At 42.6% G+C, this 288358-nt stretch overlaps 1 protein-coding gene, 1 non-coding gene and 1 pseudogene across 2 annotated transcripts; 1 reads left to right on the forward strand and 2 right to left on the reverse strand.

Moving 5' to 3' along the window:
* Positions 1 to 60262: 60262 nt before the first annotated feature.
* LOC124619517 (autophagy-related protein 16-1-like) lies at positions 60263 to 187362 on the reverse strand. The gene is made up of 5 exons (XM_047145963.1): positions 187242 to 187362; positions 107456 to 107635; positions 98927 to 99011; positions 72272 to 72418; positions 60263 to 62182 (listed from the first exon to the last, which is right to left on the reverse strand). Exons 1-5 carry the CDS (start codon positions 187330 to 187332, stop codon positions 62086 to 62088), a joined length of 600 nt encoding a protein of 199 aa, XP_047001919.1. The 5' UTR covers positions 187333 to 187362; the 3' UTR covers positions 60263 to 62085.
* On the forward strand, positions 79771 to 79845 carry Trnat-ugu. The gene has a single exon. It is a non-coding gene; the product is annotated as a tRNA-Thr (tRNA).
* Positions 187363 to 277345: 89983 nt separating the features above from the next.
* LOC124620539 lies at positions 277346 to 277463 on the reverse strand (annotated as a pseudogene).
* Between the last annotated feature and the right edge of the window lie 10895 nt (positions 277464 to 288358).

A 288358-nucleotide genomic window follows, 5' to 3' on the forward strand; every position in this document is an offset into this window, starting at 1 on the left:
ACTGTTCCAGAAAACTGCTTCATAGCTGATTAGAACGAAAATAACGATGAGCCTTATATTACATAATCAATGTTAATAACCTCGACAGCCGGGCAATGGTGCAACACCTACCACTGACTGATTTTGCATGGTTGTCTGTGGCAACTTTTAATGTAATGAACATACCGAGTGCTTCAAGTGTAGGTAACAATTTAGAAGTATACTTTAAGTACTCAGGAAATACCCATGAACTTGACTCCGATCAACCATTATGCCCAAAGAAAATGGTAATAAATTAACAAGCAAGTAGTTCCAAAGACACTAATTTCTACATCATATTATACAAAAATTATGAGATTCACTATAGAAATCTAAACTAATGCCTGGCAATAATCTTATTCTAAGCAACATTCATTAGACATCATCATTCCATCAAGCTCCTTGGAGTAAGCCCTTTATTAATATTAACCCAGGGAAATATATGAAATCAAAAAACGATTTCAAAAAGAATTTTCTTTGGAACTAATTGTGTCAAATAATTATGACGTTATTAAAAGTGATGGTTTCACGTTTTGGGTTGTCCCGATAATAATATTTATGACATAGCGTGTGTCTATAAAAAGAAGTCCGTTTATTGAAAAATGAATTCATGGGATTAAGGGCAAAAATGTACGCTCTCTGAACTGAAACACAACGTGTTTGGCGTAGAACGAAAGGTGCGAAAAGTTATCAGCAAAGGAAATAAGCATTGATTTTTACCTAGAACGTATATTAAATAATGTTGATAAATCATCTCTTTAGTATATAATTCGATCCTAAACACGTAGTTTCGACTATAAAGCTCTGTCAATTGACATTATCGGCAAAGGACAGAAAACCCTTCATACTCGATGATATAGTGTGCACTGTAGTATGGGATCGCTTTCGAGAGGGGGAGGGGTCTAGTCAGTAGCTTCGTGCGCAACAGGGGTGATTAATACTGATTGCAGATGGCAATGAAACTGAAACCTTCTTGTTCATGGGCGTCTGCAGAAATTTATGAAAGAGGGGGCAACAGTCAAATTTTTCATACAATGATTATCTGACTTAGACAACATATCATGCCTTAAGAAAAAATTTGATGGGAGGTACACAAAAGTTCTTATTACTTAAACGTTTAATAGACATCCAGTCACTACTTTTTGAAGATTTTCTTGTATTATTAATATTAATATGGGTGCAGGAAACATTCGAAGACAACCATCAAACTGCTCCATAAAACCAACACATAACAGCCTAGGACTCAATCAAAATGGCCTTCGTTATTGAGGAGCCACGGCAGTGGAACTGCAGAGATAATAACTCTGTGTATGCATGTCGCACTGACTTGCTCCCCATATAGTTCAATAACCACATAATTTAGGAAATTCCAAACTCCTTTTCGATTGTGACATTTCACAATATTTTTCCTCTTGTCAAGTGCAGAAATTTGTATGTTTTTCTTGAGTTTCGCCCACATATGAAGTACAGGTGACTACACTTACTCGTACATTGTAGCATGACCATGTCCTTCATGCTCTACTATAATCGTTCTACCGTGAAAAACTGAATGAAGTCTCAGTAGTCTTGACAGGTCAAGATGCAAACTAACTGTTGAAATTAAGATGTGCACAAGTGAAGGGACTGTTCTTGTGGAAACTGAGGACAGGTATCGGGCAGGAAAAATGCAGCCATATCTATACCGTGCTAGGTGTTGGAACTGTCGCTTTCTGTAGCTCATTAAGGATTGTAAAAGGAAGCGAGAGACAAAAGATCAAATATTCTACTGCAGCAATGTTCCATATAGATTCACTACTCCTCAAATTGCAAAACTACACAGAAACTGCAGCGGCAACAAGAGAACGGTATAACTGAACGTGAACAACCTGACAATCAACACTGTAGTATTTACTAAAACCACTGTGTTACCCCTTCGCTTGTAGATGAGTAGAATCAGAGAGCATTATTTCTAGAAATACGTGAGAGTTTTGAAATTAATAAAAGTCTACCACAGATTCCAGAACAGTCAAATTCCCTCTCTTTCCCCCCTACTTTCAGATGCCTATGTAGGTGTTCTATATGTAGAAAAGATGAAAACTTAAATTCTAAGCGAAATGTGATAATTTAATATACTGATATTGTAATCGATATGTTGCAGACATAGCAAAGATATAATTGTAGCACTAACTGTACTTGTAACCTAGATATTGTAGATATGATATGATAACGAAAGTGGAAAAGTAACACAGTAGTTGTAGATACAGAAGAGACATAATTGTTGTTTCATGATAATGTAATGAAAAAGTTCCAAAATACGTTGACCTGCGTATGTCAGTGCTTTTCTTGTGACGTGAACCTATCACGCATGTTTCAACCTACATGCCACACAGGACAGTCCACCTTCCTCACGCATGTGTAGAGGGCCTTGATTATATCAAGTGTTTATACATTCATGGAATGGCTTGCTTTGTAATAGAGTACGTGTGTGAGAACTTGACTGTGTTCAGACAAGCGAAAAATATGACTGTTACAACCTGCAGGGCGAACATTTCCTGGAAAAGTGTTCAAATGGTTCAAATGGCTCTGAGCACTATGGGACTTAACGTCTGAGGTCATCGGTCCCCTAGACTTAGAACTACTTAAATCTAACTAACCAAAGGACATCACACACATCCATGCCCGAGGCAGGTTTCCAACCTGCGACCGTAGTGGTCGGGCGGCTCCAGACTGTAGCGCCTAGAACCGCTCGGACACACAAAGACCAGCAAAAGTGTTCAAACACATGCAGGCATTACACAGTTTCCAATACTGCTGCGTGAGTATAATGTTTTTCCACACTACTCCTTACCATAGGAACTCTCTCATTGGCTGTTCCATTTTAGGGAAATAAAATACTGAACTACTATAGGCAATACAATTGCGTTAGAATTTTGCTGATTGGCCTACAAGGCATCTTTTAGGAAGGAGCTGAGAAATGTGGTTGGTTCTTTCATTTTGATGACAGTGAAATACTGAGCTGCTACTGGGAGAGCTAGATATAATATGTTTTGGCTTAGAAGCTACCTGATTGACATATTTCCAGAAATGAGGTGTGCGTCAGGAAAGGGGAGGTATGGTTCAGATGCCTCTGACCACTATGGGACTTAACATCTGAGGTCATCAGTCCCCTAGAACTTAGAACTACTTAAACCTAACTAACCTAAGGACATCACACACATCCATGCCCGAGGCAGGATTCGAACATGCGACCGTAGCGGTCGCGCGGGAGATATGGGAAGGCAGTGAGTGGGATGGGAAAGGGGGGGGGGGGTGAGAAGAGGAAGTGGAGTTCGTAGGAGGAGAGACAGGGCTGAGGTAGAATGAGTGATGGGGGAATAATAGGGAAATTGGGAGGGGAGGGGAGCAGAGGAGAAGCTTAAGGTCAAATACCTACATTACCAAGCGTCTGTTGAAATGTCAGTGGATGCCCCAGGATAAAGGAACAACTAAAAGGGAATGGAAAGGTGCAGGCCGTTTATCACAAGTTGTTTGTTACTTCACAAGGGTCCAACAATATTTTATTGCACAGATAAACCTTTATAATTCACCTCCCCGGCAAAAATCATTTCTTCTGAATTCTGTTATTCCTTTTTACCACAAAAAATACAGAGCATTTTTCAAACATACATTAAAAGTGGAAACTCTTCAGTTCAGATTTACAGATAAACAGCACACAAATAGGTTCAATGTTGTTATTGTGGTCTTCAGTCCTGAGACTGGTTTGATGCAGCTCTCCATGCTACTCTATCCTGTGCAAGCTTCTGCACCTCCCAGTACCTACTGCAACCTACATACTTCTGAATCTGTTTAGTGTATTCATCTCTTGGTCTCCCTCTACGATTTTTACCCTCCACGCTGCCCTCCAATAGTAAACTGGTGATCCCTTGATGCCTCAGAACATGTCCTACCAACCGATCCCTTCTTCTGGTCAAGTTATGCCACAAACCTCTCTTCTCCCCAATCCTATTCAATACTTCCTCATTAGTTATGTGATCTACCCATCTAATCTTCAGCATTATTCTGTAGCACCACATTTCGAAAGCTTCTATTCTCTTCCTGTCCAAACAATTTATCGTCCATGTTTCACTTCCATACATGGCTATGCTCCATACAAATACTTTCAGAAATGACTTCCTGACACTTAAATCTAAACTCGATGTTAACAAAATTCTCTTCTTCAGAAACGCTTTCCTTGCCATTGCCAGTCTACATTTTATATCCTCTCTACTTCGACCATCATCAGTTATTTTGCTCCTCAAATAGCAAAACTCCTTTACTACTTTAAGTGTCTCATTTCCTAACCTAATTCCCTCAGCAACACCCGACTTAATTCGACTACATTCCATTATCCTCGTTTTGCTTTTGTTGATGTTCATCTTATATCCTCCTTTCAAGACACTGTCCATTCCATTCAACTGCTCTTCCAAGTCCTTTGCTGTCTCTGACAGAATTACAATGTCATCGGCGAACCTCAAAGTTTTTATTTCTTCTCCATGGATTTTAATACCTACTCCGAATTTTTCTTTTGTTTCCTTTACTGCTTGCTCAATATACAGATTGTCTTACTCCCTTCCCAACCACTGTTTCCCTTTCATGTCCCTCGACTCTTATAACTGCCACCTGGTTTCTGTACAAATTGTAAATAGTCTTCCGCTTCCCTGTATTTTACCCTGCCACCTTTAGAATTTGAAAGAGAGTATTCCGGCCGGCCGGAGTGGCCGAGGGGTTCTAGGCGCTACAGTCTGGACCCGCGCGACCGCTACGGTCGCAGGTTCGAATCCTGCCTCGGGCGTGGATGTGTGTGATGTTCTTAGGCTAGTTAGCTTTAAGTAGTTCTAAGTTCTAGGGGACTGCTGACCTCAGAAGTTAAGTCCCATAGTGCTCAGAGCCATTTTTTTGAGAGTACTCCAGTCAACATTGTCAAAAGCTTTTTCTAAGTCTACAAATGCTAGAAATGTAGGTTTGCCTTTTCTTAATCTTTCTTCTAAGATAAGTCCTAAGGTTAGTACTGCGTCACGTGTTCCAACATTTCTACGGAATCCAAACTCACCTTCCCGAGGTCCGCTTCTACCAGTTTCTCCATTTGTCTGTAAAGAATTCGCGTTAGTATTTTGCAGCTGTGACTTATTAAACTGATAGTTCGGTAATTTTCTCATCTGTCAACACCTGTTTTCTTTGGGATTGGAATTATTATATTCTTCTTGAAGTCTGAGGGTATTTTGCCTGTCTCATACATCTTGCTCACCAGATGGTAGAGTTTTGTCATGACTGGCTCTCCCAAGGCCGTCAGTAGTTCTAATGGAATGTTGTCTACTCCCGGGGCCTTGTTTCGACTCAGGTCTTTCAGTGCTCTGTCAAACTCTTCACGCACTATCGTATCTCCCATTTTATCTTCATCTACATCCTCTTCCATTTCCATAATATTGTCCTCAAGTACATCGCCCTTGTATAGACCCTCTATATACTCCTTCCTTTCTGCTTTCCCTTCTTTGCTTAGAACTGGGTTTCCATCTGAGCTCTTGATGTTCATACAAGTGGTTCTCTTATCTCCAAAGGTCTCTTTAATTCCCCTGTAGGCAGTATCTATCTTACCCCTAGTGAGATAAGCCTCTACATCCTTACATTTGTCCTCTAGCCATCCCTGCTTAGCCATTTTGCACTTCCTGTCGATCTCAATTTTGAGACGTTTTTATTCCTTTTTGCCTGCTTCATTTACTGCATTTTTGTATTTTCTCCTTTCATCAATTAAATTCAATATTTCTTCTGTTACCCAAGGATTTCTACTAGCTCTCGTCTTTTTACCTACTTGACCCTCTGCTGCCTTCACTACTTCATCCCTCAAAGCTACCCATTCTTCTTCTACTGTATTTCTTTCCCCCATTCCTGTCAATTGTTCCCTTATGCTCTCCCTGAAACTCTGTACAACCTCTGGTTCTTGCAGTTTATCCAGGTCCCATCTCCTTAAATTCCCACCTTTTTGCAGTTTCTTCAGTTTTAATCTACAGGTCATAACCAATAGATTGTGGTCAGAGTCCACATCTGCCCCTGGAAATGTCTTACAGTTTAAAACCTGGTTCCTAAATTTCTGTCTTACCATTATATAATCTATCTGATACCTTTTAGTATCTCCAGGGTTCTTCCATGTATACAACCTTCTTTCCTGATTCTTAAACCAAATGTTAGCTATGATTAAGTTGTGCCCTGTGCAAAATTCTACCAGGCGGCTTCCTCTTTCATTTCTTAGCCCCAATCCATATTCACCTACTACGTTTCCTTCTCTCCCTTTTCCTACACTCCAATTCCAGTCACCCATGACTATTAAATTTTAGTCTCCCTTCACTATCTGAATAATTTCTTTTATTTCATCATACATTTCTTCAATTTCTTCGTCATCTGCTCAGCTAGTTGGCATATAAACTTGTACTACTGTAGTAGGCATGGGCTTTGTGTCTATCTTGGCCATAATAATGCGTTCACTATGCTGTTTGTAGTAGTTTACCCGCATTCCTATTTTCCTATTCATTATTAAACCTACTCCTGCATTACCCCTATTTGATTTTGTGTTTATAACCCTGTAGTCACCTGACCAGAAGTCTTGTTCCTCCTGCCACCGAACTTCACTAATTCCCACTATATCTAACTTTAACCTATCCATTTCCCTTTTTAAATTTTCTAACCTACCTGCCCGATTAAGGGATCTGACATTCCACGCTCCGATCCGTAGAACGCCAGTTTTCATTCTCCTGATAACGACATGCTCTTGAGTAGTCCCCGCCCGGAGATCCGAATGGGGACTTTTACCTTCGGAATATTTTACCCAAGAGGACGCCATAATCATTTAATCATACAGTAAAGCTGCATGCCCTCGGGAAAAATTACGGCCGTAGTTTCCCCTTGCTTTCAGCCGTTCGCAGTACCAGCACAGTAAGGCCGTTTTGGTTATTGTTACAAGGCCAGATCAGTCAATCATCCAGACTGTTGCCCTTGCAACTACTGAAAAGGCTGCTGCCCCTCTTCAGGAACCACACGTTTGTCTGGCCTCTCAACAGATACCCGTCCGTTGTGGTTGTACCTACGGTACGGCTATCTGTATCGCTGAGGCACGCAAGCCTCCCCACCAACGGCAAGGTCCATGGTTCATGGAGGGGGGGGGGGGGGGGGGATAGGTTCAATAGGAATAAATAAAAAGTAATTTCTTTTGGAACAGTGTCCGAAGTTGAATCACATAATGCTTGAAAACATATTTGCTCAATCAGCGACGGCTCTTGAGCATATTCTTCAAGATACTGTAATGGAAAAATAATAAAATTTAACAGTTGAGCATTACATCAATATTAAAACCTTTACGGTAAAAACCAAACTTCAGACAGGGAAACCACGGAAGGGGCACGTACGGCAGGCCAGGTTTGAATAAGATGGTTCAGAATAACGGGCACTACTGGGTGAATTAACGACCGAGTGCTATGAGATAGAAAGTCAACTTAAGACAGATGAATTAGCAAGCCAGGAGGCCATAACGTACACAGCCGACGAGGACAGGCTGCTCCCGATGCACCGAGGAATAACAAACAACGCCCCGGTCAGAGCCTCCAGACGCTGCGAACAGCTCGGAAGGCACAAGCAAACATATAACTCATGCACAATAATCATAGACATATCAAAACGCTCAGACCAAGACAAGAAGCTCAATGTGAGCGCGGCCCCAAGACCCAACCAAACCTTACCTATAGCAGTAATTTTACAATAAGAATTACTAATAGTATTAATCGGTTAATCTTACAATAAAATATAACAAGTTAAAGTAATAAGCAGAAAATCACACGGCCCTCAGACACATTACCGTAAGTGCCTTAAAGGTAACAGGCGAATCCTGAGGGCTAACGCTCAAACATCTACAATCTGTGTTAATTTTCCCGAAAGGGAAGTCAGGGAAGCAACAACTTCCAATACAAATAACTCACAGTCAATAAAATTCTTCTCGGTTTGAGGCCGCATTGTTATCTGTAAAATTGCGACGTTTCGGCGACTGTTTCAAGGCGCCTTCCTCAGGGTGTACTGCTAACTGCAATTAGCAATACACCCTGAGGAAGGCGCCTTGAAACAGTCGCCGAAACGTCGCAATTTTACAGATGACAATGCGGCCTCAAACCCAGAAGAATTTTATTGACTGTGACAACGGCCGCGGAAGCGTTCGTTTACACAAATAACTCAGTTTCGACTTCAATGGTGACTAACATACGTCGCGGCCTAGAATATATGACAATTAATTTCAGACATGATTGACAAATAAGCAGACATTGATTAAGTTGTAATTAAAAGAAATCCTAAAACAAATATGACACTCAAATAATTTCAAACAGAGGCATCAAAAGAGTAAATTCAACTATTCAAACAGTGTGATGCAAAACCACGGGCAAGCTAGAGTAGCGGGAGCAACTTCTACAAGGGAACACATGCGTCAATCAAGTAACAAGCACCTTGCCGCCAAAGGGCAGAACAGACAGCACCAGAAAATGAACAGCACTCCAACACCCACATCAGCTACTATTCTTCGTTAATGCAGGGTAAATCGGCTACGTCGACATTAGACCCAAGTAATGCCGGCCAACACAACTCTACCGACGACCGGCCGCTTAGACAATCGTGCGCCTGTAAGCTCCGTGAACAGACCACCGTACGTCACATGTGCCTCGTATCTCTCTCTCTCGCCCCGACTGCGACCGACTGCCTGACGTTATGGTCAACCAGCTGTTCCAAAGAACTACAAGTGAAGACTTAGCTAACAGGCGACCGAAGTGCCAGGATGTTAAAACATAGAACGAGGTAACACTGCTCAAGTATCCTTGGCCCAGTCTGTCCGGCTAGCCGTGCGGTCTAGCGCTGCTTCCCGAGCGGGAAGGCGTGCCGGTCCCTGGCACGAGTCCGCCCGGCGAAATAGTCTCGAGGTCCAGTGCCCTGGCCAGCATGCAGATGGTTTCTAAGGCGGTTTTCCACCTACCTCGGCGAAAGCAGGTTGGTTCCCCTTACTCCGCCTCAGTTACACTGTGTCGGCGATTGCTGTGCAAACACCGTGTCCACGCACGCGTACACCATAATAATTCTACCACGCAAACATTTGGGTTTACACTCGATTGGAATGAGACGTTCCCGGGGGAGGGGGTCCACTGGGGGCCGAACCGCACAATAAGCCTGGGTACGGTGTGGGGCGGCGGTGGGGTTGATGGATCGCTGTGGCCTGTTGTGGGGTTGTGAACCACTGAGGGCTACGGTGGGACGAAGCCTCTCCGTCGTTTCTAGGTCCCCGGTTTAATATATACAGCCTTGGCCCAGACCAGCTGCAGGTTGTCTGCCTAACAGTTTGCAGAGACAGCAAACATTGGATTTTGAATACTTGTAACAACAGTGAACGAATTTAAAAATTTAAAATACTGCCATAATGTACTCATTAACAGGTATAATCTAACGTGAAACTTTAATCACAATGAGACAAGTATTACATTAATAAACAGTGACACGTCTACAGGCAGTGAAACTCACTGGCAGTGAAACCCTCTGGAGCAGGTAGAACCGTAAGTGTCTAGACACCATCCACTGCAATTCCAGAAGCCAAGTAATGGGGGAGGGGAGGGGGGGAAGGGGGAGAAGGGCACTGGTACCCAACCCTTCACAGCAAGTAAATCCACAAAAGTCTGGACCCCTCCAAAGGAATTCCAGGGGCTGAGTAGTGCGGGAGTAGAAAAAGAGATGAGTGCCCATCAGCAAGTGTGTAGACACCTTCAGAGGAATTATAGCGGCCGAGTGATGGAGGAAGAACAGGGTACCTAACCTTTTGCAGCAGGTAAAACTGTAGGTATCTGCACATCTCTAAGATAATTCGTGGAGCTGGGTGTATGTGAGAATGAGAGCACTAGGATTAAACTTTACACATAATTTCAGACTATTTCCAATGTTTTTCTCGCTTACCTGCTTAATGTCAGATTCTTAGCACAGTAACTCATTTTCACAGTAATCATTAGTTTTATACTGTTTTATAAAGGGATTTGATTTTTTAAGGAATCGGAGGTTTACTGGTTACCCAGGTTTGGCTTTGCATTCCCCAATCTGCAACAGATTTTGAGCTTTTCTTGCGTTACTGTAAGTGGTTTAGTGTTTTTATTACAATACCAGGTGTCTTAAGCCTTTAAAAGCGTCCGATACAAAAAAAAAATCATAAAGTTAACTCTGTTGTGAAATACGTGAAATAACGGACATTAGTGGAGTGGGGTCTTCTGGGCCTGGGTTTGATATACGGCTTCAATAAGGGCGCCAGGGAGAGGCGCGCCTCGCGACACGCGGGCGGGTCGTTAGCCCTGCGGCGGTCTGCGATAAGCGGCGGCTGCGGCGGCGCGGGCACGGGGCTCCCTGATGCGGCCGACCATCACGCCCCCATCAGGGGCCGCGGCCGAAATACCGGGCCCGCACCGGGGACGCTCTCTGCAGCCGAACCGGTTACCCACTTACAGGAATGACAACAGTGAGGCTAGCTCTTGGTGGTGTTTACCCAACGAGACAGAGTAGATTTCTTGTGGGAAGGCGAAGTAAACTCACCCAATCTCCTTATTGGTCACTAAATTTTTAATATTTCCTGATTGTAATTTATAAACTTTGTCTCGAAACCTGGCAGATAATCCGAAGAGATTCTGGTCGTATGTGAAGTATGTTACCGGCAAGAAACAATCAATCCTTTCTCTGCGCGATAGCAATGGAGATACTATCGAAGACAGTGCTGCCAAAGCAGAGGTACTAAACACAGCCTTCCGAAATGCCTTCACTAAAGAAGACGAAGTAAGTATTCCAGAATTCGAATCGAGAACGGCTGCCAACATGAGTAACGTAGATGTAAATATCCTCGGAGTAGTGAAGCAACTCAAATCACTTGATAAAAGCAAGTTTTCTGGTCCAGACTGTCTACCAATTACGTTCCTTTCGGAGTATGCTGATGCATTAGCTCCATACTTAACAATGATATACAACCGCTCGCTCGACGAGAGATCCGTACCCAAAGACTGGAAAGTTGCACAGGTCACATCAATATTCAAGAAAGATAGTAGGAGTAATCCACTAAATTACAGGCCCATATCGTTAACGTCGATATGCAGCAGGATTTTAGAACATATATTGTGTTCGAACATTATGAATTTTCTCGAACGAAACAGTCTATTGACACACAGTCAACATGGGTTTAGAAAACATCGTTCCTGTGAAACACAACTAGCTCTTTATTCACATGAAGTGCTGACTGCTATTGACAACGAATTTCAGATCGATTCCGTATTCCTGGATTTCCGGAAGGCTTTTGACACTGTACCACACAAGCGGCTCGTAGTAAAATGGCGTGCTTATGGAATATCGTCGCAGTTATGTGACTGGATTTGAGATTTCCTGTCAGAGAGGTCACACTTCGCAGTAATTAACGGAAAGTCATCGAGTAAAACAGAATTGATTTCAGGCGTTCCCCAAGGTAGTGTTATAGGCCCTTTGCTGTTCCTCGTCTATATAAACGATTTGGGAGACAATCTGAGCAGCCGTCTTCGGTTGTTTGCAGATGACGCTGTCGTTTATCGGCTAATAAAGTCATCAGAAGATCAAAGCAAACTGCAAAACGATTTAGAAGAAAAATGTGAATGGTGTGAAAAGTGGCAGTTGACCCTAAATAACGAAAAGTGTGAGGTCAGCCACATGAGTACTAAAAGGAATTCGTTAAACTTCGGTTACACAATAAATCATTCTAATATAAAAGCCATAAATTCAACTAAATACCTACGCATTAATATTACGAACAACTTAAATTGGAAAGAACACATAGAAAATGTTGTGGGGAAGGCTAACCAAAGGCTGCGTTTTATTGGCAGGACACTTACAAAATGTAACAGACCCACTAAGGAGATTGCCTACACTACGTTTGTCCGACGTCTTTTAGAATACTGCTGCGCGGTGTTGGATCCTTGCCAGATAGGACTGACGGAGTACATCGAAAAAGTTCAAAGAAAGGCAGCAGGTCTTGTATTATCGCGAAGTATGGGAGAGAGTGTCACAGATGTGATACAGGATTTGGGCTGGAAATCATTAAAAGAAAGGCGTTTTTCCTTGCAACGGAAAAAGAAAGGCGTTTTTCCTTGCAACGGAATCTTCTCACGAAATTCCAATTACCAACTTTCTCCTCCGAATGCGAAAATATTTTGTTGACACCGACCTACATAGGGGGGACCGATCACCACGATAAAATAAGGGAAATCAGAGTTCGTACGGAATGATATAGGTGTTCATTCTTTCCGCGCGCTATACGAGATTGGAACAAAAGAGAATTGTGAAGGTGGTTCGATAAACCCTCTGCCAGGCACTTATATGTCATTTCCAGAGTATCCATGTAGATGTAGATGTAGATGTAGGTATGTGTACAGGGAGCACATTTTGAAATATGGATCAAGTGTTAATCATGACTTTCAATTTGTTGAAAAGATTTGTGTTAATGGCAAAACACACTGTAGCGCCAAAGAAACTGGTATAGGCATGCCTATTCAAACACAGAGAGTTGTAAACAGGCAGAAAAAGACGTTGCGGTCGGCAATGCCTATACAAGACAACAGGTGTCTGTCACGGTTGTTAGATCGGTTATTGCTGATACAATGGAAAGTTATCATGATTTAAGTGAGTTTGAATGTGGTGTTCGGCGTACGACCGATGGGACTCAGTATCTCCGAGGTAGTGATGAAGTGGGTATTTTCCCGTACGACCATTTCACGGGTGTACGGTAAATATCAGGAATCTAGTAAAACATCAAGTCTTCGACATCGCTGCGGCCGGAAAAAGATCCTGCGAGAACGGGAACAACAACGACTGAAGAGAATCGTTTAATTTGTGCAACCCTTTCGCAAATTGCTGCAGATTTATGTTAGGCCAACAACAAGTGTCAGCGTGTGAACTATTCAACGAAATATCATCGATATGGGCTTTCGGAGCCAAAGTAACACTCGTGTACCCTTGATGACTGCACGACACAAAGCTTTGCGCCTCGCCTGGCCCCGTCAGTACCGACGTTGGACTGTTGATGGCTGGAAACATGCTGCCTGGTCGGACGAGTCTCTTTTCAAATTACACACATCAAAAAAAGTTTTGCATCACGCAGGTTTCAAGAACTCCTGAAGATAGACGTCGACTGTGGATATCGTATCCCACACACAGTATCTTTGGCTGTTCACAGATGTCACTAAACCCGCCCAAAGATGCAAACAACCATGCATGACCAGCGCCTATTAGACGGAGGGGGTCCGACAGCCGATCTGTTCCAGTCATTCCACCAGGAAGGAGGTACACGGCTCGTGTTGCCTGTAGTTCAACCATGCCTTGACGGTCAATACCGCGGTTCGATCGCGTCCAGGCGTCTCGGAGTGAACCAAAGCGATGTTGTTCGGACAAAATGGTTCAAATGGCTCTGAGCACTATGGGACTTAACATCTGAGGTCATCAGTCCCCTAGAACTTAGAATTACTTAAACCTAACTCACCTAAAAACATCACAAACATGCATGCCCGAGGCAGGATTCGAACCTCGACCGTAGCGGTCGCGCGGTTCTAGACTGTAGCGCCTAGAACAGCTTGGCCACTACGGTCGGCTTGTTCGGACATGGAGGAGATACAGAGAGACAGGAACTGTCGATGACATGCCTCGCTCAGGCCGCCCAACGGCTGCTACTGCAGTGGATGACGGCTGCCTACTGATTATTGCTCGGAGGAACCCAGACCGCAATGCCACCATGTTCAATAATGCTTTTCGTGCAGCCACAAGACGTCGTGCTACGACTCAAACTGTGCACAAAAGGCTGCATGATGCGCAACTTCACTCTCGACGTCCATGGCGAGGTCCATATTTGCAACCACGACACCATGCAGCTAGGTACAGATGGGAACAACAACATGCCGAATGGTCCGCTGAGGATTGGCATCACGTTCTCTTCAACCAGACAATCGTCGGAGACGTGTTTGGAGGCAACCCGGTGAGGCTGAACGCCTTAGACACAGCCTTAGCGAGTGCAGCAAGGTGGAGGTTCCCTGCTGTTTTGGGGTGGTATCATGTGGCACCGACGTACGCCGCTGGTGGTCATGGAAGGCGCCGGAACGGCTGTACGATCCTCCGACCGATAGTGCGAATCATAGCGGCAGCTTATTGGCGAGGCATTCGTCTTCCTGGACGACAATTCACGCCCCCATCGTGCACATTTTGCAAATGATTTCCTTTAGGATAATGACATCGCTCGACTAGAGTGGCCAGCATGTTCTCCAGACAATAACCCTATCGAACATGCCTGGGATAGATTGAAAAGGGCTGTTTGTGGACGACGTGACCCACCAATCACTCTGAGAGATATTCACTCTGAGAGATATATGCCGGATCGCCGTTGAGCAGTGGGACAATCTGGACGAACAGTGCCTTGATGAACTTATGGAGAGTATGCCTTGACGAATACAGGCACGCGTCAATGCAAGAGGACCTGCTATTGGGTATTAGATGTACTGGTGTGTACAGCAATCTCGACCACCACCTCTGAAGATCTAGCTGTGTGGTGGTGCAACTTGCAATGTGTGATTTTCATGAGCAATAAAAAGGCGGAAATGATGTTTGTGTTGATCTCTATTCCAATTTTCTGTACAGGTTGCGCAACTCTCGAAACCGAGATGATGCAAAACTTCTTTTGATGTGTATATATCGAGTGGATGAACGTGTACGGGTATGGAGACAACCTCATGATCCATCGACCCTGCATGTCAGCAGGGGACTGTCCGAGCTGGTGGAGGCTCTGTAAGGGTGTGGGGCGTGAGCAGTTGGAGTAACATGGTACCCCTGATACGTCTAGATACGACAGTGACAGTTGTCACGTACGTTCATCCTGTCTGATAACCTGTATGCCTTCATGTCCATTGTGCGTTCCGACAGACTTGGGCAATTCCAGTAGGACAATGCGACATCCCACACATCCAAAATTGCTACACAGTGGATCCAGGAACACTCTTATGAGTTTAAACACTTCCGCTGGTCGCCAAACTCCGCAGACATCTACATTATTGAGGATGTCTGGGATGGCTTGCAACGTGCTCTTCAGAAGAGATCTCTCCCACTCGTACTCTCACGGATTTATGGGGAGCCCTGCAGGATTCATGATGTCAACTCCTTCCAGCTCTACTTCAGACATTAATCGAGTCCATGCCACGTCGTGTTGCGGCACGTCCGCGTGCTCGCACGGGCCCTACACGATGGTAGACAGGTGTACCAATTTATTTGGCTCTTCTGTGTATATCACAAAATATTATGGTCTCTCAGTTCTCAAGAGGTGCAAATATTGTAACATAGGTGTACGATTGTTTTCAGTATTTGGCATAAACACAAAACGATCAAAGATAATAGTGTCGACAGGCGACAGTTGCATCGTTGGTGGCTCTGATATATACGTAAGAAGATAACTCAACCTTTTGGTATCTCTTCGGCAGTTGACTTAAGTTAGAAAATAGAGCTATGTGAGATTTTTATGCACGATTTGTAATTACCAACGTTATACCATGAGACGTATAAGGAAGAGAGTTGTATGTTTGACAAAGAATGATTACCGCACACTTTTTATTCTCTACTGTGCTTAATAGTGTTTAATTTTAGCGTATGCAATACCACATTCATCCCTAAGAGAAGTTGCTAGACGATTAAAATTACTTTATAGTTGACGTCTGTCACTTGCCGTTACAGCGTTGCCGCATCCACTCGGTCATAGGCGACCAAAACCATGGCGACTCACTTAAGAAATGTTGTTAATGTGCATTGCAGAGCAATCTTGAAAGCGGCCGCCGCGAGGAATGTCGGAAATGGGAGATGCTGTGTCGACAGATGATTTTAAGTGACCAATGAGTGAACTGCAGCAGACAACGGGTTTTGTAGCCTCGAATTTAAACTCATCCTAAAACAACTACATCTTCGTGATGTGCAGTATACCCGAAAATCGGCGATCAGCAATTTACGACAGAACTAAAATCACGATCGATTTGTTCACAGTGTTTTAGGGTAACCTGTAAGAGCAAACTCAAGACAGAAACATTTCGTAATACACTATGCGATCAAGTGTACCCGGACACCTGGCTGAAAATGACTTACAAGTTCATGGCGCCCTCCATCCATAATGCTGGAATTCAACATGGTGTTGGCCCAACCTTTGCCTTGATGATAGTTTCCACTCCACAAGCATACCTTCAGTCAGGCGCTGGAAAGTTTCTTGGGGAATGGCAGCCCATTCTTCTCGAAGTGCTGCACTGAGGAGGGTTATCAATGTCGGTCGGTGAGGTCTGGAACGAAGTCGGTGTTCCAAAACATTCCAAAGGTCTTCTATGGGATTCAGGTCAGGACTCTGTGCAGGCCAGTCCGTTACAGGGATGTTATTGTCGTGTAACTACTCTGCCAGAGATCGTGCATTATGAACAGGTGCTCGATCGTGTTGAAAGATGCAGTCGCCATCCCCGAATTGCTCTTCAACAGTGGGAAGCAAGAAGGAACTTAAAACATCTATGTAGGACTGTGCCGTGATAGTGCCACGCAAAACACAAGGGGTGAAAGCCCCCTCCATAAAATTAATCGGACTATAGTTAACGATAGAGCAGGAAAACTTCACACTGTACATCCAGTCACTTGTTTCGCTACGGAACATGAAGTTAAAAAGTTCTGAAAATGCCCTGGTTTGATTGTGTGTAAAGCTGCTGACAGTCTGTCATTTGGCATTTTCGGAATGATGTTAGCATACTTGCAGATTCATATCATCCGAGAACACATAAATAGGACTACTTTCGTTCAGTGATTAAAAGATTAATACAATACCTCTTAAAATCAAAGGATATTGACAAGAAATTAAATAAACTGACTCGAGTTTCTAAACCTAATGATTGTAAATACAAGGAGATTAGACTTTTGTATAACAGACTGAAAAATAAAGACTCCCAGAAGCCTAAAGATAAAAAGATGGTGGGAGCGTGTATGACATATAATGGTGGTTTTAACGAGGGACTAGTGAACTTATAACATAAATGTGCCATGAAACACGCTATCGTTACCCTCTGAGAGGATTTCAAATTTCAATCGCGCGTGTGTGTAATGGAAAAGGGTATCAGACTATAATTTCGAATTTTGTGAAGTAAACCAAACGGGCTTTAACCTTGGGAGTTAACAGAAGTGGTAAAATCATAAATGAATGAAGAAAAATGATCGGTCGCCAGTCTAATTAGGCACATTAATCTGGAAATATATATTTCAGAAAATTGGAAATTAGTTATTGAAGTTAATTTTGTTGAGATTGCCCTTTGAGTAGCAAACAGGATACAAACTGACACAGTGTACTTTGTACCGAGTGTTGCAGCAGTTACCAATAACACATACACACCAGTAAATTATGGGGAGCAAAATTACACCTAGCTCATATTAATGACAGCCACACTCAAGAGCTTTACTTAAACAAATACTGAAACATCACAGCATGAACTGCAGAACTAATTTTGGACATGTGGGGCTTCTATCTTGATTAACATGAAAAACACAAATAAAGACGAATAACAACTTAAATATACTGTTTAAGCTCCTCTGCAGATGGCAGTTTTCCTTAGCAACAGCAATAGTTCAATTTTTCTCTTAATAGGTGGAGAATATGATGGGCACCCCTAAATTGGTATAGTTTCACTAGCCAAGGATCTTTGATTATTGCAATAGTAAAAACAACTCTAAAAGCTAATCATTCACTTAAATTACTTTGCCAGATAATAAAATACAATGCTGGGCTTAGTTAACTTCAAAAGGAACCATTCATATTGTGTATCAAAACTACACTATCTTTGAAAATGTGCATAACTTCACTTCTAACAGTACTACTGTAAATCTGTTCATTAAAGATTTATATGTACATGAACTTTAATCACTTATGAAGCACGTATTCTTGGCAATAATATTTACAGAATCTTGTTCTGTAATTCTACAAAATTATATTTTATAATAAACTAAGGATACTTTAGCCAAAGCCTATCCAACTTCACTTTTGTGGTTTTATGATTTAAATATTTAAGGTTTTCACTTTATTATTATTTGCCTTTAATTTTTTTTACTTAAATTTATACCTTATTAATTTCACTTGAAGTAGTTCATTAATAAAGCATCCAAATGTTACTGTTACTCTTACTTTAACTTTTGCTACCCCTTTTACTTTAGACAAAAAATCACTTTTAAAAACATGAATGCAAGAATTGTTCGTTTAAATCAGGATACAATCTTTTATTAGCACTTAGGTGAGGACTACACACCGGAAGCAGCTACTAGGGTAGCAGAGTATGTGGCGTGCACACGGGGGTTTTTTAGGTTAGAGGGACCCCCCCTTGGGCGAAACGATAAAATACCTGACGGCTTACCAGAGAGGACATTATCATCGTTGATAAAGAACGTCCGTCCTCAGAGACCAAAAACAGGAAAAGTTAACGTAATATTGGTAAACTGCAGGAGTATCCAGGGCAAGGTTCCTGAATTAGTATCTCTTATTGAAGGAAATAGTGCGCATATAGTATTAGGAACGGAAAGTTGGTTAAAACCGGAAGTGAACAGTAACGAAATCCTAGACACAGAATGGAATATATACCGCAAGGATAGGATAAACGCCAATGGTGGAGGAGTATTTATAGCAGTAAAGAATTCAATAATATCCAGTGAAGTTATTAGCGAATGCGAATGTGAAATAATCTGGGTTAAGTTAAGTATCAAAGGTGGGTCAGATATGATAGTCGGATGCTTCTATAGACCACCTGCATCAGCAACCGTAGTAGTTGAGCGCCTCAGAGAGAACTTGCAGAACGTCGTGAAGAAGTTTCGTGATCATACTATTGTAATAGGGGGAGACTTCAATCTACCAGGTATAGAATGGGATAGTCACACAATCAGAACTGGAGCCAGGGACAGAGACTCTTGTGACATTATCCTGACTGCCTTGTCCGAGAATTACTTCGAGCAGATAGTTAGAGAACCAACTCGTGAAGCTAATGTTTTAGACCTCATAGCAACAAATAGACCGGAACTTTTCGACTCCGTGAATGTAGAAGAGGGTATCAGTGATCATAAGTCAGTGGTTGCATCAATGACTACAAGTGTAATAAGAAATGCCAAGAAAGGAAGGAAAATATATTTGCTTAACAAGAGTGATAGGGCACAAATCGCAGAATATCTGAGTGACCACCATCAAACGTTCATTTCTGAGGAAGAGGATGTGGAACAAAAATGGAAAAAATTCAGAAACATCGTCCAGTACGCGTTAGATAAGTTCGTACCGACTAAGGTCCAAAGCGAGGGGAAAGATCCACCGTGGTATAACAATCATGTACGAAAGGTACTACGGAAACAAAGAAAGCTTCATCATAGGTTTAAGAGTAGTCGAATCATAGCTGATAAGGAAAAGCTGAACGAAGAGAAAAAGAGCGTAAAGAGAGCAATGAGAGAAGCATTCAACGAATTCGAACATAAAACATTGGCAAACAATCTAAACAAGAACCCTAAAAAGTTTTGGTCATATGTAAAATCGGTAAGCGGATCTAAATCCCCTACTCAGTCACTCGTTGACCACGATGGCACCGAAACAGAGGACGACCGAAGAAAGGCAGAAATACTGAATTCAGTGTTCCGAAACTGTTTCACTGCGGAAAATCGTAACACGGTCCCTGACTTCAGCCGTCGCACGGACGCCAAAATGGAAAATATTGAAATAAACGATATCGGAATTGAAAAACAACTGCTATCACTTAGTAGCGGAAAAGCATCCGGACCAGACGAGATACCCTTAAGATTCTACAGTGATTATGCTAAAGAACTTGCCCCCTTTCTATCAGCAATTTATCGTAGATCGCTGGAAGAACGTAAAGTACCTAGCGACTGGAAGAAAGCGCAGGTCGTTCCCATTTTCAAGAAGGGTCATAAATCAGATGCGAATAATTATAGGCCTATTTCGCTTACGTCAATCTGTTGTAGAATAATGGAACATGTTTTGTGTTCTCGTATTATGACGTTCTTAGATAATACAAATCTCCTTCATCATAACCAACATGGATTCCGCAAACAGAGATCATGTGAAACTCAGCTCGCCCTATTTCACAGTGCCGTAGACACTGGCGAGCAGATTGATGCCGTATTCCTGGACTTCAGGAAGGCATTTGATACGGTTCCGCACTTACGTTTAGTGAAAAAAATACGAGCTTACGGAATATCGGACCAGGTTTGTGATTGGATTCAGGATTTCCTAGAAGAAAGAACACAACATGTCATTCTTAACGGTTCAAAATCTGCAGATGTAGAGGTAATTTCGGGAGTACCGCAGGGAAGCGTGATAGGACCTTTATTGTTTACAATATACATAAATGACTTAGTTGACAACATCGGTAGCTCCGTGAGGCTATTTGCAGATGACACGGTTGTCTACAAGAAAGTAGCAACATCAGAAGACTCGTACGTACTCCAGGAGGACCTGCAGAGGATTAATGCATGGTGCGACAGCTGGCAGCTTTCCCTAAACGTAGATAAATGTAATATAATGCGCATACATAGGGGCAGAAATCCATTCCAGTACGATTATGCCATAGGTGGTAAATCATTGGAAGCGGTAACGACCGTAAAATACTTAGGAGTTACTATCCGGAGCGATCTGAAGTGGAATGATCACATAAAACAAATAGTGGGAAAAGCAGGCGCCAGGTTGAGATTCATAGGAAGAATTCTAAGAAAATGTGACTCATCGACGAAAGAAGTAGCTTACAAAACGCTTGTTCGTCCGATTCTTGAGTATTGCTCATCAGTATGGGACCCTTACCAGGTTGGATTAATAGAAGAGATAGACATGATCCAGCGAAAAGCAGCGCGATTCGTCATGGGGACATTTAGTCAGCGCGAGAGCGTTACGGAGATGCTGAACAAGCTCCAGTAGCGGACACTTCAAGAAAGGCGGTACGCAATACGGAGAGGTTTATTATCGAAATTACGAGAGAGCACATTCCGGGAAGAGATGGGCAACATATTACTACCGCCCACATATATCTCGCGTAATGATCACAACGAAAAGATCCGAGAAATTAGAGCAAATACGGAGACTTACAAGCAGTCGTTCATCCCACGCACAATTCGTGAATGGAACAGGGAAGGGGGGATCAGATAGTGGTACAATAAGTACCCTCCGCCACACACCGTAAGGTGGCTCGCAGAGTATAGATGTAGATGTAGACCCTGCATAGGCTCGCGATCAGGATTGAAGCGATGGTTTCGATCACGAATTGACGTTTTATGTGATTGTTATTGAAAGAATACACAAATTAACTGGTCCATGCCCATATACTTTACTTAACTGAATGTATGAAGTCTGTGAAGCAGTGGTAAAGATTAGTGATAGGCGAAATAGCGGCTACCTGTACTCACAGCTCTTGATGTGCGAGTGCTCTATAAAATCTCTTCTTGGCGTTGGATTTTCAACATATTAGGGCCATTCCATTATTCTGTGGATAATAAATAATAGCCAGATCCACATCCAAGGCAAACCACTTCTAATGCAGCCTCCAATTGCATTTCGTAGCACCATTGAGAGGTACTGTACGAAGGCTACCCACACTGCATGGCCATTCACACAAAGGAGACGCTCAGTTCGACCCCCAGACCCACCTGTTACATCTCGCCATTCCACTTTCGTTGCAGAGGGACTTCCCTACAGCGTTTACATGCAACAAATACAAGTGCCCTAAGCATGAACCAGCTTTTAACAAACATATATTTTTGTACACATATTCAATTATAATAATTTTAAAATTCAATGTATTCTTTTACTTTTTCATATATAAATAACAAAACTCTAATTTTCTCGCCATACATCAAAGAGTTCAAACAACACAGAATGCACACTTCATAAATTGCAGATACACAGTTACTTAAAATAAACCTATTGCTAATCGACATAGGTGTTACAAATGCCCCATCTTTTATTGAGGTTTCCCGACAGGGATACATGAATGAAACATCAACAATACTTCAAAACACTGTTGAGTGACCAAAAAAATTTTGCAAATACATTACACAACAAACACTTAAGGATGTTTACATAAAACACTGTTTCATCAAGTAGCAAAACATGAATGTTTGTCATATTCAGAAAATATATACTATTCAATTCATGTGTCCATGTTGTGAAAAACATAAATAGGAATTTACATATTCCTTACATATACAGCTTGCATTACACAATATTTAATATTTTCATTTGCATGATGAGACGTGTCAATATTTTTAATGCTTTCCTTTCACATAATTAGTTCATAATAATTTTCTACTGTATGATAATTAAGAAACTATATTTAGTCAGTTTAGATTAGATTAGATTCAATTTTCGTTCCATAAACAAAAAAATGTAATGATTCCAGTGGGTGTGGAACATGTCAAAGTATAATATAAAAATGTAAAACATTTGAATATAATACTTACTACCCTGATCATTTGTCAAGAGATGGTTGAAATAGGTTAATACAATACAGTAAACTGGAACAGCTAATATTTACAGAATTAACACACTATGAGAATTAAACACGGTTTACACTATTAATAAATTTATCATACACAAAATATCTAATCCTGACTGTTGTGACCAAGTGTTGTCAAAACTGAAATCTAACAGATATTTTTACTTAAGCTGGCTTAACAGTCTCTGTTAAGATATTCATCTATGGAGTAGAAGCCTATCAAAAGGTCTTTCAAACACTGTTTAAACTGTGCTTTATCTGAAACCAAGTTCTGAATGGTTGCTGGCAATTTATTGAAATGTGTATTTCTGAATATTGGACCCTTTTTGGACCAAGGTAAGTGATTTTAGGTCTTTATGTACAGTGTTCTTATTCCTATTATTGATACTAAGTATTGAACTATTGGTTGGAAATAGAGGTGTAATACTTGCAACAAATTTCATTAAGGAATAAATATACTGGGAAGCAGTGGTTAGATACAAAGTTCCTTGAACAGGTTTCTACAAAATGTTCTTGAATTTACACCACAAATTATTCATATCACACGCTTTTACACCCTAAAAACTTTTGCTCAGTTTGATGATTTGCCCCAGAATACCATCCCATATGACATAATAGAATGAAAGTAAGCAAAGTATGCAAGTTTCTTATATTTATATCTCCTACATCTGACACCATTCTCACAGTTAATACAGACTTGTTTAGGCACTTAAGCAATTCTGTGGTATGCCCTTCCCAACCGAATTTATTATCGAGTTGTAATCCCAGAAATTTAACACTGTCAACCTCTTCAATCTGCATGTCTTCATATGTTATACTCATGCTGGGAGGAAATCTCTTACAGGTTCTGAACTGCATATAGTGGGTCTTCTCAAAGTTTAATGACAGTGAGTTAGTTTTCAAGCACTTACTCATGTCAGTGAAAATATGATTAGCAGCTATTTCGAAATCTGTACTTCTCTTGCTACTTATTCCAATGTTTGTATCATCTTCAAACAAAACAAACAAAGCATCTGGCGATGTAACAGATGAGAGGTCGATAACGTACACAAGAAAAAGCAATGGACCCAAGATGGAACCTAAAGGAACACCACATGTAATTAATTCCCAGTCAGATGAAGAATGACATCTTACTGCATAGGTATTTTGCAACAACACCCTTTGTTTCCTGTTAGATGGATAAGACTCAAACCATTTCGCAGCATTGCCAGTGAAACCATAATATTCTAATTTACTTAAGAGAATACCGTGGTTCACACAGTCAAAGGCTTTTGACAGATCACAGAAAATGCCAGTTGCCTCTAATTTATTATCTAGTGAATTTAGTACATTCTCAGTGTAAGTGTAAATAGCTTTCTCTATATCAGAACCCTTCTTAAATCCAAACTGTGACTTGGACAATATATTATTTGCAGTCAGATGCTTAAGGAGACACTTGAACGCAACCTTTTCAGATATTTTTGAGAAAGCCAGCAAAGGTGAAACTGGTCGATAGTTTGATGATATCTCGTTATCCCCCTTCTTGTAAAGACGCTTAACAGCAGCATATTTTAGCCAGCCTGGAAATGTTCTGTTATTAAGAGAAAAATTACATGAATAACTTAAGATAAAACTAAACTCACATCAGCATTCTTTGATTAACTTTGTGCATATGTTATCATACCCACTGGAATACTTAGATTTTAAGGATTTTATGATGGATGCTAGTTCTTCGGGGAGATGTGAGTGTCATTTCCATTTTACTGAAATTGTGTTTATAGACTGGTCTCAAATACTCCATTTCACTGTTCACCAAACCTGATAACCCCAAGCTGTCAGTAACAGAAATGAAGTACTTGTTTAAGAGGTTTGCAACATTCCATGTAATTGTTACTGAAGTTCATTTATTTTTAGAGCTATATGCTCCTCTTCCTTTTTGGCCCCACTTGTCTCTGTCTTCACAATATCCCATACAGTTTTTATTTTGTTACCTGATGTAATGATCTTTTTCTCATCTACATCCACATCTACATGGATACTCTGCAAATCAAATTTAAGTGCCTGGCAGAGGGTTCATCGAACCACCTTCACGATTCTCTATTATTCCAACCTTGTATAGCATCCGGAAAGAGTGAACACCTATGTCTTTGCGTACGAGCTCTGATTTCCCTTATTTTATCGTGGTGATCGGTCGTACCTATATAGGTCGGTGTCAACAAAATATTTTCGCATTTGGAGGAGAAAGTTGGTGGTTGGAATGTCGTGAGAAGATTCTGTCGCAATGAAAAACGCCTTTCTTTTAACGATTTCCAGCCCAAATCCTATGTCACTTCTGTGACACTCTCTCAGATATTTTACGATACTACAAAAAGTACTGCCTTTCTTTGAACTTTTTCGATGTACTCCATCAGTCCTATCTGGTAAGGATGACAACACCGTGCAGCAGTATTATAGAAGAGCAAGGACAAGCGTAGTGTAGGCAGGCTCCGTAGTAGTTCTGTTACATTTTCTAAGTGTCCTGCCAATAAAACGCAGCCTTTGGTTAGTCTTCCCCACCACATTTTCTATGTGTTCTTTCCAGTTTAAGTAGTTCGTAATTGTAATACCTAGGTATTTAGTTGAATTTATGGCTTTTATATTAGACTGATTTATCGTGTAACCGGAGTTTAACGAATTCCTTTTAGTACTCATGTGGATGACCTCACACTTTTCGTTATTTAGGGTCAACTGCCACTTTTCACACCATTCAGATATTTTTTCTACATCGTTTTGCAGTTTGTTTTGATCTTCTGATGACTTTATTAGTCGATAAACGACAGCGTCATCTGCAAACAACCGACGATAGCTGCTCAGACTGTCTCCCAAATCGTTTATATAGATAAGGAACAGCAAAGGGCCTATAACACTACCTTGGGGAACGCCAGAAATCACTTCTGTTTTACTCGATGACTTTTGGAGTCGGAGTTCGGTAAATGGCGCCTCAATATGGTATTTTCTCACATAACTTCCAATTACGGTCATTTTGCGTTTGTTTCGTTAATTCATAAAAAATAGAGGTATTTTTTGTTTACCTTTCCATCTTATTTATTTATTTATTTCTAACATTTGTTCGCAATGTCTCTATGGTCTGCACAGACATATTTTTTCTTTAATTGAATTTCCATATCGTTCACAAAATGCAGCACCTTCTAAACTTTTCCCGCCAATTAAGGGCAAAGAAGCAAAGTCTTCCCTGAAACAAGTTCTGACCAAAATGTGATTCTGATCACTCGAGTCGGTGGTTTTTGTTGACCCTGCCTTTTGAGTTTTTGTAATGATATTTCCATAGTTACTTTCATCCCCTACACATACTGTTTTTAAGTTTCTAACTGATAAGTGAAATACCAGTTTCCTTACATTTAGTTTGAAAAAGTTTTATTATAATGAAATATTTTCCTAAAAATTTTCATTCCCTGCTTTTAACCCCTTGTGGGTTGAATTTATGTGGAAACACACATTTTTTAAAAACTTCTAACACAGCAAACAAATACAAATTTACAGTACCTTAGCCAAAAAATTCTTTCAGAATGAAATATTTCCATAAAAGCGTTCATCCCCTATTCAACACCTTAGGGGCTGAATCTCCAAAAACAGTCGAACAGGTATTTTTTTATTTCTGACTTAGAAACCAAATACCAGTTTTCGAATTTCCAGCTTAAAAATTGCCTTAATAGCGATGTATTTCCAGAAAGCCTTTCATCCCCTATTTGATCCCCTTAGGAACGGAATTTCGAACGATCTCTTCTTAAACAATGACTGCAGTATAAAATCAACATCTGTGCCAAGTCCCTAATTCCTCTCATTAGTGGTTTTGGCTGGGCAATGATGAGTCAGTGAATCAGTCAGGCGCTATTTCGCCCTCTTAGAGGCTGAATTTCGAAAAACAGTGAAACACACATTTTTTATGTCTAACAGAGAAGCCAAATAACAATTTTCATGGGCTAAACATTAAAAATGCTTTCGCAGGGAAATATTTTCATAATACATTTCAACCACTATTCCGACCCCTTAGGATTCGAATTTCTAACAACATTGAAGCAGTTATTTTTTGTTTCTAGTCGACAAATCGAATAGCAGTTTTCATGGATTTAGCCTTAACAACTTTTCTGATACAACGAAATATATTCTGAAGAGTTGTAAACCCCCTATTTCAGTGCTTAGGTGTTGAATTTCCAAAAACAGTGAAACACACAGTTTTGAATACTAATTTTCATACATTTAACTTTAAATTTTTTAACACAACGAAATATTTTCCTAAAAATTTAAATTCGCTATTTCAGTTCTTAGGAGTTGAATTTCCTAGAACAGTGCAACATGTGGTTTTTATATGCAAGAATTCGAATACCAATTTTCATAGATTTAGCATTAAATTTTTTTTAATGTAACAAAATATTTCTTAAAAATTGTCATCACCTAGGTCACCCCTTTAGGGGTTAAATTTCCAAAAACAGTGAAAGACACATTTTTCTTCTTTCTAACACAGAAGCGAAATACTAATGGTCATTGATTTAGATTTGAAAATGCTTTCATAAAGAAATAAGTTCAGAAAATTTTTCGTCGCTTATTCCACTGCCTAGGAGGCTGAATTTCTAAAAGCACTGCAACTCGATTTTTTTTTTTTTTATTTTACCAGTTTTCATTGTTGCAGCTTTAAAAATGCTTCAGTAAATCTTCAATAATTTTTTTTCAAATAACTTTTCACCTACTATTTTAAGCTCTTAGTCGTTCAATTTCAAAAATTACTGAAATCTGTACTGTTTTATTTCTGACTGAGAAACCAATTAATAATTTTTGGATTTCTAGCTTCAAAATTGCCTTAATACTGACATATTTTCAAAACGCCTTTCATCCCTCATATCGCCTTTTTATTTATGTTATTTATTTATTTATTGAGTCATCATCCTTTTGATTGGTTTGATGCAGCCCACCACGAATTCGACTCCTGTGCCAAACTCTTCAACTGAGAGTAGCTCTTTCAACTCATGTCCTCCATTATTTGCTGGAAGTTTTCCAATCTCTATCCTCTCCTGCAGTCCTTACTGCCTACAGTTCCTTCTAATGCCATAGAGAGTATTCCCAGATGCCTTAACACATGTTCTGCCATAGTATCCCTTATGCTTGTCAGTGTCTTCCATATATTTCTTCCTTCGTCGATTCTGCGGAGAATCCCCTTATCCCTTACTTTATCAGTCATCAACATTCTTCTGTAGGACAATATCGCAACCGTTTTCTCCACAGTCCATATTTCTCTTCCATACAATGCTGCACTCCAAACATACTTTCTCATAAATTTTTCTGTAATTTAAGGCCTGTGATTGATACTAGAGCTCTTCTCTTGGACAGGAATGCCCTTTTTTCCACTGCTGTTCTATTGTTTATGTCCTGCTTGCTCCATCTGACGGTGGTTATTTTGTTGCCCAGGTAGCAAAATTCCTTAACTTCGTCTACTTCATGATCGCCAAACCTCATGTTTAATTTCCCGCTGTTCTCATTTCTGCTATTGGTAATTAGTTCCATAACTCTTTGATTTACTCTTACTCATTAGACTGTACATTCCAGAACCCATAGTTCTACTTGACTTTCACTGAGGATAGAATGCAAATCTTATCATCAATATCCTTTCAGCTTGAATTGTAATTCCACTCTTGAACCTTCTTTTATTTCCATCATTAGTTATTTAATGTGTGGATTGAAAAGTAGGGGCAAAAGACTACATGCCTTTCTTATCCCCCTCTTAATCTGGGCATATCGTTCTTGGTCTTTTAAATAAACCCTTCCTAATCGATGTCTACAACATAAGATCCACACGTGCTCCCAATTTCAAGTTTCTCGCCCCAAAGATTTGGGTTGGGCGATGATGAGTCAGTGAGTTATTCAGGTCCTGTTGCAACCCCTTCAGCACTAAATTTCCAAAAGCACTCTAAAGTGTACTTTTGTGGTTGTAACCGAGATGTCACATACCATGTTTCATACTTATAGCTGCAAAATTCTCTAGTTGTTTTTTTTTTTAATGATATGGTTTAAAAAAGAATTTTCACCCTTTATTTCACCCCCATTGCGGTAAAATTTCAAAAAACGCTGAAAACATAGTTCTTTATTTCTGGTCAAGAAATCAAATATCAATTTTCGTCGGTCTAGCTTCAAAATTGATTGCCTCAAAAGCGCATGTATCCAAAATAGTTTTTAATCCTTTATTTCACCCCCATAGGTCTGGAATTTCGAAAATCCCCATCTTAAACGACTTCTTCAGTATAAGATCAACTAGCTCTCCACATTTCAAGCTTTTATCTCTAGCAGTTTCCGCTGACATGTGAGCGAACATGAGTCAGTCAGGCAGAACATTACGTTTTTTTATACATAGATATATGCTGAGTAGAGTTACTGCACAGTTTTATTCTATAGCTCCACTATGTTCTCATAAATTTTGCTTTGGAAATTTGTGGTGAAGACTTATGGGACCAAACTGCTGAGGTCATCAGTCCCTAAGTTTATGCACTACTTAATCTAACTTAGACTTACTTACACTAAGGACGACACACACACCCATGCCCGAGGATGAACTCGAACCTCCGCTGGGCAAACCCCGTGGACCGTGACAAGACGCCCAAGACCGTGCAGCTACCCCATGTGGCAAGGTTTCCTTTCTTTAATTCGTTCTCCAAATATCTATAACTGTTGCTGCAAGATATTATTGGAGTCTGATAGATAGCGACACAATACAATGTTATCATTTACAGTAATCCCACGTTTATTTCGTTTATTCATACCAAAAATATTTTTAATCTTCTTTATACATTATATATGCTGAATATAGTTATTGCATAGTTTCATTGTATAACGTCACTGTGTATTTGTAATATTTGCTTTCATGAGAAAATACTTAGTATGTTTAAACGATTTCTGTGAAATTCGTCTGCCAGGTGATAGCGATCAATTTATACTTCTACATCAATAATTCGTCATAACGCTATAATATTGTTAAAAGCACATATGGATCATTACAGTGGTTTAAAAACTATATTTTTCATGGTTTACTTGTTATAAGGCAGCGAGCTTGTTTTTGTAACTGTACCTGATACTTGCTATGACGTACAATAACTATATTTTCCGGGTTGGTTTGACATGAAACAACAACTACATTATTTACGTGATATGGACAACTTGTTACTTACTAAAAAAAATTAACACATTCCTCATGCCACTTTTAAGAGTTATATATCACAGCACATTATCACTTTGCTTTATCTATTGTATCAAGTTTTACATACTGTTAATGCAGATTTTATGTGTCATTGGTTCTTTTACAAGCGGAATATTTTTATACAAGACCATCAGATTTGTAATGGTACGGTCACATTGTACTGTGGCTCACAACATTTTAAAAGTAGGTTACACATTGTGCATGATCACAAGACTTCGTAAATGCCAATTTTTATTGTTTATTTTGAACTGTATATGAATTATGTACTCATCTGGTGTATTCCTATCCCTAAATATGGACTGAAGCGCCAAAGAAACTGGTATAGGCATGAATATTCATATACAGAGATGTGTAAACAGGCAGGCAGTCGGCAATGCCTATATGAGACAACAAGTGTCTGGTGCAGTTGTTCGATCGGTTACTGCCGCTACTATGGCAGGTTATCAAGATTTAAGTGAGTGAGTGAGTCTGAACATGGTGTTATAGTCGGCGCACGAGCGATGGGAAACAGCATCTTTAAGGTATCGATGAAGTGGGGACTTTCCCAAACAACCATTTCACGAGTCTGAAGAGAATCGTTCAACGTGACGGAGATGTAACCATTCCTCAAATTGCTGAAGATTTCAGTGCTGGTGGAGGCTCTGTAATGATGTGGGGTGTACACAGTTGGGCAGTTGAAGTGATATGGGACCACTGATACTTCTAGATACGACTCTGGCAGGTGATAGATACGTAAGCATCCTGCCTGATCATCTGCATCTGTTCATGTTCACTATGCATTCCAACGGACTTGGGCAGCTTAAGCAGGACTCTGTGACACACCACATTTCCAGAATTGCTACAGAGTGACTCCAGGAGCACTCTTCTGAATTTAAACAATACTGCTGGCCACCAAACTCCCAAGACATTAACATTATTGAGCATATCTGGGATGCTTTGCAACGTGCTGCTGAGAAGAGATCTTCCTCCCCCTCCCCTCGTACTCTTACTGATTTATGGACAGCCCTGCAGAATTGGTGTCAGTTCTCTCCAGCGCTACTTCAGATATTAGTCAAGTCCATGCCACATCGTGTTGTGGCTCTCCTGCATGCTTGCAGGGGTCCTACACGATGTCAGGCAGGTGTTCCAGTTGCTTTGGCTCTTTAGTGTATTGCATTTCGTAATTCATACACTCATGCTTATCTACACAAAATGGTTACATAATTTTAAATGCTTGCTGCCATTTTGCATGTAACTTTGTAAATTTTGTTTTATCTTATGGCTGGAATGTCAATACACTGATTTAAGAGTTTTTAGGCATGTGTTAAATGGAAACTAAACGGTGTATTTGTTGTATTATATTATTTTATTTAACAGTCAGTTACTTTAATTACCTTTTTTACAATTACGCCATCTTGTGGATGATTTTCGCCAGTCTCCTTGAACCACAGGTATATCTGTTAGAAAATAAACTGCATGATGTAACCTATGTAACAGAGAGTTAATTGTCATTTCTAACTACATTGTGTCAACCAAGTGCATGGGTACTTCTGTATTTCAAAACATGAATTTTTCATAAATACTCTACAATCCTGCCACCTAGTGGCTTCTTCATCTAATATTTCTATGCATAGATTCAGTCAGCTTTACACTCAGATGACATTAAGTAATGTAGACTAGATACTTTGTTCCCATGTTTGATAAAATCAGTTTCGTTTGCCTTAAGACTCTTACTGATTTTTATAGAGTTTTACAGGCTTCAGTAGTAAGTGGGCACACTGAGTGCACTTTGCAGGTTTTTAATGCACAGCTTTTTTTATAAATTAATTATATTATATAAACTATTTTATAATATAGTATGGTATAATATAATTAATTTCATTAATTTGTCAAAAAGGTTGTGTATTCAAACATGCAAAGTGCACTTAGTGTATCCACTCACTACCATACATAGAAATCAAAGGAAATTTTGAGTGCAGTACAATAAATTAAATTTAGTTGAAAATAATGGACATTTTGAGCACACTAAAATTAATTCCCGATAAAAATCTAATAATATTTTGGTTGAAAATAATAGACAATTTCTGTGCACTGGAGTTAATTTTAAAAATTAATTTTGGTGTATCAAATTCAGTGGCGGATGACCAGCCCTCATAAGGTAATTAAATAAAACGAATTTAATATTTTACGTTTTATTCAGTGTTGGACAGTCATTTAATGCCAGATTACTGTTAAAAAATCAGAGTAAAAATTCTAGGTCATGAAATTGATGAACATTATTTTTAATTTTCTTCATTCCTTTATATTTTAGTTTAATAATCCCTCCTTCAAAAAACTGAGAACCCCAAAAGCTAACTAATTTCAAATATCAGTCTGGCAAAATAATTTAAATTGATAATTCAGTTCCAAGAACATTTTATCACAATGTTTAGTAATCAAATACTCGTAACTGCTAATGTTATATAAAAATTTACTTGTAGCTCTTTTTAAACAAATTAGTTTGTTAGCATTTCTGAGCTTCTTCACTAATACTTTCATTTACATAGAACAGAATTTATTAGTAAAGCTTAAAATCCATAAGGCTCTGTATCATAATTTTGTAGAACTACTCTTTTATCACACTGAAACAAAAATTCTTTCTTAACTTCCTTGTTAATTAGATTTTCAATATCAACAACATCTTTGGTTACCCTAATGTACACGAATCGTATTTTTTCATTCACTTGACTCTAAATTAACCATATCATAGATTCACCATTCAACTTTTTAATATTTTTATAGTTTAATGTGAAGCCTTCTACCTTCATAACTGTGCTTTTATAATACTTCTCATAATAACTTTTAGGTCCAGTCAAAGCCAAATTTTAATCCATTTATTGTCTCGTAATTCATCTGTCCATTCACCTAACATACCTTTTTGACGTTGACTTCGCCATCATTGATGTATATTGCACTGTCCATATCACAATATATACCATTATTTCCTAACATATCTAACCTATCATACAACCTAAGGCTCGTATTTGATGTGGGGAATCAACTATAAATGTATTAGTAGCTGTATTATTTTCTACATAATAATCCTTAAAAATATACTCCATCTGTACTGTATGCTCCTTAATAAAATGTATATCTTTATTATTTAACTGATTATCCAGTAGCATCTCCTAAAAACGTTGTAAAGCTGTCACATACTTAGTTTTATTCATATTTTGTCAATATCCACATAATTCCCACAATGAATTCAGACATATCTTAACAACAGTTTGCTTCTATGGATTTTCTTTTATCTTATTGGGATCTAAATCAATAACCAGTTTATCTTTAACTGTTTTAATATATATCACATTGTTTCCAAAATTGTGGGACCTGGTTTCTAATTTTATTTTCATAAAATCTTCTGTATAATTTTTAAACAACTTGTTAGTTTTATTTCTAAAATCCCCCACTGCATTGACATCCAAAATTTTATATCCTTTTTCCAAAGCTTTCTTTACATAGTCAGTTTCCCAAGTGCCAATAAAATTTCTTTCTTCATCGTTGGGATTGGATTTTTTGTTCTTCTGCATATTTGAAACACGAAGGAAACTTAAGTTTCTCATTTTTATGCTGTAAAAACACGATGATACATTCCTCTATACACTTATACTTTATATTTTATAAATGCATGCCATCTCTTAGAATAATAGCTTGATATATATTTTTTGTTTTGTGTTGCTCACGATAATTATTGTAATACTGTACATTTGGATAAAGACTACACACATCATCAAAACTTACTTTTTGTCATAACACATCTGCATTAGCTCTGAATTTTATCATTTTTGTTCAAGTATCTTTTCGGTCCCATGGTTTGACAACTTCAGGTAACTGTTTTAATTACTTAAGTTCATTACACATACCCTCTTTCAAGTTCTGAAGGTGGCCGGGGTAAAATATAGGGAGCGAAAGGCTATTTACAATTTGTACAGAAACCAGATGGTAGTTATAAGAGTTGAGGGGCATGAAAGGGAAGCAGTGGTTGGGAAGGGAGTGAGACAGGGATGTAGCCTCTCCCCAATGTTATTCAATCTGAATATTGAGCAAGCAATAAAGGAAACAAAAGAAAAATTTGGAGTAGGTATTAAAATCCATGAAGAAGAAATAAAAACTTTAAGGTTTGCCGATGACATTGTAATTCTGTCAGAGACAGCAAAGGACTTGGAAGAGCAGTTGAACAGAATGGACAGTGTCTTCAAAGGAGGATATAAGATAAACATCAACAAATGCGAAACGAGGATAATGGAATGTAGTCGAATTAAGTCGGGTGACGCTGAGGGAATTAGATTAGGAAATGAGACACTTAAAGCAGTAAATGAGTTTTGCTATATGGGGAGCAAAATAACTGATGATAGTCGAGGTAGAGAGGATATAAAATGTAGACTGGCAATGGCAAGAAAAGCGTTTCTGAAGAAGAAATATTGGTTAATATCGAGTGTAGATTTAAGTGTCAGGAAGTCGTGTTGCCATTTATGGAAGTGATACATGGACGATAAATAGTTTGGACAAGAAGAGAAAAGAAGCTATTGAAATGTGGTGCTACAGAAGAATGTTGAAGATTAGATGGGTAAATCACATAACTAATGAGGGGGAGGGATTGAATAGAACTGGGGAGAAGAGGAGTTTGTGGCACAACTTGACTAGAAGAAGGCATCGGTTGGTAGGGCATGTTCTGAGGCATCAAGGGATCACCAATTTAGTGTTGGAGGACAGCGTGGAGGGTAAAAATCGTAGAGGGAGACCATGAGATGAATACACTAAGCAAATTCAGAAGGATGTAGGCTGCATTACTTACTGGGAGATGAAGCAGCTTGCACAGGATAGAGTAGCATGGAGAACTGCATCAAACTAGTCCAGGACTGAAGACCACAACAACAACAATAACAACAGTAATTTAGTTCCTGTGTAAATATTTTATGGTTTTATTGAATTTTCTACATAACACTTCAAAGTAATATGGAAGCTTTCACGACCGGATGACATATCTTCTGGTAAACCTTCCGGGATGTAAGGTCGTGGTCCATGAAACTCTTCAGCTCCTAACGTTTCGTCCAGAGCTGCGCTGGACGTCTTCAGAGGGGTGTTTCTCCTCCGATGAGTCTTGCCGACTGATGGGTCGGACGTCTGAGAGCGATGACTTGCTAGTAAGATACAGATAGACCTATGGAATAAAATAGATTGCCTTACATTTCGATCTATGGAAACCATGATGGAAACGACTACTAGAAGGCATAAGAAGAAGTTCGAAAAGTTACAAACTTATGCAGAATCTACAAATAATATAGTGATGTTCGAAACTGTTATTAACAAGTCAGATAGAGTTTTATCTCAAGACGAAATTTCAGTTCTTGCAAAAGCAGGAAACTACTCTATAACACCTCCGAAAGTTCCTGTTGAGGATATTATTGCAAATGTAGAAGCAGGTATACGTACTCTCCCCAAAGAAACTGCAAATGCAATCCGGATCGAAACCACCAGAGTATTATGCCGCAGTAAACCTCTGGAAAGTAATTTAACCAATGGCGAAAGAAAGGCTCTGAGAGATTTAAATGCAGATGAAGACATAGTGATTGTTCCTGCTGATAAAGGGAATACTACTGTCGTTTTAAATACAGAAGATTATCAAAGCAAAATTTTGAATCTTTTAACGACAGGACAATACAAAAAACTTAAGAAAGATCATACAGCCAGCGTACTACGGAAAACAAATAATTTGATAAAATCAGCCACTTCTATTCAAAAAGAAGAAAAAAGAGCTTTATTGAAGACTGAAGCTATGTGTCCTAGACTCTATGGCCTACCCAAGGTACATAAGAAGGACCTACCTCTGAGACCGATTGTTAGTACTATCAATTCTCCTACGTACGAAATAGGAAGATATCTAACAACTCGTTTACAACCATATTTTGGAAAAACGGACTCATATATAAAGGACTCACGTCATTTTATAGAGAAAATTGAAGGTTTAATTCTGACTCCTGAAGATATTTTAGTAAGTTTCGATGTAGTATCTTTATTTAGTATGATTCCAGTTAATGAAGTTATGGATTTTATAACGGATATTTTTTCCAGAAGATCTGACTGCTCTTTTCAGACACTGTCTTACTTCCAGTCATTTCCAGTGGAATAATGAGTTTTATGAACAACTTAATGGCGTAGCAATGGGTAACCCATTGGGTCCTGCAGTAGCTAATTTCTACATGGAGAAATTCGAACAGTCAGCCTTGGAAAAAGCAGATAAGAAACCATCTCGCTGGTATCGGTATGTAGACGATACATTTGTGGTCTGGCCACATGGTAGAGAAGCCTTAGGCGAATTTTTTGATTACCTTAATAATATAAATCCAAGAATCCAGTTTACCATGGAGAGAGAAAATGATAATAAAATACCGTTTTTGGATGTTTTAGTTATGAGACAGACGGATGGAAGTTTGAAACAACAGATTTTTAGAAAAATAACGCACACAGACAGATACTTACATAAAAACTCTAACCACCATCCAAAACAAAAAAGAGGTGTGATTACAAGTCTCGTTGACAGAGCCAGACGGATTTGCACGCCGGAGTATCTAGACGACGAATTAAAACATCTGAAGCACGCTTTTGAGAAAAATGGCTACTCAAAGAAAGAAGTAAGCAGAATTCTGCACCCAAACAACAAAAAGCTTAAGGACAAGTCCGAAAAACGATGGAAGAATACAGTCTCTCTCCCTTTTATAAAGAAAGTAACGGATCAGATTGGAAAGATTTTAAGTAAACATGATATTATACCTGTTTTTAGACCAACGAAGAAAATTTGTCATGTTCTTCGGTCTGTAAAAGATAAACGCGCTCCTCTATCAGCCAGTGGCGTATATAAAATTCCGTGTACATGTGGTAAAGTTTATGTTGGAACAACAAAAAGAAGCGTAAATACACGGTTAAAAGAACACAGAAGTCTTTGCCGATTAGGAAAAACAGACAAATCGGCTGTAGCAGAACACGCTTTTCAGCCAGGAAATCATCAAGTGAAGTTTTCCGAAACAAAAATTTTATCTACGACGACGGCCTATTACCCACGGCTTTGTAGTGAAGCAATTGAAATATATAAACATAGGGATAATTTTAATCGGAAAGAAGAGACCATGCAGTAGACAGACAGTAGCACTACAGAGTTGCTAGACAGTTTTATCCGTGACGAGATTACGATCGATAGTTAAGTTATATCTCTGACAAAGGTTATCTCTGCATATCACGTGTAACTCTGGTCACGCCCACTTTCTACGATACATAAGTCGCTATCAGACGTCCGACCCATCAGTCGGCAAGACTCATCGGAGGAGAAACACCCCTCTGAAGATGTCCAGCGCAGCTCTGGACGAAACGTTAGGAGCTGAAGAGTTTCATGGACCACGACCTTACATCCCGGAAGGTTTACCAGAAGATACTTCAAAGTAAAGTGTGAATCATATCCATTAGCATAGAGAGATATGAATGTATATTTATTGTTTTCCTTGTTTTCTTCAGATATCATCCACTACAGAATTGATCATTTGTCTTAAATCTATAAACAGTATCTCCATTAAAATTGCGAGCTATAATGAGATATGGAATATGTATTACTGGTTCTTAATGAGATTCTTAATCAAATCACATCATTTTTCAGTATAGGTACAATGAATTCTCTTTGGGAATCCTTTATCACAACATTTAAACTCCTTACCTGTCATTATTTCATTGCATATAAAGCATTGCAGTACTTAATAATCTTTGAATTCTTCATTAACGTAACAACCATTTTTATTACATTTTACAGTCTTTGACTACAGATTCTTCACTAAATTTTCTTTCACATACATCACCATTTGTATCACATGTAACATTACGATTATTATTTCTACTTCTAGAATACAGTCTTTACATTTTTCAAAGCCACATATGTGCTCTTTAGATCTCAAACAAATTCTGTTACTTTCTTCACATTTATAAGAGATATCACAAACTTCTTGGTGATTGTTTAAGATTTCTTCATTATAAAAGTATATATTGCATTTATCACAGTATATATTGTTTTCCACAGTATTGTGTTCTGTGCAACTGCATAATACATATATTTTTCTTTTTATATTTTGCTTTTCTGTTCATTCTTGTTGTTATATGTTTTTGTTACGTTTACCACAGAAATATGATTTTAAGAATGGTAATTACATCAAAACACCAAAATGGTCGCCATTTTTATACAGACATAACTTTATTTCTTTCTCAGGACAACGATAGGTAACTAAATTGAAATTTTCATCACATTCAGCAGTTATTTAAATATCTGAAAGATGTTGAACATTTTTAATATTATCTAGAGTAAATCCTTCTTTGTCATATTCCCCAACTGGTTACATAACTTACAGCTTAACTCTTTTTGTAATTGTATTTATCACCTGTAATTTTTCTTAATTTCAGCCATATTAGTTTTCTGCATAACATCTGTGTGATACATTAATGCAACTATTATTGCTCTAAGATAACACAGGTTACCACTATTACTAATTCTAGTACTCCATCTTTTAGGCTTTTTGTTATCAGCTAAATTTATTATTTTGTTACATATACTACCTCTTGGAACTGCAAACATGTGGATATTAAATGCTGTGTCAATAGATACAACACATGTTAATATATCTCTGATTTTATTGCATAAAACTTGAACAAATTCTTTATTATTATTTGATGCTCTCTATTCTGCAGAAATTGGATAAAACATTTTTCGATTTGCTGTTGTTATATCCAACTTACCTCCTTTTCTAAAATTAGTTCGCTTTTTAGCTACTTCTACCATAAAACTAAGTGCTTCCATTATATAACCTGTTTCTCAGAAATAGTATCAAGTTTACCAATATTAGAATCGTTAAAGACAATTTTACAGTAAACAGACCAAGGTTCAAATTTTTCATTAATTTCAGATTTTATTTCTTTAACCTCAAAAAAAATTTTTTTTTCAATTGTTTGTTCTCTTTCTCTTGCTCAGATAATTTACTACTGAATGGATAAATTTGTCTTGATGCTTGAGTTTTTTCAAAAATATAATTGTGAAAGCCATAAAATAATATCTATTAGGTGCACGTTTTTGTCTTGTTTTAATATTTTGGAATAATTCTTGATTAAATGGAAAATGTTGTAAAATAATTTAATTAATTAATTCTGACTTCTTTAATTTACTATAGCTTCTAATATGCAGAATTCTAGCTCAGTCTTGAGTTCAGCTACTCTCATATATTTGAAAGTCTTTGTCGGAACAGATAAATTATGTGATATAATCGTTTCAGTTAATTCATCTTCCCTTAATCTGTCATGTGCTTATATTATTACTTCCACAAGAATCACAAGGTTGGGCAGTCACGAATTTCTCCATTTTAGTCTCTTATTTAATATAAAAAAATTGATTAAGGAATTTTAGAAAGGGATCTTCCACATTTCTGATGTTTTATTTATTCTCAAGTACTTCTCTTACAGTTACTTGTAAGTTTGTCTTCTGAAGATAGGTTTGAGTGAATACATTCTATTTGTTTAATCTTTTGACAATCAACACGTTTTGTGCATAACCTGTCTCAAGCTGTTGCTCATCATTTTTCATTGAGAACAATATCTTTAAACTTTTTTCACTTGGAATTCAATGTACATGATTTTTATAACAAGATATAGAAACATTTTCCCATGCACACAACGAATTCCTTTTCTGTCGTATAGCCCTCTACGATATTCACTTATACAATGACTACAATTAGTCCTTTAACTATTGTTTATATAATTATGTTGTTTATATATTTAAGTAAAGCTATCAACTGATGTCTCAGTGTTACAATATTTTCTTGGTTTAGACTGGATGTCTCCCATTTATATAGATCAAAATTGCATGAGGAAAAAATACATTTTTTAGTTTTTGCAATGCATATTTTAATATATTTACTATCTCAGGAACTAATACTAATGAATTTATTACAACCAGTACCAAATAAATATAAATCAACTGTACCAGATCTATCTCTTTTGCAAATTCATTATATTCATAGAAAGTATCATCTTTGAAAAAATACAACAATTCATAGATGTACCTAAATACAGAATTTATTCCAGTAAATACTCTTGTAAATTCTCTAGTTATGGCACCCCGTTTTTTATATTTAAAATCCCACTCATCTATCACCATATGGACAACTTCATTAAGGAATAAAAATGTTTTTCCTGTATATGTGCTTAATCCACCATTTAACTTAAAATCTTGACATAATCCCATACTAGATATAGGCTTAGGATATCCTGGTATTAATTATAATGTATATCACATTGTCACATTGCCAACAAGTAAAACAATGTCACTATCTGGTTTTTTGTATATCTTACAATAAGAATATTAACCAACTAGTTATTAGGTGTGATTTCATAACACTACCTATCCACACCAACTTCTTATAAAAAGTATATAAAATTCCATCCACAAATAATAACTGATTGAACTTCTTAATTTAACATATTCAATCAGTTCAGATTAAACAGCTGAAATTCTTTTCAGTGTAGATGACTGTGTTATTGTTGTCAATACTTTTTTAGCATACAAGCTTCGAACAGCATAGATATCATCTTGAAACAATTCTAAATGTAAACCATTATAGTACGGACACATTACTCCATTAACATCTGTATGTTCTAAACCTAATGCATTACCAATTTCATGAAGAATTTCTTCTAATTTTGTTCCTGGACCTCAATAATTATAACCAGGAAGATGCATTTTGAATTAATTAAAGTATTAACTAATAACTTTCCATTTTTAATTACTTTAAATGTGTGTAGTAAATTACTCAAAAATCTATTCAAATATAGAATTCCTTTTGGATTCCAGAATGAGATTTTCACTCTGCAGTGGAGTGTGCACTGATATCAAACTTCCTGGTAGATTAAAACTGTGTGCACCGACCGAGACTCGAACTCAGGACCTTTGCCTTCTGCGGGCAAGTGCTCTACCATCTGAGCTACCGAAGCATGACTCACACCTGGTCCTCACAGCTTTACTTCTGCCAGTATCTCATCTCCTACCTTCCAAATTTTACAGGAGAGCTCCCCAATTCTATTCAATAGCTCCTCATTAGTTATATGATCTAGAGATAAAGTTAGTCAACTGCTAATAGAAGTTAACTCTGAAATTATTGGTATATCGGAGAACCACTTAAATAGTTTGATAATTCAGAGGCTTCCTTTACCAGGCTACAGATTAGCTGGCTGTTTCTCAAGGAGTTCCTTGCAGGGTGGGGGAGTGGCTCTGCGTGTAAAAAACAGTATTTCATTTGAGTCCATAGACGTATGACGACACTGCACTGAACACATATTTGAAAGTTGTGCAGCATTAGTTGAATTTAGTGAAACAAAACTTCTAATTGCTGTTGTTTATAGGTCCCCTAACTCCGACTTCAGAGCATTTTTGCTAAAGCTAGAGAGGGTTCTTGATTCACTTTGTAGGAAGTACCAGAAAGTAGTTATATGTGGTGACTTCTATATTAATTTTGTACATGATTGTGCTAGAAAAAGGATGTTGGTAGATCTCCTAAATTCATATGATCTGATGCAAAGTGTGTTTTTTCCAACTAGGGTGCAGGAAACAGTAGCACAGTCATAGACAATATTTTTATTCATTCTTCATTTCTATATGGGCATTCTGTTAGTAAGAGGGTATATGGCCTTTCAGACCATGATGCACAAATTTTAACACTAAAAGGTTTTTGTACTCAAAACAATGTCGTATTTAATTACAAACTACGTAGGAAAGTTAATCCAACAGCAATAGAGAGTTTTTCAAAACTTGTCAAGGAACAAGAGTGACAAGATGTTTATAGTGCCGATAATATAGATGATAAAAACAATGCTTTCCATAACACATTTCTCATGCTCTTTGAGAGTTGCTTTCCATTAGAACATTCTAAACGGGGTACTAGCAGTAATGGACAGCCCGGTTGGCTGACTAGTGGGATAAGGATATCAAGTAGAACAAAGCGGGAATTATATCAAAATGTTAGAAGTAGTCACACTCAAGCTACAGTAGCCCATTACAAACAGTATTGTAAGGTGCTTAAAAATGTTATTAGCAAGGCAAAAAAGTATGTGGTATGCAAATAGAATAGCTAATTCACAGGATAAAATTAAAGCCGTATGGTCAGTTGTGAAGGAAATGTCTGGTCAGCAGCACAAGGTTGATGATATAAAATCAATTCGCAGTAATAATATTTCTGTTACTGATAAATCAGATATATATACAGTATTTAACAACCATTTTCTGCGCATTTCGGATGAATTAAATAAAAATTTAGTTTCAACAGGAAATCATATAAATTTCTTAGCAAATGCCTTTCCAAGATTGACGTCTGAAATACTCCTCTGTGATACAGACAAGAGGGAGATTGAGTCAATAATTAAATCACTGAAGACTAAGGACTCTCGTGGTTATGATAGTGTCTAATAGAATATTAAAGTACTGTGCTGCACATGTTGGCCCTGTATTTAGACATATTTGTAATTTTTCCTTTGGGAATGGTCAGTTTCCTGAGCGATTAAAGTACTCAGTAGTAAAGCCGCTTTATGAAAAGGGAGAAAGGGATAATGTAGATAATTTTAGACCTATTTCTATGCCATCAGTGTTTGCAAAAGTTATGGAAAAGGCTGTGTATGTAAGGTTAATTGATCATTTTATATCACACAATTTGCTATCAAATGTACAGTTCGGCTTTAGAAGTCGTTTCACAACTATATTCTCCTTTCTCTGTGAGGTTCTGGATGGGCTAAACAAAACGTTTCGAACGCTTGGCGTATTTTTTGATTTAACAAAGGCATTTGACTCTTGAAGTTGGACCATTACAGAATAAGGGGAGTAGCTCACAATTGGCTCACCTCTTACTTTAGCAACAGGCAGCAAAAGGTCATTATTCAAAATGTCGATAACGGCTGTGATGTGGGATCTGAGTGGGGTACTGTCAAGTGGGGGGTGCCCCAGGGATCAGTGTTGGGGCCGCTCCTGTTCCTTATTTATATAAATGATATGCCCTCTAGTATTATGAATAACTCTAAAATATTTCTGTTTGCTGGCTTACTTTACTAGCTTGGTAGTAAAGGATGTTGTGTGCAACATTGACCCGGTTTCAAGTAGTGCAGTACATGACCTCAGTTCATGGCTTGTAGAAAATAAACTCATGTTAAATCACAGTAAGACTCAGTTTTTACAGTTTCTAACACACAATTCAACAAAACCTGACGTTTTAATCTCACAGAATAGGCATATGATTAGTGAAACTGAACAGTTCAAATTCCTAGGTGTTCAGATAGATAGTAAGCTGTCATGGAAAGCCCACGTTCAGGATCTTGTTCAAAGACTTAATACTGCCATTTTCACTATTCGAACGGTATCGAAAGTGAGTGATACTTCGACACGTAAATTAGTCTACTTTGCTTATGTTCAGTCACTTATGTCGTATGGTATTATGTTTTGGGGTAACTCTTCCCATTCTAGAAGGATATTTTTGGCTCAGAAACGGGCGGTTCGGGCAATAAGTGGTGTGAGTTCACGAACATCTTGTCGATCTCTGTTCACGAGTCTGGGTATTTTGACATTGGCCTCTCAATATGTATATTCCTTATTGTCGTTTCGTGTTACCAATATTAGTTTATTTCCAACAATAAGCAGCTTTCACTCGGTTAATACTCGGCAGAAATCAAACTTCCATTTGGATCGGACTTCCTTAACTCTTGTGCAAAAAGTTGTGCAGTATACTGCTGCAGCCATTTTCAACAAGCTGCCACTCGAATTCAAAAATCTTAGCAGTAATCCACGAGCTTTCAAATCGAAACTCAAGAGTTTCCTCATGGGTCACTCCTTCTATTCTGTCGAGGAGTCCCTTGAAAAATTAAGCTCATTCTCAATGTATTGCTGATAGTGTTTGCTTAAACTTATGGACTGATTTTCTTTCAGGTGCATGAACATTTATTTTTATCTGTTATTACTTTTATGTTGTAAGTTCATGTACTGACACGTTCCATGACCTTGGAGATTTACTCCTCAATTTGGTCCTACAGAACTTGACATGTAAATAAAATTTAAAAAATTTACCCATCTCATCTTCAGTATTCTTCTGTAGCACCACATTTCGAAAGCTTCTATTCTCTTCTTGTCTAAACTATTTATCGTCCACGTTTCACTTCCATACAAATACAAATACTTTAAGAAACGACTTCCTGACACTTAAATCTATACTCAATGTTAACAAATTTTTCTTCTTCAGAAACGCTTTCCTTGACATTGCCCATCTACATTTTATATCCTCTCTACTTCGACCATCATCAGTTATTTTGCTTCCCAAATAGCAAAATTCCTTTACTACTTTAAGTGTCTCATTTCCTAATCTAATTCCCTCAGCACCACCCGACTTAATTCGACTACATTCCATTATCCTCGTTTTGCTTTTGTTGATCTTCATCTTATACCCTCCTTTCAAGACAATGTCCATTCCGTTCAACTGCTCTTCCAAGACCCTTGCTGTCTCTGACAGAATTACAATGTCATCAGCGAACCTCAAAGATTTTATTTCTTCTCCATGGATTTTAATCTTTCTTCTAAAGATGAGTCATAGGTTCAGTATTGCCTCATGCGTTCCAACATTTCTACGGAATCCAAACTGATCTTCACTGAGGTTGGCTTCTACCAGTTTTTCCATTCGTCTTTAAGGAATTCGCGTTTGTATTTTGCAGCTGTGACTTATTAAACTGATAATTCGGTAATTTTCACATCTGTTAATACCTGCATTCTTTGGGATTGGAATTATTAAATTCTTCTTGAATATTAAAAGTAGTAGGAGTGAAATATTTCCTCAAGAAATTTGGAATCTGGATCCACTAAATAATTATCTGAAAGCATACAATGCACTTATTGATTCACAGTTCAATGCAATGTAGATATAAGTCCAATAATTTTGTAACAAACTATGTTATCTATGTGATTAACATGACTCGCAGAATCAACATTTTTACTGCTCAGAGGACTATCATGAGATTATATGCAACATTCAGCGATAAAATATCGGTGGACGCAGTCACCTACATAATTATGTACAGAAAGAAGAATCTCACATTTTATGCCCAACACAGTATATTGACTGAGAATTTCTTAAGCCCACAAATTGGGTATCTACTGATTTCCGATTTTACTAATTATTCTAAATAGTTCTATCTATGTAGACTTTGTTAGTATTTTCAACTTTCAAAATCAGTTAATATTTGGCAGAGAAATTAATGGAAATCTATCTATTCAGCAGGCCGCCTTGTGTAGCATCTTTCTCTAAAGTGGCTCTAGCTGACTGAAGTATTTATTGCTATCTGGCGCAGCCAGAAGATCGCATCATACTATCGAACCACAGTTTCTGCATGTCTGTAGCAGATGGAGCTTGCTCAGAAAACCGCTAACAGATGATTTTGATTTGTGAACGTTATTTACACAACTGAATATCTACAAGATTCGTTCGGCCAGTGAGTACTATTTTTCTTTGCTATCGTTGTTCACTGATTAATTCCATCAACATAAGACAAAGATGACCATCAGAAGCAGACCTTCCAAGGTGTACCAATAAGCACTGGCCAACACATAGCAGAAGAAGATGGGTGGATGATGGTTAGCACCCATCTTACAGTCCAGCAACATCAGGAAAACGATGCAGCATTTCTTTTCAAAAGATGCCAAAATGTTTTACTGAAACTTCCTTTAACTTTGTGTCTTAATTAATCTTTTATACCTTGTTCTAGTGCATTCAAAAACCTCATTATTTTTTACTAAAATTTTATTTCATCCCATGCAGACTTTAATTAAGAATTAAAAACTTCACTATTTCTTAAGTTAATTTTAGTGTGTTCAAAATTGGCTTGGATTGTTATATATAGTAGTAAGTGAATGTGTTGAGCACACTAACCATGTTTTTAATGGATAATCTTTTTTACAAATTAATTACATTATATTACATCATGTTACATAAACTGTTTTTCTTATCTTATAAAAAGGTTTATATAAAATAATATAATGTAGTTAATTCAATTAATTTGTAAAAAAAGGTTGTGCACTAAAAACATGCCAAATGCACACAAGTCCCCACTTATTACTTTATTCATTTTTATGATGTGTTGGTCATGTACTTTATAAATGTTTTTCCCTGAGTGATTTCTTCTTCCATTTGTATGAGGTACATTTTATGTGACTAAAACAACATATTAGGTTGGTGCATAAGTACATAGCGTTTTTGTTTTTCATGTTGCCATTCTGGTTGCAATGGGTTTATTTGTAGTTCACTGTTGCTATTTGAGTGTACAATATATAATTTTGTCATTTGGAGCTAGTGAGGGGAGCTGTGGAATCTATAAAATGAAGTGAAGGGTGGAGAAATCAGAACATTTCTGACATATTCATCTGTTTGATTGAAATAGAGGGATGACAGCAGTGGAGGCAGCCAGAAGCATTTTCGCCATGTATGGGGGTAATGCCATTGGACAGGGTGCAACATGAATGTGGTTTTCTCATTTCAAGTGGTATCGTTTTGAGGTTTGTGACTCTCGAAGTTCAAAAAGACCTTTGGTGTTTGACGAAGATCGTTTCAACGCAATTGATCCCCAATGATTCACATCAGTGTAATCTACAACTGGCAGATGTAATGGACTGTAATCATTTCTCCATCATATGACATTTGCATGTGATGAAGGTGGTTGCTAGAGTGATAAAATATGGGACTAACAGAATATGGGTTGGGAAGCCATTCTGCAGCCCACTTATTCATCTGATCTTGCACTATCAGATTTTCACCTTTTCTGCTCTTTTTAAGCATCAAAACCACATCATTTCTACACATGCAGAATCGAATTACCCCAGCATTGGCAGACTGTTGTCGGTAGTGATGGAGAACATATTATTGAGCCTAAAGTCTGTTATGTGTATCTATTGTATTTATTAAACTTATGCAAAACACTACAAACATATGCACCAAACTAATGTTTTCACTGACATCCTTTCATATATTTTTCTTGCAGAGCCTTTGAGAATGGCATAAAAGCGAAACGTGAAAGTAAGCATAAAATAGACAAATAATACAGTATTCAAGACTAATATTAATTTTTGAGTGCATTAAATATCGTCACAACATCTCATAAAGCAGTTTGCTGTCAACATACATGCTTTCACAAACAATAGAAACCTAAAAAATACCAGTGAATGGATAGAAAAGATAAAAGATATAAACATACCACAACAACAACCCCAGTATCTTTTGACATGACATCCAGAAGAAACAATCAGCATTGTCAAAAAACAGCTGCAGTATCAAGTGGACATAACAAGTGCACAAATAGATGAAACAGAAGCTACCCTAAAGATTATAACGGAACAGAATTACTTCACTTCCAAGAAAGAGTTCCATCTGCAAAAAGATGGCCTACCAATGGGCTCACCCATCAGTGGTCTACCTCTAAACAAAATATCCAACGAAGTCATACTTCCAAAACAGCACAAGATTATATACTGATACTGATATGTAGATGACATCATTTGCTTGATTGATGAAATGGATACCCGAATAAAACAATTACACAGTGACATAAACACAGTTCACCCAAAAATAAAATTCTCCATTGAGACAGAAGAGGAAATGAAGCTTAATTTCTTAGAAATTACCATACACAGAATCCACAACAAGCATAATTTTGGAATTTTCAGGAAACCTGCAGCCACAAGTACAGCTCCAACCACCCCAAGCACACACTCTCAAGTTTCATACACATGCTACATAGCCTCAACAGAAGTCCACTGGAAAACTCAACTACACACAGGAACTAAATACAATACACCAAATAGCCAGAGAGAATGGGTACAACACACAAATGATAAACAAACTGAAGAACAAAATTAAAAAAAAAAACAAATTAAAAGAAAACAAACCAGCAACAAATCACCAGCCACAACAGAGAACCAAGAACACAAGCTCTAGACAAACACAGGATACCATGAACACCCTACAAAGAGTACAGCATGGCACATATTAACATACAGTAACAGAAACGTCCACAGGGTGGGAAACATGCTGAAGAAACAAGGGCTGCAAATATCATTCCACACAAATGACACAGTACAGAAGAATCTAAGAACACCTCTCCAAAGCTGGAATATATCAGTTAACCTGCAGTTCATGCCAATCGGTCTACATAGGCCAAACATGCAGGAATTTCAAAATGAGGTACTCAGAACACCTCAGAGCACTAAGAAGTGGTAGTATACACTCCACCTTTGCAGACCATCTAATAGAAGAAAACGACAACCCAACAAACATGGGGACTGATTTAAGATCCTCAGAGAAAGAAACAGTCTCTATCAAAAACTCACAATAGAGGAGAACTACCACATACAAAAAGCAGTAACACAGGGAAAGAGAGTCCTGAATGAAAATACAACATTGTGCAAAAAAACAATGTTTGGAACACACAGTAAACTATACAATGGTGATTCCCTAAAACAAAGCATAACATTAAAAAAAACTTCTGTTTTCTTGGTTTCCTCCCCACCCCTCTTTCCATCTCTCTCTCTCTCTCTCTCTCTCTCTCTCTTTCTCTCTCTCTCTCTCTAACACACACAGACACACACACACACACACACACACACACACAGACACACATACACACATACACACACACACACACACACACACACACACACACACACACACACAAACATATTCAAAATCACCACCATAACAAACACAAGACCAATGATGAACAAGTGAGCAACGACAATAACATAACACCTCTCACTGAGTGTGTTGTCAGAAGTGTCTGCTCAGATCACATTTCGCCACTTGTGTAAGTGCGTGTGAGGTGAAGTAGTGAGCGGAAATTTGTGAAAAACTGAGTCGAAACAATGCACTAAATAGCAGCTGATTGAGGCATCGATCAGAGACACGAAACAGGGCGAGAAATGTAAGTACAGAAACGTACATAACCTCTGCCCTCGAAACAGCTCTCCACAAGTACGCAATAATTTTCTTCATGGCTAGTATGCAGATGACATTCTGTCAAAAAAAAAAAGACGAAAACGAGCACTAAAATCTATGTATAATAATACAGTTTGGTTAGCGATGTAATTTTAAGGTGGGTGTCTAAACCAAATTAAGAAAATTCCAAATATTGTATTTATTAGGCCTATAGCAGTTAAATTATTGCAAATGTGATATTTTACTTCACAGAAATAAAAATTTGACCCACAGAAGATGAAACATTGGTATCGAAACATGTCTGAGTAAATATAAAAATAAACTAATTATGTTTGCATAAGGCTGATTTCTAAAACAACCCAGTTTTTAAACCGCAAACACGGAAGAACGAAAATAGGAGCTTCAAACCTTAGTAAAATGAGTGAACAGAAATACAGAAATTTTCAAACATAAAAGTAACTTCGAGGGTACCCTAAGGAAGCTTTGTAGGATCATTACTGTCCACAATATATCTAAAACATCTAGGTGATAACGTTGAAAGCTCCATAAAGCTATTTGCGGATGATGTTGTAGTATATAGAGAAGTGGCAACGATAGAAAAAAAGTGTTGCTAAGTGGGAGAAGACTTGCAGCTATTGCTTGGTGCAACAGTTGTCGGTTGAAGCTTAACATAGGCAAATGTAACGAATTGCTCATAAATAGGCAGAAAGACACGTCAGTCTAACATTACACGACTGCCGAACAATCACATTCATATTCGGAAGTATGGAACGACCACATGAAACTAATTACAGGACAGACAGATCAAAAGAAGAGCAGCTCTTTTAGTCAATAGTTCGTTTAATAATTGCGAAAGCGTAAGGAATGGTATGTAGTTTAAATTGCAGGCGCTTACTTTCCTACAAAAGTCAACTAACTGATCCAATATTTGCTTCCTCCTACGTGTATTTCGCAAAATGACCATGAAGGTACAATGAGAGAGCTTAATTCTTGTTCGCGAATGGAACAGGAAGGGGAAGAAGTGACAGCGGTACACGAGGTCCCCTCCGCCACATGCCAAAAGGCGGATTGCAGAGTGTAGATGTAAATGTAGTATTTGATTCCTGGCCGTGCCTGTGAGCTCACCCTCTTGGCTATTGTGGAAGTTAAAGCCAGTAGGCTATCCAGTATTTCGTGAGAGAAGTCTTTGTCAAGAATGTCAATGATAGGTCAAACTTTTCATAATCAATCTGTTTGGTTTATGATCCAAACCTAGTAGGATGGCTAAAAATCCTAATGGCCCGCACATGAAAGCGTGTGTGTTCCAGCACCTGTTGGGAACAAACTTCTAAATTTTCCCAAAAGGAAGCAGCACTTTGAAAAGGAGTGCTTTTAGTGAAAGCAGGAAGGACGCAATGAAAGTGTTTCATTCTGCTTCTGAGACTGACTGACTAGAAGCCCTGACTGTTGAAAATATTTTGCGTAGCAGCTTGGAGAGAGTGGAAATCAAGATAGTTTGGGTGGCAGCCTTCATGGTTGTAGGCACACAAGTGACACTTTAAAAGTTTTGCGGGTTGAGAGTTGGGTTATCCTTCGGGATTGATAAATTTCTCTTCCTTTCATTATGTGAAACTTAAAATATTTCAAAAGTGAATTCCCATGTGGAGGCATGTAATTCCAATCAATCATTCTCAGTCATTCTCTGCTTACTTATCCGAGTGTTGTGGTTATTACTATGCAAGCGTTTCACAGGGAGAAAGGCCTCATATCATCAGAGAGCCAGTGGCAAGGTGGTAAGGTCTAAGTTCTATTTCTACATCTTCTTCTTCGGCCTCTAGATATCCACCCCTGGACAATGGCCTCTTCCATAGATTTCCAAGTCATCTTTGCTGGTTTTTTCACGCATATCTTGGGATATCGTCTCTCCATCACGTCAAATGACGTTTGACGCTCCTATCTGCCTTCTTCGGACGCCATGCATCACTGTTTCGGTCCATTTTAAGTTGCTACTGGCAACATGTTCTTCCCAATGGCGCTTCAGTCTCACTATCCGCTCGACAGTGTCGTACGCCTCTGTTTTCCTTAAATCTTCGTTCCTAATCGTGTCTCTCAGATTCATTCCAAGCACTGCTCTCTCTGTTGCCCTTTGACAGTCACGTAGCTGATCTGTACTGCTTGTTCTGTCACTGATTTGAGACTGTTTTGTCACTGGAAAGATGCATGTGTCATGAACCTTCCTTTTTCAGTTTACAGTTATAGTTAGTTTGCGGAGAATGTAATCAAGTTTCCTGAATGCCATTTATGTGGGGCCAATTCGCTAAGTTATCTGTGCTGTCTGGTTATCTTTCCCAAGTTGCATTTTATGTCCCACATAAATGTATTCATTTACAACAGCCAAGGGGTGGTTTGCAGTGGAGACTGTGATAATGGCAAGGCACATGATTGTTATCTTCTGAAGATTAATTTCGAGGCCTATGGTTTGGGAGGGATCTTTGAGTTCCCTGACCATTGTTAACAGTTCATTTGTGACTCTGTTGAAGAGGCTATCATCTGCAAAGCGAAGATGGTTGAGATGTTTTTCATCTTCGTTGACACCTTTCCGTCCGGAGGACAGCCTCTTGAACAGATAATGCAGGGCTAAAGTGAATAATTTAGTCTAAGCGTTTCAGTCTGGAACCGCGCGACTGCTTACGGTCGCAGGTTCGAAGGCCTCGGGCATGGATGTGTGTGGTGTCCTTAGGTTAGTTAGGTTTAAGTAGTTCTTAGTTCTAGGGGACTGACGACCTCAAATGTTAAGTCCCATAGTGCTCAGAGCCATTTGAACCATTTTGAATAATTTAGATGAGATTGTTTCTCCTTGTCTGATGCATTTTCTCACAGGAACATTCCCAGTGATCATATCTTCCTTATATCGGTTATGTCGAACGCCTTCTGGTTGTTTATGAAGGACATTTGAAAGGGATTTATACTCCATAGATTTCACTGTAAGTGTGCATACTGCTTGAATATGTCCAGTTGTACTGAAACATTTTCTGAAACCCACTTGTATGACTGGCTGGTAAAAGACAAGTTTCTGACTCAGGCAGTTAGTACTGATTTTCGTTAGCACCTTGTAAAATATAGATAAAAAGCTAATAAATGGGCTTGTTTTAAAGGGGAGAATGACTTCTCCATTTTCCCAAGACTCTGGAATTGTTCCTTCCTTGAGACATTTATTTAAAAGGATCAGAAGTGCTTGTTAAAGTGTCGGTGCTCCAATTCTACGCATCTCGCTCATGACCTGATCTCCTCCAGGCACGTTACAATTCTTGAGTTGTTTAGGTTCTAGTTCTTCCCACCTCACATTCACTATTGATCTTCGTGATTCATCATGCAGACTTTGGGTTGTCACCGACTGTAGAGCTTTTGAAAAGTCCTCGACAGTTTTATATAATTTTGTCTCTTCCAGTAAGAACTTATCCTCGACCATTTGGAATTTTGTGAATGATCAGCTTACCTTTCGACTGACTGCAACGATTCTCATGTTCACACTTCTTTTTTGTGTCCTCGATCAGTCTCATGTTTTGTATTCTCTGATCGCTGCTCATTGTCTTCTATTCTTTTTTGTTGAGGTCTCTGAATTGGGGTGAGTCTGTCAGTGTTTAGCCTTTTTTTGTAAGCTGTTATGTTTTAAGGTTGAATTTCGGATTTCTTTACTTTCGTTCGAAACTGTCGGTCGTTTCTGTTGTGACTTCGTCCGGTACCACTCCTTTTAACTTTTCTGTCGGTAGTTTTTTGTCTTTGCATCGGCTGAACTCCTTTCTTTTCTCTTTCAGCTCACTTATCGTAGGCAGGAGCTTTCTTTACATCATATGTTTTCTCTCGAATCGAATGTTAATATGAATCGTGGCTCTAACTAGCCTATGGTCGCTATCTGTATTGTAACAGTTATAAGTGACACATCTGAGCACATTCGGTTGTTGTATGTTAGGATGTAATCTATTTCAGCCTTAATCATGCCACCAGGGCTTCTCCAAGTCCACATCCTTTTTGAGTTTTTCTCGTAAACTGTGTTCAAGCAGTATAAACGCTCTTTGTAAAGAAAATTCGCCATCATTTGTGCTCTCTGGTTTCATCTTCCAATTAAAAAGTTTCCAATTAAGGGAGGGTCTTCTGTAGACTTAGCTTTTATCTCAGCATCTAATTGACAAGTATTAAGGAAAATGTGGTGTGTTCTGAATTTTTTACTGTTGTCATATCTTTATACAACTGTTCTACTTTACCACTGCTTGATGTGGAAGGAGATGTGTAGGCACAAATTATCTGGAGGCCAGTCGTACCATTCAACTCAAGGGCCATGTAGATCACTCTGAGCCAGATATGGTCTTGTTGATAAGGTGTTTCCTCCTGTTGTCAATCAGTAAAGTTATGCCGCCAATACACAGAATTAGTTCCAGGTTATTTTGAAATAGGAGGATAGCTATTGCTTTGGCTTTTAGACTCATCACACCAATTCTGAGTACATCCCAGAGAGTTCATCCAATTTGATGTTCTGCAATTTGTGTCCCAAACAGGCAAGACATTCTCCCAACCTCACGGTGCGAATACTACATGTTGCTGCATAGACACTTTTGTGCAAGTATTTATTTATTTTGTTGATTATTTGTATTAGTTGGATTTTTGACCCCCTCCCTCGCTGAATTCATGGACCAGACTGGCATTTCAGAGTGAGATTCTGAGCATCCAACTCTACTTACCTACTGTATGCTTGTTTTAAAGTTCGACACTTTCATTTAGGGAAAGTTTGGACCATAGCTTCTCACACTGGTCCAACGTGGGGTGAGAAGAGATGCGAGGATTGTACAGGAATTAACAGAGGTTTGGAAAAAGGGCTTTAAGGCACATTCTCCTCAGGATAAGGAGGCGAGGAAATAAGTGGTTGTACAGGGCAGGGACGCAGCTTCCTGAGATGATCTTGCTCCCACCATGATCTTGAGAGGGAACCACCTACTACCCATGAGGTGTAACTAAATCCAACAAATTACATTCTTCCTCATAGGAACTTCAAGTGAGGTGTTTTTGAGTGGCTTTCTCCCAGTTGACTTTGAACTGTTATTCTTTTCGTTTGGTGGATAACATCAGTGGAAGTTGCTTGGCGCCAGCTGGAAGCAGTTTATGAACTTTTACATTATACATTTTCCACTCCAGCAATCATATCTCAGAATCATAAAAGGGATTAGATTGCTACAGGGTGTATATTAGTGACACAGGAGTAGTGACAATTTTAACCCTGTGTTGGGCTTCAAAGTGGGCCAGGTGAAACTTATTTAGACTGATTCTGTACATGTACCACTGCAGATAATTTGTCTTGGCCAGGTAGTAAATGTTCCCAAGTACCTATCTGCACCAAACATTGCATAAATTTGTTGTTGATTAGCTCCTTCATGTATGGGCCTACTACATCCTCTACATAATTTATGAATGCTAAAACGATTTTAAATGTCCACTGTAGGCTGTCAGAAACTTTTTTATTACAGATGAACTTTATTATATTTTATATTAAATGAATAGGAAGTTTAGGCCTATGGCCATTTTCTTGGTACTGCAGGTATTTGACAATGACCACAGACAAAAGTGGCCAGGAATGCAATACATAATGCAACAGAGTTCATATGCATAAAAAAATTCATATTTAAATGATTTCAGCATTCAAAAATTTTCATGTATGTCCTTTTCTCCTTTATGGGTATTACATTATGCTGACAGTATACTGAATGGATGTCAGCAGGTACCAGTAACAAATAATACTCCATTTCTGACAAGCCATCATGATCTGTAAACATGACCATACCACAGACAACTGAGTATCAGTTTTCAAAGTAGTGCTGGGCATCCACTTGGGTGATATGGAACATAAAACATTTCCTTTCAGTTAAGCAAATCGACTAGCTAATTTCAGTGTTGTATATAGCACAAAAGACCACATGCAAGTTGTGACCAAAATTATGCTACTGAGAAATCAATATTAATTACCACTCTACTTAGGATTCAGTGGCTTCAGAAAGCATTTCACTGCGTTCCAACTAAAACTGAACAAAGAGCACTCAGAAACAAAACATGTTTCAACCTTTTTTTTACATGCTGAAGAACACATTTGCTACTGCTACAGCTTCTATGATACTTCATCATGGTTAAGGGACATTCAGAATTTCAAGGGAACTCAGGAATGGAATTCACACATCATGGATACTATTCTGGAAAAACAAGGACTGTGAGCTGATGGAACATGTCTAACTCACCTATGTTCTCCTAATGACACAGCAGTATGCCTCTAATCACAGAACTGAATAGAGCAAGCTTGATAGTAAGCATGAAAATTAATAGTAATAAGACTAGAATAATGCATATTCAACAAATCAAAGAAATACTTCAAATTAACAATGAATTCAAAGAATCTGTAGATGACATTTTTGCATTCGAGCAAAAGAAAATAAACGGGATATAAGGAAAATGCCTCAGGTGTTTTGGATTATCTAAACACGTTTATAAACTAAGTTTTCGAGGACTCTGATTCTGTAACCTTACAGTCTGTCTTTATACCCAGTTTTGAATTACTGTTGTGAGACATGGACTTCTAATGAGGAAACTATTCAAAAAGTGAGTGTTCCTCTGAGTAATGGAGAGATGCAATTTGGGAATTACTACAATAGATGAGAACACAAGCAAATGGACCAGTGGACAGGCAGAAGTAGGAGACACGATTGTGAATGCAGTGAAAATGAAATGGAAATGTGTGGGGCTGTAGCCTGGGGAATTGATGATACATTAACTTATGAACTTCTCTGCTGTATTTCGGAATATAAGAAATTACTGAGACAGTGTACTAATGGTAAATGGCTAGATGAGCCCAGGAAAAAGCAGAAGCAACATAAATGTCTCCAGTTCAAGGCTGTGTTGCATGGAGAATTCTGCAAGTGGCCTTTATGCAGCGATGGATAACAAATGATGATGATAACCACACTTCTACACATTGTGTGGGTGATCAATATGTACATTTATGATGATATGGACATATTACATTAATAGCTATTGAGCTACAAGTCTGAAGTCAATGATTTGAAAAAAGAGGTCAATTAAAAAACAACTACCTTGCGACTCCACAAGTACAAACAGTTTAAAAGCTTTTATAAATAATGGTGTCATGTCAGAATAAGGTTTTGTTACATGAACTACTGCTCTTTTTACTTATTTTAGCAAATGTTATCTAATCTGCTTAATTTATAATTTCCTTGATGTGGAGAATGGGGAATCAGTTTGTACATTTACAACTTTTGAGATGTCATATTGTATAATTAAATCAATGTATTATCTTCTGTCACTCCCAAGTCAGTTTTGTGATAATCTATTTCCATAAGAAACTTAGATATTTAAGAATGCACTGAAGATTTTATCACTGGCTAACTTTTCATCAAATACATGTTTTAATTTTATCCACCTTGATACACTGCTTCCAGTCATTCACAGCAAAATCTCCCATTTTAAGTTTCATTATGAAATCTACATTATGACTGCTGCTCTACAAAAGGCATGTGTCTGTCAAACAAGCCAGGAAATACAAATATATTAGAGAAAATTATATATTTGTATTCATAATTGATTTATAAATGCATTTTGATTATTTACTATTGCTCTGTTCACTTATTTTTGCAAATGTTGTCTATCTGCTCAATTTATGATTTCCTTGATATGGGGAATGGGGATTCAGTTTGTACGTTTACAGTTTTTGAGAGGTCATATTGGATAATTAAATAAATGTATTTGCTTCTGTCACTTCCAAGTCAGTTTTTGTGATAATCTGTCTACTTCAGTCATACTGTTAATTTTCTACAGCTGAAAGATTATTTGAATTAGTGACACCAAACATTCAATTGGAACATTTGTCATAATTACATTAATAATCAAAATGCATTTGTAGATCAATTATGAAGATAAATATATAATTTTCTCTAATATACTTGTATTTCCTGCCATCTTTGAGAGACACATGTCTTTTCTAGAGCAGCAGTCACAATGTGGATTTGATAATGAAACTTAAAATGTTAGAATTCTCAGTCAGTGGCTGGAAGTAATGTATCAAGGTGGATAAAGTAAAACTTGTATTTGATGAAATGTAAGCCTACGATAAAATCTTCAATGCACTCTTAACCCTTTCCAGCCCAGTGATGCCATATGGCATCATCATATTTAACTTTTTCCCAAGGCCAAAATATTTGTCCAAAGATTACGAACAAGTGTGCAGGGCTTTCTAAAGTTCATTGAATTCGCTAAAACAGAGAGCACCAGGCTACAATGCCTTGCCAAAGTATTGTTGCATGGTGTCTACAGTACAGTGCACCCAGCTGGACTTCCAAAATATTATATCAAGGTAAAGGAAGCAAACTAATATAAAAGTTGCACTAATAAATTATTGTTGAAAGTGCAAATTAACTAGTAAACACTTTGAAAGTAATTCTAGTTACGGTAATTTTCTGATTGGAAGTCACAAACATGTGTGATTCCATTTGGCATCATTGGGCATTTGTTATGTTACCAAATGTAGCACTTGCAATATTTTGAAGTTTCTTTTGAAGCTTTATTATACTAACTAATATTATTATGTTAAAATTTTTATTGATATAATTTACCAGTTTTTTTGCTGCTTTAGTAAAAAATTCCTGGTTTGTTTACCAGATGATTCGCAATCATAAATCGTTATGAGAAGAAGAAATATTGCTGCTTCTCGAAGGTGATTTATCTGATTTGGACCTTGATACGTCTGATGTGGAGGAAGAGATTGAAAATGCTTGGGGGCAGGACCCTACTACACTGGATATACAGTTTCTTCAAGGAATGGAGCTTGATATGGTTGAAATTCTGGGCCCTCAAGCCAATGATGAAGATGATGTTCCCTTAGCTTCAAGATTACTTGCTGAGCCAAACCTTGCACCAAGTCATTCAGGTCAGAAAATTCAGTGTGATACACACCAGGATCTTCGGTGGAGAATGAAGGACATTGAAGAAGTGGACACATCATGTAATGCAGTTTTTTTGACCCTCCAGGAGATGAACTGTCACCTTTGCAGTATTTCAGAACAATGTGTAGTGATGACATTATCCAGAACCTAGTCGAGCAATCTAATCTATACTGCACACAGAAAACACGTGCATCTTTAGATACAAATGTTCGTGAAATAGAAAAGTATATAGGGATAAACATCCTAGCAGGTGTTGTGAAAATGCCTAGTTACAGAATGTACTGGGCAGAGGCTACAAGATTTTCTCCAATAGCTGACTCAATGCCTAGAAAGAAGTTTGATAAGCTAAGAAATTATTTATATGTAAATGACAACACTAAAATGAAACAAAGAGAGGACCCTGATTATGACAAGCTGTTCAAGGCGAGACCATTTGTTGACAAAATCAAATAACGTTTTTCAATTATTGAACCAGAGGAATATCATTCAGTGGATGAATTAATCATTCCTTTCAAAGGTCATTCATCCCTGAAACAGTACGTAAAAAGCAAACCACACAAGTGGGGTATAAAAGTTTTCGCCCGTGCTGGTTCTAGTGGAATTGTGTACGATTTTTAAAATATACCGAAGGAAAGGAACTGTACATAATGATACTGGTCTTGGTATAAGTGGTGATATTGTGATAAGGCTTGTGGAAGGACTGCCAAAATATAAAAATTTTAAAGTGTTTACAGGCAACTGGTTCACCTCTTACAATCTTATTTCTGCCCTGAAAAACTATGGCATTTTGGCTGTTGGAACTGTTAGACCCACAAGACTTCAAAGCTGCAATCTAAAAGCAGACAGTGAGCTGAAAAAGCAGGGACGAGGATCATACAATTATCAAACTGAAACAGAAAGGAACATCATAGTGCTGAAGTTGTATGATAACAAGTCTGTCGTTCTTGGAATCATCATACAAAGGAGTAAGTCCAGTAGAAACAGTGAAACGTTGGTCACTGGGAGAACGAAAATATATTGATGTTCCAAGGCCATAAATTGTTAGAGAATATAACCGTTTGATGGGAGGAGTTGATCTGCACGACATGCTGGTTGCTTTGTATAGGAGTAATATTGGTGTGAAAAGATGTTATCTAATGATCATATTCCACCTCCTTGACATGTGTGTTGTGAATTCGTGGCTCCTATACCGCCAACATTGCAGACAAACAGGAATTACCAAACACATGTTTCTGTTGATTTTTCGGTCTGATGTAGCTCATGGACCGCTAAAAGCAGGAGACATTTTGGTAAGAAGACGAGGATGGCCATCAGATGACAGTCCATCGCCTACAGTTGTGAAGAAACGAGCCCCATTGGTTCCCAGCCCAGTTGATGATGTAAGGTATGACAACATTGGACACTGGCCACAGCATGTAGAAAACAAACAGAGATGTAAATTGTGCATTTAGTATATTCTTGAACGAAATGCATCAAATGTAATAAACCTCTTTGCTTTACCAAAGACAGGAACTGTTTCTTAAATTTACATGTAAAGTAACAATCATGCTGTAAAAAAAACATAAAATTGTCCTGAAATGCAAGTTGCATTATTGTATGTACTAATTTTTCTTTAATAAACTGCATCAAATTGTGTAATTAAAATATTCATTCAAGTTCCATTATCAAGCACTGTGACATCCCAACCACCTGACTGAAGGAAACAAATCCTGCCCAATGATGCCATATGGAGTCATCCCAAATTTCCCTCCAAAAGCAAAAAAATAACAAAATTTCTGTAAATATATATTATTCCAATCATTATGTAGGGAAATACTCGAAAAAATATTTTTTCCCACAAGTAAATAAAAGTTGGGCTGGAAATGGTTAAATATCTACCTATCTTATAGTATTAGAATTTAAGATAATGCATGAGGACCTGAAGTCACTGGATGAAAATTGGCTACAACAATGAATATTCAGCTGCATCAAGAAAATCACCAGATCACCATTAGTTACAATGTTTTTTCTGAAACAATGAGGAGACAGTGCCTATTCCAATCCAGCATTATTTGTATAGAGTGAACAGCAGAATTTTGATCGCCTTGGATACATGAGAACAGATAAACAAAAGGTTTAAATGTCTAGTGCCCATCGCTAAGCATATTTTTATCACACTTGTTTACTATAATTGTAACAAAATGCATGGTTCCTCCTTGTTGGAATGTTGAAGCATTTCAGAGTTTTTTTTTTTTTTTTCATTGAGAGTATAGTAGCAGGGAAGACATTAAAATTATGCAGTTTAAATCATTGGTAAGTAGGTGTGAATGGGATTAACAATTACGCAAGGAACTGTTCCATGTGAGCCATACAAAATGAAACAATCGACAATATTTACGAAATATATTTCATTTCAGACATATGTTCCTAAAATATAACAATGAATTCATGATAAAATAACGAATAATACAATTACAGGTAAGAATTCAGTTCATTAAATCATACATGATATTCATTACAAAGTATTAACACATAAAATTATCGCATATGACTCCAATTTTGGTACTTCTCAGTATTGATGTGTACAAATATATTTCTAGTTTCCAGATATAATGTAATTTTACCCACACCACATGCATACATCAACTAATAAGGCAACACAATACTTTTGTTATCCTTCATTATTTCCTTAAGAACAAGAAAATATGTTTATACTTAATTTTATAGCATCTTATATGCTGTCTTTCGGCCATGAGTATTCATAAATGGCAAAGCATCAGAATTCCACTTTTACAGTCGTATTATAGTATCATGAAAGCCATCTTAGTGTAGGCAATCTTGTACTGTTTAGTGAACAGTACAAAAAACGTGTATTTTCTTACATACTAAACAAGTTCCCAGAAAAAATAAAAATATTTACATATTTCTGTTTGTGATGTTATGTTGAAAACAGCAGAAGGTGCATGCAATAACTTTGGTAACAAAAAACTATTGTCAATGATTTACTGCATTTTGAAGGAAGAGAATAAGACGTTTGTGATAAGAATAGAAGAAGAAGAAGAGGAACAAGTCAGGTTATGCAATGAACGCGATCAAACTCTGCTTTGTGAGTAAAAGGTTAGAGTTTTGTTAAACTCTAGTGTATGGATAAGCAAGTCTTGATTATATTCCACATTGTTGGCAGAGCAAGTAGAAACATTTTCCCAGCTCACCAATTGGACCAGTCACATCAGTGTTTCCTTGCTGAACGCGTATTTCCAGTTATTACGTGCAACACTTTCGCCTTAATCAAAATAAGCGTAACAGACAACTAACTCACAAGCCCATTACAGCTGAATTTGAAACATAAAATAAAAATAAAAACATCTTTGGAGGAACGGTACATGACATCATCTCACAAAAACGTTTAAAATAAAGGCCCACAATAACATAACATTTAAATTTAAAAAAAACGACTTTGCGGCTAAATTCTATGTTCTTCCTACGATTTTTCACAACTACAGTAGTCTCCACAAAAGCAGTCTGATAATCAAAGCGATCGTTCTGCAACTAGAGTGCCAGCACAACACATAACGCCTTACAACTTGGAGGCCGAGAAGTGAACACTGCCGTAAAGTAGCAGCCGTGAAGGCCGCAAGACCATTAGATCCACTGGGTTGGAACTACGTACGGCCCAAATGTGGTATTTGATGATCACTACGGTCTACTTCCGCGGACTCCACAAGTTGCTAAACCAAGATTTATGAGGAATCTGTAAAAGCTTCGCCACTGAAGAAGATTCGGAAAGTAGGGACCGACAAGTCGGAAATATTCGTTAAAATAAAGGCATAATACACGAAACGAAGTTGTTTATTAGTTGATAACGGTCAAAATACGTACTCTTGAACGACAGGCCAACGATATATCACACGACGCTTGCTGAGAAATGTTAATATGATGCCTGCAAAAGTAATATGTGGCAAATGGCAGTGCTAAGAAACGGCGAAGTCTTCATCTAGTTCATCAAAATTTTTAAATAAGAGAAGAGGTGTTCATGCAAAGCAGACGCAGCACAGAAAGATTTTATAACAAGAAAAGTCCAAGCGTCGTTCATAGACTAAGCACGATAGATGGTATATGAAAACTTAAAGATTCGTGCAGATCAAAGACACGAGAATGAAGCTGCGAAGTGTGTTGACAGGCGTCCCTCCGACCGTGGAAGCAGCCGGCGGCAAAGTCGCCCCCGTGATCGGTCGACCTCCTTTGATTGTGCGCTCTCACAAGTCCGTCCAAATTACGGCCTTGCGCTTCTTGTCAACGCTCGCCATGAATGAGCCGTGCGGGTGGAACGACACTGCTGTTACGCCGTTCGACCTGTGAAGAGGAGAGTATGCACAAGTTAATTCAGTGCTGTACTGGTCATCTGAATGGAAAAAAATATTAGTTCCTATGTTACTTTCACTAGGCATAAACTGCTTCTGGATGGCCCAAGTTAACACTAAACTAAGAAGAGAAAGCGGTAATCCTTTGACCGATAATGTCCATGCTATTGTTGCACCACGACGAGACATCAGAAGAGATGCTAGCGAAATATGAACTGACCAGTTCCCTGCGTAGCTCAACCAGAAGTGCGTCTCTGAACTGTCACGTTACAGAACCGGTAGTGGGTTCCCATTTGTGTGGATGAATGGCCATACTGGCATTATGGGGAACTAGAGAGCAGACCAATCGACCAAGGACGCGACGACAAGTGGCATACAAGAGCGATTCACTCCCGCGGAAGATCTCACTGATGTGGCTAGAGGCTTGTCCAAACGTTATTGGAACGAGGTATGAAAGACTGAAGATCTACACAAGGGCACTTGGTATAGGCGAATCCCACTGACTTTACAGAAGGTTCGATGGTATGTTCCAAAGGGAGCTCTGAACTGTAACTTCTCTGGCATAGGGACCACTAGACAGTTTGTGAGGGTCATTACCACGTTGAAATTTAACCACAGCTGCCATGAACAAGATCTTTACAGGCTCTGCCTCATACCGTCACCACAATGCGATTTTAGGATGCTCCAGGACATACGAGTCATATCTTCTTCGGCTGCCCACGATACAGAAGGAAACCCGACTGCCTTATTACGGAGTTGGTAAGTTTGGGTTTGTGTCGCGTCTGTGCGCGCTTGTGGGTGCGCGCGCGAATACATTGTATTTGTGGTGTATCATTTTGGAAAACTCACTTTTTTTTTTTTGCGTTGACTTTCCATATTGAAATCGGCACCTGGAAAAGTGTTAATATCCAAGGAAGGTTCTCGGCGCTTCAGTCCGGAACCGCGCTGCTGCTACGGTCGCAGGTTCGAATCCTGCCTCGGGCATAGATGTGTGTAATGTCCTTAGGTTAGTGAGGGTTAAGTAGTTCTAACTATAGGGGACTGATGACCTCAGATGTTAAGTACCATAGTGCTTAGAGCCATTTCAACCATTTTCGCCAGGAAAATGATAAAACGAATGTTTTTTAAAAACTGTCTAATATATATTTTCTACTAGATATGTCTTCGGCCCGGAATCTTATTGGCTGAAGCAGAATTATCTTCAGTGATCAGTCCCGCTTCGAACGGAGCTCTTATGGCCAGGGAAGACATGCCTGGAGACGCTCCAGACAGCGGTGGGACACCAACCTGACTGTCGCCCGACATACGGTCCGACAAACAAGAGTTGTCTGTGGTGCCGTGCCCTTTGGTTGTCATCCACGGCACACTACAGCACAGCGGTACATCGACGGTATTTTACGTCCCATTTTGTTGCCCTTCATGGCAAGATATCCTTATGTGATTCTTGAAGTTTTCCCGGCGTACTGAATGTTCGATGAGATTTCGGGATTGCAGCCGGATCATGTTAACTTCTTGCCACCATATTTCGGCTGGCAATGGAAGTTTCTGCCACGAAAATCTTGGCCCCAGCGAAAACTACACTCCTGGAAATGGAAAAAAGAACACATTGACACCGATGTGTCAGACCCACCATACTTGCTCCGGACACTGCGAGAGGGCTGTACAAGCAATGATCACACGCACGGCACAGCGGACACACCAGGAACCACGGTGTTGGCCGTCGAATGGCGCTAGCTGCGCAGCATTTGTGCACCGCCGCCGTCAGTGTCAGCCAGTTTGCCGTGGCATACGGAGCTCCATCGCAGTCTTTAACACTGGTAGCATGCCGCGACAGCGTGGACGTGAACCGTATGTGCAGTTGACGGACTTTGAGCGAGGGCGTATAGTGGGCATGCGGGAGGCCGGGTGGACGTACCGCCGAATTGCTCAACACGTGGGGCGTGAGGTCTCCACAGTACATCGATGTTGTCACCAGTGGTCGGCGGAAGGTGCACGTGCCCGTCGACCTGGGACCGGACCGCAGCGACGCACGGATGCACGCCAAGACCGTAGGATCCTACGCAGTGCCGTAGGGGACCGCACCGCCACTTCCCAGCAAATTAGGGACACTGTTGCTCCTGGGGTATCGGCGAGGACCATTCGCAACCGTCTCCATGAAGCTGGGCTACGGTCCCGCACACCGTTAGGCCGTCTTCCGCTCACGCCCCAACATCGTGCAGCCCGCCTCCAGTGGTGTCGCGACAGGCGTGAATGGAGGGACGAATGGAGACGTGTCGTCTTCAGCGATGAGAGTCGCTTCTGCCTTGGTGCCAATGATGGTCGTATGCGTGTTTGGCGCCGTGCAGGTGAGCGCCACAATCAGGACTGCATACGACCGAGGCACACAGGGCCAACACCCGGCATCATGGTGTGGGGAGCGATCTCCTACACTGGCCGTACACCACTGGTGATCGTCGAGGGGACACTGAATAGTGCACGGTACATCCAAACCGTCATCGAACCCATCGTTCTACCATTCCTAGACCGGCAAGGGAACTTGCTGTTCCAACAGGACAATGCACGTCCGCATGTATCCCGTGCCACCCAACGTGCTCTAGAAGGTGTAAGTCAACTACCCTGGCCAGCAAGATCTCCGGATCTGTCCCCCATTGAGCATGTTTGGGACTGGATGAAGCGTCGTCTCACGCGGTCTGCACGTCCAGCACGAACGCTGGTCCAACTGAGGCGCCAGGTGGAAATGGCATGGCAAGCCGTTCCACAGGACTACATCCAGCATCTCTACGATCGTCTCCATGGGAGAATAGCAGCCTGCATTGCTGCGAAAGGTGGATATACACTGTACTAGTGCCGACATTGTGCATGCTCTGTTGCCTGTGTCTATGTGCCTGTGGTTCTGTCAGTGTGATCATGTGATGTATCTGACCCCAGGAATGTGTCAATAAAGTTTCCCCTTCCTGGGACAATGAATTCACGGTGTTCTTATTTCAATTTCCAGGAGTGTATCTGGGATTCAGTAATTAAATAATCTGTGGAGATACGCCTAGCGCAAAATCTTATAAATCGTGATGGCGGTTTTCAACTGGACAAGGCTTGGGACCCGGTGATCTCTCTAATTTCCTGTGAGAGAAGACATTTTATTCATAATGACACGGCTGGCAACATCTGACGTCTGTTTCTAACGTCGCGGGCGCGCATTCCGATACAGGGCCGACATGTAGTCCTCACCTTTACGCATGCGCCTGCGCGCCACAGATAGACGACGCTCCTGTGACGGAGGCCAATGCGCATGCGTCTTCGCGCCAATTTTTTGCTATAAAGTTGACTCCGAGAACTTGCAGTCTCCAGTGACGGTCACTCACCTGAAGATGGCTGGACGATTGCCAGCCGAAATATCGTGGCAAGAAGTCAACATGATCCTGCTGCAATCTCGAAATCCCATCGAACAAGATAATGTCAGCCCACATACGGCGAGAGTTTGTATTGCTTATCTTCGTGTTTGATATACCAGAACGTGGCCAGAAAGGTCACCGGATCTCTCCTCAATTAAGATCGTTTGGAGCACTAAGGGTAGGGCCTTCCAAACCAGCTTTGGATTTTGACGATCTAACGCACCAATTGGACAAAAATGGCTCTGAGCTCTATGCGACTTAACTTCTGAGGTCATCAGTCGCCTAGAACTTAGAACTAATTAAACCTAACTAACCTAAGGACATCACACACATCCATGTCCGAGGCAGTATTCGAACCTGCGACTGTAGCGGTTACTCGGTGCCAGACTGTAGCGCCTAGAACCACTCGGCCACTCCGGCCGGCCCAATTGGACAGAATCTGGTACAATACTCCCTCAGAAAGACATCAAAACACTCTTATCAGTCAACGCTAAACGTCCGTAGCTCGTGGTCTAGTGGCTAGCGTTGCTGCGTCTGGATCACGACGTCCCGGGTTCGATTCCCGGCCGGGTTGGAGACTTTCTCTGCCTGAGGACTGGGTGTTTGTGTTGTCCTCATCAGTGCATCATCAGCATCATCATCATTATTTGTGACAGTGGCAAGATTGGACTGAGTACAAATTGGGACTTTGTACTGGAGCTAATGACCGCGCAGTTGAGCGCCCCACTAACCAACCATCATCATCATCATCATCAATGCCAAACCGAATAAATGTTTGCATAAAGGCCAAAGGAAGACCAATGTGATACTGACTTATTCAACTTGTGAAACTCTTTCTCTTGAATAAATCAACCAATGTTTCTGAAATTGTAATCTTATGTTTGTGTGTACATATACATTGCATCTACCGATTTCTGTCCCATTCGGATAATTTCTTCGTAATTCATCTTTTTTTTCTGAGAGTGTAGTTGGGTGCGTACTCAAGCAGATACGATATTTGACCGCAGGACTCCAATCTGAGCTAGAATAGCATAATAACTGAAATGGAAACATCTCACATGTAACTCACCATTTCATCTGAAGTACATTTCTTGTCAGGAAATGCCTTAAATGAAAGATCTATATCTCATCTTGCAAAATTTGCAGATGATGTTGTTGCCACATTTAGCAAAGATATTGATATAGTAGAGCTAGTTAAGGAAACAGCTGGTTTCAAGTTCCAAGTGAAAGAGATGATGACCACTGACTGGCTCCCCAAACGGATATTTTGTAAGATTTTTTTTTTTTTTTTTGCTAGTAAGGGTTAAGGAATGCTTATTTAAACATCAAGAGTTTTGAGGATATTTAGAACAATGCCGTCACGCAGTATCTTGTGAACGCAGTTTCAACAAATAAAAGATTAATAGAAACGATACTGAAGGTAGAGTATGGCTGAAATAAAACTGTCAGACTTAAGATATCCTGTCAATAGCATACGACACTGTCAAAAAAAAATGGTTCAAATGGCTCGGAGCACTATGGGACTTAACTAATGTGGTCATCAGTCCCCTAGAACTTAGAACTACTTAAACCTAACAAACCTAAGGACATCACACACATCCATGCCCGAGGCAGGATTCGAACCTGCGACTGTAGCAGTCGCGCGGTTCCGGACTGCGCGCCTAGAACCGCTAGACCACCGCGGCCGGCTACGACACTGTCGCTAAACTTGTCTTCAATAACATAACCGATGCGGAAACGGATTTTTTTCTAGTCTGAATCACAGCCCTTTTTCTTTTATTTGTAATTAGTAATGCGTTGTTGTCACGGTCTTCAGTCCGGAGACTGGTTTGATGCAGCTCTCCATGCTACTCTACCCTGTGCAAGCTTCATCTCTCAGTACCTACTGCAACCTACATCCTTCTGAATCTGCTTAGTGTATTCATCTCTTGGTCTCCCTCTACGATTTTTATCCTCCACGCTGCCCTCCAATACTAAATTGGAGATCCCTTGGCACCTCGGAACATGTCGTACCAACCGATCCCTTCTTCTAGTAATTAGTAATTTATGCACTGTTATTAAATTCATGATGAGTTAATAAAATATGCCCTGCGAGGTACATTACACTAAATTCAGTGTACAGTAGCGGCCATATGGAACAAGACATACATTTTATTGTGTGCTGTACTATTCATCAATAAACAGTGCCTGACAAAGAAAGTGAAGCACAAAGAAAACATGATCATATGTCAATGTAACTTCGTACACATACGGCAGATATGTAAATGATTAGAGCTCCAATTCTCTGTGACAGGTAGCACGGTCGCCAGAGCGCATTAGTGGTTTACTCGTAGTGTTGTTAGCAGGTCTGGTAGGGTATATAAGGGGCGTGGAGAACGTCACATCTTGAGTGAGCGTTTTGACGGACACGCAGATAACGCTTACTTGTACGAGACAGCATCATCAGCACCTGACAGACTTTGTAAAGGGCCTCGCTGTGGGCTTCCATTTGGCTGGCAGGACAAATCGTGCAGTATTCAGATTCATGGGGTATTCAGATGCGAGAGTGCCCTGATGAAGGACTGCATGGAAATTTGACGGCAGGCATACTCATAGTGGAAGTTTCGGTGAATCTCGATTGACCACTCCTCCACATCTGCACCTGCCACCTGTGAAGAAGTGATGAACTCCCAGCAACATTCTGTGATGTCCCATACCATTAGTCAGAGACTATCGGCAGTCAGGTGTCCGCCCCTGGTACCTAAGTGGTCAGCGCGACGGAATGTCATGCCTAACGGCCCGGGTTCGATTCCCGGCTGGGTCGGAGATTTTCTCCGTTCACGGACTGGGTGTTGTGTTATCCTTATCATTATCATCTCCATCGGCATGCAAGTCGCCGAAGTGGCGTCAACTCGAAAGACTTGCACCAGGCGAACGGTCTACCCGACGGCAGGCCCTAGCCACACGGCATTTCCATTTTTTTTATTTTTTTCCAGTCAGGTTAGGGAATTACTGTTTCATGCGTAGGTTCCCGTTAGCAACACAACACAAACGGCTGTGCCTGGAGTAATGCCATGACTGCAAAGTGTGGACTTCATGTGAATGGTGTCACACTGTGTTTCGTCACGGATCGCAGTTCTCCATATGCCAAATAACCGTCGTTGGCGAGCACAGCAGCGACCCGAGGAGAGGTCTTCATGCGAGATATGGGTATCCATTGGCAATGACGTCAGGTCATGCCTGGTAACGACTGCGAGACCTATGAAATCACAGTGGTAGTGTTGTGGATGACTTCATACACAATATTAAGGAGAGATGGGCTACAGAGAGGTGCGACAACGGTCACTGTGAGAAAGATGGACAGGTGCAAAAATGATTAGTGAACAAGCTAAGCATGTCATTCTCAATGGAGAGAAGTCTTCCGAAGTAAGAGTAATTTCAGGTGTGCCGCAGGGGAGTGTCGTAGGACCGTTGCTATTCACAATATACATAAATGACCTTGTGGATAACATCGGAAGTTCACTGAGGCTTTTTGCGGATGATGCTGTAGTATATCGAGAGGTTGTAACAATGGAAAATTGTACTGAAATTCAGGAGGATCTGCAACGAATTGACGCATGGTGCAGGGAATGGCAACTGAATCCCAATGTAGACAAGTGTAATGTGCTGCGAATACACAGAAAGAAAGATCCTTTATAATTTAGCTACAATATAGGTCAGCAACCGGAAGCAGTTAATTCCATAAATTGTCTGTGAGTAGGCATTAGGAGTGATTTAAAATGGAATGACCATATAAAATTAATCGTCGGTACAGCAGATGCCAGACTGAGATTCATTGGAAGAATCCTACGGAAATGCAGACCGAAAACAAAGGAAGTAGGTTACAGTACACTTGTTCGCCCACTGCCTGATTATTGCTCACTAGTGTGGGATCCGTACCAAATAGGGTTGATAGAAGAGATAGAGAAGATCCAACGGAGAGTAGCGCGCTTCGTTACAGGATCATTTAGTAATCGCGAAAGCTTTACAGAGAAGATAGATAAACTCCAGTGGAAGACTCTGCAGGAGAGACGCTCAGTAGCTCGGTACGGGCTTTTGTTGAAGTTTCGAGAACATACCTTCACCGAGGAGTCAAGCAGTATATTGCTCCCTCCTGCGTATATCTCGCGAAGAGACCATGAGGATAAAATTAGAGAGATTAGAGCCCACACAGAGGCATACTGACAATCCTTCTTTCCTCGAACAATACAAGACTGGAATAGAAGGGAGAACCGATAGAGGTACTCAAGGTACCCTCCGCGACACACCGTCAGGTGGCTTGCGGAGTATCGATGTAGTTGTAGATGTAACACAACAAACAGAAGACTCGTTATAGATGATGCAACAGGAAACAAAATCCAGCTATTGACTTCCCAAGGAAGTGACTCCAGGCACGAGTGGTGTCAGGCACTGCCATTGGCTCTCCTATATTGCTGTGACAGAGGGCACTAGAAGTACAGAGCCGCTACATGCGTAGCTCAACACGCGTGCTCCATTACGTCTGCAGGATCTCGCACGGCCGCTATTGGCGTCTCAGGTAAACTTGCAGTTCCACTGCTATGGGGACGTCCTGCATCCTCATGTGTTACCTCTCATGTGGCAGTATCGTGGTGCCAGTTCTAAACAGGAAAATGGTCGTCCATACGTGGCAAGTGTCTGTATTGACTGTCTTCGTGGTGTTGAGGTACAGCCATGCCAGCAACATCCCTACAGGTGTCCCTGACATAATACGTGTGGGACATATGGGACCAGTTTGGATGTCAACTTTGTCCCAGTGCCAGTGTACAGGATATCATTTACAACAGTTGTCAACAAGCTTGCCTCAGGAGAGTATCCACTGCTTTATAACAGCCTTCCCAACGGAACCAGTGGATGCATCCAGACCAGAGGCGGAGCAACGCCATATTGATAAGTGGGCCCGCACTCCCAAGTTCTCTGGAAATTTCACTCGATTTTTTAACCTCTGAAATAACATTACACACCCTCTAAACCTGTGCTGTTTCCTCCTACCCTTATGGGTGCTCAACTTTCTTTTTTTTTTTTTTTTTTTTTTTTTGTCAGGCAGTATACAGGGTGTTACAAAACGGTATGGCCAAACTTTCAGGAAACATTCCTCACACACAAAGAAAGAAAATATGTTATGTGGACATGTGACCGGAAACGCTTACTTTCCATGTTATTACTTCTCTTCAAATCACATTAATCATGGAATGGAAACACACAGCAACAGAACGTACCAGCGTGACTTCAAACACTTTGTTACAGGAAATGTTCAAAATGTCCTCCGTTAGCGAGGATACATGCATCCACCCTCAGTCGCATGGAATCCCTGATGCGCTGATGCAGCCCTGGAGAATGGCGTATTGTATCACAGCCGTCCACAAAACGAGCACGAAGAGTCTCTACATCTAGTACCGTGGTTGCGTAGACAAGAGCTTTCAAATGCCCCCATAAATGAAAGTCAAGAGGGTTGAGGTCAGGAGAGCGTGGAGGCCATGGAATTGATCCGCCTCTACCAATCCATCGGTCACCGAATCTGTTGTTGAGAAGCGTACGAACACTTCGACTGAAATGTGCAGGACCTCCATCGTGCAAGAACCACATGTTGTGTCGTACCTGTAAAGGCACATGTTCTAGCAGCACAGGTAGAGTATCCCGTATGAAATCATGATAACGTGCTCCACTGAGCGTAGGTGGAAGAACATGGGGCCCAATCAAGACATCACCAACAATGCCTGCCCAAACGTTCAGAGAAAATCTGTGTTGATGACGTGATTGCACAACTGCGTGCGGATTCTCGTCAGCCCACACATGTTGATTGTGAAAATTTACAATTTGATCACGTTGGAATGAAGCCTCACCGTAGAGAGAACATTTGCACTGAAATGAGGATTGACACATTGTTGGATGAACCATTCGCAGAAGTGTACCCGTGGAGGCCAATCAGCTGCTGATACTGCCTGCACACGCTGTACATGGTACGGAAACAACTGGTTCTCCCGTAGCACTCTCCATACAGTGACGCGGTCAACGTTACCTTGTACAGCAGCAACTTCTCTCACGCTGACATTAGGGTTATCGTCAACTGCACAAAGAATTGCCTCGTCCATTGCAGGTGTCCTCGTCGTTCTAGGTCTTCCCCAGTCGCGAGTCATAGGCTGGAATGTTACGTGCTCCCTAAGACGCCGATTAATTGCTTCGAACGTCTTCCTGTCGGGACACCTTCGTTCTGGAAATCTGTCTCGACAGAAACGTACCGCGCCACGGCTATTGCCCCGTGCTAATCCATACATCAGATGGCCATCTGCCAACTCCGCATTTGTAAACATTGCACTGACTGCAAAACCACGTTCGTGATAAACACTAACCTGTTGATGTTACGTACTGATGTGCTTGATGCTAGTACTGTAGGGCAATGAGTCGCATGTCGACACAAGCACCGAAGTCAACATTACCTTCCTTCAATTGGGCCAACTGGTGGTGAATCGAGGAAGTACAGTACATACTGACGAAACTTAAATGAGCTCTAACATGGAAATTAAGCGTTTCCGGACATATGTCCACATAACATCTTTTCTTTATTTGTGTGTGAGGAATGTTTCCTGAAAGTTTGGCCGTAGCTTTTTGTAACACCCTGTGCACAATTTTAAAACCCCCGTGGCCGCGCCACTCACCCGTGCTCCTGCAGCGTGTGCTCCAGCTCGCCGGTGGCGACGGCCCAGACGAGCAGCGAGCCGTCCGCGGAGCCGGCCGCCACGTGCCGCCCGTCGGCGCTGAAGGCGGCGCGCGCCCAGTCGCACACCACGCGGAAGTTCTCCGCCCTGCACAGCACCACCACACAGACGTCACTCTCCTATCAGCACAGTCCTACTATCGTCACTCTAAATATTTATTTTATTTATTATAATGAGATCAGGACCCTCTTATACATGACACTAGCCACCTTATCTTTTACATTACATTCATTGCAAGACATGGCCTATGCTATAAAAGGTCTTACGTGAAATATGGACTCAAATAATAACAATATAATTCACTCAAGAGTAATATCACATATACATAGACTGGAGCAACGAATGAAAATGTGTACCAAGACTGGGATTCGAACCTATGCCTCCTGCTCGTTAGGCAGATCCGCTAACCAGTACGCCACTCTGGCAGAGAGGCTTTGCACTATGCACGTAGTACCCCCTAACACGCCTCTCTTCTAAATCCAAATTCACATTCATGCATGAGTCCACTTGGTATTCTCCCTTAACTCGAACACCACTGCAGGGACTCTTCACTGTATTGGAATAGCAGACAACCCTGCAGGTAGGGCAGTCTCAGCTACGATTAGTCATCTTGAGTATCAATACCAGGTGTACCGGTATGAAATGAGCGTTTTTTTGTGAAAATGAAACACTAATTTTGAATTGAAAAGTAAAAACATTTATTTCAAAGTACTGACCATTGCTTTCTATACATTTTGACCACCTTTCTGGCAATTTGTGGACACCACGCCAATAGAAATGTTCGTCTTTTGAAGCAAACCAATCAGACACCCAATTTCCGACTTCTTCGTAGGAATCGAAGTGTTCCTCAGCCAATGCAAGTCCCATTGATGAAAACAAATGGTAGTCGGAAGGGGCCAAGTCTGGTGAATACGGCGGGTGGGGTAGCAGCTCCCAGCGAAGTGTTTTGATTGTATCCTGAACCAGTTTTGCTTTGTGTGCAGGTGCATTGTCGTGTAAAAAAGCTACTTTGCCATATCTTCTGGCCCATTCTGGGCTTTTGTCGGTCAATGCATAGTTCAAATTGATCATTTGTTGTCTGTAGCGATTAGTATTCACAGTTTAACCTGGTTTTAGCTCAAGATACACCACACCTTTCTGATCCCCCCGAACACAGAGCACTGTCTTCTTGCCCAATCGATCTGGTTTTGCAGTCGATGTTGCTGGTTCTCCTGGATTAACCCATGATTTTTCCCGTTTAGGATTCTTAAAATAAATCCATTTTTCATCGCCAGTAACAATTCTATGCAAAATTGATTTTCTTTCATGTCTTTGAAGCAAAATTTGACAAATGGTTTTTCGGTTTTCCATCTGTCTTTCATTCAATTCATGTGGCACCCATTTTCCACACTTTTCGATCTTTCCCATAGCTTTCAAACGGTCAGAAATTGTTTGTTGTGGAACATTTAGCATTTCTGCCATTTGCTTCTGACTCATAAGTATCATCTTCATACAATATTGCTTGCAATTCGATGTCTTCGAACTTTTTTTGGTGGTCTTCCACGTTCTTAATTTCTTACATCAAAATCATTATTTCTGAACCGTTGAAATGATCTTTTGCGTATTGCTTTTGATAGAGCATGATCACCATATGCCTCGACAAGCATTCGATGCGACTCTGCAGCACTTTTTTTCAAATGAAAACAAAAAATTAATGCTTTCCGCAAATCATCACTTTCTGGTACGATGAAAACATATGATGTTGTTTGTTCCATGAATTGATGTATACAAAATATCTTTGACAGATGTTATACCAACCAAATAAAAAAAATTAAGGCTCGTTCACAACAAATGTTCCCTATTGACACATTTCTATCTTAACGCTCATTTCATACCGGTACACCTAGTAAACCGCTTCAGCTGCACTTAGTCCTTTACTATTGCATCACTGCTGGTTTCGTGGCACTACATTTGAGGTGAACATATAACTAAAACATCAGAGCTAAAATTCTCCGAACTTTGTATCCAATATTCGTTGTCCATCAGAACAAAACACCGCTAAAACGCAGTATGTCATAGAAAAAAAACAGTCGGATTCCAATGTAGTGGATGGGTCCACTTCTTCAGTCTTTTAACGATGTTTTGCTCTGACGGACAACATATATCGGATAGAAAGTTCCGAGATTTTAGCTATAATGTTTTAGTTGTAAGTTCACCTGAAGATGCACCTTTCTGTGCCGCTAAACCGGCAGTGATCTAATAATAAAGGAACAAATACAACTAAATCGGTTCATTAATGTAGTGGAATAGCATCTCAGCACAAACGTTTGAGACCTGAAAAGATCTCTGGAAGCCTATTGCTTAACTTGATTAATGCAACTATTCCTGGGTTTTAGGCAGGAGTTCTTTCGTTGATCAGGTGCAGCAATACAGATGGAGACCCTCTGCAGTGCCGTTCGAGTTTAGGGGGAACGCCAAGAGGGCTGAGGCGTGAATGGGAATTCGGATTGAGGAGGGAGGCGAGCTAGGGTAGTCCGTGCATCGTGCAAAGCCACCGTGCCGTAGTGGCGTAGTGGCCAGCGCATCTGCCTGATAAGCAGAAGACACAGGTTCGAATCCCGATCTTGGTACAACTTTTCATTTGTTGCTTCTGTTTCCATATATACATGACAGGCATACGAGACTTGGAAACGTGTCTGGAACCGTATGGTTTCATTTGAGAACCAGTCTACTTAGGATACCGCAATTTGGATTCCTGAACCGTTGCTCAACTCAGAATGCTATTTATACATTCACTAACCAAAAAGTTAGAGAGGCTGCAAATGACAACGTCAAGATTGGAAGCCAAATGAATTGTCCAAGACAGTCTACCCCTTAACACAACCAAGCGGCAATTACAAGCTACACAATGTACCAGGTAGAAGCTCGCCCGGTGTCATGTAGGTCGTTTCCCTCCTGCACCTCCCACATTTCCCGCTGACTTGCAAATAGCTAAGTGATTTGTTTACCCGCGGTGACAAACAATAATATGTTCACCGGGGGCGACAACACGACAGAAACTCTGACCGCGGCCGGGCGCTGGTCGGAACACGGTGTATCTGCTGGCTAAATGTGAAAGCACGTACTGTTTAATTGAATCGCGGAACGGCAAAAACCCGCCGGCCCGCCTACGTGCACACATGTCAACATGCGAATTTAGCCCTGCGCGTCGCCAGCCCGTATCTGACAACGTGCGCACGCGGTGTCATTTCGTAAGCGCGTGCTTCCCGGCGAAATTTCGTTTGTTGCACGACCAGTTCGTGATATACTGTCGGTCTGTAGTAATAAGCTGTCACGGCGGGAACATACCGCAAACGAAGCCATCCTGATGGCGCAATTTCGATACCTGGCAAAATCGGGAAAGCTTTAGCATGCTACGCAAATGTGTGCCACGATGGGGAAAACGAAAGTTATTAAAACATGATCGTCTTTTTACCTTCTTTCAATGTGACTTCGGTTGAAACACGAGCAAGCATACCTATTCTTTTTGTCTGTAATAGCGGTACACTCGCGTACAAAAAGACTTTTACGATCCGTTTGCCGTGACGAGTGGCAATGTATTACCAAAGAGATCTGCATGGCACTGTATATAACACATTACATTATGCAAGCGTCTCTACCTCCTGAACTGCCGCAAGGGACAATAGCAAAACATTTTACTAAAAGTAAACCACAAAAATCCCCACATAAATAGTGAAATTTCAAGCTTACGATGAAACTATTATTTTTTTTCATAGTACTCCTTCGACGAGAAACAATAATAACGATAACATAGCTCACTGAAATGCAATTTGAAAACAGAAGACTGGGCTTCTGATTAAAAGCGAGCGCACTGTAATGTTTTCTTTATGCATTTTTATTCCAGTGAACCGTTGTATCTATGACACATGGTCATGGATCATATCCACAGATAACTAGAACCGTTTTTAAGAAAAATATTCATCTGTGGCGATAGAAATTTCTAAGTGTGACTATCGAAAAGTCTAAGTGTGACTATCGAAAAGAGCGTCGGACAGTTCATTAATAATAGACGCTCGCCTGATACATTCTTTTCGCAGTCTACACAATGAGCTTCTTAAGCAGGGGAGAGGCAAAATAATAGTGTACAATCAAAATGTTTAATTTTTCAAGCTGTCCTTTCATATTATATGTAGGAAACAAGTTGCACGTTGATCAACTTACTATTGTTTTACACGCATTGTTTTTATCGGAAAAGGCGTGTCAAATTCGAAATACGCAAATTATTACGTGTTTGTTCGACGAAGGCTCGCACTTGTAATATACAAAATATTTTTACATTTTAATGCCGTATGAGGATGGTTGGACATACACTCGCAAGCCCTCAAAACTGATAATGTTATTATTATTATTATTATTATTATTATTATTATTATTATTACACGCTTTTGCTCTTAATACAATGTTGCAGGACTGTTCCTTTTTTTCTTGTTCCCTTCTTCTTTGTTTCTTCCCAAAAGTCTTCATTTTTTGACTGTGTTCTTTTTTTCCTTGTTATGTTCATATTTTCCCTGTTTTCTTCCTCTCTTTTAGTTCAAACTACGAGTTCATAATTTTGTTTCTGAATTTTTATCTTTCGTTCATCATTTCCCTATTAATTCCTGATTGTTTTAATCTTCTTCTATTTTTTTGAAGGAAACTGCTTTTTATTCAGCTGTTTACAATATCAAAAATCTTTGTGAGTCTATTGTTCATTCTATGTATGTGTCCATAAAATGTTAGTCGGCCTTTTCTGATCATGTCTGTCAGTCTGCACGTGCGCTCGTATGATACTTTGGTTGGCTTCTTCATCCATGTACCATCTGCGTGTATTGCTCCAAAAAAAATTTCCAGGATTTTAAATTCTATTTTTTCTGACTCTGTGATTCCCAATGCTCCGACTGTGGTCGTTTCCGATGCGTAGAGTGTTTCTGGTAGTACAGCTCTATTATAGTGCCTCAGTTTCGCCTGCCTCGATATGTTTCTTTTATTGTAGTGCGTCCTTGTGAGTTTGTACGCTTTCTGAAGTTTTTCTGATCGTTCTATGTTGGATTCCTTTATATACTTGATTTTTTTCTATTCTGTTAACCTTACCGTATTTACGGTGCATGACTCGTGTCCTATGTATTGCGTTATCTCATGTAATATCTGAAAACTGTTTTGGCTGAGACTTCGTGTAAGTATTCCAGTGCTTTCTGTGTCGTGCTGCTGATTATTGCCACATCATCTGTAATTTCTTGATTTTGTTGTTTGCACTGTTTACGTAATTGAATCCCTTTTACTTTTTCTTCCCACTGTTTGATATTTTGTCCAAGACCATGTTGAACAAAAGCGGCGAGAAACCATCTCCTTGTCTGACCCTTGTATGTATCTCGATTGGTTCTGACGTTTCTCCATAAATTTTATTTCGGGTGTGGTGTCTGTGGAATGCCTATTGTAACGATATTCTTCTTGTGTGTCAAAGAGTGTCTGCTTGTCTATGGAATCTTAGAGCACTTTCATGTAGGCCACCTTAACGTCACGAACGTGACGACCGTGTTACCCGTCTGACATTCAAGAGTGTTTGTAGGTTCCTAATCTGTTCAACTCAGGATCTTCCTTTTCTAAAGCCCGCTTGGCATTCACCTACCTTTGTGTCAGCGTGTGGTTCTAGTCTGTTGAGTAATGCCTTCGCGAGAGTTTTGTCTAGAGACCGATAATACTGAGATACCTCTGTAATCATTAAGATCTATCTTGTCGTCATTTTTGTGAAGGGGATAATCAAACGCGCATTTCCGTTCCTGTGGGATTTTCCCTGTAACCTGTATTTCTGTCAGAATATGGTAATGGTTCAAATGGCTCTAAGCACTATGGGACTTAACATCTGAGGTCATCAGACCCCTAGACTCAGGTTTAAGTAGTTCTAATTAACCTAAGGACATCACATACATCCATGTCCGAGGCAGAATTCGAACCTACGACCGCAGCAGCAGCGCGGTTCCGGACTGAAGCGCCTAGAACAGCTCGGCCACAGCGGCCGGCAATATGGCAATTGTTTTACAATAAACAACTCTTAAAAGTAACTGGTTGTTGGATTTTTTTCCAAAAGTAAGTTGCCTGTTATACGTCGTATTTCATAACCTTACACTACGTGAGTCTGAACAAGAAACTTTTCCAATTGGTGACTTTAGTTTTTCTGAGATGAGGTGTGCTTCTACAAATTAAAAATGAGCGCCTATCAGCTGAAAGAATAATCGAAATATGATAGTAGAATGTGGAAAACACGCTTTTTGATGGTGTTTAGTGACTACGTGTTACCAAAAACCGATAAAAATTAAAAATATGCAAATGGCAAATTGAAAATAAAAATAAATTACTTTCTATTTATGTCTAATTCGAGGACTGTGGAAATCACCGCATTCTCTTCTGAAAAAAGATGAAATTTAAAGTAAAACGTAGCTCCTTTTACTGTCAGTTTCTCATTGTCCAACACATCGTTAATCTTCAATGGATGAAGGAGATGACAGAGCTATAACTACGCCAACGTCACTTAGTGCTCTCCTGCGTGGTAGAAACGTGATTCCGAAGGCTCTCGAGTAGTCTGCGTTCCTGGTGGAACTACCAGTCTCAAACTATCGGCACCCAAACAAGTTCGATTGGATTTAAGTCTCGAGATTTTGCGGATCACTTCAACGATGATACTTCGGAATGACAGTTCACAAAATTTTTGCCTGTTTTCGATGTGAGCACGCTCTTCTTATCGAGCATGAAATCGATGATAGTCATCTCTTCTGCTGGATCAAGAGACCGAACAATCGGCAGCATATATTCTTCTATAACGTGGATGTACTACTCCAAATGCATCCTGAACGTTACTAATTCTCTCATTCCAGCTGTGGTCATCCAATTTCAAGCTTATCCTCCTATTTTGTTTAGTGACAGCTGTGTGTTCTGGAGAGTAGTTTGTGTTGTCGGATCTCCATAAAGACAAAATTAGAATTATATTAATACCTTCAGCTGCTGACGGGCGTTGATATATATATATATATATATACCAACGAGGACAGGTGAAAATGTGTGCCCCGACCGGGACTCGAACCCGAGATCTCCCGCTTACATGGCAGACGCTCTATCCATCTGAGCCACCGTGGGCACAGAGGATAGTGCGACTGCAGGGACCTTCTCGCGCACGCCTCCAGCGAGACCCACATTCCCACCTTGTGCGTCCACACACTACATTCGTAGTGTCCCAGCCCAACACAGTGTGGACATACATGTCCACACACTACATTCGTAGTGTCCCAGCCCAACACAGTGTGGACATACATGTCCACACACTACATTCGTAGTGTCCCAGCCCAACACAGTGTGGACATACAAGGAGAGAACGTGGGTCTCGCGGGAGGCGTGCGCGAGAAGGTCCCTGCAGTCGCACTATCCTCAGTGCCCTCGGTGGCTCAGATGGATAGAGCGTCTGCCATGTAAGCGGGAGATCCCGGGTTCGAGTCCCGGTCGGGGCACACATTTTCACCTGTCCCCGTTGATATATATCATCGCGCGTCGGACATGTCCGAAAGAACAGACATCATATCCATAAAAGACAGTCTGTAGTCTTAGTCAGAATGAGAAAAAGTCGTGCCCCGATTCCAGAAGTCGAGTCCCAGATAGGGTTGCGATCGTCAAAAGCAGAAAATCCGGACTCGGTGTTATATTTAGCCGCACAAATAGCCCTAAAAGCAGAACTACCTGTTTCAAATAGAGTCACATGGGTATTTTCGCTTGTATACTGATAAATAATTACAGACAACTTTTTGCGAGATCAAACTTAAACGTGGTAGCAATCAGTAAACAGCCTTATTATTTCGCAATTACGGTAGCACTTTAGTTGTATAGTCTTCTCAATAGCACAGTGCCCTCCCTAGTGACAAAATAAAGTATAAAAGTTCTTCATTTAACAATATAAAAACTATCTGTATTACTGTGACTGGAAACGAAAAGATATTCAACACGTCTGGTCATTTCAGTGTAAACAACAGTAATATGTACTTAAGTATTGACATTTCTCATTTGAACCCACTTTACCACGAACGTTATTTTTCTTGGAAATCATTTTGTGGTCTCTTGAAAGGATAATTTTAAATTACTCAATAACATTATCTTTGCGACTGTTCGGTTTGCAGTTTATTGGTACTTTTATCCATTGGGCGTTTATAAAAGGGAATACACCTTCGTAGTTTGTATTATGTCCCGGAATTGCAAAGTAATATTCCGTCAATTTCAATAATTTAGAATAAAATTCTTCATTATAATGTGATTTGAAATAGGCTGTCCACACTCCATACGCCTAAAGCTTTCTAAAGAAAGAGGCGTCTTTTTTCCAAGAATTTCATGAAATTTTGCCACTGATCAAAGAATTTACTGGCACCGACCTTCATGTTCTTTCTAGATTAGCACTTGTTGTTGTATCTATAGCCTTACGGTATTTCTCATAATTTCTCCTTAGACTTATTTCTGGCGCTTATGTCATTAGCTTGTAAACGGTTAAAAAAATGGTTCAAATGGCTCTGAGCACTAGTAACATCTGAGGTCATCAGTCAAAAAATGGCTCTGAGCACTATGGGACTTAACATCTGTGGTCATCAGTCCCCTAGAACTTAGAACTACTTAAACCTAACTAACCTAAGGACATCACACACATCCATGCCCGAGGCAGGATTCGAACCTGCGACCGTAGCAGTCGCGCGGTTCCGGACTGCGCGCCTAGAACCGCGAGACCACCGCGGCCGGCGGTCATCAGTCCCCTAAACTTAGAACTACTTAAACCTAACTAACCTAAGGACATCACACACATCCATGGCCGAGGCAGGATTATAACCTGCGACCGCAACAATAGCTCGGTTCCAGACTGAAGCGCCTAGAACCGCTCGGCCACAGCGGCCGGCTTTGTAAACGGTGTTCTTGTGCATTCTCTACTTGATCGCTAAGAAGCCGAACAAAAGTCGAACACGATGGACTTGTAGCCGGAGAAGATCGTAAAAAGCCAGACATTTCGGCTAAAGCTGGACACCTGGCAACCCTAGTCCCACAAGATTTTGCCTGTTGGAACGTGCCACATTTGGCAGCAAACCGTCAACTGGGAAGTCTTCGCACGGGCAGTGAGCGAATCGAGGTCATTTATTTACTTCTTCTCATATGAGCTTTCCGTAAGAACGCTGCCTTGCCGCCATCGATTATAATAGCGCTTGTATCGAGTGTGCGGGGATGCAGCGATTCCTTTCCCAGTAGTGTTGGAAAATCCCAAAACCGAGACGGTCTCTATTCCAACGTATTCTCGATGTTCTCCAGAACTCTACCCAATTGATTCAATCAGGTGTTCACAGTAAAAGCTTGCAGCAGCCGCATATCAAAGAGTATATATTCTACATAAAGCGAGCTGGCAATAAATACTGCATTGAAGCTAGCCGGTGTCCCCATTCTAAGATGCGGAACATGCAAATATTTGGATGCCATTTTCGACGAAAAATGGATTTTATAATATTAAACAGATAACTACAAAAATTACTCAGAAAATATTGACATTATTTACAAAGGAATACCGGCTTCCAATGTCTGCGATAAAAGTACATCACGATGTCATATTGGGAGCAATAGTTAGTCCGCCTAAAGTGTTCGTGGCCAGAAATTACGAAGTGAATATGTCACTCCCACATTGCATCGAGTCTGCAGAGCAATGCTGGTCTGACCAATGGGTGCTTTTTGTACAACGCGTGCCGAAGCAATCCTGGTCTAGTTAGAACTTGTCCCAAAGACAAGAACGGCATCTAACAGCTTGTCATTACTTGCACAGAGGCAATTTAGCAAACTTACAGGAACTGACTGTCTACGACGCCATTGACAAGACGCAGTTAAATGAATTGATGTATTCCGAATGGCGACATGACTGGGACGCGGGAACAACATTAAGGCAAGCCCGTGTGTTTTTCACAAGCATCCGTCAAGCACTTCCAATAAATTACACGAACCCCTCCAAATCTGTGATGCACTTTTTGACAGGACAAGCTCCATATCCTGTGTATTTATTTCGAATTAACAAAATCAGGGCACAGGCGTGCAACTGTGGATTGTTGGGCACACTTGGACAAATTTTGTTTGAATGCGAACAATATACTGAATTTGGACAGGGAGTGGACATAACATATGATAGCCTGTAACGAGGAAAAGTGGAAACTGTTTGATAGTCCAAGCTAAACCAGATGATTACCAAAATACAGGAAGACTCGAGCAAGAGTGAAAGCCAGTAGCAGTCAAAACAGTTCATCAGGAATTACAAACCGCCATGTTTTACCAATTACTGCAAATTCTGCAACATCACTAATAGTAAAGACAAGATGAAGACGCGACCTTTCCAATGATGTGGCAAGTCAAGAGTCTGCGGAAGATAGGCACTATTAGCAAATGACAGTTCAATTCGTGCTGGCCGCTGTGGCCGAGCGGTTCAAGGCACTTCAGTCCGGAACCGTGCTGCTGCTACGGTCGCAGGTTCGAATCCTGCCTCGGGCTTGGTTGTGTTTGATGTCCTTAGGTTAATTAGGTTTAATTAGTTCTAATTCTAGGGGACTGATGACCTCAGATGTTAAGTTCCATAGTGCTTAGAGCCATTTAAACCTTTTTAAGTTCAAATGGTCAAATGTGTGTGAATTCCTATGGGACCAAACTGCTGAGGTCATCGGTCCCTAGACTTACACACTACTTAAACTAACTTATGCTAAGAACAACACACACACACACACACACACACACACACACACACACACACACACACACACACCCATGCCCGAGGGAAGACTCGATTGTCGGGCGGGAGGGGCCACGCAATCCGCGCAATGGCGAAATGGCCCCTCCGCGCGGCTGACATTTCTTACGAGTATAAAATAGGGAGCACGGAAGGGCGTCCGCTACCGTGCTCTTCCATGTCATTCCGGGAGAAATGGCTTATGGTGAGTCCGGTGGAAGTGGGCTGTTGGATGTTGGTATTGCGCCACTCTCAGGATGTGAAGCCACATACCTGATAGCACGAAAACTACCTCAAGGAAGGAGTGTGGCTTGTGCAGGGCTGCGGCCCTAAACGCTTGGCCACCACACTTGCAGACGTGTAGCACGGGCCAGGCACGACCCCAGCTTTACTTCAGGCGATCACTTGTTAACAGAAGAGAAGATGCGCTGTGCTCATTTCCTCCAAATCTACCGCAGCCGCCACAGCGTCAGGGAGCGCGAGCCGCACCAATGTGCGTTGCAGCGGTGCAGTCTAAGCACCAATTCGCTTCCGCGCGGTTACGTGTCCACGTTATATCGTGCCGGAGTGTCTCCACTGACGGGTATTTAGGTCGGCGGTCTTCCTCTCGGCGGCCAGCACCTCCTGGTACGGATATCTCAGAAAGTCACGCAAGATACGCTTCTAATTCCAGAGTAATTGGTTCAGAGAACGGCATTCAACCACGTTCCAACTCCTTCGAGTGGTAGAAGAGACCACGGTCGCCTTCAACTATGCGGAATATTCTGGTGCCCTCTTTTTGGATATGAAGGGAGCGTTTGACAGCTTTCGGCATCCAGGTTTACAGTATACGCTTTTCACTTTTGGGTTTCATGGCCACTACATTCAGCTGATGGCAACTTATTTCCAAGAGAGGACGTTCGTAGTCCAAGTCGATGAGGCCACTTCTACCATCCGATTCGCCGAGGCAGGTCTCCCCAAGGATCAGTGCTTGGGCCAGTCCTCTAGTCGCTTTGTTCGTCGGACCTGCCCACGAAACTTCAAGTTACTTGGGCAGTTTCGGCAGACGACACCGCCCTCTCTACGAGAAGTTAATGGCTGGTAGTCATAGAGAAAGTGTATGAGGATACTGAAAGGGTAATGCAGTATGTAAAGGGGGACGAAAATCTAATAGTCATGGGCGATTGGAATGCAGTTGTAGGGGAAGGAGTAGAAGAAAAGGTTACAGGAGAATATGGGCTTGGGACAAGGAATGAAAGAGGAGAAAGACTAATTGAGTTCTGTAACAAGTTTCAGCTGGTAATAGCGAATACCCTGTTCAAGAATCACAAGAGGAGGAGGTGTACTTGGAAAATGCCGGGAGATACGGGAAGATTTCAATTAGATTACATCATGGTCAGACAGAGATTCCGAAATCAGATACTGGATTGTAAGGCGTACCCAGGAGCAGATATAGACTCAGATCACAATATAGTAGGCTGAAGTTCAAGACATTAGTCAGGAAGAATCAATACGCAAAGAAGTGGGATACGGAAGTGCTAAGGAATGACGAGATACGTTTGAAGTTCTCTAACGCTATAGATACAGCAATAAGGAATAGCGCAGTAGGCAGTACAGTTGAAGAGGAATGGACATCTCTAAAAAGGGCCATCACATAAGTTGGGAAGGAAAACATAGGTACAAAGAAGGTAGCTGCGAAGAAACCATGGGTAACAGAAGAAATACTTCAGTTGATTGATGAAAGGAGGAAGTACAAACATGTTCCGGGAAAATCAGGAATACAGAAATACAAGTCGCTGAGAAATGAAATAAATAGGAAGTGCAGGAAGCTAAGACGAAATGGCTGCAGGAAAAATGTGAAGACATCGAAAAAGATATGATTGTCGGAAGGACAGACTCAGCATACAGGAAAGTCATAACAACCTTTGGTGACATTAAAAGCAACGGTGGTAACATTAAGAGTGCAACGGGAATTCCACTGTTAAATGCAGAGGAGAGAGCAGATAGGTGGAAAGAATACATTGAAAGCCTCTATGAGGGTGAAGATTTGTCTGATGTGATAGAAGAAGAAACAGGAGTCGATTTAGAAGAGATAGGGGATCCAGTATTAGAATCGCAATTTAAAAGAGCTTTGGAGGACTTGCGGTCAAATAAGGCAGAAGGGATAGATAACATTCCATCAGAATTTCTAAAATCATTGGGGGAAGTGGCAACAAAACGACTATTCACGTTGGTGTGTAGAATATATGAGTCTGGCGACATACCATCTGACTTTCGGAAAAGCATCATCCACACAATTCCGAAGACGGCAAGAGTTGACAAGTGCGAGAATTATCGCACAATCACCTTAACAGCTCATGCATCGAAGCTGCTTACAAGAATAATATACAGAAGAATGGAAAAGAAAATTGAGAATGCGCTAGGTGACGATAAGTTTGGCTTTAGGAAAAGTAAAGGGACGAGAGAGGCAATTCTGACGTTACGGCTAATAATGGAAGCAAGGCTAAAGAAAAATCAGGACAATTTCATAGGATTTGTCGACCTGGAAAAAGCGTTCGACAATATAAAATGGTGCAAGCTGTTCGAGATTCTGAAAAAAGTAGGGGTAAGCTATATGGAGAGACGGGTCATATACAATATGTACAACAACCAAGAGGGAATAATAAGAGTGGACGATCAAGAACGAAGTGCTCGTATTAAGAAGGGTGTAAGACAAGGCTGTAGCCTTTCGCCCCTACTCTTCAACCTGTACATCGAGGAAGCAATGACGGATATAAAAGAAAGGTTCAGGAGTGGAATTAAAACACAAGGTGAAAGGATATCAATGATACGATTCGCTGATGACACTGCTATCCTGAGTGAAAGTGAAGAAGAGTTAAATGATCTGCTGAACGCAATGAACAGTCTAATGAGTACACAGTATGGTTTGAGAGTGAATCGGAGAAAGACGAAGGTAATGAGAAGTAGTAGAAATGAGAACAGCGAGAAACTTAACATCAGGATTGATGGTCACGAAGTCAATGAAGTTAAGGAATTCTGCTACCTAGGCAGTAAAATAACCAATGACGGACGGAGCAAGGAGGACATCAAAAGCAGACTCGCTATGGCAAAAAAGGCATTTCTGGCCAAGAGAAGTCTACTAATATCAAATACCGGCCTTAATTTGAGGAAGAAAATTCTGAGGATGTACGTCTGGAGTACAGCATTGTATGGTAGTGAAACATGGACTGTGGGAAAACCGGAACAGAAGAGAATCGAAGCATTTGAGATGTGGTGCTATAGACGAATGTTGAAAATTAGGTGGACTGATAAGGTAAGGAATGAGGAGGTTCTTTTTTTTGCAGAATCGGAGAGGAAAGGAATATGTGGAAAACACTGATAAGGAGAAGGGACAGGACATCTGCTAAGACATGAGGGAATGACTTCCATGGTACTAGAGAGAGCTGTAGAGGGCAAAAACTGTAGAAGAAGACAGAGATTGGAATATGTCAAACAAGTAATTGAGGACGTAGGTTGAAAGTGCTACTCTGAGATGAAGAGGTTATCACAAGAAAGGAATTCGTGGCGGGCCGCATCAAACCAGTCAGTAGACTGATGACAAAAAAAAAAAAAAAAAAAAAAGGTCATACATCGACTACTGCAGGAAGTATGTTCACACCTAGGGATGGGCAGCCAAGTGGAGGATAGGCTTCAATGAGAGTAAGAGCCAAGCTGTACTGTTCACCAAGAGACGTCGTCCAGTGATGCCGCAACTACAGCTCTTCAGCGAGGCTATACAACAGGCTGATGCTGCAAAATACAATACTGGCCATTAAAATTGCTACACCACGAAGACGACGTGCTACAGACGCGAAATTTAACCGACAGGAAGAAGATGCTGTGATATGCAAATGATTAGCTCTTCAGTGCATTCATACAAGGTTGGCGTCGGTGGCGACACCTACAACGTGCTGACATCAGGAAAGTTTCCAACCAATTTCTCATACACAAACAGCAGTTGACCAACGTTGCCTGGTGAAACGTTGTTGTGATGCCTCGTGTAAGGAGGAGAAATATGCGTACCATCACGTTTCCGACTTTGATGAAGATCGGATTGTAGCCTGTCGCGATTGCGGTTCATCGTATCGTGACATTGCTGCTCGCGTTGGTCGAGATCCAATTACTGTTAGCAGAATATGGAATCGATGGGTTCAGGAGGGTAATACGGAAGGCCGCGCTGGATCCCAACGGCCTCGTATCACTTGCAGTCGAGATGACAGGCATCTTATCCGCATGGCTGTAACGGATCGTGCAGCCACTTCTCGATCCCTGAGTCAACAGATGGGGACGTTTGCAAGACTACAACCATCTGCACGAATAGTTCGACAACGTTTGCAGCAGCATGGACTATCAACTCGGAGACCATGACTGTGGTTGCCCTTGACGCTGCATCACACACAGGAGCGCCTGCGATGGTGTACTCGACGACGAACCTGGGTGCACGAAGGGCAAAACGTCATTTTTTCGGATGAATCCAGGTTCTGTTTACAGCATCATGATGGTCGCATCCGTGTTTGGCGACATCGCGGTGAACGCACATTGGAAGCGTGTATTCGTCACCGCCATACTCGCGTATCACCCGGCGTAATGGTATGGGGTGCCATTGGTTACACGTCTCGGTAACCTCTTGTTCGCATTGACGGCACTTTGAACAGTGGACGTTACATTTCAGATGCGTTACAACTTTTGGCTCCACCCTTCATTCGATCCCTGCGAAACCCTACATTTCAGCAGGATAATGACGACCGCATGTTGCAGGTACTGTACGGGCATTTCTGTACACAGAAAATGGTCGACTGCTGCCCTGGCCAGCACATTCTCCAGGTCTCTCAGCAACTGAAAACGTCTGGTCAATGGTGGCCGAGCAACTGGATCATCACAATACGCCAGTCACTACTCTTGATAAACTGTGGTACCGTGTTGAAGCTGCATGGGCAGCTGTACCTGTACACGCCATCCAAGCTATGTTTGACTCAACGTCCAGGCGTATCAAGGCCGTTATTAGGGCCAGAGGTGGTTGTTCTGGGTACTGATTTCTCAGATTCTATGCACCCAAATTGCGTGAAAATGTAATGTCATGTCAGTTCTAGTATAGTATATTTTTCCAATTAATACCGGTTTATCATCTGCATTTCTTCTTGGTGTAGAAATCTTAATGACCAGTAGTGTACGTTGGGCGTCACCCTTGAACCTATGCTCAGTTGGAAAAAGCATGTGCGCGATGTTAAACGGAAGGTGCAGCAACGACTTGGCGCACTCCTGCAAGGAGTATCCGCCTTGCCAGTCGACTGTGGCTTCACACTCTCTCGGGCTTGTGTCCGCCCAATCATGGATATTATGCACATGAGGCAAGGGGCACTGCAGCTAACTACCAGCTACGCTCTATCTAGCAGATGTAAGACGACGCCCTACGGAGTATACTTCAAGTACCCTACGGTTTCTAGCCCAACCCCTGCACGATGCAACACAAGAAATGGAAGTCCTTGCTGGCTTCCAAAATCACGCCTGCAGGACATGTGAAAAGACAACGGAATCCCCTTCCCCGCTCATCCGCCGCCTTGGCGGAAGACATGACGACAGAGACCACTTTCGACAGCTCATGGCCTTACTTGACACATAGTAAGGCACACTACAAATATATAAGAAACTATCAGAATCGATTGCGGTAATGAAACCAACCTTTACCTAGGTTTCAGCCCAAATAATTGAGCCTTCTTCAAAAGATATACCTGAATCTATAATCTGTCTAAGAGGGCATGGCCTAGAAATAAAACTAAAACGGCCAGAGTAGGCGTAGCCACATTTAAAAAATGCGGTACATAAGTACTAAGTCAACACCAAGACTTGACTTAAGCTCTGGCGTGAGCCTCGTCTCCATGGACGCCGTGCGGTGGGCCTCGGGAACTCACGTGGAACAAAGCAGGACCAGATAACACGCTGCGAATCAACATGGCGGGGAACATTGCGAATGTCTGACTGAGACCATGGCTGTCAAAGATAAAAGACCAACGCAGTTATATCTTAAAAGAAATAACTTATAGAAAGGTTGAAAATCTTAAACATAAAGCCTCTGCACCAGGTTATGACTAAAGTGTAACAAACTGTGCCTGGATTTATATAAGTTCGCCGCGTGGGATTAGCCGAGCGGTCAAGGCGCTGCAGGCATGGACTGTGCGGCTGATTCCGGCGGAGGTTCGAGTCCTCCCTCGGGCATGGGTGTGTGTGGTTGTCCTTAGGGTAATTTAGGTTAAGTAGTGTGTAAGCTTAGGGACTGATGACCTTAGCAGTTAAGTCCCATAAGATTTCACACACATTTTTTTATGTAAGTTCGAACACACTACCCCTACTTACACTATTAGGATATACCGGCCCTTTCACAACGAAAGCTGCATAACGCACCCATCGTTATTAATGAAAGATGACATACGACATAAAAACAGCGATACTGTAGTATGTAAACGCCATAATGCAATAATCTCGGTTAACCTGTACACATATCGTCTAGTAGGTTTTTTTATCAGGTGTAGATATATTTCTTATTGCTGACACGCACTGAATGAAGAATATTATCAAGATTAATTTTTTATCTTATTACTACAAATAACGTATGAGTGAACGAACATCGCCACTTGATCGCCGTGTAATAGCTAATGACCAGCATACTTCAAATTATGTTTTATGTGCAAAAGGTATGGTAGTTGTATGAACGGTCGTGCAGCGACCTTTCATCGCCCTTATACTCCATCGACCGACAGAGGTCAATTTCACTACGCGCTACAAAAGAGAATTATGCCTCTTATATTAAAGGCTATTATTAAATAGATATATGATATGATAAAACGTCCTTGACCCGAAAAGACACACAGGAAAATTTTATGGACACTTGACGTGGGAAAAGGCATGTTCTTCACAGGGAACAATTAAAAAGAAAAAAAAGATAGCTACTAATATGCCCACGTGCATGCCATAAATGGACAAGGATGAAGTCGTCTCTGGATTGCAACTACAAATAAATATAAACGGAATTAAATCCCGAAAGGCCGAGGCGGACCAGCTAAACTTCATCTTGTCACCTGAGGCTCCATTTCATCGCTCGTGGGCTAGTAACCACTTATATGCCAGGTGTACAGGCTAACCGAGATTATTGCATTATGGCGTTTACATACTACAGTTTCGCTGTTCTATGTCCTATGTCATGTTTAATTAATAACGATGGGTGCGTTATGCAGCATTCGTTGTGAAAGGGCCGATATATTCTAATAGTGTACGTCGGGGTAGTGTGCTCGAACTCATATAAATCCAGACACAGTTTGTTACATTTTAGTCGTAACGTGGTGCAGAGGCTTTATGTTTAAGATTTTCAACCTTTCTATAAGTTATTTGTTTTCAGATATAATTGCGTTGGTCTTTTATCTTTGACAGTCATGGTCTCAGTCAGACATTGGCGATGTTCCCTGCCATGTTGATTCGTAGCGCGTTGTCTAGTCCTGCTTAGTTCCACGTGAGTTCCCGAGGCCCACCGCATGGCGTCCATGGAGACGAGGCGCACGCCAGAGCTTACGTTAAGTCTTGGTGTTGACTTAGTACTTATGTACCGCATTTTTTAAATGTGGCTACGCCTAATCTGGCTGTTTTAGTTTTATTTCTATACCATGCCCTCTTAGACAAATTATAGATTCAGGTATATCTTTTGAAGAAGGCTCAATTATTTGGGCTGAAACCTAGGGAAATGTTGGTCTCATTACCGCAATCGAGGCTGATAATTTCTTATATATTAGATTATCACGATTGCAGACTGTGCTGCAATGTTGAAAATACAAGAACATTACTAAGACCCTACTGTCCAATGTTACTACCACTCACGGGACGACACACCAGTACACTGAAGAAATAAATGAACTGTAATTCACACTACTGTTGCAGTAAACACTGCCAAACATCCTTCACCCCCCCCCCCCCCCACCCCAGAAAGAGAAGATAGCGGATCGTTCGGTGGCCAGTCATACGCCGGACTCCAGACCGCCCATGAATCCTCCCTACTCTACTTTAGGGACTCAACGCTTGCCACTGCAGCTGCTGCCCGGCGGACATTGCTTTCTCGCCCTCGTCGTGAACTCCAGCCGCTGGACGTCCATCAGAGGCTTCTGAGGGCTCCACTTACCTGGACCTGCGCCTTGATTGCCCACGAGCTCACAGCCTCGTGAGACCGTGTCGTTACTCATCCACGACACCTCCCTACCCATCGCCCACGATAATGGCTGTAGACTTCGTCATGGTAAGCATCTGCTATGCATTGTGTGCTACATTACCTATACTGACTGCCATAGTTTTCGTATCCCGGCTGCCTGAATAAAAAGAGCTTGCCCCACTGAGCGGGCGAGCTAAACACTGGTACGCCAGCCGGCTCTCATGTTATTATTCTACCCGGTATGAGACGGTGGGAAGGCGTGGACGCCCTACTTGCAGGGAGCCATTGATTTGAATGCATAACTGAGGAAAGGTGGTAGAAGTCGGGACACAAATAAAATGTTTAGAAACTAACAGAAAGAGATTCCCAGAATGAAATTTTCACTCTGCAGCGGAAAGTGCGGTGATATGGAATTTCCTGGAAGGTTAAAACTGTATGCTGGACCCAGACTCGAACGCGGGACCTTTGCACTTCGCGGGAAATTGATCTGCCAACCTAGCTACCCAAGCATGACTCGCGAAGCGTCCTCAGCTTAAATTCTGCGAGCACCTCGTCTCCTACCTTCCAAACTTCACAGAAGCTCTCTTGCGAACCGTGCAAAACTAGTATTCCTGGAAGAAAGGATATTGCAAAGACATGGTTTAGCCACAGCTTGGGGAATGCTTGGGTAGCTAAGTTGGTAGAGCACTTGCCCGAAAAAGAAAAGGTCCAGAGTTCGAGTCTAGGTCCGGCACACAGTTTTAACCTTCCAGAAAGTTTCATATGTGCGCACACTTCGCTGAAGAGTGAAAATTTCATTCTGGAAACATCCCCCAGGCTGTTGCTAAGCATGTCTCCCCTATACCCTTTTTTCCAGGAATGCTAGCTCTGCAAGCTTCGCAAGAGAGCTTCTGTGAAGTTTGGAAGATAGGAGACGAGGTACTGACAGAATTGAAGCTGTCGAGACGGGTCGTGAGTAGTGCTTGGGTAGCTCAGTTGGTAGAGTACTTGCCCGCGAAAGGCAAAGGTCCCAAGTTCGGGTCTCGGTCGGGCACACAGTTTTAACTTTCAAGGAAGTTTCACAAAGATGTATGTTCTGAAATTACCAAAGAACAACGCACTGTTGACTGAAGACACCCTCCACTGCCATAGATACACTCACAAGACAGCCTCCACTGCCATAGACACAGTCACAGAATGACACACAGAGAGAGCTATGACCTGTAACTAAGCAAGTACGCAAACAGTTCGGAGTGGGAATACTGAACAAAGAGAATTAGGTTTCGGCAACAGAAAGGGGGTGGTAGATTTCGCTGAACCTTACCGCATGGCTGACGCTGATGCCCTCCCGCAGCAACGCGAAATACTCGCGATCGCCAAACGACCGAAACGGCGATCGGTTCGGGGTATCATTACTAGACTGTGTTCGAAGTAACGAACCGTTAAACTTTTCCGCAGCACGACGGAGCGTATCTATCGACAAGGCACAGTCGCGGGCGAGACGGCAGCTTGTGGCGTTCCAAGAAGATGTTGCAGAATGGGCCGGAGCGGCGATGCTCAGGATTTAGTTAGCTGGTCGGCACCTCACACTTGTGTGCCTACGTCTGAAAAAAGTAGTTCTGGTGCCAACTTGCTAGATGGTCAAGCCGCTACCTGTCGCCTGCTGGGCCATTGAACCCGTCGCTTCCTTTTTGCACCAGAGGTTTCCTAAACTGGCGCAGTCTCGCCCGTTGGGACGGCGGGCTTTTCTGTATCCGTGCGCGCTTCAAGACCATGAAGACCCTCCGTTGGAACTTGAATCTTTTTGACTGCCGCCACCATACTGACCAATTTATTAATTCCCCTCAGAATAACAGCATCCGAAGCCTGTTTACAAATTTTACTTCCCCTGTACATATGGAATTATTATTACAGAATTTCTTTCGTTTCTCTAATTATTTATGTGTCTTAATTCGCGATTGAATCATTGAATACTTTGAAATAAAATTGATATGCAAACTGTGGGTACAGCAGTTGTTTGTTCCTCAGCAAAAGATTCCGAATTTTTCACATAATTTCATATTCATTAATGACTTCTCGACTCATCCTTTGTTTCCGGGCTTGCGCGGCCGCCCAAGCGCTCGTCACAGCACGTCACGTGAGTTCGTAACTCGATGTGTTGCAACTGTCAAAGACTAACGTTACAGTAGTATTCAAGTCGTGTGGACATTCGTTCCCAGAGACAGCAGAGAGTTGTGTTCACAGTCAACAAACAAACAGTTGTTATTGCTACATGTGTATATTAATTCTAGCCGGTTGTACTAATCAGTAACGAGTTGAACTAGGAGGAAGAAATATTTGGAGTTTAAAAATGTTCAAATGTGTGTGAAATCTTATGGGACTTAACTGCTAAGGTCATCAGTCCCTAAGCTTACACACTACTTAACCTAAATTATCCTAAGAACAAACACACACACCCATGCCCGAGGGGGGACTCGAACCTCCGTCGGGACCAGCCGCACAGTCCATGACTGCAGCGTCTGAGACCGCTCGGCTAATCCCGCGCGGCTGGAGTTTAATATTCCATCGTCTACGACGTGCTTTAGTGACAGAGCACGAAGCTCGGGATACGTAAGGATGGGGAGAAAAATCGACCATATCCTTTACAAAGGAACCATCCCGGCATTTGCCTGGGGGCGACTGAGGGAAATGACGGGAAACCTAAATCTGGATATCCAGACGGAGATCTGAAACGTCGTCCTCCCGAAAGCGAATCCAGTATGCTAATTACTGCACTATCTCGCTCGGTGAAATCTTTCCTGATGACATGGCGGTTACTTCATTTTCAGAAAAAAAAATCACGTCGGAAAGATTTTCAGTGAAGTGCATAATTTATAATGAGACGGGACAATCAACAGTAGTCTGAATGCAAAACAGTTTGTAGTTACAGTAAATAGTTTTGCTTTATTTTTCTTGAACAGTTAAGTACACATTCTAAGTGCTGGAGCACTCGTTGCTCCAGGAATGCTTTGATAATATGTACATGTAAAAGTGTGTGTATGTATGTACGTTCAACATCTCCTTCTAAATCACTGGATTGATTTCAACCAACCTTGGTACAAATATCACTTACTGTTTGGAAAGAGTACTTTCCAAGTACTTACTACCGGGTTCGTAGCAGAGGTACATGGAGCGACTAGCAGACAGGCTGTACTCGTAAAATTGTCGGCTCTCCAGATGTGTATTCCATTCACACTGGTTCTCGAAACGAGAGTTCTCGATTCTACCCATCACCATGTTTGGTAGAACGCAAGCATCACGTGGAATGGACGAGTACGAGGAGTGCGTGGGGAATAAGAAGCTTATCCTTCTGCTAAGTGTTGTGATAACAATGTGATTTAGGCCGTATCGGGTATTATCAGGTCTCCATAATAACAGTCTGCATGCCCACCCGAACAAATAACTTATTCGTCGGTACGTACCACCAAGTCAGACAAGTATCTAGCAGCTGAGGGGTACCGTTACCAAATTTTATGCGTGTAGAATAAAGGTGGCCGACAGCAAACGCACTCACTGGCACAGCGAGAATTTTTCACTCTTCTCTGAAGAGGCTTGATCTTGGTCCCAGGTAATTTCTTTACATAGAGAACCTTCGTCTTTTTCTTGAGATCTTCTTATCCATATTTTCGCAATTTCCTCTGAGCTAGTGTCATGTTGTCTAATCTTTGCATGCGCACACAGATTTCGAACTGATTTCGAATATGTGCAAGCGTTCAACGTATTGTTATTGACATTTTCGTCGTAACTGTGTAAAATGTTCGTACTTTCAGTTCCCAGTGCCACCTCACGATGCAGCTCTTCATCGATCCCTCATTTCCATCATTCCTGCTGCACCATCTTCCACGCACAGTGCGCACTAGAAACAGTGCTAGATCTGTATGGTCCTCCCAACCACCCACGCATGTAATCTTAATTATAATGCTAGTATAGTCATTGTTTATTGAAGCTAATAACGTAATCTCTTAAATATAATTGCTACACAATTACCGATAATGTAAACAACAAACAACGCTGGTTGATTGGTCGCATGCAGCGCCGCAATCTGCAGATGAGCTGGACCGTTAATTTGATGTGTGAGTTAATTTTTTGCAGTAATTAATAACTGGCAGTAATTTGTGCTGTGATACGCTAACGAAGAAAAGAGCGAGCAGACACATTAGCTGACGCCCAGGCCAAACCTCTAAGGATAGAAGCTTGAAATTTGCAGGGGGTTTTGATCTTACACTATTCCCGTCGTTTAAGAAATGATTTTTAGAAATTCCACCCCTATAAGGGAGAAGCAGGAGATGAAACGCTTTATTGAAACTATGTTGCTACTGCGGCAATTATGAAGCTAGAATTATGAAAACTGATGTTTGTTTTCTCAGTAAAAAATAAAAAATACGTGTTTCAGTATTTTTGGAAATTCAACCACTAAGCGGGTAAAATAGTGGGTGAAATCTTTTTTTTAAAATAAATAATTATGAAGTAATAATTAAAATATTTTGAAAGCTACATCTATGAAAACTGGTATCTCATTTTTTGGTTAGAAATAAAAAATACGTGCTTCAGTGTTTTTGGAAATTCAATTGCTAAGAGGGTGCAGTAGAGGACGAAAAATTTTCGCAAATTATTTCGTTATATTAAGAAATTCTTAAACCTACATCTATAAAACTGGTATTTCACTTCTCGGTTCGAAATAAAAAGATTTGATGAGGCATGAAAGTTTCTACGGAAATATTACCACAAGAACGCAAAAGGCATGATAACAAAAACCTTGGCCACCAACTACCAGAATCACTTTTTCATCAGAAGTATATTCGCTAAAGACTATGGTCCCTATGGCCATCATTAGCATGAAAACCTTAGAATATTTGCAATTTGTCAACAACTTAAAAATTCGATTAACGGAAAAAAACAAAAAAATTTCTGCAGACCACACAGTTCACGAAAGCAAAACAGTGGGCGCTAAGCTGGTTACGTAGAATTCTTCAGAATTTAGTACATCAGTACAATTATCACTCCACTTACAGTGACGGACATGGAAATCGTTACTTCATGAGGCGATAGTCCTAAATTTATTAAACTTTGCGGAGATATATATTACAAAATTAATATTAAATGATTACACTTCTTTCCGTTTGGAACCGATATCCATCAACATCAGTGTGAGGTATGATGCCATAGGGAAATAATACACTATTATATTCGTTGTGGCATGGAAGCTAATTTCTTGCCATTCCAGAAACACACATGGTGTCCGTTCATGAAAATTGAGAGCTGAGGATTGGTGGGAAAGTATACGTCTTCCCTTTGTACGGCTGATATGTTCTATGCCTGACAAATCAGGGGTCCTGGTAGTCAGGGATCCGTAGTCTCCTCATCGTGCTTGTAGTGTAAACTGCAGTGTGAGGTCTTGTATTAACGATGTCGAGCAACAATATCTGTAGCTGTTTTACTTCTTGCTTCGTTTCATTTTCATTGTAACTCAGACAATGGGGGTCACCCAATTAATTTTGGGTGTTCTTTTGTTAGGTCGTACTGCCGCACCATTATAGAAATGGTTGAAAATTGGTGTTTATTTCGTTCAGTCATATGTACTAGTTCATCAGTTCAAGAGTTTCACAATGTGATCAAAAGTACCCGGACACCTGGCTGAAAATGTCTTACAAGTTCGTGGCGTCCTCCATCGGTAACACTAGAATTCAATATAGTGTTGGCACCCCATTAGCCTTGATGACAGCTTGCACTCTCGCAGGCGTTTCTTGGGGAATGGCAGCCCATTCCTCACAGATTGCTGCACTGAGGAGAGGTATCGATGTCGCTCGGTGAGGCCTGGCACGAAGTCGGCGTTCCAAAACGTCCCAAAGGTGTTCCATAGGATTCACGTCAGGACTCTGTGCAGGCCAGGCCATTACAGGAGTGTTATTGTCGTGTAACCAATCCGCCACAGGCCGTGCATTACGAACAGGTGCTCGATCGTGGAGAAAGATGCAGCCGCCATCCCCGCATTGCTCTTCAACCGTGGGAAACAAGAAGGTACTTAAAAAATCAATGTAGGCCTTTTCTGTGATAGTTGCACGCAAAACAAAAAGGGGTGCAAGCCCCCTCCATGAAAAACACAACCATACCATAACACCACTGCCTCCGAATTTTACTGTTGGCACTACACTTGCTGGCAGATGACATTCACCGGGCATTCACCATACCCACCCCTGCCATCGGATCGCCACACTGTGTACCGTGATTCGTCACTCCACACAACGTTTTTCCAGTGTTCAGTCGTTCAATGTTTAAGCTTCTTCGGCATTTACTAGTGTGATGTGTGGCTTATGAGCAGCCGCCCGACCATGAAATACAAGTTTTCTCATCTCCCGCCCAACTGTCATAGTACTTGCAGTAGATCCTGATGCAGTTTGGAATTCCTGTGTGATAGTCTGGATAAATGTCTACCTGCTACACATTACGATCCTCTTCAACAGTCGGCGGTCTCTGTAATTCAACAGACGAGGTCGGCCTGTACGCTTTTGTGCTGTACGTGTCCTTTCATGTTTCCACTTCACTATCACATTTGGAAACAGTGGACCTAAGGATGTTTAGGAGTGTGGAAATCTCGCGTACAGACGTATGACACAAGTGACACCTAATCAGCTGACCACGTTCCAAGTCTGTGAGTTCCGCGGAGCGTCTCATTCTCGTCTTTCACGATGTCTAATGATTACTGAGGTCTCTGATATGGAGTACCTGGCAGTAGGTAGCAGCACAATGCACCTAACGTAAAAAAATGTATGTTTTGGGGGATATCCGGATACTTTTGATGACATAGTGTATGTGATCAGAGGAAGCAGGATTCTCAGGGTGATTAATAATTATTATTTATTACTTCAACACTGACTAAACTGCAGAACTGGACCTGACCGATAAACTTCTCCACATATTCCAACCCCGAGGGAAAACCGATTTACTATCAATAAAGGCATTACAATCTCCACCCCATCTTGAGTTCATTCCTATCCTAATCTTCTCCATACGGTAAGAGGTAAGTGTATGAATTTTTTCCAGGATGAATTACGAATATCCATGGTCGTAGCCAAGCGTTCATACTAAAGTGGCACATGCAAATATCCGAGACACGGCAGAAGAGTAATTTGGTGTGGATATTGGAAATCGGTGTTTCATTGTATTTCTTAATGTCAAAATATGACACTTGTAAGGCTGCTTTAGAGAAAGTAAAAAAGAAGAGAGGGAGAGGGAGAGGGAGGGAGAGAGAGAGAGAGAGAGAGAGAGAGAGAGAGAGAGAGAATGGTTCAAATGGCTCTGAGCACTATGGGACTTAACTGCTGAGGTCATCAGTCCCATAGAACTTAGAACTACTTAAACCTAACTGACCTAAGAACATCACACACATTCATGCGCGAGGCAGGATTCGAACCTGCGCCGTAGCAGTCGCGCGATTCCAGACTGTAGCGCCTAGAACCGCTCGTCCACACCGGCAGAGAGAGAGAGAGAGAGAGAGAGAGAGAGAGAGAGAGAGAGAGAGAGAGCCTGGAAAGTTAGGAAACAAGGAGAAGAAAGAAGGTGAAGATAAATGAGAGAGGACACTTACGTGAACGTTGTGACCACCTGGTTCATTCGCAGGTCCAGCAGCTTGAGGCTGTCATCCCGCGTACAGGCCAGCAGGTACTTGCCATCTGCAGAGGAAAACAAAAACAGAACTCCAGTTATGAGGAGAACTTAGAACTTAATAGCAGCTACGATTCTGAAACTTAGGCTTCCTCGTATTACTGTGTCCAACTACACTGGTGGACAAAACTAAGGAAATCCTGGAGAGATATATATGAAAATAGGTGTGGATGTAGTTTACTGTGGGACAGTCATTTGTACAAAACAACAATTCAAACGCCATTGATGTCCGCGGCTCGTGGCCTAGTGGCTAGCGTTGCTGCCTCTGGATCATGGGGTCCCAGGCTCGGTTCTCGGCCGGGTGGGGATTTTCTCTGCCCGGGGACTGTGTGTTACTGGCGTTCTCATTTCACCACCACCACCACCACCACCACCACCACCATCATCATCATCATCATCATCATTCGTGACAGTAGCTAGATTGAATTGTGTAAGAAATTGGACTGAGAAAAAGTTGGGACTTTGCACGGGCACTGATGACTGCTATTGAGCGCCCCACAAACCAAACATCATCATCATCATCATCATCATCAAACGCCACTGATTAGCATAAGTAATGGCCATGAGTCCAATGTGGTCTAAATCAAAGGTTCCAAAATGGCTGTGAAAACTTTACTAGTACGGTTTGTGGTCACCTGGGGCAGACAAACAGCATGCAGTGAACATATTGTTGACAAGTGAGTTCAGGAGTGTCTCCTCCACAGCGGTTTTTAACTCAACAATGGTTCTGGGTGGGAGGGAGGGATAGCGTGTTGCAACTTCCCTCCCAAGATCATCCCAATCACTTTCAATAGGATTCAGATGTAGTGATTAACGCGGCCCAAGCCATGTGGTGATCATCCTCGCTTTGCAGACATTCATTAACCGTTTGGGCCCTGTGTGGTCTTGCGTTGGCGTCCATAAACATGAAATGAGGGCCAACAGCACCTCTGAAAGGTTGAACATAGGGCTCTATGCTCTCCTGTCTGTACCTCTGGGCATTCACGGAACCAGTGTCAAACACACGGAGTGGTGCGCGGGTATCGTGCGTGATCCCTGCCCAACTCAGCAGTACACCTTCACCAACATATATGACCCTTTCCCTGGTGTTTCGGGGATGGTATTGTGTCCTATGTTCGCTCCATATGAAGACCCGCGGAGAATCGGATTGTAGACTGAAGCCGGATTCATCCGTGGAGACAACATTAGCCCACTGACTTTGTGTCCATTGTCTATGTTGTGTGTACCATTGCAAACTCTCCGTTTTAACGGAAGGGGTGAGTGAGATGCACACGGCTACTGTGCTGGCACACAGTCCTGTCTCACGGACCCTTCTGGCAACCGTCCAGTAGCAGCAACGAAGCCACCAGAGAATTGTGCGGCTACAGACGTACTCTGGCTCTTAATTTCTATCTCACAATACTTTTATGTTCTCACTCTAAAATATGTATCACATGCATCTATAAACTTTGAGAAGGTCCATATATTACTATCAGTCCAAATATGACAGTCAGTCTGTTCTTTCCACAGGCTGAAGTAAAAAAAAATTTTTTCTTCAAAATTTCTTGAAACGTTAATTTATTTTTTTGTTTTCGTAGCAGGTGGCACAAATTTCCTTTTAGCAACTGCGCCATCATACTGTAGACTAAATATAGGGATGTATAATATTTTTCTTCGGAATTTTTACTAACATTTGAAATTACCGTTAACTCAGGGTACCATGAGGTGCGTATTTCGTGACGGCCGCTAGCGCCTGCCTGACAGCTGCAGTGCAGGATAGGCAGAGGAGAAGCTGTACATAGGCCTGCAAGCTGCCCGGACCTCACCCCATAAGACTTCTCTCTTCGGGGCCACATGAAAGCCGAAATGTACTCTGCCCTTGTTGACTCAGAGAAGGAACTGGTTGCCAGAATTCTTGCAGCAGCCACACAAATACAGAACAATAAAGCAACTGGAAATATTTAATAACATGTTATTCTCAATCTCCTGCACACTCAGTACTCCAAGAACATGCGTTTCCGACACTGGGTTGCGTTGCGAAGTAGGTTTGTTTTTGTCTCCATAATTATCCCTATTAGCTTGGGCGCTGGATTTTTGAACGACCTTTATATGGAATAGGGTCTGTGAGGACTGCAGACCACAGCTCAAAAAAAATTTAAAATATTACACAGAAGGAAGACTGATGCCCTAATAAGCTACCTGTATATTATTTAACGACTGATCGTGGCACTCGGTTCCAGCTGCAGGTGGCCTATCTAACGGCTTCCAGGGGCAGCAGAAATTTACTTTCAGTATTACGCACAACCACTGACCGAATTTAAAAATTTAAAATGGGTCCTAATCTACTCTTTAAGACGAATAATTTCACGTTAAAGTTCTAACACAGAAGGAATTACAGTTAGAAACTGTGTATGTGTCTCGAGGCAGCGTAACTCACTGCGCGCGAATACACAGACTATATTCATCCAGTAATCGAGAATGAGTGCACTTAGCGACTTCCAACAGTTTTACACGTCTTAATTTCAAACCTTTACAAAACATAGGGAAGAAAGTTCATCGCTAACTACATTGTCGTTGTTTTTGAAGTACAACTACAGCATTAGGCACAATGTGTTAATTTATTACTTCTTTACTAATCACTTTATTCTCAACACATTTTGCAGACAGTATCCGCATATACCTTTTAATTTACTTGCAAAAATATCTTTATACGATATATAGCTCAGTGGCTGTGACGTCATAAACATTGAGATGCTTGAAAAACACATTAACTCATTTTTAAAGTAATCAAACGTTTGCAGTGTACAAGGTAGTTCGATTCCTTAGAGAAGCGGGGCTGGGGCGACACTGGTCCTTAAGAAGGTGTTATTACGAGTTGGTCATTACATCTGCGTGCACAGAAATGACTGTAGGGACTCAACCCATAGTTCCACAGGGCAGACTTTGCGGTTTGACCTAGCTGGTTTCCTTACTCCTCATTAAGACGTAATTAAAGGCTGTCCACTCAATTCTTAGAAAAACCACATTTTTCATAAAGTATAAGGCTATTAATTCAGACAGATAAGCCTACAATTCATCTTTGAAATTTTACTGGCATAGTACGCGCAGTTTGCTTCTTACCACTTTTTTATATATGGGAATGATACGTCGGCTTCCAGATCAATTTGTTGGACCGACTTTGACCGGATGGGACGGAGAGAAGTGGAACAGTAATAAGAAAATGAACTCATATTCGGGATGACGGCTGTTCAAACTCCGTCCAGAATTCAAATTTAGGTTTTCCGTCATTTCCCGAAATAGCCTACGGGGAGTACCGAGTCGGTTTCTGCGAGAGGGTAGTAGGTCTAGTTTCCTTCCTTACTGTGCTCCAATTTGAGCTGTGCTCCGGGACGAATTCTCTTGCTGTCAAAGGGTCATTCACATCCACTAAGAGCCACTTGGTAAATTTTTGTGGTATTCAATCCTTCGATTGCGGATTTATCTCTGCTCTACTGCCCTACATTTATATATATATATATATATATATATATATATATATAATTTCAGGGATGTCTGAGTTTTCTATTTGTAGGTATAGAAATGAAGCTTCAGTAAGAGTCACTGAGGTGATTCTTTTTGCGCTATTTGGATTTATAAGAAGTTTCAGCGAGGCCTGATTCAGAAGCACCGCCCAAGCACAGGATCACTGTTCATCGATGACGGTAATCTGCCCCTCGGTGCAGGAATAAAAATGAAAAACCAAAAAAGAAAGAGAGACGCAGGCTTTGGTCCTCCGTGTAGCTTTTAACGTACATTGTGTTCACAGCCTATTTCGAAGCCTACGGAAGCAGCTGTCTCATGTTTATCCGGCGGAACAGATAATAAAGATTTACGGTCGTTCTCTCAGCAACCATTTTTCCTCTGTTTCTCCAATAAAACTCACCTCGTGGAGACCGAGAAAGAAGAATTAGGTGTGTCACCATCGTTTACCAATCCCTCCCGCACGTTACCCTCGTGCTGAGGGGCGGTCGATGAGAGTCATTTGTCTGACTTATAACTGGCCCTGGTTACACAAAAGGGAAATCACAACAACGTCTTTCGCTTTTTGTAACGACATTAAGCAATGAAGATAAGGGGAAGGGCTATCAAAAAAACTGTATGTAGAGGTATGTTCAAAAAGTAACGGGAATTTACATTTTTTGTAAATAATTTTATTTATTCGTCCACATTAATGTTACCTCCTTCAAAGCAGTCCCTATTAGGTAATATACACTCATGCCAGAGTTTCCGCCAATACCCGAAACACTTACGGGACTTTAACTTTGCGACACCACTTAGCTCATTCAACAATGCCCTTTTAGTCTCAGCTTATAAATCGAGGGGCCTTTAAGGTCCTCTTTACTTATGGAAACAAAAAAAAAGGGATATGGGACCACATCTGGCGAATATGGAGACTGAGGTATCGCTACAGTGTTGTTTTTCGCCAAAAATTCGCGAACAAGCGATGAAGTGTGAGCAGGTACATTACCGTGGTGCAAAAGATAAGGTTTTTGTCGCCACAAAGTCGGGCTTTTTTTCGGATTGCTTCCCGCAGACGGCGTAGAACTTGCAGGTAGTACTTCTTATTGAGCGTTTGATCTTTTGGCAAGAACTCTTGATACACTGCGCCGTTAAAATCGAAGAAAACAGTGAGCAGAACCTTCACACTGGACCGCTCTTGCTGAGTGTTTTTTGATCTTGGCGAGTCAGACGGCGTACCCGTACACCCATGCCTGTCATGACACGTTTCATTAGTTCTGCATCATTGTTGATTTCGTTTAGCGACTCATTAGCAGGTACCATTCGACGCTGTTTTTGCTCTAAATTCAACACCTTTGGCACAAATTTTGCTGTCCCAAGTTTCATACCGAAAACATCCGGAAAGATTTCATGGCATGAGCAAGCTGATATGCCAGCACCATCAGGAACCTCTCTGGTTGTGATTCGGCGATCGTTCATAATCATTTCTTTCAATTTTGGCACTTTTTCATCGGCTGCTGATGTGCTGTGGCGTCCAGAACGTTCGTCATCTTCAGTTTCTTCACGGCCATCTTGGAAACGCTTATGCTTCTCGTAGAACGTTGTCATACGAGACCCACCGAAATCAGTATTCAACATTTCTCAAACGTTGTTACATTTTATTCCATTTTTATAGCAAAATTTTATGCAAATTCTCCGATCCATTTTTAAAACAAACAAATGATCGCCACCTGTAAGCAAACAGATATAACCTACTCGACAGCTGATGACAGACTAAACAACCCATATGGCTATCAGTGTACAATACGTTTCCGACGTGTTTACCAACATAACAAGAAAAAATCGCGCGAATCGGACTAATACAACGCGCGAAATTAAAAAAAAATTCCGATATTTTTAACACATTTCGTAGACTAACTGTCTACTAAAATAATACACAACAGAGTAAACATAAAACTTGAGGAGATACTCAATGACGAACAGCTAGGTCACAACGTGGGTAACCAAAAATTACGCTTGTTTATCTAGCATATTTATGGATCTCGTCGACAAACTTCTCAAAAATTTAAAGTGGAAACCAACAATTGATATTACGAAGCGAAGAATGTAGTTTCAATCGGAATAATAACAGTGAGAAAGTAGATTAAAATATGGCAGCATTTATAATCTACATAAAGTTTTCATTCTTCTTATGCTCCTGACCCTTTTCTTCAACTTCCTGTATACCACTTTTCTGACAGGCGTCACAGAAAGTGAAAGAGTTTCTGAATATGTCAGAAGAAACAATAAGGAAGTGTACAAGAAATGGTCGTTCTACAAGCTAAAGGCAAAATAAGATATAGAATAATTGACAAATCAGATGGGCAGGCAGGATTACGCAGGACTGGACAACAATAAACGAAAATATGAAGCTAGAAACGACAAAAATTGTAAATTATAAAGATAAGAAGGAAGTTAACTAACGACAAATCAGAAAGGCGTAATATAGCAGTGGCAACACAAAACGAGAACTACCTTAGAATTCCTACGTTCGGAAGACAACACTTCTGTTTTGTATGTAGTCACTCGGAGAGAGAAACTGTTAGAATTCGAAATTTATTGTTGGTGGAGAATTTTAAAATGAAGTTAACGAATAAGTTACCAATTTAAAAAGTGGCAAAAAACTTACGGAGGCATGACACACGTGGAAAAGTCTTACCATAATAGGAGACATGCTGATGGGATCAGTATAGACACTGACACCCCAACAATTTGCCGATGGATAAAGGAAAGAAGAGAAGATTCGGTTTTAACGCCACGTCGATGACGAGATCATTACGAACTTGGATTATACAAGCATTAAGAAGGATAGGGGCCATTTCCTGTCCAAACGAACCATATCGGCAATCGCCGTTATCGATTAACAGTAGCATTTGAATGGCTAATTCTCAACAGTTGGGTGGGAACCGAACCCCTTCCGAACTTGAATCCAGTGATCTAACTCTGCACTAATTCGTTTTGTTTGGCAGTGGTGCAGTAACAGCGCACAAGAAATCAAATCCTGAAAAAGTTATATACTGTTACTGGACAATCCGAAGAGATGTTTTATTGTTGTTATGTACTTTAAATGATCTATTTCAAGGTATACACTTTCATCTTAACTCATACGAAATACTGAAGAACATAAAAGCGATCCAAAACGTAACCAAATCGGCAACGCACTTCAACGTTTCGGCTGAGTTAGACTGCCGCAAACACGTCTGAAGACGAAACTTCACAATTGCGAAACCGATCCTGTTAGTAAATTATCATCAATAAAGCAGCTGAATGAATTATACAATAACAGCATACGGTATCCCTTTTATCTTGACCATGCAAAATAACTACAAGTTAAATAAAAATTATCTGAAGCAAATGTTGTTCATCTAGTAGGGACACATTAATCAACTTGGCTGTCTTTCTTGTAACTTTGTTCGTCACGAAGATACGAACAGGAGCAACACTTTTTTTTAAATTTCATCCTGCATTTTTTATTCGGTAATCCACTTCATCTCAGCACGACCCGTTCGAAAACGTGCCACTGTATACTGTCCACGCAAATGTGGCATTCTTAAAAGCGTAACACATAAGTGTTTTTGTCTCTCCTATACTAGCACATTGTGGAGATAACTAGAGTGCTAAGTTACATTCTCCACAGATGAGCACCATTGCTACCTCCTCTTCGTTGGTGCATATCGTACTCAGATAAACCTTCTGCTGAAGGCGGTTGACTGAATGACTGGTATGCATTTTCCTTGTGCTTTCATTTTTCTCCTGTCAACTGCAGCAAGTGGACGAGTTACGTTACCCTGGGTTATTTGCAGTGTTTGCCAGTACGGGAGAGTCGAAGTCAATTTTGTGTAACGTTTTCAATAGCATCATATAAGCGTGAATGGTACACTGTGGCGCGTTTTCGAACAGGTCTTGAAGAGAGTAAGCTGATTATCAAGTAAAAACGTACTGGGTTCAAAATGGTTCAAACGGCTCTGAGCACTATGGGACTTAACTGCTGAGCTCATCATTCCCCTAGAACTTAGAACTACTTAAACCTAACTAACCTAAGGACATCACACACATCCATGCCCGAGGCAGGATTCGAACCTGCGACCGTAGAGGTCGCGCAGTGCCAGACTGTAGCGCCTAGAACCGCTCGGCCACTCCGGCCGGCAAACGTACTGGGTGTTGTTTAAAAAAGACGTATTGCAGTTCACGTCTTCGTAACAAACGAAGTTATAAGAGAGGCTGTCATGCTGATTAATGTCCCCTTGGTGGCTAAACAACTTTTCTTGATACATTATCTGGACAGAAAGTTATTTGCAGCGGTCAAGATAAATGAGAGCCCCGCGGCTTAAAGGTGAACACACGTAAGGTCGCATCCATGACGATTAATCTACCAAAATAAATGTTACAATGGTTATTGGAAAACCTGGGTGCACCATCATACAGAGAAAAACAGGCTGGGTTTCTGTGCTCGCAAAACGTAATAAAAAGCTTAAGGCAAATGTCGGGATTGTTCGTTTGAAAGAGCACGGACGACTTCCTTTCCCATTCTTCCCTAATCCGATGGGACCGATGACCTCGTTATTTGGTTCCCTCCGTCAAATCAACCAACCAACCAACCAACCAATCAAGAAGGGAAAGGATGATAGGAAATGTGTTGCGTCATCAGGAAATAACTTCCATGGTCCTACAGGGAGCTGTGGAGAGTAATCTGTAGGAAAAGAAAGACAAGACACCCAAAAAATAACTGAGGCCGTACGGGGCAAGAGCTACTCTGAGATTAACAGGTTGGGAGGAAGTCGTAGCGGGTCGCTCCAACCAGAGGATCGATGAAGGAGAGGAATGGGAAATTAGCAGCTCTTGATGGTTTTGAAATACCTATTTTTTCTGAGTGCTGCCCTACCCTGCGAATTAACGAGCTACGTCTGGAACTGGCTGAAGTGAGCGCTCGGCTTACCCTTGGAGATGTCCAGCGAGGTGACCTTCCCCTGCAGCAGGACGCCGTTGGAGCCGCACTCGGTGCGCGCGTCCCAGAAGCGCAGCCTCTGGTCGAAGTGGCCGCTGATGATAGTCGCGCCCGAGCCGTCCCACGTCACCAGGTCGTTGCAGATGGAACCGGCGAATTTCGTTTCCACACCTTTGCGGACGACGAAATCATTTACTAATTCGTATAGCATAACATAAAAATACATTAACGATTAATAAATACTGGTGTCACAACAAGACTTCCACTGTCTTATCAATTGCATCTTAGGAAAACTGTGAGAATTTTGAATGAAAAATTTAAACAAACAGTATTACAACTCATGCCGAGGGGAAACACTAAACCGGTTGCCATAAATTGCCATGCGTTTGCACATGACTTTGCGATGTAGTTCGAAAGCTAAATACACTAATGGCTATTAAAATTGCTACACCACGAAGATGACGTGTTACAGACGCAAAATTTAACCGACAGGAAGAAGATGCTGTGATATGCAAATGCTTAGCTTTTCAGAGCATTCGCACAAGGTTGGCGCCGGTGGCGACACCTACAACGTGCTGACATGAGGAAAGTTTCCAACCGATTTCTAATACACAAAAAGCAGTTGAGCGGCGCTGGCTGGTGAAACGTTGTTGTGATGCCTCGTGTAAGGAGCAGAAATGCGTACCATAACGTTTCCGACTTTGATAAAGGTCGGATTGTAGCGTATCGCGATTGCGGTTTATCGTATCGCGACATTGCTGTTCGTGTTGGTCGAGATCCAATGACTGTTAGTAGAATATGGAATCGGTGGGTTCAGGAGGGTAATACGGAAGGCCGTGCTGGATCCCAACGGCCTCGTAGCACACTAGCAGTTGAGATGACAAGCATCTTATCCGCATGGCTGTAAAGGATCGTACAGCCACGTCTCGATCCGTGAGTCAATAGATGAGGACGTTTGCAAAACAACAACCATATGCGCGAATTTGCAGTTGAGATGACAGGCATCTTATCCGCATGGCTGTAAAGGATCGTGCAAAACAACAACCATATGCGCGAACTAGCAGTTGAGATGACAGGCATCTTATCCGCATGGCTGTAAAGGATCGTGCAGCCACGTCTCGATCCCTGAGTCAACAGATGAGGACGTTTGCAAAACAACAACCATATGCGCGAACAGTTCGACGACGTTTGCAGCAGCATGGACTATCAGCTCGGAGACTATGGCTGCGGTTACCCGTGACGCTGCATCACAGACAGGAGCGCCTGAGATGGTGTACTCGACGACGAACCTGGGTGCACGAATGGCAAAACGTCATTTTTTCGGATGAATCCAGGTTCTGTTTACAGTATCATGATGGTCGCATCCGTGTTTGGCGACATCACGGTGAACGCACACTGGAAGCGTGTATTCGTCATCGCCATACTCGCGTATCACCCGGCGTGATGGTATGGGGTGCCATTGGTTACACGTCTCGGCCACCTCTTGTTCGCATTGACGGCACTTTGAACAGTGGACGTTACATTTCAGATGTGTTACAACTTTTGGCTCTACCCATCATTCGATCCCTGCGAAACCCTACATTTCAGCAGGATAATGCACAACCGCACGTTGAAGGTCCTGTACGGGCCTTTTCCGGATACAGAAAATGTTCGACTGCTGCCCTGGCCAGCACATTCTCCAGATCTCTCACCAATTGAAAACGTCTGGTCAATGGTGGCCGAGCAACTGGCTCGTCACAATACGCCAGTCACTACTCTTCGATGAACTGTGGTATCGTGTTGAAGCTGCGTGGGCAGCTAGCTGTACCTGTACACGCCATCCAAGCTCTGTTTGACCCAATGCCCAGGCGTATCAAGGCGGTTATTAGGGCCAGAGGTGGTTGTTCTGGGTACTGATTTCTCAGGATCTATGCCCCCAGATTGCGTGAAAATGTAATCACATGTCAGTTTATAGTATAACATATTTGTCCAATGAATACCCGTTATCATCTGCATTTCTTCTTGGGTAGCAATTTTAATGGCCAGTAGTTTAAATGCAAGAATGCAAATAAATCTCATGCAAGACACGGTCAACACGTTACGCTTAAAAATCTTTGCAAAGAAAGCGTTATTTGTATCGAATATAAAAAGCGCTCCAAAGCTATCAAGAACAGGTCTTGGAGCAGTAGAAAAGTTAAAGAAATTGAAATATTTGCGGGAAGTAATCCAACAAAACAGTGTAGGTATAACTGCTATAGAGAAAACAATGCCTGAGGTAGAAATAGCTTACGGTAAAATTAAGCACATCTACGATAAAAAATGATTATCTAAAAAGCTTAAAACGAAATATTAGAGTACAGTGTCGCAACTGGAGCGCCTACATGCTAGATAATACTTAGTACTGAATTATAAGCTTGAAAAATTATAAGAATTAGGTAGAAGAATCTTAAATAAATATTAGGTCGAGTTCACGATTTTGGAAATTAGTAAGTAACAAGAAATTTATCAGAACATGGAAAACACACTAGAATCAATGAGAAAGAAGAAACAGACTGCCATACTTTCGAAATATTTACAGGATGCAGTACAAAAGACTAACAAAAAGCATCTTCAGATACCTTTGGGGGAAAAGTTAACAACCAGTTAGGTTCAAAAGGTTGAGCGCTCTGAAATAAAAAAAAATAAAGGAGAAGTAGTGTTGTATCCGGAAGGTCCGTGTGTCACCTTAAGGCACTGCGTGCGGTCAACACCTACTCCCTTGTGCTGTAACGTTACAGCTGAAAATTGAGGAGACTGTGTGACCTATAGTACTGACACCTGTGCTAGAGTCTGCTAATCGAAGAAAATTTTGGAAAAAAGAGAAATACCAAGGAACCAGTACTGTAGTTTGGTAGCTTTGTATGTTCTGTCGCAACTATATGACAAGTACGTAGATGGAGCAGTCAGTAGGTACCGCCAGTGTTAACTGCGGCGCAGACGAGACGTTAAAATGCAAAGTTCTGGTTCACTGCTCGGAAATCGACTGTCAACACCTACTCCCTTGTGCACCTATCGCTGAAGCCGAAGGAACTGCCTGAAAAAAAAAAAAGATCACGCATTAAGTTTTATACGCTAGCATCTGTCTTCTTCGTCTTCCTCTTAGCTGGCGATAGGCGGCCAGTCCCGCGTCACTGATTTCCGACAGCATCACTGAACTACCCAAAATCCGCTCGTCTCCCTTCGTGTGTGGTCGCGAAAGAGGGTTCCTGACTTTTTTAGTATAAATGACAGCTCGTCAAACTGCGGCCGTATCAAGTACTCGCGGGGGCGGCGGTCCTCAGACGTATTTTATAATAATATGTGTATTAACTAACAACTAAGAGCTGGATGAAAAAAAAATCAACTAATGTTAGTAACTTCTTAGAAGTCTACATTTCCTGCTCAGTAACAAACAAAAATATTTACTGAGACAGCAGTATTTTAATATTTAATTTTCATTCGTGTAGGTGAAGTCTGCCGTGAGCTAAGTAGAGTTGTAGGTGAATTCTGCCGTGAGCTAAGTAGAGTTACCTCACAGGCAAAGGGGCAAGTAGCGTGGACACTGTGATATATGAGACGTGGAATGTCTTATTGTTCGTCTTGCTGTTCTGACGACTCACGGGCGTGGGCTGCTATGGTATAAATTTTGACACGGAAGTCTACATTTACATGGACACTCTGCAAATAACATTTAAGTGCCTTGCAGAGGGTTCATCGAAACAACTTCACAATTCTCTATTATTCCAATTTCGTATAGCACGCGGAAAGAATAAGCACCTATATCCTTCCGTACGAGCTCTGATTTCCCTTATTTTATCGTGGTGATCGTTCCTCCTATGTAGGTCGGTGTCAACAAAATATTTTCGCAATCGGAGGAGAAAGTTGGCGATTCGAATTTCGTGAGACGATTCCGTCGCAACGAAAAACGCCTTTCCTTTAATGATTTCCAACCCACATTCTGTATCATTTCTGTGACACTTTCTCCCATATTTCGCGATAATACAAAACGTGCTGCCTTTCTTTGAATTTTTTCGATGCACTCCGTCAGTCCTAAGTAGTAAGGATCCCACACCGCGCAGCAGTATTCTAAAAAGAGGACGGACAAATGTAGTGTAGGCAGTCTCCTTAGTAGGTCTGTTACATATTCTAAGTGTCCTTCCAATAAAACGCAGTCTTTGATTAGCCTTCCCCACAACGTTTTCTATGTGTTCCTTCCAATTTAAGTTGTTCGTAATTGTAATACCTAGGTATTTAGTTGAATTTACGGCTTTTAGATAACATGGATTCGTGAATGCGCGTTACAGAGATTATCTTCAAATGCGGTACTTATTTTCAGCAACTAACATTAAATTAATTAATTAAATCTGTTATGACACAACGCAATGAGTAGAAGAAAAATAACACTGAATACATTTAGTATGTATTTGTGTTCGTCACTCTTATAGCATAATGCATTTAAACATAAGTAAAAGTGCTATTATCAATCAATTAATTAACCTATGACCCAGAAAAAACAACAACACTTAGTTAGGCAATTGAAGTCTCACAGCTTAGGTGTTACTGAAGGTGACAGCAGTCTGCCACAGAAAACAGTCGACACGAAGTGTTTCGAATGGTGCCGGCGTTTAACAATCATTCCTTGGTGGTCGGCAGCCAACTTATCGCGTCCCTGCTACGGCTATACCCAGATCAGAATAACAAACTAACTGATAGCGATGAATAGTTGAGCGAGGAAGGGGGTGATGTGCGTGCACGCACATTATGGCTGTAGCAGCAACAGCTTGCCAGTCACTGTAATGTGCATGCAAAGCGTCGTATTTGTGCAGAAGAGTACTCCTTAACAGTGAGATGAGATTTATTGTGCAAATGCAGTACACACCATTCAGTCAACACAAACACAAAAATAAAGACGAACCATGGCAAAGTGTAAATGCCGCTTAGGTTCAGAATCACTTTGTTCCTCGACACTGTCGTCATCTGAGTGCTGGTCCGTGGACGAGCCACTGGAATTGCCCAAGGCTATAACTGTAGTTTCTATATTACTCTCGACACTCACTTCACGTGTACACGCTTCTTTTCTCCACTTCTCTGGCGTTATTTGTACCACTGCTTCCTATAACAGTCTTTTAATTTTTGCCACAATGAAGCTTTTGTTATTTGTTACCACGTTACCTTTAATGTGCACCCAAATCATTTCGATGGCGTTAAAGTGCCAGTGGTATGGTGGAAGCCTAAGAACCCTGTGGTCATGTTATTTAGCTACCTCGTCCACAACATACAGTTGGAACTGTGGCTTATTTTTCTTTACTATTTCCATGAGTTCCGCCTTACATAAAGCGTCCTGAATTTTCACGTTGTGGCGTTTCAACCGTTCAACGATGTCGGCTTTTATCTTCGCCATCGGTGGATAATTTTATTTAATAACTGAATTGTATGGGGCATTATCCATTAAAATGACAGACGGTCGATTTACTGGCTACTCCGGGGCAGCAAGGGGGAGCCTGGCAGACCCACGATCTGATCCACCAGGACACACAACCCTCGGAGATTGGTAGGAGGCAGGTTCAAGAGGCACAATTACACTGAAAGGTGTATCAGACGTCCTCAGTAAGATCGATATCTGAGTAGAGGGAGGGACGAGGCGGCAAACAAACACTTTCATATATTGTTCCTCAGCCAACTGTGAGAGTGGTTGTGAGTGGTTGTGATATTATATCACAAGTCACCCGCACCACGTGCCAAAATTCGTACTTGACCACTTGTGCGAGATCAAACACCTTAATTAAAATTCCTATACGTATCTCTACGGAATAGTGATCCCTTCGTTACAGTTAACACTCTTCTGTATCTCACTTCTTAGCATGAATTTTGTGTCGATGTATACTTCTTAACAAAAAAAAAAGTGAAGCACCAGGAAGCAGATAGGGAAACGAAATTAAACTTCACACTAGTTGAGAGGTTATTTGATGTTATTTCACTGATTACAAACTCGAGTCAAATGTACGAAGAACTTGACTGTCTAGAGATAAGTCCGCAGATCAGTATGACATTGCAACCCGTATGGCCTGGATGCTTGCACTTATTCGGTCGGGAGTAGCTTCATAAAGGGAATGTAACCTTTCCTGAGGCAAGCTGGCCAACAAATGGTGTAATCTGTACTTAATATCCCGGATACTTGGTACTGGCCGGCAGATGTGGCCGAGCGGTTCTAGGCGCTTCAGTCTGGAACCGTGCGACCACTACGGTCGCAGGTTCGAATCCTACCTCAGGCATGGATGTGTGTGATGTCCTTAGGTTAGTTAGGTTTAAGTAGTTCTAAGTTCTAGGGGACTGATGACCTCAGATGTAAAGTTCCATAGTGCTCAGAGCCATTCGAACCATACTTGGTACTAGGACGGAGCTGACGTCCGAGCTGATCCCAGACATGTTCTGTCTAGGACAGCTCTTGGGATGCTGCTGGCGAGGGGAGTGGCGCTGTATCACGCGGACAATTCATAAGAAACGTGGCACATATGGACGAGGAATGTCGAGTTGAAAATTGGCACCACGACTATGTCGCATTACACGTAACACATGAGGACGCATGATGTCTGTGACTTACCGTTGTGCCGTCAGAGTACCATCAAATAGTACCAGTCGCGACCTCAAGTCATACTCAATGGTCCCGAAGCCACGACGCCAGGAGTGACTTCACTGTGCCTCTCCAAAACACTGGAAGAATGGAACTTCTCCCCAGATCGCCGTCAGATTCACCGACGACGGCTATTCGAGGGTAGTGCACAACTGCGAATCATCGCTTAAGACATTGTGATGCCACCCGCCGTCCATGCTTCCCAGTCACGGCACCATTCCAAATTCAGTCGTTTGTGTTGGTGTTAACAGCGGCCTACGCACGGGATGGAGTGCTGCTAGTCTCCGACAAATGTTGCAGGATGACACTGAATGTTGTATAGAGTCCATTACGTGTTCTCGGGTGGCGTGAGCAGATGTCGACGGAGTTACGATTTGCCTGGTGCACAATACAGCGATCGTCCCTGAAGCTCGACGACAGGTACGTCTACCCTCAAGTTCCCATGCAATCTAACACCGGGCCACTGTCACATCCGAATGATCCACAAATCTGGATACTGCACGATTCGACCAGCCGGCCAACTGGAGGCCCACAATGAGACCCGTTCCAAGCACCGATAGATGATGTCACGCTGTCTCACACCAGTATGCGGCATCTCTGTGTCCTTCATACTGATCACTCAACATCTGACGTTCTTCACGCCCCTTATACTCCCTACCTGGTACAAATACCAAACACGAACAACACTAATGTAGTCTGGTGAACGTTCTACCTGTCACACAAATTTGCAACTCTTATCATTTACATACACAGCGATAGTGTGTACGTGAAGGAAGTTACATAGACATCCGTCCATGTCTTCTGAATGTTTCACTTTTCTGTCAGACAGTGTACTTTGCACACAGATTTCCCCCTCAGACAACAAAAGGAGAGTGAAGAGACTACCATAGCCAGATTCTTTACATAGTGAGGGCCGGCCGCTGTGGCCGAGCGGTTCTAGGCGCTTCAGTCTGGAAGCACGCTGCAGCTACCGTCGCAGGTCCGAATCCTCCCTCGGGGATGGACGTGTGTGATGTCCTTAGGATAGTTAGGTTTAAGTAGTTCGAAATCTAGGGGACTGATGACCTCAGATGTTAAGTCCCATAGCGCTTGGAGCCATTCTTTACATACTGACATACTGCAAAAAAGCCCAGCGGTTCTAGGCGCTACGGTCTGGCACCGCGCGACCGCTACGGTCGCAGGTTCGAATCCTGCCTCGGGCATGGATGTATGTGATGTCCTTAGGTTATTTAGGTTTAAGTAGTTCTAAGTAGTAGGGGACTGATGACCTCAGATGTTAAGTCCCATAGTGTTCAGAGCCATTTGAACCATTTTACTGCAGAAAAGTATCCCGGAACCTGCTCTACGATACGGTCATTATGACAGAACGTGCTTATTTCTCCAAAATGAGAAGAGTCCTCCTCCTCAAAAGAGGCATCTTGATACAGACAACGTCCACTTTCGCGTCGGTTCAGGATGCAAACCCTATGACGAACGAAGATTCTTTCTTTCAGCAGGTAGAAGTTACCTTTCTCAGTAGTCGTTACAAGAGCTACTTTGTGAGGTCAGAAGCTTACTGAATACTGGTCACCGCGACGCCCTCAGGCCTATTCTCTGGAAACGCCAATGGTTAGCGCTCTCGGGCCCAGGCACTTGCCACGTAGAGTCTTACTGCTGCTTTGCTGTTCATTACCTTGGACTGAGACGCCTAATCACGGTTGCGATGAAGCGCAACTGTTTCAGCGCAGGGTGAGAACTATCTCGAGCAGCAGCGTTGTAGTAGCCTATTGGATGTTGCAGTCAGTCTTCATATTGGCATGATAAGAAGAAATGGCAGCCATCCTCCTTTGTCGGCTCGACCAAAGTACCATGAGTACAATAATCTCTCAGACCTATCTGCTTTGTAAAGAAAATTTCCTCTGAACGATATCTGCAGTGTAGAGGTTAAATTTAGTTCCTAAAATACCGCCACATTGCCCGCCCCTCTGTAATCACTACTTGTTCAGTAATTTATTAACAAGCATGTTTCCCTTTGTGTGACAGTGTCTTGGTTACGGCTGACTACTGTGAATTATTGGCTGCATCTGTAATTTTGTGACTGTGGTTTCCGATTCTCGCCAGCGTGAAAGTTCTTTATTGTAATATATGCATATTTTAATGATAACCTTTTTCACCGTGTGTAGAACCCTTGTGCATCTCCTCAGTTTTGTAATTAATCATTTAGAACTCCATACCAGTAGGTTCGAACGGATTGCCTTCCACGGTCAAGACACACCGGAAATCACGATTAATTTACTATGCACAGGACACAACGTGGAGAGACACCCTTCCATTCACACAAATCGAGAGGCTGTCATGCCCACAGTCAACCCTACACGCAAATGGACTGGCCTAAACATGCAGTTACATTAGTGGGATAAAAACATATAGATCAGCAGTTGCAAGACATTGCATCTGACGGTCGTATAGGTGTAAGGCGCAATGATGATGATTATTGGAAGAAATGACGTCGTCTTTCTCGTCAAACTCTATTGGGAAAAATCGAGAGAACCTGTACTCAAAGCACTCTCTGTAACAATTCTACTGTATCCGCCCTATTTTTCGCATAAGGATGATGAGAGAAGAATAAGAAGTTAGAGCCAGCCAGTTTCCCTCGCTCCATGCACAAATACTATAGAACAGAGAGCGACTGCTACTTATACAGGGTATCGTTCCCCATGTTCCGTATAGTGGAACGGTAATAACGAATTATTTAGTAGCATTCTGAGCGATCCTCGTAAGATCAGGTATTTGTACCACGATGCTAAAAAATTAATTATCATTCATGATTAAAATTATCGCATATTTCGATCTGTGAAGGACTGAAATTTACACATACCTCATGACACACTCACTTATGCTTCAAAAGACTCTTCTATACACATAAAAGCGATATAGTCATCAGTCAGTACTTAAAATTTTAAATATTTATGTGGCAGCTAGCCGTTAAACGGAACAACGATACAAACCGTTCGCAATAAACTAGCTGAGCAAAGTCGAAATGTGTGTAAAATGTGTGTAAAATCTTATGGGACTTAACTGCTGAGGTCATCAGTCCTTAAGCCTACACACTACTTAACCTAAATTATCCTAAGGACAAACACACACACCCATGCCCGAGGGAGGACTCGAAGCTCCGCCGGGACCAGCCGCACAGTTTATGACTGCACCGCCCTAGACCGCTCGGCTAATCCCGCGTGGCTGAGCGAAGTCGCAAATGCACACCTGATTCTGCCTCCTCCGCGTACAGCCTGTTCGTAATCAATTTTTTATTAATGTATGACTACTAGAACTACCTGATCAGTATTTAAGACTAGTACATCGATTATTGTCCGCCCTTGGTAGCTGAGTGATCAGCGCGACGGAATGTCATGCCTAACAGCCCGGGTTCGATTCCCGACTGGGTCGGAGATTTTCTCCGCCATAGACTGGGTGATGTGTTGTCCTTATCATCATCATTTCATCCCCATCGACACGCAAGTCGCCGAAGTGGCGTCAACTCGAAAGACTTGCACCAGACGAACGGTCTACCCGACGGGAGGCCCTAGCCACACGGCAGTTCCATTTCCATCGATTATTATATGAACAGGTCAAAGGTTAGTTAATATTAATGACAGATTAAGGCAAAGAAGAATAAGAGGTTGTTAGCTGGCTGTCGTCATTCAGTAGACAAGCTGCGTTCCCAGTTTCGTATAAATATTAAATATCCTGCCCCCCCCCCCCCCCCCCCCCCACTTGTCGACGCCGTAGCATCCCAGCCCGACTGCAATGAGACAACCTTTCGTTTTTTCGATAATCAAGTGGTCTGTAAACAGAAATTTTCAGTATGTCATACGAGGAATTAAAATTTCCCACCGACCACTTGCTATCATCGCTGGGTAGGAGAGGCCCCACCCGACTGCTGCAGGGCTAATACTCGCACCAATAGCCCGGTTGGCCCGTTTTATCGGTGACCAGCCATTATCTATGGGTGCAGAGCTCCGGAACCCGTCATAAAACAGTTATGAGTCGTAACGCGACCACTCGTTTGAATCGCACAGTGGCGACAATTAAAGCTGTACGACGTCGTTGCCCGTGGAGATTGGGCGCGCTCCACTCGCAAAACGGGGCCCTGCCAGCCGTCGCGGCCCTCGGAGCATAAATGCACAGGACCTGAAGCGAGATCTCTCTCGAGAAAAACGTGAACGTACTAATGACGGTCAATGAAGAAAAGTTGGCTACTTTCCGCAGTGCCTACAGCTACGGTAATTCAGTAACACAACGTAATACGTGGTTCCAGTTTGCAGAGAAAATTCCTTCCACCTGCTGACAGAAAATAGTATGCTCAACATCCTACAACCGGTGCACTTCCCTCTGTGTTCCGGATGGTCCACTTTTCTGAAACTGATCTCTGTTTAGTCACCCCGATGACTCAAATGTTCAGCAATCCGTGGCAGATACACTTTTCATACATCAACATCCGGTTCTTCAGTTCTCATATTTTCGATCTTTAATTTTCCCACAAGTCTGAATTTCTTAAGACGTAAACATGTTTCGTAGGCTGTTTTCGCGACTGGCTATTTCAAATATAAATAAATACACGACGCAAATGATCGCTAAACTTTAATTTGTTTTATTTACGAAACGTTTTGCATCACGTGACAGTTTCGTGTGTAGCTCGGGTGCATTGTTACCATGAAAACCAGCGATGTCGAAATATCGAGAATGTTTCATGTTTATCACACTGATCAGCTTGTGGTGGATTAGTAGGAAGAAATATTTTGGAACTGACGTGGCATACCTGCAGTCCTGTGCTGCTTTGTAGTGTACGTTCCTCGAGATATCCGTATATGACTTTTGCACATTCATTGTTAACAGGCTTAACCAGAATTGTTACAGGTATGTAACGTCTCCGGCCTTACAGAAGATTATTACACACAACAGTGGATTTTTTGACGAATCCATAATGGTTTCACGTGACGCACAGAAACTATGAGAGATTAACAATATATAAACAAAAGTTCGTCGACTCTCTCTATTTCGATTTTTACTTCCGATATGTATTTCGGAACGAAAGCTTCGTCAACCATTTTTCCAAGATTCACATGAGGTTTTCCGTCTTGAACTAGCGAACCTGTATTGGTGTACTTGAAGAAATTCCTTCAGATAGACTGAAAAAAGACGACGAAGAAGAAGAAGAAGAAGAAGAAGCAACGTTCACCATGAATAACCAGTGAAACTAATTTACACAATCTGAAGGGTCGACTGCTTCATTATTTCAAGACGGACATCATCATAAGAATCTTGGAAACCAAGGCGATGATGCTTTCGAAACACAGGCAGTCAACGGGCTTTTATTTATAAAATACTGCTTGCAGTGCCCAGTGTTGCTTGGATGTTTAATATCTGCCACACAAAGTGATTGGCCCTGTGCCTTGTTGATATTCATAGCGAATGCAAGCCGCATGGGAAACTGTAATGGCTTTAAATCGAAGGGCATATTTGAATCAGCGGGTGTCAACGGAATGCGACGAATGAATATGACTTTACCTATATCGCCCCAAGTGATGATTAGCTGCACCATCAGTTATTACATTTTGCATCTCATTGCGTTTTTGGAGAATTCGTGTTCTATAGAGTAGCTCAGTTTTCACTGTAGGGCTGTGTTTCAGCACGATTCGAACTGTTCGAACAATTTACTTAATAAGTAAAAGTTTGCAGTAATTTTTTTGTCAAATTATCGAGCTTTCGCACGTTCTGCGATGTAGTGACGTTGATGGAAGGGCCTGCTATATCCAAGACGGGTATTGCCGCTGTAATTTATTCTCGCGGAAGGAATTACAGTCAGTATACCACGATATATTTCGTTTGTCATGAATCCAATTTTTCATTTATTTTCTTCATTGTTGCATCTGAATGAAGGAATTTGAAGTAAATCGGTCAATAACTTTGAAGCAAATTGGTGAAGTACTTTCCGAGATGTTTGTTAGCAATATTTCTCCTTTCTGTTACAGGATGTACATCGGGAACACTTTCAATTATTTATTGCACAAGAACAAAACATTGTACAGATATCATACGTATGTCATTCTGAAGAGAAACCCTACAGCGCCACAGCGCAGTTTGGTAATTTTCCGATAGTCAGCGTTAGTCGCAAACATGGCTCCACATTCACTTCACTCACACACTTCTCTTTGCCGGGTACAAGCAACCCGTCGTGACGAATTTGTTGTGCCAGTGGCAAATGGCCTTCCTTGTTGGTGGCTTCTTACGTACTTGGTTCCAAACATCCGTTGAACAGCTATAGCAACTTGTTTTTGTCGAACTCCAACACACAGAAAGCTCGGCCCGCACCTGAACTCGCCATGTTTGCGACTAGCGCTGACCATCGGCAAATTACCAAACTACTCTGCCATGGTATACATGAAAAAAAAGGTTTCTCTTAAAAATGACATATGTATGATATCTGCACAATGTTTGGTTCTTGTGCAATAGCTGGTCACGGTGGCCGAGCGGTTCTAGGCGCTACAGTCTGGAACCGCGCGACCGCTGCGGTCGCAGGTTCGAATCCTGCCTCGGGCATGGATGTGTGTGATGTCCTTAGGTTAGTTAGGTTTAAGTAGTTCTAAGTTCTAGGGGACTGATGACCTTAGAAGTTAAGTCCCATAGTGCTCAGAGCCATTTGAACCATTTTTTCTTGTGCAATAAATAATTGAAAGTGTTCACGGATTTTATGCACACCCTGTATATAGCCTTTGACCACCCTTATGTTCATACGGGATCGAGAAGAAACCTGAAGTAAATCGACCAAGAACTTTCAGAGGTTTTTGGTAACAACCTTTCCCCTTTACGTATTGCATACATATGTGTTGCAATTTAGATTACGAAATCTTATGTAAACTGTGATCTTCCTCTTGTATTGAACGTACAGTATGCAAAATTTTACCAAGATCGAAATAAAACGGTAGATTGGTATGAATTACAAACAAACAAATGAATGAACGGATGGACGCTCTTATTTATATACACAGGTAAGTAGACAGATATATCAGTAGATTTTTGTTGTACATTTCAACAAAATTTCCACATGTTTCTACAAAAATGAGCCCCTAAAACACATAGTAAATAAAAAAACTTGAAAGTTTAGTGAATGGGTTGCTTGTATGTTTTATTTATATTGTGATTCTTTTCCAAATTGATACTATTCTTTAAATTCAATTCTGTCAGCATGCTACGATCATTTGTTGTTGGGCTTGAAATTACTGAACCATTGCATCCGGTTTCTTTCTCGAAACAGTGGTTTAGACAGAATCGTTGGCACTCGTCAAAAATTTTGTATTTAGTCCCGTGTGGGCAACCAACCTTGCAGCCTTGTGGCACCAGATCAGCACGACACTCGATTTGCTGGATGCCACGCCGATATATCCTCTGTCGTCACTGTGTCCTGCCGGGTAGACATCAGTTCTCTATTTTTTATAAATGCACAAGTACTGTTTCTTTCTCATTGGAACCGTCTACCCAGTACGCTGAGGGCTCTGACTGTTTAAAGGTTGTTTTTTTAGTTAGTGTTATGTATTTTGGTTCTGCAGGCGGTTCGCTACGCTGTTTCATAGCGGTTACTGCTCGCTCTTTAAAGATTTCATGCAAGAAACTTATGTACGAATGCCATACTCCACAGTCTGCTATTACTAATCGTGACTGTCGTTTTAAAGAGACCAACAGATTATATTACAGAGTCTATAGTAGCCTAAATCTATTATTCTATTCTTATTTCCATGTATATACGTGATGTCCAGCCGGCTTCACAGATGACTCAAGTGGAGATCATGCTCACTATGGCTCAAATGGCTCTGAGCACTATGGGACTCAACTGCTGAGGTCATTAGTCCCCTAGAACTTAGAACTAGTTAAACCTAACTAACCTAAGGACATCACAAACATCCATGCCCGAGGCAGGATTCGAACCTGCGACCGTAGCGGTTCCAGACTGCAGCGCCTTTAACCGCACGGCCACTTCGGCCGGCCTCATGCTTACTCAATGAGTAATTTCTGTGAGGACAAGTTCTGCTCTAGGTGACGCTTGCGCTTCTTATGACTTTGTGAAAATAGCAGATTGTGCTGTACATGAAGTATTGTAATTTTGTTGTACTAGTTTCCAACGATTTTTAGATGTACACTATTTCCATTTTTTGAATTAAATGTATTCGCAATTGCGAATACGATCAGATTTCGGCTGCACAATGGATTAGTGACAATGAAAATTGATGTCGGACCAGGACTCCAATCCCGGATTTCTCGCTTATAAAGCGGTGGCCTCAACCACTGAGTCTACCCGAGCACGATTCCAGGACCAACCAAACTTCCATATGTCACTGTCATCCCATTTACATGGGGCTTATAAAACAGGATTTCGTAAACCGATTTTCCCATACCGCTTCTGGGTCGTAATGTAAACACTTTAAAATCGATTCTGGATCTCGTTGCCGGTTTTCCAATTCCGCAAGCGATTTTTACCCACACGTAAACACAACTCGTTTTGAAATGTGCTTGTCCTGTCAGGTTTCGTCTTGCTTTTAAAATTTTTGGATATTATGGGTGCAGTGGCTGTTTGTAGAATGGAAATGGAAATGAACGTACGGCATTGTGGAACGGGAGTCCCCCATTCGGGGAAGTTCGGCCGCCGAGGGCAAGTACTTATAGCATTCGGCGCCACATTGGGCGACTCGCAAGTCGGAGATGGGGATGAAATGATGATGAGGGCAACACGACACCCAGTCCCTGAGCGGAGAAAATCTGCCTCTTGGCGTGGCATTCCGCCACGCTGACCACTCAGCTAACGGGGGCGGACTGTTTCTGCAGTGAAGGATACGTAGAAATATTAGACTGAAGCTTTTTACACCTCGTCTAATTGACCGTTGTTCAGAAGAACTTTCCTTATTATTGTCGCGGCCTTGTCTAGGCATGAATACGTATTTGCAGTGTCTGTGTTATGCGATACACTATGCAACGTCCTTGAAACCTGCATGCAGACCTGCAGGACATTGCAAAGTACACAGACACTCTAAATACTACAACTTTTTTCCACACTTATACAGGCATGAATGAACTACTTACATTCTAAAGTATTGAAGTTACGAAAGGTATTTGATTTTCTAGTATTCGATACAGTAATCGCATGTTAAAACTGAGGAACTATTTTCATTCGTCAGTAATCTGACTGTTCAGTTGCTATTAACACGCTATAGGAAATCTCTTTCTTAGTGTCTTTTTCCCCTATAGTTGCAGAAAAATTAGTAACTGAAATAGATTTTCGTGTGGTATTTTTTTTTTTTTGCAATACTTTTCAGTTCATGTCTGATACGTTCAGTTAGTATTAAAACAGAGATAATCGTTCTCTAACTTTCATACCTGCTCATTGCGAATAGTCATTTTCAGTCTCCGTGTCCTGTCTCCTGAACAGAGGATTCTTTTCCCGATTAAATAGAAACAAAAAAAAAAAAATGCAGTCTGACTCATTTATGATATACGTGTGGAATATCCACACAAAAAACATTTGAAATAGTCGTCAACTTCTTGGGTCTGAAGCGGATATTATATTTGAACAACTGCTCAACTACTCATGGAGACTGTGTGCAAAATAGTCCGGCGGCCGGTGTGGCCAAGCGGTTCTAGGCGCTTCAGTCTGGAACCGCGAGACCGCTATGAAAAATGGTTCAAATGGCTCTGAGCACTATGGGACTTAGCATCTGAGGTCATCAGTCCCCTAGAACGTAGAACTACTTAACCTAACTAACCTAAGGGCATCACACACATCCATGCCCGAGGCAAGATTCGAACCTGTGACCGCAGCGGTCACGCGGTTCCAGACTCAAGCGCCTAGAACCGCACGGCCACAACGGTTGGCCGAGACCGCTACGGTCGCAGGTTCGAATCCTGCCTCGGGCATGGATGTGTGATGTCCTTAGGTTAGTTAGGTTTAAGTAGTTCTAAGTTCTAGGGGACTGATGACCTCAGATGTTAAGTCCCATAGTGCTCAGAGCCATTTTTTTGCAAAATAGTCCAAGGCGTTCAACACAAGCCTCCCCCCCCCCCCCCCCCCCCCGCGTCGCAGCTGATCACAGTATCCGACAGCGTCACAGACGAGTTTCATAGGCAACTGTCCTCCTGCTACTTACCGCGACATAGTTAGCCCGAAGCACTGCCGCGGGACGTCTGCAAACTTTGAAGACATCCAATTCTCCAGAAAAGAAACGATTAAACATAAGTTGCCAGCGGGTGTACTAACGATAGCAGACGCAGCAACAACGGCCCATTTACAACCATGGATCACAGACAGACGTCTGACCAGAAAAATGCCACAAGCTATACTAAGATTCGCGCTTTATCAGCACAGGCAAGGTTTTCGACTTGAAGAGCATGGGCTGCGCGATTGGTTCACGCTAACGCGCGAAGCAATGACCTGATGTTCGCGGTAGGCCCTCAATTACATTGTGCCATTTCCTACTCCCGGACTAGATGTCAGTGCTTTCGTACGCTACCTACAGGTCGTTCACATGTCTATGACAGCCGCCTGTAATATGCGGGTGCTTTGTGCACCTCGAGCAACGGTTCGTGCCTAAGTGTTCTTTATAGCCGAGTTACATATTAAATGGCGTCGAATTTTGAAAATAAAAAGAATTAGAACTATGGACAAGGGAGCCGACAATAGATCGCTTGTATGCTTTCGGTCAGAAGTGCCCACAGAATGTCAAATAATTTACCAAGCTCATTTAACGGTCGGGAAAGCAGGAGGATTGCAAAGTCCGACAACACTGGGTCTGAACAACTTCATCAAATCAGAGATGACACTTAGGAGAACGTTCAAAAGTAGTTAAATAAGGATTCAAACCGTCTACGAAACGTATCGCGTTGAAAGAGAGCTACAGAAACAACACTGCGTGAATTACATAATCACCATACCCATATCATTGTTGGTAAATTCATAAACCACCCAACTTTCACGATATCTAGTATCTTGATGACTCGGCCACAGTTCAATTTGCCGTAATTTCGGCATCAATAATTCCACATCATAAAATGTAATGTTAGAGGACGAGCGTGCAACTACGCAAAAACTTTCTCATTGTAGACAGATTAGATTAATGTTGAAAAAGGCGCCAGCGGCTCATTAGCAGCGCTTGTAAGAAAGGAAACGATAGTTTTCAGCAGAAGGTCAATAGCGTAAGCCGCGATTTTTTCTGAATAAAATGATTTGTAAGGGTATGAAATGGAACCGTCACAAAGTCGGTAAAGCATGTGGCAGACTTCGATTCATTGGTAGAATACTAAGAAAATGCTATCAGTCCGCAAAGGAGATTGCTTACAAAACACTAGCGTGACCCACCTCAGAAAATCGTTGCAGCACATGGGCCCCGTAACAAATAGGACTAACAGGGGACATTGAACGTGTACATAAAAGAGCAGCACTAACGGCCCAAGGGAGAGTGCCACGGACATGCTGAAGGATCTTCACTGGCAGACACTTTAAGATGACGAAAACTATCCAGAGAATGCCTACTTTAAAAGTTTCAAGGACCTGCCTCAGGTGACGAATCTAGAAATATAGTCCAACCTCCTATGTATCGCTCCCATAGGGATTGCCAAGACAAGATTAGACTAATTTCAACGCGCACGGAAGGCTTTTAAACAAGTATTCTTTCCGCATTCCAGACATAAATAGAAGAGGAAGAAGCCGCCATAACTGGAGCATTAATTATACTGTGCCATGTATTTCACAGCAGCCTGCACCGTATGAATGCAGATGTGGAAGAACAGTTGTTGGCCTTATTGCTTCGTGCTTAAGTAAGAGCGCGGAGTCCTACGTATTACACTCAATCAGTCAAACAACACAATATGAAACACTGGACCAGGACTCGAACCCTCGATCTTTGCCTTTCGTGGGCAAGTTCTCTATCAACTGAACTACCCAAGCACGACACACGACCCGTCCTCACAGCTTTAGTTGCGCCAGCACCTTGTCTCCCACCATTCAGACTTCACGATAGTTCTCTTATGATACTTAGTAAGCACTTTCCCGCGAAAGGCAAAGTTCCCGAGTTCGAGTCTCGGTCAGACACACAGTTTTACTCTCCCAGGACGTTTCATATAAGCATACACTCCGCTACAGAGTGAAAATCTCATTCTGGAAACACAATATTATCAAGCAACGACGGTGGTATTTTGTGTTCGATCCAACAATTAATTCCTTCGTCGTTTCCCCAGTTTACGATCTGAAGACATGCACTTCTCTCAATTCCGAGTTTTTCCCTAGACTGAGCTACAGATATATTAAAATTTTATAGACCACTACAAGGTGTTACGTGTGTAGACATCTCCCGTCAGGCTTGCACCTTACCTGGATTATTTCGTATGCTGAAATCGGTACACAAGGCTCCAAATATTTGTTGTGAACTTACGTTTGACGTACCTCGATATCGACTGCACCCAGCTGAAATACATTTCTTTCTAAATGAAAAATGTGTCGGAACGATGAAGTCCGCATGCACAGGAAAATGATGGTAGCTTATATGAAAGATAATGGCGGAAGTAGACTACTCCTAGAGCTGGGCCTTGCAAATAGTCGAGGAATAAGCAACCCTAATCATATACGTGCGACCACGCGTCATGTTGTGATGCAGGTCATCAACTAAACGAAAATTAACTATAATACTGACACTGTTCGTTAATTTTTGATCAAAAAATAATCGTTTTTGTGCATAAGCACACACAGCCACTGTGCTCATCTGCATCCAGGATGACGTCTGTCTTATTATCTCCAGCATTCGTAACATAACGGTCGGACATTATTAAGCCTATCATAGACTGGTATTCGGATATAACTCCAGGTCACCGAGATTTTCATAAATCCGATCTCAATTGCAACCAATCAATTTATTAGCAAATCGAATGCTTCAGAAGAAAAATGCTTTGTTCGTCATAACGTAACTTCTGATGTAATATAAGACATCTTCGGCCACTACACAAAATAGCTTCAAATTATCAGTCACTTTACATACTGATCTTTTGGCTTATATTTACTTTATCAGCTTCCTCCGTGTGGTTAAATTTTCGTATTTGATGTCTCTTTTAGAAATTATCCACATCTTTACTAAACTGAACTGGAGTTCAGAAACATCTCTTATTAGCAATGGCACAGGATAAAACAAGGCTAAGTGGCCATGTTTTTTGCAGATGCAAATAGCAACCACAATATACAAAAAAAAACTGGAAAATTTGCATATACTGCTGCATACGTTCGTAAAAAACAAAATAAGATTTCGTTCACTAAGTCAGACCAAATTTCAAACTAACTAAGAATTTTTTGTAATTATGTAATGCTTGGGCATCTCACCCACGTATAAGGGTTAGATGGCTAGACAAGCAAGGGATAGATGACCAGATGCCTAAATACTTTACAGATAAGGAGGAAATCATATTAAAAACGTACCCAATAGTCTTAAAATGTTTTTATGGAACTACTTGTAACAGGTGATATTTGAAGAGAAAATTAGAGGAAATCACAAGTCGTTGCTCATCGGCTAAACCTAAACAGGAACCTGGACAAACTGCAGTTTTTGAATCACAACCGGTTTTTATTTTTGCTCTAGGGTTTTCCTTGGAATATTAAACACCATATAACCGTTTCTGACTAAATAACTATCATTTTTTACTTTATTAATAGCAACCTTGGAAATGTATTTAATTTAGTTGGCATGTGTACAACTGACAGAGACCGCCGACAGTTGAAGAGGGTCGTAATGCGTAATAGGCAGACATCTATCCAGACCATCACACAGGAATTCGAAACTGCATCAGGATCCACTGCAAGTACTATGACAGTTAGGCGGGAGGTGAGAAAACTCGGATTTCATGGTCGAGCAGCTGCTCATAAGCCACACATCACGCCCGAAAATGCCAAACGACGCCTCGCTTGGTAGCGTAAACTTTGGACAACTTGTGATATTATTGGATTTCAGACATTTTGCATATGAGAAAAGGACAGCCACCGAGCTGTAGTTTGTAGTGATACTAAGCATGACAACACGAGAGTAAAGAAACGAAATCTGTTTATAAAGTGCGCCTATACCAAGACGCGCGGCCAGCGTTTAAAAGGTACTTTTAAACACTATGACTCGCTGGGCGCAGATATTTAAAATCATTGCCGCAGCGCTTGATAGCAAGAAGCTGCGAAACAGAAGAAAGAACAATTTATCATTTGTTAGGAAAATTCTAGAGTCTTTATAGTTAGTTGTACGTCTGGTCGCCGATATGTTAACATGTACTTCATTACCTTCGATGTTTGGTCGCCGACTTGTTAAGACGTGTTGTGTAGCACCGCTACAAGTTATATTTCATTTAGTGTGAAAAACCACGTTATCATCAAGAAAGAAAACGCTTTTGTAAACCTTGTGACGTTAAAAAATACTTACGCGCACGCCAGGACATTTAATTTTTACAAAATATCACACATACAAAAGCAGCGATTGTTGGACTGCTCCATGTATGAGAAAAACATAAAAATGTAAGTTTTGTATACATTGTAAATTTGTTAATGTTTCTAGTTTAACGCCTTTGTTCTTTAAGAATATATTGATGCTTCACTGTACAGAAAATCTATGCTTATTCTTTTCTTTAAATTAACCACAAATAATGTTTATGTTTAAATGAACTTTGTTACAGGTTCGCTCTTTATCGCGGTGTCTCGATTGTATTTGGGGGACCATTAATGTGTTCAGTTTCCGATCTGACAACTTTTTTTACAAAATTTCACTGTTTTGCATTTTTTTTTATTATTCAAATAGGTCCCTTAGGTAATTTCATTGAAGAGTCTGATTGCGTGAAAGCAATCCGGGTTAAGAGGTCATTTGAGAAACTATTTTCACGCAGTCAATCTGTACGTCTCCTGAACACAATCGAGAACCGACGCATCGTCGATCATTCATTAATTTTTCTCTCTTTCCAAGTCGTACAAAAAAAAAAAAAAAAAAAAAAAAAAAAAAAAAAAAAAAAAAAAAAAAAAAAAAAAAACGGCCAAGGAGAACTGCCGTGAGTACGCAATCTAGTGTTAATAGGTTGCATTCTTTATCTTGTCGGCAAACATTGCCATAAATTATCATCATCAATGTTATATTTGGTTAAATACGAAAAGCAAAAAAACCTTTTAACGCTAGAAACTGCGCAGTGGAAAAACGTTCCGTGGAGTGACGAATCACTGTACACAATGCGGCGATCAGATAGCTGGGTGTGGGTTTAGCGAATTCCCGGCAACGTAATCTGCCAGCGTGTGGAGCGCCAACAGTAAAATTCGGAGGCGGTGGTGTTATGGAGTGATCGTATTTTTCGTGGAGGGGGCTCGCACCCCTTGTTGTTTTGTGTGGCACTGTCACAGCACAGGCCTACACTGATGCTTTAAGCACCTTGTTGCTTCCCACTGTTGAAGAGCAATTCGAGGATGGCGATTGCAGCTTTCAACACGACCTGTGGCGGAGTGGTTACACGACAATAACATCCCTGTAATGGACTGGCCTGCACAGATTCGTGACCTGAATCCTATAGAACACCTTTGGGATGTTTTGGAGCGCCTACTTCGTGCCAGGCCTCACCGACCAACATCGATATCTCTCCTCAGTGCAGCACTCCGTGAAGAATGTTCTGCCCTTCCCCAAGTAACCTTCCAACACCTGATTGAACGTATGTCTGCGAGAGTGGAAGCTGTCATAAGGCTAATGGTGGGCCAACACTATATTGAATTCCAGCGTTACCGGTGGAGGGTGCGACGAACTTCTAAGTCAATTTCAGTCAGATGTCCTGATACTTTTGATCACATAGTGTATGTCTTCCCGATATGAAGGAATATTATGATCAGATCTTTATCTTTCCCCGCAGTATTTCTCTATCAACAAATGGGCACTGAAGATTAGACCTGTTGCTTACCTTTTTCGTCTTTATCCACTTTGTTCTTTTACTAGCTATGCCTCAAATATTGCTAGTAATCCCAGCTCTAGGATTTTCTCGAGAATTTTCAGGCCGTGTGAAAGAAGCATTACTCCTCGATAGAACACTTTCGACGATTACCTTTTTTAAACGGGGGTATAACAACACCTTTGATCTTCTGGCACTTATTTGTGCTTCCACACCGAAATGAGCGTTCAGAGCTGTCACTGTAGACTTTTGCCCCCTGCTGCTTTAATTATGTCCGCACTGAGTTGGTCGATTCCTAATGATATCCTATTCGCCAACTTATTAAGAGCTGTTGCAGTTCCTGTCCAGGTGACAAAACAGGGTTCCATCCTGCTAATGTTCAGTAATTGTTCCTGTCGTTGGCTCGTATCTCTTTACGAAATAGTTGATCAGGGTCTCCCTTATATCTTATTCTGTCCTAACAAGATTTCCATTGACATCTATCGACTGGTACCCAATGTTCTTCTTTCATTCACTACACTGAACAGAAATTTTTATTTAATTTCCTCTCTTATTTTATGCTTTATTTATTATTATGAGCCAATTTTATCACACTAGGAGGAAGTTGAACCACGTTTCTCTAATGCTACAGGATTAATGCGTCACAACTACAGTTATGCATGCCATACAAATATCTGGGAGTGATGACACTTACAGAGGTGACGTGGAACGACTATGTATGCTGAGCTGTACGCAATGCAAATGGCAGGCTGCATTTCATTGGAACAATACTGGGAAACTGCAATTTATCTACAAAACATAACGCACACAAAGCACTTGCACGGACAATACTCGAATACTGCATCTACGACGAGCGTTCAGTAAGTAATGCTACACATTTTTTTCTCGGCCAATTTTGGTTGAAATAATGCGGATTTTTTTGCGGGACATCGAGGAATATTACAGCCCTATAGTTTCAAGAAGCGCCAATAGGTTGCGGTGCTATACATAGACTTTAAAATAGCTCCTGCAACGGAGCCGCGTTCCAAGCAGATAAATGTCAATGGGTTACTTTTGGCGGTGAAAGACAACATCGCAGATGTTCATAGGCGCTTGCAGAATGTCTACGGGGTGAACAAAATGGTTCAAATGGCTCTGAGCACTATGGGACTCAACTGCTGAGGTCATTAGTCCCCTAGAACTTAGAACTAGTTAAACCTAACTAACCTAAGGACATCACACACAGCCATGCCCGAGGCAGGATTCGAACCTGCGACCGTAGCGGTCTTGCGGTTCCAGACTGCAGCGCCTTTAACCGCACGGCCACTTCGGCCGGTCCGGGGTGAACAAAAGCACGCTAAGTCGTGCGATACATTAAGATCTAAGTGCTAGCGACACACAGACTGCAAACTCAGTACGAACGAATCAAGTTCTGTGAACACTATGGTAACATTTTCACGGGGAGGTTTTCTTATTACGTTACCGTCATAGTGTGACCTTATTATGAGGTTGTTTTTGGCCACTTTGTCAAAGGCAGACCTGCGATTATGTGGGACGTAACTTAAATGAAGAGTATGGCTATAAAGCGACAACAGTGGAGAACTGCATTAAAACAACCTTAGGGCTGACGACTGCAACAACAACAAAAGAAGCTTTCTGGCAGATTAAAAATGGGTGCCGGACCGAGACTCGAACTACAGACCTTTATCATTCCCAGAAAAGTGCTCTAGTGACTGACCTACCCACGCACGACACGCGGTTTTTATCTGTCAGGAAGTTTCATATCAGCGCACACTCTGCTGCAGAATAAAAATTTCATTCTGGAAACAAACCCCAGGCAGTGGCTAAGCCATGTCTCCTTAATATCCTTTCTTCCAGGAGCGCTAGTCCTGCGAGTTTCGCTGGAGAACGTCTGTAAATTTCGGAAAGTAGGAAATGAGATAAAGCTGTGAAGACGGGTCGCGAGTCGTGCTTCAGTAGCTCAGTCGGTAGAGTGCTTGCCCGCGGAAAGCAAAGGTCCCAAGTTCGAGTCCCGGCCCGGCACACAGTTCTGATCTGCCTGGAAGTTGATTATCAGCGCACACTCCGCTGCAGAGTGAAAATTTCCTTCTGGAAACAGCAAAAGAGCTCAATACGAAATATAACAACCACTCTGATGTAATCCAATAGCTAATATGTGAGTGACAACACAATCTTTAAAATAGGGCGGATCGCCGTGCTAGCAGCAGCGGAATAAAGCAGATGAGGCCAGCCACACCGCCCGCCGGCAAGCTCTGCGACCAACACACTGCGAAACACTGAAGCGCTGCCCTTCATTTATCATCGTCATAGAACTCTCCTACCGTGTAATCTTCCTGCCGGCCCCTGAAAAATTAATTCAATTACGTCCAACAGTGGCCGGTCGACTAATCCGGCCGAGTTCCACACTCCGGCGCTGTTTGGAAAGTGCGCGCCCCCGGCCCCTGCTCCCGGCTGACAATCAGCTAATGCACGCATCGGCGGACACACCACCCAGCTTGCCTCCCCACACTGGGTGGCTAGGCGCAGCCGCCGGCTTTTTAAAACCGTAGCCTCAGTTGCTCTCTTTCTCCCCCACAAGCATTCAGTTGAAAGTACGAAGCTAGTGCTTTAGCACTAACACGAAACTATACAACGTACAGTTAACGCACAGCTGTAAAACTGCGAAGGGCACACAGTCGCACGGAACAAACCAAAGTGTACTGGAGACCGACGTCTGATCATCTTCTATATTTACAAAACACATACGCTGTGAGTTTGAACATCGATGTCTCGACATCGATACTGGAGTATTTTTGATACATATTGCACGAACGTCTTATGGGACGCAGTAACTATGTACCGCACTTTAAATGAAATTCTATTCCTTAACGCAAAATACAGTGACAGAAAAAATCGCAGCACCAATGAGGGGTTGTGCAACACAAACGAAAGAGGGCAGGCGTGTTTCTACATCTGAAAGATGATGTCTATCAAATGCCGCACCAGTCGCATGTGAGTGGCACTGGTAGGTTGTTGTTGTTGTGGTCTTCAGTCCTGAGAATGGTTTGATGCAGTTCTCCATGCTACTCTATCCTGTGCAAGCTTCTTCATCTCCCAGTACCTACTGCAACCTACATCCTTCTGAATCTGCTTAGTGTATTCATCTCTTGGTCTCCCTCTACGATTTTTACCCTCCACGCTGCCCTCCAATGCTAAATTTGTGATCCCTTGATGCCTCAAAACATGTCCTACCAACCGATCCCTTCTTCTAGTCAAGTTGTGCCACAAACTTCTCTTCTCCCCAATCCTATTCAATACCTCCTCATTAGTTACGTGATCTACCCACCTCATCTTCAGCATTCTTCTGTAGCACCAAATTTCGAAAGCTTCTATTCTCTTCTTGTCCAAACTAGTTATCGTCCATGTTTCACTTCTATATATGGCTACACTCCATACAAATACTTTCAGAAACGACTTCCTGACACTTAAATCTATACTCAATGTTAACGAATTTCTCTTCTTCAGAAACGATTTCCTTGCCATTGCCAGTCTACATTTTATATCTTCTCTACTTCGACCATCATAAGTTATTTTGCTCCCCAAATAGCAAAACTCCTTTACTACTTTAAGTGTCTCATTTCCTAATCTAATTCCCTCAGTATCACCCGATTTAATTTGACTACATTCCATTATCCTCGTTTTGCTTTTGTTGATGTTCATCTTATATCCTCCTTTCAACATACTGTCCATTCCGTTCAACTGCTCTTCCAAGTCCTTTGCTGTCTCTGACAGAATTACAATGTCATCGGCGAACCTCAAAGTTTTTACTTCTTCTCCATGAATTTTAATACCTACTCCGAATTTTTCTTTTGTTTCCTTTACTGCTTGCTCAATATACATATTGAATAACATCGGGGTGAGGCTACAACCCTGTCTCACTCGTTTCCTAACCACTGCTTCCCTTTCATGCCCCTCGACTCTTATAACTGCCATCTGGTTTCTGTACAAATTGTTGGTTTGCTTTAACTAAGCACCGTAACGGTCGTGAGTGTTAGTTACCTTTGATATCGGACGTGGTGAGTCAAGAATACCTTTAAAGCAACAAAGGCGCCATTATCAACACCTCACTGAATGGGGTCATGTAATATGGCTACGTGAAGCTGAATGTTCCTCCTGCGTTGTTGCAGAAGACTTGACAGGAATGGAGCCACTGTACATGATTGCTCGTAGCAGTAGTCAGGAGAATGTACAGTCACAAGAAAACGTGGTACTACAGACAGGGAACACCATCGTGTTCGGCTTATGGCTCTGTTGCATCGTACCGCATCTGTAGCAGCAATCTGAGCAGCAGTTGGCACCGCCGGCCGCTGTGGCCGAGCGATTCTAGGCTCTTCATTCCTGAACCGCGCTGCTGCTACGGTCGCAGGTTCGAATCATGCCTCGGGCATGGATGAGTGTGATGTCCTTAGGTTAGTTAGGTTTAAGTAGTTCTAATTCTAGGGGACTGATGACATAAAGATGTTGAGTCCCATAGTACTTAGAGCCATTTGAACCATTTAGTTGGCACCATAGTGCCACAACGAACGGTCACAAATCGGTTACTTCGAGGACAATTCCGAGCCAGACGCCCTGGAACACGTGAGGCAATACTGACCCTACAACTTATCTTAGAAGAAAGATTAAGGAAAGGCAAACCTTCGTTTCTAGCATTTGTAGACTTAGAGAAAGCTTCTGACAATGCTGACTGGAATACTCTGTTTCAAATTCTAAAGGTGGCAGAGGTAAAATACAGGAAGCGAAAGGCTATTTACAATTTGTATAGAAACCAGATGGCAGTTATAAGAGTCGAGGGGCATGAAAGGAAAGCGGTGGTTGGGAAGGGAGTGAGAGAGGGTTGTAGCCTCTCCCCGATGTTATTTAATCTGTATATTGAGCCAGCAGTAAAGGAAACAAAAGAAAAATTCGGAGTAGGTATTAAAATCCATGGAAAAGAAATAAAAACTTTGAGGTTCGTCCATGACATTGTAATTCTGTCAGAGACAGCAAAGGACTTGGAAGAGCATTTGAACGGAATGGACAGTGTCTTGAAAGGAGGATATAAGATGAACATCAACAAAAGCAAAACGAGGATAATGGAATGTAGTCAAATTAAATCGGGTGATGCTGAGGGAATTAGATTAGGAAATGAGACACTTAAAGTAGTAAAGGAGTTTTGCTATTTCAGGAGCAAAATAACTCATGATGGTCGAAGTCTAGAAGATATAAAACGTAGACTGGCAATGGCAAGGAAAGCGTTTCTGATGAAGAGAAATTTTTTAACATGGAGTATAGCTTTAAGTGCCAGGAAGTCATTTCTGAAAGTATTTGTATGGAGTGTAGCCATGTATGGAATTGAAACATGGACGACAAATAGTTTGGACAAGAAGAGAATAGAAGCTTTCGAAATGTGGTGCTATAGAAAAGTGCCCGAAGATTAGGTGGGTAGATCACATAACTAATGAGGAGGTATTGAATAGAATTGATGAGAATAGGAGTTTGTGGCACAACTTGACAAGAAGAAGGGACCGGTTGGTAGGACATGTTCTGAGGCATCAAGGGATCACAAATTTAGCATTGGAGGGCAGCGTGGAGGGTAAAAATCGTAGAGGGAGACCAAGAGATGAATACACTAAGTAGATTCAGAAGGATGTAGGTTGCAGTAAGTACTGGGAGATGAAGAAGCTTGCACAGGATAGAGTAGCGTGGAGAGCTGCATCAAACCAGTCTCAGGACTGAAGACAACAACAACATCAACAACAACAACAACAACAACTATGGAAGTCTAGTTTAAAAATTATTACATTTTCCTTCAAATTTACAAACAATGTGTAAGCTTGAAATGATAATTAAACCAAGACTCTAAGCTGTCGACAGGAGTTGATATACATCAACGAGGACAGTTGAAAATGTGTGCCCCGACCAGGACTCGAACACAGGATCTTCTGCTTACATGGCAGACGCTCTATCCGCCTGAGCCACCGAGGATAGTGCGACTGCAGGGATGTATCCCTTGCATGCTCCCCGTGAGACCCACATTCCCAACTTAATGTCCACACACTACATTTGTAGTGCCCCTGCCCATTACACTCATTATTCGCGGCAGACAATCTTACCGAGTCCCGTAAGAGTTCGGGAAATGCGTGTGCATCCAGTACAGAAGGAGGAGGTCAATGGTCGGTTAGCCTTAACTGTATGAAGATGGTATCTGTTCTTTCGGACATGTCCGAAAGATCGAAAGAACAGATAGCATCTTCACATATGTGTAATCTTATTCCACTGTAACTCTTGGAAAACAAAAAGAAAAAAATGAAGCTGATAATTTGTGACTTTGATTGGCATCGTTACGAAGACTGAAAGGAAAATACATCATAGTTCTTCATCTGTGCAACTCACATTTTCAGAATAACAACAAAAATAACCCAATGAACTCCCGAAATGTCTGCAAGGGGACGCACTGCACAGGATTGCCAAACAGAAATGCTATTGAGATGGACCTCAGTATCTCACATTTCATAGGAACGCAAAGGCAGGATTCTCGCTGACAAACACGCTAAACAAATACTTGCCATTTCGGTGCTAAGGCACCGGTGCGGCCGCTCGTCGAAAATGCAACTTCAGAATACGCCGTGCAGGCTCTGGGAACCAGCACAGAATTCCGCCGACTTGAGCAAAGCCTTCTTGCTGACAAACATCTTCGCTCAACTGACTAGTGCAGTTCCTTTTCCTGAACCCGTCCATCTGATTGACTACGGCTTATTCTACATTATTTTACATTTTAACATATTTAAATAATTAAAGCTTGACCACTTTCACGTTCTAAATAAAGTAACAATAATATTTATTACATGATAAACGTTAAATTCTTTTACATAAAACCAATACAATTTCCTTCTTAACATTGAATGTCACAGCCAGCAGCCTTGCACCAGTGTGCTTTCTGATAAATAAATAAAGAACAAAAGTAACTATTATGCACTAAACTTTACAACACATATGCTATTACCTAATGATTCAATAACATGTCACGCTGTCATTGTTCCTTTGTGTTTTATGTGAAGGAAATGATGATACGATGCTTAACTGAAAATATTGATAATTTAAATTTACTATATCTTGTAAACAAATAAGGTTACACAGTCGATATTTATGTTTGTCATTTTAATGATGCGCTTATATATGAAATGTCGATCGTTAACATAGACCAAAAAATACAGATTTTAGCATTCAGGTCTTTGTTACAAAACTTGTTGATTTCACTTTAACAGTAAATCCTAAACTATTATAGATATGATCAGTATTCAAATATATTGTTATCACCATGAAAATTTATGGAGGGTGGCAGATTAAAATTACTGTGGCTTGATTCCCTGCACTACTACAGAATTAAATAGTTTTCATAAATGTTTCCCTTATGGCCGATCTTAGGTCCACCATATTTAACACTGCAACGTCTCCTCGGCCACGAAAGCCTTCTACTGGGTTTCTCTATGACGTAGGTTCTCATCTGTCTCACTTGCACACTACAGCGCTTAGGCCTAAGTAGACAAAAGACTTTGGCCGAGCGGTTCTAGGCGGTACAGTCTGGAACCGCGCGACCGCTACGGTCGCAGGTTCAAATGCTGCCTCGGGCATGGATGTGTGTGATGTCCTTAGGTTAGTTAGGTTTAAGTAGTTCTAAGTTCTAGGGGATTGATAACCTCAGAAGTTAAGTCCCATAGTTGGGTTGGGTTGTTTGGGGAAAGAGACCAAACTGCGAGGTCATCGGTCTCATCGGATTAGGGAAGGACGGGGAAGGAAGTCAGCCGTGCCCTTTCAAAGGAACCATCCCGGCATTTGCCTGGAGAGATTTAGGGAAATCACGGAAAACCTAAATCAGGATGGCCGGACGCGGGATTGAACCGTCGTCCTCCTGAATGCGAGTAAGTCCCATAGTGCTCAGGGCCATTTGAGACAAGAGATGCCTGTGAGTTTCCCCATCTCGTAGTGAATCTGCGCCCTTGTGCCATCTGGTCCTGCACGACAGGGTTCGTTTTACAATTCCTGAAGGCTGACTCTTTCGGTCATATACTTAAATGAGAGCGAAATGCTCGTTAACTCACAAGCGTTTGACAACGAATCACAATGCACACTGTAACAGTAGTCTGAGCATGCGGAATAGTGTCGCAGATATGTGAGTAATTCGAAGGCTTTTTACAGAATCCAGTACGTTGTTCTGGACTCCAAATGTTCATCCGTACATAATGATCAATAGCGGCCTATGGAAGCGTTATACGACCAATCTTGTTCTCCGTACACGTAAATGATATGACGGATAGGATGAGCAGAAGTCTGCGACAGTTTGCTGATTATGGTGTAGTGTGCGGAAAAGTGCCGTCATCGAGTGAGTGTAGGAGAAATTTTCTGTATGATGCGATAAATGGCAGCTTGTTCAACAAATGGAAAAATGTAAATGAATGGGGACGAGCAGAAAAAACACTTCCGTAATGTTCGAATACAGTGTTAGTGGTGTCCTGCTTGACTCAGCCACTTCGATTATTTAAATACCTCGGGGTATGTTGCAAAGCTACATGAAATAGAACAAACACGTAATCTCGGTTGCAGGGAAAGTGAATGGTCGGCTTCGGTTCATTGGGAGAATTCTCGTAAAGTGAAGCTCACCTATAAACGAGGTAGCGTGCATAATGCTTGTGCGATCCTCCCTTGAGCAATGCTAGACTGTCTGGGATCCGCACCACGTCAGATTGAAGGGATGCATCGAAGCAATTCCGAGGGGTGCTACTAGGTTAGTTACCATCAAGGAGCGAGTAATTCGAAAATGCCCTGGGAGCTCAAATAAGAAACTCTGGAGAGAAGACTTTCTTTTCGTGAAACACTACTGTTTAGAGAACCAACGCTTACGACATAATCCAAAATGATTCTACTACCGCCAACGTGCATTCCACATTAGAGCAGCGAAAACGAGCTAAGAGAAATCAGGGGTCATTCAAAAGCATATAGTCGCTTTTTCCCTAGCTTCATCTGCGCATGGAACAGGAAATAGAATGACTAGCAACAGCATAAGGTACCCTCCGGGATGCACCGCATGATGACATGTGGAACATATACACTGAGGTGAGAAAAGTCGTGGAATAGCGATAGGAAATATACAGATGGCGGTAGGGTCGCAAACACAAGGTATACAAAGGCAAGTAATGGCGAAGCTCTCATTTGTACTCAGGTGATTCACGTGAAAAGGATTCCGACGTGATTTTGAATTAATAGACCTCGAACGCGGAATGGCAGATGGAACTAGGCACATGGGACATTCGATTTCGGAAATCGTTAGGGAATTGAATTACTCGAGATCCACAGTGTCAAGATTGTGCCGAGAACTACTTCGGTGGCCTTGGAATCACATGGAACCCCCGATGTCGCTGCGTCTTCCTGCAGTGAGCATCTTACCGGTCAGCCATCACTCCAGGGTGAATGGCGGACAGTGGTGGGCTCGCGCGTGCCTGGCCGAAAGGCGAAGGTGGGATCTGGCCGCGTGGCAGCTGCCTTACCCCTTTCCAACAGGTACGGGGTGCTTCCTAGTGGTGATGACATCGTTTCCGAGCCACCACAGGATGCCTCGCCTGTTGGGCCAGTGGCCGATTCTCCGGCAAGGTCCCGACAGTCACAGAGGGCGGGCCTATTAGTTATAGGGAGCTCCAACGTTAGGCGGGTTATGGAGCCCCTCAGGAAAATAGCGGGTAGGTCGGGGAAGAATGCCAGTGTGCACTCGGTGTGCTTGCCGGGGGGTCTCGTCCGTAATGTGGAGGAGGCCCTTCCGGCAGCTATTGAACGCACTGGGTGTGACCGGCTGCAGATAGTAGCACATGTCGGAACGAATGACGCCTGCCGCTTGGGTTCTGAGGCCATCCTTGGTTCCTTCCGGCGGCTGGCTGATTTGGTGAAGACAACCAGCATCGCACGCGGAGTGCAGGCTGAGCTTAATATCTGCAGCATAGTGCCCAGAGTCGATCGCGGTCCTCTGGTTTGGAGCCGTGTGGAGGGTCTAAACCAGAGGCTCAGACGACTCTGCGACTATAATGGTTGCAAATTCATCGACCTCCGTTATTGGGTGGAGACAGGTCAGGCGTGCACTACACACCGGAAGCAGCTACTAGGGTAGCAGAGTACGTGTGGCGTGCACACGGGGGTTTTTTAGGTTAGAGGGACCCCCCCTTGGGCGAAACGATAAAATACCTGACGGCTTACCAGAGAGGACATTATCATCGTTGATAAAGAACGTCCGTCCTCAGAGACCAAAAACAGGAAAAGTTAACGTAATACTGGTAAACTGCAGGAGTATCCAGGGCAAGGTTCCTGAATTAGTATCTCTTATTGAAGGAAATAGTGCGCATATAGTATTAGGAACGGAAAGTTGGTTAAAACCGGAAGTGAACAGTAACGAAATCCTAGACACAGAATGGAATATATACCGCAAGGATAGGATAAACGCCAATGGTGGAGGAGTATTTATAGCAGTAAAGAATTCAATAATATCCAGTGAAGTTATTAGCGAATGCGAATGTGAAATAATCTGGGTTAAGTTAAGTATCAAAGGTGGGTCAGATATGATAGTCGGATGCTTCTATAGACCACCTGCATCAGCAACCGTAGTAGTTGAGCGCCTCAGAGAGAACCTGCAGAACGTCGTGAAGAAGTTTCGTGATCATACTATTGTAATAGGGGGAGACTTCAATCTACCAGGTATAGAATGGGATAGTCACACAATCAGAACTGGAGCCAGGGACAGAGACTCTTGTGACATTATCCTGACTGCCTTGTCCGAGAATTACTTCGAGCAGATAGTTAGAGAACCAACTCGTGAAGCTAACGTTTTAGACCTCATAGCAACAAATAGACCGGAACTTTTCGACTCCGTGAATGTAGAAGAGGGTATCAGTGATCATAAGTCAGTGGTTGCATCAATGACTACAAGTGTAATAAGAAATGCCAAGAAAGGAAGGAAAATATATTTGCTTAACAAGAGTGATAGGGCACAAATCGCAGAATATCTGAGTGACCACCATCAAACGTTCATTTCTGAGGAAGAGGATGTGGAACAAAAATGGAAAAAATTCAGAAACATCGTCCAGTACGCCTTAGATAAGTTCGTACCGACTAAGGTCCAAAGCGAGGGGAAAGATCCACCGTGGTATAACAATCATGTACGAAAGGTACTACGGAAACAAAGAAAGCTTCATCATAGGTTTAAGAGTAGTCGAATCATAGCTGATAAGGAAAAGCTGAACGAAGCGAAAAAGAGCGTAAAGAGAGCAATGAGAGAAGCATTCAACGAATTCGAACATAAAACATTGGCAAACAATCTAAACAAGAACCCTAAAAAGTTTTGGTCATATGTAAAATCGGTAAGCGGATCTAAATCCCCTATTCAGTCACTCGTTGACCACGATGGCACCGAAACAGAGGACGACCGAAGAAAGGCAGAAATACTGAATTCAGTGTTCCGAAACTGTTTCACTGCGGAAAATCGTAACACGGTCCCTGACTTCAGCCGTCGCACGGACGCCAAAATGGAAAATATTGAAATAAACGATATCGGAATTGAAAAACAACTGCTATCACTTAGTAGCGGAAAAGCATCCGGACCAGACGAGATACCCTTAAGATTCTACAGTGATTATGCTAAAGAACTTGCCCCCTTTCTAACAGCAATTTATCGTAGATCGCTGGAAGAACGTAAAGTACCTAGCGACTGGAAGAAAGCGCAGGTCGTTCCCATTTTCAAGAAGGGTCATAAATCAGATGCGAATAATTATAGGCCTATTTCGCTTACGTCAATCTGTTGTAGAATAATGGAACATGTTTTGTGTTCTCGTATTATGACGTTCTTAGATAATACAAATCTCCTTCATCATAACCAACATGGATTCCGCAAACAGAGATCATGCGAAACTCAGCTCGCCCTATTTGCCCAAGAAATTCACAGTGCCGTAGACACTGGCGAGCAGATTGATGCCGTATTCCTGGACTTCAGGAAGGCATTTGATACGGTTCCGCACTTACGTTTAGTGAAAAAAATACGAGCTTACGGAATATCGGACCAGGTTTGTGATTGGATTCAGGATTTCCTAGAAGAAAGAACACAACATGTCATTCTTAACGGTTCAAAATCTGCAGATGTAGAGGTAATTTCGGGAGTACCGCAGGGAAGCGTGATAGGACCTTTATTGTTTACAATATACATAAATGACTTAGTTGACAACATCGGTAGCTCCGTGAGGCTATTTGCAGATGACACGGTTGTCTACAAGAAAGTAGCAACATCAGAAGACTCGTACGTACTCCAGGAGGACCTGCAGAGGATTAATGCATGGTGCGACAGCTGGCAGCTTTCCCTAAACGTAGATAAATGTAATATAATGCGCATACATAGGGGCAGAAATCCATTCCAGTACGATTATGCCATAGGTGGTAAATCATTGGAAGCGGTAACGACCGTAAAATACTTAGGAGTTACTATCCGGAGCGATCTGAAGTGGAATGATCACATAAAACAAATAGTGGGAAAAGCAGGCGCCAGGTTGAGATTCATAGGAAGAATTCTAAGAAAATGTGACTCATCGACGAAAGAAGTAGCTTACAAAACGCTTGTTCGTCCGATTCTTGAGTATTGCTCATCAGTATGGGACCCTTACCAGGTTGGATTAATAGAAGAGATAGACATGATCCAGCGAAAAGCAGCGCGATTCGTCATGGGGACATTTAGTCAGCGCGAGAGCGTTACGGAGATGCTGAACAAGCTCCAGTGGCGGACACTTCAAGAAAGGCGTTACGCAATACGGAGAGGTTTATTATCGAAATTACGAGAGAGCACATTCCGGGAAGAGATGGGCAACATATTACTACCGCCCACATATATCTCGCGTAATGATCACAACGAAAAGATCCGAGAAATTAGAGCAAATACGGAGACTTACAAGCAGTCGTTCTTCCCACGCACAATTCGTGAATGGAACAGGGAAGGGGGGATCAGATAGTGGTACAATAAGTACCCTCCGCCACACACCGTAAGGTGGCTCGCGGAGTATAGATGTAGATGTAGATGTAGATTTCAGGCACTGCTTCTCACTGCGGACAACGCAGTGGTCGACGGCCTTCACTTAGCGACCGACAGCACCGGCGTTTGCATACAGCTGTCCGTGCTAACAGACAAGCAATAGTGCGTGAAATAACCGCAGAAACCAACGCGGGACGTACAACGACCGTACCCGTTAGGACAGTGTGGCAAAATTTGAAATGAATGGGCCATGGGAGCAGACGATAGACGCGAGTGGCTTTGCGAACAGCACATCACCTGCAGCGCCTTCCCTGGGCTCGCGACCATTTTGGTTGGACCACAGACGACTGGAAAATTGTGGCCTGGTCAAATGAGTCCCGATTTCAGTTGGTGAGAGCTGATGGTAAGAGTCAGGTGTGGTGCAGACTCCACGAAGCCACGGACCCGAGTTGTCGAAGCCATGGTTGCAAGTTGTCAATAAGGCACTGTGCAAGCTTGTAATGGCTCCATAATGGTGTGGGCTGTGTTTAAATGGATTGGACAGGGTCCTCTGGTCCAACTGAGCCGATTATTGACTGGAAATGGTATCGTTCGGCTAAGCACAGACCATTTGCAGACATTCATGGTGATGTTCTCAAAGGTTAGTGGAATTGTCGCCGGCCACAATTGTTCGGGATTAGTTTGAAGATCATAGTGGGCAGTTGGAGCGAATGACTTGGCAGTCCTGATAGCCCGATGTGAATCACATCGAAAATTCATGGGCCATAATGTAGACGACAGATCGTGTACAAAATCCTGCAACACTTTTCAAATTACGGACGGTTGTAGTGGCAGCATATGTCAATATTTCCACGGGGGACTTCCAACGACTTGTTGAGTCGACGCCAGGCCAAGTTGCTGCGGTACGCCGTGCAAAAGGAAGTCCGACACGATACTAGGAAATACGCCATGACTGTATTTGTAGATCACGTAGGAAAAAGTTCGTCAAGAAGTACCCGTCAGCTTACCCGTAAAACGCATATTTCGATGAACATGGCTGAAAGATTGAAAAGGTGAGTAGTGAATTTGTCACTACGGGGGCTACTTAACTTTTTTCTTCTTACATCCATATTTAAACTGCATGAAGGTGGGACACAGCTGGTATATTTTTATTAAAAATTAAATTCCTCCTGCTGTACTTAATAGTTTATATTTACTTCGCTACTAATTTCGACCTTGGCGTTGACGCAACGTCGAAACTAGTAGAGAAGTAAATATAAAATCTTAAGTACAGCAGGAGGAATTTCATTTTTAATAAAAACTTACCTTTTTAAACCTGCGATCGGCCGCGAAATGGTGAAAATCAAAATTTTTTTATTTGCAACATTCAGCTACACCTTCGAGCAGCCTCTCTACATAGTCGCCGCTGTAATATTTCTGGCTTAGTCAGCCATCACATTAGGCTCCAAGAAGCTGCTCCCAGAGCAGTGGAGATGCAAGAAGTATATAGATGACGAAATGTGGTGTGAGGTACCTGTGATAGATGTTAGATATGGTACCATTCCCGTGAGAAAGACCGCCTGCATGATGCTACTGCTCTGTGATCGGCTACTGTGTTCGGAGCAAGGGCGCCAAAACGTTAAAGTATAGTTGTTGTTATTAGTTAAACTACTCATTGGAATGACTTCACTTTTTAATATAAATATCTCTCAACAGTTGACTATCAATCAATCATTTTAGAATTATTAAAAACAAAAGACTGACGAAACTGCAGACGAAGCACTTCGGAAGCGTTCGGGTCACGCCTTTTCGGGTATGGCGCGCGAAGTGTTTCGGGCTGTTCGTCACTCTGGATTAGGCAGTCGAGAAGAACAGCCGTGTTGTCTGTCGTCGGATGTGTTTCCAATTTTTTTTAAGTTCCTGTTCGTCACTCTGGATTAGGCAGTCGAGATGTACAGTCATGTTGTCTGTGGCAGGACGTGTTTGCTAGTATTCAGTATTAAAAGATTCACTCCGGTAGTCACGCGGCACAGACACGTGCCACAAATAGTGTAAAGATATATTTTCGTAAACATTGTGTTTGATCATGTACTTTGCTGTATCAGAAGGTGTATTAAGATCATGTAGTCTTCTCGTGTCTGCTATATTAAAATACGTGAGTGGCATCCCAAACAAGTGATACATTATTTCAGAACAGAACCTCGCTAAAAGTCAGTTTCAGCCTCAAGATACAGAACCTACGACCTGCGTGTAGTTTTCTGCGCTGGGGACATCAACTTGAAGACAGCAGGTAAGTGAACTAAAACAGAACCTTCGTATTCGACACAGTGCATGGAAACACCTAGGCGCCTCACGTGTGCTGCATGCACAGAACAAATGTGCTCAGTGACACGTCATCTGCAGTAATGCAGAGGAGGTAAAGGAGGATGATCGTTATTAACACCAACAATCAATTCATTCTTCCTCTCTTGCCGTACCCGCTCCGACCGTCATAGGGTGATACCAACTTGCCAGTACCCTCGCCACAGGAGGCCTATGAGTTCCACCAATTCCCTACGCTGGTATGCAGCTCGTTGTCTGTGCCAAAATGCTGTCGTAGCAGGCAGGTCATATGAGCGAAGAGATGAAAATGAGAAGGAGCCAAGTGCAGGCTGTATGGAGAGTGATCAAATAACTCCTATCGAAAACGTAGCAGAAGCGTCTTCACTGCACCTGCAGTGTGCGGTCGAGAGTTATTACGAAGAAGGAAACTGGGACAGTTCTGCTGCATGGATCAGACCAAGCCCCTAAGCAGGCACTTGGCACAAGACACGATTGTTTGAGTCATCTTTACGTCCTACTGTACCCTCACAATTGAAAAGTGAAACGTGATGCGATAGACAGGCGTACTATACAGAATGCGCAACACATCTGCGCAAAGGTGCACCGTAGTTTCAGTGTGGTTTTAATTTCGCGACATACCGGAGGCTGAAAAAAAAATAGCTCTCGAATGCTATTTTCCATTCAAAGAGATTCGAAATACTTGATAATAAACGTAAGGTACACTACTGGCTATTAACATTGCTACACCACGAAGATGACGCGCTACAGACGCGAAATTTAACCGACAGGAAGAAGATGCTGTGATATGCAAATGATTAGCTTTTCAGAGCATTCACACAAGGTTGGCGCCGCTGGCGACACCTACAACGTGCTGACATCAGGAAAGTTTCCAACAGATTTCTCATACACAAACAGCAGTTGACCGGCGTTGACTGGTGAAACATTGTTGTGATGCCTAGTGTAAGGAGGAGAAATGCGTACCATCACGTTTCAGACTTTGATAAAGGTCGGATTGTAGCCTATCGCGATTGCGGTTCATCGTATAGCGACATTGGTACTCGCGTTGGTCGAGATCAAATGACTGTTAGCAGAATATGGAATCGGTGGGTTCAGGAGGGTAATACGGAACGCCGTGCTGATACCAATGGCCTCGTATCACTAGCAGTCGAGATGACAGGCATCTTATCCGCATGGCTGTAACGGATCGTGCAGCCACGTCTCCATCCCTGAGTCAACAGATGGGGACGTTTGCACGACAAGAACCATCTGCACGAACAGTTCGACGACGTTTGCAGCAGCATGGACTATCAGCTCGGAGACCATGGCTGCGGTTAGCTTTGACGCTGCGTCACAGACAGGAGCGGCTGCGATGGTGTACTCAACGACGAACCTGAGTGCACGAATGGCAAAACGTCATTTTTTCAGATGAATCCAGGTTCTGGTTACAGCATCATGATGGTCGCATCCGTGTTTGGCGACATCGCGGTGAACGCACATTGGCAGCGCGTATTCGTCATCGCCATACAGGCGTATCACCTGGCATGATGGTATGGGTTGACATTGGTTACACGTCTCGGTCACCTCATGTTCGCATTGACGGCACTTTGAACAGTGAACGTTACATTTCAGATGTGTTACGACCTGTGGCTCTACCCTTCATTCGATCCCTGCGAAACCATTTCAGCAGGATAATGCACGACCGCATGTTGCAGGTCGTGTACGGGCCTTTCTGGATACAGAAAATGTTCGACTGCTGCCCTGGCCAGCACATTCTCCAGATCTCTCACCAATTGAAAACGTCTGGTCAATTGTGGCCGAGCAACTGGCTCGTCACAATACGCCAGTCACTACTCTTGATGAACTGTGGTATCGTGTTGAAGCTGCTTGGGCAGCTGTACCTGTACACGCCATCCTAGCTCTGTCTGACTCAATGCCCAGGCGTATCAAGGCCGTTATTACGGCCAGAGGTGGCTGTTCTGGGTACTGATATCTCAGGATCTACCCACCGAAATTGCGTGAAAATGTAATCACATGTCAGTTCTAGTATAATGTATTTGTCCAATGAATACGCGTTTATCGTCTGTATTTCTTCTTGGTGTGGCAATATTAATACCCAGTAGTGTAGATGGCAATGAGACGCAGAGAAGGTTCTACCTCTTAGCTCAGCGGCAATATCAGGAGTGCCGTACGGTGACAGACGCTTTTGGATGCAGGCAGCCGTCACGCAGGGGAACACGGTGCTGCTGTTTGCTAATGGGCGTGTCTCGTCTCGCGCTGATCCGAAGGCGCCGCGCAGCGCCGGGCGGTCCCAACTCCTCGAGTATAATACACCACGCCAGGCGGAATTTCAATATGAATGAGCTCATTTAAACGAGTTTCGCGGGGTAATTCACGGCGGGCGAAACTTTTAACAAACGGATTATGCCATCACACAATTCTAAAACGCGCTCTGCACCGAGGTAATGGGGGTTTGAAGTATTTAGGAAGTTTCCGTAATCAGATTATCCGGCGCCTTTATCACAGAAGGGAGAGAGAATCGCCGGGGCTGCACCGGCGCCGTCCAACTCGCGACGGAAGTGCCGCTAAGTGCGAAATTAAAACAAACACAGGCCCGCCAGCGCAGGCTCGCGTCAGCTAATCCGCGCAGCCGGTTTACAGCACCCCTCCGCCGCTGACGCCGCCGCGCCGCCCCGCCCCGGACTGGCTGCTAATGGTCTACAATCACTGCGGCGCCCCATCGCTGTTCTACGCACAAATGAGAATCTTGCAACACAACACCAGCATATCTTCCTTTTTTCTGACAAAAGGGCACTTATTTAAATTTCGATGTGTGTCATGCTCGATTGTGTTGGTAACCAGTTAGAACGAGTGAAGCAGCGTTGTTCTACCTTTGACCTCAAGTGAACGTAAGTTTGTATATATTTTGTAAAAAAAGATTATTTATTATAATGTAGCATCGAATGGTGACATGTTCATTCAATTTCAGTTGTAAACGATTATTCGAATCTCACGGGATTTTTTCTGGTCTTAAAATCAATGTTGTGATAGTCAATCATGTAAGGGCCCGGGAGGGGGGGGGGGGGGGAGTGTGTGTGTGTGTGTGTGTGTGTGTGTGTGTGTGTGTGTGTGTGTGTGTGTGTGTGTGTGTGTGTGTTGGGGCTTATGGGCGCTCAACGTCGAGGTCATCAGCACCCTGACACACATTAAAGGGAACGAATGTGGACAGACCTAATAAAATTGAAGCACACACGCAAAGAAAGCAGGAAAAGAAGGAAAACGCGACATAAGAAAGTAGAACGTAAGGAAAGGGAAATCGTAGCAACAAGAATGCCACAGTAAATTGTCATTGGCTGGCCACTTACATAAAATATGGGCGAGCTTGTCACACAGTGAGCAAATTAAGATCCTCTCCCTAAAATCTTTGTAAAAACATTTGACATGGCACGGAACTTTAAAACTTTAACCACATTCGTCCGAGTGTTGCCTAAAAGAGATGGCAGGTCCGCTGGCAAGTCAGCCGCGGCACGCTGGTCAGAAAATAAAACGCAATCCAATAAAACGCGGCGCACAGTGACCTGGACGCCACAAGCACCACACATTGGAGGGTCCTCCCGCCGGAGCAGGAAGCCATGCGTCATAGGGCTGTGGCCTATCCGAAGCCGAGTGAGGGGAACCTCGTCCCGTCGACGGGTCTGAAAGGGGGAGGAGGAGAACCATTACGTCGTTTCCTTTGGTGCGTTTTTTAGCCGACCTTGGCGCTCAGCGCTTGAGAGTAGGCCAAGACAGTCGCTTATGAGCAGTGTCGAAGTGCAGTCGATGTTTGGAGTGCACATTTGAAGTGTAAATATTAGTGCGATAAACTGTGTTGTGAATGGAAAGGGAATTGGCGTCGTAATGCGTGTGCGGTTACAAGTCGTCTCGGATTCAAGATTTTACCCGAAATAGTATGTGGCGAAATAATTGAGCTACTGATGCTTCAAGAACAATTGCCTATATCAACATAGACGTGAAGAAACAGTGCAATATTTTTCGTCACCACAATTTACGACTGCGCTTCTGCTCCAATACAAGTGTCATACCTAGAATGTTCGGGGAGTAAGAATAATATCAATGAACGTCATTAATTAAAACTTCCGGGCTGAACTGCCGTGGTCCACTTATAAAACTTCTTCTCCTTCCTGACGTTTCGTTGCCTACTGCGGGAAACATCTTCTGAGGTGAGTCGGCGACTGGCTGCTAGGCGCTGGTGGTCCCGCTCATGTAGAGCGCTTAGATGGCGCCTCCACTCGTTACGTGCTTTCGACTTTAAAACTATCTCTGCTTAGTGCCATCTCTCTCGATTACAGGAAATCGATTGTCACTTCGTTGGTACAAAGTCGACCGCCATATCTTGTCTAGTATTAATCCTTCTTCTTTTCTATTAAAATTATTTCCGTGCTTGTAGATCTCTATAGCTTCTCTATACATGCGAGTATAATAATGTGAGGTCCTAGCAATCACGTTTGTCTCACTAAATTTTATTTCGTGATCACCGTCTTTGAAAACGTGTTCCGCTACAGCTGATTTCTCAATCTGCCCCAATCTACAGTTCCTTTTGTGTTCCGTTAGGCGGGTATTAACACTCCTTTTAGTTGTTCCAATATAAACCATGCCACAGCTACATGGAATTTTATACACACCTGGGGTAGCTAAGGGGTGTCGTGCGTCTTTCACCGATCTTAAACTTTCACTAATTTTCTTGGTAGGTCGAAAGATTGTCTCCACTTGAAACTTGGCCAAAACTTTACCAATATAGTCCGTGATGTTATGAATAAATGGAAGAAAAACTTTTCCAGCCGACGGTTGTTGTTGTTGTCGTGTATTTTCGGACACTTTTCTTCTAGGGTGGAGGGCTCGATCTATTTCCTTGTCAGTGTACCCATTTCTCTTGAAAGCTGTTCGCAAATGGCTTAATTCATCTGCAAGTAAATTGGCTCACAGATGTTATTAGCTCTCTCCACTAACGTTTTTATGACTCCTCTCTTCTGCCTAGGATGATGATTCGAATTCTTATGTAGGTAACGATCGGTGTGTGTCCTTCCTATATACCTTGTGCCCTAAAGTCCCATCTGCCCGTTTAATAACCAATACATCCAACAAATTTAGTTGTCCATTACTCTCTTTCTCCATTGTATCTTTGGACTGAAACTGTTTATGTGCACCAAAAAATCACTCAGTTCCTTTTCAGCATGATTCCATTATCACAAATGTGTCATCCACGTATCGATACCATTTCAAAGGGCTTTTTTTGGTCGACTGCAGCACCTGTTGTACGAAAAATTCCATAAATATAAAGATATGGCGGTCGACTCTTACCAGCGAAGTGACAATCGATTTTCTGTAATCGAAAGAGATGGCACTAGCCAGAGATAGTTTTAAAGTCGAAAGCACGTGACGAGTGGTGGCGCTATCTAAGCGCTCTACATAAGCGGGACCACCAGCGCCTAGCAGCCAGTCGCCGACTCATTTCAGAAGATGTTGCCCGCAATAGGCAACGAAACGTCAGGAAGGAGAAGAAGTTTTAAATATGGACCACGGCAATTCAGCCCGGAAGTTTTAATTAATGAAGACGCCGGCCGTGAAAGCTTACATGTGTTGAACGTGATGAACTTTGGTTTGGAACAATGCACTTTATTAATTATTGGTGCTTACTGGTATTAATATTAGCTACAAAAATTTCTTATCCATTGTCCCGTCATTTTAAAGACATTGGTTCATTATATGTCACCGATTTCAGTCTGTTGAGTCATATTTAACAACGATGTTAATACGTCGTTTACTTAAAAAGTGATTGTTTAAGTTCCCATTCTAAAATGAGACAATATATTCTGGATCGTCCATAGTTGACAGCTAAAACGCCTAGCCGTAATCATCTTGTTTACATCCACTGTTTTCAGTTAAATTTCTGATAACGAAAACGGACTTGAGACATGGAGCAGTGGTTAGCATATTACACTCGCATTCGGGAGAACGACGATGCAAATACCCGTCTGGCCATCCAGAGATGGTTTCTCCGTAATTTCCCTAAATCGCTCCAGGCAACTGCCGTGATGGTTCCTTTGGAAAGCCCATCCTTTAATAATTCGGGCCTGTGATGCGTCTTTGACAAGCGCGCTGTCGACTGGACGTTAAACTTTAAACTTCCTTCTTTCCTTCCTTTCTTTCCCTCTTCCTTCATAATATGAAAAGAAAAGGTTTCAGTAATATATTTTCAGTTAGTTACAAAAGCAAAAAAAAAAAACAAAAAACAAAAAAAAAACAGAATTTGTCCTTCGCTATTAGTATCCATTTTCAGTAATTCGTCACTGCTCTCATCCCAATACGCACTGTTGTTCGGTGAGTCCTGCGAAGTTATCAGAACGATAACTAAGGCATGCAGTGAAATCACATTGAAAACTGATTGTATTTTGCTGGAGTAACCGAACCACAATAATATTCACCCAACGATTCGGAACATACATCATAGTCTTTAGCAAGAGTTCGGATCGAAATCTAAAATCGGTAACCCCTGTCAGAGTTGCATTTTCAGATCATTAGCAAGTTATAATGCGATGCAATTAGTAATAAGAGTTACACCTTAAATTTGTTTCGAGTGCAAAATGTTCCGACGTTTGTGGGAGTCAAGGTAGCGCGCCAAGGTCACGCGAACCTGCGCGCATAGCCTCTCCAAATCTAATAGTTAAAAAGAATTTCATTACTACATATTTGACAAATCAAAATAACAGGCAAGCCTACATAATTCAGTGCAGAAACCAAACGATTCTTTTCGAAACTGCTATGCCTGATTTACCTATTTTGTTTGTAATGCTTCCTCATTATGTAAAGGAAATAACATTGACCTTGAGGTTGTCCTACGATTACCGTAATCTCTTCGTCGTCTCGTATCAGATGCCAAGATTTAACGCTAGGTCAGCATTTTTATTAGGGGTCTGGAGAAAGAAATGCAGAAAATTCGAACTGAGAGTAATTATTTTGTATAATTTTAGAAACAGTTAATTATTCAAACGAATAAGAATCCTCAAAACTCTGAGGATCGCTTGAACCAGGTCCAAAGCAGGGGAGTGCCTTACATAACTTGGGGCTTTTGAGGAAAATGGCTGCTACGGCAGCTATTTGAATGGCTCCTTCGCCAGCGTCGGCTTGTGTGTGTGTGTGTGTGTGTGTGTGTGAGAGAGAGAGAGAGAGAGAGAGAGAGAGAGAGAGAGAGTGCGGCTGAACTCGCTTCGAGGCGTCTCCTTCAACGTCCAAACCTCATTTTCCACCTTCACATAAAAACCGTTTCACTTTACATTCCTGGTGTGGGACCAGGGCTTTTGTTACCAATGACACGATTGGCTGAGTTCGCGACCTCTGCCCGCCACTCTCCCTCTCCTTCCTTTATCAGATTTCCTCTTGGTTTCTTCGCCAACGTGTACTTCAAAACTAGCATTCCTCCTAAAGTTCTCCAGTCGCCACCGTAACGAATTGTGTACGTGGTGGTTCGTCGCTCTCTGCGTGTCTCACAGTTGTGTTTACTTGGAACTGCAAGCGAATAGATTAATGCGTGACAAATGGGGGCTCAGCGCCCTTCCCAAAATAACCATTTTGCGTGTGAGTCGTGGGCGCAGCGAACTGATTCTGGTCTTCTTCCTGGAATTATACGCCCTGGACAGCGGAGGCCAGGCGACGCTTGCCAGTGCCCTCCGTGGAAGGTCGGATTCTTGTCCACACATTACACGTTTATTACGCATGAACTGCCATTTGTAATCCGTTGCTCGATAAACGCCTCCTCTACACTGTTACACGCATTACAGTCTTCAACTACATGCATCCCTTTCGATACTGTAGGCTTACTAGACGATCGATACATCGACTCAGGCTTACGACAACACCTACAACTGGTCGCTCGCTTCGACCCTTGAAAACACGACGGATTTACCTAGCATTGTCAACCATTAATTTCGAACGCCTCTGTCTCGTCAGGTTTTGCTAGCGAAATGAACTGCTATGTTTAGCAAAAGTGGCATTTGATCTCCATACGTCAACTACAACTTGTAAAATAAACTAAAGTTGAACTTTTTATTAAACTTGGTTTGGAACCCTCTTCTTCGGGACTGGAGACTACCTTACCGAATACATTACATTTTTTATTGATGCCAAGTGTGTTGTGTACACTTTTCCAGTTTGTATTTCGCAGATACATTCTCCAGTTCCAATTTATGTTGCAGTTTAGCTACAACTATTTACACTGAGGTTTTGCACACTCAGTGTGTCTGTACATTGTCAGTAGCAGCGCTAATGGATCCCACTACTCTTGCTCTAAACTGTGTTACAGAGAGGGAGGAAGGAAGGAAGATTTGACATTCGGGACAGCGTTCCCCCGTGGTATCCTACTGTACCGCCAATGAGTTAGAAAACCCGCACAGAAGTTATGTTACGCGGGTTGCATAGACATCAGGCCAATCGTAATTCAGAGCGTTAAGACAACTGCGTAAGAACATACGCGACGTAGCGTGACGTCACATGTACTTAGAGTGTAATTGGCTGTTGTTGATTGTTTTCGCATATAAGCGCTATGATCACAAGGTGTAATATTGGTGCATTTCTTACTCAGTACCGAAACAACACCGCGCAACACAATTAAAGGGTCACATTTTTGAAACGCCGTACTCGTCTGTCATTGCGACGCAGAAGTTTGAAATTTGGGTCAAAGGAGCCTATGAACTTCCTCTGTACATTTGCGAAAGTGTGACGCCCTGCGAAATCGCCCTCGGGATTGGCGATGCTTCAAACAACAACATATCGGCACATGAGGGAAAAAAAGTCAGTGCTCAGAAGTTAATATGACATGTAAGGTGGGGTTAATGATGTTACGTTGGCACCAAATTTCGCCAAAATTCTACCCGACACCACCGTGGGCGTGTCAAACGGTGGGAAGACTGTCATCGCCCCATCCCCCCCCCCTCCCACACACACACACACACACACACACACACACACACACACACACATTTCACTTCTTCTTTCGACATCTCTACGATGGACGCTTAGCAAAGGCGTACCCTTAACGGTCTCTCCTCGCCCTCTTGAAAAATAACCTTCGAATACTGAACTCACGCCCTGCTGCGCCAGAGATATACATTTATTCGGTAACATTTCCGAGAATTCAGATCAGGTATTGGTTGTTAAATAGTAGCAGGTTTAGCTTGAGCACGAAAATCTTAAATTAGTTTCATCATTCTCTTCGAAACGGACATGAGTTTCTCCCTCTCTCCACAACCCCGGCCTCCCCTAGCTCGAGTCCTCGATATGTTCTTTGCGATTAGTACGACCTCAGTAGTGAAGAGGATGCGCAGTGCGAGACCTTGGCGCTGGAGACGACAACAATCGAAATGTGACGTCTCGCCCAGGTGCAGATGTATCTCGCTACGAAATTTCACGTTACAGCGAAGCCTCGTGTGCAGTTCACGTTACGATACAAAGTCGCTCATGGGGTCTGCAACCATTACATAAAAGACTAAGTGCGTCCTTATCACCATTTTAGGTCGCTAGTGACCAGACTCTATCTGTTGTTAAAACCTTTTTTATTAATGCGTATCAGGAATGGCTTATCAATAGCAGATCAGAGAAAGAAACAGACGCCCGTGTCAAGTAACATTGGTCAGGTCACGATAGATACCACTTGCTGTTCAAAATGGTTCAAATGGCTCTGAGCACTATGGGACTCAACTGCTGTGGTCATCAGTCCCCTAGAACTTAGAACTACTTAAATCTAACGAATCTAAGGACATCACACACATCCATGCCCGAGGCAGGATTCGAACCTGCGACCGCAGCGGTCGCACGGTTCCGGACTGAGCGCCTAGAACCGCGAGACCACCGCGGCCGGCGAACTTGATGTATTACGTTTTTCTCTGTTATGTCGATGATGAAACATGTTCGAAAGGCATGATAAAAAAGTTTCAGAAACAAGTGAACTCTTTTTTATTAGCGACGAAGGCCATAGATGATACTGAACGCGTATGATGGCATTATATTAAAACATTAAATTAAAACCAACCTCTCGATCAGCTGACTGGTGGCGACATCCACTTTCAAATGACTTCGAGAAAAAAGTTTAACTTTTTTTATCTTTAACTGTAGTATAGGGTTCTTTATTTCAATGGTAAAATCCTGTGCAGTGTTTGATTTCACCGAAAGTTGTCTCAAAGCAAGTAATATTTCGTACCACTGGTTAATTTGTTTTAAGAAAACAAAAAAAGTGAACACATTTTTTAACGTTAGGATGCATGTTGGTCGAAAGCTCTATGAACGATGAAGATTTCGAGACAATATAATGTCAGTATCTAAATCACTACAAGAGTTTTCTGTTTAACCAAAGGTTTTCTAATACATTATGCTTCTCATCTTATTATTTTTACGCTGTATGTACTGGAATAAGCAAAAGTTATAAACCATAAAAGCTTATTTTGCGTAAAAACGGGATTTTGTGGATAGAAATGGATGTCGTTTCTTATAAAAGCATAATAAAACGTGTCACACATATTGTTGAGAAAAACTAAATGCTTCTCGCCAAATTGATATATTTTATCCTACTTCCGTGGAACCGACGAACTACGTGACTCACAGTGCAACAAAACCATGAACTGATTGAAAAACTGTAGTTCTAAAAAAAGTCAATTCAAGTTTCCACTGTTCAGCTCGTTAAATGTAAAAACGATAAACATCCCATTAACATTGAGAATTTCGGAGAAATTACGTTCACTGTACTACTGTTTGTGTAACACGAACACAAGAAGCCGTTCAATCCTTAAAATCAGTGCCTGCTTTCATCGATAGATGAGAAAAACTGTAACTGACGGCTCCACTTCGTATATTGAGTAATGACAGAAACTCCGCTGTTTGTCCTTTGTCACGTGACTTACATGTTGGTTTAAAACCTTAACACGTCGAATAGAGGGGCGTGTGCACTCTAAATGTCTAAATGTCTGAGACGACGCACTCAGTAACTGTGTGCAATGAATCGAAAGCACGACCACCCCACCCGGGTTTAAGAGGAAATGGCCTGACAACGCAGAAAATTTTGATAATAGTATCATTTCCGTTGGGGAAAGCTTACATTTTATGTTAGCTTGGTTTACACTCGCTACCGTTAATGGTCGTTAAGTTCACCGTTTGCTTTCCTCTAGCTGACGGCGGCATTAACACATCAAACGTCTGCACCAAGAAGAGCAGCGAATACCCGCCAGATGGAGTGTGTGTGGCAGAGCGGCGGCGCTGTAGTTCCGACATCCGCCGCCAGATGGCGAGAACCCGACAGACTGCCTCAGCGGGAGAACTGACTGACTACTAGACGTGTGAATCCAACGCGATCGCTTGTGTCATGATATGCGAAATAGTAAGGCACCGCGTCACATGTAGGTGACACTTCTTGCAACACCTCTTCTTCATTTTCTTGAAAATCCTGTCTGTAAACTTAAATGCTTCATGTGGAGTAGTGCATGGCAGTATTGCTTCTCAGTCAGTCTAGGATTGCCTTAATAATGGAACTAAATTCGAGACGAAATTCAGAGGAATCCAATAATAAGATGAGGATGAGGAGAGACTGCAAACGCCTGGGAAATTATCCTATGCGAGCATAATACTTGTAAAATATGTTTGAAAAGAAAAGAGTGTAATATAAGTTACTTACTCAGTTTTTAAGCAGGTTGTTTTGGACCAGCCATACTTTTCAGACGATTTGAGAGCTTTTACAAGATCAGTTTGTTTACTTGCACAGTTCATTTGAATGTTATAAGTACATGGTAAGATACTTTTAATTACTGATGCATCCAAACGATTATGCTCCTCAGTCAATTGGGCACTCAGTTACGCAAATTCACTCAACATCAGAATTAGCTGCTACAATTGAAGATATATATCGACGTATCATTAGCAGTTTTGACTTCTAAACGCTGATCTGTATTTCTAAAAAATTCTAGACAATTGTTCTGGGTAGGTAATACCGACTTACAGTTATCCTCTGAAACTTTTGCAACCAGAAAATTCTTCAGGTGCCTATACTAATCAAACATAGCTGGCTCACAAACATCTACTTCTTTTCCTTTTACATAAACCAATGACCTTTCTATGTCTACCCGTTCCACTAATTTAGTAAAAGACATCCACTCAGAAAAAGAGAAACCCGATAGATGATGAGACCATTCTGTAAGATAAATAACAGCAGTTTCATAAAACTCTTTGAAGCTGCTGTGAAATGTTTCGATAGTTAGTTCAGAAGAATGATCTTCCGCATTTTTCTTAAAATTCTTTACTTTTCATACCCACATAACAGTAGCTCTCTTTCTCTTGCAGTTAAATTATTTTAATCTCAATAATGACTTTCACTTCAATCTCTGATATGTCACTACTCCCACTTTATTTGCTTACCAAACAAGCTCATTGGTGACCAAACCGGTAACCTTCGCTTAAAGGAGCAGAGAAAAACTCCACGAAGATCGTTGGTGTTTATGTTCTGACAAGAAGAAAAATTTCAGAGCTTTCCATAGTATAGCAGGTACCCACAAATTCACAAAAGTCATCAAGCGTTGAGGCTCTTATTCTGCAGATAGATAAGTAGTTAAAAAGTTTTACCACAATTAACTCGATATCGACAGATACAATGTTTGCAGCAGTTGGAACAGTGTTATGTAAACAGTACGCTGGACAGCCCACTCCTTCCCAGTTCGCAACAAGTTTCGTTTTTAAACGACTGAATATTTTGTTCTCACCTCTATTGCTGAATCCCCCGAAATTGGTATTGCAGTTGTCGCAGCAAAATATTACACTTTTTAAATTAATTTTAAGATGTGTGGGAGCTGGAATGCATAACTTGGATATCATAGTCTCCGATCTTTCATTTTGTACACAATCCAGCTTCATTAGTTAAGTTTTTATCCCTTTACCTGCATCAAAATACTGAACAACTGGAAGAAATAATTTCATTGGCTTATGATTGCCGCCATCAGTTGTTAGTCCGTAAAACGGAGATTTTTACGAGTCCAAAGTGGAAATGGATACAGAATGAGGAACAAGAATGTGCCTGATTATTTCTGCGGCTTTTGGCCTTGCAACACTTTGATTTTTAGCAGTCATATAATCAGAATACATGACTAAGCACAATTTCGTCTTGCACTCAGGTGACTTAAGTGAATGGAGAAGTATTGGAGTTCTGTGTGATATTGTCATTTCAGCGGTGGCAATGAGCATTTCCTCTAGCGTACGGTTTTACAAAACATGTTTGGAGTTTTAAACTGGATGCCTCTCCTTGAGCACGACTTCTGTACTTTTTGGGGCTCAATACGATGACTTACGACATCTTTCCCACCACTCACTTGAAAAATGACAGGGACAAAATTTTGTAGAAAGCTTTCCCATCTGTGTTATCTCTTTTTACGAGAGACCGTATTTCTGTGTATCCGTCACTGAGTTAGCACTTGCGTTTCGGTTTTGGCATCACAAAATAATAAGAACTCACATGCTATAAATAGCACACACAGGCTCGGCAACGGTAAACAAATATATGGAATTTAAGTTACTCAACAATATGGATAAGTGAATAATAGTCATTACAAAGCGTTGCCGGCTGCAGTCAAATAACTAGGACGACAGTAAGCCACTGGTGGTAGCTTATACGTTACAATTTTATACATATAAATATACTGAACTAGTAGAATATCAATCTTCGAGTCTCTTAGTTGAACATCGAGCGTCCCGACTGAGTGTTTTTGGGACGCCGGGACAAAGAAAAACAGGAAATACCAGATTAATCGAGACGTATGGTGTTACCTAAGTGACTCCTAATACAGTGTGTGGCAGTTCACGTGACTAACCTCATCGGCAAATGTTTCCTTTTGTGAAAAATGCAATGTTGCACGATAATCCAGATTATACTTTACTTGAAATGTGCATTTTACTTGTTCCCTTCCTCGTTGCGCCACACTGATAGAAGAGACTATAAACTGCTTTCCAATTTTCGTGAATACGACATATATGGTATATGTGGAATAAATACTACTAAACGTAGATTGTTGTTGTTGTGGTCTTCAGTCCTGAGACTGGTTTGATGCAGCTCTCCATGCTACTCTATCCTGTGCAAGCTTCTTCATCTCCCAGTACTTACTGCAACCTACATCTTTCTGAATCTGCTTATTCATCTCTTGGTCTCTCTCTACGATTTTTACCCTCCACACTATCCTCCAATGCTAAATTTCAGATCCCTTGATGCCTCAGAACATGTCCTACCAACCGATCCCTCCTTCTTGTCAAGTTGTGCCACAAACTCCTCTTCTCCCCAATTCTATTCAATACCACCTCATTATTTATGTGATCTACCCATCTAATCGTCAGCATTCTTCTGTAGCACCACTTTTCGAAAGCTTCTATTCACTTCATGTCCAAACTATTTATCGCCCATGTTTCACTTCCATACAAGGCTACACTCCATACAAATATTTTCAGAAACGAATTCCTGACACTTAAATTTATACTCGATGTTAAAAAATTTCTCTTCTTCAGAAACGATTTCCTTGCCATTGCCTGTCTACAATTTATATCCTCTCTACTTCGACCATCATCAGTTATTTTGCTCCCCAAATAGCAAAACTTATTTACTACTTTAAGCGTCTCATTTCCTAATCTAATTCCCGCAGCATCACGCGATTTAATGCGACTACATTCCGTTATCCTCGTTTTGCTTTTGTTGATGTTCATCTTATATCCTCCTTTCAAGACACTGTCCATTCCGTTCAACTGCTCTTCCAAGTCCTTTGCTGTCTCTGGCAGAATTAAACGTCATCGGCGAACCTCAGAGTTTTTATTTCTTCTCCATGGATTTTAATACCTACTCCGAATTTTTCTTTTGTTTCCTTTACTGCTGGCTCAATATACAGATCGAATAACATCGGGGAGAGGCTACAACCCTGTCTCACTCCCTTCCCAACCACTGCTTCCCTTTCATGCCCCTCGACTCTTATAACTGCCATTAGGTTTCTGTACAAATCGTAAATAGCCTTTCGCTCCCTGTATTTTACCCCTGCCACAATTTGAAAGAGAGTATTCCAGTCAACATTGTCAAAAGCTTTCTCTAAGTCTACAAATGCTAGAAACCTAGGTTTGCCTTTCCTTAATCTATTTTCTAAGATAAGTCGTAGGGTCAGTATTGCCTCACGTGTTCCAACATTTCTACGGAATCCAAACTGATCTTCCCTGAGGTCAGCTTCTATCAGTTTTTCCATTCATCTGTAAAGAATTCGTGTTAGTATTTTGCACCAGTGGCTTATTAAACTGATAGTTCGGTAATTTTTACATCTGTCAACACCTGCTTCCACTGGGATTGGAATTATCATGTTCTTCTTGAAGTCTGAGGGTATTTCGCCTGTCTCGTACATCCTGCTCACCAGATGGTAGAGTTTTGTCAGGACAGGCTCTCCCAAGGCTGTCAGTATTTCTAATGGAATGTTGTCTCCTCCCAGGGGTTTGTTTCGACTTACGTCTTTCAGTGCTCTGTCAAACTCTTCACGCAGTATCATATCTCCCATTTCATCAACATTCTTTTCCATTTCTGTAATATTGTCCTTAAGAACTTCGCCCTTGTATAGACCCTCTATATACTCCTTCCACCTTTCTGCTTTCCCTTCTTTGCTTAGAACTAGTTTTCCATCTGAGCTCTTGATATTCATGCAAGTGGTTCTCTTTTCTCCAAAGATCTCTTTAATTTTCCCCTAGTGAGATAAACCTCTACATCCTTACATTTGTCCTCTAGCCATCCCTGCTTAGCCATTTTGCACTTCCTGTCAATCTCATTTTTGAGACGTTTGTATTCCTTTTTGCCTGCTTCACTTACTACATTTTTGTATTTTCTCCTTTCATCAAGTAAATTCAGTATCTCTTCTGTTACCCAAGGATTTCTACTAGCCCTCGTCTTTTTACCTACTTGATCCTCTACTGCCTTCACTATTTCATTCCTCAAAGCTGCCCATTCTTCTTCTACTGTATTCCTTTCTCCCATTCTTGTCAATCGTTCCCTGATGCTCTCCCTGAAACTCTTTACAACCTCTGGTTCTATCAGTTTATACAGGTCCCATCTCCTTCAATTCCCACCTTTTTGCAGTTGCTTTAATTTTAATCTACAGTTCATAACCAATAGATTGTGGTCAGAGTCCACATCTGCCCCTGGAAATGTCTTACAATTTAAAACCTGGTTCCTAAATCTCTGTCTTACCATTATATAATCTATCTGATACCTTCTAGTATCTCCAGGATTCTTTCATGTATACAACCTTCTTTTGTGATTCTTGAACCAAGTGTTAGCTATGATTAAATTATGCACTAAACGTATAACTGGGTCTTATAAGGAATAATACCTTACGCAATTATCAAAAATTTGTAGAAAATTCTAGCCATACGTAAAATCCGTGACGATTCCAAACCTTCCAATTAATCTCTTGGGGATTCGTCAGGTGCTGAAACCGAATAGAGCAGACAGACAGCAAAAATATTAAACACCTATGTTTGAGCCACACAGGCTCGCAGAGGGGAAATATAGATACTAGCACCTAAGGCAATGGAAAAGAATTAAGAGACCTTAAGGTGAAGAAAGTACTAGGTACTGACGGTATTCCATTGAAATTTTACACTGAACACGCTGTGGAATAAGCGCCTTTATTACTACTGGAAAAGAGCGCTGGTCAGTCATGGTTTCAAAAAGGGTAAAAGATTGGGTGTGCAAACTTAAGAACCAATCGCTGACGTCTATCTGTTGCAGGATATTAAAGCACATAAAAAAGCTCAGAAGCTATGAAGGCCCTGGAGAAAAAGAAACTTTTCTCAAAGAAATAGCACGAATTCAAGGAAAAAGCACTTGTGTGAAACACAGCTTGCTTTATTCACTCACGAAATTTTTCAAACAAAAGCTGTAGGTGAACTGGATGCTTTCATCCTCTGACGTTTCCGAAACTAGTAACCAAGACACAAAGTGGAATACGAGGGGTGTCTCAAGTGTCCGATCTGACGTATAGATAATGGGTGTTGTTTCAAACTAATGACTGTGCTAGAAAGTATCAACCTCGTGAAGCTAGTTCGACGATGCTACGTCGTTTAGTGTTCGATTGGCAACCATTAATAGTGGAACGATTTCAGCAACTTCGTAAACATAGATAAAGCTGACCATCGTTATGTGATAAAATACTTTCATTTGAAAGGCCTTAGCCCAACAAATATTAAAGCTGACCAAAATTCTACTCTGCGGAAGTACTCGTTTACAAAAGTAAAATACTGGGTGGCAGAGCTTAAGCGAGGCCGTATTAGCTGTCAAGACGATCACCGCAGTTGTCATCGGAATGAGATGGCCACGCCATAAATAGTGAAGAACACCCACAAAGTGTTGTTGGATGCCCCTCAACTGAAAGTGCGCAAGCTGGCAGACACCGAAGGCGTTACAAATGAAAACTGGCCAGTTTCGAGTAGGACTCGCGCCCTGAGGGATCTGTACAAAGTTAATCTATCGCTTCCGGGAATCAAGCATCTCGGCGATTTCTGCCTGTTATTTACATCGATACTGGCATGATATCGGTCCCATGGATTCCAAGGTTTCCGAAAATGTTTCAGCATAAACTCATGCAGGAGGCAGGCGACCGTTATTATTATGATCGGTAGTTCTCTATTCAGTCTGACAGTGGCAGAAGTCAAGCATTATGTCACGAATGACTTAATTACTCGTATTATGCGTTTCGAAATTTGTGAAGGAATCATTCGCAGACAAGTACGTGGATGTTTGTTTCAAATACCACTTGAAACCCCATATCTACGTGCAATAATTTTTCCTGGATATCTGATGATGGAACGCGTCATACGAGTAATAAAAACATTCCCTACCTGGTGTTCGATTTTTGCCATTGCGACCTAGACAAGCTGAAACCAAAACTACTGACTGTTTTAATTTCAAGTCTGACGGCCGGCCGCGGTGGCCGAGTGGTTCTAGACGCTTCAGTCTGGAGCCGCGCGACTGCTACGGTCGCAGGTTCCAATCCTGCCTCGTGCATGGATGTGTCTGATGTCCTTAGGTTAATTAGGTTTAAGTAGTTCTGAGTTCTAGGGGACTGATGACTTCAGATGTTAAGTCCCATAGTGCTCAGAGCCATTCGAACCATGTCAGACGTCGCATAACAAATAGCAAATTTCTTTCGTGCAATACAATAACAAATTAACAATTTTGGATTTTTTTTTTCCTTTGCGTGTGCTGTGAAACCTTTCTTCTTGGCAAATTTCGTCATCGTAGATCAGTGAAGTGAAATGCAAAGAAGACAAGGATCTCTGGTCAGGTGAGTATAGGGTAATATCAACAACGACAGCAAATGGTTTAACGGGAATAGGATTCATTATGAACTATAAGATAGGACAGACAGTGTATTATTGTGTATAGTTCAGTATCAGAATAGACAGAAAATCAACACCGGCAAAGATAGTTCAGGTATACATACCGATGTTGTAAGCTGAAGATAAAGAGATATAGAAAATATATGACACTGAAAGCGTAATGGAGTACATAAAGGGAGATGAAAATCGAATAGTCATGGGGGACTGGAATACGGTTGGAGGGGAAGGAGCAGAAGAAAGGCTTACGAGAGAGTATTGTGGTTGGTACTACTTATGAGAGAGAGAGAGAGAGAGAGAGACTTACTGAGTTCTGTAATAAATTTCAGATACTTATAGCGAATACCCTGTTCAAGAATCTCAAGAAGAAGAGGTATACTTGGAAAAGGCTGGTGGATACGGCAAGATTTTAGTTAGATTACATCAAGGTCAGAGGGAAACTTCCGTATGACTTCGTTTCTGCGTCACAAACTGTACTCGTACACATATTATGTAATTCCCGTCCAGGGTAGGACATCTTTTGATAGAAAGTCGCTGCCTTGTATCGGCGGATAAATGCGATATTCTAGTGTCTGCTTTGTTAAGAAGAACGATGTAATGTTACTTCATGCACACATGTCCGAAGGAACATCCATCGTCCTTCTTAATAACACAAACACTGAAATATCGATTCCTAGCTGTGAGTTACACACACTTCCAATACGAATCAGATCGGTGAGGGGAAGGGGGTACGGTCCCCTTGTTAGTAACAGTGATCGGCGAACTTCTTAAACACATCACACGTTAAGTGTATTTAGGTATTATTCTCAGAGGCAATACGTAACGAGACGATCGCGTAAAACCGTTAATAGGAGAGAAGAATGGAGGAATTAGATTCGTTGGAAAGGTTCTGGGAGAGTGCACGACATCTGTAATGGTAAACCCATAGAAGACGCTAGGACAATCAATGCTAGTGCATCGTTTCAGTCATTGAAGTCGTTAACAAGAAAGGGAGACAACAGACTGCGAAGGAATTCAGATACCCATTGCTAGGACCGCAATAGGTAACTACAAAAGCGTAAGAGGAACACTTAAATGGGAATACTCTGAAGAGAGACGATGCAGTATCCGCGAAACCCTTTTCGCATTCCAAGAAGACTGTGCGACCATTATAATCCCATCACTGTGTATTGTTCCGCACTGCCGTTCAGCGAAAAAAGAATGCGAGCTCTTAACAGAACAAAATCGACAGTTGTAAAGGCAATTTCAGGAGTTTCCGAACGAAGTGTGATGAGAACGTTAGTGTTTACAATATGCGTACAAGATGTAGTAGAAAACACCGGAAGCTTCATAAGGCTGTTCGTAGATGATGTGGTTGCCTATAACGAAGTAGCAACGCCAGAAGACATGCGATTTGCGAAAGGACCTGCAGAGAACTGATGAATAGTGCAGGGACTGGCAGATGACTCTGAACGAAAATAAGGGATGTATATCCTGCATACATAGGAGAGCAAATCGGCTAGTACAACCACACTATTTATGACATACCGCTAGAAACAGTTTTTACGATAAAATATCTGGGAGCAACTATCCAGAGCGACCTTAAGTGGAAAGATCAATAGTAGCAAAAGCAGATTGCAGACTGAGTCATAGAATGAATGTTAAGAAAAAATAAATCATCCACGTAATAAACTCCATTATTATGATTTCTAGTTTGTTGTCTAGCTATTAGAGAAAAGAGCTTCTTAGGCACCCTGTATTAAACGAGTAGGCAGGATTCCACACTCTCCTGCGCTTCCTTGGGACATGTGGTAGTAATCGAAGACACGCTGACAGCTGCGAGCCAACTACATCCCTTCATGCGTGATGTCTTCCTTGACGGCCTTCATCTTTGAGCAGTATAATTTTCCATGTCTCAGAGCCAGAACCATGCTACTACAGTGCCTTGAGAAACATTATACTGAACCCACGTTGATGTTTCGGCGACCAAATTCGTTTGATATAAATTCTATGGAACCTCCGGGTCGCTGTCGGATGCCATCATAGCGTATGCAAATCAGCGCCCGTTACTTACGTGACTTGCATGACCTGTGCGGAGACATCCAATGCCAGATACCTCCACAAACTTACCAACTGTCGGATCCCTTGTACAAAGATTCAGTGATGTATTTCGTTACAAAGGGGGACAAACAAACTATTAATTACGTGCTCATAATGTTTTGGCTCATCAGTGTATATCTGACACGCCGATACGCGGACAAAGCCACAGGTAAAAAGCTCATCCCAAACTCCTGGAACATTTTAGTTACAATCTGAAATTAAATACTGTGGGGTAAGCACCAGCTCTATTCAGGTGCGTGTGATAATGTGCAGAGAGAAGGGCGGAGAGAAAATGGATAGACAGCGAGGGGCAAGGAGGAGATGGACAGACACAGTGGGGGCAAAAGGTAGACAGAAAGAGGGGAAGGAGGAGATGAACAGAGAGGGAGCGTGAAATGAACAGAGAAAGGGAAGCAGAGCAGATTGACAGACTGAGGGGAGAACAGAAGACGGACAGTGGAAGGAACAAAGAGGAGATGAATAGGGATAGAGTGCAGGAGGTGATGGCAGAGGGGAAGGAAGATATGTTCAGATTGATTTTGGGGGGGGGGGGGGAAAGGAGAGGGAGGAGCAGATTGACAGAGGAGCAGGAGCAGATTATTAGAGAGGGGGAGAACACAAAGCGCAGAGCGAGGTGCAGGAGGACATGGACAGAAAGAAGAGGGTAGAGGAGGGAACAGAGAGGGGGACAGAGATGAACAGAGAGGAAGTGAAGGACAGAGAGAAGGAGAAGAACGAGAGGGACTCACAGATGATTGGAATAAATACATCCTAGGCAACGTGAGTTCGACCTATTCTTGAGTGTTGTTCATCAGTCTGGGATCCTTACCATGTAGGACTGGTGGAAGAGAGAGAGAAGAGGTCCAGCGAAAAGCGGCGCGCTTCGTCACGGAATGGTTTTGTCGGCGCGGGAGCATTAGAGAGGCGCCCAACAAACTCCAGTGGCAGACACTACAAGAGAGGCATTGTGCATCACGGAGATATTTACTACTGAAAGTCCGAAAGAGTACGTTCCGGGAAGAGTCAGCTAACATATTACTCCCTCCGTTATACGTTTCGTGAAACGACCGCAACGAGAAAATTAGAACTAATACAAGCGGTTTACCGACATCATTCTTCCCACGCGCCATTCGCGAACGGCACAGGGACGAAGTGGTCAGGTAGTCGTACCAGAAGTACCCTTCGCCACACACCGCCATGTGGCTTCCAAAGTAACGATGTAGATGTATCTCGCGCATAGATCATGAGAATTAAATTAAGAGGGATTAGGACGCATGCAGAGGCATGAACACAGTAATTTTTTAGTCACTCAATACGCGAATGAAATGGGAAGGCAAAGCGCGAGTTAATACTGCACAACAGCAGCGATATTCTTCGTGACATGCGCCCGACAAGTCCTTGGTAGGCTTCCAGAGATATGTGCCATAAGATGTCTACGAAGAGGTCATGCATCTTCCGTAAATTACGGGCCGGTGAATTTGAGGGCGCGGAGGTAGCAACCGGTAGAGTCCCACGTGTGTTCTACCGCGTTCGGATCAGGCGAATGTGGTGGCCAAGACATCAGCGTGAGTTCACTGTCACGCTCCTCAAAGCACCGTAACACAAGCAGCTATCCTGCTGGAAGAAGCCATCTCCGTCGGGACAGACATCAAGCATCAAGGGATACAGGTGGTCTGCAGTGATGCTCACACAGTTCACAGCTGTATGGTACGAGCTGAACGAAATGTTCCCCATAGCGTAATACTGCCTGTATCCGTGGCGTGGAGCAAGTTTCGACGGGTATCCGGTCTCGTAAGCTAACGCTGTCCTTTCTTCCAGCTACCAGGGTCGCAAACTGTGTTCCGCACAGCTCTGGTGTTCCGCGGGAAATGAATAAGCGCCTCGCGAAAAACTATTCATAATAGGGCGTTTTTTCGACATTTTGACGGTGATAACTGTTTTTTAAAATTTTATTATGTTTTCTGAGTTATTACTTACGATTTAAAATTCACTGAATAAAACAAGATTCTTTCATTTTCCTAAGAATTTTATAACCTTCAAAATAAACTAGGTGTTCCATCAAAGTGCCAGGATTCTCGGAGTGTTCGACAGAGGAAAAGTTTTTGAAACCCTAATGTAGACTATCAGTTACACTAAACTAAACATGTGGGTAATTATAAGAGAGGGAGTCAAAAATTATCTACACTTCCGTCATAGCACGCCTTTAAAATTCTCATGCCGCCTGCTGCATATGCATGCTTACAGATGGTACTAGTGTAGTCATGTACCCGCCATTCGACCCCGACCACTTCAGTTACACTCTGCCAGTGACAGCGTGAAGGTGTGCGTTCCGCTAGTAGTTTGCACCACAACGAGCCGAGACGTTCGAATATGGCCCGACGAGTGTGACACACAAAGAGGGAGTAGGAAGCCCGTCATCTTTTACCATAGTCCTAAAGACCAAGCAGTGATGATTCCATCGGATACGCGAGTCATTTTTGGACATAAATCATGATTCTGACTATCAGATCATCCACGATCAACTCTGTTTCCATAAAGTTTATGGTTATACCAATACAGCTTACTGAAGAATTCAAGGTCAAATGCGTTGTATTCGCCAACATTTATGCCTCCGATTCAAAAGTGAGGACGCCTCATTTTCGACCAGCATAGTCGCCGAGCCAGAACCTAAGCGCCAGAGTATGTTTCAAATGGCTCTGAGCACAATGGAACTTAACTTCTGAGGTCATCAGTCCGATAGAACTTAGAACTACTTAAACCTAACTAACCTAAGGACATCACACACACCCATGCCCGAGGCAGGATTCGAACCTGCGACCGTAGCGGTCGGGCGGTTCCAGACTGTAGCGCCTAGAACCGCTCGGCCACCCCGGCCGGCCCAGAGCATGCAATGGAAAGATCCCAGATCATCAAAAAGAATTCAAGACTCTACCTTCTCGCTTCCCGCGCCCGGGTTCCCGGGTTCGATTCCCGACGGGATCAGGGATTTTCTCTGCCTCGTGATAACTGGGTGTTGTGTGATGTCCTTAGGTTAGTTAGGTTTAAGTAGTTCTAAGTTCTAGGGGACTGATGACCATAGACGTTAAGTCCCATAGTGCTCAGAGCCATTTGAACCATTTTTTGTCAAGACTCTACCATCGGCAGGAAAGATAATACCAACCAATTTATGGGACGCAGGTGGGCCTGTACGCGACAAACGGAACAATCATCAACAAACAGTCTTACAGTGAACTGTTGGAAACATTCTAAAGCCAGCAATTCGCAGTGTATGACAAGGTCTTGTTAGTGAAAGGGTCGTTGTTGCATGATAACACGCGCCCGAACATTGTTCACCACACCACTGAAACCATCAAGAGACTGGATTCTGAGCTGCTGGGACACCCTGCCTACAGCCCAGATCTCGCTCCCTACGACTTTCATTTGTTTTGGGTCCCTCAAGGACGCCTTGTTAAGTCGCCGCCTTTCCTGAAATGTGCAGGTGCATATAGCGCAGAAAAGCTGGCTTTTCGACCAATGGATAAGCTCCTTCTCGGCCGGAATACGCAAGCTCCTGAACAGTTCGACCAAGTGCACTGGAGTGCATTGACAAGGAAGAAGAAAATATTGAAAAATAATGTATACGTCGAACCGTCATGTTTTGTAAATAGGTCGCAGAACAAAAACTATAGATAATTTTTGGCTCTCCCACGTACTTCGTTGACGTTTTCACCTCAGTCAAATACTACCTGCATCACCATTTCCCTGCTGCAGAACTGGTAGGGTGTTTCACTGCATATATATGAGACCCTTGCACGAGTAATTTGCTCAGCTAAGCATATAATGCCCAGAAAGCCGCGTGTGAGAGACATGAATCCATGTGGCTGACAGATCTTTATGCAAACAGGGACGGAGGGGTGTTTGTTGGTAGGAAGGAAGAGAGATTAGGCCGCAAACAGCGCCCGCGACGAGGCCCATAGAGATGCAGTCCGAGCATGGATTGGACGAAGAGGAAATGGAAACTTGCAGCGTGACCTTTTCAAGTTTTCTCATTAAGCGATTAAAGAAAGTAACTAGTCTAAGTCCACAAATTGCCGTCTAAAGCACGGAAGAAGGCAAATCTTTCCGATACAAAAAGTATATAAAAATGCTGAAGGCAGCGTGAAAATCTGTACATGATTTGGCACTGCAATAGGCTGCAGCGATGGCAGGACTTAAAAGCATCGTGGACAATAGGTGCAGGGAGACCTGCCTTGCAGTTGACGATCGGTACAAAATTATCGAAAATCTGTACATAATCTGCGTTGTCGTTCCACTCATACTATGTAGAGTGTTCCTACGATTTTGAGCAGCAGAAGCGTAGATATAGAAACCACTAAGAAAAAAACTGAATGAGCAGCTATAAAAGCTGTCTCGTAAGCCACTACCAATATATATCCCCCCCCCCCCTCCTGCTCCCCCCCATCGAGCTGATAAAGTCACGGGATAGCGGTATGCATGTATACAGATAGCAGTGGTATCGCTTGCACAAGGTATAAAAGAGCAATGCACATTGGCGGAGCTGTCATTTGTACTCCTCACGTGGAAAGGTCTTCGATGTGTTTCTGGTAGCACGAAGAGAATTTACAGACTTTTAACGCGGAATGGTAGTTGGAGCTACAAGCATGGGACTTTCTATTTCAGAAATCGTTAGGCAATTCAATATTCCGAGATCCATAGCGTCAAGACCATGACGAGAATACCAAATTTAAAGGCATTACCTCTCACAATACTGCGTGAAGAGTTTGACAGAGCACTGAAAGACCTAAGTCGAAACAAGGTCCCGGGAGTAAGCGAAATTCCATGAGAACTACTGACAGCCTTAGGAGAGCCAGGCCTAACAAAACTCTACCATCTAGTAAGCAAGATGTATCAGACAGGCGAAATATACTAGGACTTCAAGAAGAATATAATAATTCCAATCCCAAAGAAAGCAGGTGTTGACAGATGTGAAAATTACCAAACTATCAGTTTAATAAGCCACGGCTCTAAAATACTAACACGAATTCTTTACAGACGAATGGAAAAACTGGTAGAAGCCGACCTCGGGGAAGATCAGTTTGGATTCCGTAGAAATGTTGGAACACGTGAGGCAATGCTGCCCCTACGACTTATCTTACAAAACAGATTAAGGAAAGACAAACCTACGTATCTAGCAGAAACCAGATGGCACTTATAAGAGTCGACGGACATGAAAGGGAAGCAGTGGTTGGGAAGGGAGGGAGACAGGGTAGTAGCCTATCTCCAATGTTATTCAGTTTGTATATTGAGCAAGCAGTAAAGGAAATAAAAGAAAAATTCGGAGTAGGAATTAAAATCCATGGAGAAGAAATAAATTCTTTGAGGTTCGCCGATGACATTGTCATTCTGTCAGAGACGCAAAGGACCTGGAAGAACAGATTAACGGAATGGACAGTGTCTTGAAAGGAGGATATAAGATGAACATCAACAAAAGCAAAACGAGGATAATGGAATGTAGTCGAATTAAGTCGGGCGATGCTGAGGGAATTAGATTAGGAAATGAGACGCTTAAAGTAGTAAAGGAGTTTAGCTATTTGGGGAGCAAAATAAATGATGATGGTCGCAGTAGAGAGGATATAAAACGTAGACTGGCAATGGCAAGGAAAGCGTTTCTGAAGAAGAAAAATTTGTTAACATCGAGCATAGATTTAAGTGTCAGGAAGTCGTTTCTGAAAGTATTTGTATGGAGTGTAGCCATGTATGGAAATGAAACGTGGACGATAAATAGTTTACACAAGAAGAGAATAGAAGATTTCGAAATGTGGTGCTATAGAAGAATGCTGAAGATTAGATGGGCAGATCACATAACTAATGAGGAGGTATTGAATAGAATTGGAGAGAAGAGAAATTTGTGGCACAACTTGACAAGAAGAAGGGATCGGTTGGTAGGACATGTTCTGAGGCATCATGGGATCACCAATTTGGTACTGGAGGGCAGCGTGGAGGGTAAAAATCGTAGAGGGAGACAAAGAGATGAATACACTAGGCAGATTCAGAAGGATGTAGGTTGCAGTAGGTACAGGGAGATGATCAAGCTTGCACAGGATAGAGTAGCACGGAGAGCTGCATCAAACCAGTCTCACAACAACCTCTCACAACACAGTGATCGACGGCCTCCACCTAACGACCGAGAGCAGCGCCGTTTGCGTAGAGTTCAGTGCTATTAGATAAGCAACACTCCGTGAAATAGCCGCAGCATTCAATGTGGGACTACGAAATGAATCTATCAGGACACTGCAGCGAAATTTGGTGTTAACGGGCTACAGTAGCTGACGACCGACGCGAGTGCCTTTGCTAAGAGGTCGACATCGCCTGCAACACCTCTCCTGGGCTAGTAAGTGTATTGAATGGACGACTAGAAAACAGTGGCCTCGTCAGATGAGTCTGGAGCTCAGTTGGTAACAGCTGATGGTAGGGCTCGAGTACGGCGTAGATATCACGAAGCCACGGACCCAAGTTGTCACAAAGACGCTGCGCAAGCTGCTGGTGGCTCTCTAATGGTGTGGGCTGTGTCTGAAGGGAATGGACTGGATCCTCTGATCCAACTGAATCATTCACTAGTAATGGTTATGTTAGGCAATTGAATCATTCACTAGTAATGGTTATGTTAGGCTACTTGGAGACCATTTGCAGCCATTCGTGGACTTCATGTTCCCAAACAACGATGTCATGTCACCAGGCCACAACTGTCCGCAAATAGTTCGAAGAACATTCTAACCAGTTCGAGCGAGAGATTTGGCCACCCAAATCACCCGACTAATCCCTTAGAACATCTGTGGCACACAATCGAGACGTCAGTTCGTGCACAACATCCTGAACCAGCAACACTTTCGCAATTATGGACGGCTATTGAGGCAGGGTGACTCAATTTTTCTGCAGGGAACTTCCAACGACTAGTTGAGTCCATGGCATGTCGGTTTGCTGCACTACGCCGGGCAAAAGGAGGTCCGACACGATATTAAGATATCTCCCACGAGTTTTGTCACCTCAGTGTAGGTACGGTTATGTTGCGATATGTTACACACACTGTTCGTACCACAGACCCAAAATGAGAAGACCAAAGAGGATATGGAACGCGTCAAAAAACAAAAATGCGTAACAACTATTTAAAAAATATGACATCGTAATGTCTCTTCCAGATGCAATATTTATATAAAACTTTAAAAAAATGCCTCTGAGCACTATGGGACTTAACATCTGAGATCATTAGTCCCCTAGAACTTGGAACTGCTTAAGTCTAACTAACCTAAGGACATCACACACATCCATGCCCGAGGCAGGATTCGAACCTGCGAGAGTAGCGGTCGCGCGGTTCCAGACTGAAGCGCCACACCAGCCGGCTATAAAACTTAGAATAAACATATAAATCTATACACACTAAACTGCAGAATACAATTCATGCGCCATTACAGCGAAGTAGCGCATTAAAAGTGGAAAGCCATGTACGAGAAGTTTGGCTCGATGATTTACGTTTTATTGTTGTCATTACACAGAGTCCGTTATAGTCTGCTGGCAAACTGATGAATAAGCAGGCGCATCCCCACACACTATCTAGTCACATCGTAAGGAGCCCCTACAGGTTGTTCCACAAAGTTATATCGACCCTTCTGAATCGCGTCTTTTTAATCATAGGCGGCGCAAAGCGCAGAGATGTGCAGGGAGTGAAATGCGTTAACATTATACGGAACACAAAAATCAGTAACCAAGATAACAGTGCTAGCCCCTTTTGCAGGACGGACTTCCTGCTCTCAAATGAGTACCCGTGACAGCTGTGTATACCGTATCGCCCTTGTCGTTTTGTTCCGGTACTGAAAGTCGCTTGTCAGGAGGGGTGGCTTCCATTTACACGCGGAGCTAAAATTGTGTTCTGCCAGTAATGGACGGTGAGACTGAAATTATCACCAACAGTCAGTATTACATAAAATCTGAATATACGCTGTCTTATCAGATGTACCCTATCAGTGGATACTAACGTGGGGCGTCGCCCTTCGCCTTTGTGACTGCCCGAGCTCGGCCGGAGACATTTCTAATGAAGTGTCTCAATGTCTGAGGGGGAATGACAGCCCACTCTTCTCCAAGAGCCGAAACCAGAGAAGGTACTGATGTTGGACTCTGGGCCCAGAGGCGAAGTCGGCGTCCCACACGCCTTCCACTGGGTTCCTGTCGGGACTCTTGACGGCCCAGTCCACTTCAGGAATGTTCCATAAAATTTCGGGAGTGCAGGCACATGACTTCGACTTAATCTTCTTCTAATATTTTGGCTGAATACCGTCCATCCATCTTCAGTCGCCTCGGCTGAGCCTGAATATGGCTGGACGGTATTCAGCCGCATACGCACATTATAAAAAGTTTTGCATCATCCTTGTTTCCAGAACTCCTGAAAGTAGATGTTGACTGTGGATATTATGTAACAGACAAAGTTCCTTTGACTGTTCGCAGATGTCACTAAATCCGCCCAAAGAAGTAAAAAACCATGTACGAGCAGCGCCTATTAGACGGATGGGGTAGGCCAGCCGATCAGTTCCAGTCATTCGACCAGGAAGGAGGTACACGGCTCCTGTTGTCTGTAGTTCAACCAAGCCTAGATGGTCAGTTCCGCGGTTCGATCAAGTCCGAATCGTCACTTTGTGCCACGAAGGGCTCTCAAAAAGTGAAGTGACCAGGCGTCTCGGAGTGAACCAAAGCGATGTTGTTCAGACACGGAGGAGATACAGAGAGACAGGAACTGTCGATGATATGCCTCGCTCAGGTAGCCCAAGAGCTATTATTGCAGTTGATGACTGCTACCTACGGATTATGGCTCGGAGGAACACTGGCAGCAACGCTACCAATTTGAATAAAGCTTTCCGTGCAGCCACAGGACGTCGTGTTACGACTCAAATTGTGCGCAATACGCTGCATGCTGCGTAACTTCACTCCCGACGTCCATAGCGAGGTCCATCTTTGCAACCACGACACCATGCAGCGCGGTACAGACGGGCCCATCAACATGCCATATGGACCGATCAGGATTGGCATAACGTTCTCTTTACCGATGAGTGTCGTATATGCCTTCAGCCAGACATCGTCGTCGGAAACGTGTTGGAGGCAACGCGGTTAGGCTGAACGCCTTAGACACACTGTCCAGTGGGTACAGCAAGCTGGAGGTTCTCTGCTGTTTGGGGGTGACATTACGTGAAGCCGACGTACGCCGCTGGTGATCATTGATGGCGCCGAAATGGCTTTACGATACGTGACTGCCATCCTCCGACCGATAGTGCAACCATATCGGCAGCATATTGGCGAGGCATTCGTCTTCATGGACGACAATTCGCGCCCCCATCGTGCGCATCTTGTGAATTACTACCTTCAGGATAACGACATCGCTCGACTAGAGTGGCCAGCATGTTCTCCAGACATGAACCGTATCGAAGATGACAAGACCCAGAAACGACACTGTGGGATCTACGCCGAATCGCCGTTGAGGAGTGGGACAATCTGACCAACAGTGCCTTGATGAACTCGTGGATAGCAAGCCACGACGAATACAGGCACGCATCAATGCAGAGGATGTATTAGAGGTACCGGTGTGTACAGCTATCTGGACCACCACCTCTGAAGATCTCGCTGTAAGGTGGTACAACATGCAATGTGTGGTTTTCATGAGAAATAAAAGGGGCGGAAATGATGTTTATGTTGATCTCTATTCCAATTTTCTGTACAGGTTCCGGAACCGAGGTGATGCAAAACTTTTTTTGATTTATGTATTAGAAGAACTCGAATGTATGCGGCTGCACGCTCGAAATTTTATGGAACAATCTTTGCGCAGTGAAAATATGAAGAATGTTACTCCCCATAAACCAGTGTCTCACAAATGCTGCATTACGACATGATGCATTATAGACCACCTTTCCCAAACTATTCCTCAATGCAATAAGTACATCTTGCTACGAAATGTGTTCATATCCTTCTGAATTTAGCGTTTGCTTAAGCTCAATAAGGAGATCACACTCTAATCACATAAAAATCCGCGCCCTTAACACCACGTCCTCCTGTTTGCACTACACTTCATGGCAGGTAACGTTCTCCAGGTATTCAGCAAACCCAAACCGCTCCACTGGATTGCCACGGGGTATAGAGCGATCCATTACTCGAAATCATTCGTTCGCAGTTATCTACTGTCCAGTAGCGTCGCGGTTCACAGCACCTCAAGTGTCGCTCACCACTGTCTTTAGAAATGCGTGGCTGCTCAGTCTCTGCATCCCGTTGTTTTTAACTCACTGCGCACAGTCATTGTGCTAACTGGGCTGTTGGTAGTACTTTCGGACTCGCGATTTATTCCTTCCGCTGGTTTCACGCGATTTTGTACAACCATCCTCGGCAATGATCGACGTTCCCTGTCCGACAGTACACGAGTTCTGCCTGGTCTTTGTTCAGCTGCGGTGGTTGCTTCCCTTTTCCAGTTCACAATCACATTTCCAGAGGTCGACTTGGGCCGCTTTAGAAGGACTGAAATGTTCCTCGTGGATTTATTACTCAGGCGAGAGACAATGACTAGTCACTGACCTCTCCCCACCGAGCTAATCAGCTGTTACTGCTTCTCCATTGACAAGACAATATTCCCCGTCGCTTCTCACGACATCTAGCGCTCAATTTCGCATGTCGTAGACGGATTCGGATACTATTGATCAGTTAGTGTAGTAACAGTATTAAAGAACAATAAATGGTAATGAAGTTGTTTAGTGACCAAAGCAAAATGCATAGCAGATATTCTCTAAATAAGCATGAAAACAGCAAGAAGGCGTACTGAACTGTGTAAAAAGCAAAACAGAAACAGCGAACGGTCCAAGAACAAGAAGTTCAGTATATAGGAGACCGAGAGAGCAAAGGCGTTGTGGTGAAGAGGTCTAGCTGTTGGACTTCCTAATAGGAGAACCGTGTTCAAACCTCCTTCGCGCCATATTTTTTTTCCTTCGCTGTTTACTGTATGCAAATTTCTGCCTGTGTCATGGTGTAACGTCCGTTTGGTAAGGAAGGGGCCTATAATCTCAGTTCATTCTGCACAACTACTCTATTAGCAGCCGAAAGGAAATGGGTCTCGAATGGGAACCACAAACGACCAAGGCATGTCAACCGAATCCTTTTCCGGAAGACATGTCTGGTGTGTCATACACGGCATTAGTTACAGTAAGTATGTCACCTCATAGGAACCTCTTACCGACGCACCTACTTTGCACACCTGTTAAGTGAGTGCGATATGCCTCCTTTCTCGATTCAGGTGTTCGTATGAATGTGAATGTGATCACTCTCAAGATAATGATGACAACATAACAGTTTGTCACAAGCCATAAGCTGCAACAAATGAACGCAATAGTTTCACAGTCACACAGTTTCTCTGTGCTGTGTCAAAACAAACGAGGGTGAGTCAAATGAAAACCTTAAATATTTTTTTAAATATTATTTATTGTGCAGAAGTGGTACAAAACTGTATCACTTTTCAACATAATCTCCCCCACGCTCAATGCAAGTCCTCCAGCGCTTACAAAGTGCATAAATTCCTTTAGAAAAAAATTCTTTTGGTAGTCCGCGCAACCACTCGTGCACCGCGTGGCGTACCTCTTCATCAGAACGGAACTTCTTTCCTCCCATCGCGTCTTTGAGTGGTCCAAACATAAGGAAATCACTTGGGGCAAGGTCTGATGAGTATGGTGGATGAGGAAGACACTCAAAATGCAGGTCTGTGATTGTTGCAATTGTTGTACGGGCAGTGTGGGGCCTTGCATTGTCATGTTGCAAAAGGACACCTGCTGACAACAATCCACATCGCTTTGATTTGATTCCAGGCCGCAGATGATTTTTTTAGGAGATCTGTGTATGATGCACTGGTGACAGTGGTCCCTCTAGAAATGTAATGCTCAAAATGACGCCTCTTCCGTCCCAAAAGAGAGTCAGCGTAACCTTCCCTGCTGATAGCTCTGTTCGACATTTCTTTGGTTTTGGTGATGAGGAATGGCGCCATTCCTTGCTCGCTCTCTTCGTTTCCAGTTGGTGGAAGTTAATCCAGGTTTCGTCCCCAGTAACGATTCTTGCAAGGAAGCCATCACCTTCTCGTTCAAAGCGCTGAAGAAGTTCTTCACAAGCATCAGCACGTCGTTCTCCCATTTCAGGAGTCAGCTGCCGTGGCACCCATCTTGCAGACACTTTGTGAGACTGGAGCACATCATGCTCATTGTCGTGTGCTGACCCATGAATAATCTGTAAATATGCTGCAATGTCATTCAGTGTCACTCGTCCGTTTTCCTTCGCTATGGCTTCAACTGCTGCAATGTTCTGTGGAGTCACAACTCGTTGTGCCTGACCTGGACGAGGAGCATCTTACACTGAAGTCACACCATTTGCCAACTCCCTGCTCCATTCGTAGACTTGCTGCTGTGACAAACATGCATCACCGTACTGAACCTTCATTCGTCGATGAATTTCAATAGGTTTCACACCTTCACTACGCAAAAACCGAATAACAGAACGCTGTTCTTTCCTGGTGCAAGTCGCAAGTGGGACGGCCATCGCTATACTGATACTGCGACGATATGTGTGCATCTGCACTATGCTGCCACCTACAGGCCATTCTGCACGCTGTTTGTAGCACGCCTACCAACTTAGAGGATAACGGCGCGAAATTTTGATTTGTTTTTACAAATTTATGATTTTTATTTGACTCACCCTTGTGCGTTTTTAACATTTTTGGAGTTGCGCTCATTTTAGGAACTTTTGGCTGTGTTGTAACATTGTTCACACCCGTTTATTTGTTTTCATTTCTGTGGGACGTTTGTGTGGTATCTCGCCTGCCCTCACTGTTCATCACGTTTACTTGCGAGAGTAACCTTTTCTTACCATATGACTCATATTCTATAAACTATGTATGGTATGACAACTGCCAAGACTATAGAAAGAGAAAAAACAAATCAATGAGCGGACGGACAGTACATAATACTGTGAAAAAAAAATAAAAAATAAAAATACATGACACGAGTCACTTTTGAACAAGGGTCGTCCACTTCTCAGTCCAACACCGTGACCACTGAACCACAACGGTTATTAATTAATGCTCAATATCGCACTTGTTTAGCTTGGACCATTCACTGTTTCCATTTTTTCCCACAGTTCAGTACACCTTCTTCCTGTTTTCATGCTTGACGGGCTATCGACTGGCCCATCCCACCACTAAATCTGAGGAGCTGCGATGGGGAGTTTCCCTTGTGAGAACTGGAAGAATAGAGAGAGTGTTATCGAAACATGTCACACATTAACATTCATTTGCTCGAGAGATACCCATTCCAGCTCTCATCCGTCGTTGGTTTGGACTCGAAACAGACTGGTGACACGTGGCGCCCGCCACCGGGTGCTAGACGCGCTGGTATTACGTATTCCTCATTCAGTTGCACTCGCAACGTACGTCATGTTCGTGGCAGCAGCGAACCATTGCTATCTGGCATGACTACCTGGCAGAATTACCGTACATCGCGTGCGCGGAGCCACAGAGAAGTACGCGGAACGCCGGTGGACTGCTGAAGACGTTCATCGCTCGACGCAACGGTAATAAAACTCGACAATTTGCGAGACCCATTAGCACGCAGTCGGCAGTCCCAGCGAGTGTGGTGTTTGCGCAGCACTAACACCGTTGTGGTGATCTAATAAAGTACCGTAGCTAGCGTCTGTCATTATCGAGATGTCATTACTACATGCTATATTGTTCTGTAATTATTCCATATTACAACTGGAGTGTGGTTGCGTTAATGAAAAACTCGTAAAACTGTAATCAAACCGAGTCACTTAACTGTCTGATGTAGTTTGTACCAGTTACAAAATTAGCCTTCTTGTCCATTAACTCAACGATTCAAGTACATGCTTAAGACCTTAAGTACTAAAATAAAAGGTATTCTAAATTTATTTGTTTGTCAGTAACTGTTCTGGCAGTTTCTTTCTATTTGTTTTCCGATTCCGTAGGAAGCATATTCGAAAAGAAAAAATAAACATAATCGTTAGAAAAAGCTTTTATTGGCAATTTTAGTTTACTTCGAACCTACTTGACTTTTACGAGGAATCTCCATTTACTTTCAACCACTTTTCGTTAAGAATTACTAGTTTCTTCAAACAATCCGCAGAGGTCTTCGGCAGCGAATTGAACCAGATGACAAGAATGACTTTGACTTTGTTGTCAATTTCAAATTGTTGTCCACAAAGTCACTGTTCCAAGGGCTAGAAGTAACAGTCGGTGGGTGAAAGGTCGGAACCATAGTGTAGCTGGTTGAGAAGTACCCAACGGAAATGCTGCGTCTTATCCCTGGTACGGGCAGCGGTGTGTGGATCAGTGATGTCGTGGAGGAGGACTACTCTGGACGACAGTTCCCCGCGTCGTCGATTTTGGATGGTACGTCTCGGTTCGGTGAGCATTTCGCAGTACATACCATCTGCAACCACGTATCGCGAGATCGATCAAAAGAACGCCAGCTTTGTCCCAAAAAACTGGGCCCATCGTTTCTCGACACCACTGAATGCTTACATATTTTTGGTTTTGGTGAAGTTGAACGGTTCCACTGCATTGAATGTTTTTATGTGTTCATCCTTTGATTGATGGTTTATGGGACTTAAGCCGTTCACTTACGTGATGATGTTAGTTACAGAACAACATCGCTATTACACTATTCTACAGCTAGTTCACAGATGTTGGCCACTGATAGGATCATGTGTACGATCGCAGTACATCCCTTCAGCATCACTAAAAGCCTGAACATGGTGTTTTAATTCACCGAAACTGTTGCAACATAATAAATAATATCAAAACGACGGCTGCAAGTGATTCATTTTATTACTTATTAAATGCTGCTTTGACTCTGTGTTGGAATAAGCTATCAAAGTATCGCCAACCGTTACAACACGGGAAAACATATCATGGCCATCTCATCGAGGGCGACCCCAAAAGGCTGGTCCGAATGACATTCTTTGCTTTCCGCGTTGGGCGGAAAGCGTTTTCGGTACGCTCCTTCGATCTCCAAGCTTTCCCATGCTGGTCATATAAATAGTGAAGCGTCCAACATGAGTAACACCATTAGCTAAAGCACCTACTGTTGATCAAATAACAGTTTTCAGTCCACAAGTTAGAGGGTTTCATCGATCTGGGTACTGAGCCTATCATTCCGCTGTTCATTTAGACAATAGTGTTCAACCACTTTTGTCAAATTTGCCTAATCTTTCACTTACTACAATAGGCTCATATACCAGGATTAACTCATTATACATTTAATTTGCGGTACCGACAGTGTCTTCGTCGACCGAAGATGACGCGTCGCGCTCCCCTTTTTACTCCTCAGAAGAAACATTTTAACCAGCCGGTACGAACCGCAGATAAAGAGGATTCGCAACATGCCGCCCACGTGCAGCTACAGAGGTCAACAGAGGACGCCCAATTCGCATCACTTCACTGCCTGCAACTGTGATTGGTCGACGCGTCTTTATAAGCCGCCACATTCGAGAATTTCGACTCCTCATACGAACCATCCAATATGGTTGCTCCTCTTTGGGTACCATCTACAAATCAGCCCTCAGGCTTCCTCATACCTTGCAAAACGAGGATTTGAGGATGATCGTAAGAGTCTCCAGATGGGTAGAGATTTACATCATGAACTCTCCATCGAGACTCTCCGAGAACCCATCGAAGTATCCACACGGGAACAGATAAACAAAATCGACACTCCTCGACCTGCATTTCGCCATTTGGACTACATGCGCTTAGTCGTCCCAGAAAGATGGCATCGCATTCGGGGCCGGCCGCGGTGGTCTCGCGGTTCTAGGCGCGCAGTCCGGAACCCCGCGACTTCTACGGTCGCAGGTTCGAATCCTGCCTCGGGCATGGATGTGTGTGATGTCCTTAGGTTAGTTAGGTTTAAGTAGTTCTAAGTTCTAGGGGACTTATGACCACAGCTGTTGAGTCCCATAGTGCTCAGAGCCATTTGAACCATTTTTGAGAGATTATGTTTTTATTTCTGAACTGATTTCGTTGTGGTTTAGCATGCATCATTCTGACGTTGAATTATCATTTCATGTGCAATACTATTTCAGTTGTGCTTCGGAAAGAGGATATTTTCATAGTTTTGCGAAGGTAAGCTTTATTATGCCGCGATGCGTTTAAATTCTCGTGGTCGTAAATTTGGAGTCTCAGTTATTATAGCAAAATTATGGTATCACCGTCAACATTTAAGAGGAAATTTGATTGTTTAGATCGTGGTGATTGATTTTTTTGGGCCCAGCAGGTAAGCGCACGTATTTTCCGCAGCAGAAGTACATTTCCCCATCCGGCATCCGCTGTAATTCGAAACCAATTGTCCTTTGTTCAGATAAAGCGATTTAACCCATCGGGATATACGGATGTTGCAAGGTAATCTAAAGTTCTCCATTCTATGAATTCTAGTATTACAACTAAAAATTAGTATGAGAGTGGAATTTAGACTAATATCTCTTGGAGATAGTAGGATTAAACATCTGTGGAACGAATACTGAATGGCAAGATCGCACCATAAATCTACATTTCACATACAACATGGCGATCAAGGGAATCTCTGTCCTCGTCAAATGCAAACATAACAGCCACAGGTGAGATGCAGAGAAAAATGAAAGTGATTATACGAATGGTGATGAAATGGATTTAATTGGCAAATTACGAAGGATCTCGGCAAAAAGAAAAATACCACGTCGAAAATAGTTTAAAATTTACCGAACTACTGATTACGACCCACTTAATACAAGCAAGAGAGAAGTGCCGATATATTCTCAAGGCTACTTAATTTGCAGAAAATTTTCTATTACACCTGCAATGTCAATTTGTCTTTAAAGTTATTCCGGCAGCAGCACAGCGCTCTGCCTTAGTAATATCAATCACAGTGATCAACATACTGACGAGCAACTATCATTTATGATATCTGTTCCGCATCAAAATTTAAAATATTCAGTTTGGACGGAATAGTGGAATAAAGAGGTAGGACAAATAATAATCTTGTATTTTTGCTCGACTATAATGTGCTCTTGACTGATTATGGGATGTACTCAGTCTTAAAGAAGAAAGAGTTTGAACCTATCAGACAATAAGACGGGAGGTCTGTCCTTTTATGTTGCATTGCATCAGGAGTAGACCACTTTGATTGTCACGAATACTACCTGTTCTATATTAATAACAAAACTGTAAGACCGTCGTGTCTGTCTATTTGTCTGAACAAGCTACTCTCCAAAATGGACAAATTTTCATGATGTTTTCACAGGTAACTTGAGTGTAACTTGGAGCGGCATATCGGCCAAATTTCATCGAAATCGATCCAGAAAAAAATGGTAATTTAAAGTTTTACGAATCTGCTAAGCTTAGTAGTTCGGATGTTTACGTTCGTGACAGCGTAGTACACCAAGGAACTAATAGATGGCGCTGTTAGTTTCGTAGTACACCAAATGAACAACAGATTAGTTTTGTAGTAAACCGAAGAACCGATAGATTGCGCTATTTTTATTTTTCTAGTGACGTGTGACAGAATTAAGCGACGCGGTCTTATCTTCACGAACACAAACTCACATTGTATTTATTTGGTACAGCCGTACGGATTTACTGATTTTGCTTGTGCATTAAAAGCTTAATGAAAATACTTTGCTTTTTCGAAACGTTTGATTTATATTTGACTTATTGTCTAGGAAAAGCGAGTTTATTGAGAGAGAGATCCAATAAGTGTTCCGTTTTTAGCGACTAATATATGGAATCCTAAAATGTAACGGTATGCAAAGGCCTTTCCTGAACTTCCGTTGCAAAATTTGGGCGTATAGCTAGTCTTGCAGATAAATTGGATGACAAAGTGTGTAAGAGTCAATTTACAAATCCGAAGGTCCGGATTCAAACCTCTGTATAAAACGTGATTTTTGTTGGAGAACGTTGTTCGGAGTGCACGCTAAATCCTAGGCTCCGCTGCACTGGCAAGCTAAGTAATTTCAAACGTTGGACGAAGGCACACGTATACCACTTTCAGTGGGACTATGGTCAGCAACACTTAAGACTGCTTCACCTTACTTCCACTGTACAACTGAGTTGTGACAGGTAGAATGTAACTGAAACTGACATCCGCTGGAATCACTCTCTTTCGTGCTCAGATGCCTTCCGAGTTAGGTAACACAGCATTCGTATTTGGAAGGAGGGGGATTGAAATCCCCCGTGTTGTCATTCCATTTTTGGTTTTTCCCTAGTTACTCCAAATCGCTAACGTGGAGTGTGATAAATTTTCATAATAGATTGTTGAAGCCAAGTCGATGGCGACATCTGACAACAAACTCTCTGAACCTAATGAAAAATTTATGTCACGTAATTTTCATTTTTATACGTGACACAACAGTGCAATATTACTGATTGGTTGCTGGTTCTAACGAAACAATGCAATCCTTCCGAAATTGTATTTTAGGATTCCCGAAAGAAATCCAGATTTCGAATGTTGAAACCAGTTTAATTCATTATCCTATTCAGATGTTCCGAAACTATCCGCTCAAATTAATACAAGAGGTAGAGAAAATAAAAACAAATATATTTAATTATGGCACATGTGGTCCCCGACGGCAATTTCTGACGCTACGGACAATGTACACAGAAGGCACATTAGCATGCTCTTTTCAGCAGTGCCACTCACAGGAACTGCTCGAATGCGAGACCACTGGCCCATACGCAAGCACTACATCGTCAGTCTATTGCTGTCGTGTCCATTAGAAGATACCTGGCATGTCCGCAATAGCACAAGGGGCGACAGCGACGAGGTCTTCTGTTTCCACGATGGTTTCATACACCAGCTGTTTCATATGCCTCTAGAGGAAGAAATCCAGATACCTGAAGTCAAGCGACTCGGGTGGCCAGACCACAAGGACACCTCAGCCGATCCATCGATTCACGAAGGTAGCTCTCAGATGATCCCTCAAAGCAATGCTTAAATTGACTGGCGCTCCATCGTGCTGGAAGTACCTTCTTGACTTAACACTCAGAGATACATCCCCCGGCAGTTCTGACAATACACGTTCTACGAAGGTGCGATATCACCGTCCGTTGAGGCGGAATGGAGGAACTCAATGGTCCAATCAACAAATCACCGAGAATGCCGGCCCATAAATTAACACCGAATCGCTGTTGATGTGCACGAGTCGAGTACTTCGTTGATTCACATGTGCCCAAACACGTGAACTGTGGACATTTGAATGTCACTATGCATTTCCAACCAGTGACGCATGCACAAGAACTTAAAGTCAGCACCACAAAGAATATGTGCCCTAACATTACAAGTTGACCTCAGAGGCTATACGTTTCTCATTGAAACACATTTATTTTGATGTTCTCTACCTCCTGTATTAATGTGACCGAATAACTTCGGAAGATACTGTATTTTGCTACCATAAACTGAGGATCGATAGTGACTTAAATCACGAGCAGCGTAATACGTCTCACTGGGAACCGATCCATTTGGCTAACGTCAAAATTGTATCACATATGACGAAAGGAATCTATTGGGTAACATCCGCATGTAATTAAATGAATATTTGGGAGCTAACATTTATTCGCCATATGCTGCAGGACAAAATACCATGATTTACACACATACAATTGCAATCCTAACGTATCATCTGAATTACCATACCTAAAATATAAATCAGAATATTAAATTCTCGATAGCTTTGGAAATGGTAATAAATCCGCAAAATCAATTAGCACAAATTCCTTGAAGATGAGTTCACAGTGCCCTAATTTCATAAAATCTTCACTTACTGTATTTTGCTAAGTAGGCAGACAGGTTTGAGGGTATATACGTTCACATAAATTAAATGTATCAATTGAAAAACTCTTTTGAGCTAACTTTAATGTAAATGAAAAAAGACCATCCTTTAGTAAACTTGTCTTCTTCATTCTTTGTAACAACACATACTTTAAACTGCTGGCTAGAGGGGTGCCTTTAAATACTTTCGTATAGACGTCTAGTGTCACTTGACAGTGAGCTTGTGGTGTGCTGGAGCACGCAGACCTACGAGTCTTTTAATTTTTGTGAATACGAACGAATTGTAGATTGGCAACGGTGACTAGGGAGATCTATCAACTGTTTACAAAATAATGTTGTATTTGATTTGTTAGTATTCGGGTTGCAAACAGTTACAAAACCTGACAACACAAGTGAACTTCGGAAACAGTGATCCGGAATCAACTACGGCCATCCAATTCATCCGATTATTTTCATTAAATCCTGAACTTTGATTTGCGAGGTGCATGTGCTGTATTGAAGGGGGACTCAGACTTAATTTTTTATTGACGCCAAGCACAGATACACCACGGGGGTAAGGCAGGGAGGGCTGCTTTGAAAAAGACACGGGCAATTTTTTGCTTCATCCTTGTCGAATCCTAGATTGTGCTTCGTTTCTAATGATCTACCGTCTTTCGCAAATACCGTTCCTAATTGGCACAAAGATGTAATTAAAGACTGACGATGCCGCTCCCGTCCATGCAGCTAAAGATTCTGGTTTTCAACGGAATACGAAGCGTGTGGCTGTGCATTTACATGTAAAAACGGATTCTTAAAAATAACTTTACCGACTCCTGCAACGAGCCGACTGCTGATTTTATTTTTATCCAACAGCAGCAAACGACATAGCTCACGAACTATCTGAACTAAGAAATATTTTACGACGGCGGCATCCTGGATAGATATTTTGAAACGAGCGCTGAATCTCCTCGCTGCCAAGGCTTTTTCTCGCCTTTTCCTCTACGGTCTTCTGTACTGACATCTCATAAACAATCAGGCAGTTGTTGTTTCCACTTATCAGAACGCAATCATCTGAAAATCCCTTTTATCACCAACTTAATAATGGGAGGAAGGATTTGTTGCTCACAAATATTCGAAACAAAAATAAAAAAGACTGGTTACTAAAGCTGCTAACGAAGTTTTCATCATCTCACGCAGAATTTACGACCCGAATGTCGTCCAGGTCTAATGGGAGGAAGATTCCTAGGCCCTGAAACTTTACGAGCTGTTTAACGAACAGAGCTCCGTCAAACAGGTGCTGGTAAATATCTGCAGGAAAAAGCCATTCCCAGGAATTTTCACGTTCTTCCGGTGCCGGGGAAACATTTCACAGGCGGCGCAGACACTACAACTAATCACCTGGCGGCCAGCTTTCGCCGGCCAGTGGGAAGAGAAAAGTTTTGCGCCCGTCGCGATAAGACGCGCAGCAGTAGTAATAACAGTGGTACTCACAGGCCTTGCTGCGCAGGTCCCAGATCTTGAGCGTCCGGTCGTGGCTGCCCGTGACCACCTTGGTGGGCTCGCCCAGGAACTTCGCAGCCATCACCTTGCCCGAGTGCCCGGTGAGGGTGTGCTGAAATATAAAAACGTAACTCATTGTCACCATCTCTGTTTTACAAAATCACATATATGAGGGTCATTCTAAAGGCAAAGAACGTAGTGTTTTTGTAAACATTTTTATTCTAGATACTGAAAGAAAACACACTGACGGAAATAAATCGCAACACCAAGAAGGAATTGTGCGACATAAAAGAAAGTTGGTATTCGTGTTTCTACTTAAAATAAGACGTCTATTCAGTTTTCACGCCAGTCGCATAAGAGTAGCGCTAGTAGAGCCACTACGAGGACGAAAATTAAGTTAGCTTTAAATACACGCTGCAATGGCCTTGCGCGTTAGTTACCTTCCAGACAGGACATGGTGAGTCGATGTTAGCCGAGAAGGCACCATTATCAACACCTCACTGAGTCTAAACAAGATCGTGTAATAGGGCTACGAGGAGCTGCATGTTACATCTGCAATTTTGCAGGAAGACTTGGTAGGAATGTAGCCACTGCATTTGACTGCTGGCAGCGGTGGTTCACGAAAATATACGGTCGCAAGAAGGCCGGACGCCGCCGGCCATGTGACACTATCGAGAGGGAAGACCATCGTGTCCGCCGTATGGCTCTGGCGCATCGTACTGCATCTGCAGCAGCAACCTGAGCAGCAGCTGGCACCACAGTGAGACAATTAGATGTTAAAAATCTGTTACTTCAAGGACAGCTTCGAACCTGTAGCGTGCAGTCCACTGACATCAAACCACCGCCATTTGCGACTTCAATGGTGTTAAGCGAGAGCTCACTGGAGTGCAGGGTGGGGATCTGTTGTGTTTTCTGATGAAAGCTGTTTCTGTCTCGGTGCGAGTAATGGTCGTATGTTGGTTATAAAGAGGTCAGTTGAGCGTCTGCAACGAACCCGTCTGCGTGCGAGACACACTGGATCTACAACTGGATTTATGGTCTGGGGTGCGATTTCCTATGAAGGCAGAAGCACGTTCGTAGTTACCACAGGCACCCTGCCTCCAAAACTGTAAGTCAATCTGGTGATTCGAGATGCAGTGCTGCCATTCATGAATAGCATTCCAGTGGGTGTTATCAAACAGGATAACGCTCGCCCACATTCATCTGTTGCAGCCCCACATGCGCTACAGAGTGTCGAATGTTGTCTTGGCCTGCTCGATCACCGGATCTGTCTCCAATCGGGCACATAAGGGACAATATCGGACAACTACAGCGTCATCCACAAAGAGCAATAACCGTCTATGTAGTGGCGGACCAAGTGCAAAGGGCATGTAAATCCATCGCACAAACTGACGTCCGGTACCAGCTATTTTTGTACCTAGTCGTCGCTCGTATTTACACATCTGTCGTAGCGCCCAACAGGTTTTCCCACACCTACGTACTCAGTTGCTGATGAGGTGCTGAACCAAACACAACGTTCACTTTCAGTTCCTTATCGCTTCCATAGTGTTTCTACCTTACAAATCCTTCAATCTGGGAAAAGGATGGCAATCACTCGGGGCCAAGTCGAGGCTATACGGCGAAAACCATAAACTTCCTACTTGACACTGCCGAAGCAAATGCTTCGTCAACGCAGAAGATGAGACAGTAATCGTTAGGAACTACAATGCCGCTGGACAACAATCCATACCTTTTGTTTTGAACAAAGCTGCGAAGTCAGTGAAGCGTCTGAGTAGGCTGCTACATTTATGGGCTCTTCTCTAGGCATGAAGTCACTGAGCAGGACGCCGCCCGTTTCTATTCCAAAACACAGTGGCCATTACTTTTGGTGCTCATAATCCGTTTGCCTTCTTTTGTTAGAAATCCTAACCGACGCTATTCCAGCGGCTAGGGTTTCATTTCTATACTTTTTATGTGAAATTCAGGTCTTGTTAACAGTAACAATGCGGTTCCGAAAGTTCTCGTTATCTTGTCGCACCGAGCGAGAAAAGCCAATACAGATCTCATTCGCCGTTCGTCCGCGTTCGTATCGAAAGTCGAGGAACCCACCTAGCACACACTTCTGTACAGCCCAAACCATAACGAAAATCAGGTATAGAACTGATCGTGAAATTTCAGGATATCACAGTCTTTGATTCATCAACAGTGAAACTTCTATCCTGTTAATTTTTCTACATCTACATCTACATCTACATATATATTCCGCTAGGCACCAAGCGCAAGCGGTGTGTGGCGGAGGGCACAATTCACGCCAAAGTCATGTTTCCCCTCCTCTGTTCCAGTCGCGGATAGCGCGAGGGAAAAACGACTGTCTGAAAGCCTCAGTACGAGCTCTTATTTTCCTTATCTTTGAATAGTGATCATTGCGCGATTTGAAACTTGGTGGTAATAACATATGCTCTACATCCTCGGTGAAGATCGTATTTCGAAATTTAGTGAGCAGACCCTTCCGTTTAGCGCGCCGTCTATCTGCAAGAGTGTCCCGCTTCAAACTATGAGATTTGTAACGATCTCGCGATGGCTAATGTACCAGTCACGAATCTTGCCGCTCTTCTTTGGACCTCCTCAATCTCCTGAATCAGACCCAGCTGGTAAGGGTCCCATACAGACGAACAATACTCTAAGACTTGACGATCTAACGTATTGTAAGCTATTTCCTTTGTTGAAGGACTGCATCGCTTCAGGATTCTACCAATAAACCGCAATCTAGAGTTCGCCTTACCCGTTACTTGTGTAATCTGATCATTCCATTTGAGACCATTTCGGGTAGTCACACCCAGATACTTGACGGACGTTACCGCTTCCAAAGACCGAGCAGTTATTTTGTACTCGTACATTAATGAGGATTTTCGCCTTGTTATACGCAGTAGGTTACACACACTAATATTGAGAGATAACTGCCAGTCATTACACCACGCATTTATTTTCTGCAAATCCTCGCCGATTTGTTCACAACTTTCGGATGATGCTACTTTCCTGTAGACTACAGCATCATCGGCAAACAGTCTAAGGCAGCTGTCAATACCATCAACCAGATCGTTTATGTAAATCCTAAAAAGCAGAGGACCTATTACGCTGCCCTGGGGCACACCTGAAGTTACGATTGTTTCTGTTGAAGTCACCCCGTTCAGGACGACATAGTGCTTCCTGTCTGTTAGAAAACTTTCTATTCAACCGCATATGTCGTCGGATAGACCGTAAGCGCGCACTTTTTGTAGCAAGCGACAGTGAGGAACTGAGTCGAACACCGTTCGAAAGTTGAGAAATATGGCATCAACCTGGGAGCCGGTATCTAGAGCCTGCTGTATATCATGCAAAAAGAGGGCCAGCTGTGTCTCGCATGACCGCTGTATCCTAAAACCGTGCTGGTTTCTGCAGATGAGCTTCTCACAGTCTTCTCCACGATCCTTGATCTCAGTTCGTCTGAATGTCGGCCTGATCGTTCTTTACAATGAATATTCCCGCGTCCACCATTAAACCCTGATGCCACATTTTGGAACTGAAGTTTCATTCATCACATTTCCACAAACTTCGGTTATCAATGTGTAGATTTCGATAGGACAGACGCTTATTGCATCTAGAAGCCGTGTTACACTACGAACCTCACATTTGACGATATCGTTAATTTCTCACACATTTTAAAAATCGCATAAAGTAAAAGTGAACTACCGTTTCTGCACGCTATTAGCCTCTTACTGGCGCGAATGATTAACAAAGCCTCTGACAGGCGGCAAGACTGGAGGGAGAGATCCACGGCTCGTCAGATGAAAACGCCTTTACTTCTAGACTGTCCCTGAGCCAACATCAGTATCACCAAAACTCAGTGTCGTATGGCTGCGTCCAAAGCCCCGAGATGGCTAATATCCGTCGGTTCGGTTGCGCTCGACGTACTGCCAATGAGTTCAATCCTGCGGGCGATGTAGTAAAAAATTTGAAGAACAGTATTTAGCCGGCATTCGAATACTGGAAGTGGCTGAAATTTTCACTTCCAGTATTTGGCCGGCAAGGGGAAGAGGCGTGCCGGCGTAAAGTTTCTGATCATCAATCTTGGCGCCAGTGTCCTGGATTAAATTCCAAACCTCTCCGCAGCGTCTCGTAAAGAGAATGCGTGCGTGCGACACTGCAGATCCGTTGGTGGGATGGGGACGCTAAGTCTGGAGATCCCCTTGGTGCCTCTGGAGAGGAGTAGGCTATGTGCCGGCGGCCAGCCGCTGTGGCCGAGCGGTTCTAGGCGCTTCATTCCGGAACCACCCTGCTGCTACGGTCGCAGATTCGAATCCTGCCTCGGGCGTGGATGTGTGTGATGTCCTTAGGTCAGTTAGGTTTAAGTAGTTCTAAGTTCTAGAAGACTGATGACCTCAGATGTTAAGTCCCATAGTGCTCAGAGCCATTTCAACCATTTTTATGTGCCGGCAGCGGGTTTTACTCTCTCCCTTCCCTTCATCCATAACAACACAAACCCAACATGGCACTGTAGAAGAATGTATATAATGTGAAGGACGATCAAACAATTTAAAATCAGAGATGGTAAAACAGTCTGTATTAAACTGAGCGAAAGTACAAATCCGCAATAGCTGTTCATTGTGTTTTCACTGACGACCGGTTTCATACCCTGGAGGTATCTCTTTAAGTCCTCGGTAATACTTTGGTGAAATGGCAGATGGGCATCCGATCTGAACCATGCACGATCACTAGTACGAGGGTCACTCCAAAAGAAATGCACACTATTTTTGAAAAAATACAGATTTCATTCTGCATGTGTGAAAGTTCTACAGTATGTATATACATCCCTCCCGCTTGTTTTCAAACTTAGTTCAACCTGTTCCCGTGAGTGGCGCCGTCACGGCATGTCTTGAAGATGGCCACTACACTTGACGTTCGTCAGAAGCAACGTGCTGTCATAGCATTCCAGTGCTGTGAAAATGAGACAGTGGGAAACATCCACAAGAGGTTGAAAAAGGTGTATGGAGATGCTGCTGTCGATCGCAGTACAGTTAGTCGGTGGGCAAGCAAGTTACGTTATGAAAGCGGGCACGGCAATATTGAGGATTGTCCTCGCAGCGGCAGGCCTCGTACTGCACACACTCCAGACAATGTGCAGAGAGTTAACAAACTGGTGACTGCTGACAGACGCATCACAGTGAACGAGTTGTCACGCTACGTTGGGATAGGGGAAGGAAGTGTTTGCAGGATACTGAAAGTGTGGGCGTTAAAATAGGTTTGTGCCAGGTGGGTCCCCAGAATGTTAGCAGTGACTCACAAAGAAACAAGAAAAACGGTATGCAGAGAACTTTTGGAACAGTACGAGAATGGTGGAGATGAATTTCTTGGAAGAATTGTGACAGGTGATGAAAAATGGCTCCATCATTTTTCACCAGATACGAAGAAGCAATCAATGGAGTGGCATCATGCAAATTCACCCAAGGAAAAAAATTCAGAACCACACCTTCTGTTGCTTGTGGACATCATGCCAAGTGGAACCACTACAAATTCTGATGCATATGTGACGTCACTGAAGAAACTTCAAGCTCGACTGAGTCGTATTCAACCACATCGGCAAAAGCAGGATGTTTTGTTGTTACACGACAATGCACGGCCACATGTCAGTCAAAAAACCATGGAGGCGATCACAAAACTCGGATGGACAACACCGAAACACCCGCCTTACAATCCTGACCTGGCTCCATGTGACTATCATCTCTTTGGGAAACTGAAAGACTCTCTTCGTGGAACAAGGTTTGAAGATGATGACTCCGTTGTGCACGCTACCAAACAGTGCCTCCAACAGGTTGGTTCAGAATTTTACCGTGAGGGTATACAGGCGCTGGTTCCAAGATGGCGTAAGACAGCTGAGAGGGATGGAAATTATGTGGAGAAATGAAAATATTGTTCCTAAAGGATGTATCTACACACTGTAAAACTTTCAAACATGTAGAATAAAATATGGATTAAAAAGAAATAGTGTGCATTTCTTTTGGTGTGACCCTCGTACATCTCCAAAACACGGTGAAAAGACGAGCCCGGACTGATCGTGCATGGTTCGGATCAGATGCCCATCTGCCGTCTCACCTAAAGTTTTACCGAGGAGTGTCATATTTCTATGTGCACTTGCACCGTAAAAGTCGTGGCACATGAGGTACTGCTTTTATATGACGTGAAGAGATACCTCCAGGATATGAAACCAGTCGTCAAACAGTGAAAACACGATGAACAGCTATTGCGAATCTGGACTTCCACGCAGTTTAAAACAGACTATTTTACCATCTCATATTTTAAGATGTTTGTTTTTCCTTCACATAATGTACAAGTTTTTAGCTGTGGTTGCTCGACCTATAAGCTTATTTACTGTAGAACAACTCATCTCAGCCACCTGCACGACACAGAGACACATTCCAATAGGATGTTGCCGTGAGCGGCGGTGCAGGGTTTCTGCATCTGCTCCCCCTACCCTCATTCCCCGAGTATTGGATTATTTTATTATTTTATGTTTAGCCGGCAAGATGTGGACGTGTACACTTTCTATTCACATCACTGTGAGCTAAATTTCGCGGCTAATCATTAAGGGCAGCGTTATCGATAACCTTACTGGCGATCGATACTGCAGCTCATTTCCGGAGCTTAGAATCTCGCTACTTTTCTAGAGAATTCTGGATGGTTGCTCTTGGCGCCAAGTGCAGCCGTCCCCGGGTATCGTCGACAGTATGTTCGAAGCTTAGTGAGGGTTTCAGCCAACTTGGAGGGAGCATCAGTGAACGTTCCTTGCCGTGTAAAGACTTTGCGGCGGTAATGACCGGTGGGCAGAAATGATTTTAGTGTATTACACCAAGTGCCGAGGGCTGTGAAGTGATTAATAGTAATCTGAGAAAATATTAGTTACTTCATGAAAGTACATTTGTTACTGGCAAAACTTGTGAACGTCAGCATCGCCAACATCTGTATTACTAGACCGCTAAACCAGAATCTGTTCCACTTGTAGTCATAATCTACTCATTACGAGGAGTAATCGTAAGTCAAAATTTTAACAAAGTAACAGAAGCATTATAATTAGAGACTGTGTGTTTGTCTTGAGGCAATATAACTGACGGCGCGCTAAGATCGCGGCCACACCGGACGCGCCTCGCGAATCCCCGGGCGACTCACCTCGCTAAGCAAACAGATGTGAACTTCAGAGGCCGGCCGCACTCAGCGCTAGGTGATTCAGCTAGTCACTTGGCATGTCGTTAGACGAACTGTCATGTTGGTTCTTCCTGGCGGGTCTACTAGTGGCTTCGAAGACTATACTACCTGATAAACGTACTGATCGCGTAATTTCCTTTGATTCCTCTCCCCCACGGACGACGAAGCATTAAAACCGGCAGTTTTCGAAAAGGAATGTTTCTGGATGATCTTTACAGAAACGTAATGGCTCTAAATGATGAGGTGAGATGATGAAATTGAATCTGTCAGCTCAACTACACTTAACTTTTATTTTTATTCATGAAAGCTACTACAGAATAATTAAAATTTGTAATTACAGGGTAACGATTACTGAACTATAAGAAAAAAAAAGTAAATTAGTTACAAACTACGCCGTGTGCTCACTTTATTCAACGTGTAAACGTCACTACCGATATTCGGATTTAGGTTATGACTTGTTCGATATGCCTCACAACATTGGTGATGATGCGGCACAGACGAATAGCGAAATTCTGTATGACCCGCTAAAGTCCTGTCGATGGCATCCTGAACGGCTGTTTTCAGCTCAGCAATGGTTTTGGGGTTATTGCTGTACTCCTTGTCTTTAATACAGAACCACAGAAAGGAGTCGCTTGCGTTCAGTGGCCAGTGGCCTCTAGGCACCCCAAGGCCAGAACGCGGTCCGCGAAGTGCGCCTCCAGGTTATCATTACTCTCCTGCTTCGAAGGGGTCGAGCTCCGTCTTGCATGAACCACATTTGGTCGAAATCAGGGTCACTTTCGACAATGGGGATGAAATCATCTTACAAAACCTTCACCTGTCGTTCGTTACCCACCGTGCCATCAAGGAATATCGCAACGATTATTCCGTGACTGGACATCGCACACCACACGTTCACCCATTAAGGTTGAAGAGACTTCTCGATCGCAAAATGTGGATTCTCAGTCCCCCATATGCGCCAACTTTGCTTACTGACGAACCCATCCAAATGAAAGTGGGTTCGTCGCTAAACCAAACCATATTCACATCATAACAATTCCCATTCTTACCCCGCGACCAACAGTGCCATTTGAACGTTCGGAAGTTACGATGATTTTATTTCATATAGTTCAATAATTGTCACCTTGTACATATTAGTAATCATAGTGGTTTATGGTATTTTTAATTCTGCAGTAAATTCAGTGGGACTGAATTCCGTGTAATGACTATCTCGTTCAGTACTGTTTCGAGGCAGACACTTCATTTGCCAGAGTATCGAAGCTATCGAAGCAATTGTACAATCAGTTTCTAATCCTTATACAATAAATTGATATTGTGTTGCTTTTTGTCTTTTTTGAAGAAAAACGTGTAACAGAAGGAGGTGGAAAGACTTGTGGTCTTATGTTTTTTAAAAAGAAAAACTGCTGGAAGTCGGCAAAGTACGAAGTGGAGATGGAGATGTTGCCAAAAGCCCTTCGTGCTTTTTTGAACAGTTGTACAAAATAATACTACATTGAAAGAAGAAACATGCTGGGGCAAGACATCGACGAAGCAAAAAAATGACTTTCTTCCGTTCTTTTTTGTTTGTTACCATATTACCATATACTGCTCAAATTTCATCTTTTCCAAAACTTATACCGCAAAGCAAAATACAAAATTTAACTGTTGCAGAACTTCAACCGGTTCAGAATGGCATTTACCAGCCGTATTCGGACACTCAAGTAGCAAGCAATAGCACACCATTTCAGCCAAAACAGGAAGAAGAACAATCACTTAATTTAAGGACTTCTGACAACGCTAATTCAAATGACACTGTGTAGCGGCAGCCTCCTCATACCATTCCCGAAGTAACTGCACTCTTCGTGTCAGTTTTCGTTATGCTGTCTTCGATTTATTGGGAATGTAAATTAATTTCTGTTAAGTTTCTTCTTAATAATTCATTCTGTAAAATATATTCATAATGTACAGCTTCTTTAAAAAAGGAATGCAATGAATGACTATTTACTCACCGTGACGTTAGCAATACACGCTCCTCAGGAGATGCTAAACTAACTCGGACATCAGTATTTTGTTTTTGATGTAGTTTTTCTACAATAGCTGGGACAATGACGTCGAACGATTAATCAAAAATTTGTCTCTAAACTCCTTAAGTGGTTCGTGCAAGACGTTGAATTCACAGCGATCACGTCTATCACAATTAATGCTGTACATCCAGACTGGTGGTAGTTTCCGCAACATTTCATATTTCAAAGAAATATTTTCTGTCGGAAGTATTTTCTGTTTCAGCACTGGAAGAGACATTTCGGCAGTGCGAGTGAGCAACACGCCTATGGTGACTGGCGTCGACGCTCCGGTGCGGCCAGCAAGCACTGAAGCGCTTAGCACCAGGGCACTAGCCGAGCCGCGGTGGACCAAGGCGCCTGGAGAGGCCATAACCTAACACGCGCGCTGTATTCATCCATTATTTGCGAGTGAGAGCAGTGAGCGACTTCCAACAAAATTTACACGTAGTTCAAACCTTAACGAAACTTTTTCTCGCTGTCACACACCACAATATGGTGGAAGGAAAAACGTTTAGCGCTCACTAGAGTTCATCCAATACAACTTCATCATCAGACATTACGTTTTAATCTATTACTATCTTACTACCGACTCTATTCGCTACACAGTTGGCAAACAGTATCCACATTATCCACTAAATTTACGTCCACAATTACACTACTGGCCATTAAAATTGCTACACCAAGAAGAAATGCAGATGATAAACGGGTATTCACTCGTAGAACTGACATGTGATTACATTTTCACGCAGTTTGGGTGCATAGATCCTGAGAAATCAGTACCCAGAACAACCACCTCTGGCCGTAATAACGGCCTTGATACGTCTGGGCATTGAGACAAACAGAGCTGGGATGGCGTGTACAGGCACAGTTAGCTGCCCATGCAGCTTCAACACGATACCACAGTTCATAAAGAGTAGTGACTGGCGTATTGTGACGAGTCAGTTGTCGGCCACCATTGACCAGACGTTTTCAATTGGTGAGATGTCTGGAGAATGCTGGCCACGGCAGCAGTCGAACATTTTCTGTATCCAGAAAGGCCCGTACAGGACCTGCAACATGCGGTCGTGCATTATCCTGCTGAAATGTAGGGTTTCGCAGGGATCGAATGAAGGGTAGAGTCACGGGTCATAACACATCTGAAATGTTACGTCCACTGTTCAAACTGCAGTCAATGCGATCAAGAGGTGACCGAGACGTGTAACCAATGGTACCCCATACCATCACGCCGGGTGATACGCCAGTATGGCCACTACGAACACACGCTTCCAACGTGCGTTCAGCGCGATGTCGCCAAACACTGATGCCACCATCGTGATGCTGAAAACAGAACCTGGATTTATCCGAAAAAATGACGTTTTGCCATTCTTGCACCCAGCTTCGTCGTTGAGTACACGATCGCAGGCACTCGTGTCTGTGATGCAGCCTCAAAGGTAACCGCAGCCATGGTCTCCGAGCTGATAGTCCATGCTGCTTCAAACGTCGTCGAACTGTTCGTGCAGATGGTTGTTGTCTTGCAAACGTCCCCATCTGTTGACTCACGGATCGAGACGTGGCTGCACGATCCGTTACAGCCATGCGGATAAGATGCCTGTCATCTCGACTGCTAGTGATACGAGCCCGTTGTGATCCAACACGGCGTTCCGTATTACCCTCCTGAACCCACCGATTCCATATTCTGCTAACAGTCATTGTATCTCGACCAGCGCGAGCAGAAATGTCGCGATACGATAAACCGCAAACGCGATAGGCTACAATCCGACCTTTATCAAAGTCGGAAACGTGATGGTACGCATTTCTCATCCCTACACGAGGCATCACAACAACGTTTCACCAGACAACGCCGGTCAACTGTTGTCTGTGTATGAGAAATCGGTTGGAAAATTTCCTCATGTCAGCAGGTTGTAGGTGTCGCCACCGGCGCTAACATTGTGTGAATGCTCTGAAAACCTAATCATTTGCATATCACAGCATCTTCTTCCTGTCGGTTAAATTTCGCGTCTGTAGCACGTCATCTTCGTGGTGTAGCAATTTTAATGGCCAGTAGTGTATGTCACTGTACGACTCATAGTTTACGAGATATGAGGCTAACGTCAAATATTTAACACTTTAACTCATTTGTAACCAGACGTTTGAAGCTGTTTTATACGTAGAAGTTCTATCTTTTAAAGAATCTGGGGTTTAAAGGATGTTAAGAACTGATCTAACTTTCCAATGCGAGCGAAAAACATTGTTTGAATTGCGTGACATAGGGCTATTTACTTACTTCATTTCGTGAGTGACAGTGAACAGAGTAAACCTATGCTATAATTTGTATCTCGCCATTTTATAAACAAGCTTAGTTGCACCGTGGTTAGGAGTCCACGTTAAACTGTATGCCCCGCTATAATTGGTTGGGTCAGTCAGTTCAGAAGTCAGAGGAAAAGCAACGGCATACCGCTTCTAACACAACCATCTTTAGTAAAGCACTGTGGCTTTGAAACACAACCTTCGGGTTGATGACAGCTTTACTGGCTTTTTAGTTAGCTCTAGTTCCTTAGTGCAGCAAGAAGAGCACAGGCTGGATGATATGAACACGATAAGAACAATTTCCCACTAGTTATATTGGTGCAACGCCTGTTTTACATGGCCTATTGCCGCATTTTATACGTAAAATAAGGTAGCGCGCTGTTACAAAGTCCATAATCCCATCAAAGTGACTCGTGTAGTGATGGAATAAAGCCATTGTCGACACCGATCATCCGTCGGATGCGTTTACTGTACTGGCTCTAATCGAAAACGGAGACTAGTGCAAGCGCTACGTTTCTCCCACCCTAATTATTTCAACATATCCCATAATACACGTGTCCGGGATGACGACTAGCGACGTGACTGACGAAATGTGACATGATTACAAAGAACAGCACAGTGTTTCTGTGTTTGGAATTCTGTAACTTATATCACTATTTCATCTCAAGAATTATTTATAGCTTATTTCATAACTAGTTTTTACACCAGTGCTGAAAGAGATTTTTACAGCCAGTTTTTGGTCGATAAAAAGAGGGGAGATGGTGGCATAATGCTGCTAATGGCCGCACTTTCAGTCAATGACCCGTATTAAATTCCAAATTTCTACGTGTTCTCTGCGTCTACATGATTACTCTGCAGTTCAAAATTAAGAGCCTGGCACAATGTTCATCGAACCACCTTCAAGCTATTTCTCTACCGTTCCACTCTCGAGCGACGCGCAGGGAAAACGAACACTTAAACATTTTCCTGCGACCTCAGATTTCTTTTATTTTACTATGATGATCATTTCTCCCTATAAAGGTGGGGGCCAGCAAAATATTTCCGCATTCGGAGAAGATATTTGGTGATCGATATATCACGAGGAGATCCTGCCAAAACGCCTTTTGTTTTAATAATTGCCACCTTCATTCGCGTATCGTATACGTTGCACTATTTCCCCTCTTTCTCAATAGTAGAAAACGAACTGCCCTTCTTTGAATTTGTTCGATTTCCTCTGTCAGGCATATGTGATGCGGATCGCACACCTTGCAGCAATACTCCAGAAGAAAATCGAGTAGGCGGTCTCTAGTATGCCTATTGCATCTTCTGTGTGTTCTGTCAACACATCGCTGTCTTTGGTCCGCTTTCCCCACAACATAATTAGTTACCACAATCTTCAAATCCGTCTGTGATAACAAAACGAATTTTTGGCCACGAATGATAGCATCGTTAAATATTATGCTATATATTTCCGCACGCTGCCATTCTTAACACAAAAGGAAATGTTTCATAGTATTTTATTGACAAATATCGATCTGAAAATGATCATAATTGATAGAAAATAATAATCCAATAAAATATAAAATAATCTAGCGTCCAAAGAACGGCAGAAATTATACTATTAGCGGCGTGAAAACGTGAAAAAAAATTCTGGAACCAATTGACGACTGAATCACAGGTTTCTGGATTTCTGGTCTGGCACTTACCCACTCAGCCACCAAGCCTAATGTGCTGACAATCAGACATATCACCACAGAAATCTCCCGTACAACATTATTAGCGTACTTTACCTGTGCCTGCTTTTTACCTCAATTGGATGCTGATGAAAAGGGAAAAAAGTTAGATGGGCATTTATGGAAGAAAAAGAGAAAACCACTCATTTCTGGAAAAGTAAGTTATATTAACATCCACAAAAGCTCTCAGTTCACTTCAGAGGGGCTGCAGAATTTCAAGAAGCGGGTTGGCAAGGATACATTCTTGAAGACATTAAATAAGATGGCGCTGGAAATAGAAGAGGATGAGTCCAAGCTTCGTCGCTTCCATTTCCAATTAATCCTGTCGGGAACACAACCAGCGACAAATGGGAGGAGAAAATGAAAACAAGGTCGAATTTTGCGCTTCGCCACCTCCAATTTCGTAGCAATTGGTCAACAAGTGTTTACGTACCACAGGCCTGCGCCAACAGGATTGCCGAGAGTTGCCCTTTATATTCCGGATGAAACAATTTTCTCTTTCACCCTGGCTCTTCTTTTTCAAGCGGGAACTCCATGAACGAGCGAGCGAGCGAGAGAGCGTGAACGAGTGAGGGAGAGAGAGAGAGAGAGAGAGAGAGAGAGAGAGAGAGAGAGAGAGTAGAAAAGAGATTTTTCGCCCGCTCCTCGACGCTCTTCAATGAATTTCACTGTGAATGAATTAATGGCGTCTGAGTGAAGGTTGATGGATGGCCGCCCCCTGCCCGGATCCAATTAACACGCTTTACCCCGGCGCCGGGGGCGGGGACGGGCCCGGGAAATGGAATTACGGCGAGCCGGGGAAAGGGGGAGGTGGAGGGGTGCTCTCCGCAGCGGCGTCTTCCCACCCTCACTCTGGTTCTACAGCGCTACTGCCGCCGGCTCCCGTTTATTGTGATTGTTTCACAAGCCTTCGCACGCTAGGCTCGCAACGGAAATCGCAGGGGTCCAGCATCCCAGTCGACCAGACCTAATCGGTCCAGCTCGCCCTCAGGCCGGTTCAATTACTCGATCCCGCTGTGCGCTGCGCAAAGGTGATCCATTATGTTTGTTTGTCCATTCATTCTTTTCTTCCTTTCTTCTGGGAGAATTTCATTTATTCCGCCTCCGTATCGGTTAGAAACTGTAGAATTTCCGAAAACTTGGCTCAGAGGCTAAAGTGCTGACTGCTGAACACAAAAAGAAATAAATTCTGAAATTTCTGCCACCATATAGTGATTACATATCAGTTCTGTTAAAGCACATGCCACGCAACGAAGGTGGCTTAGGTTTGACCCGTTATGAACACCCACGTCCGCCAACTGTTGTCAGCCACTGAGGCTCACACTCCTGTCGAGTAACGCTAGAAAATATAAATGCTCTGCTAGAGATTGTGTCCTGACAACACTTCACTGTCGTCATTGTTGTACGCAACAACAATATAAAGACTGGATACTTGAGATGTCCCCTCCGAGCCAACCAAAGAAACTGGTACACCTGCCTAATATCGTGTAGGGCCCCGCGAGCACGCAGAAGTGCTGCAACACGACGTGGCATGGACTCGACTAATGTCTGAAGCAGTGCTGGAGAGAACTGACACCATGAATTCTGCACGGCTGCCCATAAATCCGTAAGAGTATGAGGGCGTGGAGATCTCTTCTGAACAGCACGTTGCAAGGCATCCCAGATATGCTCAATAATGTTCATGTCTGGGGAGTCTGGTGGCCAACGGAAGCATTTAAACTCAGAAGAGTGTTCCTGGAGCACCTCTGTAGCAAATCTGGACGAGTGGCGTGTCGCGTTCTCCTATTGGAATTGCCAGAGGCCGTCGGAATGTACAATGGACATAAATGGATGCAGGTGATCAGACAGGATGATTACGTAAGTGTCACCTGTCAATGTCGTATCTAGGCGTATCAGGGGTCCTATATCACTCCAACTGCACACGCCCCGCACAATTATATTGCCTGCACCAGCTTGAATAGTCCCCTGCTGACATGCACGCTCCATGGATACATGAGGCTCTCTCCATACGCGTACACGTCCATCCACTCGACAAAATTTGAAACGAGACCCGTCCGATCGGGGTAACATGTTTCCAGTCTTCAACAATCCAATGTCGGTGTTAAAGCGCCCAGGCGAGGCGTAAAGCTTTGTGTCGTGCAGTCATCAAGGGTGCACGGGGGTACCTTCGGCTCCAAAAGCCCATATCGATGATGTTTCGATGAATGGTTCTCAGGCTGACACTTGTTGACGGCCCAGCATTGAAATATGCAGCAGTTTGCGGAAGGGTGGCACTTCTGTCACATTGAACGATTCTCTTTTTCGTCGTTGGTCCCGTTCTTGCAGGATCTTTTTCCGGCCGTACCGTCTGAGATTTAATGTTTTACCGGATACCTGATACTCACGGTACACTCGTGAAATGATTGTACAGGAAAATCCCCACTTCATCGCTACGTCGGAGACGCTGTATCGCATCGCTCAGGCACCGACTATAACAGCACGTTCAAACTCACATAAATCTTGATAACCTGCCATTGTAGCAGCGATAACCGAGATAAGAACTGCGCTAGATACTTGTTGCCTTATATAGGCGTTGCCGACCGTAGTACCGTATTCTGCCTGCTTCCATATCTCTGTATTTGAATACGCATGCCTATACCAGTTTCTTTGGTGCTTCAGTATACATATTTTCATATATAATTCTCTCTCTCTCTCTCTCTGTGTGTGTGTGTGTGTGTGTGTGTGTGTGTGTGTGTGTTTGCATAACACATTGCCAAAGAAGACTAATGGCGTCTGCACAAGCAACCTTTATCTTGAGCCGGCCTGTGTGGCCGAGCGGTTCTAGGCGCTTCAGTCCGGAACCGCACGACTGCTACGATCTCAGGTTCGAATCCTGCCTCGGGCATGGATGTGTGTGATGTCCTTAGGTTAGTTAGGTTTAAGTAGTTCTAAGTTCTAGGGGACTGATGACCTTAGATGTTAAGTCCCATAGTGCTCAGAGCCATTTGAACCATTTTAAGCCTAATTTTGTCAAGCATGCACAAATCCCCTTCACGTTCCCATAGCCCAAGCAAGCTTGTACAAGATTAGGTTTGTGCTTGCTTCGATTGCGTAGAACTCGGACGGGTTTCCACTGTTTGATATAAAAGATGACACGTTGAGTTGCAGACAGTCTCAACGAGAAGTCTGTTACGATTTAGCTTGCGGTCAAAGCCTTCCTCAGAAAAGAAAACAGACACGGATTCATTCACTTAAGCAAATGCACACGTGACCGCTATCTCCGGCAGATCAGATCATAAGGCCTGTGGTGGGACCAGTTTGTCTTGCACAAACGCACTCTGCAGGAGAGCGCTCACCATGTTTACATCGTGCACGTAAACGACCATGACCTTGGTGCCGGCAGAATCTGCTTCCATCGCTGAAGACCACGGTGCGCCATTCCATCTTCCAAGTGATCCTCTGAGCGCACCAGTAGAGTCGTGCACGTCGATGCTGCGGCGTGAATGGAAGACGGGGCAGAGGTTTGCATGCCCGTAGTCCTATCGCTAGTAACTGGTTCGCAACAGCTCGTGTTGACACGTCTGGCTTACAAGACCTTTATCTGTGCTGTGTTCCCTGTATGATCTACCACTGCTATCCTCACAATACGACGATCCTGGGTGTCATGTGTGCTGCGTAGGCGTCCACAACCTCGCCTACAGGTGTGAGAATGTTCACGTGACTAGTGACATCATCATCTCCAACCACCGACGCAGCACGTCCAACTTGTGTGGCAATTCTCTAAAAGAGCCATCCCGTCACTCGGAAGGTCATTCGCTCAGATGGGTGTGGGAACACGAGTGCTTCTTCATATGCCTGCATCCCACTGAGGCTTCTGGCTGCGAGCATTCCCCATTAAAAGGCAGATACAGAAAGCGCTCTGGTAACTACGCCACTACGTTATCATTTGGCGGAAGACGTTAACAGTATATCTCTTGTACCCTAGGTAACATATGCCGTCACCGAATCAAAAATGAAGTCGTCTTCCGAGGTATACCAATTTTTTCCGGCTGTGTACTTAACACATGTTGAATTAATTATTTCAAGATCAATGGAGAAACTTATTTATGAATATCGCGATGTCTCAGGAGGTGAAGGGGGCTATGAAGCCTCAAATACGTATCTGTACACAGTGGTAATACGCAAGAGCTGACTTCTGTACATGATCTTCTCCAACCATTGATCAGTACCTTCCAGTTGCTTCGCTGCTGTCTGTGTTAGGGTTAACTGATTCGTATTTTCTTAAGTATAATGTTTGCGAACTACGTCTTTACCTTACCGTGAAAGACTTTCGATTTAATGCTCCTGAAGCAATGTTTGTTTTCAAATACAAGAATAAACTTTTCCAGCAATTTACAACTTATTTGCTCACACTACTCAACATAGTGCCACAACGCATACTGCCTTCACAAAGCCTACATATTGTAGGTACACACGCTCAGGCTTATGAGCATAAGCCCGCATGGCAAACTCGATCAATCTTCACACAGCTTGAACAGTCCGAATGCCTGCGCAAAACTACACCACAGGCGGTCAGACACGGTAGCACAAAGTTTGAAGAACAGCAATTTAGCAATCAGCTGTACGAATTATCCTTAATTCTTTGCCTGTTTCAATCGTAGGAACTGTCATAACAGAAAGAAAAAGCAGAACAACATATGGATAAGCAGTTCTCCTTTCCTGCAGATGAACCGAAAGTCCTAAAAGTTGCAGTATGTTCCCATAACCATAAGTGATGAGTGTGCTCATGCTCGGTTGTGAGTTAATGTGAGGCCAATTTTATGCTGTTTCGAGTCATGGTGCATTACGTATGGTTGTACAAATATATGCTAACTTTGAAGACTTTCAGATAATGTGTTGGAAAGATGAATTTTTTTATCTGTCTCATACATTGCTTTTTCTTTGTCTGATGATGGACTCTACGATCGAAACCGCTAAAGAAAAAAAGAATAATTCGTACGCCTGACGGCTAAAAGGCAGTTCTTCAGTTCAAGTTCCTGTTAGCTGTAGAAAGTCACCTCAGATCACACGATCAAACAATTTGTGAAGCTTTACCAGGTTAGCCAAATATTTGTCAGAGTACGGTACTGTTTGACGTGTTTGTCAAGAGAAATTTCGACTTACGGAAAAATTGACAAGATGGCGGACGTAATTTCTGTTGACGTTTCGCCGCATATGTTCAATCAAAAAGAGTTTTATTACAATTTATGACACTGCATCGTGATTTCCACAACTAGGTGGAAGTAAGGGAAACTACGACCAAGGATAAATACAAAACCGGACTAACAATTACCAAAACGATAGAGGTATCGCATCATTCCTAGCCATGTATTACGCTGGAAAAGGTTAAGAAGAAAATCAATATTCTACGCACAACATATAAGCTGGAGTGCAATAAAATAAAAAGAATTGAAGTACTTTAGTTCCTCCACAGGAGATGTAGGCTATATGTTCTCAGGTTGTGGTATTTTAGTGAACTGTAATTAGAGAACCAAGTAGAACAGAATAAAAAATGGTTCAAATGGCTCTGAGCACTATGGGACAGAACATCTGGGGTCACCAGTCCCCTATAACTTAGAACTACTTAAACATAACTAACCTAAGGACACCACACACATCCATGCCCAGGGCAGGATTCGAGCCTGCGACCGTAGCAAACAAAATACATTTTCATAGACTTGTGCCGACTTTGTCAACCAAATATTTTATTAAAAGTTTCACGGTTCATTCTAAAACACTTCCGGTTCCGAGTGTAACATTTCCTTTAAAAAGTTTTCATGTGTATATTTTCCTCTATTTTAAATCATAACCTGGACTAGCATCTAGTTCTTTTCCTCTTCTTCTTCTTCTTCTTCTTCTTCTCTTCTTTAAACACAGTAGCAGAGGCAATGTTAGAAATGATTTATTCGAATTTTTAGCCCTTCCCACTAGTGACAAAATACGGCATCGCGAACAGCGTTTGCTTCAAAAATGATGTTACTTGACAAACTTGGATCGTCTACGGGGTAGCTACAAATCTGTCGACAGAAAAGAGCGAAGTTCACAAATAAGTTTCATTGTGTGTGGGGGTCTTCACGATGACTCCAAAAGGAATATACGGTTTCAAAAGAAAAATCGCTATCGAGTTCATATCGTGAAAACATGATCATTGCGAGTGAGGCAACTGAGAACGAGATCTTGTCACGGTTGACGTTGCGTCGCAAATGTTTTCCTACAATCGATCTGTCGTTCACACACACACACACACACACACACACACACACACACACACACAAACCACTCGTTCAACTGCTGATCTGTTGCTGACCGTGCGTTCACTTGTTGAAAGTTACGCAGGCAAAATTTTGGGTAGTCGGCGAGCCGAGAGCACGCGCAGCAGAGCAGCAACAGCACTTTTGTGATAAACAGTAAATTAATTTAGTCTTTGTTTCTTGTTCACGTGCTTCTGCAAAGAAGTGAACTCTACGTGCGTATTTTGCCGTGTAGACTTCTGGTTAGAAAATTAATCGTAGTTTTTGTTTTTTGCGTAAGTCTTGTGATTATCCTTGTGTAGGGCGGCTTCCTAGTGTTAATTTTCCGTGAACAGAAATTTATTTCTGTTTAATAGTTTGCGGTCTCAGAGTTCAGTGAGAAATCTGAACACCAACTTTTAGTGTTACTTTATTCTCCTTTGGTATATTTTCAAACTCAGTAGCGCCATTTGAGACCTTATATCTATTTTATACACAGTACGATATGGCTAGGGCCTGTGTTTGTTGTGAGCGGACATAAGGAGAGTTGGCTGCTGTCCGTAAAAAGCTGGAACCTGCGTTGGCTACCGTCGACAAGCTTCTAGCTAATGCTCGAAGTTGCGGTGACGTCGGGGCGCCAGTGGCGAGACCTGCGAAACCTTTGGTGTCACTGGAATCCCCTGGTGGCCCGGACGTCGCTGTGGCTTCCGATACGCAACATCTGACCGGTCCGCGTGGATGGCAGACAGTGATGGGATTGCGTGTCAAAGGCGGAAGAGGGAGCACGCCGTGCGGCTGGCTCCCTACGTCTTAGCAGCAGGTACGAGGTGCTTCCCAGTGTTGATGATAACTCTGAGCCAACACGCGATGCCTCTCCTGTTGGGCCAGAGGTCTATTTTCCTGCCCAGTCCGGACAAGTACAGAGGGTGGGTATGCTAGTCATTGGGAGATCCAATGTTAGGCGGGTGATGGAGCCCCTCAGGGAGATAGCACGAAAGGCGAGAAAGAATCCCAGTGTGCATTCGGTATGTCTGCCGGGAGGTCTCATCCGTGATGTGGAGGCGGCCCTGCCAGCGGCTATCGAGCCCACTGGGTGCAACCGGCTGCATGTACTGGCAGATGTCGGCACGAATGACGCCTGCCGCTTGGGTTCTGAGGACATCCTCGGCTCCTTTCGGCGGCTGGCTGATTTGGTGAAGGCAACGTACGCGGGGTGCAGGCTAATCTGTCTATTTGTAGCATCGTACCCAGGGTTGATCGCGGTCCTCTGGTTTGGAGCAGAGTGGAAGGTCTAAACCAGAGGCTCAGACGGCTCTGCGACGGTATCGAATGTGAATTTCTCGACCTCCGCTAACGGGTGCAGAATTGTAGGGTTTCCCAAAACAGGTCAGGTGTGCACTACACGCAGGAAGTGGCTACTAGGGTAGCGGAGTACGTGTGGCGTGAACGTGGGTTTTTTTTACGTTACGGGACCCCTCCCTTCGGAGCAAACACAATTTGCCTGTTAAATCAGCCACAGCGACCTCAGAGAAACTAGGTCGTCGCAGATCAGAAATAGAAAAGACTAATATGATTTTAATGAACTGCATGAGCATCCAAGGAAAGATCACAGAATTAGTATCGCTTATTGAAGGTTATAACCCACAGATAGTATTGATAACAGAAAGCTGGTTGAGGCCAGACGTCAATGACAACGGAATCCTAAGTACAGACTGGAATATTTATCATAAGGGTTGGTTAGTCGCCAGTGTGGCGGCGTGTTTATTACAGTAAAAAATTCGATAAAATCTAGCGGAGTTATCCCGGATTCCGAATGTGAATTAATCTGGGTGAAATTGAGTGTCAAAGAAAGGTCAAAAATGGTGATCGGATGCTTCTAAGGACCACCTGGGTCTGGATCTGTAGTTGTAGAGCGCTTCAGACAGAGCTTGCAGAATATCATTAGTGATTTCCTGATCATGCCGTTGTAATACGGGGTGAGTTCAACTTGGCAGGTATAGACTGGGAGTGTTATGCCATCTAAACTGGTGCCAGAGACAGGGAATCGTGTGGGATTGTTCTGGAAGTTTTGTCCAAAAATTACCTTGAGCAGATGGTTTGAGAACCAACTCATGAGTGTAACCTCTTAGATCACCTGGCAACAAACAGACCTGAACGTATCTAATCAGTTAACGTAGAGGAAGGTATCAATGATCATAAGGCTGTGACAGAATCTATGATGACGGGTCCCACAAGGAATGTTAAGAAAGGCAGGAAGATAAATTTGCTCAGCAAGTGTGACAGAATACAAATTTCAGAATATCTCAGCAGTCAGCATCAAATATTCGGTGATACGGACGAAGATGTGGAGAACAAATGGAAAAAATTCAAAGGCATCGTCCAATATGTCCTAGACAAGTATGTTCCGAGTAAAGTTTTAAGGGATGGGAAAGATCCACCATGATTATATAGCCGTGTTAGAAAATTGCTACGTAAACAAAAAGCATTTCAACTCAGATTCAAGAGAAGTAAGAACCTAGCTGACAAACAAAAGCTGAACGAAGCGAAAATGAGGGTAAGGAGAGCAATGAGAGAAGCATTCAATGATTTCGAAAGTAAGACGTTGTCAACCGACGTGTCTAACATCCTAAGAGATTTTGGTCGGATGTAAAATTAGTAAGTGGATCAAAATCATCTATTCATTCTCTCAGCGACCATACCGGCACAGAAACGGAATATAACAGAGAGAAGGCCGAAACACTGAATTCGGTCTTCCGAACTTGTTTCATCGCGGAACATCGTAACACTGTCCCTCCTTTCAATCGTCGTGCGAACATCGAAATGGGAGATATTGAGATAACCGATCGCGGAACTGTAAAGCAGCTACAGTTGTTTAGTAGTGGAAAGGCTACAGAACCAGATGAGATGCCTATAAGATTCTATAGAGATTATGCGAATGAACTTGCTCCCCTTCTAGCAGTGATTTATCGTAGATCGCTTGAGCAACGAAAGATACTTAACGTCTGGAAAAAAGCGCAAGTCATTCCCGTTTTTAAGAAAGGCCGTAAAACAGATCCACACAATTATAGACCTACAGCGTTGATGTCAATCTGTTGCAGAATTATGGAACATGTTTTATGCTCAAGAATTATGACGTTCTTGGAAAGTGAACACCACCTCTATAAAAATCAACTTGGATTCCGCAAACAAAGATCCTGCGAAACTCAGCTCCCTCTGTTCCTCCATGAGATCCACAGCGCAGTGGACCACTGCTCTCTGGTTGATGCCGTATTCCTTGATTTCAGTAAGACATCTAACACCGTCCCACATTGCCGTTTAATGGAAAAAATAGGAGCTTACGGAGTATCGGAGCAGACCTGCGATTGGATTCAGGACTTCCTTAGAGGTAGAACTCAAAACGTCGCTCTTAACGGAACTAAACTGACAGATATGAAGGTAATTTCCGAAGTAGCACAGGGAAGTGTGATAGGCCGTTGCTGTTCACAATATATATAAATGATCTAGTAGAAAGCGCCGGTTGCTCTTTGATGATATTCGCAGATGATGCAGTTATTTATACCAAAGTAGCAACGCCAGAAGATAGTAAGAATTTGCAGAACGCCTGCAGAGAACTGATGAATGGTGCAGACTATGGCAGCTGACCCTGAACGTAAATAAATGTAACATATTGCGCACACATAGGAAAAGAAATCCACTACTGTACAGCTACACTGTTGATGACAAACAGCGGGATGCTGCGTCTGCCGTAAAATACCTAGGCGTAACTATCCAGAGCGACCTTCTGTGGAATGACTATATAAAACAGATAGCGGGAAAAGCAGACACAAGACTAAGATTCATCGGTAGAATCTTAAGGAAATGTAACTCATCCACGAAGGAAATGGCTTATAAGGCGCTTGTTCGCCCGATCCATGAATATTGTTCATCTATCTGGGATCCCTATCAGGTAGGGCTGATAGAGGAGGTAGAGAAGATGCAACGAAGAGCGGCGCGTTTCGTCACGGGATCGTTTAGCTAGTGAGACAGCGCTACGGAGATGCTAAACAAACTCCACTGGCAGACGTTAGAAGAGAGACGTTGGGCATCACGGAGAGATTTACTATTGAAATTTACGGACAGCACTTTTCAGGAGGAGTCAAATAACATATTACTTCCCCCCACATACATCTCGCCCATTGATCACGATGAGAAAATTCGAGCTATTGGAGCTTACCGACAATCATTCGGACTTAACTTGTGAAGTCATCAGTCCCCTAGAACTTAGAACTACTTAAACCTAACTAACCTAAGGACATCACACACATCCATGCCCGAGGCAGGATTCGAACCTGCGACCGTAGCGGTCGCGCGGTTCCAGACTGTAGCGCCTAGAACGCTCGGCCACCCCGGTCGGCTGTGGAACAGGGTTGGAGGGATTAGATAGTGGTAACGAAAGTACCCTCCCCCACACACCATTAGGTGTCTTGCGGAGTATGATGTATATGTAGATGATGTTGTTCTTGTTGTTGTTGTTGTTGTTGTTGTTGTTCCTGTGGTCTTCAGTCCTGAGACTGGTTTGATGCAGCTCTCCATGCTACTCTATCTTGTGCAAGCTTCTTCATCTCCCAGTACTTACTGCATCCTTAGTGTATTCATCTCTTGGTCTCCCTCTACGATTTTTACCCCCCACGCTGCCCTCCAATGTTAAACTTGTGATGCCTTGATGCCTCAGAACATGTCCTACCAACCGGTCCTTCTTCTTTTCTTCTTATCAAGTTTTGTCACAAACTCCTCTTCTCCCCAATTCTATTCAATACCTCCTAATTAGTTACGTGATCTACCCATCCAATCTTCAGCATTCTTCTGTAGCACCATATTTCGAAAGCTTCTATTCTCTTCTTGTCCAAACTATTTATCGTCCATGTTTCACTTCCATACATGGCTACACACCCTACAAGTACTTTTAGAAACGACTTCCTGACACTTAAATCTATACTCGATGTCAACAAATTTCTCTTCTTCAGAAACGCTTTCCTTGCCAATGCCAGTCTACATTTTATATCCTCTCTACTTCGACCATCGTTAGTTATTCTGGTGCCCAAATAGCAAGTCTCAAGTACTACTTTAAGCGTCTCGTTTCCTAATCTAATTCCCACAGCATCACCCGACTTAATTCGACTGCATTCCATTATCCTAGTTTTGCTTTTGTTGATGTTCATTTTATATCCTCGTTTCAAGACACTGTCCATTACGTACAACTGCTCTTCCAAGTCCTTTGCTGTCTCTGACAGAATTACAATGTCATCGGCAAACCTCAAAGTTTTCATTTCTTATCCATGGATTTTAATACCTACTCCGAATTTTTCTTTTGTTTTCTTCACTGCTTGCTCAGTATACAGATTGAATAACATCGGGGAAAGGCTACAACCCTGTCTCACTCCCTTCCCAACCACTGCTTCCCTTTCCTGTCCCTCGACTCTTATAACTGCCATCTGGTATCGGTACAAATTGTAAATAGCCTTTCGCTCCCTGTATTTACTCTTGCCACCTTTAGAATTTGAAAGAGAGTATTCCAGTCAACATTTTCAAAAGCTTTCTCCAAGTCTACAAATGCTACAAACGTAGGTTTGCCTTTCCTTAATCTTTCTTCTAAGATAAGTCGTAAGGTCAGTATTGCCTCACGTGTTCCAACATTTCTACGGAATCGAAACTAATCTTCCCCGAGGTCGGCTTCTACCAGTTTTTCCATTCGTCTGTAAAGAATTCGTGTTAGTATTTTGCAGCTGTGACTTATTAAACTGATAGTTCGGTAATTTTCACATGTGTCAACACTTGCTTTCTTTAGGATTGGAATTATTATATTCTTCTTGCAGTCTGAGGGTACTTCGCCTGTCTCATACATCTTGCTCACCAGATGGTAGAGTTTTGTCAGGACAGGCTCTCCCAAGGCCGTCAGTAGTTATAATGGGATGTTGTCTACTCCTGGGGCCTTGTTTCGACTCAGGTCTTTCAGAGCTCTGTCAAACTCTTCACGCAGTATCATATCTCCCATTTCATCTTCATCTACATCCTCTTCCATTTCCATAATATTGTCCTCAAGTACATCGCCCTTGTATAGACCCTCTATATAGTCCTTCCACCAGATGTAGATGTAAATAACAAAAATTTAATACATCAATACTAGGATAATTCGATAAGACACATGCTATTAGGTACTAAGTTGACTACAAGCATCGAGTACGGTAATATCGAGAGGAAAGTACTGGATACGAAGCGAAACCGCGCATTGAAAAGCTGCTCGCGTAACGCCAACATGTCCCTGGCGGTGAAATTTCGACGTGGAATGCTAAACACACGTAATGTCACAGAACTGACGAACAGTTAGTGGTAGTCAATACCGCGCTTGGGACGGCCGCGGTCCGGTGAGGAGGGATGCACAGTGCCACAGTGACCCCCTCCCCACCCCACGCCCCCACCGAGCCGCCCCCGCGTTATTTAGCGCCCGCCATCACGGCTTTAATGCGCGGGCAAGATGCTCTCGGCGCTGTTACAGCGATAAGCCCGCCTGCCGACGCCACACGCGGGCCTAATGTCTCCGGCATTAAAGTGAAAGAAATATGGAGCCGTGGTAACGAATGGCTATAAAAGGAAATGAGAGATGCTATCGCTCCGTGTGTGGACCAGAGCCTCCTCATTCTTCGCTGAATAAAACGCCAGTCGCACATGATGCGCCACCGCCACAGCACTACCGACACTCACTGTCGTCGGCGATACCACTGGTTACCCCGTGGCCGCAGACCTGCTCTGCGTGGCGCTGCTCTCTGCGAGAGAAAAGCTTGGATTCGACATACTGACGAAGTTGGTAGGTTCATTCAGGCTGCTCCCATTATTTATCAGTCGGTCACATTCCGTGAGTACTTAAAAAGATGAGGCACACATTATGCGAACTGAATGTTTGGGTCTGAATTCAGCGTGACTTAAAATAAAAACTGAAAGTTGCCCGTAACACGAGAATCAAGTATTTGTCTAGGTCTTCACTCAGAAAACTAGCTAGTTCTCCACGCTTACGGTGCTGACCAAGGATCTGGAGGCCACTTTGCAAACTACTGCTGGAAGAAACTTTTACCACTAATATGTCTCGGCGAAAGGAACATGTGGTGGCATAAAGCTCCTGATGGACACACTTCACCTCAATGACTTCTATTCAGTTCCAAACCTCTACTGGGTCTCTACATCTACATGATCACTCTGCAGTTCAAAATTAAGGGCCTGGCAGAAGGTTCATCGAACCACCTTCAAGCTATTTCTCTACCGTTCCACTCTCGAACGGCGCGCAGGGAACACGAACATTGAAACATTTCCCTGCGACCATTGATTTCTTTTATTTTATTATGATGGTCACTTCTCCCTATAAAGGTGGGCGCCAACAAAATATTTTCGCATTCGGAGAAGAGAGCGATTGATATTCAAAAATGGTTCAAATGGCTCTAAGCACTATGGGACTTAATATCTGAGGTCATTAGTCCCCTACACTTAGAACTACTTAAATGTAACTAACCAAAAGACATCACACCCATCCATGCCCGAGCCAGGATTCGAACCTGCGATCATAGCAGCAACGCGGTTTCGTAGTGAAGCGCCTAGAACCGCTCAGCCACAGCAGCCGGCGATTGATATTGCATGAGGAGATACCGTCGCACCGAAAAACGCCTTTTGTGTTAAAGATTGCCACTTCCATTCGCGTATCATATCCGTGGCACTCTTGCCCCTCTTTCGCAATAGTACAAGACAAAAAGTGTTTGACGTAGTTGTTAGATCGGTTACTGATGCTACAATGGCAGCTTATAAAGATTTAAGTTAGTTTGAACTTGGTCTTATAGTCGGCGCACGAGCGATGGAAAACAGAATCTCCGGGGTTGCATTGAAGTCAGGATTTTCCCGTACAACTATTTCACGAGTGTACCGTGATTATCAGGAATCGGGTAAAACATCAACTCTACGACATCGCTGCGGTCGGAAAAAGATCCTGCAAGAACGGGTCCAACGGCGACTGAAGAGAATCGTTTGACGTGACAGAAGTGCCACCCTCCCGCAGACTGCTGCAGATTTCAGTGCTGGGCCATCAAAAAGTGTCAGCTTGCGAACCATTCAACGAAACATCACCGATATGGGCTTTCGGAACCAAAGGCTCACTCGTGTACCCTTGATGATTGCACGACACAAAGCTTTACGCCTCACCTGGACCCGTCAACACCGAAATTGGATTGTTGATGACTGGAAACATGTTGCCTGGTCGGACGAGTCTCGTTTTAAATTATATCGAGCGGATGGACGTTTACGGGTAAGGAGACAACCTGAGGAATCGACGGACCCTGCATGTCAGCAGGGTACTGTTCAAGCCATGGAGGCTCTGTAGTGGTGTGGGGCGTGTGCAGTTGGAGTGATATGGGACCCCTCATACGTGTAGCTACGACTGTGACAGGTGACACGTACGTGAGCATCCTGTCTGATCACTTGAATCCACTCACGTCCATTGTGCATTCCGACGGACTTGGGCAATACCATCAGGACAATGCGACGCCCCAAACGTCCAGAATTGCTACAGTGTGGGTCCGGGAACACTCTTCTGAGTTTAAACACTTCAGCTGGCCACCAAACTCCCCACACATGAACATTATTAAGCATATTTGGGATGCCTTTCAACTTGCTGCTCAGAAGAGATCGCCACCCCCTCGTAATCTTACGGATTTATGGACATCCCTACACGATTCATGGTGTCAGTTCCCTCCAGCACTACTTCAGACATTAGTCGAGTCCATGGCACGTCGTGTTGTGGCAGTTCTGCGTGCTCGCTGGGGCCCTACACGATATTAGGCAGGTTCTTCTGTGTGATTGGGTAACAACTATTGAAAAGATTATGTTAGGCGTTATGCAAGGCCTCTATCTTTACAGCGGATTCAGCACCAAGAAGGAGATGGAGATAGACGACTGGAATTTTACCGTTGACTAATTGCAAATCGCCGTATAATCCCATTAGAACTGTAACTGATGGAGCAACTTTCACTCGTGACGACATCAGTACCACTCGTAACTTACATCGAAGGGCCTTTGAAAACCCACATGTCTTCGCGGAGACACGTTTTCCAGAACGCTTCTCCGTGAAAGCGTGATTTGCTACGACAGACGGTCACTTGATTGGGCTTGTCGTGTTAGCACGCGTTCTTACAGGGCCCCATTACCTAACAGTCTGAGGTTCCAGCATTATTGGAACACGTTCCTTTGGGTAGATGGGTGCAGCATGACGGACCACCTGCACATTCTAGTCGCCAGGTGACACATAATCTAAACCTAACATTTCTCAAAAGATGGAGCGGCAAAATTGGTCACGTTTTTTGGTCACAAAGGTACTACCTGTATCTTACTCCAATAGATTTTGACCTATAGAATGGCTGAGAAGCGTAGTCTACAAATAAAAAATTATCGAAGTGTGAGTAGTACTCGAGTACTTAGTTATGTATATAGGCAATTCATCCATTCCGGAAATCAAGAATCTCGACTATATTTGCCTATTATGAACTGGAGAGATATCGATCAAAGCGATACCAATATTTTCGACAGTATTTTAATTGTAATAATATACGTGTGACAAATTCATGCACGAAGCAGGCGACCATTATTGTAATAATAACTAGTTCTGCATTCAGGCTGATTGATTCGCAATGGTAAATGTTAGCTTCAGTCGAAGAATGACTTTAGTGCTCATATGAAGCGTTTCGGAATTTATCCATCACTAAATATCAGATATTTGACATACACGTGCAGCAATGGCTCCTGCATTCTGACGACGGATAATTTCCGAAACGGGTCACATGAGCAATAAAGTCATTCCCTGCCTGATTATTCACTTTTAGCAAAGCAACCCAGTCAACTTGAATGCAGACCTACTGATTGTTTCAATTTCAAGGCTGACATCGACTAACAAATCGGAAAAGAAATATTTTTTCGTTTGGTATAATTACAAATTAACAGTTATCGGATTCTTTCCTTTACTTGTATTGAGAAACCTTGCTTCTTACCAATTTCACGATTCTAGGCCAACGAGAAGTATCCCATATAGTGTGACGAGTGACTTTGCGAGTATCAAAGGTGACATAAATCGCCGTATCTCTTGCCTGCATTGCCTTAGAAGCGTCAATTTTTTACACCGCCGACGAACGATGGTTCTCAGCATGTGACGTAAATGTCACCTTCATGCGTCTACCCATTCCTAAGAAAAGGTGTTTTTAACCGGACAGGCAGACGTACAACAAAAGCGATCCCATACAGGTTCCGTTTTTACGGTACGCTAAAGAGTAAACACATGTGACGAGCTGGTCATTCGGATTATGAATAAAGGAACACCAAAACAATCTAGAAACAACTACACGTTCTGTTGTCACGGTAAATGGAAAGTGCATTGATGTCGGAGGTAGAATTTATGAGAATCAGCTCTGAATTTAATTGCTTGCGTTTGCTTACCACCTTCTATGAGAGTTTCAGTTACATTCAAACAGCTGCCTCTCTGTAACCAACATGAGCTGGTCACATAGTAAGCGTAATGTTGCATTTATATTCTTCTATTCTACCACCTCCTACAACATGTAGTATTCTGTCCGAAACAGCCTATACAGGGTGGTCCACTGACAGTGACCGGGCCAAATATCTCACGAAATAAGCATCAAACGAAAAAACTACAAAGAACGAAACTTGTCTAGCTGGAAGGGGGAAACCCAAATGGCGCTATGGTTGACCAGCTAGATGGCGTTGCCATAGGTCAAACGGATATCAACTGCGTTTTTTTAAATAGGAACTCCCATTTTTTTTACATATTCGTGTAGTACGTAAAGAAATAGGGATGTTTTAGTTGGACCACTTCTTTCGCTTTGTGATAGACGACTCTGTAATAGTCACAAACGTATATAAGTACGTGGTATCACTAACGTTCCGCCAGTGCGGACGGTATTTGCTTCGTGATACATTACCCGTGTTAAAATGGACCGTTTACCAATTGCGGAAAAGGTCGATATCGTGTAGATGTATGGCTATTGTGATCAAAATGCCCAATGGGCGTGTGCTATGTATGCTGCTTGGTATCCTGGACGACATCATCCAAGTGTTCCGGACCGTTCGCCGGATAGTTACGTTATTTAAGGAAACAGGAAGTGTTCAGCCACATGTGAAACGTCAACCACGACCTGCAACAAATGATGATGCCCAAGAAGGTGTTTCAGCTGCTGTCGCGGCTAATCTGCACATCAGTAGCAGACAAATTGCGTGAGAATCGGGAATGTCAAAAACGTCGGTGTTGAGAAAGCTACCTCAACATCGATTGCACCCGTACCATATTCCTATGCACCAGGAATTGCATGGCGGCGACTTTGAACGTCCTGTACAGTTCTGCCACTGGGCACAAGAGAAATTACGGGACGATGACACATTTTTTGCACGCGTTCTGTTTAGCGACTAAGCGGCATTCACCAACAGCGGTAACGAAAACCGGCATAATATGCACTATTGGGCAACGGAAAATCCTCGATGGCTGCGACAAGTGGAACATCAGCGACCTTGGCGGGTTAATTTATGGTGCGGCATTATGGGAGAAAGGATAATTGGCCCCCATTTTATCGATTGCAATCTAAATGGTGCAATGTATGCTGATTTCCTACGTAATGTTCTACCGATGTTACTACAAGATGTTTCACTGCATGACAGAATGGCGATGTACTTCCAACATGATGGATGTCCGGCACATAGCTCGCGTGTGGTTGAAACGGTACTGAATAGCATATTTCATGACAGGTGGATCTGTCGTCGAAGCATCATATCATGGGCCGCGCATTCACCGGATCTGAAGTCCCCGGATTTCTTTCTGTGGGGAAAGTTGAAGGATATTTGCTATCGTGATCCACCATCACCGCCTGACAATATGCGTCAGCGCATTGTCAATGCATGCGCGAAGATTATGGAAGGCGAACTACTCGCTGTTGAGAGGAATATCGTAACACGTATTGCCAAATGTATTGAGGTTGGCGGACATTATTTTGAGCATTTATTGCATTAATGTGGTATTTACAGGTAATCACGCTGTAACAGCATGCGTTCTCAAAAAATGGCTCTGAGCACTGTGGGACTTAACCTATGTGGTCATCAGTCCCCATGCGTTCTCAGAAACGATAAATTCACAAAGGTACATGTATCACATTGGAACAACCGAAATAAAATTTTCAAACGTACCTACGTTCTATATTTTAATCTAATAAACCTACCTGTTACCAAGTGTTCGTCTAAAATTGTGAGCCATATGTTTGTGACTCTTTCAGCGCCATCTATCACAAAGTGAAAAAAGTGGTCCAACTAAAACATTCAAATTTCTTTACGTACTACACGAATATGTAAGAAAAATGGTGATTCCTATTTGAAAAAAACGCAGTTGATATCCGTTTGACCTATGGCAGCGCCATCTAGCGGGCCAACCATAGCGCCATCTGGTTTTCCCCTTCAAGCTAGACGAGTTTCGTTCTTTGTAGTGTTTTCGTTTGATGCTCATTTTGTGAGATATTTGGCCCGGTCACGGTCAATGGACCACCCTGTATACCCGAAATAATTCTTTGTATGAAATGGTATGCCACGGTCCAGAAACGTAACGCCAAAAATTAACTGTTGACGTGCATAGATTCAAGTGTATGTATAGCAAGTACTTTTCATTATGATTTTTCGAAATAAGGCAGTAATACATAATTCTGCAGGGGCCCTGAACCAATGGTCGTCAAGAAGCGTGCGTGTAAACGGGGATGAATATAACAGGACAGAGACGCGTTCCTCGTCTGGTTACACGTCGGCGAGGACAGCCGAGAATGGAACTGATGGTTTGCTTGAAATGACCTGAGTTACTGCACGTGTTAAACATTTGTGCCAGGGAGGAGCTTCCCGCGAGGAACGAATGGAGGTACGCCGAGGTAATCACAGCCGCTAACGCCGTACCGATAAGTAGGACTGTATTTATGAGTCGCGGACTCCTGTGGTGTGGGCTCTATAAGGGGAATTCTGTGGAAGGTAGCCCGTAAATCATTTTCGAAGTAAAAGCCCGTAAGGCGGCGTTTAAGGTTTATTAATTTTACAAAATTTTACTTTCTAATTATGATTTAATGAGCTGTTGCGGAAAGACTCCAGACTTCACAACCGTCTATCTTGGTCGCAATATTGCTGGAGCGGTGTGGTGCAAGACTCCAGTCCGCCGCAGTCACGAGCTAAACGACGTAGCGTCCGTGCAGGATACGGTGGTCGATACGCAGTGACCAGTCTTCGTCCAAAGCCCTGGAAGAGTTCATTCGTTTGGTCGGAATGGGAGGTCGACAGTATTTGCCCGCTTTTGGCCGCTCGGCGATGACAGAATCGACGCGCCCGCACTGCTATCTTTCTGAAACGATTTTGCAGAAACTATTCGATAAAAAAAAATTTTTGCGTTACCTATGGCTTTATATGTCATCTTCATGATGACGTCTCCATCATTTCGTTAATGGTCATAATTATTGTGATATTTGCATGTAAGTAAGAAACTGCGGGAAATTTGAAAACGTTTGCAACACAGAATACGGTTGCACTACGATTTTCCTATTGCTGCATATTACATAATATGTTGCTATGTATGAGATTTAGCTTTTTCTGCTTCGGTGGCGCTTTCTACTACCACCAGTCTCCAGAAAACAGATCTGATGTAGCACATTTACTTACGATCGCCCGCGCGGCTATCAGCCAGAGTGAAATATCCACAACATTCCCCATGCTTCATAAACGGTGTGAGATACCGAAATGAGATTTTGGCAAATGACAGCACGCAAAGAGGAGAGTATTTTTTCCGCATGTTTTTTTTATTATTGTTTATTTTTGGCCTTCATTGGACCATTCTAGTCAAAAATACAAAGTTGTAAACAAGTTGTTACACAGGGATACAATTTGGCTCGACAATAACTTAATATGATATTTAGGTAATATAATTATCAGAGTCTATTCTTATTTGAATGGTGTTTTGCTCTTCTGTCTGCCCAATATTTCTTCATTCTTTCAGATATTTTCTTTCTTTCTTCATCTGAGACCACTCTTCCTGTACTCCTTTTATTGATTTTCATTTGTAGTCTGGAAATCAATCTTGCAGTATTCTGGTATTCTCTGTCTTGTTTTTTAGGTTTTCTACTGTAATTTGGAGTTCTTTTATATCTTCCTTAATTTCTGTGATCCATTTAATGTCGCTCTTGCTATTCCACAATTTTTGTATTATTTTTTTACTAATTCTGTTTTCTAGAGTTCTCATCAGATGTCCAACGAATGAGATGCGTTTCTTCCTGATCGTGCTCATGACTGGTTCTATTTTCTTATATACTGTTTCATTTGATGCTGTTCTCCAATGTCCATTTATTTTGTACTGTTTATTTATACATGTCCTAATTATTCTTCTTTCTATTTTTAGTGTTCTGTCAATTTCTGCTGTATTAGTTGTTTTGAAGATAGTTTCAGCTGCATACGTTATTTCTGGTTGTGTAACTGTTTTATAGAGTTTTAATTTTGTATCTATAGATAGGTTTTTTTGTTGTATGTAGTTTTGGTAATGTAATTTGCGTAGTTCAGTTTTTTTATTCTATTCTGCCATGATGGCTTCTCATTTTGATTGTATGTTATTATTCCGCCTGAATATTTAAATTTATCAACAATTTTGATTCCCTGTTCTGCTATTGTAATTTTGTTTGCAAGTGGTATATCAGTTAGCATAATCTCCGTTTTTTTTCAAATGATATGCTAAGGCCTACTTTCTCTGCTATTTCTTGTAGTGATTTCACTTGTTGCCTGGCTTCTTGTACGGTGTTGGCTAGGAGAGCAAGATCATCAGCGAATCCCAAGCAGTTTAAGCTAATATCATCTTTTGCACTTCCAATTCTTATCATCTTTGGATTGTCCTTATACCATTCTCTCATTATGTATTCCAGTGTACAGTTGAACAGTAATGGTGATAGGCAGTCACCTTCTCTTAAGCGTGTTTTTATGAGGAATGGTTCCGAAATTTCTCCTCTAAACTTCACTTTTGATTTGGTGTTGGTTAGAATGAATTGTATTATTTTAATTAGTTTTGTATGGAGTCCTAGATTTCTTAAAATTTTTAATACTGAAGGTCTGTGGAGACAGTCATATGCCTTCTTAAGATCTACAAATGTTATTGCCAGAGGTTTGTTCCGTTTCTTGTAGTATGCCATAATCAATTTTAAACTAATTATCTGCTCTGCACAGCTTCTTCATTGTCTTAAACCTCCCTGATATTCCCCTAACTCCTGTTCTAATTGCTCCTTGATTCTTTCCGTATGGTTATTAAGCAAAACTTCCTTTTTTACTGAGTTATTCTATAACTACAGACTTTTCCGATGAATTAATGTAATTTTTAAGGACCACCGATTTCCACAGAAAGCGTTTATTGAACATAAATACAAATACTATCAGTTTTACAATGTGGGAATTATGCATCACTACAAACAGTACACAAAATGCAGCCTTCAAACAGATGTGTATGAAACATTGTTTTATACTTACAGAAACGAAAGTGATTCAAAATTTACTAAACGCAGTCTTTTACATACCTAACACCTACATGATGAGAGGCAGAAAACTGAAGTGTTAAATTTCTTCAACGAAAGTGCAATGACAATACAAAAAATAATCACTCAATCCATATAAAACTTAGTTGTGCACCAGCAATGGATTATTCACTGCTCCATCCTCTGTTCTCCCTGCTGTTGCTGATTGGTAACTGCTGGAACACCCTACTGCACAACTTTTACTACTCGCTCACCGTCCTCTGCTGGAGGGACAGCCTTCTTTGGTGTCGTGATTGTGAGGACACCGTCAGATTACAGTTGCGTCTGCACCTGTTCAGTTACTACGTCCTTCGGCAGCAAATAGCGATGTTGCATGTGGCGCGATGAAACGAGGAATGTTTTTGGTTTTGGGACAACACAAGTAAGACATTAAACGTTTATTTTTGTACCGAAGGTGTGCTTTATCTTGAGCTATTGACCTTCCTTTTCCTCAATCCCTCACCATTAACTTAACATACCACTGTGTCACGATTCTCTCGCAATTACATCAGAAACAACATGTTCGTGAGGTGACTCCGTATAAATTCTGTTGTGTTTTGCCAAAACAAGCTAGTTTTAACATAGCAGCAAGAGAAATATAAGTTTTAGTAAAAATTCACCACCCATGACGCTTCTCGGAAAGTTGCGAATGGTTAGAAAACCAGGCAAAAGCAAATCGCTGTTTTAGTCGCATTTGCTACGGAAATCAGAGGCGACAGCAGATATTTTTGAATGGTCACCATGCAAGTGTGGGCAAGGAGGGGCTCCACTTAATGATTCCAAGAAATGTAAGCATTCAGAACGGCACTTCCCCTCCTGTGCTCGGCGTTTCCCCTACAGCGGCAGCCCGCAAACCCCACCACTACCACTCTCCCCACGCGTGCCCTGCCCATTAGCCACGTTATCCTGCGTGCACGTCACCTCAACCTGTGGTTCAAATGGTTCAAATTGCTCTGAGCACTATGGGACTTAACATCTGTGGTCATCAGTCCCCTAGAACTTACAACTAATTAAACCTAACCAACCTAAGGACATCACACACATCCATGACCGAGGCAGGATTCGAACCTGCGACCGTAGCGGTCACGGGGTTCCAGACTGAAGCGCCTAGAACTGCACGGCCACACCGGTCGGCCTCAAGCTGTGGCCTGGCGGGATGATGACTTGGTGCCCCGAGTGGCCGAAGACGGAACCCAATCATAACAAGGCTGGGCACAGCCACCACAAATACTCGCTACGCAGATCTAGCATTACCTCTGAAACGTTTGTTTTGTCTGTTCCTCGCAGCTCCTGTGGCATCGCGCGAAATCACGCCCGCGCCCGCGAACTGAATTCGTCTACTCTTGGCGATGTGCGGCGAGCGAGACCATTGACGCCACAGACTGATCCGCACATTTAATCGGAAACGTTTTTGACGGGTCTGGGTTAAATGTCTGCTGTGCCACACAATCCAAGCAAACTACGTGAAGGTCCCCAGTCTCGCTGTGACGCGCGAGACAGGGTTAAATTTTCACAAACCTAAGTCAATAATTATGAAATCTTATTGCTACTAAACTGATTAAAGAGTCCAAGATCCAACCGGCGGATTGGAAAGGTTCACCGCAACTGTTCAATAAAACACCTTCAACTGGCTTATAGCAATTGCTGCTAATGCTACCCGACAACTAAACAGGAACAGAGTTCTGTTTCAACAAGGAAAAGGTCACTAGAAAGCTTTCATGTTCCCACTAATATACGACGTTTATTATAATGAAACAGCCCCAGCCATTCCGTCACTTTTTATTTATCACTTCCAACTACTAAAATCTCCACGTTTCCGCAGGGCCCTTATCTTACAGCACAAGTCGACACCTACTATCCCTTATCACTCAGAAAGACTGTCCTCTTCATTAGCTGAAAGGTCAGTGCGGCTGATCGCCATGTGGAGGACCAGGGTTCGATTCTCGGTATTGCCAAGGATTTTTCCCTGGTGGGAGGACTGGACTGGGATACAGTCAGCCTCGTGACGCCAACCGAGGAGTTACTTAACCGAATCGCAGCGACTCCAGGCCACGAAAACTGCAACGCCCGGGTTGAGGAAATGACAAGTAATGTTGCAGGATAGCCTCCGCCACGCACCGTACGGTGGTTTTCGGAGTACCTATGTAGATGTAGAGCGGCTTGTCCCTCCATACCGCATCCACTGACGCCACTGGCAGAGGGTGACAAAACGGTCTGTCGGTACCGACGAGCCAACCACCTGCTGTGGACGGAGTTAACGTCTTACTGACGAAGCACAACCTGAAAATGCCTAAGCAGAAATCGCTGCCCGTGCACGACATGACACACTACGAATGTTCCAGCCTTCCGTATTGCACTCAGGTCCCTCGTAGATCACGAAACTTCGAAAATACCACCTCCACACCAGAGAACACCCTACGCGGACCGACTGACGCGATTTCGTGACGTTCTCACAGCTTACAATCAGAAAACCAGAGCATCGTCGTCATTCGTATGAGACACACACACGCAGTACATCTATAACATGTAATGAATGTCACTGCAGGAAACAAAAATAAATCGACTAAATATCAATATCTAGGTTACTAATCCATTCCACCGCTGTGTCACTGGCATTCATAAAATCATTCCACGTGACCTAATACCATCGTAGGACGCACTCCTCCCTTATATGTCCGGCAGATCGTTTCAGTGCGCCACAGTCACAACTATGAGACTTCACACTAGCTCATTTATAAGTGTCAGAGCACCGGCGACATCCATCGCGGATTCTATTTAATTTGGGCCATTGTTTCCTGTCAAATTCGACACACACAGTATCACAGCTATATTTCTCGAGCCATTCTGGTGTTCCGATGTGTTGGCAGTTATTGTTCCAAAGATCATTTACATAGATAGCTGTTCAGAGTACAGTAGTGGCGGGTGACTCGAACGAAGCCCTTTTCTTCTTAAGACAGTTATGTCGTGATGAAAAGATAGTCCCTTATTCTCTTGTAGACTGTGGTAATGTCTAAGCAGAATCTTAGTTCTGCGAATCTGTTGTGGAATATTAGCAGGTGAAGCCAGTAGACAGGAGTTGGTCTGAGTGTGCCGGTAATGGTTCAAATGGCTCTGAGTACTATGGGACTCAACTGCTGTGGTCATAAGTCCCCTAGAACTTAGAACTACTTAAACCTAACTAACCTAAGGACATCACACACATCCATGCCCGAGGCAGGATTCGAACCTGCGACCGTAGCGGTCTCGCGGTTCCAGACTGTAGCGCCTTTAACCGCTCGGCCACTCCGGCCGGCTGTGCCGGTAATCATATGCATCATGTACACATATGATTTCTGTGATTAATTCATCCAAATAGTATAAATCTTAATAGCATAGGTAAAGCATTGGCAAAAGTTAACCTAGATGAGCAGCGTATCGATGAGACTGGTATGACGACTATTACATCACACTGAAGCACCGTAGTCTGCGGCCGAAAAAAGCAGTGAAGAGCCGGTGTATGCAAAGTCTCCATGTTGTGCCACACAGCCTCTGAATTATGATATTGCGAGTTTTTATCTGGACTGACGTGTTATCCAAATGTTTTTTACAAGAAATAGTGTGGTCGAAGATGACAACATACTTGGGGTACTTGTGAAGGAGAATGTTGCCATAAAATTGCACCTTAAGCTCAGAGTTAGCTTGATTGTTGTTAAGGTGAAACGCACTAACCTCGCTCTCACTAGTACTGGGCTTCCGTCTCCATTTTTTTGAAATACGAGATCTGTTCCGAAACTTTGTCAACAAAATTTTTCTTCGCTTACTTTTTACTTATTGCGCATGGTCTTCTTCGAAATACTCTCCTCCACAACCGATACACCGCTCCCACCGCCGTTTACATTTCCGGAACCATTCTGGAAGTCTTGATACGCCTCTTTCAGAATCGCGCGAAGCGCCGACTGCGAATTTTCTTTTGTCTCGTCTAACGTGGCAAATCTTCGTCCTTTCAACAGGGTTTTCAACTTTGGAAATAAAATAAGTCCGCAGGGGCCAGGTCTGGAGAGTACGGGGGAAGAGGCAGCACACTGATTTCGTTTTTTTTTTTTTTTTTTTTTTTTTGTTCAGTAGTCACGCACCAGCAGGGTGCGTTATCGTGATGCAAGAGCCATGAATTATCTCGCCACATTTCAGGCCGTTTCCTTCCTACATTTTCTCGCAGGTGTCGCAACACGTCCCGATAGCACCATCGATTAATAGTTGGTCCCTGTAGCACGAATTCATGATGAAATAACCCTTCAAAGTCAACGAAAACTATCAGCATGGTATCAGCATCTTTTACTTCCGTCCGGCCATTTTTATACCGTGTGAACCATTCGTAACACCGAGTACGACTTAAGCACTCATCGCCATAGGCTTCTTGTATCATTTGATGGGTCTCCGTACAGGTTTTATTGCTTTTCACGCAACATTTAATGCAGACGCGTTACTCCTCTAACTCTGCTATCTCGAAATTCGAAAACTCTGCGACACAACGTTCTACTCAATACAGCACTGAACAATAACTAACAGATATGCAGCAATGAAATTTCCGACAGCTGCACATTAAACATAGGCGTGTGCACGGATGCCGCCCGCATTTCGCTCCAGCACACCATTGGCACGAAATTAAGAATGTTCCGGAATTTTTTGAACAGACCTCGTGTAAGTAAAGGTCCGCTAAATCCTCTCTAACTTTTCTCTCTGACTCACCAAGGTCTTTTGATTGACAAGCCAGAGCGATATCGTCTTCATAGTAGAATTTCCTTGACGATGCTTTTGGAAAGTCGGAATTCTGAAGGCTGAACAGGAAAACTGAGAGAACTGTGACCTGTGGCTGACCATCATTTAGTTTCCTTACTGAACTTCTATTTTCACCGAAGCAAACCTGAACGCACTGATTGCTTATTATGTTACTAATAAAAGATGCTGTTGTTTGGCATTTAGTTATTTTCAGTGGTTTGTAAATCATCCCTTCCCCCAACCAGAGCTAAAACTAGACATTGTGATTGTCCATTCCCTTGCTCCTGCTTACAGCACTTCCGTTATGTCCTCTGGCAGGACCCTGTCTGCAACCACCGTCAGGGGGGGAAATTTCTCGTCGTACCCGTCAATAGGCTCCATTTGATACCACGCAGCAGTATTAGGAAAACAGCGGACCATCTTTCTTAACCGTACAATAACCCCTTCCCCCATGGATAGCCAGAAAATGATACGTCACATCTTGTCTTCGAATACTGCTAGAGTCGAGACGTACTTCACGCCAGCCGACGGTCCATACGGGCTAATCGGTTTCATCTGTCTGGCAGTTTCATCTACGTCTAATGCTTACAGCAAGCTGCCCGCCAGCGAGTCGCCGCTAGACCTGTTGATTCCGGGGCTTGAACGGGAGCCACCAAGAGGGGGCCACCTCCAGGGTGACTTTATCCGGCCCCTGGCCGTCTCCAAGGGGTCTCGGGTTCGGAGCCACGCGCTCGATTGTCCGTCGAGCAGCTAGCTGTCCCGTACACAAACGTCTGCTGCTTGCAGACAGCTGGAAGGCCATGCGTGGAAGGCCACACACTGCAGCTAGCTGCCGCTTCACTGCGGCCTGGAATCATCGCACCGCCCAAATACGCCGCCTTGTTCCATGCTGAGGTAGCTACTGCTCGCCGGGGTTCAACACACGCCACCGAGCAGCTGCCACCTACCACTGTATGAACGCCTTACTGAATAAAGAATGAATTTGCTACGTGAGCTCTTCTGTTATCACGACTGCCCTGTACCTGGTGCTACGCAAGCCATCGTCCTGCTCACGTCATACTGACCACCACGGCAAATAATTGGTGTCCGAACCTGCGACACGATTGCAGGATTGATGACATTTAAAAAATGAAAGAAATGATCTATAATTATTCTACTTTAGGGCCACCAGCACAATACAGGGTGGTCCACTGATCGTGACCGGGCCAAATATCTCACGAAATAAGCGTCAAACGAAGAAACTACAAAGAACGAAACGTATCTAGCTTGAAGGGGGAAACCAGATGGCGCTATGGTTGGCCAGCTAGATGGCGTTGCCATAGGTCAAACGGATTTCAACTGCGTTTTTTTAAATTCGAACCCCCCATTTCTTATTATATATTCGTGTAGTACGTAAAGAAATACGAATGTTTTAGTGGTACCACTTCTTTCTCTTTTGTGATAGATGGCGCTGTAATAGTCACATACGTACAAGTACGTGGTATTACGTAACATTCCGCCAGTGCGGATGGTATTTGCTTCGTAATACATTACCCATGTTAAAATGGACCGTTTACCAATTGCGGAAAAGGTCGATATCGTGTTGATGTATGGCTTTTGTGATCAATATGCCAAACGGAGGTTTGCTATGTATGCTGCTCGGTATCCTGGACGACATCATCTAAGTGTCCGGACCGTTCGCCGGATAGTTACGTTAGTTAAGGAAACAGGAAGTGTGAAACGTCAACCACGACCTGCAATAAATGATGATGCCAAAGAAGGTGTTTTAGCTACTGTCGCGGCTAATCCGCGCGTCAGCATGTAACGCCGGAAATACATATCCTCCTATTTCCATCTATTGCACTGCAAATTTTTTTTCCTTATTTTGTTACCTGAAGATACAACATTTCTGTGTCTTTGTATATTGGAATTGTTTTACTATTTGTATATATATGAATTTATGTCGATGTATAATTGGTTTGTTTTGTGAATATTATTTGTATTTATACGCTGGGTCTGGCCTAGGGAAAACTATGCTATCGAACGAATACATCGATAGGTCGTGTGGAGAACCAAAGTGTTTAGGATCTTTGGTAGTGTTAACTCTGTCGCGTGGAGCGCGGGCAGAGGAGGGTCTGGCTGGAGTACTGCAGTGGAGCAGGTGAGTTGTGTGACGCTCCCGCGCCGGCTGAAGTGGCCGTGCGGTTAAAGGCGCTGCAGTCTGGAACCGCAAGACCGCTACGGTCGCAGGTTCGAATCCTGCCTCGGGCATGGATATTTGTGATGTCCTTAGGTTAGTTAGGTTTAACTAGTTCTAAGTTCTAGGGGACTAATGACCTCACCAGTTGAGTCCCATAGTGCTCAGAGCCATTTGAACCATTTTTTTGACGCTCCCGCGAGTTGCCGCGCTTTCGGGGTTTGGCAGCATGTAATTGCGCTCGACTTGCTATGATAGTTTCTGACACGGTGTCGCGGACGGGAAGCATTAGCTGGCGCACATCAAGAGCCCGTTTCGCCTGGTGACCGTGCCGAGAAGAAGGCGCGCCAACATCCAGGTTCTGCAACAGCGACGGCCGACAATGAGTGACTGTCGTCACCTGCTCGACCGACGACTGCAAACCTTCAATCAACCAACAAGGAAGACTAAAAGCACGTAAAGTTTCAGAACTGTATGGCAGACCTCAGCTTTTCAAACTATTCCATTAGTATCACTAAAATACAGCAACTTAGCATGAACCTTTGTTGCTCATTGTCCCAATTGCATTACCAAGCAGGTTCCCTTCCTTTTCCGAAATGAACCCGAGTGTCGTTGAAATTCAGACGCCAGCATTAAAGTAATATCATTCCATTTCACTGCTCTAATTTCAAAGTTCAGTTAAAGTATTCATAGCTGGCTACAATATTTAGATTACACAAGCACAAATTAAGAGTGCGAGTTTTGTTACCGTATTTTAGCTTACCTGTGACTGCAGCTCAGCTTGGTACGTACTAAATTTTACTATTGTTAATTGTTCAGAATCATGTAATTCAAGTTCAAAGTTAAATCTCTTATTTCTAAATTGCGTAGATTCAAGTAGCTTTTGAAATGATTGTTGAGGTAGCCCAAGACTAACCGTATTTTACTGAATTTCGACGTGCTTGAGAAACAAAGCTCACTATTAATTTCAGTCACTAATTAACTTTCAATTTTCCGGTTTTATTAATTCTTTTGCTAAATTAAGTCAGAGTGTAGCGAAATTTATTACTTCTGACAAACATTCAGTTTCCACACAACACGTGTCAACCTTCAGTTGCCACGCTTTTAGTGCTAGTTATATGTGCATTAATCTCATTTTCAGTTATTATAGTAATTGTCCATAGGACTGGCGACCGTAATTTTCCCCAAATCTCAAATATCTCATTAACGCCAGTTCATTGTTAACGTAACGGCCGCACATTTACTTTCTTAATTAACTTTACCCCTTTTCAAAATTAATTTCCACCAGTTTCATTTGCATTTTTCCTTTCATTTAGATGTAACCCTTTCTTCCCTCTTTACCGACAGATTATCTTCGGTGACGATTGCTTTTCCCAAATTTCCATGAGGTACACGCGGTTTAATTTTTCACTGTCATTAAGGTCGATAAGTGAGGGAAAGGTTACAAGTAGCAGACAAATTGCGTGAGAATCGGGAATGTCAAAAACGTCGGTGTTGAGAATGCTACATCAACATCGATTGCACCCGTACCACATTTCTATGCACCAGGAATTGCATGGCGACGACTTTAACGTCGTGTACAGTTCTGCCACTGGGAACAAGAGAAATTACGGGACGATGACAGATTTTTTGCACGCGTTCTATTTAGCGTCGAAGCGTCATTCACCAACAGCGGTAACGTAAACCGGCGTAATATGCACTATTGGACAACGGAAAATCCACGATGGCTGCGACAAGTGGAACATCAGCGACCTTGGCGGGTTAATGTATGGTGCGGCATTATGGGAGAAAGGATAATTGGCGCCCATTTTATCGATGGCAATCTAAATGGTGCAATGTATGCTGATTTCCTACGTAATGTTCTACCGATGTTACTACAAGATGTTTCAATACATGACAGAATGGCGATGTACTTCCAACATGATGGATGTCCGGCACATAGCTCGCGTGCGGTTGAAGCGGTAATGAATAGCATGTTCCATGACCGGTGGATTGGTCGTCGAAGCACCATACCATGGCCCGCAAGTTCACCGAATCTGACGTCCCGGGATTTCTTTCTGTGGGGAACGTTCAAGGATATTTGCTATCCTGATCCACCGACAACGCCTGACAAAATGCGTCAGCGCTTTGTCAGTGCATGTGCGAACATTACGGAAGGCGAATTACTCGCTGTTGAGTGGAATGTCGTTACATGCATCGCCAAATGCATTGAGGTTGACGGACATCATTTTGAGCATTTATTGCATTAATGTAGTATTTTCAGGTAACCACGCTGTAACAGCATGCGTTCTCAGAAATGATATGTTCACAAAGGAACACGTATCACATTGAAACAACCGAAATAAAATGTTCAAACGTACCTACGTTCTGTATTTTAATTTAAAAAACCTACCTGTTACCAACTGATCGTCTAAAATTGTGATCCATATGTTTGCGACTATAACAGCGCCACCTACCACAAAGCGAAAAAAGTGGTCCAACTAAACCATTCACATTTCTTTACGTACTACACGAATATGTAATAAAAATGGGGGTTCCTATTTTTTAAAAAACGCAGTTGATATCCGTTTGACCTACGGCAGCGCCATCTAGCGGACCAACCACAGCGCCATCTGGTTTCCCCCTTCAAGCTATACAAGTTTCGTTCTTTGTAGTTTTTTCGTTTGACACTTACTTCGTGAGATATTTGGCCCAGTCACGATCAAAGGACCACCCAGTATATGTCAGGTAATGACATGATTATTAGAAACATGCACTAGAACAGCTAAGTATAGTAATTAATCTCTATTAACGACAGACTGTTTGTGTATTTATCACCAAGTCTAGAATGATGGGATGTCGGTATTTTGTTGTTGGTGAACCGTCTTACAACTGTCAATGTTTTGATTAGACGGTAAATGACGTAAGTATATTGAAATGATACGTTAATTATAGTTTGACAGCAGTGAGTTTTGTTCTTACGACGTTACATGTAGGAGTAGAACTGTCAAACTGTCCTTCAGATCGCTTCCGCAGCCTTCACTACTAATTCTGGCGATGGAAAATGCACCAAATGATAAAGCCAAGTTTCATCAGGAGTGATTGCCTCTGAAGGAAACTTAGGATCTTCCTCTAACATTAACTGCATGCAGACCTGCACGTGAATGTCCTTTTGTTCGGAAAGCAGAGGTCTTGGAACCCATACCGCACAAATACGTCTCACGTGGAAATTTCCTGTCACCGTATTGTGTGTGGCAGTCAACGGAATTTTGAATACATCAGGAGGTTTTCGTATGATCATTCGTCGCTCGTGTCTCACAATGACAGCAGCGGTGTTGATGGTTTCTTCTGTACGAGCAGCAACTGGAGCGCACGGTGGACTATCCTTTCAAATTGATTCTCCCCTCTTCAAACAATTTGAGCCATATTCGACTGTGCTGTAGGGCAGAACACACTCCCCATCAGCACTGAATAAGCCTCAGCTGAAAATTTCTTGAGAGGAATGCAGAAGTTCAAATTCGCATACTGTTGATCGCTCGTCACCACCATTGTCACGGAAGCGGGTAGACGATACTGAACATGCTTCAGCTTGTCCGCTTCTCACAAGCGGGAACCAGGAATGCCGACAATGGAAACTAGTAAGGCGTGTTTGTTACACATTAAGCTAACAAAATCAAAAGATTAAAGTCTGTCGTGAGAAATTATTAACATTATTTATTGGCAGTCCCCGGATAAGAAAATTTGTTAGTGAAGAAAAGGAATGAAACAAATACGCAGATTTGAAATACATTTGCTTCACAAACAAAATCTTCCAGAAATATCTCGTTAACGAATCAGATTATAAGAAAATAGTTTCCCAAGCTTCAAGAGTTCAGTCATCCGCATTTGACGACAGAAGTGAAAGACCGTACGAAGCCTGGCTCAGACGAAATTAGTTAGAGAAGAATTCTGCAGTCCACAGACTCGAACTAACTTAAAAATCCCAAACATTCCTTATGAATTCTTTTGAAAGTATCTGCTATTTTATCGAATGAAGCAGAACGCATTTTATTGGACGGCACTAGGAATTCATAGGACGGCAGGGAGCGCTGTGTTTGGGAGGCGAATGCTGACATAACTCATGTCAACTGTCCGGTAAAAATGCAGCCGAATAAATCCAACAAAATAATATTGTCTACATCTTTCAAGACGTTAAGAGGGTTCTCACCACAGCGTTAAAACGGCTTTCTTATTTTATAAATGTTTGTGGTGCAAGCCCTACGCTGCATCCTAGACAGCTTGCGCGTAATTGCAGACCTGCCTACAAGATACAGGGTATCCACATGAAACCCCCTTATTTACAAATGCAATTAAAAAACTGCGAGACATAGGTATTTGCGGTTTGCGGTATCACGCAAAGTAACTGAAACAGTTTTGTACAAAAAATTAATACACTTCCACATGGGCTCTTTTCGTAAGCCGTAAAATGTTTACACGGTGTTCTGCCTCAACCCACGTGCACACAAGCATTTCTGGGATGATGGAGGCTATTGCATCCAAAATTATTCTGTGGATATCGCAAAGGTCACCTACAGGCGGGGCATGCACATACACATACATTCACCTTTTCGTTGTCTCCGACATGTTTCCGGAAACTAAGAGGGTATTATGAAACTCGGATGCGAATGTTCTGGAACGTAGCTTCGTCAGAGAAAATGACCTTACCTAGATAGTTGGGATTTTGCTCGAGCCAGTCTCCAACATATCAACAGCAAATATGTGACGAAGCTGCAAGTCGTTTCACTTCAATACTTGCAAAATTTTAACTTCGTAAGCATGCAAGCGAAGTCGTTTATGCCAAACTCTAAACGTCAACTACTGAATGAGGGATATTTAGCGCTCGTGCTGCTCGACGAACTGACTCTGATAGGATGCTCTGAAAGGTCTTTCTGATCGCCTCTATTATTTCATCAGATGTGCGTTTTCTGTCAAAACCTGGCAGCCTGTTTATACCTGCAGTGGCTTGGAACCAAGACCATTGTCTTAACGTCTGGTGGCTTCCTTTGAATTTCACGATGGATATTTCTTTAAATAGTAATGACTGATTTTGTTTCCGCAATCAACACCATCTATTAGACTCTCTTTTGAGTTATAGTCAAAAAAATGGTTCAAATTGCTCTGAGCACTATGAGACTTAACAGCTGAGGTCATCAGTCCCCTTGAACTTATAACTACTTAAACCTAACTAACCTAAGGACATCACACACATCCATGCCCGAGGCAGGATTCGAACCTGCGACCGTAGCGGTCGCGCGGTTCCAGACTGACGCGCCTAGAACCGCTCGGCCACTCCGGCCGGCGGAATAGTCATTCCTGGCAATTATTTAACACCCGAAATAAATAAAAAAAATCGTTCCGTAAAAAATGTACAAAACTTTTTAAGTTGCTTTACATGCTACGACAAACCGCAAGTATCTACGCCTCATAGTTAAAAAAACAGGAATCAGGTAGGGTTCATGTGGACATTCCGTGTATCAGGATGGCAACGCTCAAGTCTAGCTGTAGGTTGGCTCCTTTACCAATAATGAGGGTCTACTTCGCTTCCTCACATGTTCGTCATTTCTGTTTTGTTTAGAGTGTGGTTAGTTTCCGTCATCTTGCCACGCACTGTTCGTTCAGATCGAGAATTTATCTGTGCCGCTGACGGAAGGAGCTACGGCGTTTGTCTCCTCTACGTTACAACGTTCCGAATACTTTGAATTTCAATCGTAGCCCATTGGGGTTTTCGGTTAGTTAGATGTACGAGAAATTAATTAGATTCACTCAGGTTTCAGCACACAACTGGATTGTTCTGCGCTTGACAGCAGTAATGCCCATTACAGAATGGTTGTTCAGGTAAATTTCATTGTTGTGAGATACACTGGCTAATTTTGGAATCCTACAATTAAATATAGGGCGGAACCTTCCTTAGCCCGAAGTTCCGTATGAGCACCAGAGTACTTTACTGGTCATGGCCGTATCACGGTCATATTTAGTGTGACTGGGGACCAATTTGAAGAAGGTTCTTTTTGTCCTCGAAAGCAACGATAACGTCACGCGTTAATCGCTAAACTAGTGTTGTTAAATTAAGCAAACATGATTACTTCAATGTAAGCCGTTTCACACACAAACTTGATTGTGGCTGGTTAACTAGATGGCAGATTTTGTACGATCGGCTCATCTATATCTGTCAGATACAGGGCGCAATCTTCTCGTTTGTGTCGGAGGGTACTGTCCGTTGGCAGCTGCTGTATAAGAGCACACGAGTACGTGAACAGTTGTGCACGTTTTAAGGAGCTTTTGCGCATGCGCAGCTCATGTGACGTAGTTGCCTTACGGGTCAAATACATCTGGATATGAAACTTCGTGAGAGATTAAAACTGTGTGCCAGACCGAGACTCGAACTCGGGACCATTGCCTTTCGCGGGCAAGTGCTCTACCAACTGAGCTACCCAAGCACGACTCACGACCCGTCCTCACAGCTTCAATTCCATCAGTACCTCGTCTCCTACCTTCCAAACTTCACAGAAGCTCTTCTGCGAACCTTGCAGAACTACCACTCCTGGAAGAAAGGATATTGCGGAGACATGGCTTAGCCGCAGCCTGGAGGATGTTTCCCGAGTTCGAGTCTCGGTCCGACATACAGTTTTAATTTGCCAGGAAGCTTCATATCAGCGCACAATCCGCTGCAGAGTGAAATTTCATTCTGGAAATATTCGGAATTGATAAACAACGTGCATGGTTCACGATGTGCACATCTAGCCCTTGCCACTAAACTAGAATTTTACGTCAGTGCCAGCAGGTGGTAGCACGCTGCGGCGCACTTTTATCCCCGTTCGCTCGACATAAATGCTGTTACATGATAGCTCACTCCTCAGATATGATAATTCACTCACTATATACTGTAGTAAGATTAGATCGGACATCAGTATATGTTAAAGTTGTGCTGACGGGACAAAAATAAGTGCGCTACATCAGATCAGTTTTCTCGAGATTGGTAAGAGATAGAGACCTTCACATAACTTCTATGAAAAATTCAGTATGTTAGCTAAATATATTATGCAATATGCACCAAACGCAACATCATAGCAATTTTTTTTTTAATTTCGCGCAGTGTCTTACTTCCACGTAAACATCACAGTAACTATGACCATTAACGAAATGATCGGCACATCATAATCAACCTGTCCTATAAGGCTACAAGTAAAGCGAAAACGACATTTTTTACCGAGTAGTTTCTGTAAAATCGCCTGAGAAAGATTGCACAGCGTGCGCGTCGATTCTGTCATCACCGACCGGCCGAAAGGTGGCAAACGCTTGTCGGCCTCCCCTTCTGAACAAACGAATGAACTCGCCCTATCTAGGATGAAAACTGCTCACTGCGCATCGGCCATCGCATCCTGCGCGACCGATACTTGGAATGACGCAATACGTTTCCCGATTCATTTTATAAACGCCTCTATAAACGATCACATAATATGCAAAAAACGTGATTTCTCAAACTGGGGAACAATCAAGAATGGGGTGCCGCAAGGTTCGGTCTTGGGCTCTCTGCTGTTCTTAATATATATTAATGACTTGCCATTCTATATTCACGAAGATGCAAAGCTGGTACTTTTTGCCGATGATACAAGTATAGCTATCACATCCAACAGACAAGAATTAACTGGTGAAATTGTAAACGATGTTTTTCAGAAAATCATTAAGCGGTTCTCTGCAAATGGGCTCTCATTAAACTTTGACAAAACACAGTATATACAGTTCCACACAGTAAATGGAATGACACAATTAATAAATATAGACTTCGATCAGAAATCGGTAGCTAAGGTAGAATACTCAAAATTTCTAGGTGTATTCATTGATGAGGGGTTGAACTGGAAAAAACACACTGAGGATCTGCTGAAACGTTTGAGTTTAGCTACTTATGCTACTAGGGTCATTGCAAATTTCGGCGATATACATCTCAGTAAATTAGCTTATCACGCCTATTTTCACTCTCTGCTTTCGTATGGCATATTCTGTGGTAACTCATCATTGAGTAAAAGAGTGTTCATTGCACAAAAGCGTGTAATTAGAATAATTGCTGGAGCTCATCCAAGATCATCCTGCAGACACTTATTTAAAGAGCTAGATATCTTCACTCTGTCTCACAATTTATATATTCACTTATGAAATTTGTTATTAACAATCCAAACGAATTCAAAAATAATAGCAGTTTACATGGCTACAATACTAGGAAAAAGGATGATCTTCACTACTCAAGATTAAATCTGACTTTGGCTCAGAAGGGGGTAAATTATGCTGCCACGAAAGTCTTTGGTCACTTACCTAATAGCATCAAAAGTCTGACAGATAGCCATATAGCATTTAAAAGGAAATTAAAATAATTTCTTAATGGCAACTCCTTCTACTCATTAGATGAATTTTTGGATATAGTAAGTGGGTAATTTACCAAACCCCACAAAAAATGAGTGTCATGTAATATTTTGTGTAATGTAATATATTGTATAGACACCTTTTATTAACCTGACACGTTCCACATCATCGCGAAGTGTCGTATTCATGATCTATGGAACAAGTACTAATCTAATCTAGTCTAATCAAACAGGCCTTGTCCGACCTTGTTTGATGTGTTTGCCAAACACGGACTGTGTCTGATGTGTGTGATGGAAATTTTGATTGATTGTGGAAACTACGTTCTAAAGAGGATATAAGTAAGAACGAGAGAGCACTGGCAGTTATCGAAACGGTAGAGGTAGTCCATCTTTTCCAGCCATATATTACATAGGGAAGAAGTGAAGAAGAAAGACAATGTTCTATGCGCAACATACAAACCGGAGCGCAATAAAATAAAAAACAATAAAAGTCGACGTAGTTATCACGCTCCGAGTCCAATATTTCCATTAGCAGATTTTTATTGCTATATTTACAGGGGTTGGACAAAACATCGAAAGAAATGCATGCTTGAACATAAATGCAGATGCTAGACAAACCCGCAGGTTGTGCTCTTGTACAGTATACGACTAGGAACGGTACCTGTGTAACGTCCTCCGTACTCGTACATTTCAAGTGCCAACCGTAGTCAGATCAGTGTTCTGTGTAGTTGTAGCTAAGAGAATTCGAACGCGGACAAATTTTCGAAGTTCATTTGGTGAGTGCTTTCGTACCCAAGGTAGCCGAATTGTTCGATGTTTCAAGAGGCACAGTCGCCTCGAAGATTTATACTGCATATAGGGAAAGCGGAGAAACAGCACCTGCTAAGTCACAACGCGGGCGAAAGTGTGTGTTGCGTGATCGTGACGGCCGGTCACTGAAGACGACGGTGACGATAAATAAAGAGGACGACAGTTGCAAAAGTCACTGCAGAACTGAATGTCGCACTGGCGAACTCTGAAAACACCAAAACAATACGAAGGGCGCTCCTTAAACTGGGAATTGCAGGGTAAACTGGAATTCCAAAACGACTCATGAGTGATCCAACTGCCCGTAACAGGAAACTTGGCGCCGAAGACATATTACCTGGGCGTTGAAGCAATGGAAGATTGTCATTCAGACAGATGAGTCTTGTTCCAAATTTCAAACTTCTGGTCAAGCTTACGTCTTAAGAGTGAAACAAGACGGGAGTTCGGCGACGATTTGGGCAACCATATCGTGGTATTCCATAAATGCAAGGTCGCATTACTGCCAAGAAATATGTGACAACTTTGATTGATCCCATGGTACACTAGTTGTTCTCCAATGATGATAATGTATTCTAAGACGACAGGGTACGTATTCACATAGTTCGCATGGTCAAGAACTGGTTTTATGAACACGAGGATGAATTATCGCATCGTCCCTGGCGAACGCAGACACCACATCTCACTATTATTGAGTCTTTTATAGGCCTGCTTTGGAGACAACGGTGCGTGATTGCTATTCACCTCCATCATCGTTACTCGAAGTTGCCACTATTTTGGAGGAAGAATAGTATAAAGTTCCATTGAAAACTACACAGGGTCTATATTTATCCATTCCGAGACGGCAGAAAGCTGTCTTGAATGGCAAAGGGTTTCCAACACCGCCTTAGAAATGGTAACGTGTTGTGTTTTTAGAGTTTCCATGTTTTTGTCCATGCACTGTATCTCTCAAGTTCAACCACTCTCAGGACCAGAGTCTTGTTTTCTTTTTCTTTTCTACACGCAGTGCAGGAAATACTCTGTCTCCAATGGTAGCCAATACCGTTAGCGTCAAAATACTTCGCGACACGTACAACTGCGCGACAACTGTTTCAAATGTGAAGTTAAATTTGACGCGCTCTTGTTTGACAAACATGTGGAATCAGCTAATTTCACGAACAAGTTTGATCGCCGCCAGCCGCATAAGGATACGCCCGCGCAACGTTAATAGTAAACCTCTCCGTCAAGCAGAACGCTTCTCCTGCAGCGTCTGCCACTCAAGTTTGACGAGCGTCATCGTGACTCGCACTAAGGAATGCCATCCTTCTTTCCATTTTTCTTTCTTTATGAGTTGTTTCTAATGAAAGATCTTCGTCAGTATGTCTGGTTTTATTTTATTATGTATTTTATTGGGAACTGTGACGCGCGTTCTAAGACTTTACACTGATCACATTGACGTATAAAAGAGTATTACTGCTAAACACGAACCACGTACTTCTAAAAGCATTTCTTAATGTACTCGACCACAATCATGAAATGTTACGCGAAAGAAAGGATACGGTATAGGATGTTCTCGTAGACATCAGAATAAAGCAGGTTCTCTCAGGTGTACGTCGAAAGACAATCACAAATTAGTAACCTAAAATTGACAAGTATAGATCGAGAAGAAGCTGTGTGAATAAGGAACTCTCGCTGTAGCAAAGTGAAAACCACGAGAAATGCGACAGCACATATTAAAATAAGAACGAAAAAAATTTCTATTAAAATAAGAACGAAAAAAATTTCAACGAGTGAGGGATGCAGTCTTTCAAAATAAATCGCTGCCTGCAGCGCCGACGTCTGGCATTACTCGAAACCGTTCGGAAATTAATTCTGAATGTGAGTGAAAGGAGCTCAACACAATTTCCGCCCTGTATTCCCGGTGTCAGCATTTTCGCAAGTGAGGTCAGAGATGCCGGTTATCCCAGCCTTTAACTTGCCTACTGCGTCCTAGTTGCGTCATACGAAGGCAACGACAGTGTTCTAACCTCTCACGCCTGTCTGAGCGTAATCTTCAATTTATTCGCAAGTACTACTCTGAGATGAAGAGAATGGCACGGGACAGGGATTTTGTGGCAGGCCAAGCAATCCGGTTAGTGGACTCATGTTACCCTCAACAAATAATTCTATGACATGTAGGTACTAGGTATCCTGGAACGAAATTGAGAACACGTCCCAAGTCGCACAGCATACACACACATCAAAATAAGTTTTGCATCACCCCGGCTCCCAGAAATCCTGAGACAGTCGTTGCCTGTGGATATTGTGTCACAGACACAATCCCTTTGACTGTTCACAGATGTCATTAAACCCGCCCAAAGATGTAAACAACCATGCATGAGCAACGCCTATTAGACAGACGGGGTCCGACAGCCGATAAGTTCCGGTCATTCCACCAGGCAGGAGGTACACGGCTCGTGTTGACTGTAGTTCAACCATGTCTAGAGGGTCAATAACGCGGATCGATCAAGTCCGCATTATTACTTTGTGCCAGGAATGGTTCTCAACAAGGTAAGAGTCCAGCCGTCTCAGAGTGAACCAAAGCGATGTTGTTCGGAAATGGAGAAGATACAGAGAGACTGCAACTGCCGATGACAGGCCGCCCATGGGCTATTACTGCAGTGGATGACCGCTACGTACTGATTATGGCTCGGAGGAACACTGACAGCAACGCCACCATGTTGAATAATGCTTTTCTTGCAGCCACAGAACGTCGTATTACGACCGCAACTGTGCGCAATAGGCTGCATGATGCGCAACTTCACTCCCGACGTCCACGGCGAGGTCCATCTTTGCAACCACGACACCATGCAGTGCGGTACAGATCGACCCAACAACATGCCGTTTGTTTTATTTTAAAAGCTTCGCGAGTTTTCAGATACAAAATTCGGGTGCATTACTTATCAGCACTCTCTCGTGCTGAAGAAACTGCAAAAAGGTGAGAATTTAAGGAGATGGGACCTGGATAAACCGACTAAACCAGAGGTTGTACAGAGTTTCAGGGAGAGCATAAGGGAACAATTGACAGGAATGGGGGAAAGAAATACAGTAGAAGAAGAATGGGTAGCTTTGAGGAATGAAATAGTGAAGGAAGCAGAGGATCAAGTACGTAAAAGACGGGGGCTAGTAGAAATCGTTGGGTAACAGAAGAGATACTGAATTTAGTTGATGAAAGAAGGAAGTGCAAAATGTCTAAGCGGGGATGGCTAGAGGACAAATGTAAGGATGTAGAGGCTTATGTCACGAGGGGTAAGATAGATACTGCCTACAGGAAAATTAAAGAGAAATTTGGAGAAAAGAGAACCACTTGCATGAATAAGAAGAGCTTAGATGGAAACCCAATTCTAAGCAAATGGCTCTGAGCACTATGGGACTCAACTGCTGAGGTCATTAGTCCCCTAGAAGTTAGAACTAGTTAAACCTAACTAACCTAAGGACATCACAGACATCCATGCCCGAGGCAGGATTCGAACCTGCGACCGTAGCGGTCTTGCGGTTCCAGACTGCAGCGCCTTTAACCGCACGGCCACTTCGGCCGGCCCCAATTCTAAGCAAAGAAGGGAAAGCAGAAAGGTGGAAGGAGTATATAGAGGGTCTATACAAGGGCGATGTAGTTGAGGGCAATATTATGGAAATGGAAGAGGATCTAGATGAAGATGAAATGGGAGATACGATACTGCGTGAAGAGTTTGACAAAGCACAGAAAGACTAAAGTCGTAACAAGGCCCCGGGAGTAGACAACATTCCATTAGAACTACTGATAGCCTTGGGAGAGCCAGCCCTGACAATACTCTACCATCTGGTGAGCAAGATGTATGAGACAGGCGAAATACCCTCAGACTTCAAGAAGAATATAATAATTCCAATCCCAAAGAAAGCAGGTGTTGACAGATGTGAAAATTACCGAACTATCAGTTTAATAACTCACAGGTGCAAAATACTAACGCGAATTCTTTACAGACGAATGGAAAAACTGGTAGAAGCCGACCTCGGGAAGATCAGTTTCGATTCCGTAGAAATGTTGGAACACATGAGGCAATACTGACCCTACGACTTATCTTAGAAGAAAGATTAAGGAAAGGCAAACCTACGTTTCTAGCATTTGTAGACTTAGAAAAAGCTTTTGACAATGTTGACTAGAGTATTCTCTTTCAAATTCTGAAGGTGGCAGGGGTAAAACACAGGTAGCGAAAGGCTATTTACAATTTGTACAGAAACCAGATGGCAGTTATGAGAGTCGAGGGACATGAAAGGGAAGCAGTGGTTGGTAAGGGAATGAGATAGGGCTGTAGCCTATCCCGATGTTATTCAATCTGTATATTGAGCAAGCAATAAAATAAACAAAAGAAAAATTTGGAGTAGGAATTAAAATATATGTAGAAGAAACAAAAACTTTGAGGTTATCAGATGACATTGTAATTCTGTCAAAGACAGAGACAGGGCAATGTCTTGAAAGAAGGACATAAGATGAAAATCTACAATAGCAAAACGAGGATTATGTAATGTAATCGAATTGATCAGATGATGCTGAGGGAATTAGGTTAGGAAATGAGACACTTAAAGAAGTAAATGATTTTTGCTATTTGGGGAGGAAAATAACTGATGATGGTCCAAGCAGAGAGGATATAAAATGTCGACTGGCAATGACAAGGAAAGCGTTGCTGAAGAAGAGAAAGTTGTTAACATAAAGTATGTATTTAAGTGTCAGGAAGTCCTATCTGAAAATATTTTTTTGGAGTATACCCATGCATGGAAGTGAAACACTGCCGATAAAGAGTCTAGGCAAGAAGAGGATTGATGCATTTGAAATGTGGAGCTACAGAAGAAAGCTGAAGATTAGATGGGCAGATCATGTAACTAATGAGGAGGTCCTGAATAGAACTGGGCAGAACAGAAATTTGTGGCACAACCTGACTAGAAGGAGGGATCGGTTCGTAGGACATATTCTGAGGCATCATCAAGGGATCATCAATTTGGTACTGGAGGGAAGTGTGGGGACTGGTGGGTGGGGAGGGTAGCAATCGTAGAGGGAGATCAACAGATGAATACAGTAAGCAGATTCAGAAGGATGTAAGTTGCAGTAGTTACTTGGAGATGAAGAGACTTGCACGGGATAGAGTAGCATGGAGAGCTGCATCAAACCAGTCTTTGGACTGAAGAACACGACAACAACAACAAATAAACTACTAGCCATTAAAATTGCTACAACACGAAGATGGCGTGCTACAGACGCGAAATTTAACCGACAGGAAGAAGTTGCTGTGATATGCAAATGATTAGGTTTTCAGAGCATTCACACAAGGTTGGCGCCGCTGGCGACACCTACAACTTGCTGATATGAGGAAAGTTTCCAACCGATTTCTCATACACAAAAAGCAGTTGACCGGCGTTGCCTGGTAAAACGTTGTTGTGATGCCTCATGTAAGGATGAGAAATGCGTACCATCACGTTTCCGACTTTGATAAAGGTCGGATTGTAGCTTATCGCGATTGCGGTTTACCGTATCGCGACATTGCTCCTCGCGTTGGTCGAGATCCAATGACTGTTAGCAGAATATGCAATCGGTGGGTTCAGGAGGGTAATACGGAACGCCGTGCTGGATCCCAACGGCATCGTATCGATAGCAGTCGAGATGACAGGCATTTATCCGCATACCTGTAACGGGTCGTTCAGCCACGTCTCGATCCCTGAGTCAACAGATGGGGACGTTTGCAAGACAACAACCATCTGCGCGAACAGTTCGACGACGTTTGCAGCAGCATGGACTGTCAGCTCGGAGACCATGGCTGCGGTTACCCTTGACGCTCCATCACAGACAGGTGCGCCTGCGATGGTGAACTCAACGACGAACCTGGGTACACGAATGGCAAAACGTCATTTCTTCGGATGAATCCAGGTTCTGTTTACAGCATCATGATGATCGCATCCGTGTTTGGCGACATCGCGGTGAACGCACATTGGAAGCGCATATTCGTCATCGCCATACTGGCTTATCACCCGACGTGATGGTATGGGGTGCCATTAGTTACACGTCTCGGTCACCTCTTGATCGCATTGACTGCAGTTTGAACAGCGGACGTAACATTTCAGATGTGTTACGACCCGTGGCTCTACCCTTCATTCGATCCCTGCGAAACCCTACATTTCAGCAGGATAATGCACGACCGCATGTTGCAGGTCCTGTACGGGCCTTTCTGGATACAGAAAATGTTCGACTGCTGCCGTGGCCAGCATTCTCCAGAGCTCTCACCAACTGAAAACGTCTGGTCAATGGTGGCCGAGCAAGTGGCTCGTCACAATACGCCAGTCCCTACTCTTGATGAACTGTGGTATCGTGTTGAAGCTGCATGGGCAGCTGTACCTGTAACGCCGTTATTACGGGCAGAGGTGGTTGTTGTGGGTACTGATTTCTCAGAATCTATACACCCAATTTGCGTGAAAATGTAATCACATGTCAGTTCTAGTATAATATATTTGTCCAATGAATACCCGTTTATCATCCGCATTTCTTCTTGGTGTAGCAATTTTAATGGCCAGTAGTGTATCTATACTTGAAGAAAAAATTTGTAGAATGTTAAAGACGTTTGTTTCATTTAAAAAGCTTTGCGAGTTTTCAGATACAAAATTCGGAGGCATTCCTTATCAGCACTCTCGTCTTGTCTGTCTGTAGATGTTAACAACTGAATTGTGACCAGTTTAAATCAGGACAAATATTGTGTGACACACAGTAGTTGTAGGTGATTTTCCCTAAGTGAGTTAGCGCGAATGTCGATAGAGTTCTTTGACGAAGGACAACTGTCGACCCTCACCGTTTCTCACGTCGTGTGACGCAGTGCTTTGTTTCTGACAAACTCGATGCCGAGTTAAAATTCTAGATCTTCCTCCTGTTTTGTTTGTCGTCTCACAGTCGGCAGAGAAAAGAACTGAATCATAAGTTTGCACCGAGCCGGAGTCGAACGTGCGTCCGCCGCAGCGAGGGAGCCAGCCCGACACGGCGCGGCCGGCAGCCTTCCGCGTGCCTCCCGCCGGCGGTACTTTAATTTCCAATCAGGAACTGGCAGTGCGCGACCGGCAAACGTGCGGTTTCGCCGCGCGCCGGCGGCTTCCGTCCGTCCAAAACCAATCTGGCAGTGCGGCTGGCTGCTGGCGGCGCCGGCCTACCGGGGAAAGAAGCGGCCGTGGCCGCCTTCCGCAGGCGCACCGTTAGGGGCGTCACGGGGGATCGCCCCGCGAGGCGCGCAGCCGACGCTCGAAGAACTCGCCCGGGTATTGAGCGGGCCGCCCTCACGTCCCGCCGTACAGGGAACAGTAGTCCCGAGAATGTGTCTGCGAGCGCAGTAATCGCACTCGGCAAGGCTCTGAAAGACGACGGAAAGGGAGTTTTTCGGGGTCCTAGATTCTGGTCGATTCAGCGTGACGCATCTACATTCGAAAGGAAAAACGCATCCTTCCGTACCTCGAAGATCACAGGCGAGGTAGGTCTTATTATCCCGCCGACACCTCCTGCATCTGGATGACACGCCTGTCAGACCGCACGCACGGTAACAGAGTCAACGACAACTCAACGTGATGTGACGTAGGTCTGTGGTCAACACCAGATACTTGCTAAGGACATCTGAAGTAGGTGGCACCAAACCTACAGCACCTTGGGCGTGATATGTAGAAGGCGCGTTTGAACACTGAAATTGAGTACCGGCTGATCAAAAAGTCAGTATAAATTTGAAAACTTAATAAACCACGGAATAATGTAGATAGAGAGGTAAAAATTGACACACATGCTTGGAATGACATGGGGTTTTATTAGAACCAACCATATTGCTAGACGCGTGAAAGATCTCTTGTGCGCGCTTTTGGTGATGATCGTGTGCTCAGCCGCCACTTTCGTCATGCTTGGCCTCCCAGGTCCCCAGGCCTCAGTCCGTGCGGTTATTGGCTTTGGGGTTACCTGGAGTCGCAAGTGTATCGTGATCGACCGACATTTGTAGGGATGCTGAAAGGCAACATGCGGCGCCAATGCCTCACCATAACTCCGGACATTCTTTACAGCGCTGTTCACAACATTATTCCTCGACTACAGCTATTGTTGAGGAATGATGGTGGACATATTGAGCATTTCCTGTAAAGAACATCATCTTTGCTTTGTCTTACTTTGTTATGCTAATTATTGCTATTCTGATCAGATGAAGATCTGTCGGACATTTTATGAACTTTCGTATTTTTTTGGTTCTAATAAAACCCCATGTCATTCCAAGCATGTGTGTCAATTTGTACCTATCTGTCTACATCATTCCAAGATTTATTCAGTATTCAAATTTATACTGACTTTTTGATCACCCGGTATATTGAATAAAACTGGCACGTACATAAATTACACGGCGTTAAGATTGTAAACACACATGATGAGCTAAGGAGCTCAAGTCAAACAGTAGAAATTACGGAATAAAGTCCTCCATGGAAACAGTAAAAATCCTTACACCGGGCACAACTTGTAGAAAGAGCACCACGTGGCAACTAGGTGCGATGCCAGGTAAACGTGGTGTAGAGCGCGCCACGTACTGGGCGCCAGTAGTGTGATAAATGCTCAGCTGTATGAAATACACACACAACTTAACAGTAATACATACTGTTTCCATGGAGGACTTCATTCCATATTTTCTAGTTTGACTTGGGCTCCTAAGCTAATCATGTACACTGTGATCAAAAGTATCAGCACACCCCCAAAACTATACATTTTTCATATTAGGTACATTGTGCTGCCACCTTCTGAAAGGTACTCCATATCAGCGACCGCAGTAGTCATTAGACATCGTGAGAGAGAAGAATGGGGCGCTCCGCGGAACTCGCAGACTTCGAACCTGAACAGGTGGTCGGCTGTCACTTGACTCATATGTCTGTATGCAAGAATTCCACACTCCTAAACATCCCTTGGTCCACTTTTTCCGATGTGATAGTTAAGTGGAAACTTGAAGAGACACATACAGCCAAAAATGTACAGGCTGACCTCGTCTGTTGACTGACCGAGACCGCCGACAGTTGAAGAGGGTCGTAATGTGTAATAGGCAGACATCTATTCAGACCATCACACAGGAATTCCAAAAGTCATCAGGATCCACTGAAAATACTATGGTAGTTAGGCGGGAGGTGAGTAACTTTGGCCGGCCGAAGTGGCCGTGCAGTTCTGGCGCTGCAGTCTGGAAACGCGAGACCGCTACAGTCGCAGGTTCGAATCCTGCCTCGGGCATGGATGTGTGTGGTGTTCTTAGGTTGGTTAGGTTTAACTAGTTCTAAGTTCTAGGGGACTAATGACCTCCGAAGTTGAGTCCCATAGTGCTCGGAGCCATTTGAACCATTTTTGAGTAACTTTGGATTTCATGGACGAGCGGCTGCACATAAGCCACACATCATGCCGGTAAATGCGGAACGACGCCTCGTTTGGCGTAAGGAGCGTAAACATTGAACAATTGAATAGTTGCAGTGCAGCACTCCGCGAAGAATGGGCTGCCATTCCACAAGAAATCTTCCAGAACCTGATTGAACGTATGTCTACGAGAGTGGAAGCTCTTATCAAGGCTAAGGGTGGGCCAACACCACATTGAATACCAGTATTACCGACGGAGGGCGCCACGAACTTGTAAGTCATTTTCAGCTAGGTGTCCGGATACTTCTGATCGCATAGCTTTTGTTTACAATTTCAACGCGATGTAATTTATGCAAGTACCAGTTTTATGCCATGTACTCCATTTCAGTGACACTGGACTCGCATTCGGGAGGACGACCGTTCAAGCCTGCGTCCGGCCATCCTGATTTACGTTTTCCGTGCTTTCCCTAAATCGCTTAAGGCAAATGCCGGGATTGTTCTTTCGAAAGGGCACGACCGCTTCCCTTCTCCATCTGTAACCTCCCCCTCACTTATCGACCTTAATGACAGTAAAAAATTAAACAGCGTGTACCTAATGGAAATTTGGGAAAAGCAATCGTCACCGACGTTAATCTGTCGGTAAAGAGGGAGGAAAGGGTTACATCTAAATGAAAGGAAAAAAGCAAATGAAATTGGTGGAAATTAATTTTGAAAAGGGGAAAGTTAATAAAGAAAGTAAATGTGCGGCCGTTACGTTAACAATTAACTAGCGGTAATTAGATATTTGAGATTTGGGGGAAATTACGGTCGCCAGTCCTAAGGACAATTACTATAGTAACTGAAAAAGAAAGGTTATTACACATATAATTAGCACTAGAAGCGTGGCAACTGAAGGTTGACACGTGTAGTGTGAAAACTGAAAGTTTGTCAGAAGTAATAAATTTCGCTACATTCTGACTTAATTTAGCAAAAGAATTAACAAAACCGGAAAATCGAAAGTTAATTTAGTGACTGAAGTTAATAGTGAGCTTTCTTTCTGAAGCACATCGAAATTCAGTAAAATACGGTTAGTCTTGGACTACCTCAACAATCATTTCAAAAGCAACTTGAATCTACGCAATTTAGAAATAAGAGATCTTACTTTGAACTTGAATTAAATGATTCTGAACAATTAACAATGGTAAAATTTAGTACGTACCAAGCTGAGCTGCAGTCACAGGTAAGCTAAAATACGGTAACAAAACTCGCACTCTTAATTTGTGCTTGTGTAATCTAGATATTATAGCCAGCTATGAATACTTAAAGTGAACTTTGAAATTAAAGCAGTGAAATGGAATTATGCTGGCGTTTGAATTTCAACGACACTCGGGTTCATTTCGGAAAAGGAAGGGACCCCTGGTTGGTAATGCAATTGGGACAATGAGCAACAAAGGTTCATGCTAAGTTGCTGTAATTTTGCGAGGCAAATGGATCAATTTGAAAAGCTGAGGTCTGCCATACAGTTCTAAAACTTTACGTGCTTCCAGTCTTCCTTGTTGGTTGATTGAAGGTTTGAAGCCGTCGATCGAGGAGGTAGCGACAGTCACTCATTGTCGGCCGTCGCTGTTGCAGAAGCTGGATGTTGGCGCGCCTTCTTCTCAACACGGTCACCAGACGAAACGGGCTCTTGATGTGCGCCAGCTAATGCTTCCCGTCCGCGACACCATGTCAGAAACTATTATCGCAAGTCGAGCGCAATTATATGCTGCCAAACCCCGAAAGCGCGGCAACTCGCGGTAGCTACACACAACACACCTGCTCCACTCGCTACTCCAGCCACACTCCCTCCATGCTCTCCCCGCGCTCCACGCGGCAGAGTTAACACTACCAAAGATCCTACACACTTTGATTCTTCACACGACCTATCGATGTAATCGTTCGATAGCAGTTTTCCCTAGGCAAGACCCAGCGTAAAAATACAAATAATCTTTACACAACAAACCAATTATACATCGACATAAACGCATAAATATATATATACAAATGGTAAAACAATTACAATATGTAAAGACACAGAAATATCATATATTCAGGTAGCAAAAATAAGGAAAACAAATTATAGTACAATACATGGAAATACGAGGATATGCATTTCCGGCGTTACACGTGCCCCACATTGTCTGAGGATGTTCGTGTAACGTAAACAGACTCAGAAAATGTCCCAAAAAAGAAACAGCGGAAATGCATATGCTCAAAACATCAAAAAAATTTAGCATTCGTCTAATTAACCATAAACCAATTTTTAGACAATAATAATTGAGTGAAGTCACTCCTAATCTTATTCCACTCTGTCATCTTGCACAAAATAAAACAGGTTGACAACATATTAAAATTCATAGAAAATATAGAAAATGGTTTAGCTATTCCAAAATCGTCAAAATCCGTAACACTATCAAGAAATGGAATACTATTTACAAAATTAATCAGAGTACATGGTCATAAAAAAGGTAGATCAAAATACGCAAATTAATTATTAATTACATAGAATACACATTTTATATAACCTTTTCGTAATTAATACTCTTGCCATGAGAGTCCACTTAATGCTAAACAAGAAAATAATATTCAGCAGATCGAAAAAACCATAAATATTGACAGTACAATTCTTTCAGTTGTCCAGGAAGAAAAACAATTCCGCCTTCCGTACCCGCAAGTACAAAGAATGCCGACAGCGGCACAAGAGCCGACAGCGGCACAAGAGCCGACAGCGGTTCCGCCCCGCCAGTATTGTTGCGCCCGCCTGTGCGGCACGCTTGATCTCTCTCGCCCTTGTAACGGCATTTCCAGAACGTCCGTTTCACTGAATTCTTTAGGAAAAACTCACTCCCGAGTAATCTCAAGGAGTCCCTTAATACTATCACAGTGGATAACTCAACACTGTCCATCATCACACGCATGTACTAGCCTGAAACTTAAAACAGCGTCTAAGTACATCGGCAATGACTAATAAAACACACATTCATGAAATCTGACAGCTAGTTACAAAAGCATATTTACATTCCTTAATCTACTGTGACTCAGCTGAAAACTTAAACTAGCGGCTTGGATTTTTCAGTTGGTTAAAACGTCTAATCAAAAATTAATTACTTGTTAATTACAAGTTCTTTAATGACCTCTAGGTCAGGCAAAAGCATCGCAACATGGCACATCCTTAAATCTTACACTCTATATTACATACTGTACAAATTACCCATTGTGTGGTATTAATCGATCCTAGGTTGGTACAATTTCAAGTCTACAATGTTCCGTATACCTAATAGTTTTCCAGAGCTTGGATACTCTGAGCAATAAGCATTTGTGTGAGGTATACCAATGACTTTATATGGTCCATTATAAACAAACTTAAATTTAGAGATTTTATTGCCTATCTCGCTCGATTTCTCGTGAGTTTTTACAAGTACTAAGTCTCCGATTGCAAACTTAGCAAAACGCGCTTTAGCGTCATGACGACGTGTGCGAGCATCGGCTTTTAGCTTCATTACTTCTCGCAAACGATCTTTTTTCACACCAATACTAATGTTAATCCGTGGAGGGAATTTGATTATCTCTTCCACTAAACTTTTACTTCTGTCATCCAACAGGATTTCCTCTGGAGAAAATCCCGTCGATTCATGTCTCAAGGTGTTCATAATTCTCTTAAATTCTGCTTCATATTTGCCCCATGCCCTATGGTTGTGATGGCAATAGGTACGGGAAAGTCGGCCTCGTCTTTGTTCGTGTGTTACGTTTGACACACCGTCTACAATACTTTCCAATTCACTTTCTACATTATTGTAAATGCCGAGATTCTTCACATTAGAGTAGTTCAGATTCATACCCACGTCAATACCACCCGGCCAGTTAACAATGTGTATAGGCTGGTATTGCCTATGCACACCGTCTCCTGCCTCGTCAAAACTAACTACTATTGTTTTATGTTGTGACGCACATGTCAAAGTTTTGCTTTCGCAATTAATCACTGCACGGTACTTTAATAGCCAATCTAACCCGATAATTACTTCCGTAGTTAAGTCTGGCACGACGACAAACTCTTGTTCAAATCGTGCCCCACATATCTCGAAGTTGACAAAAATCTGTTTTGTGACCGGTTTACTGGCCTTCCCAGTAGCACCGATAATTTTCACTCCTGTTACTGGCATAACGACGATGCCAGGTCTGTCTTTCAGTAACTCAAATATTTTCCCAGATACAGCACTCAATTCTGCACTGGTGTCAATCAACACGTTTAGTTGTAGGTCGTGCATATTAACAGACACTACTATCTGTCTACACTTGTCCTCGACTGTTTCTTTATTTTCCCACAGTAAATCCTCGTCTATATCCAGGTCATTCCAGAAAAAACCATCCGGCTTTGATCCTAAATCCGGTTTATCTGGCGGCTTTTTTAGCCTCTGTTCACATACAGTTTTAATTTCAACACGTTTGTCCTGAGGCTTAGTCTGTAGCTTCGCCTCCAATACCGAAACCTTTTCCTGTAACTTGTCAACTAGTGAGTGTTGCTTTGCTATCAATTCACTAATTGTCACCTTTGTTGATTCCTCTTTGGCCAGATTGATCGCATCTGCAATTACTTCCTCTAGATCTGCGCAACCCACACTGTTATCGTCTGACCGTATAATGTCAGCTCTAACCTCATACACGCTGTAATCTATGTGCTTTTCTACCAATCGTGTCCGGCTATCACTAAAATTTTCGTAATCTTTCTCCTTAATACTCTCGCAATGTTTAAACTGGAGGTTTGCGTCGGATGGGTCGGCTACTTCTACCACGACGACTTTCGGTAAGGTCTGCCGGTTAGGGCCAGAACTTCCCTTTACTACTTCAACATCCAACTCTTGCGGGACGAGACACGACGAATCTTGCTCGTGCTCCCCATTAACATCAACTATTTCTAGTAAAGTCTGCCGGTTAGGGCCAGAACTTTCTATCATTTCACAAACACTATCTTCCCGCGGGACGAGACGCGGAAAATCCTGCACGCGCTCCCCATAAACACTTCTCCCATACAGGCCCCTATAATCTCTTAGTTCGTCGTATAGGCGACCGAACTGCCTTAACCAGACCTCATCCCTCTCTGCATCCCCTCGCTCGATGACGGACGTGTTATCCGACATCTGATCTTCTCTCAACAACTGCGAATCATTCTTAAACTCAATCTCCAGTTCCGCTGTGGGTATTACAGCTGCCACTTTATAATCGATTTCCGGAACACTACTTAAATTGTTCTCACTGACAGTGAATGTATTTTCTACTGCCGTGTATACAGCTGATCTACTACTTGTGGGCGCACTCCTTTCTCTTAACACTGGCACACTCTCCCGCCGTTGATTATTCCATACGAAATTTTCATAACGACGACACCTGAGTTTTCTCCTGTTATTGGGCCGCCAAAATTTCTCCACGCCCGGTCGGCCCCTCACCGGCGCGGCTAATGGTTTCCCTGTCTCGTCCCAGCAGATACGCTCCCCGGATGCTGCTGAGGCGGCTGATCACACCCTCTAGCGTTATTACTATTCTGTGAAGCCCGTATCAAGTTAGTATGATACTGGTTTCTGTCATTCCTGTGATTATTTGCATTGTACCGATTGTTATTACGGTCCGAACCATTATTGTTATTGCCGCCATGGTTGCGGTATGCATTATTCCCATGGTTATCGTTGTTGTGGTTGCTGTGGTACCCGTTGTTGTTACCACGGCCTCTACCACTGTCGCGATTATTGTGCCAATTGTCCTCGTCCTCCACTCTTTCCAGGAAATCATTTATTGTCCTGTAATTGCTTCCTACGTAGCGTTTTGTATCATCTGGAAGCTTTTTGTAGAGTTCCCAGACTATTTCGGATTCCGTGCGGCGATCACGCAAATAATCCAACTTGCGGATCCAGCCCTCACAAAACTCCTTCATCGAACCGCGCGAATTCGCATCGAAAGGCCTCGATACGACAAATTCGCGCCAGACACTTTGCTGTTTTTGCTCTGACCAGTATTCAGCCAGAAACAAATTTTTAAATTCGTCAAAAGTCAGGTTCGTAATGTTGAGGTTTAAGCCCCAACGCTTGGCATCACCAGCCAACCCATCAATAATCGCATTAATTTTTCTCTCATTAGTCCATGATCTGGGTAAAACTCTTTCACAATTCTTAATGAAATCCGTCGCGTGTATACCGCCTTTTTTCAAGGGGTCGAACCGCTCCTCTTTCGTCAACAATTCCGAACTATGTGCATAGATTGGCACATAGCTCTGTTTTTCGTCAAGTTTCTTTTCTAATTCCGACACTCTCGTAATTACTTGGCAAGTGGTTGTCGCAAGCGTTTCCACTTCCCTCTTTTTCTCTTCGCAGGTATTAGCCTGCTTCGTCACTTTGGTATCTACTTCGGATACTAAAGCCTTTAAAGTTTCTACCTTCTTTTGATCCTCTTTTTTCACTAATTGAATTTGTTCCGTCACCTTATTCTCGATGATCGGAGCAACTGATTCTCCTACACTTTTCTCGATTCTGCTAATTTCGGAATTAAAATGAGTATTTATGCTCGCTATTTCCGCCTGAACGCCTATCATTTCCTGTTTAAGATTACCGATTTCGGTATTAATTACAACAATATTTTCTTTGATTTTATCAACTTTTGTGTTAACAGCTCCAACATTGTTGATAACAACGTTAATAGCTTTGTTCTGACTGTCTAGCATCCGTTCAAATTTTTCAGACTGAGCTTCTTGCTTGGCAGCCCGAGCTTCTTGCTTGGCAGCCTGAGCTTCTTGTTTGGCAGCCTGAGCTTCTTGCTTGGCAGCCTGATCTTCTTGCTTGGCCGATTGACTCTTGATTTCGTTAGTCAAAACATTCAATAAATCAGTTAAATTCCCGGAAACTACCGGTTTTACTTCCGTAGCGGCTTCCTCTTTAATTGTCCCCCCGTATTCGTCATCAAGGGATTCAGATTTGATTTTCACTTCCGATTCCGAAACATTTTCTAAAGTTTGGAATTCCATTTCTGCTCTTTGTTGCGCTTCGGCGGTCGCGTCTTTCATGCTAGCCGCCTGCCCCTGAACAATGGGTACCGCGGTGCGCGTTTCCCACTGTTCGACCGATTGTTCCGTATCCAAGTCTACCAAATTTTGGCAATTGTTGCCTTCACTCATTTTAATAATTTTCAATATAAATGCCAAATCTCAAATATAATTAGGATTACTCCCACTACTTATTCTCGCTGACGTAACGGCCTGTACGTAACCAGTACTTTGTTACGAGATTTGCACCATACAAAATTCGTATCCAGAACAACCTCAAAAGTGAAGATTGTCCTGTCACCAGGTCGCCACGTGTAACCTCCCCCTCACTTTTCGACCTTAATGACAGTGAAAAATTAAACTGCGTGTACCTAATGAAAATTTGGGAAAGCAATCGTCACCGAAGTTAATCTGTCGGTAAAGAGGGAGGAAGGGGTTACATCTAAATGAAAGGAAAAAAGCAAATGAAATTGGTGGAAATTAATTTTGAAAAGGGGAAAGTTAATAAAGAAAGTAAATGTGCGGCCGTTACGTTAACAATTAACTAGCGGTAATTAGATATTTGAGATTTGGGGGAAATTACGGTCGCCAGTCCTAAGGACAATTACTATAGTAACTGAAAAAGAAAGGTTATTACACATATAATTAGCACTAGAAGCGTGGCAACTGAAGGTTGACACGTGTAGTGTGAAAACTGAAAGTTTGTCAGAAGTAATAAATTTCGCTACATTCTGACTTAATTTAGCAAAAGAATTAACAAAACCGGAAAATCGAAAGTTAATTTAGTGACTGAAATTAATAGTGAGCTTTCTTTCTGAAGCACATCGAAATTCAGTAAAATACGGTTAGTCTTGGACTACCTCAACAATCATTTCAAAAGCAACTTGAATCTACGCAATTTAGAAATAAGAGATCTTACTTTGAACTTGAATTAAATGATTCTGAACAATTAACAATGGTAAAATTTAGTACGTACTAAGCTGAGCTGCAGTCACAGGTAAGCTAAAATACGGTAACAAAACTCGCACTCTTAATTTGTGCTTGTGTAATCTAAATATTATAGCCAGCTATGAATACTTAAAGTGAACTTTGAAATTAAAGCAGTGAAATGGAATTATGCTGGCGTTTGAATTTCAACGACACTCGGGTTCATTTCGGAAAAGGAAGGGACCCCTGGTTGGTAATGCAATTGGGACAATGAGCAACAAAGGTTCATGCTAAGTTGCTGTAATTTTGCGAGGCAAATGGATCAATTTGAAAAGCTGAGGTCTGCCATACAGTTCTAAAACTTTACGTGCTTCCAGTCTTCCTTGTTGGTTGATTGAAGGTTTGAAGCCGTCGATCGAGGAGGTAGCGACAGTCACTCATTGTCGGCCGTCGCTGTTGCAGAAGCTGGATGTTGGCGCGCCTTCTTCTCAACACAGTCACCAGACGAAACGGGCTCTTGATGTGCGCCAGCTAATGCTTCCCGTCCGCGACACCATGTCAGAAACTATTATCGCAAGTCGAGCGCAATTATATGCTGCCAAACCCCGAAAGCGCGGCAACTCGCGGTAGCTACACACAACACACCTGCTCCACTCGCTACTCCAGCCAGACTCCCTCCATGCTCTCCCCGCGCTCCACGCGGCAGAGTTAACACTACCAAAGATCCTACACATTTTGATTCTTCACACGACCTATCGATGTAATCGTTCGATAGCAGTTTTCCCTAGGCAAGACCCAGCGTAAAAATACAAATAATCTTTACACAACAAACCAATTATACATCGACATAAATGCATAAATATATATATATACAAATGGTAAAACAATTACAATATGTAAAGACACAGAAATATCATATATTCAGGTAGCAAAAATAAGGAAAACAAATTATAGTACAATAGATGGAAATACGAGGATATGCATTTCCGGCGTTACACATCCTTCCCTAATCCGAACTTGAGCTCCGTCTCTAATCATCTCGCTGTCGACGGGACACTGATCTCTTCTCCCTCCATTTCAATGGTGTAAAGTATGTTACACGTTTATTTAATTATATGCTTAAAACATTATAGGTTACTTTCCTTCTGAAGGCGAAACGCTAAGCGGTACTCAGATTTGCCCAAGATTTTTAAAATAAACTTATGCTGAGTGACTACTTTATATATCGAAAAATTATCCTACTCAGTAAAAATATATTAGAAATTTAAACTTTCAGATTAACCCCCATCTAATTGGACGCGAATTTCACCCAGGGGCTACCCTTAACAAGACATACTATACTATTAAATGTACTCGCAAGCTGCGAATATGATTGTACGCCGACTATACGATTTACATATGACAATTTGTGTCGAACCGGGCCGCGAAACCGGTTTTCCCGCATTACGAGGAAGGTCGCCTTAACCGCTTTGGTTATCATTCCACGACTCACAGCCAGACCTGAACTTCCATGCCCCAGTGTCTACTCTCCAAAGTACTTGCATACTAAATGTATGATCCCCGCACAGGGAGAGACATTGTTTTTACTCGTCAGATTGCCTTACTTTGGCATGAAATTCTGTAGGGCACCGTCCGTATTTTACAGTTACTGCATAGTTCGATGCAATGCAGGCATGTCCGAAGGAAAATTTATCGAACTATACAGACACTGTACTGTATGTACTATAATATTTCAGCACTTTACAATTTACTGGTGAGCTACGCAGTTACACAATGTCGACTTTTTTCAAATGTCTCTCCCACTTTTCAAGATGGAAAATGAAATAATTTGTAAATTACTGCATTAAAATTGTCATTACTGAACAAAAATAACAGAACTCTACGTTTTCATTCTTTCTACCCAGTTTTAAAGAGAGCGCATTTTCATTGAAGCTAGAGCAATAAAAAAGGGTTAGTTCTTTCTGTTTCCATAAGCACTTTCACAGGTCTCACGAATTATCCTAAGGGAAATTACTTTTTCCCAATATCTGGCCCAGAGAGATTTATTTATGTTACAGAAGCATGAATATGTAGATCTTATTTCAAAATAACAAACCAACCCATTTCAGCAACCACCAGCCTTAAATTTATTTTTAAATAGTCAAAAAAAAAAAAATGGTTCTGAGCACTATGGGACTCAACATCTGTGGTCATCAGCCCCTAGAACTTAGAACTACTTAAACCTAACTAACCTAAGGACATCACACACATCCATGCCCGAGGCAGGATTCGAACCTGCGACCGTAGCAGTCGCGTGGTTGCGGACTGAGCGCGTAGAACCGCTAGACCACTTTAAATAGTCCGACCAACAGCCCAAGGAGAGGCAAATAACCATATGTATGTAGCTTGCGTGCAAAAATATTCTCGAATCATCCCTGTTCCTGTACCAACCACTTCATCTCAGAGCAGCACATACACACCATGTTCTCAATTATTTCTTGGCTACCTTAAATCTATGTTCTACTATTTTTGCTCTGTACGGTTTCCTCTAGTGCCATGCAAATTATTTCATGATGTCTTAACATACATCCTATCATCATGCTCGTCGTTGTCCTGGTTAGTATTTCCACACATTCCTTCCCTTTCCGATTCTGTGGAGACACTCGTAATTTGCTATCCGGAATCTGTAACGGAGCTACGAGCCCAATGATTTAGTGGAGTAGCGCACGCTAATTCGTTTTCTGAATTGGAAAGCAAGGAAGAACGCTGCAACCATTCATGCTTTGTTAGTGGAAATATGCGGAAACAATGCTCCGCCGTATGGAATACTTGTTCTGGTCGCGCAGGCGCTTTCAGAACGGTCGAACAAGTCAATGACGAAGAACGAAGTGGCAGACCATCTCTCTGAGATGATTCGGGAACCACAAGGGGACGCCCCTGATGCTCGAAGATCAACGTATCACAGTGGACGGGACAGTGGGAAAAGTAAAAATCACTGATGGATCACTTTTCAACATCTTACACGACACTTTGAATGCGCCGAAGATCGCTGCCCGCTGCCTTTCGCGATTGATCGTAAACATTCAAAAAGCAGAATGAAATTTTTACTCTCCAGCGGAGTGTGCGCCGATGCGAAACTTCTAGCCAGAATAAAACTGTGTCTCGTATCGAGACTCGAACTCGGGTCCTGTGCCTTTCGCGGGCATATGCTCTACGGACTGAGCTACCTGGGCACGACTCACTACTCTTCCTCACAGCTATACTTCTGCCAGTACATCTCCAGCCTCTGGCGCAAGTAAGCGGTGAGGACGGATCGTGAGTCGTGCTTGGGTAGCTCAGTCGGAAAAGCAGTTGCCCGTGAAAGGCACAGGTCCCGAGTTCGAATCTCGATCCGGCACACGGTTTTAATCTCCCAGGAAGTTTCATTCAAAAAGCACGTTGAATCGAGGCAACAGCGAAACCGTGACAGCTGTGTCAGGCCAATCCGTTTTTCTTTAGCAGTCATCATGGACGCGTGGTGGTTATACCACTATGACCCAGGACCAAAGGACAGGACAGGGCCAAACTAACCAGTGAGCTACACTCTTCTTAATACGAGCACTCAGTTCGACTCTTGTGTTTACGTTTTCTCTGTAGAGTAGACTGCGCCTTTCAACATTTCCAAAGGCAAAAATGTAAAGCAAAAGGGCCGGGGACTTGAGGACCAAGAAACGTTATGTCACCCAGCTGATACAAAAGACAGATATAGATAAGCTAATTTTTTTTTTTTTTAAGAATGGTTAAATTTCCTGATATAACATTCTCCCCAACCTTAATTGTTCGGAAGTCGGAATAAGTCGCAGCTTCCACCTCAGGAATTAAACGTGGAAATCGTAAATGAACTGGATGTTATCGATGTACCACAAATTCTACTATGAATGGTCCATCACAATTAATATGGTTGCCTGCTTTGCTCACATTCACGCTCCGAAACGTTGTTGGGCGGGGCGCGTTTGTATTAAACACAATGCAACAAATAATTTTGCATTCCGTTGAACAACATGAATCACACTTCATACAATAAATTTACATTGCAAATGTTCGACTTTTTCCTATTGTGCAATCCTGCGTGTGGCTGGCGCGAAAATCGACACGTCACAAAACTGATCACCTTCGAATTTCAGACGCACAGAAACCGAAAGACTTTTTTATGTCATTCGTGACAAAAGGTAACAACAGTGATCTACAAATGAAACATGGACAAAAGTAGTGATTACTATTATTATTACAGAACTTCTTAGGTTTAATTACAGCCGGCCGGTGTGGACGAGTGGTTCTAGGCACTTCAGTTTGGAACCGCGCGACCGCTACGGTCGCAGGTTCGAATCCTGCCTCGAGCATGGATGTATGTGATGTCCTTAGGTTAGTTAGGTTTAAGTAGTTCTACGTTCTAGGGGACCGATGACCTCACATGTTAAGTCCCATAGTGCTCAGAGCCATTTGAACCATTTTGTTTAATTACAACGACGCTGACATGCTAAACTGCTGCAAGAGAGGGAACCACACGAGGGCTCACAAAAGATAGAACGTGAATCGTGCTTCTCTTGTTTACAAAAGAATGTCGTAATGCACATCATCGATTGCTGTAGGAACGTAACAGCAGCATCTTGGGTCAAACTGACATCTAAATACTTACTTACAGAGAACAGATCTTACGAGGAATTTTAGAATATGCAGGATCCCATCTTGCAACACGAACTTATCCGAAATTATGGCAAAAATGATCGAAGCTCATTTGGTAGAAAGTGTAGATAATGGGGTCCTGTAAGACGATGGGTAAAAAAAAAAAAGAGGGGGGGGTTTCAAATGGCTCTGAGCACTATGGGACTTAACTTCTGAGGTCATCAGTCCCCTAAAACTTAGAACTACTTCAACCTTTGTAGTAAATAAATAAAAAAATAAAACAGAAAGAAAGTTTGACAGTCATCGTCCAAAAATTCACTGGAAATTGTGATGACGGCTCTTCGCAGCTGTAGTGTTGGAATTATTAAAGCCCAGCGTTACCGCAACTGCACGGACTATCTCGGCACGCCTCAAGGCCGATCCACACTCCCAGTGAGCGCCACCTGTCCGCATTCCCTGTCCATTATATTGCTGTTCGCTACTTAGTTGCGTGTCCCGGATGACTCAGTGGTTACCGTACCTGCCTAGTAAGCAGGGGATCCCGGGTTCGAATCCGGTCCGGTACACAGTTTCGTTCGTCGCCGCCGATTCTGCTTAATGTCCCACTGCAGCTGATAGCAGTGATCCCCCTTCAGTTTACATAGTGTTTCACAGCTGCTGGATCTGCGTGGTGTCAGTTCTCTCGAAGGAACAGACACTGTGCATTCTAATTATTGATAAAATACAGTTTCTCCAGAGTCAGTTATCCGAATAGTCAGTCGTCCTCTTCATTCCTTATATGACAGCATCACTTGCCCTGTTCCTCTGAAGCGTTGGAGCAGTCTTGAAAATATGTTACGCGTCAAACGATTCCTACCTTGGTACTTGCCCCGATACAAGCTGTAAGATTCGCTACAGTTTTTATTTACCTGTCCGAACGTAACAATCACATCTGCTGAGAGCGTAACCGCATACGATGCCTTTTTGCTATGCCTGATCAGCTGGACAGCTTAACTGGTACACACTATTATGACTAACCTTGTCAGTTGACACATTAAACCTTCTGAAGTGCATTAGTCGAGTTTCTTGTCCCCAATCCTCATAACGGAGCGCTACATGCTGGTCGAAATGCCTACTCTACATTGTTAGATGCTACATACATAATAAACTAATTAATTACTTTTTAAAAAGAAGGAATTCGTAGGTTCTCACATTTCATTGGCAAATTTAACCAGTAACACGATTAGTTTCATAAAGTTGACTCAGTCCTTACTGAATGGGTTCCTCGTGATACACTTGCCATTCTCCATCATCTCTCAGTCCGCCCTGATAGCTGAGTTGTCAGCGTGACATAGCCGTCCTACGGGTCCGGGTTCGATTCCCGGCTGGGTCGGGGATTTTCTCCGCTCAGGGACTGGGTGTTGTGTTGTCTTCATCATCATTTCATTCCCATCCGGAGCGCATGTCGCCCAATGTGGCGTCTAATGTAATAAGACCTGCACCAAGGCGGCCGGACCTGCCCCGTAAGGGGCCTCCCGGCCAATGACGCCAAAGCTCATTTCCATTTCATCATCTCTAAACGTTGGTATCATCATCGACGTCGTCGTCATCACCATGAAAGCACCCTGCTAAGAGGTAAAGGCTGCCAGATGGACCAGCAGGTTAAGTGATGATCGTATTTGATAATAATGAAGGGTAGTGAGGCTCTCAAATCTCTTGACGTTCTATCGAACACTACTACGATGAAACAAGAAAAGGACCGGTAACACAACACGAAATTCTCATAGTCTTTGCTGTGGTACCATAAAGGCAAAAAAAAAAAAAAAAAAAATAAATAAATAAATAAAAAAAAAAAAAATTAAAAAAAAAGTGACCGTGTTATGTTCGGTAGGAATGTACATCTCCACTTCTTGCAGAACATGGAACGAATGGCGTATTTTTTATGTATTTATTTTTGGTAGTGTATTAGAGACCTTGAAACAGCTTCAGAAGCATATAAGAGAAACATACACTGTGTTTTAACGACATGAAGAAGTCGATTTCATCTGTCATTCTTTCGTATCGTGAATGAGAGACAGTGATTACACCTCGATACGTACAGAATTATACGAGAATTGTCTTTTTGTTACAGCAGTAACACAGAGCGCCACGGAATCTGAATGAAGTACATGTTTAAGATGTAATGTGAGATAGAAATTATAACAACCCATCGAGGTAGCGTAGTATTCAGTGCAGTGGACTCGCATTCTGGAGAACTACAGTTAAAATCCCCGTTCAGCTGTCTTGACTTAGACTTTCCGTGATGGCCCTAAATTCCTTAAGGCAAAAACCAAATGCCTTGATAGTTCCTTTAGAAGGGCACGGCCGATTTCCTTCCTCATCTTTCTTTAATCCGAGCTGGTGCTCTGTCTCTAATGGCCTCATTGTCGACGGCACCATAAATTCTAAATTCTAACAGCTTTCTCGGCATCCAGAAATTTAGCACGGCCTCTACGAACGGTCCTACGAACGACCAGTTATGTGCAGATTAAGCAGAGTCGATGGCTCACGTAACGGAAACATAATAGCTAGCGAGGGCTTTAGTATGCAAACTTTTATATTCATTGCCTCCCTTTTTTTTTTCTTCCACAAAAAGTGAATTTTAAAGAGGGCAGTTCTTTTCGTGGGGAGACTGGTCGCCTCAAAATACGAGAGCCATAGCAAAGAAATTCATTTTGTCCCCTTCACTCATTCTGTTGGTGTTATCTATCTGTTGAGTGCAGACACGTAGGGACCGATCAAAGAGTAAGAACAGGCAATAAGCCGTTGGAACCGTGAAACGTATGTCCTTCCAGGCAATTGCCAACAACCTTCACCTGCTCACATCTCTGCTGTGGTACCACACGTGTGAAATTTCATGCTCATTAACGCAGTCCACATCGAGCGGAAATGAGGCATACAACAATGCACTCTCGAGTGCAACAATGTTGTAACTCTATTACAATGTTAAACAATGTTGTACATGTTTGAAATTATGGCTTTCCTTACGGTTCAGCATCATAGATTACAGAAGGAAACACGTTATGCTAGATCTCGAGCACAAACTCGAAATTAGAGGTAAGTTGAACTGAGATCCCTCACAGAACGCCATTGCTGGTGGGTACAATGTTGCACGAGTATCTGTTTATGATAAACTTCAACAGACGAAGAGATAATCAAAAGTGTAATGGAAAGTAATGACGAAAGCGATGAAGATGGGGACATAAGAGGAGAGAACATGAAGACATCTCACACTGCTAGTGCTAAATCTGCGAAATGCTGCAAGTATGGATTATATTATACAACAATCACATACATGCAGTACCGATATAATGCTTGTATAGCCGTTGTGTGTTAAACCATACTGCTGTCGCGTATCATCATTCCGTCAACTAAAAATCAGGGACATGTTTCATAATGAGTGACACTACTGGACATGATGAAACTCAAGCACTAAGTTTTCTGCTGAGCGCGGCGGCCGAGCGGTTCTAGGCGCTTCAGTCTGGAACCGCGCGACCGATACGGTCGCAGGTTCGAATCCTGCCTCGGGCATGGATGTGTACGATGTCCTTAGGTTAGTTAGGTTTAAGTAGTTCTAAGTTCTAGGGGACTGATGACCTCTGATGTTAAATCCCATAGTGCTCAGAGCCATTTGGACTAAGTTTTCTAACAAGGGAACCTCCGCATCGCACCCCCCTCAGATTTAGTTATAATTTGGCACAGTGGATAGACCTTGAAAACCTGAACGCAGATCAGTCGAGAAAACAGGAACAAGTTGTGTGGAACTATGAAAAAATAAGCAAAATATACAAACTGAGTAGTCCATGGACAACATAGGCAATATCAAGGAGGATGTGAGCACAGAAACGCCGTGGTCCCGTGCTTAGCGTGAGCAACTGCGGAGCGAGAGGTCCTTGGTTCAAGTCTTCCCTCGAGCGAAAAGTTTACTTACTTTATTTTTGCAAAGTTATGATCTGTCCGTTCGTTCACTGACGTCTCTGTTCACTGTAATAAGTTTAGTGTCTGTGTTTTGCGACCGTACCGCAAAACAATGCGACCAATAGACGAAAGGATATGCTTCTCCGATGGGAACCGAAAACATCTGATCCAGGAAAACACGTCTGATATATTCTATTCGACACTGGTGACGGCATGTGCGTCACATGACAGGAATATGTTGTCAACCCACCTAACTTGTACACTTGGCGAATGGGTAAAAAGATTCTTCTACCTTGCCCGATTTAGGTTTTCTTGTGCATGTGATAATAACTCCCAAAAAAGTGATGAAAACATAAGAGTGCGTCACATAAACTGCAACAAATGAATGCAACAGTTTCACAGTCGCACAGATTTCTCTGTGCTCTGTCAAAACATATGTTATTAACGTTTTCAAATTTTTCCGTGTGTAGACCGTCAAATCCTGCATATGTCCAAGCAAATCTGAACATGTCCTGGAATTTTGGAGAGCGAAGTTGATTATGTGTGAGTGCCTGAACTCTGATAATTGTCTGAAAATAAAAATTTAAACTTTTCACTCGAGGGAAGACTTGAACCAAGGACCTCTCGTTCCGCAGCTGCTCACGCTAACCACGGGACCACGGCGCTCTTGAGCTCACATCATCCTTGATGTGGCCTATGTTGCCCATGGCCTACTCAGTTTGTATATTTTCCTTGTTTTTTCGTAGTTCCACACAACTTCTTCCTGTTTTCTCGATTATTCTGTGTTCAGTTTTTCAAGGCCTATCCACTGTGCCAACTTATAACTAAATCTGAGGGGGGTGCGATAGGGAGGTTCCCTTGTAAGAAAATGAATGTATCTTTGGATTTGATAATATATAATCCCTATGCGTTTACACTAGGTTGAAGACATTCTCAATAATCCAGCACTTCCGCTAATCCCGCATGCGTATGTGCAAGGAATGGCCGGATTAGAAAGCGTTTAGTTATTATTATTTATCTGTATAACATCTTTTACCAAACCCCTACTCTATGTTATCCAAGTAATCCTTCAATGTGTAGAACGTATTTCTTAAAAGTTTAGAATGTATTTCTTAAAAGTTACTTTTTAACTGCCGTTTTTAAAAGTTTGTTTCAGCAATTTCTTTAATCATCTTTGGCAACAGAAACATTAACACTGAAACAGAAACGTATACTAGATATCAAGTAAATATTCGCCATGAGAAAAGGTATCATTTTCAAATCATGGCATGGCCCACATCGTAGCAAAACATCGAGATATGACCCATACTTAAGAAAGTAAATATCCGACTAACTAAACTGCGCGACATCCGCAAAACGGCGCCGTTATTTGGCTCCGTCGTTCGTGTTGTGTACGTTCAGTTATAGAAATAAATGTAATGTGGGGAAATTGGTGACTGATAGTGAACTCAATAGACACATTAACTACCACCGTGTCGAGCCGACATTGCAAACGACGCTACACGTTGCCGTTGAGAGTGGAACGTATAAAAGCCAACTCGTGTACCTGTACTAGCACGGAATACCACACTTTTTAAACGAAACACCGAAGCATTCGCTGGCTAAGCACGAACCAGAAGCAAAGATGCGGCTACCGTTAGAGCGAGTGTCTTGCGGGAGGGACGGAGATCGAAGAAATACTGGCGAATGCATGGGAGATCGGGACACGGCGTTCCTCATATCGAAAGTCCGCTATGTCTTCTCCCGGACAGAGTGAATAACTGGTGAATCGGCAACAGTGACTGGCAAATCCTCAAGAGCAGCAGAGGGTAATTGTAAACTTCCGAGTAGCAGAACAAGTCATCGGGCCGGCTAATGTTAAGCGGAGCTGGAGTTCCGCGGTTCTTATGTCGAGCACTGATCGCGCGAGAACTCAATTGTGCTCAGAACCTGAATGCATATAGCGAAACGAAACGCAGAGAAAGAAAAGGGGGCGCAGTAGAAAGAAGGGCCTTACAACAGTCTCTTAAGGCGGCATTAATTGCGTCAAGAACTCTCTCGAAGCTCTGGTTTAATGGCTTGTAATTAAAAGAGCTCCATTCTTGATAAGCTCTCGTTAGCGTTAATATCTTCAGCGAATAACTTGCGCATTAGGCTGTAGGGCTTAGCGCACCGCTCAGGCGTCTGTTTCGGGGCTTTTGCGGTGCTCAATCCGTCCTCCATTCCGCTCTTGACACACATACCCCGCAGAAAATCTCGCAACTACCTTCAGCATGGCACTCTTCAAAACAACATAAAAACCGCGGAACACTCTTAGCTCCCTGTAGTAACTACAAAGAGCTCTCAAACATTTGTCTTTACGGATCCGATAAAAGCCTAAACGTCTACTTGGAATTTCCAATGAAATTAGAAGAAATTCAAGTGTACCAGTATTGTATCTTTAGCATCGTATGACCTTTATTTAAACGAAGCCTTTCTGAGTTTTTGTAAACAGAACTCCTCAGGTGTGACTCGATGAGAATAGATACCACTGTGGATGATAACACAAACCTGGTTTCTCAAAAACAGATTTTCTAGACGCCGTTTGTACTGCTGATTCCGGAAATTACTTATTGTTAGATTGTGTTCTCTGTTATCAGAATTTATCGGAAAATAAGATCTCATATTCTGCGGATTTCAGCAACTGATGTACAAATATTAAAATAAAATTTCAAACAGCCTGAATTTTTATAATTTTTTTATTTAATAGGCACGTACTAGAACTACAACAAACTGTTTTCTTAGCATTATCTTTTTACGATAAATTCTCAAACTTTCTCTTTTTTGATTTCCTCGCACAACCTCCATCTTTACTGTTCCTCTTAAAAATCCAATAATAGATGGCCATCATACTTTCGTTCCAACTTCCCTAGCACTTCTTCTCCATTTCCTTAATGTCCTGCTAACGGCTTTGTCTTTGCTCTTCACTACAATCTCCCAAATTTTCACAGTAGTAGTCAATATTTCCGTGAGGAAGAGAATTTTTACACTAACATTACAATCCAACGTCTTGAAATTATGTGACATGCTTTTGACAATGTTCTTGTAAGTTAGATATGTTTTATTTCCTAAAACTCTTTTGGTAACAGATCTGAAGGACGACGATTGTGACGTTGCCTACTGTCTTGCAATGAGAGAATTACTGCATACATTTCGCAAATCTAATTAATTTAACAACCTATAAATGACGCAGCTCAATAAAGTATCACAGTCGTGACATGTAGGCGAGCGACACTGGTTATGGTTAGTTTGAGCGTAAACGGCACGCTGGAGTGCAACACATCCAAGTTTCTATGATTCTGATCACCAGATTACCTTAATGTAGCCTATCCCCGTAGTTTTTTTCAGTCTTTTGCTTTACATCAGGCCACTGAGTAGGTTGGCAGGCGTCATTATTCGGAAACTAACCGCTCAGATCCGCGTAATTCTAGCAGTAACTTGTAAGAACTACACGAATTACATCCCTTCAGCCCGCATCTCGTGGTCGTGCGGTAGCGTTCTCGCTTCCCACGCCCGGGTTTCCGGGTTCGATTCCCGGCGGGGTCAGGGATTTTCTCTGCCTCGTGATGGCTGGGTGTTGTGTGCTGTCCTTAGGTTAGTTAGGTTTAAGTAGTTCTAAGTTCTAGGGGACTTATGACCACAGCAGTTGAGTCCCATAGTGCTCAGAGCCATTTGAACCATTTGAACATCCCTTCAGCTTGAGCTGCCAAGAAAAAGAGGCAAGTTAACAAGAGGAAGACAGACAGCTTCTCCACCTTTATCTCAGTGGCTTCACATTCAATATCCATACGTTTCTTGAACTATCGACGTCTCAAATAGATTCTTTGAATATTGAGCTAGTAATGCTTTTCACAAAATAGTTCCTTTTCCTATAAGTGAAATTATTTTCTCTTATTACACATTATCACAGTACTGATTAACCGAGAAGAAACTAGAGAAAAAAATAATAATTAATGCTTCACCGTGCATCTTTTTATCTACCATTCATTGTATCCTCGAATTCATGAACCTTCAACAGTTCGTCAACTTGAGAAGCAACAAAAAATCCAGCTTTGAGTTTTTCTTCACTGATGACAGGAAATTTCATAGGAAGGTACTTAAAGCAGGATCAAGTGTTTCACTAGGCCCAGTTTTATAGGTAGTGATAGACGCAATTTTTTCCCTCCCTGAAGGCGGTTCATACGAAATAATTTTAGTCTCAGGCACAAAAGTCTCCCATCTGGCAAAGCTTTTACACTCTAATGCAGGGGTGGCCAAGATTTCAGCTCGTCGGTCGTGCCCAGGCCCGAGTGACAAAGCGCTCAGCCTCGCTTCAGATTTACACCAACGCCATGCCACGCTGAGGATGGGGAAGAGGGGAAAGCCGGCCGAAGTGGCCGTGCGGTTAAAGGCGCTGCAGTCTGGAACCGCAAGACCGCTACGGTCGCAGGTTCGAATCCTGCCTCGGGCATGGATGTTTGTGATGTCCTTAGGTTAGTTAGGTTTAACTAGTTCTAAGTTCTAGGGGACTAATGACCTCAGAAGTTGAGTCCCATAGTGCTCAGAGCCATTTGAACCATTTGAAGAGGGGAAAACAGCGAACGAGCCGCATTTAAATCGCAGCACAGTAGTACTGCATACGACTTCGTTTTATACTTCACATTTCTCCATTTCTCAACAACACAGATCACAAAGAAAACAATTTTTCAGTATTCATTAATTACTTTTGACACACTGAAGACAATGTAATTTTTATCTAGTGCAAAGTGTCGGTATACGGACAGACGCAGAAAATTTCACAGAGTTTCGCACTCAAGTTGCCACGTAATGGTGACTTATTTAGTTCCATAATCGAAAAAAGCTCTTTTACACAAGTAAGTCGATCGAAATATTGCAGCACTTTTGCAATGTATTATGAAGACTTGGAAACCTTACCCTAGAAAATCAATGCAGACGTCGTGGACAGCCCTAACGTAAGAAGATTTGTAATTAAAACTGGAATTACCTTGCAGGTCAGTCAGCTACATCTACACCTGCACAGGGGCGCTTTCAACTGAAACGGCAATGTCTTAAAAACAGGTTGAAAACAGATGTAAGATTGACAGTGTCCTCAAAAACTCTAGAAAACTATCGTCGTAATTTTTGCAGTCAGAATGAATTCTTCAGATCTCGCGCTGTCTTTAACGCCCTTAAGGTTATGGAACTAGATTGTCTATGTGAGAATGTGTCCCCCTCTACAAAGTGATTTTATTTTTATGTGCATCCCCTTCCAATCGGAAAGAAGTTGCCTCGGAATGTCTTACTGTGTGCAGGGTGCAATCAAGTCAACTTAAAATACGAAGTCTGCAATCCATTCTGGATGTTGTAATTTTCGTTCCTGCAGTACTTTCTCCTACATAAATTCAACAATAGCGAGATTTAAATGGAAAGATCGTTCCAGGCATGCCCCTTGACTGAACTTTACAGTGAAAAGTGTTGCAACTGAAAATGGAATAATGGGGGCGACTTCAGAAATTTTACTATTCGTGCCACCAATTTCTTCAAGTGCTCCTTGCCATCAAATTTAACAGAAACTGCTTCTTGGTGTTCAAAACAATGAATCCCATCTGTCGATCGTTGTAATTTTTTCTCTTTCACTTTCATCTTAAAGTTTAAATTCTTTCTCCACGGTACTATAATACCGTTTCGTAGAAAATAAACAGTACCTGACGCTTATAAGAATTGAGAATTCTCGGCCCTAGCTTCTGTCATTCCCATTCATTTTAAAGGATTATGACGACGGATCGCTAAATTGCCTCTTTTTGTCCAAACAGTCACTGGACCTGTGAACGTCCCTCAAGCCAACAAACAGCGATGAATAAACAGCGCCGACACCACGATTCTGCCCAACTCAGAGAACTGTGCAACCACAACATGGCGCACTGCAAAGCTAAATGAAATGTCGCGCCGTTCCGGCTACTTCCGAGAAGGACCGAACTAAGCCGAGCGACAGGCAGGGCGTTGGCTCGCCCGCGGCCCACACAAGCTGCACGCCCTGCTCTAATGCTTTAGCTTCGTCCAGCTGCCCTAATCCCACGAAAAGCAGTGCATTTTCCTGCACCCAGCTTCTTGTCCCAATAAACATTCTTACGACTACAAAGAAAATGAACTCCAAAACCGTTAAGGCTTTTGTGGCCACTTGTTGACAAACTGGCTGTTGGCTTGTGTCTCGGGTTCTTTGGCTATAGAAATACATAAACGTGACAATAGCTTCAACAAGAACGAAGAAAGCCTTAGGATGAACGGATCCCGGATTCCCGCGTTGAAGCGAACAACCGTTGCAGGTAGCAAGAGGAGAACCCCACCGGAAATGACCACAGAAAAGCGCTTGGACGTTGGCGCGCCAGGTACACATAATTTACGGCCGCGACATCGGTTCTACTCCACCACCAGCAATGGATGGTGAACGTTTGACAATTCCAGCCACCTGTCATAAAAAAATTAATCAAACGAACGTCGGCCGAAGAACCCGAGACAGAAGTCGACAGGCAGTTCGTCAAAATAAACTTCATTCCATTACGAAAAACATGTACGTGACAGAAGAACTAAGAACATTTTCGAAATCACCGTAAAAAGTTAATTAGGAATACTCATCTATTCCCATGTAATATCACACAGACTGGTGTAATTGAAAGACAAGTTTTACATTTTAGATACTGCAAAATTGTATACGCATTAATTCAAACCTACTGATAACGTAAATAACTGTACTGACAGGGAAAGAAACAAACAGATGCGTAAAAATGGACAGGAGGGCTTCTGTTAACGTAGACAGAATTTTCAGAACTAAGCTTCTGGTGGGTTCTGAAGCAGTAAGTGTGCTCCCCGGCCGCAACTTATGACACTGATTTCCAAAGCGAAAGATATTAAAAACTGACGACTGGTCAGCGATCAGAAGAGAAATGGATGCTTACAATCGCTAAGACAAACAAGGAAACAAATGGATCGGGGAACGGAAGTAATTATGACTGCAGCGGAAACGAAATGCCAGCGAGTGGTGCACGTAATAAAGCGAATGTATGGTAGGTGGACCAATGAATTTCTTCGTTGGATTCAAAATACAGCGGAAACGCGAGTACCCGATCCTTAGTAATCCAGATCTGCTGTTCATCCGGATAAATTTTTAAGGAATTCTCCGGACCTAATCGTGGCAATAATACACGACGACAATCATTAAATTTAAATTCAGCCGACCACCATTTATGGATCCTTGTACTGAGTCAGTTAACAAGTTAACAGTGAGTTGTACAGTCCCGCAGTGTCGAAGCTCTTCAGAGGCCTTTCAGGCACAGCCCACCGAAAATTTTGAAGAAAACGTACAATTAGAGTTAGAATGTAACAAGGCGTCGAAAACAGCACAAGTTTCTTTAGTATTTTACTACAGTTCCATTCCATCCACCCGTGTGTTGAGAGTTGTCTGCGTTATGCACGTTATCCAGTTAAACAATTAACTGGCAGCTTCTAGACGTAGCCTCTTGTTTCCATGTGGCAGTCGGGAGAGCAACAGCCAGTCACGTGTGTCGTACGAGCGTGGTATTGAGGCTTGCCTCAGTTGTGAAATTGTGTGTTATTTCGCGTGCTGTTCAGCCCTGATATAACAAAGATTTTTTACGAGGGTAATCCCGAAAGTAAGGTCTCCTATTTTTTATAAGTACATAGACCTTTTTATTTCTACAATGATTTACCTCAGTTTACAGCTTGAACATTTAGCTATTTTTCGACATAATCACCATTTCTGTCGATGCATTTCTGCAGACGCTGTGTCAGTTTTTTATGCTCATGTCATACTAGCTCGCCGCCATGCTGTTCAGAAAGTTACGAACATCTTCTCAGGTGTAAAGTGGTATACCCAGATTTTGTCACCCGTGACAATTGAGTCAAGAGAGTTGTCCTGTTAGGCTGCAAGGCGGTGAAGAAATGCGCGGGTAGCATCAACTAGTTGCGGCCTGTGGTCTTCAGTCAGCATACGTGGCACCCATCTTGCGCACACCTTCCGGTAGTTCAACGTTTCCGTTAAAATTCTGTGAGCGGTGCTGCGGGAAACCTCAGGAAGCAACGTGCAGAGAGCATCCATGGTGATCCACCGATCTTCACGCATGCTTTGCTCTACCTTCAACACTGCCTGTTCGTCGTGAATTTCGGTCCGACCAGCTGCAAACTCTCTACACCACTTACGAACATTTCGACATCCATGCACGACTCACCATACACTTCCGTCAGTTGGCGATGGATTTCAATCGGCGCAGTGCCCTTTGCGTTCAAAAACCGAATAACTGCGCGCAATTCGCACTTGGCGGTAACATCCAACGGGAGCTCCATTCTCAACGGCTGCCAAGCCAAGACTGAGCGCCTCAGCGCGGCGTGCGCATGTTTACACACAGCGCGTGAACCACTCTTCATAACAATGTGACCAACTGCCACACAAACAGAGCTCTGTACTTATAAAAATATAGGAGATCTTACTTTTGGGATTACCCTCGTAGCAGTATATTTCATGAGTACAAGTGATTAACTGATTATATTATGGCTTGCGCAGCGGGAACACTTGTGTCTTTATTTTGAGAACTAGGTGACAAAACCATTTTCAAGCTGGGCTTAACGAAACAATGTGCGCTTATAAAGATATGTGATTCAAACCCTCCTTAGACATTTAAATAGCTTATGCAAACAAATCAGAAAATTTCAATTTTCGTGGTATAAAAACCAGTCTTGGCTTACAGGTTGCTCTGTAAGAAATGAATTTTATTTTTTACACGTGTATTTCGTTTAGTGAGACTGATATTGTAAAAGAATGGACATCAGTTTCTTTCGCAGTATGTGTGACAGAAAAATTATACACAAAAGCACATAAACGCCGGGATTCAAGAACGCACCTTCGGAATCAGGAGAGTTTTCAGATGTTGGGTCATGGACGCACTGCCTATTCAGTTTCTGAATGAGCCTCCACTTCTCGCCATAAAACATAATACGACTGTGAAACAAAACAGATTCGTAATCGAGGGACTTACTGATGTTGTTTGTTTCTTGGACAAGCATGAGCTCGCATTCAGAGGACACACTGAAGATGAAAGTTGAGACACCAAATGGAATTACCTTAAATTATTGGAACTTGTCTCTAGACAGGAACAGTTTATTCGTTATCACTTGCTGAGCTCTTCTGGGTTCAGAGGAATATCAAACACAATTCAGAATGAATTAACTGACATGGTTACCAGTATCATTAATGATGGCAAAAAAAAGGGTTACAGTCACATGAGTTTGTTCGAAAGCAAGCAGATGAAACGCTAGACGTTGCTTGTAAGTCACAAATGAGTATTGTTCTTAGGTTTTGTACAAAAGATGGTATCTTAGAAGGGCTTATTGGTTTTCACTATATGTCTAGTGACAAAACTGCTCAGAGTTTATAAGAAATTATACTCAATGCATTTGATGTTTCGAGAGTTACTGACAAACTAGTGAGCCGAGCACATGATGGAGCCTCAACGACAGCAGGTAAATGCGGCGGTGTCCAAAATTTTGTTGAACAAAAATGTCTACGAACTACGTTTTTTCACTCATAAACTTAATCGAACGCTGTTGCATTGTTCTAAAAAGGTCAAAGCAATTAGGTTCTTCATTTACAGTGTTGTTGCATTCCATTCATTTTTAGCAAGACCTCAAAGAGGACACAACTCTTAGAAAATTCGGATTGAGGTTGCCTCGGACAAGTACTGCACGCTGGAACTTCAATTGACGAGCTGTTCAGAGAATATATCTTACGAGTAAACATCATGACTTAAAAGACAATTTCGCAAAACAACACCAGATGATGGAGATTAGGATGCAGAGTCATTCAACAGTGCTTGTGGCAACAGTGGTTTGGCTTGTTTAGCATTCTTAATAAAGTTTAATTCCTTTTCCTGCTTTGCCTTTACAACGAAATATTTTTGTACGTTGACCATCTCTATGCATGTCTTCAGCACAAAACTGCATGTCATATTATTACGTAGAATGCTGAAATCAAATAGACCACCAATTTTTTAAACGATATGATTTCAGAAAAAAACTGTGACATCATGGTAGAAAACTGTAAAGGAAATTTCACAGCGATATAAGCTATACTGAGCGGGACTTCTAGTCTCTTAAGACTTAACCTTACGTGATATTATACAACACAATAGTGCAAATGGAAATGGGTTTTGTAGATCTTCGGAATTTCTGTTTATAGAGTTGCTTGATAAGAATCAGTTTGGGAAGTATAAATCAAATTTCCCAACAATGGAACTGAACCACCTTCTCACAATTTACCTATACTTCAACAAAGAACGACTGAAAAATGACTTCTGAAACATTTGCATTGACAAACATAAACGAAATAACAAAGTTTATAAACTGATTCTTATATTCCCTGTTAGAAACAGCTTCTTCTGAAAGAAGGATGAGCACTCTTAAGAAAATTAAGAATTGCGTTCATAATTCAATGTTACAAGTGATCAGAAATTTAAAGATAACGCAGTTCACAACTTTGATACCAAGAAGAATCGAGGCATGGATCTCCGGTGTAAAAAGATACGAGGCAAGCCTACCCACAATTTCTTACACCACATTCGTTGGCTTCTGCTTTAGATGTTCCTGAATTTGAGTCTTCAGTCCTGTAAGACTGCTATCCACGAATATTTTCAACCTGTAAATGAAATGAAGTTAGCCTAAAATATTCAATATATACATCTCTTTTGGCTCATTACGCTCATTTCGATTATCTAGCGGATCTCTCGCATGTTATTCCATATATTGAACGCTATCCGTAAGTATTCGTACTGTTCGTAACAATTTTCCAATATCAGTCTCTCTCTTTGCACAAGCGCATCGCTCGAAAACAAAGCCACGTGCAGATTTCGAGAGCACTGTATCCCCAGTTCTTCCTGGACGGGTTGTCGACGTGCGGTTCGGATCTTCTCGCTGCGCTGCAGACAGTATACTGATTGTTCTCTAACATATTTCTTTGTTTCTTTGTTATAATTTACTAAACTGTGAAGCGAAATTGTATGGAAGGCTTTCCCGAGATGAGGATATAGGGCATTGAGTGAGGCCAAGCACAGCTGTTTTTTTTTTGTTTTAAATTTTTTTTAAGGCACCTACACATATACGTCTTACGTGCACACTAGGAGCTAACGGAAACACTTACAGGAAAACAGGGTAATACAAGAGGTTTTTTTTTTTCAAATGGCTCTGAGCACTATGGGACTTAACATCTGAGGTCATCAATCCCCTAGAACTTAGAACTACTTAAACCTAACTAAACTAAGGGCATCACACACATCCATGCCCGAGGCAGGATTCGAACCTGCGACCGTAGCGGTCGCACGGTTCCAGACTGAAGCGCCTAGAACCGCTCGGCCACTCCAGCCGGCATACAAGACGTTGCCCTCTTAAAAGTCGTAACTGCACGCGACACCGGTACTTAACAGTACTGTTTATGATCACTAATCAACCAGAACATAACTCAGCGTCTCTGCCTTGGGACGCGGTGCCGAAGATAAATTATCAGGCACTGGAGGTACACGAGAAATAATTCGAGTGACTGTGGTACAGCAGGAGGCAAATCAGTCCCTATTGTCCTGAACCAGATGACGTGCAGATTTCTAGTTGTGTAAGTATTAGTCTCACGTAAAACTCGTTGAAATATTAAAACATGATCACTGGAAATGCAACGTAGTTGTGAAAAATAGTTAGAGATGATTCAGTTGCGATGAAATTTGGTGTTTAAAAGAAAAACGAAAACACGTACTTAAGCTTTCATATTACTTAATAGAAGACTGGGTTATGATGAGATGTGACAATTTGACGCAAAGTATGGGCCAATACGAAGATACGTTTCATTCCAACAATGCCTATCAAGATTCATCGAACATTTTATAAAAACGTATCTTCCATTTGAAAGAGATGAAACTGTTTCAATGTCTCGCAAGGTAAACAGTATTAACCACATAAAAATAAACATTTCTTAGCATATTATCATCGACAAGAATCATTACGAGTCTTGGTTCGCTTATGACTTATTGGAGTAGCCCACACTAAAAGAGGTCATACATAACATAAAATCCCAATATCGAGAAACGGTTGAATACATTGTACCAAAATTTTCGACAATTACGATTGATGTGTATACTAATTCTTATACTTGTCCTCTACCGTAGTAGTCTAGAAACTGTCTTACTATTCTCCTAGTAAAAGAATGGCGGCAATTACAGATTTCGCAAAATTACAAGCAAATATATTAAAGGTGACGCCAATATTTTAGTGGCACTGGATATCAGTCTTCGAATCTTTGCGAAATATTTCAGTGCCAACATCAAGAAGCTACATATTACTCATGTCAATTCAGGAGCCTGCAAATATTGTAAAAATACGTCTTTCCATCTCGAACGGTAGTTGCTTCATTACATCAGTAGGGGAAAAGCTTACTGTTGCCGCCCTAACGATACAATGCAACAGTTAAGAGAATATCTATTATCTACTATCTATTATCTATTATATCATTCTATATCTATTATCAACTTTAAAAAAGTTCTTTCGGTACCCTAAATCGTTTATTAAATGTTAGGCATTTCCATCCTATAAATCAAGAAGCTGCAGTTACACAAACAAGTCGTAAAGAAATCTAATGTCACTGGATCTTTGAATGCGGAAAGTGTACAGAAGGACTGCGCTCTGTCTTCAGGCCACAAGTGGCCCATCGGTACCATCCGACCGCCGTGTCATCCTCGGGTGAGGATGCGGATGCGGATAGGAGGGGCGTGTGGCCAGCACACCGCTCTCCGGTCATTATCATGGTTTTCTGTGACCGGAGGAGCTACTATTCGGTCGAGTAGCTCCTCAATTGGCATCACGAGGCTGAGTGCACCCCGAAAAATGGCAACAGCAAATGGCGGCCCGGATGGTCACCCATCCAAGTGCCGGCCACGCCCGACAGCGCTTAACTTCGGTGATCTAACGGGAACCGGTGTATTCACTGCGGTAAGGCCGTTGTAAATAAAGATACAGTTCCGAAAATGGAAATGTTACACAAGCGTCTATAAACACAGACAACCGTTTCACACTCCAGATCTTTTTGTGACTGGTCGTTGTGTACAGAAAACGTATGAGAAAACCGTATCCGTCTTGATAAAAACATTGTTTGTTACAACGAAACTCAAATTTTTAGTGATCTTCAGGGAGCTTTCATTCTTCACACGCACACATATGTGGTGACGGCACTCACGACTCCAGACAGTACGGCACCACAATCTACAAGCTGCGCTCGAAACACTCGTAGCGCAGCAGCTGCATAGGCTGGCAGTACGAACTATACCGAGGTCCACCAGGGGCCGCAGCTGCCAACCCACGGGCATCACGTGTGTGGACAGCGATTGGACAGTGCCTCATTAGATACCGGAGCACTGGACAATTCTCTTCAGTGCACCGAGTCGGGTACAGTCTCCAGTTAATCGCCGAATCTACAAGCTGCATTGTTCGTCCGTCGTCTCCGAGACAGGCTTCGTAAGCGTCGTGGGCCAGCTCTGGGTCTACGTACGCATGAATCAGAGGTTCAGTGACTGGACTTTAATATTATAGAGCACTTCTAATAAAGTCAAACGTTAATTGTGCCGGACATTCACAAGAAGAAGCACCATTTAAGTTGAGTACTTCTTCATATACACTCCTGGAAATGGAAAAAAGAACACATTGACACCGGTGTGTCAGACCCACCATACTTGCTCCGGACACTGCGAGAGGGCTGTACAAGCAATGATCACACGCACGGCACAGCGGACACACCAGGAACCGCGGTGTTGGCCGTCGAATGGCGCTAGCTGCGCAGCATTTGTGCACCGCCGCCGTCAGTGTCAGCCAGTTTGCCGTGGCATACGGAGCTCCATCGCAGTCTTTAACACTGGTAGCATGCCGCGACAGCGTGGACGTGAACCGTATGTGCAGTTGACGGACTTTGAGCGAGGGCGTATAGTGGGCATGCGGGAGGCCGTGTGGACGTACCGCCGAATTGCTCAACACGTGGGGCGTGAGGTCTCCACAGTACATCGATGTTGTCGCCAGTGGTCGACGGAAGGTGCACGTGCCCGTCGACCTGGGACCGGACCGCAGCGACGCACGGATGCACGCCAAGACCGTAGGATCCTACGCAGTGCCGTAGGGGACCGCACCGCCACTTCCCAGCAAATTAGGGACACTGTTGCTCCTGGGGTATCGACGAGGACCATTCGCAACCGTCTCCATGAAGCTGGGCTACGGTCCCGCACACCGTTAGGCCGTCTTCCGCTCACGCCCCAACATCGTGCAGCCCGCCTCCAGTGGTGTCGCGACAGGCGTGAATGGAGGGACGAATGGAGACGTGTCGTCTTCAGCGATGAGAGTCGCTTCTGCCTTGGTGCCAATGATGGTCGTATGCGTGTTTGGCGCCGTGCAGGTGAGCGCCACAATCAGGACTGCATACGACCGAGGCACACAGGGCCAACACCCGGCATCATGGTGTGGGGAGCGATCTCCTAAACTGGCCGTACACCACTGGTGATCGTCGAGGGGACACTGAATAGTGCACGGTACATCCAAACCGTCATCGAACCCATCGTTCTACCATTCCTAGACCGGCAAGGGAACTTGCTGTTCCAACAGGACAATGCACGTCCGCATGTATCCCGTGCCACCCAACGTGCTCTAGAAGGTGTAAGTCAACTACCCTGGCCGGCAAGATCTCCGGATCTGTCCCCCATTGAGCATGTTTGGGACTGGATGAAGCGTCGTCTCACGCGGTCTGCACGTCCAGCACGAACGCTGGTCCAACTGAGGCGCCAGGTGGAAATGGCATGGCAAGCCGTTCCGCAGGACTACATCCAGCATCTCTACGATCGTCTCCATGGGAGAATAGCAGCCTGCATTGCTGCGAAAGGTGGATATACACTGTACTAGTGCCGACATTGTGCATGCTCTGTTGCCTGTGTCTATGTGCCTGTGGTTCTGTCAGTGTGATCATGTGATGTATCTGACCCCAGGAATGTTTCAATAAAGTTTCCCCTTCCTGGGACAATGAATTCACGGTGTTCTTATTTCAATTTCCAGGAGTGTATTATAAATATCATTTTGCTACTAATCGTTGGGAATCTTTCTGAGCGAAGATAACCTACGCCATCCTCCAACATTCCCAACAATATGTATAAATACGTCCAAAAGACACCATTTTGATCCTGCAGCCGTTATTAATCAAGACACTCAGGAATTAATGACATTTAGCTGGTAGTGAGCACAGATTTACATCAATGGGGAAAGTTGAAAATTTGGGCCAGACCGGGGTTCGAATACGGGTTCGTGTTTACTAGGCAGATGCCCTGTCCACTAACTATCCGGACACAGTAGTCATAGCAACTGCACGGACTATCATGCCACGCCTCCCGCCAGACCCAAATTCTCAACTTATACTACACACTACTGATGTAGTGCCCCTGTTTCATTAGCCTCATTACTGGCGGCATCGCTCCGATTCTCGTTAGAATACGAGCGTGGTGTGCATCTGCAGTGAAGGGATCGCTGGGCACCCTCGCCTTAATTGTATATGTGGTGTCTATTCTTTCGGACAGTAATCAGTATAATATGCAGGGGCACTACCTCAGTAGTGTGTAGGTAAGTTGATAATTTGGGTCTGACAGGAGGCGTGCTGGGGTAGTCCGAGAAACTGCGATGACGACTGAGTCCGGATGGCTTAGTGGTCAGAGCATTTGCCCAGTAAGCAGGGACTCGGGTTCGAATCCCTGTCTGGCACAAATTTTCAACCTCCCCGTTGATGTAAATCAATGCTCACTAGCAGCTGAAGGTCTTTAACCCCTTTGTGTCTTGATATATGGTGTTCGAAAATTACATAAACGAACTTCGATGCGATGTAGAGAGTCTCTTAAAGAACAAAATGGGGATACGAACCAGTGTACGGAAACGTTCAACAACGCTACAGAGTGTCGTAGTTATAGACGCCAGCGCGTGTGTATGTAGGTATGTTAAGGGCTTTTCCGTGATGATGATACAAACTTTTAGGTATGATGGAGAAGGATGGAATCAATTTGAGGTAAGGGACCCTGATCCGCAAACGAACCAGTCGAAATTTATAAGCGAAAGTCGATCTGGTAGCACTGGCAGTGGAATACATGTACCGGCCCTGTTGTTCCTAAAACTGTATGGTGGACAACTTTCAGAGCTGGTAGAATGGACCAAACAAAGAAAAAAATGTTGAGTAAACTCGGGTTCTAAGATACGAGTATGTACCTGAGGAGCTATGAGCATGAGTTCATCTTCGCTTCTGCGAAACACGTCGCCACTATTACACAAGTCCTCACAGCTCTTAACGTATACATTACAGAGTCGACATTTACTAGGCTTTTTACTTGTTTTGGTTCATACTACCACCTCTGAAAGCTGTCTACCTAACAATCTTAGCAATAACAGTGCCGGTACACGTGTTCCACTGTCAAAGCTATCAGAACGATTTTCATTTATAACTTTCGATTCGGTCGATTCCGGACCAGGATCCCTTAACTCAAATTGATGCATTTATCCTTCTCCATCGTTATCGTTCCTGGCGCCGGAGCCCACAACTTCGACGCTCTGTTCATTCGTTGAATAATGTTCCCAGACACGGGTTCCTATCCTCATCTTGCTCCTCAAGAAGTTTGTCGGTGTAATTTTGAATCGCCATGTATACATCGTGTACTAGGAGGAATGGTCAATATTCAGGGATATGAAATGAAAGATCGTTCGAAACAAAAAAGTCTATTAACGATGGTATCTAAAATGCATAACTAATGAGCTATGGGCAGTTTTTCATCTTCGATACTGTGAAACAAATCCGTTTCTATTGCACACTCTTTGCTTTCGTGTTTTGAGGAGTGGTACTGTAACACCTACTTTTAAACTATTCTGTAGTATTGATTATGTATAATGTTGTATCTGTAATGGAAATTCATGGACTATATATACACGTTTCAGTTACGTGAATTTTTGAACGATGTTGTTCAAATTATGCTTCTGAATTTAAATAACTACTGGAAGATTGTTACGTAATGGTTCATAATTAGGGAACATAGGGTTGAATGTAAAAGATGCGGGGAACCACCACAGCTACGGAAGTAGCCTGGCAGAGTGGAAAAGGTGTGGTTGGCTCGCAAGTGGCAACTCGTCCTTTGTGACGGGTAAGGAGCCTGGGCTGAGCAGTTCTGTGGTTAACACCTCGCTAGCAGTAGCGGATCACTGTGGCTCATATTCCTGAAGCTTTGAGGCCAGAAGAGCTTAAGGGCAGTATTTATGGCCCTCGGGTGCTGCAGCATTTGGTGATGCCATTATCATGGCATAGTTTTCGGCCCTATAATAATATTATTTCGACGCCAACAAGATCAGCAATAGGGCGAGGCTAACAGTACTGCCATGATTGTATCGCCGCCAGGTTAACAGTCAGTGCAAATTACGCCACCAGTGCCACCATCCTTCCACTTAATTGTTTATATTTAGCGCTCTGTAAATGGACCAGGTATTTGTGAAATTTGGTTGATTTTAATAATAAATGTTGTGTTGCTAAAAACTCTATCTTACACCCGTGATTATCCCAAATTACGAACCTGGACAGATATCCTATCCTAGCGAATTTAATTCCGAGTTTCCTAATTTATTATGAGAAAGTGGTTGAACTTGAATTGACTGTTGTGTTGTCCTTTGCACAGACAGTTATACTTCAGAGTACGTCAACAGACTGCTTATGAAAGCATTTTTGTTATTTATAGAGTTATAGTTTGTTGTGCTTTACTCAATTAATAATTAATGATAAGAATACTTACCATTTCTCATACATACTGGTTAATGAGCATGATCCTTCAAACCATGAAAGTTCAAGGGTCCTCATGTACCAGCCTAGTTATTTAATGAAGCAATGCGAAGGCTGCTTCAGAGCCAGTACAGTGCTTCAAACCGAGTTTAAGAAAGAATTGTTTACCGTGTTATCTATTCTAATGCAAGTTGATTAACGCACAGGCATAGAGACCCTGTACTAAGCAATGAAGTTATAGATCATGACGATTAGCAGAACCCATGGTTTGAATTCAGAATCATTTCAAGCTTTTCCCTGTCCAGTATTGCTACTAATTTCATGTGTGTCGGTAACTGCTTTTATAAACTGTTGCACCTAGTTCATTTAAGGTACATGTTGTTGAGAGGCATATGTTACTGTTCACTATTTCATTGGCCATTTGTTTGTTAGTAAAGCATTTATCTGCAAGGTTAGGTTACTGTGTTGTAGTATGAACAGATATATGGAAAGAGTTTAGTGTGTGTCAAGGGAAGTTAGGTTAGCCTTAGCACTGTTTATACTTCATTACATTTCTTGACACAAGAATGCCTAATTAGGCTGACGACCGGTTTTAACATGTAATGTTACAACTTACTTTTGTGCTGGGAGAAACGTCTTTTCCCTGGCCCACAGGTTTACTGTTAGTGATACTCTGCTGGGGTGTTTCGGAAACGAATCCCTGTTTGATTGTTATGTTTCCATTGGGTTATCTCACGGTCACAACTTTCAAAAATTCCTCGCAGTGATATAACATTAGCATCGATTGCCGTTACGGTGGTCGGTAGTACCGTTACAGTACTATGGAGCAAAACAATAAGAAAATTGTCCAGCACCATGTTCTCTAGAGTGCCTACCGTAAGAGGTGTGAGGACTTGTTCGCCTTCGCTGATGTGAAACTGAACAAGTGCTCACGCGACACTCTTTTGCGTCGAATGATTGTTCCTGTCTTACCCCAGAACAATGAGCATTTCTCATGAGACACCCAAGAGATTGATTAGGAGAACATTGTGATCACCGACCTAATACCGACATAAACCCATCCTGGTGATGGCAGCGTCACCTGGCGAGGAATGACTGCCAGTCGGAAACACGCACGGTGGATGTAGTATCAGTGAGCTTGATGTCCAAATATTGAACAGGAAAGGTGCGCGATTTGGTTGAGTTTGACCGAGGGCAGATTGTGACGGTCCGGAGGCTCGGCACGAGCATGTCGAAAACTGCACTAGTTGTCGGATGTTCGACGAATACTGAGGTGAGTGTCTTCAGCATGTGGCGCAACCAAGGTGATACCATATCCAGACGTCGTGGGGTTGAGCGACCACCCCTCATTTCAGATATCGGACGTCGTAGGCTGGGCAGACTGGTAACACAGCGAACTGTGGAAGAACTAACATGAGAATTCAAGGCTGCTCTGAGCACAAGTGTGTCCGAACACTCCTAACAACAGGCCTTCGCAGCTGACGATCCACGCACGTGTCAATGTTAACACCACGATATCGGCGTCTACGACTGAAATGGGCACGTGACCATCGGCACGGAACGTCGGCGCAGTGCCAGAGCGTTGCACGGTCTGGTGAATCCCAATATCTTTTTCATCATGCCGATGGGAGAGCGCGAATCCGTCGTCTGTCATGGGAACAGCTCTTTGACACCTTTACTGCGGGACGGAGATAAACTGGCGGCGACTCCATTATGCTCTGGGCAACATTCACGAGGGCATCCATGGGTCCCGTCGAGCTCGTGCAAGAAGACACAGTGACAGCTAATGAGTATCGTACTCTGGTTGCAGACCACGAACACTCCTTCACGACGATCGTGTTTCCCGATGGCAGTGGCATTTTTCATTAAGATCATGCGCCATGTCACATGACCAGGAGTGTGGGGGAGTGGTCCGAGAAACACAGCGGCGAGTTCCAGTTGATGTGCTGGCCTCCCAACTGGCCAGATCTTAATCCGATCAAACACATCTGGGATTTGATTGAACGTGGAGTCAGAGCTCATCGCCCCCCGCCCCCTTCCCGGAGTTTACGGGAATTATGTGACTTGTGGGTGCAGATGTGGTGCCACCTCCCTCCAGCGGCCTACCGAGGCCTCACTGCTTCCATGCCACGACACGTCACCGCTGTTATCCGTGCCAAAGGTGGACATACAGGCTATTAGGTAGGTGGTCATAATGTGCTACCTGATCCTAATATAATTAGTTACATGGTGATGTATTTCAATACGGCATATTTTCCTCTTCCTTTCCCTCACATATTACAACACTCTTGTATGCTTTTTCTTTCTCTTAAGCAATAAGAGCGGCTCTTCATATTACTACTACCCTTTAGTAAATTCTATATTACGAAACAGCGCAGTTACAACAGCAAAGAGATGTTACTCACATGCTGGTCTCGATTTACTCGACAGATGTTACTCACATGCTGGTCTCGATTTACTCGACACATTTACCTTGACAATTGATTTGGATTTATCAAACAAAGGGACCACCCCTGTAGCTGAATGGTTAATGTGACTGCCACGTGGAAAACTTGGACTCAATCCCCTATAGCGCAACTGATATTTTTCGCGTGAGAGCGCTGGAATGCGGTGCACTCAGATTGCGACGCCTCGGAGCAGCTCACTGAATGAGAAGCAGCGGCTGCAAAGTCCGGAAAGCTGACAACGACTGGGACATCGGTATGCTGCCCAAATGGGCACGTCGTTCACCTGGCGTTAAATTAGCCAACTAGTAGCTTGAAATTATCCGAGCTGGAACTACTCCTGCTTATTCCAGGTCTTTCCAGTTGAATGTACTGGGCCGTTACAATTGAAGTGCAGTTACTCACGGAGGTCTAGTATGGGCTCTAATTATCGTATGGCAGCGAAATGTGGTAGACATGATAGTGCGTGAATGCGGACCCGGTTAACGCTGGAAAAAAGTATTTCTAATTTTGACCACCAGATGCAACCCTGACGCTGTGAATACAAGAAAGACGTATAGATATGTTTCCATATGTAATAGGTTACGAATGGGACGTGGGCAAAAAGGGTCAAACAACTGAGAAAGGTATAATGTTGATTTAATTCTTAAACGTATTGAACGATATCAGTGGTCTCCACACAGTTGCACCCTTCCAAAGCAGGAATCACATGCTGTACAAGGAGGACTCGATAACATGCAGATGTCATGGTACAACCGGCAGATCTTCTGGGTATTTTCAAGGAAGAACGGACGGACAATAAAGGTGCTTGTGACTCCACACCACACAACCACATACGCCCAGTGCAATGGCTCTTCGTGAACTACAAGCTTTTTAACAATACCCTAAAACCGGCAGTTATTATTATTATTATTATTATTATTATTATTATTATTCTCGTGTCAGAAACATACAGGTACATATACATACATTTTACACAGTTATGATTAAATTACTTTTGACAGAAACTTGGCCACTTACAGTGCATTTTCTGTTGCTTATTGAAGGTCATCTTCTGTGCAGGAGACTGGTCACAATCGTCACCGAAGCATGTGCCGGGCTGTCTGTTCTTCTCCACAGTCACACCGAATATCATTTGGATCAGTGTATCCCCATTTTGCCATGTTACCTTTTGATCTTCCAACTCCGGATCGCAGTCTATTCAGGGACTTCCAAGTTGTCCATTCCCTGTCATGGGCTGGAGATAAAGCTCCAACAACTCTTTTCCAGCCAGGGGGAAGGTAGGTCGTAGCCCTCTGTAGTTGCAACCTAGCTTTTTCAGAAGTGGTTCTAAGTTCCTTTGATGTCGTAAGGAAACTCTTCCCTGACTTCAGTCGTTGCGGATGCGGTTCATGCTCATACAGGGGATGAGTAATTTCCTGTTCCACTGCCTTTCTTTCCTTGTTGGCAGCTATCTCTCTTCAATGGTGGTACTATTCCTGCGAGGTGGTAAAGCAATTCGATTGGAGTGGGTTTCAAGCAGTTGTGTGTATTGTATTCACTGCACCCTGTAACGTAAAATGTTCCTCGTCAGTCCACAGAATATCCACGACCACATGTCACCAACTTCGATCCGTGCCAGAAACCGAAGAGCGAATTCAGAAAGTTGCGTACTGGCCGGTGTGGCCGAGCGGTTCTAGGCTCTTACGGTCGCAGGTTCGAATCCTGCCTCGGGCATGAATGTGTGCGATGTCCTTAGGTTAGTTAGGTTTAAGTAGTTCTAAGTTCTAGGGGACTGATGACCTCATTTGTTGAGTCCCATAGTGGTCAGAGCCATTTGAACCAGAAAGTTGCTGCGGATCGTGAGGTTTCAGTTGCTGCACTGTCCGGATCTTATTTAGACCGCAAACTTTCCGTGGCGTTGACCACGGGATGGACAATTCTCGTGACACTGCACGAGCAGCAGCGCTACGCGGGCCACGTGCTGCACGGTCAGTTACAGCGACAGCAACGTCGTCAACAACTTCCACAGCCATAGGACATCTTCCTCTCCCAGCTGCCACACCAAGTTCACCAGAGTTTTCAAATTTCATTATCGCCTTCTCTGAACCATTTAATGACATCGGACCTCTCCTCAGACCTTTCAGTCAGCGATATTCTCTCGATGCAGCACTAATCGATGCCGTTCCCGTAAAACAGTTGACTGAAAGCGCGTGCTCTCTCTTCTCGATAGCTACACTGTTCACTCACACTATGGCTTGTCATTTTAATGACAGCGTGGATGTCATACCGTCAAACAAACAGTGTACAGCGCCATATTTGCACCTGGTGGCCGAAACTGAAACTAATTTTTCACACCGCAAACTGATTCCGCATTCGCGCATTACCATTTGTACCTAATTTCGCTGTCATACGATAATTACGGCACACAGTGGCTACGAGTATGTGACGGTGCGACGACGAGTTTACGGGCGAAGCTGAAAGCTCAGATGACCGGTTCTACCGCTCTGTCAGTGTCAAGCTATTACATAAAATGCCATACTGAAAGTTAAGGGTTGCTGAATTTTCCACGAAGATATTCAAAGCATACATCGGGGAAGATGTTGAAACAACAGTTAATATGAAACATCGCACTTAGAAGTGGTGTGTGTGTGTGTGTGAGAGAGAGAGAGAGAGAGAGAGAGAGAGAGAGTGTGTGTCGGATTTCACTCATAGAAATTTCTCTGGCTGTCTTATATTCTTGCGAGAGTCAAAGGTAAACGCTACTGATTTATCCCCTACACGTCCCAGCTCTAACCCTTGGGACAGAGTCCCGCCATCGGGCGTTGCTGGGCACTTCACTCTCCGAGCCCTTCTCCGCTACACACACACACACACACACACACACGCACACAGCTAGGATTACGACCGGTGCCGACACAACCGGGAAGGGGTCGTAAAGCGTCAGAATGGACTCTGGCCACAACACACGCCTAGATGAGACACGTCTACAGGCAGGCGTTAGCAGACTATCAAACCACTGCCGCCACCGCCGCTCCCGGACAAGAAGACAGTAACTATACCGGCTAGGATGGCCGCAGCTGTTACCAGGTGCGTTATGAGCCAGGGAACACAACATATGGGGTAAATGTAAATTGAAACGTCGTGTGACTAGGGCCTCCCGTCGGGTAGACCGTTCGCCGGGTGCAAGTCTTTCGATTTGACGCCATTTCGGCGACTTGAGCGTCGATGGAGATGAAACGATGATGATTAGGACAACACAACACCCAGTCCCTGAGCGGAGAAAATCTGCGACCCAGCCGGGAATCGAACCCCGGCCCTTAGGATTGGCATTGTGTCGCGCTGATCACTCACCTATCGGGGGCGGACAACATATGGGGTTCGAAGCAATAAGACACGTTACATCCAGTGGTGATTTATCCTTAGCACGTACGCCAGGGTCTCTGCATTGCGCAGCGTCTCTGAGAAAGATTACCTGCTAGCAGTTTTGAATTAAAATAATAATACTGTTTATAATTATGCGCACAAGAATTAAAATGTTGCAAATACCACATCACTGACATTTTCGAATAAATGTAGACTTAAAGATTACACTCGACAAAATCGACGTAATTAATAAGCCATGTTTAAACCATTATTAATTGGCAAA

Source organism: Schistocerca americana, chromosome 6 (assembly GCF_021461395.2).
Source record: "Schistocerca americana isolate TAMUIC-IGC-003095 chromosome 6, iqSchAmer2.1, whole genome shotgun sequence".
Taxonomy (NCBI): domain Eukaryota; kingdom Metazoa; phylum Arthropoda; class Insecta; order Orthoptera; family Acrididae; genus Schistocerca; species Schistocerca americana.

What these genes read in the sequence shown, in the direction of transcription:
- LOC124619517 (XM_047145963.1), bottom strand. Translation starts at nt 187,332, where the DNA reads ATGGCTGCGAAGTTCCTGGGCGAGCCCACCAAGGTGGTCACGGGCAGC. An exon ending in CTCGCTGGACATCTCCAAGG is followed by an intron (nt 99,012 to 107,455) that starts GTAAGCCGAGCG and finishes TTTCCTCTGCAG; the next exon opens with ATGGCAAGTACCTGCTGGCC. An exon ending in CACACGCTGCAGGAGCACGG is followed by an intron (nt 62,183 to 72,271) that starts GTGAGTGGCGCG and finishes TCCTCTTCACAG; the next exon opens with GTCGAACGGCGTAACAGCAG.